Below are 218,621 nucleotides of genomic sequence, written 5' to 3' on the forward strand. Positions count from 1 at the left end.
TCGGCGGCGTGAGGCTGCAGCACGGTAGCACAGTGGCTAGCACAGTTGCTTCATAGCTCCAGGGTCCCAGGTTCGATTCCAGGCTTGGGTCAATGTCTGCGCGGAGTCTGCACGTTCTCCCCGTGTCTGCGTGGGTTTCCTCCGGGTGCTCCGGTTTCCTCCCACAATCCAAAGATGTGTACGTTAGGGTGGATTGGCCATGATAAATTGCTCTTAGGGTCCATAAAGGTGAGGTGGGATTACTGGGTTACGGGGATAGGGTGGAGGCGTAGGCTTGGGTACGGTGCTCTTTACAAGGGCCAGTGCAGACTTGATGGACCGAATGGCCTCCTTCTGCACTGTAAATTCTATGATCTATGATCCAGCCAATGCGCCACCGTGCTGCCCATAATGAAATGCTGTTTTGTTTTTTTTTTAAATAATTTTTATTCAAATGTTTGCATATCAACAACAAAAAGACAGAATTTTTTTTTTTTACAAAGAACAGAAAGAACAGTACCCCCCCCCCCCCCCCCCGCGCATACACAGCGGAAGAGATAAACTAACACCCATCATTCCCCCAAAACATCTGCTCGTCCCTTCAATAGACAGGACAGAAACACCCCCCCGCGTATACACAGAAGAGGAAATGAATTAATGCCCGACATTGGCACAGAACAACTATGCCCATCCCTTTAGTACAAAGCAACAAAACATTCCCCCCCCCCCCCCCCCCCCCCCCGCCCCCCTGGGTTGCTGCTGCTGCTGGCCTGTTTCTATCGTTCTGCCAGGAAGCCCAGAAATGGCTGCCACCTCCTGTAAAACCCCTGCACTGATCCCCTTAGGGCAAATTTCACCTTCTCTAGCTTGAGAAACCCAGCCATATCGTTGACCCAGGCCTCCACGCTTGGGGGCCTCGCGTCCTTCCACTGAAGAAGAATCCTCCGCCGGGCTCCCAGGGACGCAAAGGCCAGAACACCGGCCTCTTTCGCCTCCTGCACTCCTGGCTCCACAGCAACCCCAAATATTGCGAACCCCCAGCCTGGATTGACCCTGGATCCTACCACCCTCGACAACGTCCCTGGTGGGATCCAGGGTCAAGCCAGGCTGGGGACTTGCAATGTTTGGGGTTGCAGTGGAGCCGGGAGTGTAGGAGGCGAAAGAGGCCAGTGTTCTGGCCTTTGCGTCCCTGGGAGCCCGGCGGAGGATCTTGCTCCAATGGAAGGATGCGAGGCTCCCAAGCGTGGAGGCCTGGGTCAATGATATGGCGGGGTTTATCAAATTGGAGAAGGTGAAATTTGCCCTGAGGGGATCAGTACAAGGGTTCTTTAGGCGGTGGCAGCCTTTCCTGGACTTCCTGGCGGAACGGTAGGGAAATAGGCCGGCAGCAGCAGCAACCCGGGGGGGGGGGGGGGTTTGGTTCGGTGGGAGGGAGAATTGTGTACATGGGTTTGTGGGATGTGGCAGGTGTTATCTCTTTCCTTTTTGTTGTTTGGGTGTTTTTTTGTTTTTTTGGGGGTTTTTTTCTTTTGTTTGCAGTTGCTTTTGTAGTTGGGTGGGTGTTATTCTTGGGTTTTTACCACGGTTGTTTTGTTAATATTGTTTTGTTGTTTATATTTTGTGAAATTCTTAATAAAAATTATTTTTAAAAAAATAAAAAATAAAAATATATCAGATATATAAAATAAAATATCAATTTTATTTTTAGTTTATTCAAGCATTAGTTTACTCCAATATTAATATATAATTTTATTTTGTGGGGAATTGAGAGAGTATTTAGCAAAGCATATGGGATCCTGGGATTCATAAATAGAGGCATTGAGTACAAAAGAAGGGAAGTTATAATGAACCTTTGTAAAACTCTAACTCGAGCCCCAACTAGAGTATTACGTCCAGTTCTGGTCACCACACGTTAGAAAGGAGGGTCCTTGAGGGAGTGCAGAGGAGACTTACCCAAATGGTTGTAAGAATGAGGGAAGTTAACGGCAAGGTTAGGTTGGAGAAGCTGTGATGGTTCTTGGGGCAAAGGAGATTGAGGGGAGATTTCACAGAGATGGACAAGATTATTACAGGTTTGGATAAGGGAGGCAAAGAAAAATTGATGGTAAAAGGACCAAGATCGAAGGCTCTAGACAAGGGGGGGATGTGAGGAGGAACTTATTTCCACAGTGAGAGATAATGACCCACAAACGTGTTGCCTACGAGGATGATGGGAACCGAGATGATTCCAATGATTCCAAAAGGGAATTGGATGGGTACCTGAGGGAAATAAACAGGCTACGGTGTACAGCGGGCAAATGAGACTAACTGGATTCCTCTCCAGAGGGCCAGCATGGACTCAATGGGCTGAATGACCTCCTTCTCTGCCATTATGAATATAAATAAGTATTGGACTAGCCCAATATAAATACTGTATATCAATATTATGATTCATATTAATAGCGTATATCGACAGGAGGGTAGAGATGCATTACGGGCAGCACGGTGGCACAGTGGTTAGCACTGCTGCCTCACAGCGCCAGGGATCTGGGTTCAATTCCAATCTTGGGTGACTGTGTGGAGTGTGCACGTTCTCCACGTATCTGCGTGGGTTTAAAATTTTCATTGGTAACAAACACACCATCAAACAGCCCAGAAATCAGCTCTGATGTACTACATTGTCATAATAACAATATATATATTTAAAAAACCCAACAAGAAACTCCAACCGATCTTATAACTCCCACCAGCCCAACAAAAGTGACTTACCCCCAACAATAATATAACCACCCCCACTCCCTCCCCCTCCCCCCACTTCTAACAGCTGATGGTGGCTAATTGTTTAAAGTATGAGATAAAAGGGCAGCACAGTGGTTAGCATTGCTGCCTACGGCGGGTTCGAATCCCGGCCCTGGGTCACTGTCCGTGTGGAGTTTGCACATTCTCCCCGTGTCTGCGTGGGTTTCGCCCCCACAACCCAAAAGATGTGCTGGGTAGGTGGATTGGCCACGCTAAAATTGCAACCTTAATTGGAAAAAATTTATTGGGTACTTTAAATTAAAACAAAATAGGATCAGAGGACTTTGGAGCAGGAGTAGGCCATTCGGCCCTTCGAACCTGTTCTGCCATTCTGTAAGATCATGGTTGATGTGGTTGTGGTTTCAACTCCACTTTCCCCTCTGCGAACACCCCCCCCCCCCCCCCCACCCACCCACCCCCCCCACCCCCCCCAACTCTCCCATAACCCTCGACTTTCTTGTCTATGAAAAATCTGAGTAACTCAGCCTTGGATGGATTCACTGACCCAGGCTCCACTGCTCCCTGGGGTTGATAATTCCACAAACTAATAACCCTCTGGGAGAAAGAAGTTCTCATCACCTCGGCCCTAAAGTGGCAACCACTTATTCATAGAATTTACAGTGCAGAAGGTGGCCATTCAGCCCATTGAGTCTGCACCGGCCCTTGGAAAGAGCACCCAATCTAAGCCCATACCTCCACCCTATCCCCACACCTGTATTTTAATATGCGTTCAAAGGACTAATATATTCTCAGCCAATTAACGCGAGCGATTCGAATAAAATTTGACACCAAAGCATCTGAAGAGATCTTAGATCAAAAGCTTGGTCAAAGAGGTAGGTGTTAAGCAGTGTCTTGACAGAGGATAGCGAGGTATAGGGGCAGAGAGGTTTAGGCAGTTAATTCCAGAGCTGAAGACCAAGGCAACTGAAAACACAGCCGTGGAATGCAGAGATCTCAGGGGGGTTGCAGCACTGGGGGAGATTACGGAGATGGTGAAAGGGTTGGGAGGGAAGGCTCGAGGGATTTGGGCATACGATGAGAATTGAATTAATTTGAGGCATGTGTGGATGTGGAACCAATATATGTCGGCAAGTGTGTGGGTTAATACGACCAAGAAAGAAACTGCATTCGTTTGAAAGTGAATCAGCACAATTGGATGTGGCATGTATCAAATTTCAGGTCTGTCAAAAGGGATTAAGATTGTGTGGTTGCAAAAATAATATTTCACATTAAACCATGGTTGGCAATATCTGATACAACGTCAGTCACAAATAGTCGTTCATCATTTAGAGTGGTTTCAATGACTACCAATTCTGGAAGCGGAATCAACTTTGTTGGTAATTTTGGACAAACTTCAAATAGTGTGCTCTCAAACTGCAGATGATATATGTGGCACGGATGGGTTATTAAAAGCCGTTCTCAGTAGGCTGTGGTAGGCAACTCAAGCCAACATTGCTGGAAATGCACAGTAGGTCTGGTAACATTTTTGGAGAGGGAACCGGGTTAACGTTCCAGGTCTGTGACCTTTCATCAGAACTGAGGAGAGTTAGAAATAACGTAAGATAAGAACTAGGAGCAGGAGTAGGCCATCTGGGCCCTCGAGCCTGCTCTGCCATTCAATGAGATCATGGCCGATCTTTTTGTGGACTCAGCTCCACTTACCCGCCCGCTCACCGTAACCTGTTATTCCTTTGCTGTTGCAGAATCTATCTTTGCCTTATAAACATTTAACGAGGTGGCCTCAACTGCTTCGCTGGGCAAGGAATTCCACAGATTCACGACCCTTTGGGTGAAGAAGTTCCTCCTCAGCTCAGTCCTAAATCTGCTCCCCCTTATTTTGAGGCTATGTCCCTTAGTTCTAGTTTCACCCACCTGTGGAAACAACCTGCCCGCTTCTATCCTATCTATTCTCTTCTTAAATTTACATGTTTCTATAAGATCCCCCATAATTTTTCTCAATTCTGGCAGCACAGTGGCGCAGTGGTTAGCATTGCTGCCTCACAGGTTCGATCCCGGCTCTAGTCACTGTCTATGTGGAGTTTGCACACTCTCCCCGTGTTTGCGTTGATTTTGCCTCACAACCCAAAAATGTGCAGGGTAGGTGGATTGGCGACGCTAAATTGTCCCTTAATTGGAAAAAAGGAATTGGGTACTCGAAATTTATATTTTTTTTAAATTCTCAATTCCAATGAGTATAGTCACAGTCTACTCAGTCTCTCTCATTAGCCAATCCTCTCAACTCAGGAATCAACCTAGTGAATCTCCTCTGCACCCCCTTCAGTGTCATCCTTTCTCAAGTAAGGGGCAGCACGGTAGCATAGTGGTTAGCACAGTTGCTTCGCAGCTCCAGGGTCCCAGGTTCGATTCCTGCCTTGGGTCACTGTCTGTGCGGAGTCTGCACGTTCTCTCCGTGTATGCGTGGGTTTCCTCCGGGTGCTCCGGTTTCCTCCCACAGTTCAAAGATGTGGAGGTTGGATGGATTGGCCATGGTAAATTGCATTTAGTGTCCAAAAAAGGTTAAGTGGGGTTAGTGGGTTACAGGGATGGGGTGGAGGTGTGGGCTTAAGTAGAGTGCTCTTTCCAAGGGCCGGTGCAGACTCGATGGGCCGAATGGCCTCCTTCAGCATTGTAAATAATGAGACCAAAAACTGTACACAGTACTCCAGGTGTGACCTTATACAGCTGCAACATAACCTCCCTGCTTTTAAACTCCAGCCCTCTAGCAATGAAGGACAAAATTCCATTTGTCTTCTTAATTACTTGCTGCCAACTTTTCGCGATTCATGCATAAGGACACCGAGGTCCCTCTGCACAGCAGCATGCTGCAATTTTTTACCATTTAAATAAGTCTATTTTGCTATTATTCCAACCAAAATAGATGACCTCACATTTATCAACATTGCACTCCATCTGCCAGACCCTTGCCCACTTACTTAAACTATCAATAAACTGCACACTTGGCTCTACCACTCATCTCAGTGTCATGTGAACTTTGACACTTGGTCCGCAACTCCAAATCATCTATGTAAATTGTGAACAATTGCAGACCCAACACTGATCCCTGAGGCACACCATTAGCCACTGATCGCCAACTAGAAAAATGCCCATTTATCCCTACTCTTTGCTTTCTGTCAGCTAACCAATCCTCTATCCATGCTAAGACATCACTCGTAAGGCCATGCACCCTTATCTTACGCAACAGCCTTTTGTGTGGCACCTTGTCGAATGCCTTCTGGAAATGTAATGGTTTTGAATAAATTAAAGGAGGCGGGGTGGGGGGGGAGAACAAAAGGGAAGGTGTGTGATAGGCTTGGTGGTGGGGTGGGGGGGTGGCAGGAGAGGTCAAATGACAAAAGATGTCATGGTGCAAAAGTCAAAGGGAGTGGCAAATGGAACAAGTGAAGATCTGTCTAGAGAAGGTGTGAATGGCAGGATGCTGAATAGCTACTGTCCAAAAGCAAAGGAACTAAGAGAGAAACCAGAGAGAATAAATCCAAACAAGTTGTTATGAATCAGGGAATACAATCCCGATGGTAAAGCGCCAGGTGATGTGTGGTGATTTCAGCAGAGTGCTTGTGTGGGCTTTGCAGTTCCCCATGTTAGATTGTGTGAGCGACACCTCTTAATAAACCTCGATATGAGGCCTTCCTATTTATTTGCTTTATTCCCATTTTCTTTTCCCTTATTATCTTTGGTCTTTGGTTCCATATTCGGAATGTGTCTTTAAGCAGAAGACCCAAGCTGAAGCAGTCTGCTTGTCAGGACATTGTGCTCCTAGGCTTTGCATTTTGGAGAGGAGAAAGCAGACTCCTTGGTTCCGAGTGAATCTTCTGAACCAGATTTGGAGGAAGTTGGTTCGATTGGTTGACTGGAAACCTGTGGGTTGGCCAGGGACAGTATTATGCCTGCCTGACAAGTCAGTGATTGATTCCTGCATGTTGCTTTCTGAGAGAACTAGGCAGAAGTGTTCAGACTTTGGAAGTGATAGGGACTGTCTCAAAAGGAAACTTGCGAACACAGTTTGATTTGTCTATTCCACCGGACACTTCAGAGATTGCCAAACGACAACATCGAGCACAGATTGCTAGAAGGCGCAAAGTTCTAAAAGTTGAGTATTCAACCGGGGAGAGCGAGTGCTAGCCAGGAGCTACATCGCCAACAAGAAATGGGGAGCTGCTGTGATCCGAGCAAAGACAGGTCGAGTTTGATACATAGAACATAGAACACTACAGCGCAGTACGGGCCCTTCGGCCCTCGATGTTGCGCCGATCTGTGAAACCATCTGAAGCCTATCTGACCTACACTATTCCATTTTCATCCATATGTCTATCCAGTGACCACTTAAATGCCCTTAGAGTTGGCGAGTCTACTATTGTTGCAGGCAGGGCGTTCCACACCCCTACTACTCTCTGAGTAAAGAAACTGCCTCTGACATCTGTCCTATATCTATCACCCCTCAATTTAAAGCTATGTCCCCTCGTGTTGGTCATCACCATCCGAGGAAAAAGACTCTCACTGTCCACCCTATCTAACCCTCTGACTATCTTATATGTCTCTATTAAGTCACCTCTCAGCCTTCTCCTCTCTAATGAAAACAACCTCAATTCCCTGAGCCTTTCCTCGTAAGACCGTCCCTCCATACCAGGCAACATCCTAGTAAATCTCCTCTGAACCCTTTCCAAAGCTTCCACATCCTTCCTATAATGTGGTGACCAGAACTGCACGCAGTACTCCAGGTGCGGCCGCACCAGAGTTATGTACAGCTGCAGCATGACCTTGTGGTTCCGAAACTCAATCCCCCTGCTTATAAAGGCTAGCACACCATATGCCTTCTTAACAGCCCTATTAACCTGGGTGGCAACTTTCAGGGATTTATGTACCTGGATGCCGAGATCTCTCTGTTCATCTACACTACCAAGAATCTTGCCATTAGCCCAGTACTCTGCATTCCTGTTACTCCTTCCAAAGTGAACCACCTCACACTTTTCCGCATTAAACTCCATCTGCCACCGCTCAGCCCAGCTCTGCAGCTTATCTATGTCCCTCTGTATCCTATAACATCCTTCAGCACTATCCACAACTCCACCGACCTTCGTGTCATCTGCAAATACACCGTATTTGATACACCGTACGGAAGGATGATGAAAGAGTTGGTGCCGTCATGCTGATCAGCTGCTGGCTTCCCAAAGTGAAATTGCCCAGACTTCCCCAGAATTTCTTCCTTTGGGAATTCTAGACAGCGATCCTTTGGAACAGAAACCAAACACCGAGAACAGTTCAGATTCTGAGGACTTTCCATTACGTATAGTGACAGAACTGGAGTAACGTCCCAGGAAGTACCACATACTGAAGGGAATGAGGAAACTTTCACAGTCTTGTGTAGCCAGGTTCCAGAACATCAAATTCACCCCAAACGCAATAGACATCCAACTGAGTGACTGTCGCATTGAATTGCATGTATGTGTATAAAAATAATGCACAAGTGGACTTATTGTATGAATGTTGAACTGTTGTTGTTGCACGAATTAAGTAAAGGAGGAGGTATGTTATGTATCAGGGAATACATCTGGTAAAGCGACACGTGTGGCAACTTAGCAGAGTGTTGGTGTGGGCCTTGCAGTTCTCCATCTTATTTTTTAAAAATAAATTTAGAGTACCCAATCCATTTTTTCCAATCAAGGGGCAATTTAGCGTGGCCAATTCACCTACCCTGCACATCTTTGGGTTGTGGGGGCGAAACCCACGCAGACACGGGGAGAATGTGCAAACTCCACACGGCCAGTGACCCAAAGCTGGGATCAAACCTGGGACCTCGCCGCCGTGAGGCAGCAATGCTAACCACTGTGCTTCCCCCCAGTTCTCCATCTTAGATTGTATCAGCAACTCCCTTAATAAACCTTTCATTGCGTTTGAAATAATCCAGAGTGTGGCACCTCTGTACATTTTTCTCTTTGCGGCTCACAAAGGAGTACAACACAAAGCAAAGAGCAAAGCAAACAAAATGGAGGCAAAGGTTCTGAATGAAAACTGTTGAAGTCAACGTTGAGGCCAGAAGGCTGCAGGGTGCTGAGTTGAAAGATGAGGTGCCGTTCCTCGATCTTCATTGAAACACAAAGCAGACCGTGGACAGCAAGGTCAGAGTGGGAGAAAGGTGGATATGACAAGTGACTAGAAGTTCCGGGTCCTCTTTACGGACTGACTGGAGATTTTCTGCTAGCTGGTTACCCAGTCTGCATTCTATTTCCCCGGTGTAGAGGCGGCGGCATTGTGAACAGTGGATACAGTAGACCAAATTGAAAGAAGCGCAAGAAAATCGCTGCCTCACTTGGAAGGAGCAATTGGATGGTGAGACGGCACTTGGTCGTAGGGAAAATGTTGCATCTTTTGTTCTTACATGGGGAGGTGCCATAAGGAAGGGAGGGGTGACTGAGGAGTAGACCAGGGGGTCACATCAGAACAGTCCCTTCGGAATGCTGAAAGAGGGGGACAGGAATAGCTTTGCTTGGTAGAGGCATTACACTAAGGGTGGCGAAAATATACCAAGGATTTTCAGTGAATATGGAGATCGGTGAGGATCAGGGAAGGCGGCGACAAGTGGGAACCCTATCATGTTTCTGGTCGCCATGATGTGGAGATGTCGGTGTTGGACTGGAGTGGGCACAGTAAGAAGTCTTACAACACCAGGTTAAAGTCCAACAGGTTTGTTTGGAATCACAAGCTTTCGGAGCGCAGCTCCTTCATCAGGTGAGTGACTCACTTGAGGAAGGAGCGACGCTCCGAAAGCTAGTGATTCCAAACAAAAGGGCTTTAACCTGGTGTTGTCAGACTTCTTAATGTTTCTCGTTGGGAGAGGAAGGGGTGAGAGAACTGCTTGAATGAGTGGGGATGGTGAAGGGATAAAAGCATCTGTCTGTCTTGGGAAAAGTTTGTTTTCCTGTTCACGGTGGATTTTCCCAAGGGCAGTACTGACCAATCATTTGAAAGCTGATAAGAGATACCTTCAAAACTGCCACTTGTATTGTGTTCCCTCCCTTCTGTTAATAAGGTGTGCTGTGAATGAGACCTTAAAGAGATGGTTTATGAAAGAGTAGGGTGTGGTGAGGCTAGCAAGACACATAGACCAGGAACACAAACTATCACATGAGACCCTGGCTGGAATCGATACTGGCCGTCTGCAAGAGCACTCAAGTCAACGCTCAAAGTCGTTATCGCTAGATGGACTTTGTGATTACCCACTCACGTTTACACAAAGAACAAGGTTATGCTATGAATATGTAACAAGAAAGAGGCCGGTGTGCTGGCCTTTGCGTCCCTAGTAGCCCGGCGAAGGATCTTGCTACAATGGAAGGATGCGAGGCCCCCAAGCGTGGAGACCTGGATCAATGACATGGCGGGTTTCATTAAGCTAGAGAAGGTCAAATTCGCCCTGAGAGGGTCGGTACAAGGGTTCTTTAGGCGGTGGCAGCCTTTTCTCGACTTTCTGGCTCAACGATAGGGTACGGGGACAGCAGCAGCAGCAACCCGGGGAGGGAAAAGGGGGGGGGCCAACAATGACTATGTTTGTTTATTTAATTTTAATATTTTTAAAGTTCTTTTGTTGTTCATTAGGGTTGGGGGGTGGGGGGATGTGATACATGCGCCGATACGGTCTGGGGGTGTCACAGTTATTATGGGTTATTTTGTTGCATTTCATTGTTTGTTGTTATGTTTTATATTTTCTGTAAAAAATTCCAATAAAAATTATATAAAAAAAAAAAAGAATATGTAACAAAGTTCCAGACACAGGTAATCAATGTTGCAGCAGGGCAAAGGGCAGACAGAAGAAGGCATCAGACTCCATAATGAGTTGATGGCTGGGCAGGCGAGGGTGTTTCAGAGGACAATGGGTCTTGATTGAATCACCATAAAGAGGAGTATTCTGTTCTTTCCATTAATGAGTTGGGGTCTGTATGGGACAAATGGGCAGCTGTGGGCGTATACCTATGACTCAATGCTAGCAGATCAGTATAAAGAACGGAACTTAAGATCAGATCCTCAGCGATAACCTGGGAGTTCCCCCAGGCACAACCATCGCAAGAAGGACCCTGGGTTTCTAAAGCCAGAGAAATGAAATGAAAATCGCTTATTGTCACGAGTAGGCTTCAAATGAAGTTACTGTGAAAAGCCCCTAGTCACCACATTCCGGCGCCTGTTCGGGGAGGCTGTTACGGGAATAGAACCGTGCTGCTGGCCTGCTTGATCTGCTTTCAAAGCCAGCAATTTAGCCCTGAAGGCACCCACATCGAGTGATCATAGCCCAGCCAGCCTCCCCTTCACTAAGTGTGGGTAAAACTTAAAGCTCAGCTGCCAGTCATAACATGTTGAGTGAGAGAATTGTGAATAAAATTGCGTTAAACCGTGAACCTTTTTTGTCCTTTGTTCATCTCGTAAATAAGGGCACCCGAGTAAAACTTTTAATTAATACACTGATCAAAGTATCTGAGGCTTTACAGATAAAACAAGGTGTCTCTAGTCCCCCAGCTGTGCGTTTCTTGGAGGCTGTTCGCCAGCTCTGGGATTCTCCAATGACGCCATCCCACACCACCAGGAAACGGTGGGCAGGGGCGCGCTGCCAGCGGGAAAGGGAATCCCAGTGTTCAGAGAATTCTAACCTTTCAAGCTGTTAAACTGAATATCTGCAAGTAGTTTAATTTAATTAATTAAACTTTTTCTTTAGTTCAGGCTTGTTATATAAACACATTTTACATCTCTATTTGTCAATTAGTATTGCTTTTATGAAATCAGACCCCCACGGGAGACGTGGCCGTTCGTTTGGGATGACGGCCATAAAGCCCTTTTAAAAATTATTGCATGGGATGTAGACTTCGCTGGCTGGACCAGTATCTATTGCCCATTCCTAACTGCCCTTGTGTAGGTGGTGCTGAGCTGCCTTCTTGAACCGTTGCAGTCCATGTGGTGTAGGTACACCCTCAGTGCTGTGAGGGAGGGAGTTCCAGGATTTCCCCCCAGCGACAGTGAAGGAATGGCTGATATATTTCCAAATCAGGGCAGCGTGCGACTTGGAGGGAAACGTGCAGCTCTTGGTGTGCCCATGGTGCCTGCTGCCCTTGTGGGTGGTGGAGCTTGTGGGTTGGAACGTTGGGGAGTTACTGCAGGGCAGATTGTAGATTTTACACATTGCTGCTACTGTGCGGTGAAGGGACTGGATGTTGAAGGCGGTGGATGGCGTGCCAATCAAGCAGGCTGCTTTCTCCGGGATGGTGTTAAGCTCCTTGTGTGTTGTTGGAGCTGCACTCATCCAGGCAACTGTAGAGTGTTCCTGACTCAATACAAGCTCGGCAGAGTTAGAAGATGAGTTACTCTGTGCAAAATTGCCAGCCTCTGCCCTGCTCTTGTAACCACAGTATTTATGTGGCTAGTCCAATTCAACTGTGGTGCCGCTCAAGGCGAATGGCCTACCCAGCCTCATATACAAAGAATGAGCATGTGAGTGAGTTAGCAAAGGACCATCTTTCTGATGAAGCATTAAACCTGCCCTCTCAAGTGGATGGACAATATTCCTTGGCTATTTGGAAGAGAGATGTTCCCCCTGGTTTGCTAACTCGTGGGTGTTCAACCTTTTTGCTTGAGGTCCCTGTCCCATATTGTAGTCGCTGCATGGACTGTCTGTGCATCACACAAGCATTTTTTCTCTTTAAAATTAATAAAATAATTTAAAACGTATATTTATGACTATTTTTTCTTTTATATTACATGAAACCAAGTGCAGTTTTTGAAAATACAGCCCGCCCTCTACAAGCAGCTCAAAGCAAATCTGTTGGATTAGAAGTCTCCTCACGCCTGTTTGTAAATTTTTGGTGGTAGCTTAAATTCTTCATCGGAATTCAGGTGCACAAAATGATGAAGTGACCAGAAAGTGTAGACATTTGATTTATTGTCACATGTACCGAAATATAGTGAAAAGTATCTTTCTGCGGCCGAGGAACGTACACAGTAGACACAAGAATAATCAACAGAGAACATTGACAAATGGTACATCAACAAAACAGTGATTGGGTCAAGGACGGCACAGTGGTTAGTACTGCTGCCTCATAGCTCCAGGGACCCAGGTTCAATTCCAGCCTCCGGTGACTGTGTGGAGTTTTCATTTTTTCCCCTGTGCCTCCGGGTGTTCAGTTTCGTCCCACAGTCCAAAGATGTGCAGGTTAGGTGGGGTTACTGGGTGAGGGTGAAGGTGTGACATAAGCTTAAGTAGGGCACTCTTTCCAAGGGCTGGTGCCGACTTGATGGGCCGAATGGCCTCCTTCTGCACTGCAGGGACTCATGAAGGAAAGTTTCAGCGTTTTCATTCTCCCTGGACCATCGGATATTTACAAGTTGAGTGAACAGGAGCTGACAGAGGCAAAGTATATCTCCAAAACCCGGTATTCCTTAAGATCAACCGCTTTGACTAAGACTTTGATCACTTATCATAATATCTCTTTTATATGGCTGTCTATAAGAGCCTGGGCTGTGTACTACTATAAAGGCGATATAAATACAAGCTGTTGGTGGTTACATTTTTGGAATCATCTTCTATCCCTTTCTCTCTCATGGCTTCCCCATAAATATTCACTTCCATACTCTAATCACAGTGTAAAGGGCTGGGCTAAACAGCTGGCTTGTAATACAGAACAATGCCAGCAGCGCGGATTCAATTCCCGTACCGGCCTCCCAGAACAGGCGCCGGAATGTGGTGACTAGGGGCTTTCCACGGCAACTTAATTGAAGCCTACTTGTGACAATAAGCAATTATTATTACAAGATTTTCCTAAATTCCCCATCCTCTTTCTTCACCACCACCATCCCCCACCCTTTCTTTTACACAGAATGCACATCAAAGGAACAGGTCATTTTGTCAAACTGGTCCAGACCAGTAGTGTTTATGCTTTGCATCAGCCACCTCCCCCCATTTAACTCCTCAAGCCTATCCTATTCTTCGGTCTCTCATGTTTATCCAGTTCCCAACAATATATTCACCATAATTACTCCATGTGGTCGTGACTTTCACATTCCAACCACCCGGAATATCTAGGTCATGGGTTTATTTGTGTTAGAATATCATTTTTAGTAATTAAGCCTCAACTATAGAAAATACAATTTTGCAAGCTTGGAGCCTATTACATTTGCTTAATAATAATATTTTAAAAAAACAATCTTTATTGGTGTCACAAGTAGGCTTACATTAACAATGCAATGAAGTTACTGTGAAAATCCCCTTGTCGCCACACTCCGGCACCTGTTCGGGTACACTGAGGGAGAATTCAGAATGTCCAATTCCCCTAACAGCACGTCTTTCGGTACTTGTGGGAGGAAACCAGAACACCCGGAGGAAACCCACGCAGACACAGGGAGAACGTGCAGACTCCACAGTGACCCAAGCTGGGAATCGAACCTGGGACCCTGGCGCTGTGAAGCAACAATGCTAACCACTGTGCTACCGTGTCATTTGGGGCAGTGTTGGCATCAAGAGGTTAACAGCGAGACGGGTAAGTTAATTAAATGCTGGGTTTTAGAGATAGCCAGAATTGCTCAAGAAAAGGCAGTTCAAAAGATGAACCATGTTTGTTTAAGTCAGAGTAGAGATCGAGAGCGATACAAGAACAGGTGGACTTACTGATTAAAGAGCTGGAGACAGTCCAAGAGATGTTATTTTAGGAAGTAGGAGTTAAATTAGACAAAACGTATTCAGTAAACCGCTGAAATCAGATTAAATTAGAAATTATAAAGGAGGCATAATTAATCTAAAGGTCAATTTGAGGACAGTCCAGAGTAGGTTACGTTGCTATGGAAATGGGTGGAGCTGAAGGAGGCTCTCCGGTTTCAATTTATCAGGATGCTGGCTGAGTTAGTTGCAACTTGGAGCTGGTGTGCAGGTCACTGAGAAAAGATACAAGTTATATAGACCTGCACTGAAAATAACTTCACCGTGTGGGATATGGCGAGGCTTAATTTCAGTCTGAATGTTTGTGAGGAACAGGAGATGGAAGATTTCCCAGTTTGAAACTAGTGGATGAACCTGCAGTGGTTCTCCAGTCTTGTGGCAAAGAAAACAGCTGGTAGCTCAGCTTGGAAGTATTGAAAAGGTAATCAGAGCAAGGGAATAATGCATTCAATCAAGAGATGGTAAATGAATGTTTTACCCGAGAACAGCTAGAGCCGAGGAAAGTTTTCCAGAGGACCATGGGTAGTCCCGACATAAGTGAATAACTTCTGGGCTTCACAGTGCCAGGGTCCCAGGTTTGATTCCCCGCTGGGTCACTGTGCTGAGTCTGCACGTTCGCCGCGTGTGTGAGTGGGTTTCCTCCGGGTGCTCCGGTTTCCTCCCAGTTCAAAGACGTGCAGGTTAGGTGGACTGGCCATGATAAATTGCCCTTAATGACCAAAAACGAGGATAGGGTAGAAGTGAGAGCTTAAGTGGGTCGGTGCAGACCTGATGGGCCGAATGGCCTCCTTCTGCACTGTATGTTCTATGTTCTAAAATTGAGAATGTCGTATGTCATATGAGAATTCTTACAGGAAGTAGCAAACTAAAGTGCATAACATATGTTTGTTAACTTAATCACTGGCTTTGTAGTTTTAACATTTCAAAGTTTGTTTTGTTAATCTTAAGGCACAGTTCCATTGGTTAAAACAAGGTATTTAGATTTATTTTAAAAATGTTAATGGTCCCTAACCAGATCGCATCAATGTCCATATATGGTCCCTGGTCTTGAATTCATAGAATTTAGTGCAGGAGGCGGCCATTCGGCCCATCGAGTCTGCACCGGCTCTTTGAAAGAGCACCCTATCCCCATAACCCAGTAACCCCACCCAACACTAAGGGCAATTTTGGACACTAAGGGCAATTTTAGCATGACCAATCCACCTAACCTGCACATCTTTGGACTGTGGGAGGAAACCGGAGCACCCGGAGGAAACCCACGCACACACGGGGAGAACGTGCAGAATCCACACCGACAGTGAACTAAGCCGGGAATCGAACCTGGGACCCTGGAGCTGTGAAGCTATTGTGCTAACCACCATGCTACCCACATAAATTACACCTGTGGAAATATTTTTTCAATGACATTTTCAACCATGTTTAAGGGTCTCATCCGAACAATAGCGTGCTCAAATGATTATATACAGATGGCATAAAACTGTACACCTATTACTAAGTTGTGGTGAAATTAATTAATGTATAACTTCAAATAATTCATTAACCTTTTGATTTTTCTCGTATTAATATTGCATATTGTTCAAGTATTAGAGGCAATCTTGTATGGGAATCAAGTGCAAAAGAAAATACAGCGTACAGTAAAATAAAAACAGTGTCTTTTGGGTAACATTTTATGGTCATCATTAAGTACAAGTTCTATCTCTTAACTTGACGTGCGTTTGAGCTCTTGTTGGCTTATTTTAGACAAGTTGAAAACGCATTGCTGTCGACTAGTATTTCCAGGTGTGTTTTGAGCAACACCAATCAATACTATTATTCTGTCAGGCATTTGACCAGGGGAGATATCTTGGGATTGTACCACTTCCTAATTGCTGGCAGACTGCAACCCAGACTGAGGCAAGCTATAAAATGTGGGTTCTGTTGCACAATCCCATCCCACCATCCTTCATTGCTCCCTAAATATGAGAATGCAGAAAAGGAAACCAATAGAAAGTAAACCCAGCAACAGTTCGAAGTCAGGATTGTTAGTGACTTGGGAGGGGTACTTCCAGATGGTGATGGTTCCATGTATCTGCTGCTCTTGCCCTTCAAGATGGTAATGGTTATGTGTTAGAACAAAGAAAATTACAGCACAGGAACAGGCACCTTCGGCCCTCCCCCTCCCAGCCTGCGCCGATCCAGATCCTTTTTCTAAACCTGTCACCTATTTTCCAAGTATCTACTTCCCTCTGTTCCCCGCCCGTTCATATATGTCTAGATGCACCTTAAATGATGCTATTGTGCCCGCCTCTACCACCTCCGCTGGCAAAGCGTTCCAGGCTCCCACCACCCTCTGTGTAAAAAAACTTTCCACGCACATCTCCCTTAAACCTTCCCCCTCTCACCTTGAAATCGTGACCCCTTATAATTGACACCCCCACTCTTGGAAAAAGCTTGTTGCTATCCACCCTGTCCATACCTCTCAATTTTGTAGACCTCAATCAGGTCCCCCCATAACCTGTCTTTCCAAAGAAAACAATCTTAAAAACAGTCCAAAGACATGCAGGTTAGGTGGTTTCTTAGTGTCCAACAAAGGTTAGGAGGGGTTATTGGATTATGGGGATAGGGGAAGTGAGGGCTTAAGTGGGTCGGTGCAGACTCGATGGGCCGAGTGGCCTCCTTCTGCACTGTATGTCCTATGTTTCATCTACTCAACCTTTCTTCATAGCTTGCACCCTCCATACCAGGCAACATCCTGGTGAACCTCCTCTGCACCCTCTCTAAAGCATCCACATCCTTCTGGTAATGTGGCGACCAGAACTGCACGCAGTATTCCAAATGTGGCCGGACCAAAGTCCTACACAACTGTAACATGACCTGCCGACTCTTGCATTCAATACCCCGTCCGACGAAGGCAAGCATGCTATATGCCTTCTTAACCATTCTGTCGACCTGCGTTGCCACCTTCAGGGTACAATGAACCTGAACTCCCAGATCTCTCTCTACATCAATTTTCCCCAGGACTCTTCCATTGACCATATAGTCCGCTCTTGAATTAGATCTTCCAAAATGCATCACCTCGCATTTGCCTGGATTGAACTCCATCTGCCATTTCTCTGCCCAACTCTCCAATCTATCTATATTTTGCTGTATTCTCTGACAGTCCTCCTCATTATCTGCAAACTTGCTAATCAGACCACCTATACTTTCGTCCAGATCATTTATGTATATCACAAACAACAGTAGTCCAAGCACGGAAGGTGTTAAGGAGCCTTAGCGAGTTGTAGCTTCCATCCAGTGGTAATCCATTTGTTCTTCAAAGTTATCGCAAGTTGAAGGATCTGTGTTGCTGCCTCTGCAGAAAGAGAAGCCAAAGGTGCAGGCTGGCTTTCTTGTGTGGTGCAGCACGGAAGGTTAATGGGAATGTCAAAGATGAGTATTCTTAATAAGCAGCAATGTCCTGAGTGCGTTCACTCACTCCCTTCACTCCTCAGCAACACACTGGTGTGAACTATAATTAGATGACCTTCAGGTAGTCCAGAGAAACTGTAATGCATGAGAGCCTGTTACCTTTCTCACTTATCGTTACTGAAGGAAAAGGCAGACAGTCAAGTTGCGAGGGAGAGAGAATGAGGGCCATTGCATTAAAAAAAATAATTTAAGAAATAATGTAAAGCAAGTATTAATTGTGTATTCCATTTAGTGATGCTTTGTACTAAATTGTCTAGAGAAATCTTGTCCAAATTGGTCTGGAAGCCACTCAGACTGTCTCATTGTCTGGACCACAATGATTGTGTGGTACTTGTTGAATTGATTTTTCAGTGCTTCAGAATGATGTGCAAGGGCAGTACAGTGGTGGTGGTTAGCACTGCTGCCTCACGGCATGGGAGGTCCCAGGTTCGATCATGGCTCTGGGTCACTGTCCATGTGGAGTTTGTACATTCTCCCTGTGTTTGCGTTTTCCCCCCACAACCCAAAGATGTGCAGGATGGGTGAATTGGCTATGCTAAATGGCCCCCATCGGAAAAAAATTAATTTGGCAATCTAAATTTATTTTTAAAAATGAATGATGGTGCAGCAATTCTTAATGAATAAATGTTGGTGTGTCAAATATTGTTACTGGAAAGCAGTAACATGATTGGAATAACTGGAGCGGTTCTCCTTGGAGAATGTTAGAGAGTGGCGGTCTATTCGAGGTAATCAAAATCATGAGGGCACCTGGACAGGATAGGGAGAAACTGATCCCATTGGTGGAAGGTTCATGCGTCAGAGGACACCGATTGAAGGTAATTGTAAAAAGGAGCAATGGCCTAGAGGAAGAACCATTGTACGCAGGAAATGGGTAGGATCTGGAATGCATTGCCAGAGTGTGACGGAGGTAGCGTCATTTGAGGCTTTCAAAAAGGAACTGGATCATTACACGAGGAAAAACTTGCTGGATGGCTGTGGGGAGGGCACTCACAGTGAATTGCTCCTGCAGGGGGCAGCACAGACACGACAGGAATAGCCCCCTTCTTTGCTATAATCATTCAATGGCCTTTTCAAAAAAATATATATTTTAAAAATAAAATGTTTCCAATTAAGGGGCAATTTAGCATGGCCAATCCACCTAGCCTTCACATCTTTGGGTTGTGGGGACGAAACCTACACAAACATAGGGAGAAAATGCAGACGCTACACAGACAGTGGATCCAAGAGCAACGATCAAACCTGGGACCTCAGCGCCGTGCTATCCACTGTGCCACCATGCTGCCCACAGTGGCCTTCTTTTACACATCATGCTTTCCCCCACTCTTGCGTTCTTGATTTTATGACATGTTGGTTTAGACACATCAAGCACAACGGGAGTCCCCAAAAACAAGCAGATGAACATTAAGTCAGTGGGCTATTCATTGTGATTTTCTAGCAACTAGGTATAAACATGAGCTTATATCTAGGAGCAAGCTTAACCGTTATGGGATAGTCCAGAAAAACTTTAGAATATGGTAACGTTTTCCGTAGAAAGTTTGAATTTGTGCCTTGAAAGTTCTCATTTCATTCTCAGGCTGTGGGGATCATCGGCAGGGCAGGTATTATTGTCCAACCCTAGTTGCCTCGAGGCGGTTGTGGTTTTTGACAACTTCTGATAGCAGTCTGATACAACTGTATGACTTGTTCGGCCACAGGAGGGTAGTTCATAGTGAACCAGGTTGCTGTTAGATTGGAGCAACAAACTGGAGAAAATGTTCTTGCTGAAAAAGGACATTGATGAACCAGTTGGGATTTTTTTTATTTATTTTTTTAAATTGCCAGGATCCCAACAGCTGATGGTCTATTTTACTGGTTCAGCTTTTTATTTAATAAAATAAAATGATCAAACTATCATATTGTTTCTTGGATTCTGTTCAGCCCTCAGGATTAGTAGTTCATGGTACACTGCCCGACAATATGGCAAATTTGCACCCTGTTTCTCCCCAACAATAATGAATTCCTAACCTCACCCATATCCTGTGGGACAGCCAGATGTGTGGGAAATGAGATCTGAAAGATAGTTTTTGCACACATCTATCAGGAGCTTGGAGCAGAATTGACAGCCTCTAGTTAAGGACTTGCTGAACTACTTAAGTTTGACATGTGATGTGGTTAGGTAACCCCTGCGATGAGAATAAAGAATCCTCACTACTTCAGACTTGCGGCAATCTGCAAGTTAACCTTCTTCAGAGCATCAGCCAAGGGACATTATTTAAATGACAGAGTAAGGACTCTGAAATTAAAACAGGATGATAGCAAAGTCTCAAAAATCCTACATAACAAACTATTTATAAACATCTAACAGTTAGCATGTGCACATCCATTTGGTATGTACAGACATACGAAGTGGCCAATCCTCCCAAGGATTGAAAACCTGCTCTGCAAAGTCCTGAGAAGGTGGGCAAGTTAACTTTCTTCAAAGACGGTGCTCGACAGAATGGAGCATCAAACACACAGCACAACTGTAAAGGGCAAAAACAATGGCATACCAGTGCTTTTAATAAAACATTAAAAAATGGTTTTAAGAATGTTATTTCAGCAAGAAAGACTGCAAGTCATGAGGTTTAAAGATTAACAAAAAAAAAGAAACAATAGATCTAGAACAGAGGTTCACAAACTTTTTGCTGCACATTCCTTTCAGAGATTTATGGCCCTTGCAAGCGCAGACCCCTCTAAGAAACCATACTTAGCATATTTTGTTTTCTCCACTAGCATAGTACTTGAGGCAAAGTATAATCGCACAATGTCCACTACTATGCAACTAAATAAACCAAAGTTAAAGAGAACTGGACTCACTTTCATCTCAGCAATTAAGATGTCAGGTTTGTAGAATCAGTTCCAACAAACCACTCTTTATATTGTCACATTTAAAAACCCTCTGGTTGTCTTTCTAGAACTAAATTTGGGACATTCTGAATTATCCGTGTGCCCGAACAGGCGCGGAATGTGGCGACTGGGGGTTTTCACAGTAACTTCATTGCAGTGTTGATGTAAGCCCACTTGTGACAATAAAGATTTTATTATTTTATTCCAAAAAAGTCAGACATACTGACCATTCCATACTTAATAAAATTAAGCTTTTGTATTTCATTGGCCTCAAAATGAAAAGTACGGAAAAGGACTTGCAACTCATTCAATTTTAATATTCATAAAGGAATGAATAGTAAAATATGTCTTGTGCCCATATTGCACAGAATGAATAAAATCTTTGATTTCCCACAAAGACTTTCACCTATGTTACATTTAATTCCTCATTCTAAATTCTCTTGCACTAGCTTTGTGGCAAGTACTAAATTTATATTCTACTCACTGTGGGGAACTGTCTGAGGTGGAGGATCAAGTGGACTTCTGTTTTGCTGTTAAATCAGATAATACAATTATCCAGTAAGAGCAAAAGGGCACTTGCACCTTTCAGAATGTGGTCACACTTGCCCCTCTATTGCTCCAACTGTGGACTGCTCTCGCTCCTGGGGAGCTGCGAAAGGCCCAGTTGCAATCTAAACCAGGAAGAACATGAAAGGGATAAGTCTGCTGCACAGCAAATCCAATTCTGCCAGCAATCTGAGAGCAAGACAGACCAGAGCTAGTGGCTATCCAGATAAATAACGTTCAAATTCCTCACAGCCGCCACAGGCATTCAAACAAAGCGCATATTTATCTCCCATCTGTGTCTACCCCACCCCAACCGGCAGTTTGGAAATCTCTGGTCTAGAATTAAGAAAAAAATAAAGAGCAAGTTAAAAGTGCTAGACAAAGAGGCAGGAAGATCAAGAGGTGTCATGGCATTTATTGAAAGCATGCTACAATTAGAGGAAAGATTATCAAGGCCATACAAGCAAGTACACACATTGAAAGAAATGGAACACTGTATACAGAGACATGCAATAGACAATTAGAAAATATTTTTTTAATATTTCATCATCTCTGCATTAAAAACAAATCATCTTAACAGAAATGGAATCCATTTTGTTTCTTCCACATTGACACAAACTGCTTTACAAATGAAACCTGGTACTGTTGCTTATCAAAATATACAAGACAATCAATGTTTTCATATAAAAACCAGTTTGTACTTCTTCTTGTTCCCAAAAAACCTCAGATTAAAAAAAAGTTGTTACAAATATTTACAGCATTTTCATTTTCAGCTGAACATTCTTAGAAACTCAAAAAGCAGGAATTTTAAGAACAGACCAAGTACATGAATGAACAGGGAGGAAAGCACTACACACCTGCTAACACCTCAATGCTAGAAGGGTAAGATTTAAGAAAAGCAGCTCGAAAGAGAGGTTTAGGGATTCCACGTAAATGTTGCAACCCTTGCCTGAACCACACAGGTCGGAGCATCCCAGCTGCAATGCATGTTCTCAAGCCTAGTTATACTGCATGTCCAATATCACCGGCACTCCACTGACTGAAGGCAAATGTAGTGCCTAACTGGCATCACCTCAAAGTACATCATTTATATACCACTTGGGGTGTTTCTCCATTGTTGGTGCTGTACCAACATCAGTCCAGTTTTTAAATTCAAAAAGCAAATAAATTCAGGTATCCCAGTGTCAATCAATTTAAATCAGCTGACTTTTCCTCTTCGGTCACAAGTGTTAGCAGTTCGAAACCGGTTTGACTATATTTGCCTGCTGTCTTAACCTGGTCAGCAGACAGTATAAACAACTTGCTAGATCCACTGTTGAGAATGCTACACCACAGTGTTTGGTGTTACAAAACAAGAGGTATTACACACTAATGTTTAGGCTTTATACTTGTGAAATGGTGAATGAAAACAAAATTGCAACTTTGGAAGAGTTCTGGCTCAGGGCACCACAAATGGTGAGGAATTACTGTGCGATTCCTAACAACCGTTTTAAGATGCTTCTTTTATGAAGTGAACCTCTGGTTCCATGCTCAGCATGCGGGAGTTGACAGATCCAGTTCAATGTAAATTAGTGACCGTAAGGTATTCTCTCCTTAAGCTAGGTGCAATCAAACAAAGCACCGCGTAACAAAAACAAAAAAATGTTCTTCTATCACTCACAATATCCCTCCTTTTATACTTGAAACTACATTCAGAATAGTTTTCTAGTTTAGGCCTAAATATAGTAAAAGGAAAAGATCAAATTGGAGGGAAGAGAAAAAAATGATTAAGACTATTGAAGGCACATAAACTTTGGTCCTGTTTTGGTTTTTCTCTGAAACCCTGAAATAAAAGCTCATGTTTTCTCTACCTTATCATTCACTAATATTTAATCTTTTTCTTTTCTGTTAAGTGTCTTGGAATTCCACCTGAATGGTATTAAAGAGTCTTGTATTTAATAAATCAGTACAGTTCTAACCATGGTTTAGTTGCAGCTTCGCAAAGTCTGTGCAGCTCTGAAGTATCTTTCAGAATGGATGGAAGAGTTAAGGACATATTTTCTAGACTGGCAGTTAGTCCAGTGAGCACTGAATAAAACAAGAAAAGCAAACACAAAATGCTAGATATTTAGCTAGGGAGTCTAACGAAACAAGAGGAAAATTCCCATCAGGGAGGACTTAAAAAAGAATCTGCACCGAAACATTCAAAAGCCTAAATTCCCCCAAAATAACAGCCAATAATAACAATTAAACATTTGTAAAATTAACAGATAAGTTCACACTACAGATCCAAATAAATGAAATATTTAAGATTACATATAACAAACTCTTAGCACACAGATTGGTTATTTAAATCATTTAAGAACCTTGCAGATATTCAAAGGGAAAACAATTAACCTCGGGCATTTTGCAGTTTTGAATTTATCATATTTAATATTCAATAAAAACTGCAGCACAGGCATTTCTGTACCTCTTGGATGGTAGAGAGCATACAGATTTGCACTTTGCCCGAGGAGAGGAAGGAAGTTTGCACTTTCATTCCCATCTGTGTACTAATTTGTAATATAAATCAAAATCAGTTAGCAACTGTTGCAATGCTGCAAAATACACAAAAGAAAATTTACCTAAATCTAAAAGGAGAAAGACTCCCTTTGAAAGAACCCACAATACATGTACTGATGAAACCTCAGGAAAAGCCTCTAATCTATCGGATTATAAGCACATAATAAGGCACATGATAATTAACAAGTACACAGTAAATACGAAACTGATCATTTATTTCAGATTATATTTTAGTGGTATGAAAACCCATGATGTTTAATTCTTCCTCCCCAAGACTACCAAAATAATTGTTTAAAGTGTGTCAAACTTTTAGATCTAGACCTGATTTTTTTCCCTCTCCCCCAAGATTGTAAACTTCTCTTTAAAAAAGAAATTTTCACTGAACCAGTTGTTAATAGGTGAATGAACATCAATTTATGGCTGCGGACTACTTGCAACAAACCCGCACCTTTCAAAAATTAGACAAAAGAAAATTGGTATCGATTGAAGTTTAAACAGATGGATAAACAAAAAAGAAGGATCCCATCATCACTGCTGTGTTCCACTTAAAACATCATTACTCTAAGCATCTCTTGCAGGCATAGTTGGTCATTGGTATTTCAGTCTCTGTCTGAATGCTAGTTTACCACATTGTGTGGTCCCAGTCTATAGGGAAAACAGGAGAGGAATTAAATTGTAGATTTAGAAAAGGAAACTCTGAGATGGTGGTTTTCTCCAAGGTCATGATTGTGAAGGTCAATGAGAGCCTGGATGGCTTCTTCAAGACTGTCTAACTGGATAAGGGCCATCTTACGGTCCTTCCTGCAATGCAAAGAACAAAATATGTTTTAAAACAGTTTAACTTGTACAGAATTTTTTTTTTTTTAAACTAAGAGAGGACTTACTTGCTAGAATAAAACTAAAAATGGCCAGAATGGACAGGACTCCACATTCTACTGACCAGTCCCTGGTCAGGATTTGCAGACGTATAACTTGTTCCAAACTCTGTTGTTTTGGGCCTAATTGCTCAGAGGTGCCATGCCCAGAACAATTTCCAGCCATGAAAAGATCAAACAATCCTCACAGGGAACTACTGTTGCAAAACATGTAGCATACAAATCTATAAATTGTCAGTCCACTGACAGAATGGATCATAGAACCATTGAATGGTTACAGCGCTGTAGGCTATTCCTCCCATCATGTCTGTACTGGTTCTCAAGGGGCAATTCACCCAGTGGCACCCCTCCTTCTTCCCCAGTCCTGGAATTTTTTCCTCATCAGATAATGTTTCAATTATTTTTTGAAAGCCTCAAATGATCCTGCCTCCACCACACTTAGGCAATGTATTCCAGATCCTACCCACTTGCTGCATGAAACAGTTTTTCCTTCATGTGAACAATTGCACCTTTCTGTCAATTACCTTAAATCGGTGCCCACTGGTTCACAAACCTTCCACCGATCAAAACAGTTTCTCCCAGTCTACTCTGTCCAGACACCCACATGATTTTGAATATCTCTATCAAATCTTCACTCAACAGTCTCTTCTCCAAGAAGAACAGCTCCAACTTCTCCAATCTGGCTACTGCTGTGCAGTAACGTGATATTTTACATGCCAATATTTATTAATAAAGGCTTGCTACACATCATTTTCGGGCACTGAAAAATCAAATCCACAAGCACCACACAAATACTGTGGGTTAGAGAGTGAGACAGTTAGAAAGGGAGTACCAGGCTCATTTTGGACATGATTACCGTACAGACAATTCAATTTAGTACAAAGTATCACACAAATGGAAAGTGTGTTTCAATCCACAATTCCTACTCACTTTGTATTACGGTTCATTTTTTGGAAAGGCAAATTATTTTTAACAAAATGGTCCTCGTTCTCTCCCTTCCATCAAGGCAATAGAGTTTCTACAGACTGCCTGAAGATCATCATCTAATTGTAGCTCACACAATGTTCCTAACGCTCAGGGCATTGCTGCATTAAGAATACATTCCCATTCCCTTCTCCACTATACAAGAGGGCCAGCTGTGGCTGCATTTTGGCTTCTCTTTCTGCAAAGGTAGCATCTAGATCCTTTCAACATGAGATAATGTTGAATATCAAATGGATTACCTCTGGATGGAGGCTGCTGCTGGAGACTAAAACATCTTTTGTTGTTGTGCAAACTCAAGTACTGAACGGACAGTCCCACAGACTTGATGTGCCAAATCATCATGATTTCAGTCAAGTGCAGAGCAGCAAAGTTCGAAGATGCTCATTGTTGCAACAGATGTAAATTATATGCATCAATCCACACCCTCACTGCTCATTTCTGATTTGTCCTTGCTAATTCATTACTATACTAAGAATTGAACAGGCAGTGGGAAGTGATCTCACAATCATGCCCAACTGAACTACCTCAAAATTGGCCCTCACTCTGTCAGAGAAGCATTGGTCATCAAAGTTGTTAAGTGAATTACAATAGGAGATCTGGCTGCACAGTTCAGTGTTGCAATCACTACTCAAGGGGCCTAGTCTATCTAGGGATAATGATCCTGAGACAGTGGGGAATATGTACTGAATTCAGCCAAAATTAGCATCACACTTTCTCTGGTATGGGACACGTGATTTTCTGAAAGATTAAACAGTGGAACTGAAAATATCAAAACACTTCAAATGAAAGGAACAATGTCAGTTTAGTTATCAAGTTCCTTATGGTATAGGGAAACTAGATTGCTTTTCTTTAAAAACCGTGTACTGGCTGTGGAGAACAAAGGATAATAAACTGTTCGTTTTTCTTTACTTATGAGAGCATCCATGGCACATACTAGATAACTGATCTCGCCCCTAATGGGGCTGGTTTAGCACACTGGGCTAAATCGCTGGCTTTTAAAGCAGACCAAGGCAGGCCAGCAGCACGGTTCAAAGGGGCAGCACGGTAGCATGGTGGTTAGCATAAATGCTTCACAGCTCCAGGGTCCCAGGTTCGATTCCCGGCTGGGTCACTGTCTGTGCGGAGTCTGCACGTCCTCCTCGTGTGTGCGTGGGTTTCCTCCGGGTGCTCCGGTTTCCTCCCACAGTCCAAAGATGTGCGGGTTAGGTGGATTGGCCATGCTAAATTGCCCGTAGTGTCCTAAAAAGTAAGGTTAAGGGAGGGGGGGTTGTTGGGTTACGGGTATAGGGTGGATACGTGGGTTTGAGTAGGGTGATCATGGCTCGGCACAACATCGAGGGCCGAAGGGCCTGTTCTGTGCTGTTCTATGTTCTAATTCCCGTGCCAGCCTCCCTGAACAGGTGCCGGAATGTGGCGACTAGGGGCTTTTCACAGTAACTTCATTGAAGCCTACTCATGACAGTAAGCGATTTTCATTTCATAAAAGGGTTAACAAAGAGCAGCATGGCGGCGGAGCGGGTTAGCACTGCTTTTTTTTTTGTCAGAGGGTCGTGAATCTTTGCATTCTCTTTCCCAGGACGTGGTGGAGACAGAGTCAACAAATATATTTAAGCCGGAAGTAGATAGATTCTTGACTAACAAGGCAGTCAGCGGTTATCGAGGGTACACGGAGGGTGGAGTTAAGGCTGCAATCAAATCAGCCACAATCGTATTAAATTCATATGTTTGAAATCCAAGAGTACCCTATAACCATTTTTACAAAGAACATTGACAGAAGGAGAGATAAATGAATATTCAATGGAGCATTTTAAGAGTTGGGCAAAAAGAACAGTCTGCAAGAGGTAATATGTTCCTGCAGCAAGTTAGTGCTTGAAAGTTTGCCACCTATGCACCTTGCTCTTATTTTCAGCAAGTTATAAGATCGGAATTCAACTGTGAACTTAAAATCAATGTTCTATGAAAGTCTTTCCTTCAGAAGTCCATTCAACCCCTTGTGGCTGCTCAATTAAATTGAGGTCAATTTGTATTTCAACTTTCTTTACATATCTTTGCTTCACAATCCTTAAAAAGCTTACCTAACAAAATTCTTGGACTAATTGTCCCTCTGATTTGAGACAGACTTATCTAATTACCCCATGCATTCTTGTCAAATTGTCTTTTTCCTTTATCCTAATGTGTTATATGGTCAGGAGATTTTGCCATTTTGTTTTTTCATTTTTCAATTCAACATTTGGGATATTTGAAATAAAAGTCACAGATGATGCACAGGTAGATAAAGAAAATTCAAGTGCTACATCTAGTGTCCTGACATCACCTTGGATCAGCAACCCCAAAAAAAACGTGACAATCAACCACTCGAGGGCCTCACATTTACAAGCTGATGCACTGCTCCTAGATTTCCATTATTGCTTTATAGTTTGCTACAACGCAAATCATTTTGTCCATTCAGGAGCGTCCTTAAGAGCTCAGTGAAGTTGAACAGCAAACCATACAGCATCAGACTGTTAGTATTGTGCAGTAAATGAAATGGGACTGATATTTGGAGCAGCAAATGACACTCCTCAGTATTAAAAGGCTGATAACAATTACATCTGACTTGATGGGACTTTCTGCAATTATAATAACAACTTGTAACAATAAACATTATTATTAATTAGGTTAACCCAGTATGGTTATGAGACATCAAACAGTAGCTGGAGATATAATCCAAAAAGTTGACTTACAGGAAAAACTTGAAGCCTTTCACAGAGCATCCAGTACTTTCAAACAGATTCCTCAGATCGTCTTCTGTGATCGAAGGTCTAAAAATAGGCCAGAACAGCTCTTTATAAACAGCACAAAGCAGACAATCATGGCCAATTTTAACAAATGTATAAGCAGATCAGACTTCAACTACAAGACTCTTAAGAAATTATGCAAAACGGTTATTAGTGTGAAGAATATAAAACTGTTTTACATGGTCTTTCACTCAATAAGGGAATTACAATCTGAGCTTATGGATACAGCATTTTGGTGTTAGCCACCTAAATTATTCAGATTTTACACACTGACCATAAAACAAAATCATGCTTTATACCTCAACTACCTTGAGACATAATACTACAATTTGCACCAAGAGAAATGCACACAACAGTATTTAATAGAGGTATGGAAGTTATATAGCAGAGCAACACCCACCCACACAAACTATTAAATAAAGTATTGAGTATCGTAGCAATGACTATGCTATTGGACTAGTGGTCTAAATGCCTAGGTTAATAATTCAGTGTTTGAACGTCAGCACAGCCACTGGGAAATTTAATTCAGTTAATAGAGAATGAAAAGCTAGTCAATAAAAGGTGACCAGGAAGCCACCAGTTGCTATGAAAACCCACATGGTACATTCATGTCCTTTAGCGAAAGAAATCGGTCATCCTTACTTGGTCTATGTGATTCCTGATCTGCAACAACCTGGTTGACTCTGGAAAAACTGCTCTCTGAAATGGCCTAGCAAGCTTCTTAGTTCTACAAAACCACTGTGATCAAGTGTAAGAATAAAACCAGATGGACAACCAAGCATTGATCTAGGCACTGAACTCAAACATGAGGGGGCCCGTGTTCGCTTTGTTCACTTCAAGGGACATGTGTGAAAATTGGGAGAGTTGTCTCGCAAAAGAATCAAGCAACAGCCTGATCATCTCACAGCCAGTTAAGCTCTTTCACTTCCTCTCCAGAAAGCACTTAACTGCCTTTTGGTATGGTCCAAGAGCTGTCAATCATAGCTAGATGTTCATAAACATTGCAGTTAGTTTCACAGCAGGCTACGTGAAATGCACTCAAGCGTGATAATAATAGTAGTTATTAGTGTCACAAGTAGACTTACATTAACACTGCAATGAAGTTACTGTGAAAAGCCCCTAGTCAGGGCAGGTCCCAGGTTCGATCCCGGCTCTGGGTCACTGTCCGTGTGGAGTTTGCACATTCTCCCCGTGTTTGCGTGAGTTTCGCCCCCACAACCGAAAAGATGTGCAGGTTAGGTGGACTGGCCACGCTAAATTAACCCTTAATTGGAAAAAATAATTGGGTACTCTAAATTTATTTATTTTTTAAATCCATGAAATGCTATGGGCCACTGACAATAGCAGAACTGCATTTCAAGACCATCTGTAACCTCATGGTCCAGCATATCCCTCACTTGACCATTGCCCATCAGAGCCAGGTGTAGCACGCAACATATTTAAAAGAGTTACCATACAATACAGAATTCCATGTATGCTGAACAGGTCATCACTGCAGGAGTTCCTCAGAACATTGCATTAGCTCCAAACACAATCAGTTGCCTCATCAGCGACCTGCTCCAAAATAAGGTAAGAGTGGGGATGCCCGCAGTGTTCAGTTACACTTACAAATCACCTGTCAATGAAGCAGTCTGTACTGGAATTCATCAGTGAACACCACCATATCCTGGGGATCATCTTTGACCAGGAATTTAACTGGACCCAGTCACATAAATACTGTGGCTACAAGAGCAGGTCAGAGGTTGGAAATTCTGCAGCAACTAATTCAACTAATTGCTCAAAGCTTTTCCACAATCCAAAAGATACAAGTCAGGTGTGTTGGAATATTTCCAACTTGCCCGAGTGAGTGGAGCCCCAACAATATTTAACTCAATGCTAACCAGGGCAAAGCAGCCTCTCTGATGGCATCCCATTCAACACCTTCAATATTAACTCTATCCAACAATGCCAGACGGTGGCTGCAATGCGTATTATCTACAAGATGCATTGGAACAACTCGCCAAGCCACCTTTCACAACACCTTCTAAATCCTTCTTCTCTACATCCTACAAAGGGCAGTCCGTGCTTGGCAACATAACCAGCTCCAAAGTTACCCTGCAAGTCACACAGCATCTTAACTTGGAAATATATTGAAGTTGCTTAATTAATCAAGGTCAAAGTTCTGGAAATTTCTCACTAGTATCACTGTTGGAAGTACTTGACCACATGAACTGTGGCGCTCAACATCACTTTGTCAAGAGTGAATAGGGATGGGGAACAAATCCTGGCTTCGTCAGACATACCCACATCCAATGAATGAAAAACATCCAATGAATGAAAAATAAATCAGAACGGAAGGTAGGGCATGACAAATAAATCGCATAAGAGGGGCGCAGAGGGTTAAATTAGGCAACTTCAATGTAGGTTTAAAATTAGGTATTGTCCGCAAGTATGAAACCAATCAGGTCTACTTTTCAATGGCACCAACTCAGCACATCATTCCTAGTGGGTTATACAGCACCTCGGTCAGGCTGTTGAGACACAACCTGATCACTAGACAACAATAGTAAATATTAATAACTTTTCAAAAGGCAGCATAAATTTCTTAAATTGACAAGCACACAATGTATTGTTATACACAGAATAATTTTCTCATCAGTTTATCCTGCCCCTATGTTCAGTGTGCTTTAATTTAAAAAAAAAAAAAATGATTTTGCTGCCTTCCAGTCCATGATGAAAATGGTTATTTTCCTGAAGTTACTCACGGAATGTTGGAGAGATGCAGGGTGGACGACGGAGGGAAAATATTCTGGAAGTTCTTGGACCCAGGTTTCTTGAAACGATGAAGTGGTGAGCTGCTGTAGTCCTTGGTTAGACCCTGGTCCTCCTGTCCTTCTCGAGGAAGCTGAACCATTTGATGTTTTGACAAAGTCACACGCAGTACGCGGCCATAGACCTTCTGCCCATTAAGATGGCTCATGGCTGAGGATAAAAGAACATTTGCACTTGTAAGTCGGCTTGCAGAAAATTTAAGGATTCTGGAGACTGGACCTTTGCTTCAGTTCTCAAACCACGAGTCTGCAAGTGGTCTGTTTGCATGCATAAAATATTTCAATCAACTTGAAAATTTATTCCCCATTTCACTGCAATGGATTATGAAACACATTTATCAGAAACCTATATAAAAGTGAACTCACTGATCTATTAATCTGCATTTTGATTTTCTAGTTACAACCTAACTTGGAAGGAAAGAATGGAGCTCAAAATCATTTAGTACCTTTTGCCTCAGTTAGTAAAGTCAGTTGCTACGGCCTCAAGTTCAACCCTTTGCCCCTACATTAACGACTGAAAATGCAAGGAATGACTTGCACAGTGTATGACAAGAGTAAAAACAGAGCTAATTTGATCTGATTGCTCTGAGCTAGAGTAGCAATTAAGATACTACAATTACTCCCCTCCAATTAGGAAGGAGGGAAAGAAAATGGACGAGCAACTCAAATTGAGCGCTGCTTGGAAAGGACGTTAATAAATTAGTTCATGAACCTTACCCAATTGAGCTTGGTTCGCATCTGCCATCTGTATTAAGGCATTTTCTTTTTTATTGAACAAGATCTTCACACGATGTACATCACCATAAACTCCTTCAAGGTGGTCAAACAAAAATAAAAAAAAAGTTTCAATTTCACCAGAAGTACGAGACAGAGATTGTGATAATTTAAAACAAAGCAGAGTATAGACGGGACAGAATCAGAGCAGGAAGAAAGGAAATAATTTTCAATCACTTTAAAAAAAAAAGATATGTGCACACATTAACAAATGCTACACTGCAGAAATTAAAAATTCATGCATTTTAACCTTTAACGTAAAATTCTTTGATAACATAGATGAGATCCTGTTGAATGAAGCACAAACTTAAATGCAAACAAAAAAGTTCATTATAAAGTAGCAGTGGAAATGACAACATACCAAAGAGGATGAACAGCCAGTGAGGTGAAACCTTCTGTAGTAGGGGGAAACAAAACAAGTCAGCACAAGATGGACCGGAGACAAACATCATCAAATCGCCCGCATCGAAGAGTGTTTCAGCATTACAGTTGAAGGCCAGTTTGATCCATCGAGTATTCAATTTGATCACATAAAAAAAGTATAGAAGGTTCAAATGCAGATGTGTCGTTTTGGGGACGTTTGTTGATATGGCAAATTTTGGAAAATGATGGAATTAGTGAAGCAGACAGTGAAGAAAAAAGAAGAAATATTATAAAGTCAGTAAAATATGTGCTCAGAACGAGTTTTGCAGCAAACAAAAAGGTATCTTATCCTATCCCTTATTTGTATCCCTTCACAGCCCACTGCCAACTCAATGGGTGCAATCAAAATTTTCCTTAGTCTAATCACTGATGAGGTGCAAAAGTAACTCAACCCCGTGCAGCTGTTTTCACTCACTGAATAAACAAAATTTACCACCGAGCAAAAATCTAAGGGCAGTCATAGGTGAGATTATATCACTTGAATTTAGTGCTTTCATTTTTGCTCAATTCAGAAAAAAGTCTGACAAAAATAGGTGGTAGCAGATTTCTGAATGCTAGAATAATGGCAGTGAGCCGTTATTTGGCAAAAGGATTATACCTGGGTTTAGAGACAAATCTATATAAAATAGAAATGAGAAGTCCACAAAGTATATTTGGCAGAAGTGTTTCATGCCTCAAAAGCCTAATAATGCTATTCTAGCAATGTAGAAAAGACATGTTTTAAAAATAAATTAAGAGTACCCAATTCATTTTTGTCCAATGACGGGACAGTTTAGCATGGCCAATCCACCTACCTTGCACATCTTTGGGTTGTGAAGGTGAAACGCACGCAGACACGGGGAGAATGTGCAAACTCACACGATGTGGAGATGCCGGCGTTGGACTGGGGTGAGCACAGTAAGAAGTCTTACAACACCAGGTTAAAGTCCAACAGGTTTGTTTCAAACACGAGCTTTCGGAGCACGGCTCCTTCACCTGAAGAAGGAGCCGTGCTCCGAAAGCTCGTGTTTGAAACAAACCTGTTGGACTTTAACCTGGTGTTGTAAGACTTCTTACCAAACTCACACGGACAGTGACCCAGAGCGGGATCGAACCTGGGACCTCGGCGCTGTGAGGCAGTAATGCTAACCAGTGCACCATTGTGCTGCCCCACAGAGAAGACATTTTAATTGCAGTTGCTTCCCAAAGTATGAAAAATCATTCTCACTTTTGAGCGCAATGAAAGCACAGTGGCTAGCACTGCTACCTCACAGGGTCAGGGACTCTGGTTCAATTCCGGCCTTGGGAGATGTCTGTGAAGTTTGCATGTTCTCCCAGGGCCTGCGTGGGTTTTCTCTGGATGTTCCGGTTTCCTCCCAGTCAAAAGATGTGGTTAGGTGAGGTTAACTGGATAGGGTGGGGGTCGGCGCAGGCTCAATGGGCTGAATGGCCTCCTTCTGCACACTTTCTATGGAAAACTAGACATTTAAGCAAAAATAGTTGCTGAAATAATAGCTTGACTAGACTATTTGTAGTGTTTGAAACATTAAAACTAATGCGCAGAAAGTGTATATGGACATATTACATCAAATCAATTGTGTTTAGACTGCTCAGTTACATAATATATGCTAATTGCATTCAATTTGAGTTCTGAACAGGATAAAGCAGCCCTCTTGATTGGCACCCCAAACATTCGCATCCTCCACCGCCGACGCACAGTGGCAGCAGTGTGTACCATCTACAAGATGCACTGCAGGAACTCACCAAGGCTCCTTCCAAACCCACGACTGCTACCATCTAGAAGGATAAGGGCAGGAGATGCATGGGAACACCACCATCTGCAGCTTCCCTTCCAAGCCACTCACCATCCTGACTTGGAAACATATCGCTGTTCCTTCACTGTTGCTGGGTCAAAACCCTGGAACTCCCTCCCTAACAGCACTGTGGGTGTTCCTACACCACATAGACTGCAGCGGTTCAAGAAGGCAGCTCACCGCCACCTTCTCAAAGGCAAGGAGGGATGGGCAATGAATGCTAGCCTAGCCAGCAACACCCACATCCCATGAATGAATAAAACAAATCGAGTTCTGTAGAAAAATCTAATGCATGGATTATATCAAATAATTATCGTTACATATACACAATTGTTTCATTGATAGTATGGCTTCACTGAAGTTGAAAGCTAAAAAATATTAACACCATAACATAGCAAATCTTTACTTTTATAAACTCATATGGGCCAGCTAAATAGACTGCTGTTGTTGCATAGAACTTCCTTCATTTATGTTTCAGTTCTGTTCTAAACTACATGCATGTTCTTGTAAGACCAGGGAGATAGCTATGAAAAAAAGTTTCTAATAACAATTCTTCATTACAATCAGACCTGACAGCAATAGATAGCAACACACTCAAGAATGGAAATAAAAAATGTAGCATGATGTAACAACACACATCAGAAAGCCAAAGACAGAATACATCACAGAACATGAAAATACACAAGGATAATGAAAATACACAAAGATAATGACAAGAGGGAGCAATGAAAGGGATGAATTACAACTAGTTATTCCAGGAGAAACCAGAAAATTTCATGGTAATCTATAGTTAGCAGGGCAGGGGGCGTTATTTATTACAGAAACTCAAAGTTTTACTCTTCTAATAAATTCTTCACCCGAGTTTTCTTTTATTTGTTAAAAAAAATCTTCAGATTCAATAAGTGGGTGAAAAAACATGATTTAATTTGCATTAGAGGTCCACTAATGTAAGCATTTTGCTTAGTCTACAATTAATTTGGAAATTTGCCCAACGGCAGCAGGACCCAAGGAGCGAAAACATTTTTAGAAGGCAATAAATACTTCCTTTTCACTAGCTTTCACTGGCATTCAGGCACATTCACATGCTAAAATGTCCATTACAGTTTCCAGCGTCTTGTCAATCTGTGCTGCTTTAAGAACATAGAATTGACAGTGCGGGGGAGGCCATTCGGCCCATCAAGTCTGCACCAGCCCTTGGAAAGAACACATTACTTAAGCTGATGCCTCCATCCTACCCTTTGAACTCCACCTAGCCTTTTGTATCCAATGGGGCAATTTAGCATAGCCAATCCACCTAACCAGCACATCTTTGGCCTGTTGGTCTGGCAGGGGCTGGTTTAGCACAACAGGCTAAACAGTTGGCTGGTAATGCAGAACAAGGCCAGTAGCGCGGGTTCAATTCCCCTACCAGCCTCCTCGAGCAGGCGCTGGAATGTGGCCACTATGGGCTTTTCACAGTAACTTCATTGAAGCCTACTTGTGACAATAAGCAATTATTATTATTATTTAATTTAAATGCTAAGATCTTACGAACAGCAGCAAGAGTGGAATATTCAGCTCCCTAAGCCTGCTCTGCCATGCAATACGATCATGGCAGATCTATAACCTTAACTCCACTTTTCTGCCGATTCCCAAACTTCCCTTGAAGGTCAAAAATTTGTCTAACTTTAGTCTTGAATATATTCAATAACCCAGCCTTCACAGGTTTCTGGGGGAGAGAATTCCAAAGACTAACAATCCTCAGGAGAAATTCCTCATCTTCATCTTAAATGGAAGACCCTTTATTTCTAAACTGTGCGCCTAGTTCTAGATTCCTTCATGGGAAAACATCCTCTGAGCATCTATACTTGTCAAGCTCCCTCAGAATCTTGTATGTTTCAATAGATTACCTCTGTTCTTCTGAACTTCAATGGGCCCAACCTGCTCAATCATTCCTCAAAAGACAATTCCCACATCCCCAGAATAACAGATCCAGGGACCCGGGTTCAATTCCGGCCTCGGGTAACTGCAGCTTGCACTTTCTCCCAGTATCTGCGTAGGCGTTTCCTCCCACATTCCAAAGATGTGCGGGTTAGGTGGAATTGCCGTGCTAAGTTGCCCCTTAGTGTCCAAAAGGTTATGTGGGGCTACTGTGAGTGTGGAGGCGTCGGCTTAAGTAGGGCTCGTTGGGCCAAATGGCCTCCCTCTGCACTGTGAATTCTAAGATAACCTACTGAACTGTCCCCAATGCAAGTACATTTCTCCTGAGGTAAGGAGACTAAAACTGTACAGAGTACCAGAGATGCAGTCTGACTGATGCCTTGTACAGTTGCAGCAAGACTACCCTACTTCGATATTCCATCTGCATTGCAATAAATATGCCAACATTCTATTTCCCTGGCAGCACGGTGGCCCAGTGGTTAGCACTGCAGCCTCATGACACCGAGGTCCCAGGTTCGATCATGGCCCTGGGTCGTCCGTGTGGAGCTTGCACGTTCTCCCTGTGTTTACATTGGTTTCGGCCCCACAACTCAAACAATGTGCAGGTTAGGTGGATTGGCCACGCTAAATTGCCCCTTAATTGGAAAAAATGAATTGGATACTCTTAAATTTATAAAAAAAACATTCCGTTTGCCGTCCTAATTACTTTTAGTATCTGCATGTTAACTTTGTGATTTGCATTATGTGAGCTCCTTTTCGATACAAGCTGCGTGAAGCTTCAAAATTAATTTGAGACACAGACTTGGATCAATGCCACCATTCTACTTGACCACCAGCACAAATCCTTTGGTTGATAGATGTGATGTTAAAGGTATCTGTAACCAGCATGCATTTGGTAATCATACCACATATACAAAACAATCAGAACTGCAATGTGTTACTGGCATACATGTATGCAAATTATTCAAGGCATTAGGACAGCATGCGCAACATGTATTTGCATAGTACTGAGCCAGATTCGAGAGTGGGCACTCAACATGTATAATTTGGTTTTCACAAGAGCCACATTCAGAACATCAACACTTGGCATTGGAGCTTGTAATGGCTAATGGTATAGCATAATAGCTCAAAGCTGAGCCAAAATGAGCAGTCCACAGGGGAACATTACTGTGATGTGTAAGGAATATATGTGCAAGCACAAACTGTCGAGTTTCTCTGGCAGTTCGAGAACCTTTCAAACCTCAGCTTCTTGTAATGGATACTCGTGTTGCCCTGATTTGATTCGGAATTAATCAGAGGCCATGAAAAGATGGTTTTTGCATAGTGGATATTATAAATTATTAGCACAATAATCTAATACTATATCACTATCATGCCAAAAAACATCAATAAGTACTGAAATCCCCAAACAATATATACAGCAATGTATTCTATGAAAAGTCAAAAATAAGCAGGATTGATTAAAATTGTGCTTCTTAATGAAATCACCAACCTCTGGGTTTAGGTTGCTGACTAGCAGGACAGAGTTTGCTGCTTGGCCAATACCGTGCATTGCTAGACGACCACCAACTGCACCATGTGGAAGGCCAAGATGCCCCAGACCTCCTGGAATTCCTTGAACAGACAGACCTGGAGACAGTAAAGACCTGAACATTATATATGGAAGATGTGCACTCTTCATATAATGAACAATAAGAGTTAGGAATTTATCGAAGATGGAGTCTGAGATGGTTAGAAGACATGTGCCCTACTTCTTCAAAAATTATCAATTCGCTAATGTGTCAGGTCCTATCACTTGGTGTTAATGAAATATACATTTAATCTCAGTGTAGTGAACATGTCCACTATATTGAAAACATATGATTCCTCTCCGACACTAATTCTCCCATGCTTTTACCCTTCCTTTCTCCTGATTCATTGAAATGGGCACCCTTCAGCACCATGCACATAGGAATGAACATTGAAGGTCATTTTACTGCAGGGGGAAATGAGGGGTGCAACACAGCTAACACAATCCAACCCAGTGTGCCTTTTCCAGTCAGAGATCAATGGATAATCATCTGATTACAGTGATACACATCTATGTAAGGAGAGGACAAGTCCCATGAGCTACTATCTTTTATCACCACCACCACCACCACCACCAACTGTCCACCAAGATCAGCTAAATCAGATCATTTAGACACATTGAATGTCTATTGGGAATCCTTTGTTTTGCACAATATTTATGTGTTAATGAAATTAGCCATTGGGAGAATGTCTTTATTTAAAAAGGAATTATAAGTTAGTGTTCCTTTGACAATCTGCTATAGTACTCAAACAGAACTAACATTACAAATGACAGAACTGAGCGTGCTAACCTGCAGCTTGTGGAAAGCCAAGAGCAGGGCCAAATCCACCACCCCCATAGGGATTGGAGATGATACCAGGTGCACCTAAAGAAAGAAACACACTAATTTAATTTAACGTAATGTTATAGTTACTTAACCACATTTCTTACTGTTCCAACAAGGTGGCTGTCTTTTGTCAGAATTTATACCTCACCGATGTTCAAAAAATACATGGAGTATAATTTCTCCCGGTGCAATCATTAGTTGTGCTGAGCTATTTTACAACATATACAAACATGTGTTGTAAAAATTTACACTGCATCTGGCCCTTGGCTAAACTGCGTTGCAGTAGTTATTGTAACACCAAAATGCAAACAGAAATACTTTCACTCCCCACATTTACTCCAAAATTGAAATTGTTGTATGCAACATTGGGAAAGCAGCACTGTCAGACCTGTTGGGCAAGTAGTTTTATATTCTAAACTCAGCAAACTGAGTGTGCATGTGGGACCAAGTGTGCGGAGGTTGAGTGCGTGAGAGAGCATTAATTTTTTAAAAAATGAGTGGGTACTACTTCCACTGATTGATATTATGGAACCATGGGAGGGTGGTTTAGCCAAGGCTTAATGGGAGTTGCCATGCAGCTGGTGAATGCATAGATTCAGCATAGATACAGTAAAGACTGGTTTACATTTGATTGCGAATGTTTGGGGTTCCCTGATGTACTTCAGAAATCACTGGGGGTTCTGCTGCTCGAAAAGTTTGGGAAGCCCTGTATTAATCAATTAAATCATGAGCCAACCTCAGACTAATTAAGCACTTTGAACTGATGCTTTGCACACAGGCTGCATGTCATCCATTGACAAGGAAATGGATGATGATGCAATGTTCAGCCACTTAACTAAAAGGAGTGAGATTCTCGAAATCAGATTTCCATCCAGCAGTAAACTACTGACTACATAGGATCAGAGTTTTAAACTAGTCCTGCAAGGTTGTCCTCAGGGTAATCGTCCCTCACCAAAAGGATTCTGCCCAAAGAATCTTGTCAATTTTGAAATGCAACTGCCACCCTACATAAATCTCTTATGGGACACAACTAAATTTTTCAATCGAAAGCAAGTTTCAGACTGTACATATGTAAAAGAAATTTCACAAACTGACTACAATACATCAGAACTAGGTCATTCGGTCAGCAAACACAGCATGATTAAATTAAACAGGAATGATATTATTGCTCAACCTGGTAAGATTAAAAGCAAGGTCAGACAATTATTGGGTGAAAAGTGTAAATAATCGGTAGATCCTGGAATGCATCCAATAGGGCTGATCTGGATTAAAGTAAACATAAATCGACCAATTAATATGCAATTAATCCAAACACTACCTGTTTTACCATTGGAATATTTTTGCTGATTAGACCCACAGTGGCAATAGCAGGAACCAGGTTGTGGTGTGCAAAGCCAACTATTGGGATTGTAAAACCAAACTGGAACAGTACTTCAGAAATATGAGGTCATAGAATCTCTGCAGTGCAGGAGGCCATTCGGCCCATCGACACTAACCCTCTGAAAGGACACCTACTCAGGCTCACTCCCCGCTCTAACTGACCCCACCTAACCTGCACATCCCTGGACACTAAGGGACAATTTAGCGTTGTCAATCCACCTGACCTGCACATCTTTGGATCAAGTCTGATATTTCTTTAGGTAAAAGGGAGTTATTTCCAAACAAATAAATAATGCAGAAAAATCCACCTTCCAGAGCAACATTATTTTTAAAAATGTAGTCCTCATGATCCTCTCTAAGAGTACAAACATTTTTTGAGAAAGAGGTGAATTTTCCTTCCAGTTAGTTTGTTGAAATTCTGCTTTCAAGTCTATTCGGCATCATCTGTGCCAACTCCAAATTAATTTTTCAGTCACTGCTTCTGACTGTACAGCTACATTGTCGCACTTGGAAAATCCTGCAGCTGGGAGGTTCGTGAGTAAGCAGTATTGGTGATTAGGCTGCCACCGGCCTTTCATAACCTATCCAGACAATCTGTATGACATACACGTTTTAAAACAATCTAGTGTGTCTAGAAGTTAGAATCTAGCTGTGCAGATTCACTGAGTCGTACAGCAAAGGCGGCGGCCATTCAATCCATCAAGCCTGTGTCAGTTCTGTTATCCAAGTAGTGTCCCTGCCTGTCCTTTCCCCTTAGCCCTGTAATTTCCCCCCCACTATTCAACTACACCCACTCCCCCTTTGATTCTACAGTCAGAACAGCTGTTCCCTACCGACTCAGTCATTAGTGAAAAGGATGTGGCAGGTTAGTGATTTAATTCACCTAGTTGTTGCAGACACGATAGAAAGAAATTGAAGTACAAAAGGGAATGAAAAGAATCAACAGACGACAAAACATAAAATTTACCTGTCATTATGTATTTACCTAGAAGTGAGGTTTCCTTACCAAAAGCGGCGGCCACAGAAGGGTCAACGGTCGGCTGGCCGTCGCCGGAAGGAAGATCAAGGCGTGTAAAGTCTCTGCTTTTGTCATTGTTGTATTTAACATTAAGGCTAGTCAGCTTTGAGAACTCTATACGTAAAGTACAGCAAGCATTGTAGATATTCTGGCCATCCAAGGTCTGGAGAAAGTCAAGTAGATAAACTGTTATACAGCAATCTATGGATCTTTAAAGCAACAGATAAATGTTACCCAGAATTGATTAAATGCTCACCACAAACTATGTGAACATAAGCACAATTCTACTCTTCATTTTGAACACAAAGTAACAGTGAGGCAAGCATGCTATCTGCCATATTTCCAAGAGATTTGCATTTGTTCATGGCTCTTTTTACAAACAATATATTGTGTTTTACCATTGTGCTATTCAATTAACCAAGTTCATTTTCAAAGTTAAAATCTTATTTTTATTTCACTGTATAAAATTGAATCAACAACTTCATTTAGAGATGGCTCAGGATGGAGAAAAATAAACAGCATTCCTTCTGACTGCCTCCTGGTGATGGGCTTAAGACTACTATTTGACAGGAGAACCAAATCCTTCTGTTCAAAACTGTTTCTGCTTTGGAAGGGCATAAAAAATGGTGCAGAAATACATGGTGGGAAGGAAAACAAAACAGAGGATGCCACAGTTTTACTAAAGGACTCACTGGTGGGAAATGGAACTATAGTATATTTAAAATAAAATGCAAAAAATTAAATTGAAGACAACAGGGTTAATGCTAATAATTTGGTTTTTTTTTTAACATCCCACCCCCCCAAAATGTAAGGGGCAATTTAGCATGGCCAATCCACCTACCCTACACATCTTTGGGTTGTGGGAGTGAGACCCACAGAGACACAGGGAAAATATGCAAACTCCACCAGGACTGAACCTGGGTCCTCAGCACTGTGAGGAGCAGTGCTAACCATTGTGCCACCCGGAGGTGGCTTATGATCAACTAAATAATAAACAATATTTTCAGACAAGCCAACATGGAGATTTACTAAAGTGAAGAGAGCGTAATTTCAGACAAGTCATCATGGAGATGTACTAAACAGAAGAGAGTGGAAGGAATCACTCAAAGGTTGCTCTCAGGCACTTGCTAATAGCTAGTTACAGAGCAATACTGGTGGAACACTTGGGAATCAAGTTGAGAGAACCCTTGGGGATGAGTGAATTCTTTATCAAGATGGATAGTGACGTGGTTGATTCTGAGACAAGGGTCCTGAATCACATTAAAGGTAACTCTGATGAGGGCAGCACGGTGGCGCAGTGGTTAGCGTTGCAGTCTCACGGTGCCAAGGTCCCAGGTTCGATCCCGGCTCTGGGTCACTGTCCGTGCGGAGTTTACACATTCTCCCCGTGTTTGCGTGGTTTCGCCCCCAGAACCCAAAGATGTGCCGGGTAGGTGGATTGAACACGCTAAATTGCCCCTTAATTGGAAGAAATGAATTGGGTACTCTAATTTATTTTTTAAAAAGGTAACTGATGGTATGAGGCATGAGCTGGGTATGACGGACTGGGAAACATTATTGAAAGGAAGTATTGTGGACAGACATTCAAGGAACGAATAGGTGAAGCTGTTTATTCATGTTTGGCCAAGAGTAGAGAAGGGAAATGTGGCCAAACCATAGCATGAAATTGAAAGAAGCGGCATACAAATTAGCAAGAAAAAGCAATAGACCTGAGGATTGGAAACAGTCAACACTCAGCAAAAGCAGATCAATGGATTAAAGGGAAAATACAATAAGAAAGAAAAAGATAGTGGGGAACATAAAAACTAACTGTAAAAGTTTTTATAGGTATGTAAAAGAGGAAAGTATTGACAAAAACTAATGTTAGTCAGAAACAGGGGAATTCATAACATGGAAGAAAAAAATGGCTGAGGAACTAAATTCGTATTTTGCTTGTCTTCACAAAGGAAGACATGAATAATGTACTGGAAGTTCTGAGAAACACGGGTTTTTAGTGAGGAGCTGAAGGAAATCAGTATTAGCAGAGAAATGATTGTGTGGAAATTAAATGGTATTGAAGGCGGATAAATCTCCAGGGCCTGATAATCTTCGGGTATTTAAGGAAGTGTCTGTAGAAATAGTTAATCCATTGATGGTCATGTTCCAAAATTCTTTGGCCTCCGAATGGTTCCTACAGATTGGAGGGTAGGTAACACAAGGCCACTATTCAAAAAGGGAGCTGGAGAGAAAACAGGGAACTATAGACCAGTGAACCTAACATCAGCAGTAGGGAAGTAGCTCGAGTCCATTATCAAGGATTTCATAGCACAGCATTTGGAAAGCAGTGGTATAATCAGATCAGTTAACATGGATTTACGAAAGGGAAATCATGCTTGACAAATCTAGCAGAAAATTCTTTGAAGATGTAACTAGTAGAGTTGACCAGGGAAGAACATGGTGGATGTAGTTTATTAAGACTTTCAGATGGCTTTCAACAAGGTCTCACATAGCAGATTACTACATAAAGTTAAAGCACTTGGGATAGCGGTTAGTGTCCCGAGATGGATAGAAAGCTGGTTAGCAGACAGGAAGCAAAATGTTGGAATAAATGGGTCTTTTTCCGATTGGCAGGCAGTGATTTGTACTGGACACCAATTGTTCACATTATATATTAATGATTGGGACAAAACATCTAAATGTATTATCTCCAAATTTGCAGATAGTACAAAGTTGGGCGAGAGGGTGAGCTGTGAGGGGAGTGCAGAGATGCTTCCTTCAGCGTGATTTGGACAGGCTACGTGAGAGGCCATATGCATGGCAGATGCAATATAATGTGGATAAAAGTTACTCACTTTGATAGCAAAAATAGGAAGCCAGATTATTTGAATTGGTGGAATTTGAGAAGAGGTTGGTACGCAGCGAGGCCTTGGTGTCCTTGTGCATCCGTCACTGAAAGTAACCGCACAGGTACAGCAGGCAGTAAAGAAGGCAAATGGTTAGCAATTGTCATGCTGCCCTTCATCGAGGGAGGATTTGAGTATTGGAATTGTATAGGGCATTGGTGAGGCCGCACATCTTGAGTATTATGTGCTGTTTTGGTGTCCTCATCTGTTCTTGCTATGGAGGGAGTGCAGCAAAGGTTTATCACGCTGATTCCTGGGATGGCAGGACTGTCATATGAGGAGGCAAAGTCGGTTATTAAACTCATTGGAGTTCAGAAGAGTGATCGGGCATCTCATAGGAACTTTGAAAATTCTAACAGGATTAGACAGGTTAGATTCCCGATGGTGACGGAGTCCAAAACTAGGGGTCATAATTTGAGGATAAAGGGTAAACCTTTTAAGATTGAGGTGAGGAGAAATTTCTTGACCCAGAGTGTGATGAATCTGTGGATTTCACTACCACAGTAAGTAATTGAGGCCAAAACTGTGTGTGATTTCAAGAAGGAATTAGATAGGGATATGGGGGACGGCAGGATCAGGTCACTGAATTTGATGATCAGCGATGAATGGCAGAGCAGACTCGAAGGGCCGAATGGCCTACTCTTGCTTCTATTTTCTATGTATGATTCTATATATGAAGTCTATTCTGCATATTCCATTGGAAGCCCAACAAAATGGGGTGGAGATCACACAAGCTAAAAGTTGCCCTTTTAAAAATTAATGATCAGATTAGCAGCTTCTACACTCACATTTTCCTTTGTATTAATGATAAAGTCTTTCATCAATAATTTTCTAAAATTCTATATACCAATTAGAAGTAGAATAACCAACCTACAAGAGGACGTTACTTCGAAAAGAAAGCACAAGTCATTTAAAAACAGTGTTGAGAACTGCTTTAAAAGAGATAAAGCAGCTAACAATTATCAAAGTACTACCTGTTGTACCCAACACTAACCAGTTTAGCATGATGAGCATGCATAGGTTCAGCATATTGTAGCAGTGCCTGGAATTGATTGTTCTTTGTGAAGGTGATGATTTTCAGCACAGTTCCATACTTGTTAAAGATCTGTTTGGAGTAAGATGTGCCATCAGTGTAAAAGGAAACTTTGCCACTACTGGCAAGAAAATATGTCAGCAGCCATTGCACCAGACCTCAATGCAGAAATATCTTAATAAAGAGTACTGCCACCAATGTGTCAGCCAATGAGGTGAAGGCAGGGCAAGATTACATCAGTCTAATTTAAAACAGTCTATTAGTCTATGTACTCAGCAAACAATGGTGATTTAATAAGAGACTGAACTATAGCTAACAAAACTTTTGACAAAAGCTAGTCTTCTAACAAAACCTCATTACCCCAAAACCCCAGCCGCTTTACCATTTGCCCACAGGCTGGAATGGAGACAAAGTAATTATACGTTCAAATACATTGACATGGATGGCACTCACAACTATACCACTAAGGAGTGATATGGAGGCCCAAGAGTAATTTGATTAAATGTGGTAATTGTTGTAAAAGCACATAGCAAAAAGTTATCCAAAACAATAAGATATGATCGTGTGTAGTAAGACTTTTTAAATCCAGCAATTTGAAATATAAATATACAGACTGCTTTACACAGTTAGTACAATGTTTACCTATGCAGAGTGAAATCCAATTCAATTAATACATGAACAACTAATTTGAATATGTGCTGCTCTAAAATGACTATTCTTCATTCCCAAATATATACTGAATCAATACCTGATGCAAGACCTCCAGAGTGACAGGATAAAAGAGATTCTCCACAATGATGCGCAGGACCGAACTTTGACCGGCTAATAATGCGCTCTCGTTAACCGTAGACATGTTGCTAGTGTGCATTGCATTTACTGCCTGCAGCGCAGCCTGGGTTCGCTGTGGAGAGACACAAATAGTTTTTTTTATTTCTGACAGCAATTTGTTGAAACATCTTAACATAAAGGATATGGCTTTAACTTAAGCTCAAAATTTCCCACAGTAGTACAGATGCATCGCTGGACAGAATGTAACAGCAAACCAGATTAAGTGGATATTAGACAAACTGGTCAAAAACTTGTGGAAGAGATAGATTTTACAAGTATCTTAAATGAGCAGAGAGCTTTAGTGCAAGAATTCCAGTACTTGGGGCCTGCACAGCTAAAGTCACTACTGCTAATGGCGGAGCAATATAAATCAGTATTACATTAAAAATAAAGAGGCGAGAAGGAGGGCAGCCTACAGACAAATTAAAGAGATCCTGTTTAAAAGGGTCAAATTCGGGCTACTTTTCCCGGCACGGCTTTGGGTCACATACCGGGAATACAGGTAGCAACATTATTTTGACGACCCGGAGGAAGCGATGGTGCCTGGTGCTGAACTGAGGACCCATGGACTCAAGTTAGAGTGTATTAAGGGATGTTTGCATTTGTTCGCAGATTGCCCTTCGTGTTAGCGATGTCGTTCGGCATGCTCTTTGACTTAAAATTGGGGGTGTTCTTGTGTTTCTGTTTGCCTGTTTGAAAGTTTTAAAGTTAAAGCCAAAGTTATAGTTAAAGTTTAAGTTGTTGGGTGCTGGGGGGCTGTTCGGGTTCTCTTTGCTATTTTTCTGGGAATGTTGGGAGGGGGGTGGGTGGTAGCCCCCACCTCATTACACAGTTTGAATTGCACTATTGTGGGGGCGAGCTTTGTTCTTGGTTTGTTTTCTCTCTGTTTCGGTCCCAGAGCGATTGCGCGAACAGGGCTGTTCTGGGGAGGTGGTGTTGATGGGCCGGGAGGGGGGTGTGGACAATAGGTGGGAGACATGGTGGGGCCGGAGTTGAGAGCCACCAGGCTAGCTGCTTTGAGCTAGTCAAGGGAGCGAGGTGGGGTGTGTGTATACAGCCAGTATATGGCAGGGGTTAGGTTACAAGGGGATGTTGCTTGGGGTAGGGTAGATTTCTCATGGTCCAGGGCAAGCATGAGGGTGGTCCTAGCGAATGTTTACGCTCCAAACTGGGATGATGTAGATTTCATCAAAAGGCTGCTGGGGAAAATCCCCGACTTGGATTCGCACAAGTTGATTATGGGTGGGGACTTTAATACAGTCCTCGATCCGGACCTGGACCGGTCGTGCTCCAGAACAGGCAGGGCCCCAGCAATGGCAAGGGAACTGAGAGGATTCATGGGACAAATGGGGGGGGGGGGGGGGGGGGGGCCTGGAGAATCCGCCGGCCGACGGGGAAGGAGTTCTCGTTCTATTCACATCTTCACAAGGTTTATTCTCGTATTGACTTCTTTATTATGAGTAGGGACTTTTTGGAGGGGGTGGGGGGGGGGATACAGAATACTCAGCGATCACTATTTCGGACCATGCTCCACATTGGGTCGACCTGCAGGTCTGCAAAGAAAGTTACCAGCGCCCACAATGGAGGTGAGACATGGGATTGTTGGCAGATGAGAGGGTGTGAGAGAGAGTGGGGAAATGCATGCAGGACTACCTGCAGGGCAACGATACAGGGGAAGTCTCAGCAGCGGTGCTCTGGGAGGCGCTGAAGGCAGTGGTGAGAGGGGAACTGATCTCAATCCGAGCCCATAGGGACAGAACGGACAGGGTGGAGATGGACAGACTGGTGCAGGAGATGACACGGACGTATAGGGAATATGTGGAGTCCCCGAGGGCAGAGCTACTTAGGGAACGACGGAGACTGCAGGCGGAGCTGGGGGCGCTATCGATTGAGAAGGCCGTAGAGCAGCTCAGAAAGGCCAGGGGCGTGGTGTATGAGTATGGGGAGAAAGCCAGCAGAATGCATGCACAGCAACTTAGGAAGAGGGAGGCTGCCAGGGAAATAGGGACGGTAGTGGGCGGGGCAGAGAACTGGGTGGGAGACCCGGCAGGATTGAACAGGGTATTCAGGGACTTCTACAGCAAGCTGTACACCTCGGAACCCCCCACGGGGCCGGAGGGGATGAGGCGCTTCTTAGATGGGCTGACCTTCCCAAAGGTGGGCAGGGGGATGGTAGAGGGGCAGGGGGATGGTAGAGGGGCTGGGGGCCCCGATTAGAGCTGAAGTAGTAAATGGGGGCCTGAAGGCCATGCAGTCAGGTAAAGCCCCAGGGCCAGACGGGTATCCAGTGGAGTTCTATAAAAAGTTCTCTGGGATAGTGGGGCCGGTGCTGGTTAGGGTATTTAATGAGGCGAGGGACAATGGGGTGCTACCCCCGACGATGTCGCAAGCCACCATCTCGCCGATATTAAAACGGGATAAAGATCCGGAAGTTTGTGGGTCCTATAGGCCAATCTCCCTGATTAATGTGGACGCTAAACTGCTGGCCAAGATCCTGGCGTCCAGAATTGAAGACTGCGTACCGGACGTGATTGTGGAGGACCAAACAGGGTTTGTTAAGGGCAGGCAGCTGGTAGCCAATCGAAGAAGGGTACTCAATGTGATTATGATGCCCCCGGAGGGCAGAGAGGTGGAGGTAGTGGTGGCAATGGATGCCAAAAAAGCTTTTGACCGGGTGGAGTGGGACTATTTATGGGAGGTGCTGGGACGGTTTGGGTTTGGAGAAGGCTTTGTGGACTGGGTTAGACTGCTATATCAGGCCCCAGAGGCTAGTGTAAGAACGAACAGGATGACATCTGAGTATTTTAGACTACACCGCGGGTCAAGACAGGGATGCACCCTCTCTCCACTGCTGTTTGCGTTGGCCATAGAACCGCTGGCAATTGCTCGGAGAGCGACAAGGGGATGGAAGGGAATGGTCAGGGGGGGATAGAACACAAGGTCACGCTCTACGCAGATGACCTGCTTTTGTATGTGTCGGATCCAGTGGCAGGGATGGACGGGATTATGGAAATCCTAGGGGAATTTGGCCGGTTTTTGGGCTACAAGTTGAACATGGCAAAATGCAGGATGTTTATGGTGCAGGCGAGGGGGTCGGGAGAATAGGCTGAGGGAGCTACCATTTAGGCTGGTTGGGGAAAGTTTTAGGTATTTAGGGATACAAGTGGCACGTGACTGGGGCAAGATGCATAAGCTGAACTTGTCTAGGCTGGTGGAGCAAATGAGGAGCGAGTTTCGGAGGTGGGATGCGCTCCCGCTGTCACTAACGGGGAGAGCACAGATGGTGAAGATAACGATCCTCCCGAGATTCCGGTTTATTTTTCAGTGTCTCCCTTTTTTCATTCCGCGGTCCTTCTTTAAAAGAATCAATAAAATCATCCTGGGATTTGTTTGGGCGGGGAAGTCCCCGCGGGTAAAGAGGGGGATGCTGGAACGGAACCGTAGCGAGGGGGGACTGGGTTGCCGAACCTCAGCAACTACCATTGGGCGACTAACATAGCCATGATGAGGAAATGGATGGTGGGTACGGGGTCGGTTTGGGAGCGGGTGGAGGCTGCTTCGTGCATGGGCACCAGTTTGGCAGCCCTGGTCACGGCTCCCCTGCGGCTACCGCCGGCCAGGTACTCCACCAGCCCTATCTGCGAATTTGGGGCCAATGGAGGAAGCATGCGGGGGATAGTGAGAGCGTCGGTCTGGTCCCCAATATGTGACAGCCACCGATTTGTCCCGGGGAAGATGGATGGTGGGTTTAGAGCGTGGCGGAGGTGGGAAGAATGGGTGACTTGTTCCTAGAAGGGAGCTTCGCAAACATGAGGGCGCTGGAGAAGTTCGGGCTGGCGAGGGGGAATGACTTTCGGTACTTGCAGGTGCGGGATTTCGTACGCAGACAGGTCCCGTCCTTTCCACGCCTTCCACCCAGGGCCGGTTTTAAGCCTATTTGACCAATTTCATCAAATTGGGCCCTGCACCTTAAGGGGGCCCCGCGCCAGAGTTACCGTTTGAAGACTTTTCTGTATTCTAAGAGGAACTATAGGGTAGTTTTTACTTTTGGGGAACGCACCGCATTACCGTCGACAAATCCTTCAGCCCTGCACCGCCAAATCCTTCCGCCCGGGTAAGTAAGTTTCAAAATTTTAGTATATCAAGCATTTAATGTTTTTTTTTGTTAAAGACGAGCATACTACACGAAATATAAACATACATAAATTTTTACTTTTGTAGAGTAGGGGCCCCGCCATCACTTTTCTAATTGGGCCCGCAATTCCTAGCACCAGCCCTGCTTCCACCAAGGGGGATCCAGGACAGGATAGTTTCCAGGGGTGAGGTGGTTCCAGGGGTGAGGTGGGAGAGGGGAGAATCTCGGATATTGATAAGGAGCTTATGGGAGCGGAGGACACAGGGACCGAGGAACTGAAACTCAAGTGGGAGGAGGAGCTTGGTGGGGAGTTGGAGGGAGATGTATGGGCAGACGCTCTGATGAAGGTAAATGCAACCGCAACATGTGCCAGGCTCAGCCTGATTCAGTTCAAGGTAGTTCACCGGGCCCACATGACGGACCTGGATAAGCAAATTCTTCGGGCTGGGGGAGGACCAGTGAACCATGTCCACATGTTCTGGGTGTGTCCAAAACTCAGGGGATACTGGCAGGGATTTGCGGACATCATATCCCAGGTACTGAAAACAAGGATGGCGATGAGTCCAGAGGTGGCGTTTTTGGGGTGTCGGAGGACCCGGGAGTACAGGAGGGGCTAGAGGCCGACGTGGCCTTTGCTTCCCTGATAGCCCGGCGACGAATACTGTTGGCCTGGAGAGACTCAAAGCCCCCAAAGACCGAAGTATGGCTGTTGGATATGGCAAGCTTTTTCGGCTTGGAAAAAATCAAGCTGGCCTTACGAGGATCCTATCGGGGTTCGCCCGGAGGTGGCAACCATTCATCGACTTCTTCGCGGGGAACTAATCGTCAGCGGGGGGGGGGGGGGGGGGGGGGGGGGGGGGATTAGGCGGGTCTATTTGCGAGAGGGGAACTGTTATTTGAACTATGTTTTTTGTAATTGGTATCTGCACACTAATTGTTACTGTTTACAATGCCAAAAAATACCTCAATAAAATTGTCTGTTTAAAAAAAGTGAAGCGCACAGTGCAATTGATGTTTAGGGTCCGTGTGAAGTTTGCACATTCTCACAGTAGAGTTTCACCCCCACAACCCAAAGATATGCAGGTTAGGTGCTTTGGCCATGCTAAATTGCCCCTTAATTGGAAAGAAAATTATTGGGCACTCTAAATTTATTTTAAAAAACAATTGATGTTTAGGTGCTTCAAGAGAAGGTAAGTGGTAGGGAGGAGGAAAAGGACGCAAATGAATACATCCATCAGATATACAGAATTGATTTCAATAACATCATGCTTCAGCAAAACAGGCAGAAACCACATTAACTCATCAGCTGAGAAGTTACATTGCTGGCAAATGGAGTTTGCATTGACGTGACAAGAAAAATGGGGACGTGGGGGAGGAGAAAAAGGACAACATTAAAGGAAATACAGTGACACACGCACACCATTTTTTACTGAGTGTTTCTCTGTGCAGTCAGAGGTCAGCAAAACTGAGCAACATGGATACATGCTAACAGAGACCATTACACAAATGATGAGATACTATTTAAATTGAACATTTTCAACTCAGGAGTCCAAGAGCTTCCTTGCATGTCAAACTGAAAAGCACCACCATATGGAAAGAAATTATTCAGCTCATGGAATAGACATTCAATACAGGCAACCCGCATACAAGATTAAGGATTTAACCATTTAGTAAATAATGACATGGAGGGAAATGGATATCCAAGGATGAATTAAAATTGTGCCTTTGAAGGGTTAAATAACATACCAAAATCAAAATTTGTGGCATTTACAACTGCTATCTGAAGTTCACACCTTTGTGTCTATACTCAAGAGCACATAAAATTTTTGTGGTCTCAACTTATTAGAAGTAGGCCGAATTCCGCACCGAGCTTGTATCATCACTTAATTGGATCATGGTAATATGCATCTTAGCTCCATCTACATGCCTTGACTCCATTAACAATTCTGTGCAACTAGACGCCATAGTTTAACCTATTTAGCTCAGTGTTGTTTTGGTGAATCTGTACAGAATCTCCTGCAAGGCCAATATGTCCGAGGTGAAGTGCCACAATAATGTTTTGACTGATTTATCCAGTTTCTGTGGTACATTATCACGTGGTCTGCACACACTGGGCTATTTAACAAGATCAATTTATAAATGGAGAAATGGGCACCAAATTCTAATAGTGAGCATATTTGTTTGTGGACACAACATCTTCTACAATGCCACAGTGCTTCCTTCAATGCTCTACAATTCTGGGCCCAAAGTATTTTTAAATGTAATTCTTTGATTCCACAATACGCTACAGAAAAAGCAGCTGCTTCCTTCTCATCAAAAAGATCAACGGTGTATGAACTAAACATGACTGGATCAGATTTGACGTATGCTGTGGATTGAAATGTCAAATAGCTTTAAATAAAGCTAGTGCAATAGGAGAGGTAATCTTCTATTGACTAATACTCATTGAGATGATGTTACGAGCGGAGGCTTTGTATTTGTACTGCTCTGGGCTTAGGGAGGAGAAAACATTTCAGCCACTTGTTGCTTGCTCTGGCTGCATGTGAAATCTGCAGCCAGGACACGACCATAATCCGGTTTATAACTGTAGTTACAGACTTTGGGGGAAATGCACCCATGTTGGTTAGTAACCTGTATCCCAGCAGAAGATAGGGACATTAATATGAGATTAAAGGCAAGAGCTCTAATCATAAGAAATCAGAAGTTAGTTGATTCAAAGCAGTTAAGACAAGGAGCAGGGACACGAGAACAGAAACATATGCACTTCTTTTATGTTAACATGAAGAATATTTAAGGGCTTGACGAGGTCAAATTGGGTTTCAGTAAAAATGTTGAACGCAGGGTGACTAGAAATGGCAATGTGGAAAGTGAAGATTTGAAGAGATATCATAAATATTGTCAGATTGAAGAAATGGAGTGGATTGGCCATGAATCCTTAAAATTGTATGGTGACATTAGGCAAATTCCAACTATGCAATGGTGAAGCAATGGAAATTTGTCCAATTTACAAAGAGATTTAAATCAATTATGTAAATCACCAACAGTACGCAGGGAAGCTGAATATTATGTAAAAACGGTAGCATTTTAAACAGATTTTAATTTAAATAAGACTATTTGCTAAATCAGCCATATTCTTTTGAGATATTACTGCAAAAAAAAAATAATAAAAAATGGTTTTGCACATATTGGGTGTGGGGGGGGGGGGGCAATTTTCTTTGGGGAAAAACAAGAAACAAAGTACTAAAAGTCTGGAACAAAAACAGAAACACTCACCATGTCAGGCATCTGTGAAAAGAATAGACAAGTTAATTATTCAGGTGTGAATCCTTTACTGGATCCATTACCTATGAAACGTATTTAAAAGGAAGAGAACACACCACAAATGACAAAGAATGTAAGTATCTATGAGGTGCTTCAGGTGACAACAGAAAATGGCGAAATGGTAACTCTGATATTAGCATGAGACAATGAGAGGCACATCAAAATACAAAGTCAAGAAAAGCAGGAGACAAAGAATGCTTGAAGTACTTATTGAGTTTGGCAATAGGCAGGAAGAATAGAGTAAAAAGTTGTCAAGACAGTTTCCAATGTCCAGCAGCCTGGCAGAATAAAATAAATTGGATTGGCACCCAGGAATGCAGATTATTGATGTTCTGGTGCTAGTTTCTTATCCAAGTTCTAATCAATTCCTTTTCTCACCCACTCATGACAGTTGGAAGCCATCTATCTCAATAATACAGAACTCGCAGCACAGAAATAGGTCTTTCACACAAACTGATATATGACTGGTGTTTATGCTTCAAGTTAATCTCCTCCCACACTAAGTTAACTCTAACACAATCTGACATGGTTTTCCCCTTTGTAGCTTTGCTTTTTGTCTGAACTACTCCAGTGGTTCTTTCATACTCTCACCACTCGCTAGATATGTTTTTAAATTCTTAGATGTATTAATGATTCTCATATATACGGTTTATGGTTTAATCTCCCACACAATTGGAAGTATCTTACTTGATCATTTTTTTGTATTGCTCTCCACTCATGTCCTCCTCCAATACCCATATGCAACATTAGATGCGATTCTGAAATTGGACAACACTTGCTAAGCAATTCTGATTGTGCCAAGAACTACACTGATAACCAGCTAAAGATCATCAATCGGGTTTCCAGTGTCGTTTACTTACCAGTGCTATATTCACACTGGGCCCTGTACTTTGCAAACAGAAAGAACACTTCCACGCATTGTGCTTTTTTCAACTAAACAAAACCTTGGGGGGGAACAGCCTGGCTCATTCCCCATATCAATGCCTCGACCAGAGTTGACCTTTTTGATTTGTTGAACAAAAGCTTGGTAATTAACTGCTTACATGCACCACATTCTCCATGGCAACACCTCTAGCAATGAAAGTCAACTTGACAAACAATTGGCACCATCTTCACAATCTGTCCTGGTGAGCGTAAGACAACAACTTCTCTCTTCCTTCAGCAATTAATCAAAACTATCTGGCTTCTGCACTGTAAGGATTTTATTCTATGACTCAGCCTTGAACATATTCAAACACCCAATCTCCTCTGGTGGGAGAAAATCCCAAAAGCTAGCAAACCTCCCATTTAAGATAAGTAGGAATTTATTCAGAGACCCTTCATTTTGAAACTGCAGCCCGTGGTTATAGATTCTCCCATGAGAGGAAAAGCCTTCCTAGCATCTACCCAGTTGAGCCTACTTCGAATCTTTTGTTACAATAAAATTACCTTGTTCTTATAATCTTCAATCAGTACAGCCTCAGCCTGCCCTCAAGATTAATCCCTCATCCCAAGTATCAGCCTAGTAGACTTTCTCTGAATTGCTTCCAATGCACGCATGTCTCAAGTACGAGCAAAACGTTTTATTCGATCAAGGGCATGGGCATTGCTGGCTGGGCCAACGTTTATTGCTAGTCACCAATTGCCCCTTGGCTGGGCAGTAAGAGTCAACCACATTGCTGTGGGTCTGGAGTCGCATGTGGGCCACACCAGGGTATGAACAGGAGATTTTCTTTCCTAAAGGACTTTTTCCCCATGGACCCACTTTTGCCAACCGGCTGCGACACGTCACGTTCGCTTACCTCTAATGTGAAAGGGTAACCTGCTTGGTCCTCACAATCTTACTTGAATCAGGTTCAAAGGAGAAGGTAATGTACCTATCAGATGTAGAGTTCAGCCAGTTCCTTTGTACAGTCTTCACCTTTGCGAAAATGGAAAATCCAACCTTGCACATGTAGGGCATCGTGAAATGCAATAGCAACAAACTGCTCGTTTTACTCAGCACTAGATACTCCACGGATATGCGACTCCAGAATGCTGACATCATCATGGGCTTTTGGTGTGATTTTTAACATGGCATCACAGTACAGCAACATCATCTGGAGTCAGCTGCAAGTTAAAAATTCACTCTGGGGTCTCAACCTCAAAAGCAATTTTTCACCCACCACTTACCTTTCAAAATCGTGAAACTTCTCCCAATTGCCAGTACTTCCTTGCATATAACACACATTGGACTTTGCATCCTTATTTGTACTAGTAGAATTGACCACACTTCAATAATTCTTCTTTATACTGTTTTGTTTCCGAGTTGCGTAGTGTGTAAATCAGAGTCCATGGAGCTCAGTACAGAACTAATGCCACACTGCTCTGTGCTGCCCTGGACTTTCCTGAGCAGCTGTGTCTAGCAGATTCTGTTGCGAGATCCTGTCCAGTAGGTTCACTGCCTGTGCGCGTCTCTGGTCATCTCTTACCTTTAAGGAAATGATTCATCTTCATAGTTCTCTTGCCTTGCTTGCCAGCAGCTAGAAAATGGAAGCAGCTCTCTTCCACGATTTGGTATCAAAAGCAAGTATACATGCAGGCCGTGACCCTCGTGCTGCTGCTGCCTCTAGCCGGAGGCCTCTAACGGGGACGTAGCAGCAGAAGTATGCCATTCGGTCCATCAGGCCTGTTAGACTGGGTGACAGCGGCCCCCATTCTCAAATGAAAAGCCAGTAGCAGCTATTGGGCACTTCTGACGCGATTGGGACCACTGCAGTAACGGCACACCCGATCGCTCCGCCACTCTCCTGACTCCAGTCTGCAACCCACCCATGGTGTCGTGAGCTGCACTTTGAAAACCCCAGCATTAGTGAACCAGCTGGGCTTTCACGTCAACGATAGTTTCATCATTATTAGCTTTTCAATTCAATATTTTTATTGTATTCAAATTTCACCTTCTGCCATGGTGGGATTCGAACCCCAGATGCCAGCAGTACCCAGGGTCTCTGAATCACTAGTCCAGTGACAAAACCACTGGGCCACTGCCTCCCATCATCCCTATACTGGCTCTTTGAAAGAACAGGCAATTAATTTTTCACTCACTGCTCTTGCTCTGAAAATATTTCCCCCTTCAAGCATTTATTCAATTCCTTTTCACAAGTTCCTTCTTCCACCACCGTCTCTGGTTGGGGGTTTCAGAGCACAACTCAACAGTAAAAAAGATATCTCCCAACATTTCGCTGATCATCTTTGATCGGTGTCCCTCTGTTTACTGACCCACCCACCACTGAAAACAGTTCCTCCTGTTCATTGTTTTGAACACCTTCTCTGCTCAGAGGAAAATAATTCCAATTTCTCCAGTCTTGTCCTCATTAAGTGAAGTCCCTCAAGCCCTGGGACCATTCTGTACAATCCCCTCCGCGTCATTCCCCAAGCCTAGAACTGAACATATCACTACAGCCAAACCCAATGGTTCATCGAGGTTTAGCATAACTTCCTTCATTGTCTAACGGGGACGTAGCAGCAGAAATATGCCATTCGGTCCATCAAGCCTGCATCGCCATTCAATCATAGAATCTCGACAGTGCCTTTCGGTCAATCGAGTGCACCGACCCTTGGGAAGAGAACTGTACCTAGGCCACGCCCCTACCCATCTCTGTAACCCAACCTAACTTTTTGGCCACTAAGAGCCAATTCATCGTGGCCAATCCACATAACCCGCACACCTTTGGACTGAGAGGGGAAACCGGAGCACCCGGAGAAAACCCACGCAGACTGGGTGGGGGTGGGGGGGGGGGGGGGGGGGGGGGGTGGAAGGAGGAGGAGGAGGAGAAAGAGTGCAAACTCCATACAAGTCAACCAAGGCTGTAATTAAATCCAGGTCCCTGGTGCTGTGAGGCAGCAGTGCTAACCACTGTGCCACACTAATGAGATGACTGATCTGATGATCCCCAACTCCACTTCTATAACCATATCCTCAACCCCCAATTTCCCTACCAATTAAAAACTATTTCAGCCTCCAAGATACTTAACGAACCAGCCTCCATGCAAATAATTCCACAGATTTCTAGCCCCCCCCCCCCCCCCCTAGTCTGCGTGGGTTTTCTCTGGGTGCTCCGGTTTCCTCCCACAGTCCAAAGGTGTGCGGGTTATGTGGATTGGCCACGATGAATTGGCTCTTAATGGCCAAAAAGTTAGGTGGGGTTACGGAGATGGGTAGGGGCGTGGCCTAGGTTCAGTTCTCTTCCCAAGGGTAAACCCCCCCCCCCCCCCCCCCCCCCCCCCCCCCCCACCACCCAGCCCCATAAGAAGAAATATCCTCAGCATTGTACACAGTACTCTAGGTATGGTTTAATCAATATCCTATACAGTAGTATCAAGACTTCCCTACTTTTATACTCCATTCCCCTTGCAATTAAAGCCAACAGTTTGCTGGCTGATTACCTGCTGCACCTTCATGCTGACTTTTATGACTCATGAACCACAACATTCTACACTCACTCTCCATTTAAACATACTACTGTTCTATACTCCTGTCAAAATGTTCACCCACTCGCTTCACCCATGTAAAACCCTTTGCAGTCGGTGTCTTCCTCACAACTTGCCTGCCTTCCTTCCTCCCTTTTTATCACCAAATTTGGCTATTTTAGTCTCATCCTTTCACCCATCTCATTAATTCAGGCCCAACATTGATCCGAGGCAATCCACCAGTAACAGCTTACCTTCTGAAAAATACCTATTTATCCCAACTCGTTTTCCCCAGTTAGCTAGTCATCTATCCATGCTCTTTGTGTACTAACCTTCTATGTTGCAGCTTATTGAATGCCTTTTGGAAATACAAATGTACTACATCGACTGGTTACCCTTTATGCATCCTGCTTGTTACATCCTCAAAATCATTTACAAATAAGATGTTCCTTTCAAAAAATTGTCAACATCGCTGGATTGTGTTACAATTTTCTACATTTCCTGCTATTTCCTCCTTAATATTGGATTCTTGCACTTTTTTCCAATGACATGTTAGATTAATTGACCTATTTCCTACTTTCTATCTCCCTCAATTTGAACAGAGGTACTACATTTGCTACACTTCCAACCCAATGCACTGCACCATTTCAGAATCTAGGGCATTTTGAAACGGTACAAGCAATGCATCTACTATTTTTCCAGCCATTTCTTTTAAATGCCAGGATGTAGGACATCAGGTCCAGGGGATCATCATTCACATAAATTAATCAGCACCACTCCAGAAAAAGTTACGTTCTTCCTTCCCCTTTGCCTCTTGATTTTTGGGGTGCTTCTTGTCTTAGACTGTTAAGATATATTAAATATTTGTTCAAAACATCAGCCGGTTCCTCATTTCCCATTATTAATTCCTCAGTCGCACCCTCTCAAAGTGGCCATTACTAACGCAGCTACCATCTTATTTTCTATACACTTGCAGAAGTTTTTGTCTGTTTTTATTACTTGCTAATTTTTTTCTCATACTCAATTTCTGCCCCCTTTGTAGTCATCCTTTGCTCATCTCTAACATTTTCCCAATTTTCCGCCCCACCAGTAATCTCTACAACAGCGCACGTCTTTTCTTTCAAGGTGATCGCCCTTAACTTCCTTAGTTCACCACGGATGATGATGCACACTTCTGGTAGACTCCATCTTCCTCAGCGGAATATATCTTTTTGGAGTTCTGAAATAACTCCTTAAATGCCTGGCGCTATTTTTCTACCATCTTCACTTTTAACCTACTTACCCTGTCCATTTTAACCAACTCTTGTCATCCTAAAACTTAAATATCAGCAATTACAAGAGCAAGATATTATTTATGGGCCCATATTTCTTACTCGCAAACTGAACATAAAATTCTATGTCATGAGCATTCTTGCCTCGAAGGTGCTTTACTATGGAGGTGTTCAATTAATCCAATCTTATTTTGCATGACCAGATCCGAAGTAGCCTGTTTCCTGGTAGGATCTAGAAAATGAGAAACATGAACTCATCCTTGAGACCACCATTGCCAATTTGATTTGTTCAGCTGATGTGGAAGATTAAAGTCAGCTGCGATTATCATGGTACCTATTATTTGATATCTTCTGTTTTACTGGGTAGCTACTGTTAAAGAGGGTCTATAAATTACTCTTACTGGTGACTATTTTCCTTTACTACTTAACTCCACCCAAACTGATTCTACAATAAAGAGCTAGCCCACCTCCATATCCTGGAGTTCTCTTTTTGAAAAGTCAAATAACAATGAATAAAGTGGTCCCCGCTTTGGTTACCTCGCAACCAAGTCTCTAATGGTTATCATACTGATTTCTACTAATATTATCAATTCATCCACCCTGTTACAAATGCTGCATGCATTCTGATAAGATAAGGTGCCTTTACTTCTGTTATTTAATGATTTTTGCCTACCTGGACTTTATTTGCTGGTGCACCCTAATGTTTGTACACAGTGTACACTCTGCTACTTCCTGTAGCATTCACCCCACTTATCATTAACCGTACCATTACACTCCACTATCGGCCTTGACCTTGCTCTTTAACTTTCTAAATCGCCCCTCATGAAACCTCACCCCCCACTATTTCATTTAACGCCCCCCATAACTAATGGTTATACCATCAGTCAGGTTCCAGCACAATTCAGATGAAGGTCACCCCAACAGTATATAGGAATTAGGATAAGTAGAAAATTCAGCCCCTCAAGCCTGTTCTGTCATTCAATCAGATCCTGGCTGATCTCTTCCTGGTCTCAAATCCATCTCCTGCCTGTTCCCCATGTCCCTTTAACCCACATTAAAAAAAAAAATCAGAGTAGATAGCACTGTTGCTTCACAGCGCCAGGGACCTGGGTATTATTCCCGGCTTGGGTCACTGTCTGTGCAGAGTCGACACATTCTCCCCCGTGTCTGCATGGGTATCCTCCGGTTTCCTCCCTCAGACCCGAAAGACGTGCTTGTTAGGTGAATTGGACATTCTGAATTCTCCCTCAGTGTACTCGAACAGGCGGAGTGTGGCGACAAGGGGATTTTCACAGTAACTACACTGCAGTGTTAAGGTAAGCCTACTTGTGACACTAAAAATTATATTGTAAACATTTGAGGTCTGGCGACTGACCCCTGCGGCACCCTGCTAGTTACAGTTCGTCAGCCGGAGAAAGACTCATTTATCACATCCTCTGCTTTTTTGTCAGTCAGCCAATCCTCAATCAAATCTAGCATTTTACCCCCAGTCCCCTTCGATCTCACCTTCTGGATCAGTCTTTTATGTGGCACCTGTCAAAAGCCTTCCAGAAGTTTAGGTATACCACATCCACAGGTTCCCCATTATCCACTTTGCTGGTTACTTCCTCAAAGAACTCAAGCAAGTTTTGTCAACTTAGTCTTTCCAAACGTCCAAACGTTCAGTCATCTCCTCCTTAATGATTGATCCCAGTATCTTCCCCACCACATAGGTAAAGCCAAGAGCTCTATAGCTTCCTACTTTTTGCCTCTCTCCCCTTTTGACTCAGGGCATCATATTAGTGCTTTTCCAATCCACCGGGACATTTCCAGAATCCAGGGAATTTTGAAATATCATAACCAATGTACCTGCCATCCCTGCTGACACCTCCTTTAATACACTAGGTTTCAGGCCATCGGGTCCCAGAGACCTATTTGCCTTTAATCCCATGCCATGGGAATGTCACTTTAAGAAATGTTTGTCTGCTCAAGTTACTGCAGTGGTGTCAGAGTGTGGGTGGAGCTAAGCTCTGGCTCTGCTTTTTAGTTTCGCTTTGAGGAAAAGCTTGGGTGTGTCTGTGTTTTTTGGTTTCATTTTAGTGTTGGAGCTGCAGCCAGCCAAAGGTGGTGTACTGTTGTTCTCTCTGCCATGTAAAGACCATCTCTTGATCATTTGGTGAATTCAGAGTGATAACTGCTCTCAGTAGTGAATTTAATCACTGTCTGTGTGGAGTTTGCACATTCTCCCCGTGTCTGCGTGGGTTTCACCCCCACAACCCAAAAGATGTGCAGGATAGGTGGATTGGCCACGCAAAATTGCCCCTTAATTGGAAAAAATAATTGGGTACTCTAAAACTTTTTTTAAAAAGTAGTGAATTTAAACCTGTTACAAGGTTTTTTTTGTCTTATGGCTGTTAAAAGGAAAGTTTAATTAAGGATTAATTAGAGTGTTGTATTCTTTGGGGGGTATATTTGAATTAATGGTTGCCAAGATGTTCATTGTATGTTTTCAAAAGGTTAACAGAGTTCATAAAATAAACATGGTTTTGCTTTAAAAATTACTTGTAAATTTCTGCAGCACCATACCGGTAGAGTGGGCCGTGTGCTCCCCATACCACAATCTATTCAAAGTTGTGGGTCAGGTGAACTCCATGATACACTTTCGAGTTCTCTAAACCCTGGCCCATAAAACCCATTAGTTTATTCAATACCTTCCCTCAAGTAATAGTTATTGCACCAAGTTCCTTCTGTATTAACTGCAGCTTTTGGAAACATTTTATTATCCTCTACAGAAGACAGAGGAAAAAATATTGGTTCAGCACCTCTGCCATCTCAGTGTTTTCCCCATTTTTACCTAGTCAGTATTGTCCGCTAAAGGGCCAACATTTACTTTAACTATTTTCTTCCTCTTTATATATTTATAGAAGCTTTTGGTATCAGTGTTTACATTTTTTCAGTTTCCTTTCATAGTTCATCTTAGCTTTTGATTTTGTTTTTAGTAGCCTTTTGCTGAACCGTATAATTCTCCCAATCCTCCACCTTACCACTAGCTTTTGCAGTATGAGATGCTCTAGTTTTTGCCTTTATGTCTTCCTTGACTTCCTTGTTTAGCTATGGAACCTTTTTCTCCCTTTGACAATTCCTCTTCCTCTCAGGAATATACTTTAATTGAGAGATATTTACATTCTATTTATTTATTTATTTTAAAATTTAGATTACCCAATTATTTTTTCCAATTAAGGGGCAATTTAGCGTGGCCAATCCACCTACTCTGCACATTTTTGGGTTGTGGGGGCGAAACCCACGCAGACACGGGGAGAATATGCAAACTCCACACGGACAGTGACCCAGAGCCGGGATCGAACCTGGGACCTCCGCGCCGTGAGGCGGTTGTGCTAACCACTAGGCTGCCGTGCTGCCCGATATTTACATTCTAAATGATTGACAAGGGTAAACAATTGTTCCTCAAACTTCTTGGCATTTAACACGCAAAACTACACCATTTTCCTTCAACTCCTCCCAATGTCCAACTAGGGGTACTACTCTCACATGGTGCCATTCTCATCTATCCAACTGCAACCCGAGTATCATTTGCCACAGCTTCTCTTCCTGCACCATTACCTCTGGTGTCCATCATGGATCTATCCTTGGCCTCCTATTTTTCCATCTACATACTGCCCCTTAGCAATATCATATGAAAGCACAATATTAGTATTCTTGTCTAACATCAGCCAACAGCACTTCACCTCTTTCCATGTTGCTACATTATCACATTGCTCATCCAACAATCCAGTATTGGATGATCAGATATTTCCTCCAATTAAATATTGAGTGGGTCAAAGTCATTGTTTGCAGTCCACATTTTGTCCCCGAGACACCAACTCCATGTCTCTCCCTGGCAATAGAATGTGACACGTGTCTGTTCACTGGTCTTGACTCCATAAGCTTCTGATGACATATTTGTCCCATCATCAAGAATGCCCATCTTCACCACCATAACATCTCAAGCTTGCTCCAAGTCTCATCTACCCATCACCCCTACTGAGCAACAGCTAATTTCTCCATCCTTGTGTCATGAGAGAGTACCTTTAAGAAATGGGTGTTTAATACTGCAGTGATGTCAGAGTGGGTGGATCTGGGCTGTCAGCTTTTTACTTTTGTTTTAGGCTGTTTGCTGCAGGGCGTGTTTTAGTTTTGTTTTCAGTGTTGGACCTGAAGCCAGACAGAGCAGGTGCACTGTTGATCTCTGCCATGAAAAGACTTTTGATTATTTGGTGAATTCAGAATTATAAATGTTCTCAGTAGTGAATGTAAATCTAAAAAGGTGTTTCTTCTGTCTTCTGGATGTTGTTTGGGAAGTTATTATGGATTACTTTGTGTTCTATTCTTTGGGGGTTATATTTGAATTGATGGTTGCTAAGATGTTCACTATGTTTCAAAAAAGTTAACTTGAATTCATAGAATAAACATGGTTTTACTTTTAAAAAACACTTTTCCATTTCCGCTGTACCACACACGTAGAGTGGGCCGTGTGCTCCCCATACCACAGTCTATTAAAAGTTGCCGGTCAGGTGAACTCCATGATACGCTTTGGGGTTCTCTAAACCCTGGCCCATAACGCTTGTTTTCAAATCTCTCCATGGCCATGCGCCACCTGATCCCCAAGCATTTTGAGTTTCACGACCTTGAGGTCCCTGCACTCATTGGATTTTGGTGTCTTGGTTGGGCATCTCTGGTTTTAATCACTACCAGTGGTGGCAACACTGTCAGCTGCCTCAATCCCAGGCTCTGGAATTCCCTCCTGGACCCTTCTGCCTCTTTGCTTGTTTTCATCCTATAAGACACTCCTTCAAATCTCTTTAACCAAGATCCTGATCATCTGACTTAAATCTCCTTTTGTGGATTGGTGCCATATTCATTTTTTTTTTTTTTTTTTTTTACTGCTTCTGGGAAGCCCGTTGGGACATTGTGACGTTAAGTGCTGTACAAAAACAAGTAGCTCTTGTTCTCTACAGTTGCCCGATCTAATCTTGGAAGACCATTATCATGCCTGCTCTCTTTCTCTTTTCTAGAGCAAAGGTGCCCAGCCTGTTCAATCTTTCTCAATAACCTGCCACTTGCAGGAGCTCCCACTATCTTCCTGCAAGAATTGCTGGCAATATGAAAGGGGGTGGATCAGGATTTCTGAGGATCGTGTTGAATGGAAAGGAGCACTCTCAGCAGTTCACCACCCCGTTCTCCACTTTACAAGTCATTTCCTGCTTCAGTATACATGCATGGCCCCTCCCCTTCACTTGATTCCTTTTTATAGGTTTTACATCCATTTTATTTTGCCATTCTGAAAAAAGATCTATGCCTGAAAAATCACCTCATCTATTCCTGGACCAAAGAACTTAAATGGATTACAAAAATCAACATAAGTTAGCCTTCAGACAACAAGATTCCAATTACAAATTAGTTTTGGATCATTTCAAAATGTTGAAAGCTAACCAATTTCTGAGCAATCATGAGGACTTGGAGACGGTGGTTAAAAATCAGACACCGCAGCAGATACTTGCAAAATAACCCGGATATTGTAACAACTGCTGCCATCTGGTGGTCCAGAAGTGATAAACTCCAGCTTCGCAAGTGTGGAATAAATAAAACTAATTGTATCTTTGCGTCGGTTTAGTCAATCTGAAGTCCTGTACTGGTTTTGAAAACATTGTTCTGGAACCAAATGCAAACAGACTCATTACCCAATTGGACAATGCTTGACGGTCAACCAAAGCCTTTTTTTCCTTCCCATTTTCAATATTTTTTGATCTAGTAAAGAGAAATGTTTGAATAAACTATCTCTTTCAATGTCCCTCTGGTTTTTCTCCTGGCAATTGATCTTCAATTCCTGGAGACTCCAGGCCAATCTCCGTGTAACTAGCTGCACAGCTTCATAACTCGAATCAAGAGGCCCACATTCAAAATGTACGTGTTGCCTGAAATTTGAACAACAGGTTTTTCTGGTTCACACTAGTTTTGCTACCTATATTGGAGGACGGCCCATCCGAGAGGCTGGAATTGCAGAAATATCAAGATGATTTATCCTATCTCATGCACCTGAGGGGATTGCAGACGAACGTTGCATTGTATTTTTTCTCATTAGCTATGGGGTTGTTCCCTGGTTTATCGCTCTCCTAAAATGTAGGGTGTGGGCTGTCCGGATAAAGAGGAAGTGTGTAGTCACTGTGCTCCAGCCAACACGGTGGAGCAATTTAATGAAAAATGTGTGTTTTCCCATCTGGCAATTTTAGTTAATTAGGACAACTTCCATAGCACATTTTACATTTGTACCTCATTACGAATATCGGACACCACTATATTACGAATCTGATTAATGATATAAATTAAGGTGATATGCTAGTGTTTGCACACTGCGTGGGGCCCTGCCATTCAAATCACTCAATGTCTAATGTGGTCATCTTGGGGCAGCATTATAATACATTTGAGCTACATGAATTGGGGTACAACCACAATTTACAAAACGTTTTCCTGAAAACACCCGAGATCATCAATATCTCAATAGCATTGGCACCCTTCAGCTAAATGTTCAGCTGGTTTCAGAATGGGGAAGGAAGGCAGAAAATCTAGCGGGGCCTGTGCTCCTGGATTCACCACAAAATTAAAGGTGAGAAATAAAAGCAAGGTTCTCCTTATATTTAACCCTGACTGGGGAAGTATTTTGAAAAACACAGGCCCGAAGCATGTGACTTTGTTAATTTTACAACTTAAAATATTGGCTGCAAAGCTGACAGAACTAAGACACTGACATTTTTGTTTTTAAAAAACAAGTTCCTTTCAATCTCTTGAGTTTCTTTCAAAGTTTTGACGTCCAGCACAGAAACAACTTTGAGCACAGCTGCACATGAAAACACATTCACAAGATGAAGGTTAAATAAAGATATGTAATGGTTTGAACAATGCCGGCAGTATTGAATTAATCTCATTTAACAGATGTCAGTTCATTCCTGTCATGTGATGAACTTCCTGGTCAAACAGACAAACGATTTCTGCATAACAGTTAGTGCGCACTGTATTAGTTTAAAAGGTACCAAGTAGACTTTCTTAAAACCAGTTCAACTACAACTGGAGTTTTAGTTTGTGATCCAACGTGACTCCATTTTAAAACCAATATATTCTTTGCACATGTCGAGTCTCATTTTCTGTGCTACTCCGAGGACTTGGATGCAAGAATTATCAGTCACATGTCTTTCTAATTGTCTCCAATCCATCAGCTGTTACCAAAGGCAAATTAGATTTGTAAGCATGTTACAAACATACAGATAAGCAAGTTTATAAAATAAAAACCCTACAACTTACAGCAGTCAAATTCTGCCAGGGCCGCTTCGGTGCAGCAAAAGTAGTTTCAGTTTTGTGACAATTTTTTTTCTTCTTTCCTTAGGTTTTCAACTTGGCTCAGTGCCAACTGTTTGTTGTTAATTCAGACGGCAACTTAAAAACTAGTTCTATTGGTTTTAACCCTTTCAGCATTAATATTTAATTTAATTATCTTTATTGTCACAAGTAGGCTTACATTAACACTGCAATAAAGTTACTGTGAAAAGCCCCTAGTCGCCACATTCCGGCGCATGTTCGGGTACACGGAGGGAGAATTCAGAATGTCCAAATTACCTAACAGCACGTCTTTCGGGATTTGTGGGAGGAAACCAGAGCAATAAATCACTATTACATAGAAATTATGTAGATTGTGCAGCACAGAAAAAGGCCATTTGGCTGAACAGATCTTTGGTGATCTTTTCTTGAGCCTCCTGCTATCAATACTCATCTAACCATATCAGCATATCCTCCTATCGTGTGTACTTACCTAGCTTGCCCATGAATGAATTAGTTATTTGTCCCAGCCATTCCTTGGAAGAGAGTTCCAAATTCCCCAGCCCCTCTGGGTAAAACAATTTCTGCCTGGTTCCCTATTTGATTACGGTCCCTTGTTTTGGACACCTCCACAAGCAGAAACATATTCCCTACATTGATCCAATTATGTAATGAGGACCTGGCTGGTCACAAAAAAAAGACAACAATCTGAAGCTCATGAAATTCTAACGGCAGATCTTTGTTTGCATCAATCTGTCTAAGTTCACCTACTCAAAGAAAATGGGAAAAGTACCCAAGGAAAGTAGTTACTAAATTCATTGCTCCAGTCAGAGCAAACTCCAGCAGAATGGGGGGATATATCTGAAGTTTGCCTTCAGTTTGGTTGCAACAGTGCAGGAGGTCAAGTATGGAAATGCCAAAATGGAAATGGGAAGGGAGGAGGAAGAGAGCATGGAGTGGATCTGGGTAGGTGCTGATGTGACCAACCACAGAAGTTAGATGGGAGGTAGTTGACAAAGCAGTTGCAACACCGATGTTTAATCTCTACAATGCAGAGCAGATTCTACCCTGGACAATGAACATGATCAGATTGAAAAAAGGGCAAATTACTATCTCGTATGCAACGCCCATGTACATCAGTTGCAGCTTGTGCTGAATTATTAGACCAATTTTTCTCCTGACGATAAGCTCACAAAAAAGGTATATCAATTAAACAGACATGTTTAGCAGCAGCTTAATATGCTGAACACAAGGTCTTCAGGCAATGCTCTCAATAAGATGCACCCTTCTGTGACCAGGCAGCAACCTGTAAGGTAGTAGCTGCCCACAGGTTGCATATTAGAATGTACAGAGCATAAAAAACAAATATAGAAGAAATTGGTCTTCAGTTAAAAGGTTTTGTTTCCGCCTGCATCCAGCTTCCCTTCAAACAAATGAGAAACATCTTTCCCTTTTTATGAAGGAAACACAATCTTGTTTAGTTTATTTCAAACCATTGTGATGTCTACCGTTATAATTATGGTGAGAAAGTTTAACTGGACAAGTAAAAATTAATTTAGGAAGCATGGCAACATGCCTTTTAAAAATACACACACAGACATACATAATGCCAAGATACTTACGCCTTGGTTAGGCAAGTTGTCGGTCTTCAGTTCCCGGTGGTTGGAATACTGGATGTAGATGGGCTGATTGCGGAGGTGTGGAGTGACTGTGGTGTAATAGTTCACCATAGTAACAGCTGCTTCTTCTGAAGCCATTTCAAGGAAAGCCTGTAAGAGCAGGGGGAGGGAGAAATGCTTGATGACAAAATTAACAACATAACATGTTTTTTTTTCAAAACTCAGACGCAATTCTCCACCGTAGACCATAATACATTAGATAATTCTGATCACTAATGCTGATTATTATTAGATACTGAACCTTAAAATATTTTATGACATTGCATTGGCCCCTCATCTAAAATGAGCTATTCCAGTAGATGCCATAATTCAAGTTCAGCCGATAATGCGAGGGACATGGTTGTGATTCAATTTGAGACATTACAAAATGGTCTGTTTAGAATCAGGAGCTGCAGAAAATTGTAGTCAAAAAAATGCATTGTCTTGTGAAAATTATGCATACAAAAAAAATAACCAGTTGCTCCGATATACATGATGTCCATTATTTGATAAGCCAATGTCCCAAAATGGTCCACTTTCCACCCACAGGGTGGGTGATAAGTAGAGTTTAAAATGCTACTCTCAGTTTTAATGTAGTTACATGACAAAGGGACTTGAAATATCAAATAATTCGACAAAAGGACAGAATATCGATTATCTGCTGTTGACAGATTAGTGATTCCACTAAATTACTAAAACAAAGGAATACGCCTAGGTGCATTTTACAGCTACAGCTTATTTTGACTTTCAGCTTTCCTCCACACGAAATAACATTCGACGTGCCAAAGCCAATAACCCATCTGGTCAATTACTGGGTGAAGAACTTTTGGGCACCACACCTCAGAAAGGTGAAGGATATCAAGGCATATGGCGCAGTAAGATTGTACGCATACATCAGCCTTGAATTGACTGAATGGCTCAATGAGATGAATAGCCTCCTTTTTCTCTTATTTCATAGGTGCAAATTTTACACTGAATCAAAAGCTAGTTTATTAATTCACGGAAATTTGTGACATTTTGAGAACGTTGCATCTTTCAATCAATTACTGACTGTGGACAAGTAGACTGCGAGATCATGTGTATAATTACAAGATGATCAGAACTGAAGGCCTTTGCCCTCAAGAGAGAGGGTTTGAAAAGGTCATTTAAAATTGGTGACAAATTACATTTGTAAACAGGTAAATACTTTGAGAAATGTCAATATTTGTTACAATGTTACAAAACAAATGATTTCTGATGGAGAGCCAAACGGACTCAAATCTTTGACTGTTCTCTCTCCCTACAGATGCTGCCAGACCTGCTGAGCTTTCCCAGCATTCTCAGATTGCTACAAAATGTTGGCTTAATTGTTAAACAATGAGGATAAGAAAGGGATTCGAAAAGAGCTAGTGAAATAACTGTTGACTGGTTCGGAGGCAGATTTCTGTTTCTCTCCAATAAATGTGGCACATCCTTTGTGGATTTAAAATTTACCAGCTGTCCCATGGCACTTTCACTGCAGGAACAGATTAGGCTCATGTACAGCAACAGGTGTTATGCACCAGTTGCAGGTATATATTTTGGGAAAGGGTGGGGTTATGTTGCACTTTATTGGCGTGCACAAGGTTGGGGCTGGATTTTGGCACCATTGAGGCCTTGTAAACTAGAGAATTACATGGTCTGGCCCTGCTGAAGCTTGGCAGAACCTACGAGATTTAAATTCACTGGTGGATTCTCAGACTCCATCTGTCAAAAAGGGAGAATGGGAGGGCACAGGCCTCAGTTTGCCTGTCTAACTTTCACTCTGCATTGCAAACTTACTGGAGATTTATTTCAGCCATCAGGAAAGTCATGAGAAGTGCAGTAACCTGGGTGGGATCCTCCGCCAGTGCCCAGGGGTTTCCGACAGCGTGGGGCTGCCCCACAATAGGAAACCCCATTAACTGGCCGGCGTAACGGAGAATCCCGTCGGCGGGTCGGGGCAGAAATGTGGCACGATGGGGCGCAGAATCCAGCCCCCCATGTGCTTGCAATTACACTGTAGTAGAGAAAATAGAGAATCTGAGATGCACATTCTACCTGTGGGCAGCACGGTAGCATTGTGGATAGCACAATTGCTTCACAGCTCCAGGGTCCCAGGTTTGATTCCGGCTTGGGTCACTGTCTGTGCGGAGTCTGCATATCCTCCCCGTGTGTGCGTGGGTTTCCTCCGGGTGCTCCGGTTTCCTCCGGTGTGCAGGTTTGGTGGATTGGCCATGATAAATTGCCCCTTAGTGTCCAAAAGTGCCCTTAGTGTTGGGTGGGGTTACTGGGTTATGGGGATAGGGTGGAAGTGTTGACCTTGGGTAGGGTGCTCTTTCCAAAAGCCGGTGCAGACGCGATGGGCCGAATGGCCTCCTTCTGCACTGTAAATTCTATGATAAACATGGGACAGCAGGGAAGAGGACGCCTTGAGGGGGTTAACATGACGTCTCTAAAACCCAAAATGTGGACAAACACAAATTCGCATACTACAAGCAGGCACATCTCGGGTAACACATTTCCAAGCCTCAGCAATAGGGACAAATGCAAAACGTTCAGCCAGGCTCTAGAAGGGCCATTGTGCACCCACCCTTATGCAGGTATCAGGGAAATAGGGCACTCACCACCTCATTACTGACTGAAGGACGTTCCTTTGTATTGCCAAGTAGATGGACAAGATGTGCCCACCGAACAATTAGAAGTGAAGCATGTCAGACAATGTATCCACGTCACCAAATCAGGCTGTAACCTAATCAAACTGCCGGTATTGATAATCAGTTGTATTGTGGTACTTTGAACTGCTTTGTATTCCTTTGAATCAGTCTAAAAATATGTAAACCAGAAGAGCAACTTGGACCAAGCTGGAGTTACAGTGGCCGGATTTTCACTCTCCCGCATGCGTGGTACATTAAAAAACGTTTGGTTAAAGTTTCATGCGGTCTGAAGAACTCGACTCATTTAACTCCGCTAAATACAGGGGAATATTTCTAAGGGCTTTTCCATCATAGCATGTTGGTACAGATTGTTCTTTTGTGAATACTCAGATTATATACAATTCACAAATCATGGTACAGAATATAATTACGTTTACAGTAAATGTATGTTGAACTATGAAGTCAGTGGGATCTTGTAAAACAGGGTGAAGGGCAGGAAAATAATGAACAAGAGCACACAGGCATAATTCAGCTATGGTTTTGAAGTGTTGCACTCGGATACAGCAATTTGGGAAGCAAAGTTGATTGGAGCACAGATTTCTCTGCAGAATCATCAGCCGAGAATGTAGGATATGGAAAACTCTGCCGGTACAGCATCACCACGGGTGGGATGGTATAGTTTGACAAGACTACATAAACAATGTTCAGAATTAATCAGGACAATCTGTGCCTAAAAGTCAACAAAATTCACTTCGGCAACGTTTGGAGCACTTTAAATACAGTAATATTTCTGTGATCAGGAATGCAGATTCAAAATGGTTACTGGACAACTACTTGTGCAGGGCTTTGAGGAATGAGGTGGGCAATGGGACAAACTGCTCTTTCAAAGAGCAAGCATATGCATGCTAGGCTGACTGACCCCTGCCCTTCTGTGCTCCATGATTTTCTGATTCTATAACTTGACAAAAGTGTAACATCAAGTTTTGCTGACAGAAAGTACAGCCCTGATTATGTTGCTTACATTAAGTTAGATAACACTATTACTTTAACCTGGTGTTGCAAGACTTCTTACTATTAGTTTAAGCATAAAAGTATTATTCCATGTCCTACATATGCACTATTGGAATCCAAAATTAGAGCTCCATCTTGGAAGCCAAAGAAGTTAATCAGAGGTTAATCGCTCAAGCAGAGTTTGCTTTTGATGAAATTAAATGAAATGGAAATGAAATTCACGTATTCACAAGTAGGCTTCACATGAAGTTACTGTGAAATGCCCCCAGTCGCCACATTCCGGCGCCTGTTCGGGGAGGCTGGTACAGGAATTGAACAGTGTTGCTGGCCTGCCTTGGTCTGGTTTAAAAGCCAGCTCTTTAACCCTGTGCTAAACCAGCCCCGTTATGATGAGAACTTTGCCAAGCATTTTTGGCTCAATTCCAACTTCACACTTTCGCATTTCAGCTGTTTGTAATTGTTCTACACAGGTCATACTATGTTATGGGTATTGCTAAAAGTATGCAGCACAGCAAAATTAACTACCACACATACGGGGATTATATCTCCAGCCTTTCCTGTCCATGTGGAGTTTGCACTTCTCCCTGTGGCTGCGTGGGTTTCACCGCCACAACCAAAAATGTGCAGGTAAGGTTGATTGGCCACACTAAAGTGTCCCTTAATTGGGAAAAAAATAATTGGGTACTCAAAATTTATAAAAAACAAAAAGGGTTGTGATTCAACAGGCATTATCTTGGCTGAATACATTTTTGCATGAATAAGGAAAAAACATCCTCATTTACTGCTCACACCATTCATCAACGGCAACTGTAAATTTCAACACAACGTCCATGTAAGATTTCACACAAGCTTGAAACGAGCAGTATACCAACAATAATAAACATTTTTCTGGGTGTTTTAGAAATCCCTCCCTCCAAAGGAAAGGATTATTTGCATCCACTATTACCAACACCTGTGATGGATTTAACATGTAATTATATAGACAGCCCAAATCTCTAAATTTAAATTACAAAAGCATTGCTGGGAAATCAAGTTTTTTTTTTTGTGCGCCGCATACATTTTGACCAGTATCTCAGTGATCAAATCAGGCTTCCATCTAATGGAAATGTCACCACAGTCCCAGGAGGACTTGAGGCTGCTTCTCACCTTTGAGATGACTCGTGGTGATTTAACCCAAGGGTCGGTCACCACATCTCAGGCCAGGGAAATGGTTGTGAAGGTGGGGCCTCCAGGAATAATCTCAACTGGTGCAGCTATTGAAACCGTGTTGCTGGCATCGCTCTGCATCACGAACCAGCCATCCAGCCAACTGAGCTAATATCCAAAATTCATCTCGAGTGAGAAACATTAGATGTACAGCTGCTGCAGTCTGTAACAGTATCTGCTCAGTCAACAACTTAATTGTAATAAAAGCAAAATACCAGAGATGCTGGAAATCTGAAACCAAAACAGAAAATGTTGGGAAAACTCATCTGGCAGCATCTGTGGAGGGAGAAATCAGCTAACATTCAGCCCACATCACTCTTCTTCTGAAGAAATCATGTCAACTTGAAACGTGAATTCTTATTTTGAACTCCACAGATGCTGTTAGAGGTCAATCACATTGGATCCCGCGAAGCATGGCGAGCTGGGTAGATACCCGGATGAAATATCTCCCGACATTTACCAGCCATGCGGCCTTTTGGGTGCAATGCAGTCGGTAGATTGCTCCCATAACCTAGTTTTCTTCCTACAAGAACAGAAGTTTTAAAAATTAAATAGTTTGTATGTAACTCAAATCTCATTCTTATCCAAATCAAGCAACCTTTCGAGCCTGCACGAAAGTTCCACTGTGAATTAAATGATGTTTAAATTTCTGCTTATTTCTCCAATTTGGAGATAGCAAAAATTGTTTATACACCTGATTAATAATTCATAAAGGAGGCCATTCTGCCTATCAAGTCTGCACCAGCCTTTGGAAAGAGCACCCTACTTACACCCACATTTCAGGAAAGTATAATTTGGGGCCTCACGGTAGCATGGTGGTTAGCATCAATGCTTCACAGCTCCAGGGTCCCAGGTTCGATTCCCGGCTGGGTCACTGTCTGTGCGGAGTCTGCACGTCCTCCCCCTGTGTGCGTGGGTTTCCTCCGGGTGCTCCGGTTTCCTCCCACAGTCCAAAGATGTGCGGGTTAGGTGGATTGGCCATGCTAAATTGCCCGTAGTGTAAGGTTAATGGGGGGATTGTTGGGTTACGGGTATACGGGTTACGTGGGTTTAAGTGGGGTGATCATTGCTCGGCACAACATCGATGGCCGAAGGGCCTGTTCTGTGCTGTACTGTTCTAATAATGCCACAACCCTGCAGTCCATAGGCATGAAAATTGCATTTCACTCGAGGGAAAAAATAATGTACAAATCCACATACCTGATTTTTCCCTTTTAACATCAATAGATTAGTGACTTTGCCGAACGGTAAACCTAGTGAAAGGACCTCAGTTTCTGAAACCTCATTTGGAATCTTACGAATGTGAAGAACACGAGAGGGAGGGTTTGGAGATCCGTCTCCTTTAAATTTTTTGGTGTCGTTTCCATTAGCTTCAAAACAAAAGGGAAAGAACTATTACTCATGTGTCATTTCCTTGTGAGCATTGCACTGAATGCCCCCTTGTGTCGATCATTTGACAGCAAGGTTGCAGCAGGTACAAACAGTTAAGTAATTGTGCAACACACACACCACAATGAAACATGTTATATCTGTGAATGCATTTAACAACCATTAGATTTTTGTTCCACAATATACGACCATTACAGGAAACTAAAATAGGCATTGTCAGAGGTTCAAGTCCGAATCTGAGCAAAATTAGCTGTGCTTGATGACTGGGAATCTCGAATCTTGAACAAAACTAAAGGAACCTGTCAGTTTCTGCATCAGTAATGGGAATTATTTGTTTTTGAGGCTGTTTTAAATCTGTTAAAATTTTCAAAAGGTAGCAGCAATTTCCCCATAATCCTAACCCTAAATTTTCAGGAAGTTTCAACATAATAGTCATTGGAATTATGGACGTTCATATTAGATGATTGTCCATCATTTGTAAGTCAATGTGTCAGGGCGTCTAGAAGGGCAGTTTGCGAATCTGAACTCATCTTTTGATCATGCTGCTTAGCTGTCCATAGTAATCAGTTTCCACTTTTTAAAGCATGCATCTTGTTGTGTCGCTTTGCCAGTTCAGCATCAGTGATTTGTGCATTTGTTCCCTTTGCTCCTCTATTTAGATTTAAATTTAAGCAATGTAACTTAATTTTTCTTCCTAAAATATAATGCCTTACATTTGAAATTTATATGCCAAATATTTGCCTATTTTGTAAATTTATAAATATCTTGCAAATTGTTACAGCTGTCATGGCTTTCAATTTGGTGTGCAATGCTATCAAAAGGACTTTTGGAAATCCAGATAGAATAAATTTACTACATTACCTTTAGTGACTCTTTTGCCTCCAAGAATTCAATGAGGTCAAGGAAGGCTTTCCCTTTTTACTTTCAGGTTATTTTTGTAGGGCTATGGGGGAAGGACAGGGCAAGTGGAAGTAAGCGAGTTGTCCAGACGGTAACGTTTTTTGGGGGAAAATATTTTAAATATTTTTTAATCTAAATTGATATTTTTGAACATGCAACATAATAAAGGAAAACACCATTCTTCAACCCATTTTCCCCCCTGCCCAACAGCCTCACCCAAACACTCCCCGTCCCCTCCGCCACTGCTCCCGACTGCAACAATATGGCCTCCAGGGGACTGTGCTCAAAATGCACATGCAAGACCGCCGACATGGTGCTGAAGAATGGCCTCTAAAATTTATCCAACACTGGTCAGGACCAGAACATATGCTCACAACTATCCTCCACATCTTCAAACAACTGCCTCATCCCTGACTTCGTTAGGTGCACTCCATGTACTACCTTTAGCTGCATCAATCCCAGCCTTGCACACAAGTTGAGGCATTCACCCTCCGCAGCACCTCACACCATAAACCTGCCCCAGCGCCATCCCCAGCTCCTCCTCGCAGTTGGCCTTAACCCCTTCCAGAGACAATATCTCCTCTAAAATCCTCCCACTAATCGCCGAGATGAACACACACAACCTTTTTCAGGCAATCCCACACCTGCATATACCTGAAAAACCTCCCCCTGCTTAATCCCAAACTACTCCCCCAAATTCACAAACCGCCCTTCTAGAAATAGGTCCTTAATTTCCATCACACCCACACTCCTCCCATGCCCAAAATTTAGCATTCATCCTTGCTGGCTCAAACCCATGGTTCTCTCTGATTGCCATCAACGTCGGTCCTAACCCCAAGCTAAGTGCTGTCAAAATGGCCTCCATATTTGCAACGTGGCCACCACCACTAAACTCCCCGAGTATTTCCCTGGGGCAAACAAGAGCAGCGCTATTGCCAGTGCCCACAACCCTGACCCCTCAAAAGAACCTGCCTCCACCCTCACCCACAAAGCCTCCGGCTCCCGACTCCAACCCTGCACCTTCTGTGTTCGTCGCCCAATAAATAGGTTTCCTCCCACAAGTCCCAAAAGACGTGCATGTTAGGTGAATTGGACATTCTGAATTCTCCCTCAGGGTACCAGAGAATGGCGCCTGCGTGTGGTGACTAGGGGCTTTTCACAGTAACTTCACTGCAGTGTTAATGCAAGCCTACTTGTATTAGTAATAATCTTTATTCATGTCACATCAGGTTTGGAAGGGCCAGGCCCCCGACTGTCGCCCTCTCTGAAGCACCGACATCCTAATCCTTGCCACCATACCTGCCCACGCAAATGACAAAAATCAACCGCTCTATGCCCATAAAAAACATTTTTGTCAAAAACGCCTGCAAGCACTGAAATAAACACGAAAACTGTGGCAAAATATTCCAGATGGCAAATATGGCAGTGCTCCTGAACTTTTTGTTTGCATTTCAAAAGGACCAGTCAGAGGGCACTAATAATAATTTGTGTTAGTGTCACAAGTTGGTTTACATCACCATGAGGGGGATGACTATTAGGGGAAATCATGGGTTCGAGACAGGGTGGATGGATGCGAGGATGGGAAGAGGGGGGGATTAAGGAAATTAAGAATCTGTTCCTGGGGGGACGGATTTGCGAGTTTGGAGAAATTGGCAGGAAGTTTGAGCTAACGCGGGTTGAAAGTTTCAGGTATATTCAGGTGCGGGGACTTTGCGAGGAAAGTCTTTCTGACCTTCCCGTTAGCACTTGCCTCCTCGTTGTTGGGAGGCGGTGCCATCAGTGGGGCGGTTGAAGAGCGGGGGTCATGTCGGTGACTTTGCAGGAGGATGTTGGATGGGGCAAGGGTGTCCTTTTGGGGGAATGAGGGGGTGGTAAGGTGAAGAGGGAGGAAGAGTTGGGGTAGTGCTGGAGGAGGGTCATAAGGCGCTGCAACGGGTAAACGCCTCGACTAAGCATGCGAGGCTGGGACTGATGCATACAGGGCGCACCTTACAAAATCAAGGTTGAACCGGCTGTTCGAGGGAGTGGAGGATGTCTGTCAGCGGTGTGGGATGGGTCCTGCGATCCATGTACATATGTTTTGGTCCTGCCCGAAGTGGGAAAGGTTTTGGAGGATGGGGTTCAGCACCATCTCAAAGGTCTTACATAGGGACACGGAGCTTGGTCCCCGACAAGCCATTTTTAGGGTATCCGACTGTCAGGAGCTGCAGGCTGGTCCAGGGGAAGATATTTTAGCCTTTGCCTCGCTGGTTGCTCGCAGGCGGATCTTGTTAGGGTGGAGGTCAGGTTCTCCACACATTGTTTTGGCATGGCGAGAGACCTGGAGAAGGCGAGATTGTGCTGACGGATGCGAGTGATGGGTATTATAATTATTGGGGTTTGTTCATCATGCACTTTTGGGAGTTGCTTACCGTTGGCTGTTTGGGGGGGGGGGGGGGGGGGGGGGGGGGTCTGGAGGATCTTGTATTGTAAATTAGTTGAAAATTTGCAGAATAAAAAAACTCCCATTCCCTTCTACCTACCTCTTCAGTCAATTTCCAGATAGTTGAAATGCGCCATGATTATTCTTAAAATACTTTTTGTTACCCATTTCCCCAATTTGTTCAATGGTTTTCACTGAATGAAAGCAGGTGAAGTGAAAGTTGCTCAAATGCGAAAAATTTTAAACATTTACTTTTTTTGATTTGGCTTCATACGAGGTTTTCTATACAGCTAAACTACATTGTGATCAGCAAAACCACACAGAGCATTTGTGCTTTACTCAACGTCAATTTATGTAGAAGGGTTAGAAGTAAATAAAGCTGCTGATTCAACATCTGGTGATTCTGTGAGCACTAAATACATTTGCTATAAGAAACAGTTCCTTATACTTATTAAATATATAACAGATATTTCAAAATATGTTTCGGTATTCCTCAGTTAAAGGGAAACACTGACGGATTTTCACTGAAAATGAATAGGAGGGCAGCACGGTGGCACAGTGGGTTAGCCCTGCAGCCTCATGGCGCCGAGGTCCCAGGTCCAATCCTGGCTCTGGGTCACTGTCCGTGTGCAGTTTGCACATTCTCCCCGTGTCTGCGTGAGTTTCGCCCCCACAGCCCAAAAAAGATGTGCAGGGTAGGTGGATTGGCCACGCTAAAAACTGCCCCTTAATTGGAAAAAATGAATTGGGTGCGCTAAATTTAAAATAAAAAAAAGAAAATGAATAGGATTGTCTCAGTCAGATAATCAATTGGGTTTTAACTGGACTGAAATTACAATATTTAAATATTGCTGTCCAAATTAGAGGGCTACTTGCTTAGCTCGAATTGTCCTCAAAAATTACTACCAAGTTAAAAATGCCATATTATAAAGAAGATTTTGCATTCAAGATATCCAACTAATGCAAAGAAGCATTCACCATCATTCAAAAACAGGTCAAGGTGGTAAATATTCAGAGGTCATGATCAAACTGTACATTGCTCTGGTTAGAGCACAATGCAGTTCTGAATTCCAAGAATCAGTGGCGACATTCAGACAAGGCGTGGAAAAGAGCCACGAGGCTGACCCTTCATGTGCCAATGTCCTGAGATCTGGAGAAAACTCAGGTTTCTCGGAAATTAATGTTAAAAACAAGTTTCATTAGCTTAAATCAACATTATTTCTTGCAGGTGCACGAGTGAGACAATGATTTTGAATCGGCCTGTTTCATAATTATCTTCCCTTCTGGTTACAAATTCCATTCCCTATCCCTCTCCCTCAACTGTTTGAGGCTAAACCAGACTGCTAAACCCTAGCTGTCAGATAGCAAGTTTTTAATTATTACCATACCATATTGCTTCTCGATGTTAACGGTTATGTGGCCCCAAAAGTGTGCCTTTTAAAAGACAACCAGTGTCTTGTAAGAATGTTTTTAAAAATTGGATAAAATGCATAATTTAAGTCGAAGGTGGCAAGTTAGTGCTCACAGATGCTAGATTAAACCAAAAGAGCTGCTGGAAGGACAGCAAGATCATAATGTAGAGTCTAAAAACAAGTCATAGTTTACCTCATACAAGTCCAATTTTAACTGCTTTAAAGCAACATATTACAGGCATAATAAACCTATTTTGTACCCCAGCACCCTGCTGCACCACACAATGATACAACTTATTAATACTATGCTGTTCTGGTTATTCCACACAAACACAACCATCAAAATCCAGAGACAGGAACTATGCTGTCAGCTCACTCATATCTTGCACTATTATCGAGATGCAGCATAAAGAGAAAAGCGATTCCTGTAAAATGAGTTCCAGTGCTGTTAGCTCTTGTACCTCCCCGTAAGAATTTATCCTCAATCCCGTATTTCTTATCTCCAAACTATGCCTCATCAACCAAAAAGATAGCGACAGTTTCATGTACATAGATGATATTCAGGAACTACTTAAACCATTCTACTGCCTCCAAGTTGTCTGACTACTTGCCCAACATCTAGTACTGGATGAGCAGAAATTTCCCCCAACTAAGTATGAAAGTCTTCTGTCAGGACAGCATGGTGCTTCAGTGGTTAGCACAGCTGCCTCAGAGCACCGCAGACCCGGGTTCGATCCTCGCCCTGGATCATTGTCCAGTATCTGCGTGGACTTCACCCCCACAACCCAAAGGGGATCGGCCACACTAAATTGGCCCTTAATTGGAAAAAAATAAGTAGGTACTCTTTTTTTTTTTTAAATTTAAATGACAATCTTCTGTCCCTGGTACAAACACAGCTCCCTTAACTACTGACTCAGCCTTCCCCATTAACTGTTTTAGACAGAATAAGACAATTTACAAAGTCACATTTGGGCCTGACAGGAGTTTCTCACCACCTATGTGTGCCTTCACTAACCGCTTATTTTCACCTCTTGCTATCACTGAACTCCACTCCTGCTTCAACTCATCTGCTACGGAAATTCTCATACATTCTCTGGATGTGGGTATTCTAACACACACCTGGCTGGCATCCCATAATTCACTTAGACAGAGATCAGCCTAAACCCTCGGTTGCCTGTGCCCCTCACCCCTGTGCTTGTTGACTGACAGTAGCTCTCAATTTTAAATACTTCGATTTTAAAATTCTCGTTTGTTTTCAAATCCTTCCATGGTTTCATCCCTCCTAGTCTCTGTAATCATCTTCAGCTCCACATGCCTGCAAAATCCCTGCACTCTAAATTTTGGCCTCTAGAACTCTTGCGCTTAAATTCTCCACCTCGCTACTTACTTTTCCTCCATTAAGACACTCCTTAATACCCAACTCTGACCAAGCTGTTGGTCATCTGTGGCTCTATGAAATTTCATTACAATAACCCTGTGAAACACCTTTGGGTGCTCAGACAGTCAAGGTAATAAATGAATAACGGTTACTGTGGGAGTGACAATGTATTTGCACTTGAAGATCCATGACAATCTCAAACCATCTTTGTTGGTACACCTAGTCTTCTCCGGCCCAACCTTGCTGGTGCCCACACACCACCTTTCTTGAGTGATCCCTTCATTTTTGTTGTATAAATCCCAGAAGCAGGCAGTCTGTCAAACATTCGGTAATATATCCCGCTGACATCAGTTTCAATTATCTGATCTCAATGCACTTATTATACAGAGCACCTTCAACTTCACAATTAAGCAGTCTGTATGCTTGACCAATACTAATTTCAACTAACCTTTATGGATAATGCCTTTGGTTTTCCCATACCCAGCTAGAGGAAATGTCTGCTGATGCAGTACTAGATGTTGAAAAAGCAGTCTGATAATTTGAGACAGGCTACTGTGACAGAACAGAACCCAAAAAGATATTGAATATCTTTATTCAAATATAACTCCATTGCTATTTAATTTTAAACTGGACCTTGTGTGAACCAGGATCATTAGACGGCTGGCCCCATGACTCAGAGCTATTGTCGATGATGCACCAGAACCAAAGAAGCTGCTTTGCGGCAACAGAAATGTCACATCTTGTTATTTGAGGAACTGCTAACCACTCGGGGACTGCACAGTCCAACTTCAAAGGGGGCTATACGAAGGCCTTTGCGTTTGAGAGACCAGCTTTGTCAGAATTCATTTTCAGAAAATCTACTAAAACAATTGCCTCTTTCAACCCTTAACGGTGGATATTATCATCCTGGAAGATATTGTGGAAGGACATGGTCAAACTACCCAAGACTTCAGCTTGTTGAACAGTTTAATATTGCCTTCCTGGGTTGCAACCCTGGTTGCTTTAACATTCAACCAGCAGGGCACACAGAAGGAGCTGAAGTAGGCTGGACAACTGGCCCGATCCACCTGCCTCTGCTGAAGTTATGTACCATCACCTACAAACCGATTCATCTTTGCTTGCCTATTCCATCCTGTGAAGTCAACACCACTGGAAAAGTAAGTCTTACACCACCTGTTTTCAGCCAGCTGAAGGAAATTTTCATGGGACTTGACTTTGGACACCAGGCCTCATGAGAACCAATATTTATTTTCTCGGTGGTCTCTGTACTACAAAATTCCACTCTCTATCCCTTTTTACTGTATGAGGGGACAGTGCAGACCTTCCTTTCCACAGTAAGTATGTGCAATAGGACTAACCTTTTTGAATGGATCCTACATAGATTTTGCTGTAGGATTATTAATACGAATTGGTTTGTACAAAAACTGAGCAGTTAAAAAAATACTCCACTGCTTATTACACTTATGGACAGATGGCGAGAGAAAACATTAGTGCTGTTTGAATGGGTCCACCTCCTGTCTGCGATGGGTGCTGACAGAAACTGAGCCCTCACTAATTTTACAATGCTGAAAAATTACCGATATGGGGAGCGAGTCCAAAACTGAAATCTCATTTGGGTTCAAATGTTTGCACTTTTTGGGCATTGCTCTCCTGTTTAAAAATGCCTTGTTAAAATGATCCCATCACTCGTGCCAAGTACCTGTACATCATTCTCCACACACCATGTTGTTGGCAGTTTAACTACAATATTAGCATTTTAATTGAACCACAAATTTAAGTAGTTTTGTGTTGTGCACTCAAGATCAGTGGGAAACGTAATAAAGTCACATTCATTTTTTCCTTCCCTCCATTTCTGCTGAAGGTGGTGATTCATGCTGCAGTACAGTTCCACAGGTACTACCAGTCTTTCAGGGCTAATCCCAAGTGGGCAGATTTCATGTACAAACCTGTACAATGAGTTTTATTAACTTACTCGATGGAACAGAATAGTGTAATCCTGACACCCATGTAGGTGGGCTTTAAAATGAGCCACTATACAGTAACTAAATCTTACATTATCCCTTATTCTGTCCCCTAAGTTTTCCAGTGGCAATGGCAGTGACAGCCACTGGACTGGTATTCCAGAGATGCAGTGCAAATTTCTGGCACAGCAGATGGTGAAATTTGAATTCAATAAAATTGATTAATGTCCTTTCAAAGAAGGAAATATGCCATCCGTACCGATGTGTGACCAGATCCAAAGCAATTTGGTTGATTCTTAAAATGGCCGAGCAAGCCACTCCGTTCAAGGGCAATTAGGGATAGGCAATAAATGCTGGTCAAGCCAGAGGTGCCAACATCCCATAAATTAATTAAACAAAATTCCAAGGAACTTCTAAAGCCAGTTTTTAACCCAGTTATCAGATTTCGGTTTATTCTTTCAATTATTTACATTGGAATAAAACATATTTATGTTGTAAAATAAAACACATTTACTGCAATGACAACACTCTGAAAGGGGTTGCAACCAGGTGCAAAGGGGCTCCTCTATTCAACCTCCTTGGTTAATCATCGGCTCGAGTTCCTTTTCATGAGAATAGGTCTTTTCCAAATCAGAATGCATTTAACTATTAAGCTGTCAGCAACAAGGAGCCAATCAAACACACAGTCTTGAGTCAAAGAGGAAGCAACTTCAGCCATTAAAAAAATATAACTTCAAGGATTCAGCCTATGTGCAGTCACTCAGGCCCACAAATATAGCTATCAGAAATAAGGGGAGTTAAGAATACATTGTTTTTTAAAAAGTAAAATAATACATGGTTTGTTTATCTTTCAGGTGTAGATTTTAAACATCATTGTTCATTTAGATTAGCTGATTTCTTGGGTGCAGTTAGATATAGACATTGGATTCTTGACTTCACTCCTCAGCACCATCCTTTCTCCCTTCTCTCTTGTGGGTGCAGTTTTCTATCACTCTCCCACCTTCCATCATTGTCAGTTGGCTGGGGGTGACTAAGGTTTCCTTTGGGATGAGGGTTTGTGGACATGTTCGTAATTAGTCAGGGCCTCTCCCTCTCTGGCCTCTGTACCTCTTTTTTTTTTACATCAGGAATGCTATGGAGCTTTTGTGCATGACCTCAAGCTTAAGCCCCCGTACCACTTGTCAAAAGAGAGCTGCTCAAGCCATTCAAATTCCAAATATGCCTGACAGTACTACCCCGGCACCCAATGATATGCATTTAAAATAGCCCGTTTGCTGTTTCATAGATTGCTGCAAGAGGGCATAAACGTTTTGTATCAGCATACTCTGCGACAGCAGGGATCAGGATTGGGCTGGCCACTTCAACTGCTGTGCTAACCTTTCAAAAGAAATCATAGAATCCCTACAGTGCAGGAGGCCCTTCAGTTCTGCACCAACCCTCCAAAGGAATACTCATGCCACGCCCTATCCCCGTAACTCTACCTCACCTTTTTGGACACTTTGGGGCAATTTAGCATGGCCAATTCATCTAACCAGCACATCTTTGGACATGTGGGAGGAAACCAGAGCACCCGGAGAAAACCCACGCAGTCACGGGGAGAACGTGTAGACTCCGCACAGACAGCAACCCAAGCCGGGAATCGAACCAGAGTCCCTGGCGCTGTCAAGCAACAGTGAGAACCACTGTGCTACCATGCCACCCTTGAATATCTCAACCCTCAAGTCAGAGCTAGGGGTGCTTCGCTCGGCAGGGCCCTATTCAATGGGCACAGTGGGATTCTCCCTTTTCAGCTTGAACTGATTTAATGGAAACTCCTTTTCCTGTCCCTGCCCTCCCCCTCTCCTCTCTTCCACTTCCCTTCCCTGCTCTCCTCCTCCGTCTCTCTCAGCACAAAGTGCAAAATATCCAGTCAGCTGAAAGTTGAAAATCATATTTTCAATGGGGGAGGTGTGCAGCCCCATGGCCTCCTGAATACACAAATTACAGAGGGTGCAAAAGCATCCCAGAGTAGCGTAGGGATGAATCTCATGCCTTGGAAGCTATGTGTCAGAGGATGCCCCAATTACTTTAGAAAAAATAAATTTATAATACCCAATTATTTTCTTTTCAATTGGGGCAATTTAGCGTGGTCAATCCACCTAACCTGCCCATCTTTGGGTTGTGGGGGTGAGACACACGCAGACACGGGGAGACGGTGCAAACTCCACACGGACAGAGACATTGGGCCGGGATTCGAACCAGGTCTCAGCGCTATAGGCAGCAGTGTTAACCACTGTGCCACTCTCGAGGGTGCCTCAATTAATTACCGAGAACTGGTTTGCAAGGTAGGGGGTCAGCATAATGGCGCAGTAGTTAGCACTGCTGCCTCACGGCACCGAGGCCTGGGTTCAATCTTGGCCCCAGGTCACTGTCCGTGTGGAGTTTGCACATTTCCCCTCGTCTGTGTGGGCCTCACCCCCACAACCCAAACATGTGCAGAGAGATGGATTGGCCATGCTAAATTGCCCCTTAATTGGAATTTTCTTTTTTTAAGTTTGCACGGCAGAGAAGTTAAACCCGAGGCCAAATTAGAGTCCCATAGATTTACGACTAGCATTCAACTCACTGCAGCTTTCAATACAACATCTTCCTTATTCATGAATGTAACACCAGTTTATTGATGTTCCCCAAGTTTATAAAGAATGAAATAGTGAAGGATAGATATGGAGAACATGCTTAACATGGCTTTATTCAAGAAAGGAAGCTTCAATGTAAGAAATCATGGCCCATCAGGCCATTATATTTTGTTTCCTGTAAGATAAAAACCACAATGAATTACAGTGCACTTATAAAAACAGTGCAACCATTGTTGAAATTAATTTCCACAACTATACAGTATATCTGCTGTGTCACAATGAAGTCAGGACTTTGTTATCATTTCATACAAACAGGAAAATTGGTTATGTATCCAGTTAAAAGAAAAGCGTTTCAAAGCAGAGTGTTAATTTACGATACTTATTCAGAATGTGATGTACCAAGATTTATAATATTAAATTTTATTGATCATGTTTCATTAAACATTAGTGTTTCACATTAGTCAAACATTAGCTAATAAGGGTATTGAAAAAATTGTCAGTAAACAAAGAACTAAGCAGTTAGTTTCAGGTATTCAAAGTGGTACAACTTAGATTTGATAGAAGATAGTAAATACCTGTAGCTGGAGTAGAATTGCTCATGGTAGTTGGGCCGTTAACAATACCAGCCGAAAGAAGCTCGTCAGATCCCCGCTGAAAAACAAAATATTCATTTACTTCAGTAATTGCCATCATGTAATTCAGATCAGTGCTATAACCATAGCTACTTTAAACAATGTACAATATGGGAACAAGCCTTCTGTAGTAATCAAGGTATTGGGATATTTGCTCATTCAATGCTTGGAATAAATAAAATTTTACAAAAGCAATTGTAGTTTATCAACATATTTCTCTCACTTGAAGAATGGGTGAAGGACCAGGCCGTCCGTCACCTTCAGGATTGGGCGTGTCAGGTGTTCTACTTGGGCTTTGACAGTAGGACGCAGGGTTAGCAATCCTGATTAAGAGAAGAGTCAGGTTTCAGGGGAAGAAGGTGGTGGTTGTTCAAGGGGAATAGATACATATCATGGTCTCAGGGGTGTTGGAAGGAAAGTTGGTGGTTTTGGCAAATATATATGCTCCAAATTAGGATGATGTGGATTTTAAGAGGATGGCAGTGGCGAGAACGGACATGGATACGCACCAGTTGATTTTGGGGGAGCAGGAACAGTCTTGAAGCCGAAAGTGGATTAGTCCATGCCGAAGTCGTTGACCTCTTGAGGTTATTGGGATGGGGGGGGCTCTCTCTCTCTCACGCCAGGGGTGAAGAGAGCAGGATATTCTGCAATTGATCTTGGACCACATTCCGCACCTGGTGGATGTGGTTTTGGGAGGGCTGGCATGGAGTTTTTATGTAGCACTATTAGCAGACAAGCCTGAGGTTGTGTGTTAACTGGGCACAGGTGATTGACAAATACGCAGGCTTTAATAAGAATGGGGAGGTCTCGCCTCTGGTGTGGGAGGCCATGAAGGTGGTGGTGGTGGTGATGAGATGGAGATATATGGTGCAGGTCAATAGGGAGGCAAGGGAGGAACAGCGGCAGTTGGTGGATGAAAGCTTGGAGGTAGACGCAAGTCGTCGGACAATCCCATCCCAGAACTCCTGGCCAGCAGAAAGAAATTGCAGATGCAGTTTAATCTGCTGTCCACAGTCAGCTGTGGTGCGCAATCGGGTGATGTATGAATATGGAGAGAAGGCCAATAGTGGGAGGAGTTGGGACGGAATTGGCAGAGGGGGCGTGGTGTGAAGCACCATGACAGATGAACGCCACTTCGTCATGCACAAGACTTGGGCTTATACAGTTAACCACATTTCCAGAAACAAAATCCTCGCTACTTCCACCCCCTTGTCCTCCCAACCTCTAAACTTGGGAACTAATCTGGCTCAAACACACCGGGCGCATTTAACAAGGTCCAGAATGAGTTGGCTATTTGAGGGAGTGGAGGATAAGCATGAGCACTGTGGGAGGGGCCTGGCAGACCTTGTACATATGTCCTGGTCACATCATGAGCTTTTGAGACTTTGGGTCTCCTTCTTCAGCACCACAGCAGCAATTCTACTATTTGATTTGAGGCCCAGCCCCTCGGGGGCCATATTTGGGGTGTCAGACCTGCCAGAGCTACAGGCGGGAGTGGGAGACGGATGCTTTAGCCTTTGCCTCGCTGATCGCTCGCAGGCAAGTTCTGTTGAGAGTAGAGGTCAGCTTCTCCACCCAATGCCTCAAGTTTGGCTGGGAGATCTTAGAGTTTCTACATCCTGAGAAAACAAAGTACACCATAAAGAGGTGCAATTGGGGGGTTCTACAAAATATGGCAGCCATTATTTTAAACAGTAAGTCACCATTGGCTGTTTTGGGGAAGGGGGGGGGGGGGGTGTTCTGGGAAATCTTTATCAAAAACGTTGTTTATAATGCAGTACTGCCTTCTAAAATACATTTGAAACTGCCCACATTTAGTAAGTTTGCATAGTGAGTATTCTGAAAGGCAAAGTAACAGACAATCAGGGAGTAGGAGGATGCATTTGTTCCTTCAAGCCTGCTCCGCCATTCATTATGATCGTGGCTGATCATCAAACTCAATGAAAATCGCTTATTGTCACGAGTAGGCTTCAAAGAAGTTACTGTAAAAAGCCCCTAGTCGCCACATTCTGGCACTGTCCGGGGAGGCTGGTACGGGAATCGAAACGTGCTGCTGGCCTGCTTTAAAAGCCAGCGATTTAGCTCAGTAATCCTTCCTTCCCCACATATCCTTTGATTCCCCTGTGGCCAAAGTGCTAAGGGGGTTCTTCAATGGCAAACTTGACAACACAGCCTGCTAAACAAGTGCAGGTAACATACATAAAATGCAATTACTCAAATGTATCCAAACGGTTTTAGTTTCCAATTTCTCACACCGAACACAATTCAAAGTGACAGCTGGATAAATAAAGGGGAAGGAAGCTTTGGCACTCAAGAATGTTACTGAGAAAATAATGATCTTCTTTGCAATCCGTGGCCGCATGCATCATTACAACGTGAAAGGGAAAAGTGGTGACCTGTTAATGTTACTTATGCTTCTACTACCCTATAATTGCCCACAACGTGGAACATAAAACGGCCATTAATGCTTCCCCCTCAGAATTATTCCCCTCCACCTGGGAGATGAATCTGGATTATGTTGGTGCGTCTTCACGACAGAAAGGTTAAAATCGGGAACTCCTCGTACCTATGTGTGGAAATTCAAAAGTATGAACGCAGCATACACTCTCATCATTTCAGGAATTGTTCTAAACTCCCGAGAGCCTCATGTCCAAAGAGCACTATTTGTAGATGCAGAAAGGGTTCTGGATTGGATAACACATCAGTGACCTGGTTTTTTTAAAAAAAGTTAAGAGTACCCAATTCTTTTCTCTCCCCCCCCCCCCCCCCCCCCCCCCCCCCCCCCCAATTAAAGGGCAATGTAAGAAACTAGAGTCTTGAACACAACCCAGTCCATCACGCAAACCCACCTCCCGTCCATTGACTCCATCTACATCTCCCGCTGCCGTAGGAAAGTGGGTCGCATAATCAAAGACCCCTCCCATCTGTCTTACTCACTCTTCCAACTTCTTCCATTGGGCAGGGGCTACCAAAAGTCTGAGAACGCGCACTAATACATTTAAAAACAGCTTCTTCCCCGCTGTTACCAGCCTCTTGAATAAACCCCTTATGGACTGATCTGTGCTTCACACATCTTCAGTACTGCACTCACCCGTTGACTTTATCTACGTATTTACCTTGCACTTCTTTGCATGCCCTGTGTTTTTTTTTCTCCCCCATGTATGGAATGATCTGTCTCGACTGTACACAGAATATTACTTTACACTCCATCTTGGTTCACAAGACAATAAACAAATCCAAATTTAGTGTGGCCAATCTACCTATTCTGCAAATCTTTGGGTTTGTGGGGGTGAGACCCACACAGACACGGGGAGAACAAGCAAACTCCACCCGGGGCCGGGATCGAAACTGGGTCCTCGGTGCCATGATGTAGCAGTGCTAACCACTGCGTCACCATGTCACCCCCATCAGCGTCCAGTTAACTGATCCAATTCAAAAAGGAGGACAACACCTGGCTTAAGCTTTGTCGCATTGGGCATAAATGACAACACAACGGTGAACCTGCTCTTTTAATGACCAGTTGTCTTCATTACCACTGTTTTCTCTCCAATTTTACTGTGACTGGCCTACATCCTAGGATCCTAATGGAAGTGACAACAGAGATAGTGGATCCACTGTTATAGTATTCCAAAATTCCCTTGATGCGGGGAAGGTTCCAGTGGATTAAACAAATCCTGAAAGAGATTGGAGGCAGAAAGTAGGAAACTATGGAGCAGTTGCAAAATTGTTGGAATCTACTATTGAGGAAGTAATGACAGGACATTTGGAAAGTCAAATGCAACCATCAGAGTCAGCATGGTTTTATGAAGGGTAAATAATGTTTGACTAATTTGCTGAAGTTCTTTGAAGGTATAACAAGCCAAATGGATATTGGAGCTCATGTAGATATAGTATATCTAGACTTCCAAAAAGCATTTCAAAAAGTTCCACACAAAAGTTTAATATATAAGGTAAGATCACATGCGATTCAGGGTCATTTATTAACATGGATACAAGTCGTGGCACGGTGGTTAGACCTGCAGCCTACGACGCTGAGAACCCAGGTTCTATTAGGTACTCTTAAAAAAAATAAAAATAAAAATTTTAAAGCTTGGATAGAAGACTGGCTTACCGACAGGGCAGCAGAGTTGGGATAAATTGGTTATTTTCGGGTTTGCAAGGCGTAACTTGTGGGATGTCACAGGGTCTGGACCTTGGGCCTTAACTATTTGCAACATATATTAATGACTTGGATGTAGGGATAGGAGGTACTATTGTCAAATCTACAGATGACACTAAAATAGGCGGATAGTAAGTTACAATTAGGGAATAAGAAATTTACAAATGGATTTAGATAGGTTAGGTGAGTGGGCTGAAATCTGGCAGATGGGAGTTTGACGTGGATATGCGATGTTATTAACTGGTTAGAAAAATAAAACGGCAAATGATCTAATGGAGAGAAACTTCAAAATGCTTCAGTGCAGAGGGATCCAGGTGTTCTCTTGCATGAATTGCCGAAAACTAGCATGCAGATATCCAGGCAATAAAGAAAGCAAATGGAATTTTGGCCTTTATTGCAAAACGAATAGAGTATAAAAGTAAGCAAGAGTTGCTGCAACTGTACACGGCATTGATGAGACCACACCTGGAGTATTGTGGGGCAATCTAGAACGAGTGCTCATCGTTTTACAATAATGGGTAACAGATCAAAACAGGAGAAATTTCTTGAGGGTTGTGAATTTGTGGAATTCACTACCCCAGAGAGCGCCAGATGCCGGGTCACTTGAGTAAATTTGAGGAGCTAAGACAGATTTTTCATTAGTCATGGCTTGAAGAATAGGCGGGAAAGTGGACTTGAGGCCAAGGAGATCAGCCAAGATCGTACAATTGGGAAAATAATTATTTCTTGGCCAAGAATCAAGGGACGATTTTTAGACAAGAACATTACAAGTATATACAGCAAGTTATTTAACTTGTACTCCTATACACAATTTGATTTAGAAGATGCCAATTCAAAATTTACAAGTCAAGTTAAATAATAACGATCAACTAAAAATTATATAAAGACCAAGTTTCCATTCCTTACTAAAGTGGGTACATGCCATTTTTGATGTTGTCATTTCTTCTTTAAAAAGGTGTTGTTAAAGTAATCAAATGATGCAACTCCGCATACTTTCCATCACCACCTTTCCTTGCAACTGCTCAATTTATTTGGAGTGCCCCAAGGATGGTTGATCGTGTCTCCATCGCCAGTCAAGAGACTTCCAATTCCGCGTATTTAAATTTCTATTTTTTTTAAATAAATTTATAGAGTACCCAATTTTATTTTTTCAATTAAGGGGCAATTAGTGTGGCCAATCCACCTAACCTGTACGCCTTTGAGTTGTGGGGGTGAAACCCACGCAGACATGGGGAGAATGAGCAAACTCCACACGGACAGTGACCCAGTTATTTAAGTTTCTTGCCACAACATCTTTCCATCTGGTCTTTGGCCTTCCTCTTCTCCCTTCCTGGCAGTCTCATGCTCATCACTCACTCAAACTACCCCACTTTCTCCCAAGCCTTCACCCACACATTTGCACTTTCATTCTTATCCTTCCTCTTCTCTATGCTCAAATTGACTCTCCTTTAACCATCTAATCCACTGATTGTAGAAATATCATATGAAACCCATTTTGGTATTTCCAGCACAGTTGGGAGGGACATCATAGCACAAAACCACTCATATTTCAGCTTTAATTACACCTCTCAAAACATCTCAAGTGCAAGTACTGTGAGACGCAAGGAGAAATTAGTACACATACAGCAGAAGGCTCCTTTCTGAAGGTGAGTTCAGGCAACTTACTGGGCAGCAAAAGGAAATGGTGAAGATGCATTTGACAATGTTACACCCGAGATGAAATGGCAAAACCTAAGCATGTGTCCAAAGCAAACAATGTGATGTTTCCCAGCTTTAGAAAATTGCCACATGGCAGGAAAACAAACAAAATAAACTGAAATACTGCATAAATATTAGAAACAAAATTAAGGGATCAAAGAACTCTTTGTATACTGATTTATGAAATTATATTCAGGACTGTTTAACGGTCTGAAACATGAGAAAGTGAAAACTTTAAACCATTTTTCATACAGCATTTCTTAGAGTTAATGGTATAACTGGACAAGAAGCTCCCAGAATGGAACAGTGGCTCAAAAAAACCAAAAATGTTTTCATATAAAACACGGACGAGGGCGGTATGGTGGCGCAGGGATTAACACGGCCTCACAGCGTCCCAGGTTTGATCCCGGCCCCAGGTCACTGTCCATGTGGAATTTGCACATTCTCTGTGTTCGTGTGGGTCTCACCCCCACAACCAAAAAGATGTACAGTCTAGGTGGATTGGCCATGCTAAACTGCCAAATTGCTCCGTAATTGGAAAAAACATTAAAGTAATAAAACGTAGAGGACCAGAATCACAGGGCCACCAATTAGCTTTAACGAGAAAAAGAACCATTTTTAAATCTTCTCTCAAGTATGCTTTCCCTGAATGGTTTGTATTTCAAAATCCAGACCAGGTTTTACAAATGCCTCTTTTAAACTAAGCTTCTATACTCGTACGAACAATCCTGAAAAAGTAGTTTGTAGTTATACTTCACACAGCAGGAAGGAGCAGAGCTTCTTGAACACTTATGCATCGAGTGATTTAAGAGTGACTAGTGCAGGCACAAAATTTCTATTTCAAATGTGTATGTTAAACATTACAGCACAAGCCTCCAAAAAAACTACCAGAAATGCATAGGAGTAGATTTAGGCCTTCTGGGTACAGACCAACAGGAGTGATATGTTGATCAATTTAGCCGAGTCACTATCCTGTGCTCTATAAATTTTAGAAGAGCCTTGTGTAAGCTGTTGATTGGCACATATTAACCTTGAGCTGCAACAAGAATATTTTAACGAATCAAGTCTTCCACTGAAGGCTCATTTCCTTCATGTAAAGGGAAAAATGCCATTAAAATATTGAAAGATAGCACACGTTTTGCAACTAATATCACCCCTGAATTAACATACCCGAATCATTTTCCAACAAGTATTTTTGTTAGCGAGAGGCATTTATTTTACACCCTTCATCAATGCAGTTTGATGTTAGCTCAACACAAAGAATGAACAGTGACGTCTTGCAGGATCAGAACTTAACTGCCGATGAAATATATAATCTGCTGCAGTTACTAATTTGTTTTAGAGTTGAACTGAAATCCAGTATCAAGTGGAACATGGAGCAAAAATAGCTTGGAAGCACTATTTATAGTTGATAATTGAATATGACAGATCATTGCACTTCATTCAAGTTACTGGGCATTATTTTATTTTTAAGAATATGTTCTCATTCCCATGTAATCGCCAGTTGCGTTTCTTCTGCTATAGTTCTGCTGATAAGAGCTCAGTTCAGTTAGGAACCGGAGTAGGCCCATCAAGCCTGTTCTGCCATTCAATGAGCTTGTGCTGATAGGTGGCCCAACTCCATATGCCTGCCTTTGGTCCATATCCGTTAATACCTTGGCTTATCAAATATTTATCTGTCTCAGATTTAAAATCAACTCATCTAGAATCAATTGCTATTGTGGAAGAGTTCCAAACCTCTACCACCCTTGAGTGCAGAAGTGCTTCCTAGCATCTTTCCTGAATGGCATGGCCCCAATTTTTAGACTGCCCTTTTTCTAGAATCTCCAACCAGTGGAAACAGTTCATCTTTATTGGTTTTGTTATTTACAGCACAGAAGGCCATTTGGCCTATCATGTCCACACCAGCTCCCAAAAGAGCTAACCAGCTAGTCCTAATCTCCAGCTCCATCTCTGTAACACTCTAATTTAATCACTTTCAAATATGTATCTAGCTCCCTTTTGAAAGCTCCCGTTGATTCAGACTCCACCACTCTCCCAGGCAATGCATTCCAAATCCCAACTGAGTAAAGAAGTTTCTCCTCATCGCACACCGAGCTCTCCTGCTGACCATCTTGAAATTGTGGTCCCCCCTATTCACTCGATTTACCAACTAGTGGAAACAGAATATTCATTACCCTATCGAAATATTCATCGTTTGAACACCTCAACAAGGTCAGCTCAATCTTCTCTGCTCCAAAGAGAAGAAGCCCAATTTCTCCAATCTTTCCTTGTATCTAAAATTCCTAATTCCTGGCATCATTCTCGTAAATTTCCTCTGTACTCTCTCTGGGGCTTTAACATCCTTCCTTAAATAAGGTGCCCAGAACTGAAGACAATACTCCAAATGTGGTCTGACCAATGATTTGTAGAGGTGTAGCATCACTATCTTGCTCTTATGCTCTATGCCTCAATTTATAACCCCAAGGATCCTATACGCCTTCTTTTTTTAAATAAATTTAGAGTACCCAATTAATTTTTTTAAATTAAGGGGCAATTTAGCATGGCCAATCTACCCAGCCTGCACATCTTTTGGGTTGTGGGGGCGAAACCCACGCACACAGGGGGAGAATGTACAAACTGCACACAGACAGTGACCCAGAGCCAGGATCGAACCTGGGACCTCGGCGAGAGACAGCAGGGCTAATCCACTGCGCCACTGTGATGCCCCCTAAGCCTTCTTAACGGTTTCAACTTGCCTGACCACCTTCGGAGAATTACGCACTTGAACCCCAGAGGTCCCTCTGCACCTATACTCCCCTCAGTTGTTAACATTGAGCCTATATTGTCTCCTCATGTTTCTATCAAAATGCATCACCTCACATTTCACTGCATTGAACTACATCTCCCTAGCTTAGTATCATCTGCAAATTTAGAGATTTTCCCTCAACACCCCCAATAAATCATTTATATAAATCAGAAAAGGCAAGGGTCCCAGCACTGGGCCCTGGGGAACACCACTTGCAACTTGCCTCCAGTCTGGAGAACTGTCCATCTATAGTTACTCTCTGTTTCCTATCTCTTAGCCAACTGCTAAACCATGCTACCAAAGACCCAGCACACCCAAGCATTTTTAGTTTGCCAAGCAACTTCCATGTGGCACCATATCAAATGCTTCCTGATAAGGCATTATCCTATCCACTGCCTGTGTCGCCTCGTCAAAGAACTCTATTAAAATTGTCAGATAGTACCTGCCCTTAAAGCCATGTTGACCGTCTAGTATTAACTTATTTTTCTCTTAAGTGTATATTTCTCACATTCTGTATTATGGCCTCCATAGGTTTTCCCACTATTGATGTCAAGCAGACATGTCTGTCGTTTCCTGGGTCATCCCAGTCAGCACAGTAGTTAGCACTGCTGCCTCACTGCTCCAGGGACTGAGGTTCAATTCCGGCCTCGTGTGACTGTGTGGAGTTTGCACTCTCCCCATGTTTGCGTGGGTTTCCTCCAGGTGCTCCAGTTTCCTCCCACAGTCTAAAGATGTGCGGATTAGGTGGATTGGTCATGATAAATTGCCCTGTGTCCAAAATCGCCCTTGGTGGGGTTACTGGGATAGGGTGGAGTGTGGGGTTTAAGTAGGGGTCTCTTTCAATGGGTCTGTGCAGACTCTATGGGATGAATGGCCTCCTTATGAACTGTATATTCTATGATTCGATCCTTTGCCCCTTTCTTAAACAACGGTGTCTATCCTTTGCCCCTTTCCTAAACAACGGTATCACATTTACAATCCTCCAGGACTAATCCTGTGTTCAGAGAGGCCTGAAAAATTTCTAGACAACAGCTACGCAATATGCTCCCTTACCTCTCTCCGCAATGTAGGATGCATCCAAGCCGGGCCCAGCGACTTCTCTACCTGGAGTTCTGCCAGCCTTTTTGCACCTCTTCTTTATCTATCACTATACTGCTCAGTTGCTCTACACCCACATTTTCAACTGAGCCATTGTCACTATCTTCTAATTTGGCAAAGACAGTAGCAAAGTATTTATTTAGTACCACTGCCATACCTTCTGCTTTAGTGAGCAGCTTATCCTGTTTGTCCCTTATGGGCTCCTCTCTATCCTTCACTAATCTTTTATCCTCAATATGATAGAAGAACATTTTGCTATTTGGTTCAGCACAGCCTGCCATCATTTCTTCATATTTAGTCTTATCCTTCCATATTCCAGTCTTAGCCTCCCTCCTGCGTTTGAGATACTCTTTCTGATTTCTGATTATTCCGGCATGCACCTCGCACCTCTTTTTTCTCATTTTATTATCAATATCTTCGGTCATCCAGGGTACTCTAGCTTTAGAAACCGTGTATTTATTTCTCATGGGTATGCACCTAGCTTGCACCCCAGTCATCTCTCTGAAAGTCTCCCATTTTTCATCCAGTTTTATCCACCAAAACTTGTTTCCAATCAACCTGCTCCAATTGAACTTTAAGACCCCTAAAATTTGCCCTTTTCCAGTCTGGGATCTTAATCAGTGACTGATTTTTATCCTTTTCCAAGTTAATATTGAATCATACTATATTATGATCACTATTTCCGAACTGTCCCCCATTCTTTTTTTAAATAAATTTAGAGTACCCAATTATTTTTTCCAATTAAGGGGCAGTTTAGTGTGGTCAATCCACCTATCCTGCACATCTTTGGGTTGTGGGGGCGAAACCCCACGCAGACGCGGGGAGAATGTGCAAACTCCTCACGGACAGTGACACAGGGCCGGGATTCGAACCCGGGTCCTCAGCGCCATAGGCAGCAATGCTAACCACTGTGCCACCGTGCTGCCCCGTCCCCCATTCTGACATTCTCCACAAGCCCTGCCTCATTTCCTAGGACCAGATCCAGCACAGCTTGCTCCCTGGCAAGACTGGAAATTTCCTGTTCCACAAAGTTCTCCTGCGCACACTGGAGCAATTTATCCCCTTCAGTGCCCCACACTCTATCCTTGTATCCCAGTCTACCTTGGGGTAATTGAAATCCCCAAATATTAGAACCATACTTGCCCTGCAAGATTCCATAGTCGACCGACAAATGCTCCCTTCCACTTAGTCTCCACTATTTGGAGGTCTATAATAAATACCAAACAAGGTCACCGCTCCCTTCTGTTTCTCATGCCAACCATATAGATTCAAATTCAGGAGCTGCATCTCATTCAAGTGCTATGATATTTTCTTTGACCAAGACCGCTACACTTCCTCCCTTTTTACCCACGCTGTTTCTACTAAAAACCTTAAATCAGGATGTTACATATTCAGTCCTGTCTGGCTTGAATCTCGCTTCTGTCAATGCTACCATGTCATATGCCCCGAAAGTAATTTCCGCTTCCAGTTGCTCAATTTTATTTCACTACACTCCGTGCATTTACGTACACACGTAACCTGTTCTCAACTCTCACTTGCCCTTTGGGAGCTATCTAACCTGCGTTTTAATGCTGAAGACTTCAATCAGACCACCCCCATACCTTCTAAATTCTTGAGAAAACATGCTCTCTCCTCATAATTTAACCCCAAAGTCCAGGAATCATTCTTGTAAACTACGTTGCACTTCCTCCAAGACCAAAATATCCTTCCTGCAGTGTGGTGGCCCCTCCCAAGTCGGGTGTAATCAGGGTTTAGTAAAGCTGCAGCTTAACTTCTGCGTCCTCATATTCCAGGTCTCTAGATATAAAGGCCAGCATTCGATTGGCCTTCTTGATTAATTTCTGCACATTTTCATGGCATTTTAAAAGATCTGTGCACGTGAACACCCAGATCTCTTTTTAAAATTTTTGCAATTAATGGGCAATTTAGCGTGGTCAATCCACCTACCCTGCACACTTTTATGGGCTGTGGGGTGAGATCCACACAGACATACAGAGAACGTGCAAACTCCACACGGATGGTGACCCAGGGCCGGGATCGAACCCAGGTCCTCGGGGCAGTGAGACAGCAGTGCTATCCACTGCACTACTGTAATGCCCGAACCCACAGATTTCTTTGAACATTCACCGAATTTAGCTTTACACCATCTAGAAGGGACCCTGATCTATAGTTTTTTTGGTCTAAAATGGATAACGTCACCCTTGCTTCCATCAAAATCCACCTGCCGCAGTTTTGCCCATTCACCTAGTCAATCAATACCCCTTTGTAATTTTGTTATGTCATCTGCATGGCCTACAATGCCAACCAACAGGTGTAATCAGCAAATTTGGACATACAACTTTCTATGCCATTATTCAAGTAATTAATGAATGTGAACAATTGAAGCCTGTGGGACACCATGAGTCACATCCTGCCAATTTGAGCACCGACGCATTATCCCTACTTTCTGTCGCCTGCCATTCAACCAATTTCCCATCCATGTCAATAATTTGCCCTCTATCCCAAGGGCTTCTACCTTAGGCTCTTATATGGGTCTTTATCAAATGCCTTCTGGAAATCCATATAAGCAACATCCATAGACATTTCCCCTGCCCACTACCATAGTCAACTCTTCAAAAGATTCAATGAGGTTTGTTAGGCATGATCATGAATGCTGGCTACCCTGGTTAACTGTGTTCAGTTACCCCATCCCTGGTTTTCCTCTTTCGGCCTTCTGAAAAAGCCAAGTGACATGAGCAATTTTCCAATCCAGAGGGATGACTCCTGAATCTAGACAGTTTGGGCACCTACATTGTGTTCCCCGAATTCCTTCAGCACCCGCAGATGGAAAGCCAGGTCCTGGGGATTTGTCATTCATTTATTCCATTAATGTCCTCATTATCAATGTTTTGCTTAGGTTAATTTTATTTAGTCCGCGTCCCCAAACACTATTTAAAAAGTTATTGTTTTTTTAAAAAAATTTAGCGTGCCCAATTCATTTTTTCCAATTAAGGGCAATTTAGCATGGCCAATCCATCTACCCTGCACATCCTTTTAGGTTGTGGGGGTGAAACCCAGTCAAACACGGGAGGGTGTGCAAACTCCACACAGACAGTGACCCAGAGTCAGGATCGAATATAGGACCTCAGTGCCATGAGGCGGCAGTGCTAACCACTGCACTACCGTGCTGTCCTTCCCCGAACACTTAATATCCTCGATACTTCCGGTGAGCTATCCTCCTTTGCTGTAAATACTGAGGCAAAGTAATTATTTGACATGTCTGTCACGTCCCCATAGTCACTGACAATATCGCCACTTTCAGTCTTCAGCGGACCAACATTGCTCCTGGCCACCCACTTTCCCTTTATTTAACTAATGATTTTAATGTACCATGCCAGTTTCTTTTCATAATTCCTTTTATTAACTCTTAAGCTGCTTGGTGTCCCTTTGCTGGTCTCTATCTTTCCCAATGAGTAGGGTCTGCGCTGTTTTTTTTTTACATTTTTGTACATCCTTTTCATTTTATGCTGCCACTTATCTCTCATTGCCCATGGAGCTTTTCCCTCTCACGGGAATAAACTGGTTCTGTGTGCCATTAAATGTTTCCTTAAACATCTTTCACTGTTCTTGTTGTTTTACCCATGCGCAGATTTTCCCAGTTTACTGTGGACTGTCTCAGTCTCACCTCATTAAAAGGTCAGTTGCTAGCATTGCTGCCTACGGCGCTGAGGACCCGGGTTCGAATCCCGGCCCTGGGTCACTGTCCGTGTGGAGTTTGCACATTCTCCCAGTGTCTGCGTGGGTTTCGCCCCCACAACCCAAAAGATGTGCAGGGTAGGTGGATTGGACACGCTAAATTACCCCTTAATTGGAAAAAATAATTGGGTACTTTAAATTTTTTTTTTTTAAAAGGTCAGTTGTATCTAAACCTAAAATTCTAAGTGGCTTTTCACTTTCAAACATATGTTATGATCACTCTTTGATAAAATGTTAACCCACAATTAGGTTACTAATAAAATACGTTTCATTATTCATTAATAAATGCAATATTGCTTGTCCCTTTGCTGCATCCAGGACATATTGATGTAGGAAATTATCGCTCACACACTCCAGAAATTCACTACCTTTCTGAGCCAGGTTCTTGATTGCCTCTCCCAATCTGGGTTAGTTAAAACCCCCATTAATACTACTTTGCCTCCGATAAAACACGTTCCTAATTTCTGCAATTATACCATCTAACACTACCAAGCTGCTTCCAGGGGGTTTATGCACAATACCTATTATAGTTTTATATCCTTTACCATTCCTCAGTTCCATCCACAAAGTCTCCACAGGATGCTGTCCCCTTATTATACCCTCTCTCGCTAATTAATTAATTCAGTTTCTAATCAGCATGGTCCCCTCCCCTTTTCCCCATCTGGCCTGTAAACCGTATAACCTGGTATATCAAGTTTCCAGTCCTGACCATCACGCAGTAATGGCTACTATATCAATCTCTAATTTGAATTTGTGCCTGCGTCTCATTTAATTTATTCCGCATACTCTGTGCATTTGTATATAGAACTCTGGGACATACAGTCTAACATGTCCCTCAGCACTGATGCTGTATTTACCCATTTAGTATTTCTCTTCTGGTTTACTCAATATATTTCTAATAGTTTTGCCATTACCTGCTGTACCTGAAGTAGGATTCCGGACTGCTTCTTTACTCTCTGTCCTGTGGCTTGTTTTTTAAACTGTATTGTCCCGTTACTTAGTGTTTCTATTGTCTGGCACTTTTAGGTCAAGTTTTCCTTCTCTCCACCATTTAACATGCATCAAATCTGTTGCCTCCTTAAGCAGCTTCCTTTTGAATTTGATCAAAGTTCATCTATTTGGGTTCAGCCTTGTTAATCCTCTTGGTACCCATTCAAATGCAATCAGCATATTATGCAAAAATAAATTCAATATTGTATGTGCACACTGACTAGATTCTGATAAAGTTGATACAACTGTGAACTTGTGTTGCATTTTGCTGTTATAGCAATACAGCCTAGTACTTGCAGCACCCTCCCCACAAAAAAATTGCATTTATTTGTTGCCTTTCACAACCACTAAGGATGTTCCAAAGTGCTTTACAACCAATAAAATACTTCCTGAAGTGGTCACTATTGAAATGGAGGAACCAATATACACAAAGCAAGTTCCAACAAACAAATGGCAATATGATGACAAGATAGTGTTTTCTGATGCTGGCTGAGGAATAAACATTGGTAAGGACATCAAAGTACTTAACCATGCTATCTGTATATTCAGTCAAATATTTATTACAATTGCCAAATAGTGTTCATTCTGTTCCATTTTCAACCCATGGTGGCACAGGGGTGAACACTGCTGCCTTACATTGAATGAAAAATGAAAATCGCGTATTGTCACGAGTAGGCTTCAAATTAAGTTACTGTGAAAAGCCCCTAGTCGCCACATTCCGGCACCTGTCCGGGGAGGCTGTTATGGGAATCGAACTGTGCTGCTGGCCTGCTTGGTCTGCTTTCAAAGCCAGCAATTTAGCCCCGTGCTAAACAGCCCCAGTATGCCAGGGGCACAGGTTGGATTCCGACCGTTGGTGACTGTGTGGAGTTTTCACATTCTCCCAATGTCTGGGTGGGTTTTCTCCCGAGTGCTCCCGTTTCCTCCCACAGTCAAAGCTGTGCAGGTTAGGTGGATTGGTCATGTTAAAATTGCCCCATATAGTGTCCAAACAGGTGTAGGTAAGGTTCAGGGTTGGGGCGGGAAAGTGGGTCTAGGTGAGAATTTGGCTCAAGTTAGAATCAGAGCTTGATGGTTACAGTTCCACCCAGCCTATAGGATGAAGTACCTACTTATCGCCGTAGTCCTGCTGGGACTCTTGGAGACAAATGGGGAGGCCAAGCAAAGAAGGAGGCAATGGGAAAACGAGTCCATCACCTGTGTCGGGACGACACTTTGCGCTGGAACAACAACGACCCTGAGGAAGGAGGATCCTGGAACGTGACCCCGGTGGACGGATGTTCGGCCTTCGTGCGATGACCGCACCAAACCATGCTCCTTGATGGAAGAACTGAAGGAAGATTGCCATCGGATTGGATGTACAGAACACAGAACAGTACAGCACAGAACAGGCCCTTCGGCCCTCGATGTTGTGCCGAGCAATGATCACCCTACTCAAACCCACGTATCCACCCTATCCCCGTAACCCAACAACCCCCCCCCCCCCCCCCAACCTTACTTTTTAGGACACGACGGGCAATTTAGCATGGCCAATCCACCTAACCCGCACATCTTTGGACTGTGGGAGGAAACCGGAGCACCCGGAGGAAACCCACGCACACACGGGGAGGACGTGCAGACTCTGCAAAGACAGTGACCAGTGTAGTTGGGACTATAGTTGCAAAAACAGGCATAGTACCACCAGGACAAAAAGTATAAGGGGGAGATGTGTTAGTGAAGAACAACCCTTATAGGCAGGAGTGAAAGGGATCAAACATCAACCCTTCAAAGGACAAGGCATAACATTAACGAAAGGCAGAAAAGGGAATTACATATAAACACGTATCTGGGAGGATCATGGGGGTCTGACCTGGTGCATGGATTAATGATCCTGGGAGTGGTAATACTTATAATAATCATGCTTAGCTTCCTAATGAAATGCTTGTGTAAAAGTGTCAGTGAAGCAGTAATTCCCCAACAGTTAATACAGCAACATGAAGTGAGCCTAATGGATGAGAAAGAAGATGCAGAGGAACGGAGGAAAATGGTAGAAGTGCAGATAGAATGGGAAAGACGGAGGCAAGTGGCTATGGATTAGAAGTTAACATGAAATGATAAAAAGGGGGAAAATGAGAGTTTGGCTCAAGTTAGAATCAGAGCTTGATAGGAAATGGAATTGGAATTTGGTCAAGTTAAAATCAGAGCTTGATGGGAAATGGAATGTCAAATTTGTGTAATATGTGTACGTGCCTTGTGAGATGAATTACTTCTGTGTTCGGCTTGGTATGGTCTTGACGCGATCGTAACTGCCTGTGGGAATCTGTGAATTGTCTGTGGGAACCTGTGAACTGTCTGGGAACGAAACGCAACCGTGGGATGGGATACTCCTTCCTTGATAAAGAATTGCTATGCTATGCAACTAGTGAGCTAACTGTGTGATTAATGATAGGAAGAAATAATTATATGAAGGAGGGGTTTGATGAGCTAATTGTATGACTAATGATTGAAAGGTTTGAGGGGTTTTGTAATAATATATAGTGAACTGTAACTAAGAAAAAATTGCTTTTCACTTGCTGTAACTCAGTTACACTTGTGCAGCAGCCCCACGGTAAATAAAAGGTTCTTTGAAGTTATCTGGTGTTCGACTGATATTTACCTCCAGACTGAAAATTTAGAATTATCATAGGTAGCATGTTCTTTTGGAGGTCAGTGCAGACTCAAATGGCCTCCTGCACTGTAGAGATGTGATTCTATGAAATCTGAACTCTTCATATCGATGAGCAAATTATATTTATTTAATTCATCATCTATGCAATTTTTATTTGGGAGATAGCAGGCTATTCCTTTTAGGCAACCTGTTTTGGGCGTGCTTAATACCAGCTGTTTCCACGCTTCAGCCAAGACAGAGCCTCATTAAATGTGAAGACAGCTATCATGTTTTTGCACCAATGTATATTTACCCATTCAAGCCACTATTGCAGCCAGCTTTTAGAAAGATTAAAGTGCTCATCATTCAACAGAAGTATTGCAAGTGCCTTGCAAACTATTTTTAAACGATAACCAGGTGTGATTTTGGTTTTAAAAATCAGGTCGAGCAGCACAGTGGTGCAGTCGATAGATCTGCTGCCTCATGGCAGCCGAGGACCCGGGTTCGATCCAGCCCCGGGTCTCTGTCCGTTTGCAGTTTGCGTATTCTTCCCCCATGTCTGCGTGGGTCTCACTCCCACAACCCAAAGATGTGCAGCGTAGGTGAATTGGCCACGCTAAATTGACTCTTAATTTGGTAAAAAGAAATCATTGGTGGGTACTTCTAAATTTATGAATTTTTTTTTTTTAAAGAAGAGAAATCTGGTTGCAACCCAGAATCATAAAAGATAATCTTACTCTTTGTAATTTACCAGTCAACCCACCATGACCTGGAATCTTTGACATCTTCCCAGGTTCAATTTGCTCTCCTGTGATATCGAAACCCCATATTGCATCCCTATGTTTGCACTGTCCCTGTCAATACTGTGGTGCAAACACAAAGAAATAAATGTACCACAGGAGATCTGTGCAAAGCAGAAAAGGCCCCAAAACTTAAAAAAGTCACTATTGAAGAAAGGATGATGCACATAGCATGGTGCGATACTGGACAACACCAGTTTAAAAAAAAGCCCAGCAGAAGCAGTGGCGATTATCAGAGCAAAGAAGGCAGCAGTGTAAGGGAAAGGAGCAAGTTGCCTCCTTTGGCCTTTCCCATAACCAGCAATTCAACTGATGCATGTAGGTCAGGAAAGAAGGGTGAAGAGCAACAGAGCCAGGGCAGAAACAGAAAAGAGGGCATGGCCAGAAGTTGAAGCGCAATGCTGGGAAAGAGCAATTGCTCAGCTGTCAAGGATAGGGCTTTGGTGGTAAAAATAAAACATAAATTAGAAATAAAACTTAATCTGAAGACAGACTCTCATCACAACGCTTGCTAATATTGGGATAATTAAAACCATGTAATTTAAGCAGGCATTACACAAGCAAGCATACGATATACATCCATACCATATTCTACATCAACAAAACCTTACATTCTATTTTTATTTTTGGCATGATCTGTGGCACAGAGGTTGAATGAGTAGAACAGGGAATCAAGATCAAGTTGAGGAAACTTGGCCATCCTGGCATAAGAAATCAGTTTTTTTAATTAATAAATTAGCCTATATGTGAAAGAGAGCAGTGTGATGTAGTAGAGCAAAACAGAAGATATAGCATTATTATACAAGTTGCTCACAGCAAGTTAACCAAACATGCATTAACTTTTCAACCAAACTAACCAAATGCAGGTTCAATGGCAATTTATCACATTGCTGCTTGAGACACTATGTACAAACTGCCCATCACATCTAACCATTAATTTTAGATGTTACTTATGCAAAATTCAGCTCGCAAAAATCAAAACAGCCGCCGCAGCACAAACTGCTAATGTGATCTGAAGTCATGTACAGTTGCACTTCATGCATACCTCAAACAAAGCTATTCTGAACAAAGACACCAACCTAGGGGGTGGTTTCTTGTCCCCTGGGAGAAAGTTCAGAATGCTTTCAAATTTTACCCATCATTAAAAATAACAGGAAGATTGGGATTTATTTAATTGAATTACTTGAGATACTTTAGCATCATGTCCATTCGTTCATAGCAGAAATCCAGATCCAACATCAATTTATTGACTCAGATACCCACAAGTATGATATGCATACACAAAAGTAAAATTAATGTTTTTAAAACCATTGTACACAGTATCTCAATTTTTGCTACTGATTTTTCTAAAATATCCCACTGTAACAATACCAAGATTCAGCTGACCCATGTTGCAACATACATCAGAAACGGCAAAAATAAACAAAATACCTGTTACAGTTAATAACAGCATTCAGAAGCATATCAGTTTTCAACGAGTGTAGGAAGCCGAAAACAAATCCGAGGCAAATTAGCAAATAGATGAAAACTATTTAACCTGAAGACGAAAGGCTGGGAGGCAGCAATCTACATGTGCTAATGTCGGTGTGCCAACAGGAAGTTATAAAAGCCTGCACTTTGTGAAATAAATAAAGCAACCTTACTAGGTATGTCTGTCACTTGAATAGGCAACCGAATATTCCAGCTGAAAAGACAAGCATCATGGAGAGCTCACCTCAATAGACTGATTGGTCGTCACCCTAGAAACAAAGTCTCTCCAGAAGACTGCAACAGCTGCAGGATAAGCTATACGTGTTGTGCCCAGCATCAAGCTCAGGAGGTTCATTGTCTTGTGCATCAATTATGGAGAGGCACTCGCACACGAGCAGTAAGAGGACACTGCCTGGCCTCCTCGCCCAGAAATACTCAAAGATGAGCTCCACATAGAGGTTTGGCTGTTTTTTCATACACTATTCTGAAAATTGTGTTATCAGAGCTAAAAACTAAAGGTAGAAATGCCTGGTGTGGCTTTTAATTTCTGTTTGATTACCAAATCTCTAATAACTTAAATTGTTTTTTTAAAGTGTGCTGAACTAAACGCAAAAGGAAAGTAAATCTTAATAGACTTTGAAACCTGCTGCTCCCTTTTATCCCTTCCCACGGAAATATTTAAAACCCCGATTGAGATTGCATTTGAACATCAAATATTATAAACTTGCCAAATCAAGTATTACTCATCTAGACCAAATGCACAGAAACCACATTATCCTATCCAAGTTCTGAAAAAAGTTCACACTTTCAGTAATATTACAATTACCTTCTCTTTAGAGTGGACAAAAGGTTTCAGTACTAGTGTGAACGAACAATTTTTTGACATTCGTGCCACCATTGGGAAAGCTGTTGTTTTAAATTCAACTGTCCAACTCTAGCGGAGATCTTTCTGCATTTAGGTAAAGTTGGATACTGGCTACACAGTGGAAGGAAACAAAGGTAATGGTCGCAATCACCACTTGGGTGCATATCATTGCCTCAAGTCTAGATGGAAATTAATATTTCTATTTGTATATATACACAAGTTGCAGATCTTCAACATTTTTGTTTCAATTTAGAATTGTGTTGCCAACGAGGAACAAAACATTTGCCAAACTGAAGGCACATAAAATTCCAACAGGTCAAATCTACAAGTAATTCAAGCACAGATAGAATTGTCAAGATCACAAGAGCCGTAGCTTCAATATCTCCGGATTACAATGGGGGAAATCAAAATATTTCCCCCTGCATTGCGCAATAGTTCTAATAGCCATGAATGCATAGATTAAATTACTGCTCTCCAATATTGTCAGGCTGGGTGGAAACCTCCACGCAGTTTTACTAACCTTCTGAAATGGCTCACAAATCAATCATTGGTAGGAAAGATCAGCCTAAATCGCATCTGCAAAGTCCAGTATAATAAATAAAAGCCATATTTATTGTATAGATGCAAAGCAACATTCAATTTCTGGTTTAAAGTTACGATTGTCATATCCTGTACAAAGTAAATTATATAAACCTTTGCCTCACTCCAGTGTTTATTGTTGCATCTTGAACAGCTTGTGATAACAAAACGTTTTTTCACGTGCCATACGGTTACGTTTATGCAGGCTGCCAAGCTGATTCACCTCAATGCAGAATTAAGAGATTGAGGACTCGAGAGAGAGAGAGAGAGAGAGATAATACATACTGTAACATTTACTTTCTAAAATGAAAAAAGTCTGATATTCCCAGCCACGGATTCCAGTATAATTTGAAGAGTACAGCAGTAATGTAGATACTTAGTTTTGCCTGCCACTTGGGTGCATATCATTGCCTCAAGTCTAGATGGAAATTAATATTTCTATTTGTATATATATACACAAGTTGCAGATCTTCAACATTTTTGTTTCAATTTAGAATTGTGTTGCCAACGAGGAACAAAACATTTGCCAAACTGAAGGCACATAAAATTCAACAGGTCAAATCTACAAGTAATTCAAGCACAGATAGAATTGTCAAGATCACAAGAGCCATAGCTTCAATATCTCCGGATTACAATGGGGGAAAGCAAAATATTTCCCCCTGCATTGCGCAATGGTTCTAATAGCCATGAATGCATAGATTAAATTACTGCTCTCCAATATTTCCACAAGTAGCATCTCACAGGATATCAGGTTACTTTGGATAGGCTATTTAATACATTGCAACAATCCAATTTTGGAGATTTAGTCAAGGCTACAAACAATGTTTGTAGTTTTGTACATACAGCACAATACGACACAATTCAGCTTCCTTGGCAGTCCCGCTTAAGAGGCTACAGCAAACAAAATGCAAGAAGTTTCAGTAGCCAAGCACACAGTTGGGGCAAATAGTGAATATCACTCTTCTTTGGGCTTTACAGAACTTCACTCAACTTGGAAATGCTTCACTCAAGGTCTGAAACTCAAGCCTATTCCCACAATAACATCCTCAACTTAATGAGCAAAAGAAAAAAATTGGTCTGTGATACAAGAGCTGGGAATGTAGTTTTTTTTTTAAAATTTAGAGTACCCAATTCATTTTCCAATTAAGGGGCAATTTAGCGTGGCCAGTCCACCTAACCTGCACATCTTTTGGGTTGTGGGGGCGAACCCCACGCAGACACGGGGAGAATGTGCAAACTCCACACAGACAGTGACCCAGAGCCGGGGTCGAACCTGGGGCCTCGGCGCCGTGAGGCTGCAGGGCTAACCCACTGCGCCACCGTGCTGCCCTGGAATGTAGTTTTTAATACCAGTGACGCGTTGCATTAGGATTTCCAGAAGGAGTTCGACAAGGCATCCCACAAAAGGTTAAGTCATCTGAAGAACCCATGGTGGTGGGCATAGTATGCTGGCATGGATAGAACTGACTAATGGGCAGTAAATAGCAAGTGGGGATAAGGTGATCTGTAACCAGTGGGGCTCCACAGGGATCTGTGCTGGTACGGTTTACAAAATATATCAATGACTTGGAGGAAGGAAGCGAACCTACTGGAGCCAAACTTGCAGATGACACAAAAATGGATAGAAAGGGATACGAACAATTTGCAAAGAGATATTGGTAGGTTAAGTTGGTGGGCAAAAAAGTGGGTAATCAGAGTATGATGTGGGAAATTTTGTATGAAGTTGTTCATTTTGGAAGAAAAGAGGGGAGTATTAATTAAATGGAGAAAAACAGAAGAAAGCTGTACCACAAAGGGGGTTGTTATTTGAAAATGAATGAAATGAAAATCGCTTATTGTCACAAGTAGACTTCAATGAAGTTACTGAGGGGATTGGAGAGTAGAGAAGTCTTTTTTTTTTAAATTTAGATTACCCAATTCTTTTTTCCAATTAAGGGGCAATTTAGCGTGGCCAATCCACCTACTCTGCACATTTTTGGGTTGTGGGGGCGAAACCCACGCAGACACGGGGAGAATGTGCAAACTCCACATGGACAGTGACCCAGAGCCGGGATCGAACCTGGGACCTCAGCGCCGTGAGGCGGTTGTGCTAACCACTAGGCCACCGTGCTGCCCGTGAGAGTAGAGAAGTCTTGCTGCAACTGTACACAGTACTGGTAAGGCCGTATCTGGAGTACAGAGCAGTTTTGGTCCCTTATTTATGGAAAAATGTTATGTAATTGGAGTTAATTCAAGAAGGTCCACAGGTATTGGGGTGGGGGAGTTAAAACAGGTTGGAACTCTACTCATTGGAATTTAGAAGAATAAGAGGTGATCTCATTGAAACATAGAGGATTCTTTAGGGGCTTTAAAGGGTAAATGCTGAGAGGATGTTTCCCCATGGGAGAGTCTAGGACCAGAGGCATAATCTCAGAATACAAGGGCACAAATTTAAGACTAAGATGAGGAGAAATTTTTTTCACTCGAGGGTCAGGTCTTTGGAACTCCTTGCTGCAGTGAACGGTGGGGACAGAGTCCTTACATGTATTTAAGACTGAGATAGATAGATTCTTCATCAGTAAGGCAATCACTGGTTACAGGCAAAGGGCAGGAAAGTGGACTTGAGATGTTGGGTCAGCCATGACCTTACTGAATGGTGGTGCAGGCTCAAGGAGCCAAACGACCTACTGCTTTCCTAATTCTTATGGACTGTATAACTGGTGTTTCATTCTAACACCAGTTGTCAACAGCTTTCAATCACTTGATGTAGACTCCACATGCTGTGTATAAGTTCACTGCAGAGCAATGAGTGATGTTATTACATTATGTTCACACAATAAATAATTTTAACATTGATGACTGGGAAAGTTCTTGTAATTCAGCTGCTCAAAGGAAAACACTGAATCCACAATTTGTGAGAAATGATAGTAATTGTAAGGCATGAAATATGATACCTGGTTGCGTAATGAGGATTTGACCTTTCTTAAATCAATAAAAAGTTCCAGGTGCAATTATTGGCCATTTGTTCATGTCTACCGTTCACCTTCAGGAATTATAAAGAAGGCTAAACATCAATTTGACCCAATAAGGTTTCTTTTCTGTGCAATGCATCACTAAAGTTACATTTGGAGAACTGGAACTTCTACCATATTGAAACACCCGGTGAAAAAGTGCGGACAGGATGAGAGGGGAGGAGGGAAAGAAAAACAAAAGAAGTTATTCAAAGTGACATAATGCATGAGAAAAAGAATAAAGATGTCAGCTTGTTACTTTGGCCTAGAGTGGTTACTATTCATCCCTGCCACGAGACGGCAGATATATGTGAAATAACGCCCTTTCAAAAGAAGCTAATGCCATATTAATTAACTCATTCAAAAATGAGTTGCCCAAGTGTTGCTTAAGAGCATGAATCAAGTTAAGATTAAATTAACAGAACTGAAGGTTCCCAGTGTAGACAATGATAATGAATTATTTTGTGAAATGCACTGATGCAATGAGGATCACAGCATGTCACTGTGGAAGGCTGCCATTTAGGCTGCATGATCAATTGTAACTTGATCATCTCAAATTTTGAGAAACTACAAAAATCTGACTTCCTGTGGTTATTCCATCCTGAATAAATTGAAACCCATGATCGTGCAAAACCACAAATTGTCAGTGAAGGAACAAGCTCTACAGTTTATGTCCATCTATATTTGTAAACTCCACATGCAAATATTAATTTATACCAAAAAAATGCTAGTCTGAGCTGAAATAAATGAGCGTGTTACATAATTCACTGACAAAGACTATTGTTCTTCTTCAAAAATGTAACCAACACCAATGTGTAAATCGATTTCGGTTTGTTTCCTTTACCTCATCTGAATAGATTCAAGAAAGCAGATTGCTGAACATAGCTTTTTTTGAGGGGCAATTTACTGTGGCCAATCCATCTAACCTGAACATCTTTGGGTTGAGGGGGTGAAACCCATGCAGACACAGGGAAAATGTGCAAACTCAACACAGACAGTGGCCCAGGGCCAGGATCAAGGTTGCTGAACATCCGTGTGGAGTTTGCACATTCTCCCCGTGTCTGCGTGCGTTTCACCTCCACAACCCAAAAAAGATGTGCAAAGTGTAGGTGGATTGGCCACGCTAAATTGCCCCTTAATTGGAAAAAAATAATTGGCTCTAAAATAATAAATAATTGACTCTAAATTTGAAAAAAATGTTGGAATAAAGGAATTGCCGGGTATATCGTAAGTGAAAGAAAATCACTAAACTCATTGGAAATGACTAAAACTATTGAAGCAGTGATGGTGTCAAAGCTTGGCAGGCTTGTTACAGCATCCATCTCTCAGTGGTATAGTGTAAACACCAGCTCAATATAATTTAGTTTATATTTTTCCAACCCCAACTAATGTTTTTTTTAAAAAGTATAGTTATGGGGCGCGATTCTCCAAAATGGTGATTCTCCAAAATGGCACAGAGTTGCCACCGGCAGCGACCACGGGTGAACGGCGCCGGCAGGACTCAGCTTTTTCCCGCGTGGCCCATTCGGGCCGGAGAATCGCTAGCGCAAATGGCACAGATTCTCCGCACTCAGAGAATCGTGCGCCGGCGTGCGGTTGCGGCGATTCTCCGGCCCGGCACAGGGCTCGGAGAATAACGTGCCCCAGATTTCACTGTACTTGCGAACAGCTGGGACGTGGTAGTGAAATCTTATGAAGAAGCCTGGCAAAAACATTAACCGACTGATTTAAATCCATTAAAACAGAAATATATTAAAATAAACAGGTTATGGGGCAGCAAGGGACTGGGACTGCGGTGCTGAAGACCCGGGTTTTAAAACAATTTCATTCTGGCTTTTTAATTCATCCATGGCCTCATCCCTCTTTTTTCTATAACAAATCGCTCAGCACTGCAAACCTCGGACAGCAGCACTCCCTCAATTCTGGCCTCTTGCACACCAATTGACCTCTATGCTTCGGTCATGAGTTTAGTTCAAACCCGAACCAACGCCGCCTCACCGCTCCGCCTCAAGACCTGCCTCTTTGATCAAGCTTTTGGTCACTTGTCCTAACAATTTCCATGGTTTGCTGCCCAATTACATCTGGTTACACTTCTGTGAAATACCTTGGCACATTTTACAAAGTTAAAAGGTGCTACATAAATGAAAGTTTTGTTCTTGCGCCTCATGCAGTTCATCAGCTCCATCATTTTCTTAGTTCTTTAGAATAAAACCAAAAATAATCAATTCAACCTCCTTGAAACTGTATCCAAGGTTTGCCAGGCACAAAGCTGACAATTTCCCTCATAATTTAAGCAGTATTTAGCCAACCAAAACTCAGTATTTTCTAGCCCACATAGGTCTCACCTCATTTCCCCTCCCTCAACTTTTCGTCCTTTCCTCAAACAGCACTTGCTGATGTTTGAAATAAAGCCTTTCACCCACTCTTTCAGAGCAGATTTGAGCCAAGTAAAACCAAGGTAGAAAGACATCGGGATAATTATTTTAAAAAGGACAAAGGATGTTTGAATACTCCAGTTACTGCTGTCAAATTCTCATCTGTCATCTCTGTAGCGAAGAGGTCGTCGAATGAATTCCCTCTATTGTCATTGATTCGGAATTAGCCCGTCTGCTTCAGACATCTGTAGCTCTTCTGTGACAATCACTCTTATCACTGTCTATCTAGTGCTTGGATCTCATTTGAGTTCATGTGGCACTGATGCCGACTGTTTTGAGAGATCATTTTACAGTCATGGCACTTCATTAGTTCAGGCTTGGAATTCAAAGTGTTCCATTAATTAGTCCAAAGATCCACTGAAATAATTTGCCATCAAGTGCAGTGGCCATTTGAATGCAGGAAGTGACTGAAATGAAATCACTATTTTATAGATGGTGCTTTAGCACCAATCAGACTCATCCGGTTTGCTGAAACAGCAACAAGTCATCAAGCATTGTGTGTCCAGATTTTATTAGTTGTGCTCTCATGTTGCTTGGATTACGGTAGAATGCTGGGGTGGAGATTGATTTGTTCTTTATCTAGGACAAAAGTTCGGAACAACATCGTGGGCCAAAGGGCCTGTTCTGTATTTTCTATGTTCTATCTTAACACAGAGACAGGGACAGAGACACGCACAGAAACTGCAGTTCTTTTGTTACCCTTATTGTAAGGACATCATACATAGATGTAGGATAAAAGCAGGAGTGGGTTTGTCCAGTATATTATCTTGGTCAACTTGGTGAACAATCATGAAAATGTATGACTATGGAGATTAATAATCCAGCATTCTCTCCTCTGTTACTATTTTCACCAAGTCAGAAATAGGAGGTTACATGATATTCCATACAAGTTGTGTAGGAGTAGTAACTTTGTACCTCAGGATGCAAATTGCATCATTAAATTATGTCTCATGCCAAAGATGTAACATTAAGTACCAATGTTGAAATTGTAGAAGGCCATGCATAGAAATGTGAATCACAAGCTGAATGAAATAGATATTTACATTCAGAGCATTTTTTAAAAAAACGATCTGCAGATCCTCCATCAAATTTACATTGGGAGAACGGAGCGCCTAAACTTTCACCTGACAAGGGCAATAAAAATGAATTGCAATTCTGAATTTTGTACATGTAATCCAACAGAGGTGCTGCTGAGAACAGATCGAGATTGAAATCTCTTAATCAATGTCCAACAAGGCAGAAATGAATAGTTTTTCAATCCAACATTCCATATCTCAGAAAATCTCTTATGCAGGCCCAAGCATGAAATCAGTTTACTTGTGACCTACAACGGTATGAGAAAGTTTGATTCATAGGTCTACAATTTTGCCGCTGGGATAATGAAACCAGTTTTAGCTATGTACATGGTGGCAAACAGAGCACAGATGTTGCACTCTTGTGGTCTATACAAGCACAGTTCAGCTCCAAGCAAACATATATTTTACCATGTCAAATGAGAATCTTTTAAATACATATACCGCTGGAAATGGTGCGCAGTTTTCATTTCATGCCATGCTATGCATTATGCCACATTAAGAATTTCCAGTATATTGTCAGCAAGAGAATTTCTACCACAAGCATACAATGAACAAGCACCCAAAATTTTAATTTAACTGACTTTGAAGTGACCAGTGAACATTGTAAGTTATGTGTAATTGTTACTGACAGTGCTAAATAATTAGGATTTTATGCACATGACTGTGAAATCTAGTATTTCTATTTGTAATGCAAAACAAATTTACCTCGACAGTTCGTGATCATTGAAAATACAAAGTCACTTTTAGTGTTATATATACTGGTCTTTGCCAGTTCCAACAATATTACAGTTGGTTTGCTCTTGTTGCCATGACTTTCAGTTTGTGTCTAGTGCAATGCAAAAGCAACTGGAATAGTTCAGATTCTTGGCGAGTTTTACTCCACTTTGGGGGGGGATGGTGTTCTGCAGTTTTACCAATTTTTCTATGAAAACCACAAAAGTAGTTATAAATTTAAAATTATGATTTTTACACAGTTAGGAACAGTAAGAATTGGTATAATGTTACAAGGATTGCAGTACTTGAATTAATAGTTACTCAAGTGAAAGACTTGCAATCCTCAACACCGGTGCCTCACAAGGCTGTCTCCTCAGCCCGCACTCTACTCCTTGTACACCTATGACTGTGGCCAAATTCCCCTCCAACTTGATTTTCAAATTTGCTGATGACACCATAGTAATGGGTCGGATTTCAAACAATGACGAGACAGAGTACCGGAATGAGATAGAGAATCTGGTGAACTGGTGCGACAGCCATAATCTCTCCCTCAATGTCAACAATACGAAGGATATTGTCATCGATTTCAGGAAGCGTAGTGGAGAACATGCCCCTGTCTACATCAATGGGAACAGTAGAAAGGGTCGAGAGCTTCAGGTTTTAGGTGTCCAGATCACCAACAACCTGTCCTGGTCCCCCCCCATGCCGACACTATAGTTAGGAAAGCCCACCAATGACTCTACTTTCTCAGAAGACTACGGAAATTTGGCATGTCACCTACGACTCTCACCAACTTCTACAGATGCATCATAGAAATCATTCTTTCTGGTTGTATCACAGCTTGGTATGGTTCCTGTCCTGCCCAAGACTGCAGGAAATTGCAAAAGGTTGTGACTGTAGCCCAGTCCACCACACAAACCAGCCTCCCCATCCATTGACTGTCTACAATTCCCACTGCCTCAGAAAGGAAGCCAGCATAATTAAGGACCCCACGCAACCCGGACATACTCTCTTCCGTCAGGAAAAAGATACTAAAGTTTGAGGTCACGTACCAACCAACTCAGGAACAGCTTCTTCCCTCCTGCCATCAGACTTTTGAATGGACCTACCTCGTAGTAAGTTAATCTTGTTCTCTACACCTTGCTATAACTGCAAGATTATATTCTGCAGTCTCTCCTTCCTTCCCTACGTATGGTATGCATTGTTTGTTTAACATGCAAGAAACAATACTTTTCACTGTATACTAATACATGTGACAATAATAAATCAAATCAAAAGAGCAGGGCAAGGGCAGTAATATTGGAAACAAACAAAAGCAGCAAAAGGAAAACTTTCAAAGTTTACATTCACATTAAATTACAATTTGCACCAGATAGTTTGAAGCAAGCTCTCCCCCCCAATATTCAATTACGAATTATGGCCTGAAACCTTCTCTCAAGTAAAGCAAATGTACTGTTATCTCCATTTGATTCAACTTATAGCACTGAGTTTACTTGAGATTTGCAAAGGTTCTCCAGCAAGAGAAAGCAGAATAATGCAAGAGGTGAGGCTATGAAAGAGAACATGGTGAACCCCTGTGCATAGGCTGATAGCAAGTACATTAATTAAGATTTCATGAATGGAAATAAACGCAAAGCTTCCAGTAATCATGCTCTTTGTGGACCGATAGATAATACACATTTCTATTCCTGTAAACAGCACAATCGTAAACAATGAAAACAGCAAAGGATGGCAATGTTTCACATTACAGGTAATGCTCAGTGTCATCCTGGAGTACAAGAGGTTTATTTTGTACTAACATGAGCACAGCAAACCTGTCATACTGGAGTTCTCAATATACACTGTCCTGAATTAACAAAATTGTGTTTCAAAATCTATCCTTCATGAAATATAGAATACAGCAAATTTTTGAAATTATCACCAAGTAAAATATTGCTTACCTCACTGTACTATGTAATAGTTCATTGTTAATATTTTATTCATACGGGCTGTTGAACTCCAGAATAAATTGCATATTGTGCATACTATCCAGATAGTTGCAATGTAAAATATTTTACTTTCAAGGAGGCAAGTCAGGCAGAACCAGTATTGCACATCATTATATTCACACTGAAGAACCGACAGGGGGATAGGACTATCAAATTAATTTTTCAGATAGGAAACAAGCATTTAGAACAAACCAACACTGGGGAAAAGACTACCAAGGTACAATTCATCAAAAAAACAATCCACCCAATAGTTAAACTTTATGGCTGAATGCATGACGAGCTGGTAAATGAGAATCTCAATTCTTTGCACAGAAAATATTTTCCTTTACACGATGAGCACGAAATGGTTTGTCTGGACCATGGAAATAATTGTTTACAAGAATGACAACAAATACATAAATAGATGATGTGTTCATGATATTACTGAATTTGCATTGTCACCATATCAGTCACCATCTGTGTTTCCCCGAGAAAAGTACAATTTCTTAAACCTTTCAATGTCATGTTATCGGCAATTGTCTGCTGTGGTACAACAGACTCAGTTCTGTCGGTGGCTTGGATACTGAAGTCGACCCATTTCCCAGGCACATCATGAAATTGATTTCAAGCTAAATTTAAATCAGTTGCCATCCACCGAAGGGGAGGCGGTGGTGTTGTAGTATAGTCTTTGGACTAGTAATCCAGAGTCCCGGAGTAATGTCCTGGGGTCCCAGGTTCAAATCCCGCCACCAAATTGTGAAATTTGAATTCAATGGGAAAATCATCTGGAATTAAACTGGATTTTCATTGTAACTTAATTGCAGCGCTAACGTAAGCCTACTTGTGACAATAATATTTATTATTGAAGGTTATTATTAAACTTCTAGTGATGACCATGAAACCATTGTCGCTTGTCGTAAAAACCCATCTGGTTCGCTAATGTCCTTTAGGGAAGGAAATCTGCCATTCTTACCTGGTCTGGCCAAGATGTGACTCCAGATCCACAGTAATGTGATTGACTCTTAAATGCCCCTAGAGGGCAATAAATGTTGGCAAAGTCTGCGACACCCATGTCCCATGAACGAATTAAAAACAATTGACATGTCCCAGAAGATGCAGGATTCCAAGGAAGCAGTCTGAAGTTCCAGCAGTTAGCTGGCAGTCAACTGCACAAGATTAATGGTCCTAGGGCAGCACGGTAGCGCAATGGTTAGCACTGTTGTATCATGGTACCGAGGACTTGGGTTTGATCCCGGCCCCTGTCCATGTGGAACTTTCACATTCTCCCCATGTCTGTGTGGATCTCACCCACACAACCCAAACCCAAAGAGCCATGCTAAATTGCTCCTCAGTTAGAAGAAAAAAAAATTTGGTACTTCGAATTTAGAGAGGGGCAGCCGGAGAGCACGAGGCACCCAGAGAGCGCAAGCAAACGAGAGAACCCGCTTGCTTCCCTAAGCACTTGAAAAAATACAGAACAGACTGGAATCATTTCCTTCCATTACTCTTGCCCCGGTAAATCATCTTCCTTTCATTCACTGTCCACTTGCAACAGCATGGCTAAGACCCAAAGAGATAACAAGAGTCAGTCAATTAGTGTATATCCAATATTTTCATATTGGCAGCAGAAGCAAGAGGAGACTGTGAACAGAATGTCTTCCGAAGTAAAATAAGTAGTCTGTTGACCATCCCACTTTGGGTTTTAATTGTAACTTTTAATCTAAATTTCTACGCAGCAATTGCAAAATAGCACATTGCATTTGTACCTCAGGATATCGTCCAGATGAGGGGTGTACAAACTATAGTACTCCAGTCATGCCTGGCCCAAGGCTTAATTCTATATTTTCACATTTCTTATTCACATGTTTGCGGGATTGTGTGTAGTGTCTTGACACTACGGCCTCACGGTAGCATGGTGGTTAGCATCAATGCTTCACAGCTCCAGGGTCCCAGGTTCGATTCCCGGCTGGGTCACTGTCTGTGTGGAGTCTGCACGTCCTCCCCGTGTGTGCGTGGGTTTCCTCCGGGTGCTCCGGTTTCCTCCCACAGTCCAAAGATGTGCGGGTTAGGTGGATTGGCCATGCTAAATTGCCCGTAGTGTAATGTTAATGGGGGGATTGTCGGGTTACGGGTATGTGGGTTTAAGTAGGGTGATCATTGCTCGGCACAACATCGAGGGCCGAAGGGCCTGTTCTGTGCTGTACTGTTCTATGTTCTATGAAATGGATAGAAAGCTGGTTAACAGGCAGGAAGCAAAATGTTCAAATAAATGGGCCTTTTTCTGTTTGACAGGCAGTGACTAGTGGGATACCACAGAGATCTGTGCTGGGACCCCAATTGTTCACATTATGATTTGGACGAGGGAATTAAATGTATTATTGCCAAATTTACAGATGACACAAATTTGGGTGGGAGGGTGAGCTGTGAGGAGGATACAGATGCTTCAGCATGATCTGGGTGAGTGAGCAGGCAAATGCATGGCAGATGCAGCATGTGGATAAATGTGAGGTTATCCGCTTTGGTAGCAAAAATAGGAAGGCAGATAATTATTTGAACGGGTGTAAATTGGGAGAGGTAGATACTCAGCGAGATCGTAGTGTCCTTGTGCATCAGTTGCTGAAAGTAAGCGCGCAGGTACAACAGGCAGTAAAAGCAAATGGTATGTTGGGTCTTTATAACAAGAGGATTTGACTATAGAAAAAAGGGATGTTTTGACTTCTGTTGGCGGACAGGAACCTTTTGGTGGATCTTTTGAACCTGTTGAAGAGGCACCAAAACACATGAGTGAACCAACTGAACCTCAGACCTGAACAAGGCCGACCAACAGGATTGCCAATGCCAACCCAGCCGTCGACGGAGACGACACAGTGTATCTCCACAAAGCTCCAACGGCACAGAGACGCGGCAAAAGATGATCGATCTCATGGCAGCAATGAAGTAGACTATAGAGGCCGCACTGGCCAACATAAAGGGGGGCCCATGGTCAGGGGAACCACCGTGGGCAATAATTGCAAAATGTCAAAGTGGAAGTGAAAAGTGCGGAGGTGGAACTCTCGCACGCTTTCCCTGGCAGGAAGAGTGCGTATGATAAAAATGAATTTGCTGCCAAGGATCATCCTCATGCTCAGATCGCTCCGATATCCCCCAAATCTTTCTTCACCAAGATGGACAAGCTAATTATGGCTTTCGTTGGGGTTGGAAAGAAGCCCAGGATCAACAAAACAGAGACCTCCTATTCTATCACTGGGCACCAGCTGTAGAAAAAGTGCAGCGGTGGTCAGGAGAGCAGGAGGCGGAATGGGTATGGATGGAAGAGACCTCCGGCACTGGAACATCCCCGCAGGCACTGGTCACCATTCCACTCCAATTGCCCCAGCAAGTATTCAGTGAGCCCTTTAGTGATGACTACACTAAGAATATGGAACCAGCTCAGACACCACTTCAAACTCATATGTCTGTTGCAGCCGCCACCTGCGGAAATCATAGGTTCATTCGGGCAAAAGTAGACACCGCTTACAAAACCTGGAGAAAGGAGGGAGTGGGCGGGGACGCATCTGTCACAACGATGAAAACTGAGCACACTGTTGACGCAGTATATTGAATTAAGGACGTGCTTTATCTATGCCTGTTATTTTTGTAGCTATTTAACATACTCGGATTAGGTGTTTGATAGGTTTGTCACAAATGAAATGTTCAACTAAAATATTTTTGATGAAAAAAGGAATAGGGATGTTTTACTGCAATTGTATAGGGCATTGGTGAGGCCACACCTGGAGTAGTGTGCGCAGATTTGGTGTCCTTATCTGAGGAAGGATGTTCTTGCTGTGGAGGGAGTGCAAAGATTTACCAGGCTGATTCCTGAAGTGGCAGGACTTTTTCTAAAAATTCATTTACGGGATCTGGGCGTCACAGTTTAGACCAGCATTAATTGCCCATCCCTAGTTGCCCTTCAGAAGGTGGTGGTGAGTTGCCTTCTTGAAAGCACTAGTCACGGAGGTGCAGGTACAACCACTGTGCTGTTAGGGAGGGAGTTCCAGGATTTTGCCCCAGCAACAGCAAAGGAACGCCAATATATTTCCAAGTCAGGGTGGCGAGTGACTTGAAGAGGAACCTCCAGGTGGGGTTCCTAGCTATCTGATGCTTGTTCTTCTAGATGGTAGCGGCTGTGGGTTTGGAAGTTGCTGTCTAACGAACCGTGGTGAGTTACTGCAGTGCATCTTGTAGATGGTACACACGGCTGCCACTGTTCAGTGGTGACGGGTTAGAATATTTATGGAAGGAGGCGTAATCAAGGCAGCTGCTTTGCCCTGGATGGTGTCAAGCTTCTGGAGTGTTGTTGGAGCTGCACTCATACAGGCAAATGGAGAGTATTCCATTACACTCCTGACGTGTGCCTTGTAGATGGTGCACAAGCTTTTATGGTGGGCGTGTAGGCAAGTTACTTGCCCTGGATTCCTAACCTTTGACCTGTCCCACTATTTAATATGGCTAGTCCAGTTCAATTTCTGATCAATTGTAACCCCCAGGGGATGATGGTGGGGGATTCAGAGATGATAATGCCACTGAATGTCATGGGGTGATGGTCAGATCCTCTCTTGTAGCAGGCGGCCATTGCCTGCCACTTGCGTGGTGTGAATGTAACTTGCCACTTGTCAGCACAAGCCTGGATATTGTCCAGGTCTTGCTGCGTTTGGTCACATACTGCTTTATTATCTGAGGAGTCACGAATGGTGAGCATTATCCACAAAATTCCCCACTTCTGACCCCATGATGGCAGGGAGATCATTGATGAAGCAGCTGAAAATGGTTGGGCCTAGGGCACTACACGTAGAGTACCAAATTCATTTTTTCCAATTAAGGGGCAATTTACCTTGGCCAATCCACCTACCCAGCACATCTTTTGGGTTGTGGGGGAAAAACCCACGCAAACAGGGGGAGAATGTGCAACACGGACAGTAACCCAGAACTGGTATTGAACCTTTTAACCACTGCACCACCGTGCTGCCCTGACTTGATAGCAGTGTTGATGATTCCTTCCATCACTTTGCTGATGATGGAGAGTAGACTGATCAGGCAGTAATTGGCTGGGTTGGAGTGGTCCCGTTTCTTGTGTACAGGACACATCTGGGCAATTTTCCACATTGTGGGTAGATGCCAATATTGTAGCTATACTGGAACAGCTTGGCTAGGGGTGCGGCAAGCTCTGGAGCACAAGTTTCTTGATTTCACGTGGAGTGAATCGTATTGGCTGGAGACGGACATCTGTGATACGGAGGACCTCCAGAGGAGGCAGAGATGGATCATCCACTCGGCACTTCTGGCTGAAGATTATTGCTAATGTCTCAGCCTCGTCTCGTGCTGGGCTCTTCCATCATCAAGGATGGGGATATTTGCGAAACCACCTCCTCCAGTGAGTTGATTAATTGTTCACCAACATTCAGACTGGAAGTGGCAGGACTGCAGAGCTTAGATCTGATGTGTTCATTGTGGAATAGCTTAAATCTGTTCATGGGCAGCACAGTGGCATAGTGGGTTAGCCCTGGTGCCTCATGATGCTGAGGTCCCAGGTTCGATCCCGGGTCTGGGTAACTATCCGTGTGGAGTTTGCACATTCTCCCCATGTTTGCGTCGGTTTCGCCCCCACAACCCAAAGATGTGACGGCTAGGTGGATTGGCCACGCTAAATTGCCCCTTAATTGGAAAAAAATAATTGGGTCAAAAAACTCTGTTTATTACTTGCTGCTTATGCTGTTTGGCACACACATAGCCCTGTATTGTAGCTTCATAGGAGGAGAGTAAGTCGCTTAAGAATATATTCACTGGATTTTGGAGGTGAGAGGGAATCTTATTCAGGAAGAATATTTCTGATGGTGGGGAAGTCCAGAACTACTAGGGGTCAGAGTTTGAGGATAAGGGGTGAGCCATTTAGGTCTGAGGGAGGGAGGGACGCACGCACCTCTCGGTCTCTCTCTCTATGTAAATCAAAGTGCTTCTGCGTGTGTCTCACCCCCAGAACCTGAAAAGATGTGCAGGGTAGGTGAATTGGCCGTGCTAAACTGCTCCTTAATTAGAAAAAAAGAACTGGGTACCACAAATTTATTGTGGGGAAAAATCAAAGTGGTCTCAGCACAGTTGAAACACCATTGAAATCTTTTTAATTTATATAAATTTAGAGTGCCCAATTCATTTTTTCCAATTACAGGGCAATTTGGCGTGGCTAATCCACCTACCCTGCACATCTTTGGGTTGTGGGGGCGAAACCCACGCAGACACGGGGAAAATATGCAAACTCCACACGGACAGTGACCCAGAGCCGGGATCGAACCTGGGACCTCGGTGCCCTGAGACAGCAGGGCTAACCACTGTGCCACTGTGCTGCCCTACCATTGAAACCTAAATCAGACTACCCCGATCTGGATTGACAACTTAAGATATGTAAATTAATGGTGATAATTTCCCAAGCTTTATGTATGACCTACTAGACCCAAGGTATAAACACAAACAAAGTTTGAACATTCCTCCTCACCTTGGTAATATATGGAATCCCAGTTGTAACCACTGTAAAAGATTTCAAAACCAACCACGGGGAATTGATCCGAATTCCATTTTCATATCAGATTCCCTTGATGGATATCCCTCAAGCTTAGAACAGTACAGCACAGAACAGGCCCTTCGGCCCTCAATGTTGTGCCGAGCCATGATCACCCTACTCAAACCCACGTATCCACCCTATACCCGTAACCCAACAACCCCCCTCCCTTAACCTTACTTTAATTAGGACACTACGGGCAATTTAGCATGGCCAATCCACCTAACCCGCACATCTTTGGACTGTGGGAGGAAACCGGAGTACCCGGAGGAAACCCACGCACACAGGGGGAGGACGCGCAGACTCCACACAGACAGTGACCCAGCCGGGAATCGAACCTGGGACCCTGGAGCTGTGAAGCATTTATGCTAACCACCATGCTACCCTGCTGCCCCCGAAACAAAGCTATTTGTTAAGTAAACACGCCCATCTTTCAAGGATTGAATGGAGCTTCACGAAAAAGTTAAATAAATTGCAAATAAAGTATTGTTTGCCAACTTCAAAAACATTTTGTTCCACTTAAGAAAAGTGCTCATAGAATTTACCACTTGGCTGGGTATTACCATGCAAGGTAGCAGTTTAAACAACTGTTTCAAGTACATTTTGGAAGTTACAGTTCAATTTTATGGGGCACAGCAGCGGGTAGAGAAAAACTTTACTTTCTATAAGAAAACTGCCTGGGGCATCATGAATATGTCAATTTAACAGGTATTAACATATTAAATTCATGTGAGCAAAGAGCAGATTAACAATCTTTATCGTTGTCTTACATCAAGACTGCAAGTTTGTGTGAAAAGCCTGTACATGTTTCAATACAGTACTCGAGTGGGAAGCTTTCTCAGAATCTGAAAGAGATTACAGTAACCAAATAACTCTGAATCCATATTCTCCCTATTCCCCTCTCCCTCAATGTAAAGTTGTGCACTTGAATGACCTTTTCATCCTCTATTCCAGGCATTTTCAAAGTCGGGGGCGCGACCCGGCGGGTGGGTCATTAAAAGCCGGCTGCAAAAAGTTTGGGGAGAACAATGTGATTGATGCTGATGAAGTGGAAGTCTCTCACTCCAAGAATGGCCAGGATCTGGGTGTCGCATTTAAGATTGGGAAAGACGGTCTCGCTGACAGAGCCTGTTCTGTGCCACAACTTTGGACAGATGGAGACTTCATACTTTCCAACAGCGGATGGCTTCACCTTCATCCAACAGGTTGCATTGGAGGAGCATGTACGAGGGCCAAAGGGACCCCAAACCATTTCCTCTATTCAGGACTTTGTGAGGAAGGTAGAAATTTCAGCTATATTGTGTTATATGTATTTGGTGCAGTAATGGTTAAAAGCCTGGGTTAGTATGTCTGACTGCTGCAGTGAGGTACAAATCCTGGTTTCCAAGACAAGCAGACAGTTGGCTACAAGATGCAATTAAAGCATTGTAAAAATGTTATCATTCATTCCTACAAAATATATGTTATTTACCTGAAGTGGGCTCATGGGATTTTGTTTATATGAAGATGGCTCCCTGGGGAGTAGATAATTAGAGACATTGTGTTTAGCTTTACTAAGATGATGTAGTTAACAGGAGGAGCCAGAGGCTGAAGCAGTCAGGTGTTAAGTTTCAGAGTTCCATTTAGATGACTGTTAAAAGTACCTGTGAACAGAACAGCAGTTCCTGAAAAGGATGGCAGTTTTAACACATGCAAGCTGGTTCTTTGTCCAAAGTGGTTTATCCAAGACATCTCTTTATAACAAGTATCCAGAGTCTGCTAACTGTATTTAAGAGTTGATTTTGACTGGTGATGGGTTTTGCTTTAGTAGAAAATAGCCATTAGGAATTGGTGTTTGGGGCGGCATGGTAGCATAGTGGTTAGCACTGTTGCCTCACAGCTCCAGAGTCCCAGGTTCGATTCCCAGCTTTGTTCACTCTCTGTTTGGATTCTCTCTCCTTGTCTCTTGTGGGTTTCCTCCGGGTGCTCTGGTTTCCTCCCACAGTCCAAAGATGTGCAGGTTAGGTGGATTGGCCATGCTAAATTGCCGTCAAGTGTCCAAAAGGGCTGGGTGGTGTTGCCAAGCTGGGGTGGAGGTGTGGGCTTAAGTGGGGTGCTCTTTCCAAGGGCCGGTGAAGACTCGATGGGCCGAATGGCGTGCACACACACACCGGTTTTATCTTTCCAAGCAGAAACATTACATTGAATACTTAAAACTATACCATATTTCTAATGTTTACCAATATAAATTCCGTAGAACTTTGCTTTCCTAAGTTAGTTAAAAAAGGAAAAGATGGAGGATCAAAGCAGAACTGCTTATTTAGTGATAGGCTCCCCATTCCTCCTCCAGGCAATTATCTAACAACTCATCAATTTAGAAATCTTGGGAGGAACAGGCTCAGTTTCCATCCTAACTGCCCCACCCATTAATTGAATAGCCTGTCAACATGCAACACTCTTGAGTCAATGTGAAAGAGGAGTACTTTAAATAATGGAAGACAACCACCCATTAAATCCAAGAACAGAAATGTTTTTGCCTACACTGTTACTCCACCAAATGGAAATTTAACATTTTAAACAAATTCAAAATATGGCATATCTGTCAATTAATGTAAAAAGAGGCAAAAAGATTAGTGTCGCAATATTTGGAAAGAAGCAGTTTTCCAGGCACTAATTACTTCAGGGTGGGCAACTATTTACAACACAGTTAGTAGAACATGATAGTGTGAGAGATTTGTAGTTGTTTCATTACTGGAAAGTCTTTCCAGATTTACTGCACAACATTTCTACACTAATTACATTCAGTAAAGTTAGCTTCCGGCACGAGGGAGAGCCAGGCTTCTGACTGATTAAAGACAAAAGAAAACAATATTTAAAAACAAACTTCAGCAAAAATGTTTACAAAGTTCAGGACATAATTTAAAGGATGACCTACAACGATCATGTCAGAAAATTAACTTTTGGTCCTCTCCACCACCCTACCTACCTTATATAATCAATCAACCTTAATGAATAGCAAATGCAGTAAAAGGAACCAGATGCAGCTTCATGTTTTCCTATGCCCACTGTCAGGCAGCAATTTGCATAGTCAGGCGTCAATACATGTCAAACAACAGAAAGCTTGCTCACGAACGGAGATTTAAAAACAGGAAAAACTGCAACTTGCTGAAATTTCTGAAATCAAATAACAGGAAATGTGATAAGCACTCAGCAGGTCAGAAAGCATCTGTGGAACACAAGGAAAATGATTTTGACCTACAACCTTTGTCAGAGGCATGACTGATACTTTGGTTGGACATTAATGGCACCAATGGCAAAACCTCCACAGCCAACCTTCATTTAGTCCCATTAAATTTCAATAGTCCTCGCTCCAATTCCATGTCTATATCTATTGATATACCAAGTGAGAGCACCACTGAGTGTATCTTTCAAGTATAAGAAATATTTTCAGCCCCGTAATTTACTTTCTGCACTCCAAGCCCTTCCCCTCTTAATACAACGTGCCATTATCTTGCCACAAGTCTGCTACATGGTAACTTAGCAAATGCATTCTGAAAATCCATTTACATCACACCAATTATTTCCTTTGTCTATTGTCTCATTTCTCTTAAAGAATTCTACAAGATTTCTCAAGCAAAATCTGTCTGTTAAAAATCAATACTGACCAACTCTTACTAACCCGTTTTCCAACCGCTCAGCATCGTCATCCCAAAAAAGTTCCAGTAGTTTACCAATACGGGATTAACATATCCATAATTTCCTGGTTTATATGCCTTAAGTGACAATTTCCACCTGCCAGTCTTCTGCCTTCAAGTCTCTTTCCAGGGGAGAATGAAAATTATACAGACAGAGCTTAGTCTAGATTCTCTCTAGCTTCCTCCTCAGCCAATTAAGTTCTGCTTGTGCCATCTATGCAACTAACTTGCACTCAAAACCTCTACAATCTCAGTATTTACATCCTCTATATATTGTAATATTCACTGACATGGAAGAGAGCAGGAGTGGCATGGTGGCGCATTGTTTGCACTGCTGCCTCTCGGTGCTGAGGACCCAGGTTCGATCTTGGTCCCGGGTCACTAGCCGTGTGGAGCTTGCACATTTTCCCTATATCTGCGTGGGTCTCACCCGCACAACCCAAAGACGTGCAGGGTAGGTGAATTGGCCACACTATATTGCTCCTTAAATTGGAAAAATGTCATTGCATACTCTAAAAAAAAATTAAAAATATGTTAGTGTAAGAACCATGGATCCAGAAGAACCAAACTCTGAAAATGACAGAACTGGAGTTAGATTTTTCTTATAATGAATGAGAAACTGAATTCAAATCACCAGATCACCTATGGTTGCCACTATAGACAAAGTAGAATATTTCAGCTTCATTGCATAGTTGTAATAGAATGGCTCAGGTTGGATAAAATGCGTTGCATCCCAATTCTAAAGATACATAACGACAAAAGATTACTGTCATTTCTGTAGTTAATTGAGATTTTCTTGTACATCAGAATAATGTTGGAACAGTACTTCAGAAGCCACTACAGTGCAAAGGAGGCCATTCACCCATCCAGTCCACACTGGCCCTCAAAGAGCACCGCATCTTTGGTCAAACTCCCCACCCTATAACCGTAACCCCATCTAACCTTTTGGACACAAGGGGGCATGATAAACCACCTAACTGGCCCATCTTTGGATGGTGGGAGGAAACTCTGAGCACCTGGAGGAAACCCACTCATATATGGGAGAATGTGCTAACTCCACAGTCACCCAAAATCAAACCCAGGTCCCTGGCGCTGTGAGGCAGCAGTGCTAACCATTGTGCCACCCTGCAGCTTTAATGGAATTTAAATAATTACATTTTAATCATTCAAACTGTGCCTCAAAAACTCAATGCTAAATTGCGACCCTGTCTGCCTCCTCGGGGTGTGGAATCAATAAAAAGCAAGGGAGTTCTGCTCTGATCCAACATTTATCCCATAAACAACATCACCAATCAAATTAATGTAGTTATTTATCTCATTGTTCGAGGGGCTTTGCTGTACACAAATTTCCAACCATGTTTCCTAAATTCCAACAGGTTTGTTTTGAATCACTAGCTTTCGGAGCACAACTCCTTCCTCAGTTGAAGCACAGTTCCTTCACCCAAGGAAGGAGCTGTACTCCGAAGGCTAGCGATTCAAAACAAACCTGCTGGACTTTAACCTGGTTTTGTATGACTTCTTACTGTGCTCACCCCAGTCCAATGCCGGCATCTCCACATCAACCCTAAATTTCAGCAGTGAACTTCAAGTGCACTTAAGTAACTGTGAAGTGATTCCAGGATGAGAGTGCCATTATTAGAACAAAAATAATCTGTTCCAAGCTCCACTGCAGTTTGTTGAAACACACAATACATCATGGAACAAGAATTTTGGCAATTAATAAAGCAACACACCTGACAAAGAAATGGGCACTTCAAGTTTTAAACCATTCCAACTGTTATATTTTGATTCAAATGCAAGAAATTAGCCCACTTTTAAAAAATCTTTAAAATTATTTTGAAATTAAATAAAAATTATTTTTTATCCCATTACAATGTTCAAGCCTAGCAAGAAAAGTAAACCGTTGGCAATATCATAGAATTTACAGTGTAGAAGGAGGCCATTCGGACCATCGAGTCCACACTGGCCCTTGGAAAGAGCACCCCACTTAAGCCCACACCTCCACCCTACCCCCGTAACCCAGTAACCCCACCTAACCTTTTTGGACACTAAGGGCAATTTAGCATGGCCAATCCACCTAACCTGCACATCTTTGGATGTGGGAGGAAACCCACGCACACATGGGGAGAACGTGCAGACGTTGCACAGACAGTGACCCAGGCCGGGAATCGAACCTGCAACCCTGGAGCGGTGAAGCAACTCTGTTAACCATTGTGCTAGCGTGCTGCCCTCAAGTCTAAGCTACATGTTAATTTTTCTTCCCTCCCTCTTAAACACCTTGCCCCAACAAAACTTTCGAGACAGGTGAAGAAAAGAGGCACAACACGCATGGGGAAAGAAGTAATATTAACAGAGAAGTTAGATCTGTAAGAAACGAGTAGTCAGTCTTGGGAAAACATTGATACCTTCTCAGAAGAAAACAAACCATACTTGTCACAATGCCAGAATGAACAAAATAATGAAACAAAGTTTAACAGAGAACATACCATATGCACAATCCTAATGATTTATTCAATGCAGACTTTAGAATTGGTAATACGTAATATAACTGACATGAATAATGCATTACAGAATACTGTATTCACTTCCAGAGTGTGCTTCAAAATGCTGAAATTTTTTGATCCTCAATGTTCTTTTTAATCTCATTCCATGTTGGATCCTTTTCTACTCCATCATCTCTGTTATAAGCTCATCTGTATGTTGAAGCTGCCATTTTATTCTAAGTGTCATTATTTTTAAAATCTTTAGCCTTCCAGTCAGGTGCTCTGAGGGGGGAGAATGAGAAAGGAACTGGGCTGGGAGTGAATAGGTACTGTTTCTCCTTTTACTGGGCAATTAATTTGATGAACAGACAACATAATGTGAACTGCTTCAGTCAGATCACCTGTCAAAAATGTTATTTCATCAACTGAATGAGTTTCCTCCTTCTCTTTTCCAGAGACTGAATAACAATCGCTGTAAATAAGTGACACTTAAATAATTCTCCAAGCTTCAATTTGACAAAGCCAGAAAAAGGTATTGTAAACAGAAACTACACACTGGAAACTGCAAAATAAAATTCCAAAACTACCACAGGTTAGTCAGTAGAATATTCAATAAGCCAATTAGAGGTGTACAGTGTTCTAAGTCCTGTTAAAAAGGAAGCAAAGGAAGTTAAATGTAGTTACATTGATGTGATGAGTCCAGTATTAATTTCACAGACACTTGGAGTAGCAGAATGTCACAATCCCCAAGGAAAGTGATTGATGCATGTAATTGTTCAATTTGTCCTTTCGGACAGATTTCCTTTTCGGAGCCATTTCTTATGCAAAGTGGGGTATTGCAGTAAACAGAACAGGACAATTGCTTCTCCTTTGCTAGTTGCTCCCTCCCAGAATATATATGTCTCTTGCTAAAGCTATGTTTTACAGGTCAGTATCCAGTAATTTGCCCACATAGCATTCCATTTGGATGGGAATCTTTCAGTAGGTGTCACCAAGTCTGACTGCACAAAGCTGCAGTGTACATGCTGATGCCATCGATAATGGAGGAGCACTTCCATTGGTGATTGCAACATAAAAATCAGAAACTTGGTAAATCTTATTTTCCTTAACACAAAGCTAAGGAAACCAATTTTGAGCCGTTGGCATCCGCTGGTCCTAGGGATTCAAACTAAAGTCCTTCTGAGCCTACATGCCCACTGGATAAAGCTGAAGAGTTGCAGAAATAGGTATATCAGTACAGGAATGCAAGCAAACCACTTGGCATAGGGATAACTTTATGACTCCTGTTATTAGCTGTTGGTGTACACTAAAAATGCATCTCAAGAATATCAAGCACTCAACATCTAAATATATACAGTGGGGATATGTCCTCATTTTTTAAAGTTGTAGGTGCGTTCCTGAAGCATGCAACTTTAAGTGAAACAACTTTCAGAGATCGGATTTTCCCATTAAAACTAATGTAAAAGCTGCCGTTCGGTTCTGTCGGGACATTCCATCTGGAAAAACATATGTCAAGTTGAAAGACATCAGTGCTAAATTCCTAGATCAGTAAATTAAATAATAAATTAAAACAAATACGTTGACCTTCTACTCAGCTCTTGCTTGTTGAACCTTTCACTCACCAAGACCCACCTCCTTAACCCTCCTGCTACACATTTATCCCACTCACCGCTTCCCTCTCCCAAACGCTCACTGAGTGAGGGCTATGCTATGGAGATGCATGACGAGAGGCCGGAAAAGAAGTTTGGACTTCGAGAGGAGTGAGAGGATGGGTCGGCAGCAAACGAGGGGGTCAGGGAGCAGAACCAGAAGTTCAGCAGCATCCAGGCGAGTCAGAGAGCAGGTGAGGCTCTGAGCTGACAGGGTCAGGAACAGCGACACCAAAATGGGGCTGACCAGGTCACGCAATTCGATGCCAGATGGTGCGAAACGACTTTAAAGCAAACCCTGCAATGCTAAAATCAAACCCTGACCTAGTAAGTGATTGACATTAGAGTGGAATGGCTTAAAAACGGAGCAACTTAGGCAGCACGGCAGTGCAGTGGTTAGCACTGCTGCCTCACAGCTCTGGGTCACTGTCCATGTGGAGTTTGTGTGGGTTTCGCCCCCACAACCCAAAGATGTGCAGGGTAGGTGGATTGGTCGCGCTAAATTGCTGCTTAATTGGGGAAAAAATGAATTGGGCACTCTAGACATATATTTTAAAAAGTAAATTTTTTTAATTTAAAAATTGGAGCAACTTTATAGGGACTTACAGTAGCGGAACTGGAAAATGAAGGTGAATCCAGCCTTTAAAATTCAAATGTATGAAAAACATATGCCAATGAGCGGACCAGGAATTGCCATAGGTTTTACACTTTTGGCAATAAAACATACCAGAGTCCAGTCTAATTTCCAGCTGTATACTTTTTGACTGGGATTAGGGTCACAATGGTGGTGGTGGTGAATTGAACAATAGTTTTTAAACAGTGGTCGTGCTGCAACCCAACCCACCCAAGGGTGAGAACTTGTTCATTCCTACAAATCCCCAACCCTAAGGCCTCATCAATGTGACAAGAGGATCCATCATCATTAGGTTATGTGAGGATCTTTTCCCATAAGGAGAGTGAGAAATTGAAAGATTCAGTTCTTAAAAAAATATTTGATTCCACTCACATTTTCAAATGAATCTCATCCGTTGTTATGATTGAGTATGGAGGGGTTGAACAGCTCCTCTCTTTTCCCACACTATTTGTCTATGACAGGGTTTTCTTATGAAGTAGTACTTGCCAATTCGGAGTGCTTAACGGATCACATGCTGGGGTGATACAAGAATCAATCGGATAGTTTTTCTGAGTTTAACAAAGGTTTTTATTTAGTTTTCCAATTAAGGGGCAATTTAGAGTGGCCAATCCACCTAACCAGCACACCTCTGGGTTTGTGGGGGTGAAACCCATGCAGGCATGGGAAGAATGTGCAAACTCCACACGGACAGTGACCCAGGGCCGGGATTCGAACACTGGTCCTCAGCGCTGCAGTCCCAGTGCTTCTTTATTTATTTAATTTAAATTTAGAATACCCAATTCATTTTTTACAATTAAGGGGCAATTTAGCGTGGCCAATCCACCTAGCATACACATTTTTGGCTTGTGGGGATGAAACCAACGCAAACACAGGGAGAATGTGCACACGCTACATGGACAGTGACCCAGAGCTGGGATCGAACCTCGGTGCCATGAGGCCGCAGTGCTAACCCACTGCGCCACCGTGCTGCCCGCAGTCCCAGTGTTAGCCACTGCGCCACATGCCACCCTCAGCTTTATTATATTTAGAACATAGAACATAGAACAGTACAGCACAGAACAGGCCCTTCGGCCCTCAATGTTGTGCCGAGCCATGATCACCCTACTCAAACCCACGTATCCACCCTATACCCCTAACCCAACAACCCCCCTTAACCTTACTTTTTTTAGGACACTACGGGCAATTTAGCATGGCCAATCCACCTAACCCACACATCTTTGGACTGTGGGAGGAAACCGGAGCACCCGGAGGAAACCCACGCACACAGGGGGAGGACGTGCAGACTCCACACAGACAGTGACCCAGCCGGGAAACGAACCTGGGACCCTGGAGCTGTGAAGCATTTATGCTAACCACCATGCTACCCTGCTGCCCGATTTAACCCAATCCAAGTAAAATAAAATACACTCTCCAACTTTCGTACTCACAGAAGTTCACACACTAGAGTCCACTTTACTGGCTTCAGGAGGAATTTGGTAATCATATTCTTCCCTCAGGGCTGCCATTTAATGATGTAGCCAACCAATTTGGCAGTCCTTATGGAAATGGTGCAAGATTTATTTCCTTCAAGGTGCAGAATGGCACAGTGGTTAGCATGGCTGCCTCACAGCACCAGGGACCGTGGTTTGATTACAATCTTGGACGACTGTGCAGAGTTTGCTGATTTTCCCAGTGTCGACATGGGTTTCCTTCGGTGCTCCCACAGTCCAAATATACAGGTTAAGTGGATTAGCCATCCTAAATTGCCCCTTGGTGTCCAAGAGGATAGGTGGGGCTACTGGGATAGGTTGGGGGTGTGGACCTAGGTAGGGTGCTCTTTTGCAGGACTAGTGCAGTTGCAATGGGCCGAATAGTCTCCTTCTGCACTGCAGTGATTCTATGATTCCAAGTCTGTCTGCAGCGGGTATGTTCCTGAGCGGCATGATAGCACAGTGGTTAGCACTGCTGCCGAACAAAACACCAGGGACCCGTGGTCAATTCCAATCCTGGGTGACTGTGTGGAGTTGTATGTTGTCCCCGTGTCTGCATAGGTTTGCTCTGGTCTCCTCCCATAGTTTAAATATGTACAGGTTAGATGAATTGGTCATGATAAATTGCCCCTTAGCATCCAACGGTTAGATGGGGTTACGGGTTTGTGGGCCTAGCAGGGTGCTGTTTAAGAGTCGGTGCAAACTCGATAGGTTGAAGCGTGTCATAAGACCATTACCTAGTGATTTTTAACACTGTCATTACTGGTGTATTTGTAAATTTTATTTTTACAATTTTTTTCCAATTGAGGGGCAATTTAGCATGGTCAATCCACCTATCCTGCACATTTTTGGATTGTGGGGGTGCGACCCATGCAGACACGGGAAGAATTTGCAAACTCCGAACAGAGAGTGACCCGGGGCCAGTATCGAACCGGGGTCCTCCGAGCTTCATGGCAGCAGTGTTAACCACTGCGCCACTGTGTCACCCCAATGTATTTGCAACTTAATCATGTCATCTAGGAATCAGCTAGGATCCACTGTCCACCAAAGTTGAGTTTTATTGGTCACTGCGAGCTGAAGTCACCTTTAGTCAGTTTTCTAAAGGTTCAATTTGGGTTTCCACCCAGTGGATTACAATTCATTATTTGACATCAAGCATGTTTTGGTAACTCCATACAGTCTTAAGACTTGCACACTCCTTCAGGTAGTTAGCTTTCTTCAAGTACCTATACTCAAAATGCCCCATCATGTAATCTTCCCAACAACATAGAACATACAATGCAGAAGGAGGCCATTCGGCCCATCGAGTCTGCACCAACCCACTTAAGCCCTCACATCCACCCTAACCCCGTAACCCAATAACCCCTCCTAACCTTTTTTGGTCACTACGGGCAATTTATCTTGGCCAATCCACCTAACCTGCACGTCTTTGGACTGTGGGAGGAAATCGGAGCAACTGGGAGGAAACCCAAGCATACACTCAGAGAACGTGCAGATTCCGCAGACAGTGACCCAGCGGGGAATCGAACCTGGGACCCTGGCGCTGTGAAGCCACTTGTGCTACCCAATAAATATTATTGTCACAAGTTGGTTTACATTAATGCTGCAAATAAGTACTTTTTTTTATAAATTTAGAGTACCCAATTCATTTTTTCTAATTTTAAGGGCCAATTTAGTGCGGCCAATCCACCTAGCCTGCATATCTTTGGGTCGCGGGGGTGAAACACACGCAAACACGGGGAGAATGTGCAAACTCCACACGGACAGTGACCCAGAGCCGGGATCAAACCTGGGGCCTCAGTGCCATGAGGCTGCAGGGCTAACCCACTGTGCCACCGTGCTGCCCTACGCTGCAATTAAGTCACAGTGAAAATCCAGTTTAATTCCAGATGATTTTCCCATTGAATTCAAATTTCACAATCTGTGGTGGCGGGATTTGAACCTGGGACCCCAGGACATTACTCTGGGTCTCTGGATTACTAGTCCAAAGACAATGCTACTACGCCACCGCCTCCCCAGTTTAAACAGACAGATCAGGATCGAACCTGGGACCTTGGCACCGTGAGGAAGCAGTGCTATCCACTGCACCACCGTGCTGTACATGATTTGGCACTAAAAATTACAACTCAAGACGTGTCTCAGTAAAGATTCAATGCCCTGTTAACATTGCCCCAATTCTCTTTAGAGGGCCACGCATTGTCTGAATTTCTAATTATCACATGTGCCAGTGCAAAAACGCATATAAAATCTGTGGCCAGGTTTCAGTTTAATAAATGTCTCGCATCAATCATTTGCCACTGACTGCAAAATTCCAGTCATTATTTCAAACTGTCTTATTGGAACAGTGAAACACTTTGACATGAACATTATCAGCAAGTTGTATTCAATCTGCATGTTTTTTTTTTTTAAAAACAGTCCAGCCTGCAATTCATGTGAACAGTCTTCCCAACATACACTGCACAACCCTAAACTCCTAGCACTGTATAAAACCTTTAAGTTTTACTCTTCACATCATTCTGGACAAATTAATATTTAAAAGCTTCCCATAAGAAACAGGAGGTATAAAAGAATATTGAAACCTTTCAAATCATTTTTATCAAAATGTCACAAAGCATTAATTCAATTCTTCATCTATGCTGATTTAGCTGGGCAAATGGCAAGTCAGTCCTGATCACTGTCCAACAACTGTGCTGGAAATGTCGCAGTACGTGCCACCAGGAAGGAACTCTCAACAATTGCGAAACACAGGATTACATTGGACTGCTATCTAGCACTGTCTGCTGAAACTACAGCCACATCAACATTAGGATCATAACTGATTAAAAACAGAAAATGCTGCAAATACTCAGCAGCTAAGCCAGCACTTGTTCAACCTTTCTGATTGAAGATGTCCAGGCTTACTGTTGCAACCTCACTACCTCTGCTTACTATAATGGCTACTTGAGCAGGATCAGAGTATGCCATACAGTCACAGAACTGTATTCCAACATGACACCTTCAAGCAGAGGGAAGGAAATTGCTGAAGAAGTTCTTAGATGCCTAGATTGCATTTACTTATAGGTAGAATACAGCTGGTTTCCAATGTAGTGCAGTATCCAGCCATCCATCATTTAGCTGAGTGTGTTACAAATGCTGTAAACTGGGAGTGTGGTTGGAAAACTGATCATTTTGGCTAATATTGCTTCAGTTACATCTTCCAAGAGGTCAGAATGGCCCAGGTAAAGAGAAAATGCTGCCCAGACTGTTCAAATGAAGATAATATTGTGGTGGCAAACAGTCTAAAGGTCAACTTGGGTAGTATAGGGCAGCACGGTGGCCTAGTGGTTAGCACAACCGCCTCGCGGCGCTGAGGTCCCAGGTTCGATCCCGGCTCTGGGTCACTGTCTGTGTGGAGTTTGCACATTCTCCCCGTGTCTGCGTGGGTTTCGCCCCACAACCCAAAAAAAATGTGCAGAGTAGGTGGATTGGCCACGCTAAATTGCCCCTTAATAGAAAAAATAATTGGGTAATCTAAATTTTAAATAAACTTGGGTAGTACGATCTTCCCTGAGAAAGCAACAATCTAGTCACAAGACTAAACAGTTATGTGACACATGCCTGCTCTGAACTGAATAAAGCGATGATTTCAACAATTCATTTGGGTGTTTGTAAACATCACAGCTAATTCAAAGCACAACGAAATGTCTTATATTCTACATATAAACAGTTAATGGCCCGAAGCCATAACATCTAGGTTTAAGTGAATCTTTTAAAATGTTAAAGCACTTTAGTTGGAAAAGATTGAAGCACGAACAGTCAAATATTAGGTTAAAACAGTGGATCAAATGATCATTTGCCGGCCATCAGGTTATTCGCAGTATTCATGTTAGTGGTAACACCCACCACGATAATCTGTTTATGCTATTGTTCTTTGTGGTTACTCTGCTGAAAGGGAAAACAGCAATTAAATCAATTCTCCGAACACTGGGTATATATAGTTAGCATGGTCATTAGACGGTGAAAGAGGCATGTTTGTGCAGTGTTGACTACTGGGTAATTACCAAGTAACCGCGTAACAGCCGTTTTTCAGCTGTGTTCCCCCATGGCCCTAATATTTACAATATACCAATCAATCTTCGAGACCTATACTCTAACTGGTCTGATTCTTTTCAAAATTTACTTCCAATTATAGAATCGAATTTCTGGGTATCAACAGAAAGAATAGGTGGAGCAACAGTTTACAAACACAGGAATTCACCCAAGGATTGCTGTAGAGTATTTAAATGTCACTTCTAACTCTACCTGTTGACATTTGAATGCCAAATGGCACTCTGTGTGGTTGATCCACAAGACAAAACTGTGGTTGACTTAGCAAGATTGCAAACTAATACAGTTTCATTGTACTTTAAGTCTTTTAAGATAAGTATCTTCCCAAAATAAAGCCATTGAAGAAAATTATACTTGGATTATGGATTCTCAATGGATAGAGTAACTAAGTAGCTGACTTACAGGGCAGTACAATTACGCATATTAGAATTCCCAAGTGCAGGAGGCTATTCGTCCCATCGAGTCTGCACCAACCCTCTGAAAGAGCCCACTCCTCTATCCCTATCAATCTAAACTTCACAGCTTTAGACTATTGTTTATGAAATTAAACGTAGCAATTTGGCTAAAAAGAGTAATTTTACTGAGCATTAAACTATTTTTTTTTAAAAAGTAAACATTCTAAAGACAGGCATCAAGATGATGATCCACGTCTTCAATTTCAGAATATATTTGTTCTTAATCTAGGACAGAAGTTCAGCACAACATCGTGGGCCGAAGGGCCTGTTTTGTGCTGAATTTTTCTATGTTCTATTTGAAAGAAACTGGTGTAACGTTTTTGCTGTGACTAACTTCATATTGTTTGGGGTGTGTGTAGATCAGGCTTCAAGAGGCAAAAAATAAACTATAGCGCCTGAAAGCTTGTAACATTTAAATTAGATTAAAAGCATCCCATGCTTAAAGAAATCCCATTTCTCACCTCCCCACCCCCAACCAGAGTCCATAGTTCCAGACTGGACTCTAGTTGATGGTGGGGAGGTGGGAAATGGGATTTCTTCAAGCAGGAGTGCAGATCAGTCATGATTTAGTTGAATGGCAGAAAAAAAGGGCTACTTCCCTTCCTGTTCAGGAGTACAACAAACCGGTCATCTTTAATAATGAGCAACATATCTTTAATTTCAGAATATTTTTGAGACGGTACCTCAAAACATGGATGGGCTACAAATATCAGAAATAGATTGAATACAATCGTAGAATCACAGTGCAGGAGGCCATTCGGCCCATTGAGTCTGCACCAACCCTCTGAAAGAGTATTCCACTCTATCCCAATAACCGGCTTAACCTAACCTCCACATAGTTTTTAACACTAAGGGACAATTTAGCATGGTCAATCCATCCGACCTACACCTTTGGACCGTGGGAGGAAATCGGAGCACCCAGAGGAGACCCATGAAGACAAGGGTAGGATGTGCAAACTCCAAAGTCACCTGATGTCAGAATTGAACCAAGGTCCCTAGAGCAGTGCTAACCACTCTGCAGTCCAAATAGGAATGAAAGTTTGGTAACTTTTAACACTGCAACTTCAGACAACTGGGATCAGTGGGCAGCACTGTTGCTTCACAGCTCCAGGGTCCCAGGTTCAATTCCGGCTCGAGTCACTGTGTGGAGTCGGCATGTTCTCCCCGTGTCTGTGTGGGTTTCCTCCCACAGTCCAAAGATGTGCGGGTTAGGCGAATAAGCCATGATAAATTGCCCTTAGTGTCTAAAAAGGTTAGGTGGGGTTACGGGGATAGGGTGGAGGTGTGGGCTTAAGTGGGGTGCTCTTTCCATGGGCCAGTGGAGACTCGATGGGCCCTTTTCTGCACTAAATTCTATGACACCTTAAGATTGCTTAATCCTATTACCAATATTTAAAGACGTCACCAACAAAATCTTGATAAATGCACCAACATTGCATAAGGACCGTCACTTTGAAAAATGTAAACCAATATAACTTAATCAAAATAGAGCAGCACGGTGGCACAGTGGTTAGCACTGCTGCCTCACGGTGCTGAGGTCCCAGGTTCGATCCCGGCGCTAGGTCACAGTCCGTGTGGAATTTGCACATTCTCCCCATGTTTGCGTGGGTTTCGCCCCACAACCCAAAAAAGATGTGCAGGATAGGTGGATTGGCCACACTAAATTCCCCCCGAGTTGGAAAAATGAATTGGGTACTCTAAATTTATAAATATATGTTAAATAAGCTTAGTGAGGTTGAAGACCCAAATATAGCAATTAAACAATCATTGGATAACTGCCACTGAAAATACATCAGCATCGCAAAACAGATGCACATCAGGATTGCACTCTCAAAAACCAGTCAGAACAAGACAGTTCTATGCTTCACCTCTGCTATATACAATTATAGTGCAACGTTCAACTAATTAATCGGAGCCAGCTCATCTCCCACAAAAACAGCCAAAGAAAGCCTCTCAACCTGCTGCCTACAGTCCCAAATTTCAAATCCTGTCGCTAGGTTTTACCACCATCTCTTAATAAACTTATAACTTTACTCCACTCTTCGGCTGCTGAAACATTCCAATTTGAATACAGAACCAGATGTGAAAGGATTTGTCCCCATATAGGTTAAAAGACAAGAGTCATGATTTTTGAAATCACAGGAATTTTCAGGTGAAAAATAACGTGCTAATGTCATCCAAACCAGTGAGACCACAATGCTGTCGTGGATCACGTATTCGTGAACGAAGTTGAAACGGTTCACAAAAGGGTAAGAATTAAACCATGGAACGACAAAAAAAAAAACTGCTATTGTACTCTCCAGGGTAGATAGACGGTGTAAACAGAAGCACCATGACTCAAATTTCAATAAACAATTTTACAAAAGAGATGTTAAGATATATTTCATAGAAAAATTGGATCAGGTAACTGGAGCGCAGAGTCAGTTTAAAAAAAACAGTTACAGAAATAATTTCAACACAACTTTCAATGCAAGCACTGGACTGCCAACAAAATAGAAGGATATGATTACGATTAAGGAAAAGTTTCACAATTGTCATTGTATTATGAAACAGCATCGAAACGACAGAACAGATTGAATGGCTGTTTCTCATTTCAACATTATTTTGAATACATAAAATATTGAAGAATCTAATTTCAGTTGTGACAAAGACTCCATAGTTTAGTTGCATTATATTTCAAAATTGCAACTTCAAAGTGCTCAATTTTTTCCTGACCAAAATATAATCCACTGAGGCAAACTGCTGGACAAGGGACACTATGACAGTAAATCTATCATTTTCTATTATAAATGGGCACACCCGGTACCCATGTCTCTTTCAAGGTTCATTCACGGTGAGACATTTGTCCATAGAGAAGTAAGATCCTCGGCCCAAACCTGCCCTTTCCCAATCAAATATACTTAAAACAAACTTCAGTTATATAGCAAACCCCTTCCACCATGGGCAACAATGAACTCGACTGCAGCATCCTTTTCCAACAAGATATCTCAAAAAGCACTGAAAACAATGTAATTTGTTTTCATCTCGATTTCAAAGAGAAAAGTTAAATTAATACTTAACTGCAGTCACCTTTGCCTAAAATTTCAAAGATTTCCCAATTAGAGGTTAGTTACGATCAGGGCACACGGTTAGGTCTGCTCAGATTGAAGTTGAATAGCAAAACTGCATCAACTTGCATTTATGTAGCAGCTTTTAACATAGCAAAAACACCCCCAGTTGCCTCACAGGAACATTAACAAAAATCTGACACTAAGCCACTTAAATAACATTAAAATATTTAATCTCAACATAAATATAAACAACAGTTTTAATTAATCTGTGGAAATCTCAAATTTAGCTCTAGCACCTGCAGAGAAGAATCTAGTAATTTGACTCAAAAAGGCCGTCTTTACAATGTTAAACTGGTCACGTAGCACTTAATGGCAGTGTTGTTTACCAAACTGAAAGCAATTCCATTCCCAGATAGTCTCATAAATTCAACGAGCATTAAAGGTCACTTCACCAAAACTTTGGTTGCTAAAATTACCTAACAGATGATGGTTCCGAAAATAAATCAATTAATTCGATGCAAGAGTCACCAAGCATTAAATCCATTGAGCAAAATGGCCAAATAATCTGTCATGAAACTGGTTGCTGGAAAACAAAATATCTTAAAACATATTCAAAGGGCCCAGGATGATTTTAAAAAAACATGTGGTGTCAGGACAGTGGAGGAATGAGTTAAACTTTAACCTTTTACCACCACCCTCGTTCCTAGGCCCAAAACTTTTGTTGGATTCATGCATACCCTCTCGTGGCTGCCTAAAATGTGACACCGGTAAAAGTCCGTCTCCTTAGCTACAATATAGTGTGCACCTCAACGTAAAAATTATGTGCTTCACGTTTACGTCAATAGATACGAGTAGCTGAGCAGCTTGGGGGGGGGGGGGGGGGGGGAGAAGAGAGAAAGAGTTGAGTTTAAGATGAGAGAGGGGAAGTAATTAAGGCTGTGTCACTTATGACAGAGCAAAGTAGACAGAAAGGCAGAGGGCAGTCAGCAGAATGGAAAGTCCATGGAATATACAGCTTAGTGAGACTACATCAGTGGATATAGATGGATTTCATGTTTAGAAACAAAACAAGTGGGGATGATGTTATTAGAATCATTGTAGAATTCAGAAAACAAAGCTTTATTTGTGTGGTTTAGGAATACTCAAACCTTGTGATACAATTGCAACAGTACACTGTCTCCCATATTATGCTACAGTACACTGTCTCCCATATTAAGCCATGAAACAAAACTTAATGCTGTGCAATTTGGATTACAGTCAAAACACTTCGGTGCAAATCCTGATTAAAATCTACGGCTAGCTTACTGGCTGTAGTCTTGCTGTTAGCAAAAACAAAATCACAGCTCTAATTATATTTCACGGAACATCACAAGCAAGAATTTAATTCTTCATAAATTACTAAATATTCACTTTTATGGTTTGTCATTTGAACTTCTGAATGTTAATTTATAAACACTAACATACATGTTCTCGTACACCGTTTCTCCAGGGAACCCGTTAACTTACCAAGCAGAGAATGGTGCAGACCAGTGGCTATGGCGAGCAAAAGGGCACAATCAAAGACTTCAAAAGATTCCTGGCTATGCAAAACCCCGAGAGATCTCTACAACAACCCCCAGAGATCTCTACCTCAATCTGAATCACACTCTTGAATAAAACACACCCCTGATTTGCACAAACACCTCATGCAAGACTAGTGTGTTGAACATGACTAATAATTCTGCTTCACAAAACTCAAACTGCAGCAGCACCTTACAAATAAAAAAAAGAGTTAAAAAATCCATCACGCCGTTGTACTAAAGCACCACACGAAACAGATCAACAAACCCACCAAAGTATCGACCCAACAGGATATATATTTTAAAAAAGAGAACGTCCTCAAACCAGATCCACATACTTCCTGTTGTTGTGCTCTTTTTTAATAATTCTGTTGCTTTGAGCTAACTGAGCAGCTTCGGCGAAAAAAAAAGGGATCGAGTCATCTGTAATTGTTTCAACAACAAAAAAATAAAAAAAATCGTTGGGACTCTCGCAGTTGGTGAATATATATATATGAAGTACTCCATTTCTGCCAACCCCTATGACTAATTGTATGAGAGTCAGCCCTGCCAGAAAATGGTGCCGATGAACTAGAAAGGGAGATGTGGGGTGGGGGAAGGGAGGAGGAGGAGGAAATCCACTCAACGACACAAATGAAACACAAAAGTCAGGAAGGCTCAAGATTGAAAACTTTTTTCTCTCTCCAAGCTTACACACAAGAAGTGGGGTGCGTGAAATTATATATATATACTAAAAAAAATAGGGGAAAAAAAGTAAAGTTAGAAAAGAGAGAAAAGACTCCTACCTTTAAACCGACTGCTATAAGATCTGTGACAATGCTGTAGGGAAGGAAAAGGGGAAAAAAGAGAACGTGAGAAATAAAAAAAGGCAAAGCTCCAGTCACTTAATACACAGGCGATACAACGAAACTTAAAAGTTGAGAGACAGCGGAGGGAATGGAGGGGGGGGGGGAAGAATGATTGGTAAAATAAAATCGGAAATGGTTCTTTTAAACACAGTTTTCAGAAAGATCTGCTGGCAAGCGTTTCAAAAAACAAAAATAGGCAAAAGGAGAGTACAGGTGAAGCCATGGGAGTTGAGAAGAGCAGCAAAAGTCTCTTGATTTTTTTTGTGTGTGTGTGGGGTGGTGTGATGGTGGGGGGGGAGAAAAGGGATGGCTTCTCCATGCCAACTCGGCAGCGCAGCACACCCGAAACGCCCTTTTCTGCCACAAAGGGAGGAAAATAAAATATAATACATATATATTTTTGCCTTTTTAAAACCTTCAAGACGAGAAGGGGGGGGGGGACGGGACATACCCGAGCAGACCGCGGAAAAACAAGACCACGGCCCAGCCGTCCACACCACCCCCCTCCTGCCCTACAAGTTGCCTTTCCATCTGGGTTTTGCGAGAGAGAAAACAAAAAAAAAACCTTTCTGGAATGTAGACTTTTTTTTAAAGAGAGAAAAAGTTTCGTTCGTTCCCCCCCCCCCATTTTCTTTTTGTCCAACAAATTGAGAAACAAAATGGGTCGCAAACGCACCCAACGAGGAGAATAAAAAAAACAGATAAATCCTTCGACGGTTCTCCACCAACTAGAGAGAGAGAGGGAGGAAAAATAGATGTTATATATAAACACACACAACTACTGCGGGATTGAGTGCAACAACAACCACCTAAAACGATTATTAATAACACTGAAAGAGGGGGGGGGGTGGCGTCGAGCCCGGGGGAAAAAAGAGGAATTAGGGGGGGGGGGGGGGGAGGCCACCGTCCACTTACCCGTCCATCGCACACACCACCCCCTTGGAAGAGACTCGAACGGGCACACAGGGAGTGAGAGAGAGGGGAGGGTGGAAAGGATTGCTGCTGCTGCTGCTGCTGCTGATGGCGGTGGTAACCAGGTGGCGGTTGGAGCCGCCGCGAGCTTCGTATTTTCAAAAGTGGAGGGGGGGGGCAGAAAAACCGTTGAGGGTCCCGGCTGGCTGCTCGGCAACTTCCCGCCCGTGAGTAAACACCGAGAGGGAAATGGGGAGGGGGGGAGGGAAAGGGGGAAAGAAGAGGATAGGCTTCGGCAACAAGCTGGCGGAAATTGAGGAGGAGGAGGGGGGAAAGAGAAAAACGTTTGAAGGGAGTGGGAGGAAGGAGCTCCTCCTTCTCTGCCTGTCTCCTCCTCCGCCCGCTTTCACCTCGGCCGCGCTCACAAAATGGCGGGCCACCAGAATCCACCCTCATTAAAAAAAAACACACACACACAACCCCAAATCTTTCCCACCCGACCACGACCAAACAAAAACACCTGATTTATTCATATTTTTTAAATCCTCGTTTTATTTTTCAACCACCCCACACGCTTTACCTCCATTTCCTTTTTTCTGAAATCCAGCAACACGAAGAACAATTTTTCGCCCCCCCCCCCCCCCAAATAAAAACAGCGCCGATATTCTCCACCAAGCACACACACACACACAAATAATCACCCCGTTTTTAATATAGATTTTTAATTCCCCCACCACCATGATTTCTTCAAGTGTTTGCTTTTTCAGCCCCCGCCATGAGCGTCCGCCCTTTTTTTTTTCTATATCAACATTTCCCCTGGCCGGATGGATGGGACATTTCGACAAAACAAAACCATGTGAATGTTTTAAGACGTGTGTTTGCATCTTTAAACGGTGGACTGCGGCCCCTTTTTCTCCCCTCTTGTGTTTCATAACCGACCTCTGGTTGCATCATGATCTCTTGCGGAGGAAATGATTTCTCCACAAGATTTTATTTTCTGAATTTTCACAACTTTTATTTTGCTTAACTTTTCCTTCGACGGGGTTTTAAATCTTGCCCAGACATGTCACCATTTTCATGCTCTACGTGCCGATGATTTTAACGGTTTCTTACAGTTCTAAGAGTGCATTGTAAAAAGGTGGAGACTTTAACAAATATTCCCCATGTATCAGCACAACGTACCCATTTTATTAAATGTGTGCTTGCCGATGAAGTTACAGGTTTCTCACACTGACAACATCTCCCAATGTTAAGAACTTACTGTAAAAAGTGAATACTCAAAAAAAGTCGTCATTAAATCTGTGAAAAACTAAATTAAGTTTCCTGTGCCTCAGCAAAAAGAACCCCACACTTTCCACATGATCCACAAAACAATTTGGGTGGAGTGATTTACAAAGTTTTTAAACTGCAGATTACTCCTTTTAAATTCCACGCATGCTGATGTTGTGGTATGCAATTGAATTAAATCTAAAGTGAGACTGCATTTTGCCTCAGTAACCCAAGTGGCAGATTTGCAATTGTTTAGCAAAACATTAGGAGGTACTTTAACATGGGTGTCGACTGCGAATAGGGAGAAATTCACCGAAAATTCAGGTTTAATCCTTGTATTAGTATGCATTGCACAGAGCTGAAAATTGTCTGAATAGAATAGAAGCAACAGGTTTTTTTCTGATGTCTTGGTCATCCTTTGGCCCACAATCAAGGTTACAGATTAACTGGTCATCCATTTCATTGTTATTCTGGTACTTTTCTCTGTGCCTGCAAAAGTGACAAGAGCTGGAAGATTACTTGAAATGCGATAGTCATATCTATTTTATGTCCCAGTCTCGGCGCCAAGGACCCTGGTTCCAATCCGGCCCCGGGTCACTATCCGTGTGGAGTTTGCACATTCTCCCCATGTCTGCATGGGTCTAACCCCCGCAACCCAAAATGATGTGCAGCATAGGTGATTTAGCGATGCTACATTGCCCCTTAATTGGGGAAAAAATAATTAGGTACCCTACATTTAAAAAATATATATATATTTTATGTACCAGTATGCCATTAACATATTGATTGTTTTTTTCTCTACCCACAGATGACGTGTGTCTGAGGTATTTCTTGCACTTTTCTTTTTATGTAAGATTTCAAGCATCTACAGTGTTTGATTTTTGGTTTACCTGTTGCTTTGTGACCTGTGTTATCTACCTGCATTCTTGGGATACCAAGATTCACTCTTATGATAATTGCTGTACAGATGAAGGAAACTTTGTCTTTTTTATCCGGAGGGAGACTGGGAGAATTTTGATGCTGAGATTATTGAGTGTGAGGAGAGGATTTTAATCCAGTTGAGTTAGAGCCATTGTTCAGGCGGTCGTACTCTTGCCTCTGAGTCACAAGATTCTGAGTCCAAATGCCACTACAGGACTTGAGAACAAAAATCATTGCTGGCATTCCGGTGCAGTAATGAAATGAAAATGAAAATCGCTTATTGTCACGAGTAGGCTTCAATGACGTTACTGTGAAAAGCCCCTAATGAGGGAATGGTGCATTGTCAGAGGTGTTGTCTTTCAGATGATGTGGAGATGCCGTCATTGGACTGGGGTGAGCACAGTAAGAAATCTTACAACCCAGGTTAAAGCCGAACAGGTTTGTTTCAAATCACTAGCTTTCGGAGCACTGCTTCACCTGAGGAAGGAGCAGTGCTCCGAAAGCTAGTGATTTGAAACAAACCTGTTTGACTTTAACCTGGTGTTGTGAGACTTCTTACTGTCTTTCAGATGAGATGATCTGCTCCTCGGGTCGATGTAAAAGATCCCATTACACCAATTTGAAGAAGAGCTGGGGAATTATCCTTGTTATCCTGGCCAGCATTTATCCCTCAATCAACTTCACAATAAACAGATTATCTGGTCATTATCATATTGCTGTTTGTGAGAGTTTGCTATGCACTAATTTGGCTGCTGTACTTCGTATTTACAGCAGTGAGAATTAAAAATACTTAATTGCAGGGGCAGCACAGTGGCGCAATTGTTAGCACTGCTGCCTCACAGCGCCAAGGCCCCAGGTTCGATCCTGGCCCTGGGTCACTGAACGTGTGGAGTTTGCACATTCTCCCCCTGTCTGTGTGGGTCTCACTCCCACAACCCAAAGATGTGAAGGGTAGGTGGATTGGCCACGCTAAATTGCCCCTTATTTGGAAAAAATTAATTGGGTACTCTAAATTAATTTTTTTTAAATACTTAATTGCTGTAAAGTGCTTTGAAACATCCAGTGGTCGTGAAAGCAGTTTATAAATTCAAGTCTTTTTTTTATTCCTCAATATGTTTCTGAAAGCTAATTTTGCAGAAATAATGGGTTTAGAGTTTGCGCAACTGCCAGAACAATTTACTTTAATATAATGTCTTTCATGTGGTAAAATATCCCAAATTTAACGGTCCTTTTAAAATTCTGAACTGTTGTTATATGGGCACTGCCAGAGGGAGAATTTTGAACATTTTGTGTTCACCTCTGGGACCTGAGTTTGACTGTTTCCCAACATGGTAGGTAAAATTGAATTTAAGGGAATTTAGGTGTACACATGGGAGCAAAAGAAATATAAGGTTTTGGGGTGAGAGGAGACTTGGGCCGAATGTCTTTATTCTGTGCTGTACTCTATGTCTTATAAATAAGGTACTTCACAGGAGCATTATCAAACAAAATTTGATATTGAGCCATTGAGATATCAGGACAAATGTCTAAAAGCTTAGTCAAAGAGATAGGGTTTAAGGAGCACTTTAAAGGAGGAGAGAAATGAAAAAATGAAATGAAATGAAAATCGCTTATTGTCACGAGTAGGCTTCAATGAAGTTACTGTGAAAAGCCCCTAGTCGCCACATTCCGGCGCCTGTTTGGGGAGGCTGGTACTGGAATCGAACCGTGCTGCTGGCCTGCTTGGTCTGCTTTAAAAGCCAGCGATTTAGCCCAGTGAGCTAAACCAGCCCCTAAACCAGAGAGAGAGGCATGGGGATTTATGGAGGGGATTCCAGTGTTTAGGGCTTAGCGAGATGAAGGAATAATTGTTAGAATTTGCTTTCTATCTCATCAAAGTAAATCACATCTTGATGAATGTTGCCAGGGCTTGAAAATTACCACTATGAGAGATTGGATAGGCTAGGGTTGCTTTTCTTAGAGCAGAGGAGGCTAAGGGCTAAAACATTCAAAATAGGTGCAGGAGTAGGCCTTTCGAGCCTGCACCACCATTCAATATGATCACGATTGATCTTGCAAATTCAGTATCCCACTCCTGCTTTCTCTCCATTCCCCTTGATCCCTTTAGCCGCATTGTCCACGTCCCGCTCCCTCTTGCATATATCCAACAAGCTGGCCACAACAACCTTCTGTGATAAAGAATTCCATAAGTTCACAACTCTCTGAGAGAAGACGTTCTTCCTCAACTCAGTCCCGAATGGCTTACCCCTTATTCTTAGGATATGACCCCTAGTTCTGGACGTCCCGAACATCGGGAACATTTCCGCATCAAGCCTGTCCAATCCCATCAGGATTTTTATATGTTTCTATGAGAACCTCTCTCATTCTTTTAAACTCCAGTGAGTACAAGCCCAGTTGATCCAGTCTTTCTTCGTATGTCAGTCCATCCCAGGAATTAGTCTGGTGAACCTTTGTTGACACCCTCAATAGCAAAAATGTCCTTCCTCAAACTAGGAGACCATAACTGCACACAAACTAGGAGACCATAACTGGCCTCACCAAGGCCTTACATAACTGCAGCAAGACATTCTTACTCTTGTACTCAAATCCTCTCGCATGCCATTAGCTTTCCTTGCCTCCTGCTGTACCTGCATGCCAACCTTCAGCGACTGTTCCACCATGACACCAGCTCTCGTTGTACTTCTCCTTTTCCTAAACTACCATTATTCAGATAATAATCTGCTTTCCTGTTTTGGCCTCCAAAGTGGATAACCTCACATTTATCCACATTATATTGCATTTGCAAAGTATTTGTCCACTCAGCCAGCCTGTCCAAGTCACCCTGCAGCCTCTTTGCATCCTCCTCACAGCACACACTGCCACCCAGCTGAGTGCCGTCTGCAAATTTGGAGATATGCATGCATGCAATTCCTTTGTCCAAATCATTAATGTATATTTTGAACAGCTGGGGTCCCAGCACTGAACCCTGCGGTACCGCACTAGTCACTGCCTGCCACTCTGAAATAATTGAGGTGCACAAAATTATGGTGGGGTGGGGTGGGGTGGAGAGCGTAAACAGGAAAGACTTGTTTCCCTTAGTTAAGGGATCAATTACCGGGGGCATAGATTTAAAGTGATTGGTAGAAAATTTAGAGGGTACGTGAGGTAAAGTTTTTTTCACCCAGCGGGTGGTGGGCATCTGGAATTCACTGCCTAAATTGGTGGTTGAGGCTGAAATACTCAATTTGTTTAAAAGGTACCTGGATCTACATCTGAAATTCTGAAACCTGCAAGGCTGCGGATCAGGTACTGGAAAGTGGGATAAAAATGAGCGACTGTGTTTTTTGGGCCATTGCAGACACAATGGGCTAAATGGCCTCTTTCTGCTCCGTAATATTTCTATGGTTTAATGAAATTATCAGATGAAGATTTGTGTTAACATCAGAGGTTAGCTGAAAGAATGGTGTTTTCTTAAAACTAGAGAGTCATCACACTATCTATCTGGTGTGCCCAAGGCACCTCCTGTCCTTTTGTATTACCAGACAAGAGACATTGGGTTAAATTGATAAACAATCAAACTATCAAGATGGTCATTATGTCGATGCCTGGAGGTTTGTTGAGAAGTTCCGTCACTTCAATATACATTCTGGGCATCATGTGAGATTACGAACATTCAGGGCAATACACAAGAACAAATAACAGGCATTTTGGGTTAAACTGCCAGGACATTTTTAAATCCAGCCTACAGATACCAAACCTGATCACCTCAAGTCTGCAGCAAATCAGGTTATATGAGTTTTAAAAAGTATATATTTTTATTCAGAAAAAACTTCCAGTATAACATCTTAAAAACCATGTTACACAACAAGTACAACAATAATACTACACTCATCCACCTGCCCCCCCACTTATTCCCACAAAGAAAAACAACCAAGACAAAAAAACAAAACAAATCCTGACCGCCTCCCCCACCCCAACATCTGACTGTAACCAGCTCCCTGAAATAGGAAATGAACTGCTGCCACCTCGAATCTTGAGCCCCTTCTGCCAAATCTCTCATGATTGCATGGCACAGTGGTTAGCACTGCTGCCTCAGAGCACCAGGTTCAATTCCAACCTCGGGTGACTGGCTGTGTGGAGTTTGCACATTCTTCCCGTGTCTGCATAGGTTTCCTCCAGGTGCTCCGGTTTCCTCCCACAGTTCAAAGGTGTACAGGATAGGTGGATTGGCCATGCTAAATTTCCCCTTAATTGGAAAAAAATAATTGTGTACTCTAAATTTATAACCCAAAAAAATGACCTCTGGCTCAGGGGCTGAAGAGGGGGACAGAACAACATTTTTTATTCTTTTTCTTTTTTGTTTGGAAATTTAGACCACATAATTATTTTTTTTCCAATGAAGGGGCAGTTTAACGCGGCTAATCCATCTACCCTGCACATCTTTGGGTTGTGGGGGTGAGACCCTGCAACAGTAACAGACTCGTCAACATTAAGGGCATTTAAATGGTCATTGGATAAACATATGGATGATAATGGAATAGTGTAGATGGGTTTCACAGGTCGGCGCAACATCGAGGGCCGGAGGGCCTGTACTGCGCTGTAATGTTCTATGTTCTATAACAGCGGAGGAAACCTTCTCACAGAATCCCTTCTCCGCCAACAACATTGTTTTCAGCCTCCAAGGGGCATGGTGAGCGAGGCCCAACCATACCATCAAATCCACAAAATGCGGAGGATGATCCAAAATAACTACCCACCTCCACCACCCCTGGAAGCAGAGACCTACCCACCACAAAGAAGCCGATCCAAGAGTGGACCTGATGTAACTGAGAGAAAAAAGAAAAAACATTCTCATTTGGATGTAAATATTCCCACAGGTCTGCCCCCCATCCACCTGCTCCATCGTGCCATTGCCACCCCAGAAGGACTCAAAGACTTAGGCCTTGATCTATCCAGCTGAGGGTCCAGTACACAGTTAAAATCCCCTCCTAAGATTAGCTAGTGCGAGCCCAGATCAATAACAGAAGCCAGCAATTTGTTGAGAAAAAATTTATCATCCCAGTTTGGTGCATATACATTGACTAAGACCACTGGGATACGCGCCAACGACCTACTGACCGTTACATACCTCCCTTTCGGATCACCCAAGTAACCCAGCAAAGAACAACAAGGCAAACAAAGATTCCCAACCTCTCCCTCCCAGATCTCAACCAAAACAAAACCGTTAAGCTCGTGCTCATGCCCAGGCAGAAGTGAAGAAGATGCTTGATGAATTGTACACTGCTATAAACAATCGTGAAACAGAATACCCAGAGGTCTTGTTCATCATGGCCAGGGACATCAACCAGGCCAACCTCAAGATTGAACTGCCAAAATTCTACCAACACATCTCCTGCTCTGATCCCGGCTCGGGGTCACTGTCTGTGTGGAGTTTGCACATTCTCCCAGTGTTTGCGTGGGTTTCGACCCCACAACCGAAGGATGTGCAGGGTAGGTGGATTGGCCACACTAAATTGTTCCTTAATTGGAAATTAATTGGGTACTCTAAATTTATATTTAAAAAACAGAACTCGGTGGCAAACCTAGACGAGTATGCCCCTACTGTCACAGATTCATCACTAAGTGTGTCGAAGACTGCATGCCAAAGAAGGTAGTGCGTGCGTTCACCAACCGGAAACCATGGTTTAAAAAAATATATTTTTATTCTCCTTTTTCACATTTTCTCCCGAATTTACACCCACCAACAATAAACAATAATCAGCAACAGATATGTCAATCCCCATAACAATAACAACAATCCCATCCTCCCTCCAACCCCCAAACATCAGCCCGCATGTTTACATAAACAAATTACACCCTTAATATACACAGCCCCCCCTGTCCCGTCCCCCCCCCCAACTAATGTTCAATGTTATCCAGTTCTTGAAAGTGCATAATGAATAATGCCCATGACTTGTCGAACCCCTCCGTCCTTCCCCTCAGTTCAAACTTAACCTTCTCAAGGGTCAAGTATTCCAACGGGTCCCCCCGCCACGCCAGGGCACAGGGTGGAGAGGCCGCTCTCCATCCCAACAGGATCCGCCTTTGGGCGATCAACGAGGTGAAGGCTATTATATCTGCCTCCGCACCCGTTTCCAACTCTGGCTGGTCCGACACCCCGAATATGGCCTCCCGGGGACCCGGGTCCAGTTTCACGTGCACCACCTTGGAAATTACCCTAAAAACCTCCTTCCAGTAATCCTCTAGCTTTGGACAGGACCAAACATATGAACATGATTAGCGGGGTCCCCCTCCGCAACGCTCACACACATCTTCTACTCCTTCAAAGAATCGGTTCATCCTCGCCCTCGTGAGGCGTGCTCTGTATACCACCTTCAGCTGTATCAGCCCGAACCTCGCACATGAGGTGCAGGCATTTACTCTCACCTCACACCAGACCCCCTCCTCTATAACTCTCCCAACTCTTCCTCCCACTTTGCTTTGATCCCTTCCAGTGGTGCCTTATCCTCTTCCAAAATAGCTCTGTCCACCGCTGACACTACCCCCTTCTCCAGTCCCCTTGTCGTCTGCACCTCCTCCAGCAATGAGGAGGCCGGTTCCTCCGGGAAGCTCTGGATCTCCTTCCTGGCAAAATCTCGAACCTGCATGTATCTAAACAATTTTCCCATCCAGCCCATACTTCGCTTCCAGCTCCCTCAATCCTGCAAACCGACCCCTAAGAAACAAATCTTTTAGCGTCTTAATCCCCTTCTCTTCCCATTTCCGAAAACTTCCATTCCACCTCCCTGGCTCAAATCTGTGGTTCCCCCGAATCGGCATTTCCCTTGACCCTGCCCCCAACCCGAAGTGTTGGCGAAACTGCCTCCAGATTTTCAATTAAGCTATTATTACCGGACTCCCTGAGTATTTCCCCGAAGCTATCGGGAGCGGCGCTGTTGCTAGTGCTTTCAGTCCCGGCCCCCTGCACAAACTCTCCTCCATTCTGACCCACTGGGAATCAACCCCTCTGACCCAGCACCACACCTTCTCCACATTCGCCCGCCCAGTAGTAGGACATCAGGTTCGGGAGACCGAAACCCCCTGCCTGCCTTCCCTTCTGTAGCAGCACCTTTCTCACTCTGGCCACCTTCCCTCCCCATATGAATCCTTCCCTCAATCTCCCTGAAAAAAGCCTTTGGCAGGAAAATCGGTAGGCATTGAAAAATAAACAGAAATCGCAGCAACACATTCATTTTAACCCCCTGCACCTGACCCGCCAGTGACAGAGGGAGACCATCCCACTTTGCCAAATCGGCTTTCACTCTCCCCACCAAACTAGTGATATTGTACCTGCGAAGCCTCCCCCACTCCTGTGCAACCTGCACCCCCAGATACCTAAAGTGAGTCCCTGCCCTACGGAATGGCAGCCCCCCCCCGGCCAAGACACCACAAAATACTCACTCTTGTCCAGGTTCAGCTTGTACCCCAAGAAAGACCCAAATACTCGCAGTAGCTCCAATACTCCCCCTGTCGACACATTCGGTTCCGACACGTACAGCAGCAAGTCGTCGGCATATAAGGACACCCTATGCTCTACCCCCCCCCCCCCCCCCCCCCCACTCCCCCGCACTATTCCTTTCCATGCTCCCGAACTTCTTAATGCGATGGCCAACGGCTCAATCGCAAGTGCAAACAGCAGGGGGGACATAGGACATCCCTGCCTTGACCCACGGTGGAGAGAAAAGTATCTCGAGCTGATGTTGTTTGTGCGGACACTCGCCTTCGGCTCCTTATATAATACCTTTACCCAGTTCACAAATCTTGGTCCAATCCTAAACTGCTCCAGAACTGCCATCAAGTACCCCCATTCTAACCGGTCAAATGCCTTCTCGGCATCCAATGCCCCAACCAGCTCTGTTTCCTTCCCTTCTGCCGGTGCCATAACAACGTTCAATACCCTCCTAATGTTCGAAAAAAGCTGCCTTTCTCTCACGAACCCCGTCTGATTCTCACCTATCATCTCCGGGAGGCACTCCTCCAGCCTACCCGCCAGTACCTTTGCCAATACTTTTGCGTCCACATTCAGAAGTGATATGGGCCTCTCCGACCCACACTCAGTCGGATCCTTATCTTTTTGTAGAAACAGTGAAATCGATGCCTACCCCAAGGTTTGTGGCAACACCCCCTTCTCTATCGCCTCTTCAAACATCCCCACCATCAGGGGGGCCAGCTTATCCTTGAATTTTTTATAATATTCCACCGGAAACCCATCCGGCCCTGCCACCTTCCCCGACTGCATCCTCCGAATCGCATCTCCTGCTCCACTATTGCTTCTTCTAATGTAGCCCTGTCCCCCTACCCTAGCCTCGGGTACTCTAACCCATCTAGAAATTCCTCCATCTCATGGTCTCCCCCAGGTGGCTCTGGCCTGTACAACCTCTCATAAAACTCCTCAAAAACCTTGTTAATCAGCTCCGGGGCCACCACCAACTTCCCTGCCCTATCCCTCACCTGAAGAATTTCCCTTGCCACTGCTTCCCTCCGGAGCTGACCTGCTAACATACCTTATCTCCATGTTCATAAACTGCACCCCTTGCTCCTCTCATTTGGCGCACCGCCTTCCTGGTGGACAGTCGGTCGAAGCTCGCCTTTAGTTCCTTCCTCTTTTCTAGCTTCGCTGGGTCCCCATCTACTGCATAACTCCTATCTACCTCCAACATCTCATCTATTACCCACTGCTGCTCTAACCTCTCCTCTTTGTCCACACTGGTCTTAAACAAAATTACCTCACCCCTCACCACCGCCTTTAGAGCCTCCCAGACAACTGCCTTCAACACCTCACCCGTACAGTTGAAACCTACATATTCCTTAATTATCTTTTCAATTTTCTCACAGAACACTTGGTTCCCCAAAAGCCCCACATCCAGTTTCCACCCCGGCCTCTGCGCTACCCCCTTCTCCAGTACCATATCCACCCAATGCGGAACATGATCTGACACTGCAATTGCCGAGTATTCCGACCCCTTAACCCCAGGCAACAAAGCCTTCCCCACCACGAAAAAGTAGATCCGCGAGTATACCTTATGGACTGCTGAGAAAAACGAGTACTCCCGTTCCCTCGGGTGCAGAAATCTCCAAGGCTCCACCCCTCCCATTTCCACCATTAGCCCCTGTCACAATCACATATCTACCCCCCTGATCTGCCACCACCGTCTCCATCTAGAAGCGTACCCTTTTGCCGACCATTGCCGCTATCCCTCGAGCCCTTCCGTCAAATCCAGAGTGAAACACCTGACTAACCCAGCCCTTTTTAAGTCTCACCTGGTCCTTCATCTTCAAGTGAGTCTCCTGCAGCATTGCCACATCGGCTTTCAAACTTTTAAGATGCGCAAGCACCCTTGACCTCTTGACCGGTCCTCCTAACCCTCTCACATTCCACGTGACTATCCTAACTGGGGGTCTCTCTTCCCCCCCCCCCCCCCCCCCCCCCCCCCCCTAAACACCCTTCTTATCACCATCATCATACCACCGGGCCCTGTCCCATAAGCCTGACCCGCCCCTATCCATTATTAACATCGACCCCCCCCCCCTCCCAAGAACCCTCCCTACATTTCCTCTTGAAAAAACATCTCCCAGCATCAATCCCTTCTCCTCCCCTCGCTCACCGGAAACCATGGTTTAATCGGGAGATCCACTCCCAACTGATGTCCAGGTATGAGGCGTTCAAGACAGGTGACCCTGACCTATACAAGAAATCTAGGTACTACCGCAGCAAAATCATGAGGGACGCCAAGAGAATACCCGGCTAAGCTAGAGTCCCAGACCAACAACACGGACTCTCATCGGTTGTGGCAGGGCTTAAACAACATAATGGGCTGCAAAGTAAAGCCAAGTAGAATCTCTGGCAACACAGCACATCTCCCTAATGAACTCCATGCATTCTGTTTTCATTTTTGAGCAGGAAGCCAACAAATCATTGTCAACTGCTCCAACAGCCTCAGACACACCCATACCTACCATTACAGCCTGAGAAATGAGATCAGCCTTCTTGAAAGTGAACCCATGGAAAGCAACGGGCCTTGATGGAGTCCCTGGTCGTGCACTCAAAGCCTGCACGGACCAACTGGCAGGTGTGTTCGCAGACATCTTCAACCTCTCCCTACTCCGTTCCGAGATTCCCACCTGCTTCAAGAAGACCACTATCATACCGGTGCTGAAGAAGAACCAGGCAAAATGCCTCAAGGACTACTAACCGGTGGCCCTGACATCTATCATTATGAAGTACTTTGAGAGGTTAGTCATGAGACACAGCTCCAAACTTCCAGATTGCCTTGATCCACTGCAATTCACCTACTGCCACAACGGTCCACAGCAGACGCTCTCTCCCTAGCCCAACACTCGTCCCTGGAGCATTACGACAACAAGGACTCCTATGTTAGGCTTCTATTTATTGACTACAGCTCTGCCTTCAACACCATAAGGTTACGGGTCACCATGGATTCAAAAGATCAGTTTTTCAATATGCCGGAGCAGGGAGAAGAAGTTGGGGCCGCTGTGAGGAGGACTGATGGGGACTCTGTGTGTGAATAGGGTATGTTTGTGTACTGCACTTATGCCTTTGTGTGTTGGGGATTTTTGGCCTTGTTTGAATGGGGGTGTTTTAATAAAAACAAAGGGATCTGTGTGCACGGCACTGAGGCGATAGAGGCTTGATAATGATAGTGGGAGGCGGGCATGTTGGTCGGGAGTATGGAACAGAAAGGGTGGGTGGATGTTGATTTTGAGGGGATATTGGAAGTGGGTCCTGGCTGAGAGCCACTTTGCTAGTGATAGGGAGAGGGGTGTCCAGCGAACGGGAGTGGAATGGAGGGGTGCGGGGGTATCTGTTGGGCCTGATGGCATGAGTTACAATGGGCCTAGCTGTTTGTTTGTTTTTTTAATTTAGTGTACTCAATTCATTTTTTCCAATTAAGGGGCAATTTAGAGTGGCCAATTCACCTACCCTGCACATCTTTGGGTTGTGGGGGCGAAACCCACGCAAACACGGGGAGAATGTGCAAACTCCACACTGACAGTGACCCAGAGCCGGGATCGAACCTGGGACCTCAGCGCCGTGAGGCAAGCCTAGCTGTTTCTTTTCGTGACGAAGGAATGGGGGGGGGGGGGGGCGCGCGCGCGGGGGGATGTGGTGCCAGGTAGTCTGCGGGCCTGGGGAGGGGGGATTATTGGGAGGGGGGTGGGTGGGGAGTGCTATCAGTGTCCAAGGTTTTTTCTTTGTCCAACCTTGGGGATCGGGCTGGGGTCCATCTTAGGTGGATCTGGGATCCAGGAATTTGGGTACGCACATTAAATCACGGCGATGGTGGCTGACTTTGATTTTTAGATTTAGAGTTACCCAATTCATTTTTTCCAATTGAGGGGCAATTTAGCGTGACCAATCCACCTACCCTGTACATCTTTGGGTTGTGGGGGCGAAACCGACGCAAACACGGGGAGAATATGCAAACCCCACACAGACAGTGACCAAGAATGGAAATCGAACCTGGGACCTCGGCGCCGTGAGGCCGCAGTGCTAACCACTGCGCCACCATGCTGCCCATCTGATGGCTGACTTGAGGGGCGGTGAGAGACCCCCAACAAGGTTGATCACCTAGAACATGTAGGGCTTGGAGGTGCCGGTGAAGAGGGCAAGGTTTTTTTTTCCAATTTGAAAGGTTTGGGGACCAATGTGGAGTACCTGCAGGAGACTCACCTTCAGGTGCGAGACAAGTTTAGGTTGCGGAAGGCTTGGACGAGCCAGGTTTTTCATAGGTATTAGTAGCAGAAGTAGACAATTCAGCCCTTCGAGCCTGTTACACCATTCAATCAGATTATGGCTGATCTCTTCCTGGTCTCAAAACCCACTCCCTGCCTGTTGCCCATATCCTTTTAACCCGTTTTTAATTTAAAATATATCTACTTTCATTCCGGGTTCAATAGTAGGTCAATAGGAGTGACGATTGTCGTTTGTAAGAAGGTTCATTTTCATGCGGGAACATTAGTGGCCCATCAGCGTCGTCACTATGTGATGGTGACAGGTACACTGGAGGGGAAAGCAGTGGTGTTAGTGAACGTGCATGCCCCGAACTGGGATGATGTTAGGTTCAAAGAATGGTGGGGGCGGCACTATAGGGCTGTGGTTAGCACTGCTACCTCATGGTGCTGAGGACCCGTGTTCGATCCCGGTCCCGGGCCACTGTCCGTGTGAAGTTTGCATATTCTCCCTGTGGTTCTCACCCCCTCAACCCAAAGATGTGTAGGCTAGGTGAATTGGCCACGCTAAAAATTGCCCCTTAATAGGAAAAAAAAGAATTGGGTACTCTTTTTTTTAAAAATTTTAACGTTCAGAAAGAGGCTGTCAGGTGTCATTCCAGAGTTGGATATGCACCAGCTGATTTTAGCGAGGCGTGTTTTGGGTCCACGATTCAATCGCTCCAGGTCGCTGTCTCTTTTGGGGATGGCAAAGGTGTTGGCTGCATTTATGGAGGTGATGGGAGGGGTGGATCCGTGGCTGTTTGTGAATCCGGGGGGTAAGGAGTTTCCTTTTTTGTGCATGAGGTATACTCAAGGATTGACTTCTTTGTTATGGGTAAGACTTTGCTTCCTGGGGTAAAGAAATGCGGTGTATTCTTTGGTGATCATTTCGGACTGTGCAGTACAAGAGGTGGATTTGGAGCTGGAGACGGGTAGGGTGGAAATTGGATGTAGGTTTGCTTAAGATTTCTTGGGCCATAAGGGACTATGTGGCATGAAATGAGAATGGGTCAGTGTCGTCCTCCATGTTGTGTGAGGCGTTAAAGGCAGTGATCTGGCGGGGGGGGGGGGGGGGGGGGTGCTGGTCATCTCCTACGAAGGCTCATATGGATAGGGAGGTACGCTAGGAGTCAGAGGAGGGCAGTATCCCCTGGATATATGGTTGGATCACGGGGAAGAGCAGGTGTCGGTGGAGGGTTGAAGGCTAGCTGCAACACTGGGGTGTTAGTCTTGAAGCTGGAATAGTGGATTCACTCAGATGAGTTGTACGATGACTAGGCTGGACCATGGGGAAGAGCAGGTGTCGGTGGAAGGTTGAAGGCGAGCTGCAACACTGGGTCTTGGTCTTGAAGCTGGAATAGTGGATTAATTCAGATGAGTTGTACGATGACTAGGATACAGTCAATGATTGTACATGGGATCTACCCGGCTCATGAGATTCAACGTAATCTTGCGAGACATTGTAATATGAATTCCGCCCACAGTGGTCGGGATCACCTTTTGGCAAATCTGCATATTAGAGCGAGGTAGTCAGCCTCACTCTAATGTGCAGATTCCCGAGGTACCTGAGGCTTTGGTATTCAACCCCTTCGTCTCACAGACCTCGGGTGAGCGCTGTTTGGTACTGGTCCATACAAACGGGGACCAGACTGCATGCCCTTTGGGCAGGTGGTGCCCTGGCACTGCTGATGCTACCTTTGCACCCTGGCAGTGCACTGCCAGCTGGCATGGGCAAAGCCAAGGTGCCAGGTTGGTACTACCAAGGTGCTAAGCTAGCATTTGTTTCCATGCGTGATCGGGCCGGGTTGCCAGGCATGGGTGTTTGGGGGAGAGGTGCGGGGTGGGTCGGGGGAATCTTCCCATAGTGCATTCAGGCTGGGGAGGAGGTCAGGGATCATTTTGCGGGTTGCGTTGAATAGCCATGTGTTTTTCGGTACTGCGAATGCCTGGAAACATGCGGCCAATTGCGCGCGCTAGGGGACTTTGAGCGTGGGACCATTGTGTGGATTCAGGCAGAAACCTAGTGAATTCTTTGTGAGATCTGGGGTGGGATTCTCTGTTCTGCCAGCCCCGTTTTCCAGCTCAGCGTGACCCCGCCTGCAGCGGGATTCTCCATTCCCGCAGCCTGCCAATGGGGTTTCCCATTTTGGGCCACCCCACACCGTCGGGAAATGTGTGGGTGTGCTGCCAGTGGGGCAGAGGATCCTGCCCACGGAAAATCCCACCGCTGTCATATGTTGCATTGCTCATAGAGCATTAAGACAACATTTCTGAGATATGTGTGTGGCTCACCTTTTGCAGTGAGAGGACAACAACAAATTATATATATTTTTTTATAAATTTAGATTACCCAATTATTTTTTCCAATTAAGGGTCAATTTAGCGTGGCCAATCCACCTACTCTGCACAGTTATGGGTTGTGGGGGCGAAACCCACACAGACACGGGGAGAATGTGCAAACTCCACACGGACAGTGACCCAGAGCCGGGATCGAACCTGGGACCTCAGCGCAGTGAGGCAGCTGTGCTAACCACTAAGCCACCGTGCTGCCCTACAAATTATATATATATATTATTTTTTATATAAATTAAGAGTACCCAATTCATTTTTTTCAATTAAGGGGCAATTTAGCGTGTTCAATCCACCTATCCTGCACATTTTGGGTTGTGGGGGCGAAACCCACGCAAGCACGGGGAGAATGTGCAAACTCCACACGGACACTGACCCAGAGCCGGGATCGAACCTGGCACCTCGGCGCTGTGAGGCTGCAGTGCTACCACTGCGCCATCGTGCTGTCCACAAATTATATTTATAAGGACACTGAAGAGTTTCCTTCCCGGTATTATTACACTGATTCTTCTTCGCCAGGTAGCATCCTTGATTATTCAAGAATGGTCGAACCTTCGGGCGGCATGGTGGTGCAGTGGTTAGCACTGCTGCTTACGGGAAATTGGGAAAAAAACAATTGGGTGCTTTAATTTAGAAGAAAAAAAAGAATGGTCAAACCACAGTCCTCTTAACCGATCTAGACCTAGAAGGTCCAGTGCTGGGTGCAGGACCGTGTTAAAGTTTCCCCCCCATCAACAGACTGCATGACTCCAGGTCCGGGATTTTACTCAACATTCGCTTCATAAAATCCGCATCGCTCCGATTCGGGGCATACACGTTCACTAGCACCACCCGGGCCCCCTGCAGCCTACCACTCACCGCAATATATCTACCCCCTTTATCTGCCACAATAACCCCCGCCTCAAATGCTACCCGTTTGCTCACCAAGATTGTGACCCCCCTTTGTCTTCACATCCAGCCCCGAGTGAAAGACCTGCCCCACCCATCCTTTCCTCAGCCTAGTTTGATCAGCGAGCTTCAGATGCGTTTCTTGTAGCATGGCTACGTCTGCCTTTAGCCCCTTTAAGTGCGAGAACACATAGGCCCTCTTGACCGTCCCATTCAGGCCCCTCACGTTCCCGTGAGCAACCTGGTCGGAGGGTTGATTACACCCCCCCCCACACTGACTAACCATCCCCTTTTTTAGGCCAGCCACGTGTCCGCACCTCCCGTACACTCCAGCCCCCCAGCCGGAGGCTCCCTGTCCCGACTCCCCCTTTAACTCCGAAAGTTGCTTCCCCTACAGCCAGCAAAGCAGCATCCCAGCCCTCCCCCCACCCCCTCGATCCCCCTCTCCCAAGTCAAGCATCCGCTTAACCCCAATTCCCCCCCTCCCCCATTGGTCTCCCGTAAGTCAGCTGACTCATGCTGACCCCGGCCACTCCCGCCTCTACCTCCAATCCCACTGTTGACTCCCTCTACGGGCCTCCAACCTCCCACCCCCCCAACCACATGAGGGAGAGAGAGCCCCCCCTTATTCCCATGTGTCAAGAAAGAAAAGCTCAAACAAACTTCGGGTGCTATCCCCAACGATGAGCAACTCCTGCCCCCCCATCCCGTGAACTGCTCTCGCTGTCCGGTCTGTCCACACTGCCTGTGACGCGGCTCTATACTGTACAAACAGCAAACAGACCCAGAACCTCGAGGGCCCAAAACAAAGGGGCAAAAAAATGAAAACAAGGGAGAAAACCAACATAACACCGCCCCCTCCAGCCCCCACCGCCCCACTGGAGTGCCCCAACAACATACAGCTGTCCATTAATTCAAGTCCAGCTTCTCGTTCTTAATAAAAGTCCACGCCTCACCCGGCGTATTGAAATAATGGTGCTGGTCTTGGTACGTGACCCACAGCTTCGCCGGTTGTAGCAGCCCGAACTTCACCCCTTAGCTGTGGAGGACCGCCTTGGCCCGGTTGAATCCCGCCCGCCTCTTAGCCAGCTCTGCACCCCAGTCCTGGTAGATACGGATCTCACAGTTCTCCCACTTACTGTTTCGCTCCTTCTTTGCCCATCGCAGGACACACTTCTTGTCGGTGAAGCGGTGGAACCTTGCACCATAGCTCTCGGCAGCTCATTCGCTTTAGGCTTCCTTGCCAGGACTCTGTGCGCCCCATCCAGCTCCAGGGGCCCATCAGCGTCCCCAGCAACGTGGTCACAAATGCACTCGCTTCCAACCCCTCCGCGCCTTCAGGGAGACCCAGAATTTGCAGATTCTGCCTCCTCGACCTGTTTTCAAGGTCTTCCAGCATCACCTGCCATCTTTTGTGCAGGGCCTCGTGCGCCTCCACGAGGCCCAATCTCGTCCTCATTGTCAGAGGCCTTTTTCTGCACCTCCTTAATCGCCGTCCCCTGCATCCTCTGGGTCTCCACCAACCTTTCAATAGAAGCTTTCATAGGGGCCAGCATCTCCGCATTTAACTCAGTGAAGCAACTTCTAAGAAAGTCCTGCTGCTCCCCTGACCACTGGGCCCACGCTGCCTGATCCGCGCCGGCCGCCGTCTTGCCTTTTCGCGCCCGATCTCCTCTCTTCTCCAAAGCAGCTTTTTTGATCGTCCCGCTCCTAGTCCACTCCATACAGCGCTGGGGGATCTTCACTGTTTCCTGCCCACACCGGGAATAGTCGTTCAAGTGCCGCTGGAGTTCCGTACAAGGGCCCAAAAGTCCATTGTCGGCGGGAGCTGCCGACCGTGCAACCTACCCAGGCATAGCCGCAACCACGGAGGGACTTTTGTTGAGGGACAGTGAGGAGGTCGGGGGCGGAGGCTGTCTGGGGGAGGGCCGGTGGAGGCACGGGTCGCGGGCTGGTGACTTGCCCAAGAGAGGGGATGGCTGATCGGCGAAGGGGGCGATGAGCCCCCCCAACTAGACTGATCGCCTGGAATGTAAGGGGGCTCTGGGCCGGTCAAGAGGGCACGCGTGTTCGCGCATTTAAGAGGACTGAAGGCGGACATGGTAATGCTGCAGGAGATGCACCTGAGAGTAGCTGACCAGATTAGGTTAAATAAAGGTTGGGTCGGACAGGTTTTTCACTTGGGACTGGACTCGAAGACCAGAGGGGTCACGATCCTGATCAACAAGCGAGTGGTGTTTGAGGCGGGAAGAATAGTTTTGGATGGGGGACGCCGGTAAATTATGGTCAGTGGGAAATTGGAGGGGGTGCAGTGGTACTAGTATATGTATATGCGCCAAACGGGGACGATGTGGAGTTTATAAAGAGGATGTTGGGGAAGATACCGGACCTGGATTTGCATAAACTGGTCATGGGAGGGGACTCTAACAATACAGTTATTGACCCTAGTTTAGACCAGTCAAGCTCAAAAACGGGTTCATGGAGCAGATGGGGGGGGAGTGGACCCATGGAGATTTGGGCAGCCACGAGTAAAGGAGTTTTCCTTCTACTCACACGTGCATAAAGTGTACTCTCGGATCGATTTCTTTATTCTGAGCAGGGCTCTACTGACGGGGATGGTGGACACGGGGTACTCGGCGATCACAATCTCAGACCTTGCCCCGCATTGGGTTGACCTACAGGTTAGTAAAGGCAGTAATCAGCGCCCTCACTGGAGGTTAGACGTGGGGCTTTTAGCGGACGAAGAGGTGTGCGGGCGGTTGAGGAAGTGTATTCAGAATTACCTGGAGGTCAATGACACGGGGGAAATTTTGGCAGCTGTGGTCTGGGAGGCATTGAAGGCAGTGGTTAGAGGGGAGCTGATCTCGATACGGGCCCATAGGGAGAACGTAGACAGGACAGAGATGGACCGACTGGTTAAGGGAAATGCTACAGGTCGACAGGAGGTATGTGGAGACCCCAGAGGAGGGGCTTTTAAAAAAAAATTTAGTGTACCCAATTATTTTTTTCCCCCCAATTAAGGGGCAATTTAGCGTCGCCAATCCACCTAACCAGCACATCTTTGGGTTGTGGGGGTGAAACCCACGCAAACAATGTGCAAACTCCACACGGACAGTAACCCAGGGCTGGGATTCGAACCCGGGTCCTCAGCACTGCGGTCCCAGTGTCAGCGCTGCAGTCCCAATGAAGAGGCAGGGCTTTTAAGGGAACAGTGGAGGCTATAGGCGGAGTTCGGCTTGTTAACCACAGGGAGGGCGGTGGAGCAGCTGAGAAAGGCGAGGGGGGCGATGAGCATGGAGAGAAGGCCAGCAGAATGCTTGCACAGCAGCTTAGAAAGAGGGAGGCAGCCAGGGAGAGAGGGAAAGTAAAGGATGGAAATGGGAACCTGGTTGGAGACCCAGCAGGGGGTAATTAAGGCGTTTAAGGAGTTTTATAGTCGGCTGTACGGGTCGGAACCCCTACCGGGGCCAGAGGGGATGAGGCACTTCCTAGGGGGGCTGAATTTCCCGAAGGTAGACGGGGAGCTGTTAGAAGGGCTGGGGGCCCCGATCCGGATCGAAGAGGTAGCAGAGGGGCTGAAAGCCATGCAGTCGGGTAAAGCCCCGGGGCCGGATGGGTACGCAGTGGAGTTCTATAAAAAGTTTGCTGAGATATTGGGGCCGCTGTTGATAAGGACTTTCAATGAGACGAGGGAGAGAGGGGTGCTTCCCCCGACGATGTCACAGGCCACGATCTTGCTGATCCTGAAGTGGGATAAAGATTCAGAGCTTTGTGGGTCCTACAGGCCGATATCAATATTGAATGTTGACCCCAAACTGCTGACCAAAATTTTGTTCTCTCGGATTGAAGACTGTGTTCCGGACGTGATTGGGGAGCACCAGGTGGGGTTCGTTAAGGGAAGGCAGTTGGTGGCCAATGTAAGAAGGTTGCTAAATGCAATCATGATGCCCCCAAAAGGTAGGGAGGTGGAGGTAGTGGTCGCAATGGATGCAGAAAAGGCTTTTGATCGGGTAGAATGGGAATATCTGTGGGATGTACTGGGACAGTTCGTATTTGGGTGGGGCTTTATTGACTGGGTCAGATTGCTGTATCAGGCTCCTGTGAAGAGCATACGGACGAAAAGGATGACATCAGACTATTTGAGGCTACATCGGGGGCACGAGACAGGGGTGCCCCCTCTCCCCACTGTTGTTTGCGCTAGCCATAGAGCCGCTGGCAATTGCGCTGAGAGCCTCAAGGGGCTGGAAGGGGTTGGTCTGGTGGAGTGGAACACAGAGTCTCACTTTACGCAGACGACCTGCTCCTGTATGTATCCAGTAGAGGGGATGGAAGAAATCATGAGGATTCTGGGGGAATTTGGCCGGTTTTTGGGGTACAAACTAAATATGGGGAAAAGTGAGATGTTTGCGATCCAGGCAAGGGGACAGGAGAGACGACTGGGGGAACTCCCGTTTTAGAGTGGTGGGGGAAATTTTAGGTATCTAGGCATCCAAGTGGCGTGGGAATGGAAACGGTTGCACAAACTTAATCTGGCCCATCTGGTGGATCAAATGAAGGATGACTTTCGGAGGTGGGACGTACTAGCTGGGAGGGTACAGTAGTCCCCCGTTATACCGCGCTCCGCAATACCGCGGTTCGCGATATACCGCGGGGGGGCTTATGGACCCCAACTGTAAGTTGTGTCAATTTCAGCGGCTGGCTGATTATTTCAGTGAGAGCAGCTTCCCTCTCTGGATCAAAGTGAGCCGGCCGCTGAAATTGACACTGCCGGCTGCTCTCTCCCTCCAATCAGAAACATTAAAACTTAAAAGTTGGATTGGAGGGAGAGAGCAGTGGGCAGTGTCAATTTCAGCGGCCGGCTGATTTCAGTGAGAGCAGCTTCCTTCTCCGGATCAAAGTGAGCCGGCCGCTGAAATTTTAATTGGATCCACGATGGGGGTTTTAAATTTATTTAAAAATCTATGCTAGCGCTTCCCATTGTGAGTCTACGGGGGTCTGACCTCTCCCCCCGCCCCCCCGTAGACTCACAATGGGAAGCGCATGCATAGATTTTTAAATAAATTTAAAACCCCCATCATGGATATCCGCGGCTCGGTTGCAACACGGGTGGCTGTCTTGGACCCCAACACCCGCGTTATAAAGGGGGACTACTGTACTAGACGGTGAAGATGACGGTCCTTCCGAGATTCCTGTTTGTGTTCCAGTGTCTCCCCATCTTTATTCCGCGGACCTTTTTAAAACGGATTAACAAAGTTTTCACGGGCTTTATATGGGTGGGCAAGACTTCACGAGTGAAAAAGGTGTTGATTGAGCGGAGCCGGGGAGAGGGCGGGCTGGCGTTGCCAAACTTCAGTAACTATTATTGGGCGGTGAATATAGCCATGATCAGGAAGTGGGTGGTGGGGGAGGGTCGGCATGGGAGCGTATGGAGGCGGCCTCATGTAAGGGCACCAGTTTGGGGGCATTGATTTTTTTAAAAAAGATTTCTTTAATTTAAAAAAAAACTTTTTTTTTTCTTAATTTTTAAAAAAAAAGAAAAGAACTCTTTTTTTTCTTTCTTTTTTATAAATTTAGAGTACCCAATTTTTTTTCCAATTAAGGGGCAATTTAACGTGGCCAATCCACCTACCCAGCACATCTTTGGGTTGTGGGGGTGAAACCCACACAGACACGGGGAGAATGTGCAAACTCCACACAGACAGTGACCCAGGACCGGGATTCGAACTCAGGTCCTCAGCGCCGTAGGCAGCAATGCTAACCACTGTGCCACCGTGCTGCCCCTTTGGGGGCATTGATAATGACGCCTCTGCCGTTCCCGCCGGCACTGTACTCCACCAGCCCCATGATGGTGGCAGACCTGAAAGTCTGGGGGCAATGGAGGAAGCATGTGGGAGCGGAGGGCGTATCGGTCTGGTCTCCATTTTGTAATAATCACCGGTTTGCCTGGGAAGGATGGAGGGGGGGGGTTTTGGAGATGGCAGAAGGCAGAAATTGAGAGGTTGGGGGATATGTTTACAGAGGGAAGCTTTCCTAGCTTGAGGGAGCTGGAGGAAAAATTTGGATTAGCGAGGGGAAACAAATTTAGGCACCTGCAGGTGCAGGACGTCCTACGTAGACAGGTCTCAATCTTCCCGCTCCTACCACCAAGGGAGATTCAGGATAGGGTAGTTTCCAGAGTGTGGGTGGGAGAAGGGAACATCTTCGATACCTAGAAGGAACTCATGGGGTCAGAGAACACGCAGACTGAGCTGAAGCGTAAGTGGGAGGAGGAGTTAGGAGGAGAGATAGAGGATGGTCTCTGGGCGGAGGCGCTGAGTAGAGTCAACGCGTCCAAAACATGCACCAGGCTCAGCCTGATACAATTCAAGGTCGTTCACCGGGCTCACATGACAGTGGCCCGCATGAGCAGGTTCTTTGGTGTAGAAGATAGGTGTGCCGGGGGGGGGGGGGGGGGGGGGGGGGGGGGGGGGGCGCAGCGAACCATGTCCACATGTTTTGGACATGCCCAAAGTTCAGGGCATTCTGTCAGCGGTTTGCAGATGTCATGTCCATGGTGTTAAAAACAATGGTGGCACCGAGTCCGGAGGTGGCGATTTTCGGGGTGTCAGAAGATCTGGGAATCCAGGAGAAGAAAGAGACAGACGTTCTGGCCTTTGCTTCCTTGGTAGCCCGGAGACAGATATTATTAGCTTGGAGAGACTCAAAGCCCCCAGAGTCGGAGACCTGGCTATCTGACATGGCTAGCTTTCTCTGTTTGGAGAAAATCAAGTTCGCCTTGAGAGGGTCACTGTTAGGGTTCGCCCGGAGCTGGCAACAGTCCGTCGACTTCTTCGCGGAAAATTAAACATCAGCAGAAGAGTGGGGGAGTTAGTTTAGAGTCAGGGGTTAATAAAGGTGGGACCTGTGAGGGAGGGAGCAGATTTTTTGCACTATGTTTATAGACTTATGTATATTATTTATTTTGTTGTTGTTGTAAAACCAAAAATACCTCAATAAAATGTTTATTAAAAAAAAAAGAAATGCATGGAATAAGAAAAGTCGAGGGAAATGGGAGAAGAAAGAGGTGTGAGGGTATTGCAGCAGGCATTAGCAATCAACACAGGAGTTGTTAGCTTTTGTTTTCTCTTTCTTGCCAAAACACTTTTGAGAGTAATCCTCATCCCTCAATGTTCTAGTTCAGAGCAGCTAACTCAGCACAAACCATGTAATAAATTCAGCGTATCATAATTGGAACTTGGCAGGGACTGTTTTAATAAAAAGATGTGTCCTAATGACAATGAAACTACACAGCAGTGAACCGTAGCTGGCTTGTATACTCTGCTAGGATTTCTTGTTTGTTGTCAATTGAGTATACGTGTATTAAATTTGCTTTCACTTTGAGGCTATTAGATGTCTGGAAAACCCCTTCAATTTTGATCATTCATTAAAGGTAGAAGTAGTTTCAAAGAAAAATATGGCTTTTTTTTTGCCTTTCTCAAGCAATGTTCTCTCTTTCCGTCCTTGACCACTTGCTGCAATATGGTTTAAGACAGGGGTGGGCAAACTTTTCCGTGCAAGGGCCACATTCAGAAATTCACAATTCACAAAGGGCCGCATAGTATATTAAGTAAAATAATTACTTCACCCGGTTATGATTCTGGGCGCCTCATATAGAACATAGAACAGTACAGCACAGAACAGGCCCTTCGGCCCTCGACGTTGTGCCGAGCAATGATCACCCTACTCAAGTCAACGTAGCCACCCTATACCAGTAAGTAACCCAACAGCCCCCCCCCCCATTAACCTTAAAAAAAAATTTTAAAAAAAAAATTAAAAAAAATTTTTTAAATTTTTTTTTTTAATGACTTGGTGGGCCGCAGAAATACCTTTGGCGGGCCGCATGCGGCCCGCGGGCCGTAGTTTGCCCACCCCTGGTTTAAGAGATCCACCACACAGTCCGTGTGGAGTTTGCACATTCTCCCCGTGTCTGCGTGGGTTTCGCCCCCACAACTCAAAAAATGTGCAGAGTAGGTGGATTGGCCACGCTAAATTGCCCCTTAATTGGAAAAAATAATTGGGTAATCTAAATTTTTTTTTTTTTAAAGAAAAAAAAAGAAGAAAAAAAGAGATCCACCAATTTCCCTGACCACTGCAGAAATCACCAGACTGTATAAATTTAGGCTCAATGAGGAAAGGCCAAAGTCTAAGCTATCATACACTGATGCACTGGAACGCATACAATCTCTTGGGGTTTGACATGTAATGTAATATATATTGTAAATCTAACTTGTGATTGCAAGTGGAGGGAGGCACTCCATGTACTGTATTTTTAAAAAACTGACCTGTAATAATAATAATAATCTTTATTAACACTGTAATGTAATTGCTGTGAAAATCCCCTAGTCACACTCCGGTGCCGGTTCGTGTACACTGAGGAAGAATTCAGAATGTCCAATTCACCGAACCAGCACGTCGTTCGGGACTTGTAGGAGGAAACCGGAAGCCCCGGAGGATGCCCACGCAGACATGGGGAGAACGTCCAGACTCTGCATAGACAGTGACCCAAGTGGGAATTGAACCCGGGACCGTGCCGCTTTGAAGCCATAATGCTAACCACTGTGCTCCCTTTGCGAAATTTAAATTGTTATGTAATTTCTTTTGCAAATGTTATGAATAAAGTATATTTTTTGAAAGAATATCTTAGGGCCAGGCTGAAGAAAACTACAGTGCCTTTGGGGAAATTTATGTATATTTTGATATAGATGTAAAATAACTATTTGTGGCAAAAACGTTCTTCTATTGAAGCAGAGGGTTTATTTTTGAGGGGAGGACGGCATGCTGGGATGGATTTATTAAAGTGGAAAATGATACTGTGTTTTTTAAAAATAAATTAAGAGTACCCAATTCATTTTTCCAATTAAGGGGCAATTTAGCATTGCCAATTCACCTACCCTGCACATCTTTTGGGTTGTGGGGGTGAAACCCACACAAACACGGGGAGAATGTGCAAACTCCACACGGACAGTGACCCAGAGCCGGGATCGAACCTGGGACCTCGGAGCCGTGAGGCAACAAGGCTAACCCACTGCGCCACCGTGCTGCCCAATGATACTGTGTTGACACTAATAGCTGACACACATACCTGTTATGACACAGGCTCGTTGACATATCTGGACCTCATCATTTTGGGTGCTTGCTCATGTGAAGAAAGGTGTGCACCAAAGACACATTACTGAACCTGTCATAGGCACTGGAATGGCTCGTAATTAAGCATACTTTCAACGTGAGAAGATGGTTACAGCTGATCAGAAATGTCCATTTGAACAGGATCATTGGAAATTTCTCAATAAAATTAATGAAACTATTAATGATTTAAAAGATTAGTTAAATTTAGAAGTGACAAACCTTTGTAGCCAAATTGTCCTGTTTTTATAACCTCCTACATTGGCAGTTATGTGTAAAAGTTACACATTAAACATTTATCAGCTATGTAGTTTAAAAGTGTTTTAACATTAGCCACAATATGTACAATTTATTTATTTATTTATAAAATAAATTTAGAGTACCCAATTCATTTTTTTCCAAATAAGGGGCAATTTAGCGTGGCCAATCCACCTACCCTGCACATCCTTGGGTTGTGGGGGTGAAACCGACGCTGACATGGGGAGAATGTGCAAACTCTACACGGACAGTGACCCAGAGCCGGGATCGAACCTGGGACCTCGGCGCAGTGAGGCAGCTGTGCTAACCACTGTGCCACCGTGCTGCCCATACAATTTTTAACGTGAAATTCAAATAATTTCCAGAGAAGTGTGCTCCATGACCCTACCACACCAACACCCCGAATTCCTCATTCCTCCATCAACTCCTCAAAAACATATGCTGGCATGTGTTTGTGTATAATTATAATGTTGCTGGCAACATCCCCGATTAAGCTTCAGTTTGCATCTTGGAAACTATGGTTTCTGGCACTAAATACTCTCACTTTTGCCAAGCAGAATTTAGAATCATTGAATCATAGAATTCCTACAGTGCAGAAGGAGGCCATTCAGTCCATCGAGTCTGCACCGATCCATGTCCCACCCTAACCCTGTAACCCCATAACCTAACCTTCACATCCCTAGACACTAAGGTACAATTTAGCATAGCCAATTGACCTACTCCGTATGTCTTTGGACTGGGGGAGAAAACCAGGGCACCCGGAGGAAACCCTTTTTAAAAAATCCATCAAGCAATTGAAGCATGGAAATTGTTGACGACAGGATGGCATGGTCACACAGTGGTTAGCACTGCTGCTTCACAGCGCCAGGGACAATTCCAGCCTCGAATGACTGTGTGGAGCTTGCACTTCCCGTATCTGCGTGGACTTCCTTGGGTGCTCTGGATTCCTCCCACAGTCCAAAGATGTGCAGGTTAGGTGGATTGGCTGTGCTAAATTGCCTTAGTGTTAAAAGATGTGCTGGTTAGGTGAGGTTATGGAGTTACAGGGATGGAGGGAGGGTGCCCAGGTAGGGTTGGTGCAGACTCAATAGGCTGAATGGCCTCCTTATGCACTGCTGGGATTGTATGGTTCTATGATTTTGATAGCCTCTTCCCACCTTTGGAGAAAGAGAACAATTCCTCCTTTCTTCCATATAAGAAGTTACAATAAAGATTAAACAAATCCATCAGAATAAACAGTTGACACACCTTGAGAGCCAGGTACTTAAACTGGATAAATGAACCAATAATTCCTTATTTGGTAGTGAAGTGTTTGTATGTATAAAAAATTACTCTCCAGACCCCAAATATACAATGGGGCTGGGTCAGCTGGAAGTTCAAGTAGATAAAGCAAATGTGGATGCATACACAGTGTCCCTGCACAAAAAAGTAATTTTACTCTGGGATCATACATGCTACAATGCTACTAGAACACTTTTTTCTGTGCTAATATATCCCAATAAAATTATATGACTCTGACGAAATGAGTTACTAAGCAAGTGTTGAAAGCTAGCAAAGCATGTCTCGCTTTCATCACTTTTTAGCTTCACGTCATTTTTGATTGGCCCAATATTCAAGGGTAGCTTAATTGTGTGCATGATGTTGTGGGGCACACACACACACCTTGATGTACTTGATTTAAAGAATGGCATCCTTTTATTATTTAGGCTTTGAGTTCAAAGATGCCCAACTGTCCCAACTTGGAAGGTTAACATACCTATTTTGTTTGGGGAGTTGGGAGATATTCTTTTTAGTCCATGGGGTTGTTCCAATACTTAACCTGATTCAAGGTGGCACAGTGATTAGCACTGTTGCCTCAGGGTGGCGAGGATCCGGGTTCGCTCACGGCCCCGGGTCACTGACTCTGTGGAGTTCGCTCATTCTCCCCATGCTTGTGTGGACCTCACTCGCACAACCCAAAGATGTGCAGGATAGGTGGATTGGCCATGCTAAATTACACCTTAATTGGATATTTTTTTTAAAAGCCTGATCCAAACTTACCTCCTAAATGAGTGGAATTCTGATGGCCATTGACCTGTGATGTTATTCCAGTTCCTCCCACTACAGAAGCCAGACCTGCTAAGTGTTTTCAGTGGTTTCTGTTTTATTTCAAATTTCTAGCATGTACGGAATTTTATTCTTGTATTCTAGTAATGTTATTTTAGTATTCTTGCTTAATGTTATCTTTAGCATCTACTGTGGGTGCAGGTAAATTCAGATTTTCTTTTGCAAAACACTGATTTTTTTAGACCATCTAATTATTGAGGTTCTACAGACTGTTTCCAAGATCTTCACCTACACGTTCTGTTTCATTACCCAGAATTAGGTAAAAAGTGAATATATGTTGTAAGAAGACTTACAACACCAGGTTAAAGTCCAACATGGTCATTTCAAAGACTAGCTTTCGGAGCAATGCTCCTTCCTCAGGTGAATGAAGAGGTATGTTCCAGAAACATATATATAGACAAATTCAAAGATGCAAGACACTGCTTAGAATGCGAGCATTTTCAGGTAATTAAGTCTTCACAGATCCAGAGATAGGGGTAACCCCAGGTTAAAGAAGTGTGAATTGTCTCAAGCCCAGAGATTCCTTTTCTTTCTATCTTGTTCAACTTGACATTTTGAAATTTTTTTTTAAGAGTACCCAATTCTTTTTTTTCCCAATTAAGGGGCAATTTAGCGTGGCCAATTCACCTACCCCGCATATCTTTTTAGGGTTATGGGGGTGAGACGCATGAAACATGGAGAGAATATGCAAACTCCACACGGATAGTGACCCGGGGCCAGGATCGAACCTGGGTCCTTGGCGCTGTGAAGGAGCAGTGCTAATCACCCTGCTGCCCCAACTGTTCCCATTTTTCAAGGAATCCTTGCATCCTGTGCAATACCATCAGCTATATATTTATCTTCCAAACCTGGATATTTGCATTCTGTTATATTTTACTTTTCTGATTGCAATATTGAAGTCCAGTTTATCATCAGCATTATTTGTTTAAAACCATCTGCCATTTATTTCCAGGACTTTGAAACACACAAAATTAATGTATTGTTAGGAATTATCTTCTAATTTCACTCTGTATCCTTTGCATCTATATGAGTAAAGTATTTAGCTCTGTGTTTATTGGCAGCGCCTCAGGAATGTGGACTATTTGCATCACTGTTGTTCCAAGGGCTACTTTATTATTAAAGGAACTCAGTTGCACTTCCAGATTTGAATTGTGTTTTCCTGTATCCACTATATCTTTCAATATTTCCTTGATTTTCTAAATCCTGTCTAAATGAGCGAAATGATGGACATCCCCATCAGAGGAAATGCTTTGTTCATTTTAGACACTTCAATTGGGTCACGTGTAATAACAATAATCTTTATTGTCACATGTAGGCTTACATTAACATTGTAATGCAGTTACTGTGAAAAGCCTTTAGTCGCCTAATTCCGGCGTCTGTTCAGGTACACAGAGGGAGAATTCAGAATGTCCAAATTACTTAACAAGCACGTCTTTCGGGACTTGGGGGAAGAAACCGGAGGAAACCCATACAAACACAGGGAGAACGAGCAGACTCCACAGTGACCCAAGCTAGGAATCTAACCTGGGACCCTGATGCGGTGAAGCAACAGTGCTAACCACTGTGCTAGTATTTGAAAACTCAAACTAGAATCCTAAATTTCCAAATGCCTTCAAAAATACAAGATTAAGCATAAATTAGATGTGAGCAAGTTACTACATTCCACCTATTTAATGACACCTCAGTTTGGTCCAAGCACGATGCTGACCTTCTGGTTGGCCATCATTTTAATTCTCCACCTTACTCTTGTGCTATAACCTCTCTGTCCTTGGTTTACTGTAGTGTGGCAGTGAAGCTGAATGCAATTTTGAAGAACAAAACCTCATCTTTCAATTGAGCACATAACAGCCTTCTGGATTCATTCAGTTCAAAACTTTCAACCGTAAACTCTCTTCCCATTTTTGTTTCATTTTTCTTTGTTAGCTTCGATCTTGCTCTCATTTTCCTCTTATTTTTGCTTTCAAGGCAGCACGGTGGCACAAATTTCCCCTTAATTCGAAAAAGTGAATTGGGTACTCTAATTTTTTTTTAAATTTGCTTTCAAAGGGGAGTCATTCATTCTGCATTACCTCCTCTAGATAAATCTATTGTTTCTTGTTTCATTACCACTCCAAACTCTTTTTCATATAATCCTCTGTTTTCCACCCTCTCAGAGACCTGCCCCTTTGTTCTTATTCCACTCTTCCCCTGTCACTTGCTTCGAACTGATTACATTTCTAACTTTTCCCAGTTCTGATGAAGTCATCAACTGAAACGTTGGACGCGATCTAACCAGGTTCGCTGTAAGTGTAGTAGGGAGTGCAAATCACCGGGTGTTTCCCGACTGCCTACCAAGCAAGGCCGTCCCCGGTATTTAATGTTAATTAGGGCAGTTAATGATGTAAAAAATAAAAGCAAATTACTGCGGATGCTGGAATCTGAAACGAAAGGGACAATGCTGGAAAATCTCAGCAAGTCTGGCAGCATCTGTAGGGAGAGAAAAGAGCTAACGTTTCGAGTCCAATGACTCTTTGTCAAAGGTAACAGACAAGAGAGAGTGGGAAATATTTATACTGTGGAGTGAGAATGAAAGAAGAGTCATAGCCACAGAAACCCAGGGAAACCGGGTGCTAATGGCCACAGAAACCAAGGGGAAAGAGTGCTAATGGCAGTCCCCAGAGAGGACAAAAGATGTGAAAGGTCAAACAGCAGGGAAACTAACATCAGAGGATGAACTGTAGGTGTGGGGGGTGGGGAAGGGGGAAGCAAAGAGGAGAAAGGTGCAGGAAAGAAAGAAATGGTAAAAGACAGTTAAAATGAAATGAAAACAAATGGGGCGAGGTGGGGCTGATCATCTGAAGTTGTTGAATTCGATGTTCAGGCCGGAAGGCTGTAGTGTGCCTAACCGGAAGATGAGATGTTGTTCCTCCAGTTTGCGTTGCGCTTCACTGGAACATTGCAGCAGGCCAAGAACAGACATGTGGGCATGGGAGCAGGGTCTTTTGTTAAAATGGCAAGCAACAGGAAGGTCAGGATCCTGAATGCACACAGACCGAAGATGCTCAGCAAAGCGATCACCCAGTCTGCGTTTGGTCTCTCCGATATAGAGGAGACCACATTGGGAGCAGCGAATGCAATAGACCAGATTGAAAGAGGTGCAAGTGAAACGCTGCTTAACTTGGAATGAGTGTTTTGGGCCTGGAATGTTAAGCATAGAAGAGGTAAAGGGGCAGGTGTTACACCTTCTGCTATTGCATGGGAAGGTGACATGGGTGATGGGAGAGGTACTGGGTATGGTGGATGAGTGAACTAGATTGTCTCGGAGGGAACGGTCTCTGCGGAATGCTGACAGAGGGAGTGAAGGGAAGATGTGTTTGGTGGTGGCATCACGCTGGAGTTGGCAAAAATGGCGGAGGATTATGCTTTGCATATGGAGGCTGGTGGGATGAAATGTGAGAACGAGGGGGACTCTGTCCTTGTTCTGGGAGGGAGTGGAGGGGGCGAGGGTAGTGGCACAGGAGATAGACTGCACGCTGTTGAGGGCCCTGTCCACAACTGTAGGTGGGAAATCACGGTCGAGGAAGAAGGAACACATTTTCGAAGCACCATTTTGGAAAGTGGCATCGTCGGAACAAATGCGACGGAGGCAAAGGAGTTGAGAGAAAGGGATGGAGTCCTTACAGGGTGTAGGGTGTGAAGAGCTGTAGTCCAGATATGATATCCCATTGGCTTCACACTGCAAATGACTGTCTCGGCTGTGATTCGCCGGGACCAGGCAGCACAACAGCGCCTATACTTCCTCAGGAAACTAAGGAAATTCGGCATGTCCACTCTGACTAACCATCTAAGGCATCTGAGCATCTAATTAAAGGCCTTTTGAAAATGCAGATAAATTACATCTACTGTATTATCATTGCTCTCTGTTACCTCCTCAAAAAATTCAATAAAGTTGGTGAAGCAAGGTTTGCCCTTTTGAAATCCATGCCGACTAGTCATATAAGACCATAAGACATAGGAGCAGAATTAGGCCACTCGGCCCACCGGGTCTGCTCCGCCATTCAATCATGGCTGATAGTTTTCTCATCCCCCATTCTCCTACCTTCTCCCCATAACCCATGATCCCTTGGGGGCAGCACAGTGGCACAGTGGGTTAGCACTGTGACCTCACGGCACCGAGGTCCCAGGTTCGATCCCGGCTCTGGGTCACTATCCGTGTGGAGTTTGCACATTCTCCCCGTGTTTGCGTGGGTTTCACCCCCACAACCCAAAAATGTGCAAGCTAGGTGGATTGGCCATGCTAAATTGCCCCTGAATTGGAAAAAATGAATTGGGTACTCTAAATTTAAAAAAAAATAACCCATGATCCCCTTATGAGTCAAGAACCTATCTATCTGTCTTAAAGACACTCAGCGATTTGACTTCCACAGCATTCATATAGATCCTTTAGCTAACCCTTTCTTAGTTTCCACTTTTACTCTTCCTATCTTTATCTTTTTCTTGTTCCTTCTCCATTTTCCAACTGTCCCTTCTGTGTTGTTAGTTCTTGTTTTAGAATTGACAGGTCGAATTTGCAGCTGTGAAGAAGAGTCATACGGATTCCAAATGTTAACTCTGTTTCTCTGCCGGGCAGCACGGTGGCACAGTTGCTAGCACTGCTGCCTACAACATTGAGGGCGTGGGATCTATCCCGGCCCTGGGTTACTGCCCATGTGGAGATTGCACATTCTCCCAGTGTCTGTGTGGGTTTCACCCCTGTAATAATCCACAGGAGACAGGAGTCCCATCACCACACCAATATTTATTGCCAATAACTATATACAAGAGCAGCTCCAACAGTGCTGCTAGCAGTCCAGTCAACTTAAAACTGGATCACAAAGCCTACACAGGTGCTTATATGGGCCCCCTCAATGAGCTATCATTGAGGGAGCTCATACTCCAATTGGCCAATCAATAATGCTAATTGGAGGTCATTACAACCCCCATAACTCAAAGATGTGCAGGGTAGGTGGATTGGCCACACTAAATTGCCTCTTAATTGGGAAAAAATAATAATTGGGTACTCTAAATTTATTTTTAAAAAGATGTGCCTGTTGAGTGGATTGGCCATTTAAATTGCCCCTTAATTGAAAAAAATAAATGGATACTCATATTAAAAAAAGACTGTTTCTCTTTCCATGGCTGCTGCCAGACCTGCTGAATTTTTTTGGCATTAACTGTTTTTATTTCAGAATTTGCAGTGAATGAACTGAATAGCTTCTGTGTTTTCTTTCCAGTAAGACAAAATAAACCATCAACATGGAGATAGCAGTATCTGAACATCCACATAGAGGTTCCCAATTGGCGTGCAGTGGCCACAAGTGTGCTGCAAAAAAGTGGTCACAATGAATACACATTCACCTGATTGAAATAAATCTAATCTTCGTTTTCAGTTCCGAGGACAGTATCTCCAAGTCCCGATTAACCCGGGCCTCTCATGTGCGCCGGCTGGGAATGGACTGCGTTGGTGATCCGAATTGTGCACGTGCCGGCTGGGAATTGGCCACACATGCGGAATTTTAAACATTGGTCAAGCGCATGGGCCAACCTATCAGACTGCCCTTTCCGGCCAGAGCATACACGGTTCAGGTGACCAACATAAAACATTCCGAAACGCGCATGTGCAGCTCTTTCCTGGCTGACTCATGTACAGGAGATCCCAGATTCTTTGGGAACTGGAGATGCCGACCACGGAGTTGAAGACAAAGGCCCAGGGCGCCTGTGCAAAAAGCAAAATACAAAAAGGGTGCAAACCCAGGAGAAGCGAGGGAGACGGGGAGAGGTTGAAAAAAGAAACAGGTTTGAAGAGGGGGGGGGGGGGGGTGTCTTTAAAAAAAAACTTTTTTTGACAAAGAGTCATCCAGACTCGAAACATTAGCTCCCCCTTCTCTCTCCACAGATGCTGTCAGACCTGCTGAGATTGTCCAGCATTTTCTATTTTTGTTTGTGAAAGCAAACAGTGATCCCAGTAAGGGAGGAAGACAGAGGTAAGAAACAGGAACCAATAAAGTTAAGAAAAGGAGAAACAGGCTCCAATATTGTATTTGACATACAAGTTTGTCATAATATCCACTCATGGACATAATGAGGTGCAGACAGGCAGTGATTGACACACAGGATGACCAGTAAGCACTCAACACAGTGCAGCCAATCACCAGACAGGACACTACCACTATGAAGCCGGCGAGCACTAGGTTTCCCGCTCTCTCTGGACCCAGCCACTGAGACAGTCAGAGTCCACGAGCTAGAAAGTGCAAACACCATGCGGTAGCTAGTAAGTCTGGTCAGGCTACTACTAGGTCTCCAGTCAGTTCAGTATAGTGTTGACCCACAGTTGAATATGTTTATCAGTTCTATCGTTGAATAAAACAGTGTTGGAACTTCTCCAGTATTAGACGTCTGTTTCTAGCTTCCCTGCATCGAGTGCAGTCCACATCGAACAAACCTGCCTAACACATCATGGTACCAGAGTGATACTAATCTTGACGGACCTACCTCGAGTGAATCAGCATTGACCAGCAAGTGGCCATCCGGTGAAATGGAACACATCCAGCCTCCACCGCAGCTCAGCATCTCCGGCAATCGAGTGCAGTCCACATCGAACCAACCTGCCTAACACATCAAATTTCAGAAAGCTCAGGCTTTCATTGTAACCTTCTTAAACTAATGAAAATAAGGGCAGCACGGTGGCGCAGTGGATAGCACTGCTGCCTCATGGCACCGAGGTCCCAGGTTCGATCCCGGCTCTGGGTCACTGTCCGTGTGGAGTTTGCACATTCCCCCCCGTGATTGCGTGGGTTTCGCCCCCACAACCCAAAGATGTGCAAGGTAGGTGGATTGGCCACGCTAAATTGCCCCTTAATTGGAAAAAATGAATTGGGTACTCTAAATTTAAACAAAAAAAAATAAAGGCAAGAAGAATTGTTGGTTTTGTATCTAGAGGAATAGAATATGAAGGCAAGGGGGAAATATATGCAACAAAAACTTCACTGAATAAAACACAATTATACTTCATTTGTATTTCACAAACATTTCTCAAAGAAAGTTAGCAGTGGGCTTAGGTGGTATACCCAACCCCACCCAATTAGATAACACTCTGCTATAAACAATCAAAACCCTATTTTCTCAGGGTTATCTGTATGTTGACATTATAGAATTATATTGAAACAAAACTATCTAAATTATGCATCATCCTCAGCATGACATATGTTACTACATTTTAAAGCTATCTTTAAAGGCTCTGATGCCACAGTTGAAAGATTGGCCTATTTCTGGTTGCTCCATTATAGAAAGGATGTCAACGGTATGAAAAGGTGACATAGACTGTGATGATATGATGGATGAGTTGTTGCTGTCATGATGAGTGACTTGAGAGGTTTTTTTTACATTAGAGTTGAAAGGTGATGATATGCCAGAGGTTTGCCAGATTAAGATAAACTAAATAACCATTTTCCAATTCTCTTTTTATAAATTTAGAGTACCCAATTATTTTTTTCCAAATTAAGGGGCAATTTAGTGTAGCCAATCCACCTAGCCTGCACATCTTTGGGTCGTGGGGGTGAAACCCACAGAAACACAGGGAGAATGTGCAAACTCCACACAGACAGTGACCCAGAGCCGGGATTCGAACCAGGGTCCTCAGTGCCATAGGCAGCAGTGCTAACCACTATACCGCCGTGCCGCCTTGTTTTCCATTTCTAATTAAGGAGTAGAAACTTCACAACCAAGATTTTCTTTCAATTAAAGAAGCCAAAGGGAGAATTCCGGTGGTGGCGATGCAATAGACGGTTGCATGGCTCCCATGCGGGGAAGTTCTTTTCAGCACGAAGATTGGGGCAGCACGGTAGCATGGTGGTTAGCATAAATGCTTCACAGCTCCAGGGTCCCAGGTTCGATTCCCGGCTGGGTCACTGTCTGTGCGGAGTCTGCACGTCCTCCCCGTGTGTGCGTGGGTTTCCTCCGGGTGCTCCGGTTTCCTCCCACAGTCCAAAGATGTGCAGGTTAGGTGGATTGGCCATGATAAATTGCCCTTAGTGTCCTAAAAATAAGGTTAATGGGGGTTGTTGGGTTACTGGTATAGGGTGGATACGTGGGCTTGAGTAGGGTGATCATTGCTCGGCACAACATCGAGGGCCGAAGGGCCTGTTCTGTGCTGTACTGTTCTATGTTCTATCCCGATTGGATGATCGAACATGATCTAAATGTTTCTTTTCAAACATCCGACTGTGTAAACGGCACTTACTTGAGCTATCCCCGGCACTCACGCCCAGAAACAATGGCAAAAAGAAGCAGCTGTAGGCAGACCGTGGTGTCGGTGCCGGTGGACATTTGACCACCTGAGGTAATTGGCTTAATCAAAAATATGACTGATTCAAGAGGGGGAGGGAATAGGTGCCCCCTTACTCGATTGGTGACTTGGAAAGTTTGGGGATTAAATGGACCTGTTAAGAGGTTGCGCATATTTGCGCATTTGAAGGATCTGAGGGCGGACTTGATGTTTCTCCAGGAAACCCACTTAGAGGTGGTGGATCAGACAAGACGAAGAAGGGGGTGGGTCGATCAGTTCCACCACTCAGGACTTGACATGAAGACAAGACGGGTAGCTGTGTTCATAAGCAAGAAGGTGGATTTTAAAGTGAGAAAGATCATTGCTGATTCGAGTGGAACATTTGTGTGGTTGGAGGGCTCCCCGGTAGTGCTGTGCAACATTTACGCCCCAAACTGGGGTGACGTGGATTTTATGAGGCGGGTTCATTCGTGGATCCCAGATTTGGATGCATACAGATTGATCCTCTGAAGCGTGCGGGGGGCACTTCAACACAGCCCTAAACCTAGAGCTGGACCACTTGTGCTCTAGATCTGGGAAGATATTGGCGATCGCCGGGCAGTTGTCGAGGTTCATGCAATTTATGGATCTGTGGCGCTTTGAGAGACCTAGGAGAAGGGAGTTTTACTTCTATTCACATGTTCAGAAATGTTATTCCCAGGGTGGCACGCGGCGCAGTGGTTAGAACTGGGTCTGCGGCGCTGAGGACCCAGGTTCGAATCCCAGGCCTGGGTCACTGTCCGTGTGGAGTTTGCACATTCTTCCCATGTCTGCGTGGGTTTCACCTCCACAACCCAAAGATGCGCAGGTTCAGTGGTTTGGCCACGCTAAATTGCCCCTTAATTGGGGAAAAAAATGAACTGGGCACTTTAAATTTATTTTTTAAAAAAGAAAAAGCTGGCGGCAAAGGAGATAGAGATAGGCAAGCTGAGGGACGAGAGGGGTAGGACGAGTTGAGATGGTGTTTTTTGGATGATTTAGAGTTTCCGAGGGTGGATCAGGAGAGGATGCAGAGGTTGGGGGCTCCAATAGGTGTACGGCGGATGGTGGGTTGTCTGAGGTCAATGCAGTTCGGGAAAGCTCTCGGTCCAGACGGATTCACAGCTGAATTCTACAAGCGTTTTGGCACGCTGCTGGTGCGGATGTACAATGTAGCACCGGAGAAAGGTGTGCTCTCCCCCCCCCCCCCCCCCCCGCCACCGCCGCAACCCCCCCCCCCCCGTTGTCGCAGGCCTCCATCACACTTATCCAAAAAAAAGGACAAGTATCTGGAACAATGTGGATCCCATCACCTGATCTCACTCCTGGATGTGGATGCAAAATTCCTGGCAAAGATCTTGGCCAAACGTCTTGAGGGGTATGTGCCACGTGTGGTTGGAGAGGACCAAACTGGGTTCGCAAAAGGTAGACTATCAGCGACTAATATACGGAGGCTATAAAGATTTAATCACAGAGCGTATATGATGACGGTATAGGGGCTGGTTTAGCACAGTGGGTTAAATAGCTGGCTTGTAAAGCAGCCCATGATAGGCCAGCAGCACGGGTTCAATTCCCGTACCAGCCTCCCCGAACAGGCACTGGAATGTGGTGACTAGGGGCTTTTCACAGTAACTTCATTTAAAGCCTACTTGTGACAATAAGCGATTTTCATTTTCATTAAGGTTGAGCTGATTCTTCCCGGGAGTAGTCAATCATTGCGTAGGGTGTGCTGGGTCCCCTGTGAACCATACCCACATGTTCTGGACCTGCCCCAATGTTGGTGGGGTTCTGGTGGAGAGTCACTGATGTATTATCAAAGGTTTTGGGAACGGTAATCATGCCTTCCCTATGGGTAGTTATTTTCGGAATGTCTGGAGATGCGGGTGCTCTGGTGGAGAAAGAAGCTGATGCAGTGGCTTTCCCCTCCCTTCTAGCCTGGAGGAGAATTTTGCTCCACTGGCTAAACCGGATCCGCCAAGTATAGGGTCTTAGGAGCAGGATCTTGCTGAGTTTCTTTATTTAGAGAAAATTAAATTTGCCAAGAGAGGAATGGATGAAGGGTTCTCCATGAGGCGGAAGCTGTCTGTGGACTTTTTCAACAAGTACTAGAACGTCAAGGGGTGGGGGGGGGGGGGGGGGGGGGGGGGGGGGGGTAGGATAGAGGGGGGAGGTTGCAGGGGACTGTAGTTATTCTTTATTAAGGGGTAGGAGTGAGTTATGTTGGTTAAAAACCTTTTGGGGGTAGGGCTGATATGATTGTATATCTGGGAGGGGTGTTGGTTTGTGCTGTGTTATATTGCTTTGGGGTTAAATGTATGGTTACCGTATTATGGCATCGCCATTATTGCTCTTTGATTGTTTCTGTTTTTGTACTTTCTTGATATACCTTCAATAAATTATCGTTTAAAAAAAAAGCTAAAGCCTTTGACGTACATAGTCTAAATGAAATACAATTCTGAGGAAGTTATGACCAAATTGTACAGTGCTTGGCAGACCACACAGCAATTAGCATACTGTAGCCACCGAAGTTGGCCATTCCCTCAATACAAAATGGAGGAACGCAAAGCTTGCAGGGTAAAATGGACAAAGTTTGCAGCACAAGCAGGCTGCACCAAGCCAATGTGTATTCTGTCTGCTAAGAGAGCAGACAGCACCAAAACGAACATTCCGCATACTAATGAGGCAATCTCCGGGACAGTTAGCATAGTAATGGAACGATCCCAGGGACAAAGGACACAAATAGGGAAGTGATTGCAACATTGTATAGGATACCAGACACCCCGGGACCAGCGGGGTGCGAAGACAAAGCACCTGAAGGCCCGCCCAGTAGCCGAGGGACAGCCTCAGTATTGGGGGGATTCAAACAAATCGATTGGGAAGAGACCCAATCGATTCCCAGCAGATAGAGGGTCCGCCCAAAAGGGCGCAAAGCCCTGGGACCTATAAAAGACAGGTCCCAAACTCAGTTTGTTCTTCTTGACCAGCCCTCCTCTCTTGACCAGCCCTCTCGACCAGCCTTTACCGAAGAAGACCTTGACCAAGAGAGAGGAGAGGTTCAGACAGCAGCCGCCAGCAAGTAAGTGTCTCACAACGATCGCTACCAGAGATAGACACTCCTGACCCCTTTTAACCTGTACCAACCTGAAGTCTGCGGACCCAGTGCAGAGCAAGAGGCCTTGTCCCCTGATCCAGCAGTTCCTTATTCAGATAAGTATTGGTCTATTTAGTGGTAGGAATAGTTTAGTCATCTTAGCGTGTACATGAGTAGTTTATAATTGTATTATAATAAACTCATTTGTTTGAACTTACTAATTGGTGTATGGTTTTATTGCTTTGAACTTGACCTTGAAACTTGTGGCGGTACCTTAACGATACCTGGCGACTCCAAAGCTAAGTAACGAAACAGAGCCAAATCGAGTGTTAAGCACACTCACCCAGAACGAGCAACAATACCCAGTTCTGGTTGCTGAAACCTGAGGGAGACATTGAAGTGATGAATAGAATCACTACAGTGCAGAAGGAGGCCATTCAGCCCATCGAGTCTAAACCGTCACGTCTTACCTAAGCCCACAACCCACCTTATCCCCAGGAACCAATAACCCAACCTAACCTTTTGAACACTAAGGGGTTATTTTTTAAAAAATGACGCCGAATCCACCCAACCTGCACATCTTTGGACTGTGGGAGGAAACCGGAGCACCCGGAAGAAACCCACCCAGACATGGGGAGAACGTGCAAACTCCACACAGGCACTGACCCAAGGCCGGAATTGAACCCGGGTCCCTGGCACTGTGAGGCAGCAGTGCTAACCACTGTGCCACTCTATAAGAGCCACTCAGCTGATCCTTAGTGTTAAATATCAGAAACGTTAAGACAAACACAGGTTTTCCATCCTGGGATGGTGTTTGAGAGATTTAAACATTTTTTTTAGGGTACCCAATTATTCTTTTCTAATTAAGGGGCAATTTAGCATTGCCAATCCAACTAACCTACACATATTTTTGTTGTGGGGGTGAGACCCACACAGACATGGAGAGAATGTGCAAACTCCACACGGACGTGACCCAGGGCTGGGATCAAACTTGGGTCCTTGGTGCCGTGAGACAGCAGGAGTAACCACTGCCCCACCCTATTTGAGAGGTGATTTTAAACGTACACATTGAATCACAGAATTGTTACAGCGTAGAATGAGGCTATTCAGCCAATCATGTCTGTACTAGTTTCCTGCGTGAGTAACTCACCGAGTACCATTCCCTCACCTTCTCCCTGTAACTGCTTCACAGTAATTGTAACTGTAACTGCTTCACAGTTCCAGGGTCCCAGGTTCGATTCCGGCTTGGGTCACTGTCTGTGCGGAGTCTGCGCGTCCTCCCCGTGTGTGCGTGGGTTTCCTCCGGGTGCTCCGGTTTCCTCCCACAGTCCAAAGATGTGCAGATTAGGTGGATTGGCCATGTTAAATTGCCCTTAGTGTCCAAAATTGCCCTTAGTGTTGGGTGGGGTTACTGGGTTATAGGGATAGGGAGGAGGTGTTGACCTTTGGTAGGGTGCTCTTTCCAAGAGCCGGTGCAGACTCGATGGGGCGAATGGCCTCCTTCTGCACTGTAAATTCTATTGTATTCTATGAGTAACCCTGCACATTCTTCTTTTTCAGGTATAATTCCTTTTGAATATCATGGTTTGTGCTCGCTTCGGCAGCATACATACTAAAATTGAATATCATGGTTAAGGAATGTAAAAAAATTAATCCAGAATATTTTGCTAAATGAATACTAATTGTTCAAGAGAGTGTAGATTCAAACTCGTAAATTATGAGTGATATCAGGAAGTTCTTCGCACACAGTGATCAGGTGAACAGATGATCAAACTGGGCTCAGCAGTAGAACAATGACCTCCAAGTTAGAAGGGTATTTGTTTGTTCAAGCCCCACCCACGGCCTCAGAAATAAATCAAGGCTGACAATTTGGTGCAGTATTGCTGCTGCCTTTTGAACGAGATGTAAAACCAGCCTGTCCCCTTCGAGAGGTATAAAAGAACAAAGAAAAGAACAGCACAGGAACAGGCCCTTCAAGCCTGTGCCAACCATGCTGCCCGTCTAAACTAAAACCTTCTACACTTCCACACCATTGCACCTTTTGAAGAGTATGGCAGTTCTCCTGGACAGCATTTATCCCTCAACTACTAGCATGGCACCCCTCCTCCCAAGATTTTACCTAGTCACTCAAGGGGCAGCACAGTAGCACAGTGGTTAGCACTGTTGCTCCCAGCTCCAGGGTCCCAGGTTCAATACCCGGCTTGGGTCACTGTCTGTGCGGAGTCTACACGTTCTCCCTGTGTCTATGTGGGTTTCCTCCGGGTGCTCCAGTTTCCTCCCACAAGTCCTGAAAGACGTGCTGTTAGGTGAATTGGACTTTTGGAATTCTCCCTCTGTGTACCCAATCAGTGTACCCGCCGGAATGTGGCGACTAGGGGCTTTTCACAGTCACTTCCATGCCGTGTTAATGTAAGCCCACTTGTGGGCTGGTTTAGCTCACAAGGCTAAATCGCTGTCTTATAAAGCAGACCAAGCAGGCCAGCAGCAAGGTTCGATTCCCGTACCAGCCTCCCCGGACAGGTGCCGGAATGTGGCGACTAGGGGCTTTTCACAGTAACTTCATTGAAGCCTACTCGTGACAATAAGCGATTTTCATTTCATAAAGATTATCTCACTGTTGTTTCCAGTTTGTTGTGTTCAAATTGACGATTGCATTCCCCAAGATTACCAGATTGACTACTTCAAGGGTGGCACGGTGGTGCAGTGGTTAGCACTACTACCTCAGCACCAAGGGCACGGGTCATCGTCCGTGTGGAGTTTGCACATTCTCTCCGTGTCTGTGTGGGTTTCACCCTCACTAACCCATACAGTTGTGCAGGGTAGGTGGTTTGCCCACGCTAAAATTGCCCCTTCATTTGGCGGGGGGGGGCGGGCGGGGGAAGAAAGAATTGGCTACTTTAAATTTATTATGAAAAGGAAGTGACTACTTCAAAATGTAGCTTAATTTGCTGTGGAATGATTTGGAATGCCCTGAAAGGCACATAGTTGAAACTAGAGTGTGGAAGAATTTAAAACAGATTGCAATTGCCATCCATAACTCCCAGTATTCTCGCCTGGGAACCTCCCCAAACGGAAATGTAGCAAAGCCTGTGTGATTGACGTCCCAGCTACCCAATCAGATCGCCCCGAGATGTAGCAACATTCGAAATGGAACGTTAGCCTGGAATTCCCACTGATGTGCCAACGGAAGTTTAAAAAAAAGCCCTGATTTAATGCAATAAATTATTTTATTTATCATGCACTAGTTACACTTATAACGCTATTCACATTGCCGTTACAGAACAATCTCCAGCAATATCACCTTTGGGTGGAGTTGCGTTGTGCTCAGCGATATTTTATTGCGGAGAGAAGTGGAGCAAAGGGCACAACCGAAGGGGGGGGGATTTCACTGAGTTTCATTGATTTGTCCTCATGACTCCTTCCCCCCTCCCACAGCTCAAACCGCCAACCACCCAACTGGTCACCAGGCCGTTTTCTGCACCTTGTCACTTACGGTCCTGAAGATGTTGCAAAACACGGGGTAAGCTGAATCTTAAGCAAACGTGTGGGCACTTTATATATTTTAGCCAAAAGAAAGAGGGAAAGGGAGAGAGGGGGAGAGGGGGTAAACCAGGCAGGATAACTGCACCAAAGTTTGCTGATTTTTTTGTCTGATGAATATTTAATGTTTCTGCACGCTGTTCTTTTGGAAGTTGACAATCTTTCCCCTCCCTTCAAGTTACAAGTAATCTTTTTTAACGAAAGGCAGTGATGTCAATGCAACATTCATAGTTCCAAGTTTCAGTATAAGGTTGTAAAATCAATATGTGGAAAGCCCTTAAAATAATGAGGCCTGATAGTTTATCATCTGGAATTGTTATCTGATTAGGTGGGGTTGGTACAACAGCTATTAACTTCCTTATAGGAATGCAAGGAAAGTAACAAAAGGATTTGGAATGATTGCTGTACACAAGGCATTAGGAAGACAAATAATGGGAATGTGAGCAAGGAGAGCTGATGTAGGCCTTTATTTATACTGCATTCCAAAACATTTTAACAGTTACCAATTGGACCTTCGTGTTGGTCATGCAAGCAAGATATTTAACTTGATCAAAACAGTCAGAAGTGCAGAACGCAAAAGCAAAATACAACATGAAAAAGAAACTTTTAAATGCAAGATTAAAAAATAACATTGTTTCATCCAGTGGTAGGGCAACGGGCAAATGGCTCAGGCTTGTATCAAAAGTAGCCAATTCTGTTCTGATCAGCTTTGAAGGGGGAAAATTCCCTGTATTTTTAAAAATTCATTTACGGGATGTGGGCACATAGACACATAGAAGAGGAGACCTTTTGGCCCTTCGAGCCTGCTCCACCATTTATCACGATCATGGCTGATCATCCAACTCAATAGCCTAATCCTGAATTCTCCCCATAGCCTTTGATCCATTCTCCCCAAGGGAGTCGCTGGTTAGGCCAACATTTATTGCCCATCCCTAGTTGCCCTTCAGAAGGTGGTGGTGAGTTGAATTCTTGACCTGCTGCAGTCTTGAGGAGTGGGTACACCCACTGTGCTGTTAGGGAGGGAGTTCCAGGATTTTCTCCCAGTGACAGCGAAGGAACGGTGATATATTTCCAAGTCAGGATGGTGTGACTTGGAGGGGAATATCCAGGTGGTGGGCTTCCCAGGTATCTGCTGCACTTGTCCTTCTGGATGATAGTGGTTGTGGGTTTGAAAGGTGCTTGTTGAGTTACTGCAGTGCATCTTGTACATAGTACACACAGCTGCCACTCTTTGTCGGTGGTGGAGGGTTTGAATGTTTGTGGAAGGATCAAGTGGGCTGCTTTGTCCTGGATGGTGTCAAGCTTCTTGAGAGTTGTTGGAGCTGCACTCAGCCAGGCAAATGGAGAGTATTCCATTACACTCCTGACTTGGGCCTTGTAGATGGTGGACAGGCTTTGGGGGTCAGGAGGTGAGTTACTCACCATAGGATTCCTAGTCTTTGAACTGCAGTGGTAGCCAAAGTATTAATGTGGCTAGTCTAGTTCAGTTTCTGATCAATGTTAACCCCCCAGGATGTTGACTGTGGGGGATTTAGCGATGGTAATGCCATTGAATGTCAAGGGGTGATGGTTGCATCCTCTCTTGTAGGATGTGGTCATTGCCTGGCATGTGGGTGGTGTGAGTGTAACTTGCCACTTGTCAGCCCACGCCTGGATATTGTCCAGGCCTTGCTGCATTTGGGCATGGACCCCTTCAGTATCTGAGGAGTTGCGAATCATGCAGTCATCCGCAAACACTTTTAACCTTATGATGGAAGGCAGGTTTCTGATGAAGCAGCTGAAGATGGTTGGGCTGAGGACACTACCCTGAGGAACTCCTGCAGTGATATCCCGGAGCTGAGATGATTGACCTCCAACCACCACAACCATTTTCTTTTGTGCCTGGTATGACTCCAACTAGCGGCGGGTTTTCCCCTGATTCTCATTGACCCCAGTTTAGCTAGGGCTCCTTGATGCCATACTCAGTCAAATGCTTAGCTGGTTACGGCATTGAGTAACTGAGTCATACAAACTGTGCAAACCCCAAGCAGGATGATTTTTGAGTTAACTGATCTCAGGCAGGTTTGGTGGTGAGGTGGGACTGGACTCCATGTGCCTCTTATGGGGGCAAATGCATGACAGATGCAGTATAATGTAGATAAATGTGATAACAAAAACAGGATGACTAAGTTGAGAGAAGGGAGACCTGGGTGTCCTTGTACACCAGTCGCTGAAGGTAAGCATGCAGGTGCAGCAGGCGGTAAAGACGGCAAATGGTAAGTTGACCTTTTATAGCAGGAGGTTTTGAGTACAGAAGGAGGGGTGTCTTGTTGAGACCCACATCTGGAATATTGTGTGCAGTTTTGGCCTTATCTGAGGAAGGATGTTATTGCTACAGAGGGAGTGCAGAGAATGGTTTACCAGACTTGATTCCTGGGATGGCAGGCCTGACAAACAAGCAGAGATCGAGTCGGTTAGGAAAGGATTATATTGGGCAACACGGTGGCACAGTGGGTTAGCCCCGCTGACTCACGGCGCCGAGGTCCCAGGTTCGATCCTGGCTCTGGGTCACTGTCCGTGTGGAGTTTGCACATTTTCCCCGTGTTTGCGTGGGTTTCGCCCCCACAACCCAAAGATGTGCCGGGTAGGTGGATTGAACATGCTAAATTGCCCCTTAATTGGAAAAATGAATTGGGTACTCTAAATTTAAAAAAAAAGGAAAGGGATTATATTCGCTGAAGTTCAGAAGAATAGGGGGGGGGTGGCAGATTTCATAGAAACCTGTAAAATTATTTTTTTATATAAACTCAAGAGTACCCAATTCATTTTTTCCAATTAAGGGGCAATTTAGCATGGCCAATCCACCTAGCCTGCACATCTTTGGGATGTGGGGGTGAAACCCACACTGTGCAAACTCCACACGGACAGTGATCCAGAGCCGGGATCGAACCTGGGACCTCGGCGCCGTGAGGCAACAGGGCTAGCCCACTGCACCACCGTGCTGTCCTAGAAACCTATAAAATTCTAACAGGACTGGACTATAAAAAAAAACAGGCATCCTTGCTGGAAGTGGCTGCACCACTGGGCTTGGCTGTGATTTCCTGTCCTCCAATTATGCATCGACCCTCACAGGGGAACATTTCAGAAATGTTTTTCAAGGTAATCCAGTGGATACGAAACAGGAAAAAAAGGTAATCTGATGCTAAAGGGAAAGGCATTACTTCTGAAGACAGTAAGAGAGATAGGTGTGGACTTGAAAAGCAGGAAAGAAACAATCATCTTGAAAATAATGTCATAAGGGGCAGCACAGTGGTTAGCACTGCTGCCTCAGGGCGCCGAGGCCCCAGGTTCGATCCCGGCCCCGGGTCACTGTCCGTGTGGAGTTTGCGCATTCTCCCCGTGTCTGCATGGGTCTCACCTCCACAACCCAAAGATGTGCAGGGTAGGTGGATTGGCCACGCTAAATTGCCCCTTAATTATAAGTTTTTTAAAATTTGTTTTAATCGTTAATTGCACCACAACATAGATGGTTCAGAGCAACCGAACAGTACTGCAGTCCTTCAAAGTACATTAATTTAGAAATGATGGATGTGTTAACTTTCCAGTGTAGCATGTGTGCTTGATTTACTTTGCATGAATTATATGTGTTATGCATGGATATGGGCAATCACCAAGTGTTAGGTATAATTACCGCATGTCACTTAGTGGTCATCAGTGACATAGTTTAATCAGGCTAGCTTTAACAGTGAGCATTGATAACACAGTTGACCATCTATTTTCCATTCGGAAGCTGTTGGATGGTTCGGTAGCTGGGGGTGCAAGAGGTAGTGGGAAGAGACTTTAAAAAAAAAAAAATCTTTCATGGGGTGAGAGTGTCGCTGGCAAGGCCAGCATTAAAGACCGACAAGAAGTTGGTGGTGGAGAGCTGCCTTCTTGAGCAATTGCAGACGATACGATGTAGGTACACCCACAGTGCTGCTTGGAAGGACGTTGGCAGATTTTCGATCCAGCCACTGTGAAGGATCAGCGATAAAGTATAATGTCAGGATGGTTTGTGACTTGGGATCGGGGGTGATAGGGGAACAGTAGGTGGTGGTGTTCCCATGCATCTGCTGCCCTTGACCTGTAGGCAATTGAGGCCGTGGGTTTGGAAGGTGCTGTCTAAGGAGCCTTGGGGAGTTGCTACAGTACATCTTATAGATGGTACACACTGCTGCCACTGTGCACTTGTGTTGGAAGGAGTGAGCATAAACAGCAGCAAAGGCCGGTTGTGCGAAATGGCCTATTTTTGTGCTCTGAGGTCTGTGTTTCACAATGGTTTGATTCAGTTTTGAATTTGATTTAAAGTTATTGATTAACAAGTGCCCTGATTGCATCATAGTCATGGGGACTGTTGAGAAACATTTTTTTGATCCCATCCTTAAGTTACAAAGCCACTGCACAGAGTGGACAGGACAAACCCATAATCCATCTCACTGCTTGCTCCAAAAACTAATTCAAATTCAAATTGGAGCCAATTCATGGTCTCAGAGATGTACAAGATCCAAGCTGACAAGAAAAGGCATTGCATCTCAACTTGGGCTTCATCTGACTTCCGGTGACCAGGATGTGGTGAAAGGTCGCATAAAAGGTGGCTCTCCCCCTAGAAACTCGAATTTCAGCCCAGAATAACTCACTGATTCCGGGAGAAAATCCCCTCTCCCTCCTTCAACACCACCAAGACATGCCAGGCAGCAGCAACCTGAGCGGCCAAAAAGACAGCAAAGGCAGTAAGAGCATTGAGAGGAAGACAGAGGCAATGGCAAACAAGCGGGGCGATGATATCCTGGCCACACCTGAGTGGGAAGGACCGCGGATCATACACAACGATAAACGACTGGAGGAAATTCCTAATGCAGGAGCTCCAAGAGCTCAAGGATGCCATCAAAATGGAAATGACGGTGGAAGTGGGGGTAGCGGAGGCACTAGTCACCCTGCAGGCTGTGTTGGAAAATACTTTTTTTTTTAATAAATAATTTTTATTGAAATTTTTTACAGAAAATATAACAACAAACAATGAAAAGCAACAATAAAACATCATAGTAACTGTAACACCCCCGAGACCGGATCAACACATGTATCTCACCCCCCCCCCCCCCCCCCCCCCCCCCACCCCTCCAAACCCAGTAAACAACAAGAGAACTTAAAAATAAATTAAAATTAAATAACCATAGTCAACGCCCACTCCCCCCCCCCCCCCTCCCCCCGGGTTGCTGCTGCTACTGTCCCAGTACCCTATCGCTGAGCCAGAAAGTCGAGGAAAGGTTGCCACCGCCTAAAGAACCCTTGTACCGATCCTCTCAGGGCAAATTTGACCTTCTCCAACTTTTTTTTTTTTTTAAATTTTAGAGTACCCAATTAATTTTTTCCAATTAAGGGGCAATTTAGCGTGTTCAATCCACCTACCTTGCACATCTTTGGGTTGTGGGGGCGAAACCCACGCAAACACGGGGAGAATGTGCAAACTCCACACGGACAGTGACCCAGAGCCGGGATCGAACCTGGGACCTCAGCGCCGTGAGACTGCAGTGCTAACCTACTGAGCCACCGTGCTGCCCTGACCTTCTCCAACTTGATAAAACCCGCCATGTCATTGATCCAGGTCTCCACGTTTGGGGGTCTCGCATCCTTCCACTGTAGCAAGATCCTCCGCCGGGCTACTAGGGACGCAAAGGCCAGCACACCGGCCTCTTTCGCCTCCTGCACTCCCGGCTCTACCCCAACCCCAAAAATCGCGAGTCCCCAGCCTGGCTTGACCCTGGATCCAACCACCCTCGACACCGTCCTCGCCACCCCCTTCCAGAACTCCTCCAGTGCCGGGCATGCCCAGAACATATGGGCATGGTTCGCTGGACTCCCCGAACACCTGACACACCTGTCTTTGCCCCCAAAGAACCTTCTCATCCTAGACCCGGACATGTGGGCCCGGTGCCGCACCATGAATTGGATGAGGCTAAGCCGCGCACATGAGGAGGAAGAGTTAACCCTCTCCAGGGCATCAGCCCATGTCCCGTCTTCGATCTGTTCCCCCAGTTCCCCCTCCCACTTAGCCTTTAGCTCCTCTACTGATGCCTCCTCCACCTCCTGCATTACCTTGTAGATATTAGATATCTTCCCATCCCTGACCCAGACCCCCGAAAGCACCCTGTCACTCACCCCCCTCGCGGGAAGCAAAGGGAATCCCTCCACCTGCCGCCTAGCAAATGCCTTTACCTGCAGATACCTGAACATGTTCCCCGGGGGGAGCCCAAATTTCTCCTCCAACTCCCCAGGCTCGCAAACCTCCCATCAATGAACAGGTCCCTCAGCTGTCTGATGCCCGTTCTGTGCCAACCCTGGAACCCCCCATCAATGTTCCCCAGGACGAACCCTTAATGGAGCCTCCATCGAGCCCCCCCACTTCCCCCATGTCGCATCCACTGCCCCCAAATCTTGAGGGTAGCCGCCACCACCGGACTCGTGGTATACTTCGTAGGAGGGAGCGGCCACGACACCGTTACCCGGGCCCCCAGGCTTGTGCCTCCACAGGACGCCATCTCCAACCGTTTCCATGCTGCCCCTCCCCCTCCATCACCCACTTGCGCACCATCGACACATTGGCCGCCCAATAATACCCCGAGAGATTGTGTAACGCCAGCCCCCCACCATCTCTACCCCGCTCCAAGAAGACCCTCTTCACCCTCGGGGTCCCATGCGCCCAAACAAAGCTCATGATGCTGCTAGTCACCCTCCTAAAAAAGGCCCTAGGGATAAAGATGGGCAAACACTGAAAAAGGAACAAGAACCTCGGGAGAACCATCATTTTGACGGACTGCACTCTACCCGCCAACGATAGCGGCACCATGTCCCACCTTTTGAATTCCTCCTCCATCTGCTCCACAAGCCTGGTAAAATTAAGCTTATGGAGAGTCCCCCAACTCCTGGCCACCTGCACCCCCAGGTATCTGAAACTCTTCACTGCCCTCTTAAACGGGAGCTTCCCAATACCCTCCTCCTGATTACCCGGGTGCACTACAAATACCTCACTCTTGCCCAGATTCAACTTATAGCCCGAGAAGCTCCCAAACTCAGCCAACAGCTCCATCACCCCTGGCATTCTGGGTCCGCCACATACAACAGCAGGTCGTCCGCATACAGCGATACCCTATGTTCCTCCCCACCCCGTACCAGGCCCCTCCACCTCCCCGACTCCCTCAGCGCCAAAGCCAGAGGTTCTATCGCCAGTGCAAAAAGCAAGGGGGACAGGGGGCACCCCTGCCTGGTCCCACGGTAGAGCCTGAAGTACTCTGATCTCCTTCCATTGGTAACTACACTCGCCATCGGGGCCTCATAGAGCAACCTCACCCATTTGATGAACCCCTCCCCGAATCCGAACCGCTCCAGCACCTCCCACAGGTACCCCCACTCAACTCTATCAAATGCCTTCTCTGCATCCAGTGCCACCACTATCTCCGCCTCCCCCTCCACCGCCGGCATGATAATAACATTTTTTTTTTCTTTTTTTAATAAATTTAGATTACCCAATTATTTTTTCCAATTAAGGGGCAATTTAGCATGGCCAATCCACCTACTCTGCACATCTTTGGGTTGTGGGGGCGAAACCCACGCAGACACAGGGAGAATGTGCAAACTCCACACGGACAGTGACCCAGAGCCGGGATCGAACCTGGGACCTCAGCGCCGTGAGATGGTTGTGCTAACCACTAGGCCACCGTGCTGCCCGATCATAATAACATTTAACAATCTCCGCACATTCGTGTTAAGCTGTCTTCCCTTGACAAATCCTGATCCTCGTGTATCACCCCTGGCACACAGTCCTCTATCCTGGTGGCCAGGACCTTCGCCAGCAACTTAGCATCCACATTGAGGAGCGAGATTGGCCTGTATGATCCACACTGCAAGGGGTCCTTATCCCGCTTCAGGATCAGAGAGATCAGTGCCCGTGACATCGTCGGAGGCAAACCCCCCCCCCCCCCCAATGCCTCATTGAAGGCTCGCACCAACGGGGGGCCCACCAGATCCGCATACTTTTTATAAAATTACACCGGGAACCCATCCGGCCCCGGCGCCTTACCTGACTGCATTTGACCAATTCCCCTAATTAGCTCCTCCAACTCTATCGGCGCCCCCAGCCCCTCCACCAGCTCCTCCTGCACCACAGTTCCTCGTAAAAGTCCCTAAAGACCCCGTTCACCTCTGCCCCCTTCTGCACCACATTCCCACCCTTATCCGTCACTCCACCAATTTCCCTAGCCGCATCTCGCCAACATCCTGCTCGCCTTCTCCCCATACTCGTGTACTGTGCCTTGCGCCCTCCTCCACTGTGTCTCCGCCTTTCTGGTGGTCAGCAAGTCGAACTTGGCCTGCAAACTACGCCGTTCCCCCAGCAACCCCTCCTCCGGGGCCTCCGCGTACTTCCTATCCACATCCAGGAGCTCCCCCACCAGTCTCTCCCTCTCCCTCCTCTCCCTCCTTTCTCTATGGGCCCGGATGGAAATCAGCTCCCCCCGGATCACTGCTTTCAGAGCCTCCCAGACCATCCCCACCCGGACCTCCCCCGTGTCGTTGGTATCAATATACCCCTCAATACTTCCCCGGACCCTCCTACACACCTCCTCATCAGCCAGCATCCCTACATCCAGACGCCACAGCGGGCGCTGGTCCCGCGCCTCCCCCATCTCCAGATCGACCCAGTGCGGAGCATGGTCTGAAATTGCTATGGCCGAGTACTCGGCATCCTGCACCTTCGGGATCAATCCCCTGCTCAGGACGAAAAAATCTATTCGGGAGTAAACCCTATGGACATGGGAGAAAAAGGAATACTCCCGCGCCCTCGGCCTCCCAAACCTCCAGGGATCCACCCCTCCCATCTGGTCCATAAACCCCTTCAGCACTCTGGCCGCCGCCGGCCTCCAACCCGTCCTTGAACTGGACCGGTCCAGTGGGGGATCTAGCACTGTGTTAAAGTCTCCCCCCATGATCAGGCCCCCTGCCTCTAGGTCCGGAATGCGGCCCAACAAGCGCCTCATGAAGCCGGCATCATCCCAATTCGGGGCATACACATTTACCAGCACCACCTTCTCTCCCTGCAGCCTACCCTTCACCATAACAAACCTGCCCTCCTTGTCCACCACCACCTCAGACGCCTCGAACGCCACCCTCTTCCCCACCAGAATCGCCACCTCCCGGTTCTTCGCATCTAATCCTGAGTGGAAAACCTGCCCCACCCACCCCTTCCTCAGATGAACCTGGTCCGCCACCTTCAAGTGGGTCTCCTGGAGCATAGCCACGTCCGCCTTCAGCCCCTTCAAATGATAAAATACTCGAGCCCGCTTAACCGGCCCATTCAGCCCCCTCACGTTCCAGGTGATCAGCCGGATCAGAGGGCACGCCGCCCCCCTCCCCCGCCGACTAGCCATAGCTCATCGACAACTCGCCCCAGGCCAGCACACCCCGCCCGACCCGTTCCTGGTAGTCCTGGTAGATTCGCACTACCGAATTCTCCCACTTGCTGCTCCTCTCTTTCTTGCACTTTCAGCGCAGCACACACTCCCGGTCACTACATCGATGGAACCGCACCAGCACCGCCTGCGGGGGTTCATTCGTCTTGGGCCTCCTGGCCAGCACTCTGTGGGCTCCCTCAAGCTCCAGGGGCAAATGGAAGGACCCCGCTCCCATCAATGAGTTCAGCATCGTGGCCACATAGGACGGAAGATCCGACCCCTCCAGCCCCTCCGCCAGGCCCAGGATCCTCAAATTCTTTCGCCTCGTGCGCAAGTCCAGCTCCTCCAAGCGGTCTTGCCACTTTTTGTGAAGTGCCTCGTGCAACTCCACCTTCCCCACGAGGACCACGGCCTCCTCCTCCCGCTCAGCGGCCTGCCGCTGCAACTCCTGAATGGCCGCACCCTGGGCCGTCTGGGTCTCAAGCAGCTTGTTGGTAGTCGCATTCAGGGAGTCCAGCAACTCCGGCTTCAGCTCCGCAAAACAGCGCAGAAGAGCAGCTTGCTGCTCCTGCGCCCACTTCCACCAGTCCTCGGGTGCTCCGCCGGCCGCCATTTTGTCCTCCTTCCCCCGCTTTTTCTGGGGAGCTGCTGCAGCCTTTTCCTTTGCCCCACTCCGGGTACGCACCATAAATTTCGGGGAATGTTCCTCCAAACACCTTCCCCCACCGGGAATCGTCGAAACAGCGCCGTTTGGGGCCCTAAAATAGGCCCGAAAGTCCTTTAGTAGCGGGAGCTGCCGAACGTGCGGCTTAGCTCCGCATCACCGCAACTGGAAGTCTGGAAAATACTTTTTAAGGCGGCTGGAGACACAGGAAGTGACGATCAGGGTGCTGGAGAAGGTCGCAGCCAACCAGAGCGATTGGATCGCTTCACTGGAGACGGAAATGGCAAGTTTGGTGGCGACGCAATGGACACTAAGGAGGAGGAAGGTCGAGGACCAAGAAAATTTGTCGCACTGCCAGAACCTCCGCAGGGAACCGAGGGTAGGAACCCTATGGAGTATCTGGCTCAGATGCTCGGCAAACTGGTTGGAAGTGAAAGCTTCTCCAAAACCTCCAGAAGTAGTCAGAGCCCACAGGTCACTGCAGCCAAAGCCCAAGACCGGGGAACACCCGCGGGCCATCATCGCGAAGCTGCACCTGTTCCAAGACCAGGAAAGGATCTTACTTCTGCCTGACTCGCTTTATTGACGGCATGCTAGCACAGTGGGTAGCACTATTCCTTTGCAGCACCAGGAATCAGGGTTCGGTTCCCAACTTGGGTCACTGTCTGTGCGGAATCTGCACGTTCTCCCCGTGTCTGCGTGGGTTTCCTCCGGGTGCTTCGGTTTCTTCCCACAAGTCCCGAAATATGTGCTGTTGGGTGAATTAGACATTCTGAATTCTCCCTTTGTGTACCCGAACAGGCGCCGGAATATGGCGACGAGGGACTTTTCACAGTAACTTCATCAGTGTTAATGTACACCTACTTTTGCCACTAACAAAGATTATTATTACTTGTGCTTTGTCGCTGTTTTGTTGTTGATCTCTTATTGGCTGCAAAAGGAATATTACTTTATTTTTACTTCAACAATTGTGTGAGGATTGATTACAATCGTATAGTACGGCACAGAGCTACGAATCTTAGGCTGCAACCATTTACGATGCTTGGCATCCCAGATTTGAACAGTACTGGAGATTATTTGAGGAAGAGACTGTGGGGCGATGGTATTATCAGTAAACTAGCAATCCAGAGACCTCTGCTCATGTTCTCAGGACATGGGTTCAAATCCCACCATGGCAGCTGGTGGAAATTAAATTCAATTAATATAAACCTGGAGTTGAATGAAAGCCAATCTTCACCATGGTGCCCATGAAACTATCATCAATTGCTGTAAAAAAAACCACATGGTTCACTGATGTCCTTTCGGGAATGGAATCTGCCATCTTTAGCCGGTCTGGCCTACATGTGTCTCCAGACCCATAGTAATGGGATTGACGCTTAACTGCCCCTCTGTAAGTGGCCGAGCAGGCCACTCTGCTCAAGGGTACTTGGGGACGGGCAACAAATGTTGGCCTTGCCAGTGACGCCTACATCCCGTGAAAAAATATATCGCTGTTCCTGCACTGTCGCTGGCTCAAAATCCTGGAATTCCCTAACAGCACAGTGGGTATACCTACACCACATGGACTGCAGCGTTTCAAGAAAGCAGCTCACCGCCACCTCTTTTTAAAAAAAAAAATATTATTAAGGCATTTATATAATCATTAAAAACGAGCCATCACAAGACTAAGAACAAACAGAAATCTCATACAAAATGAAATCCTACCCGAACACCCTAACCTCTCCACTGTCCCCCCCCACCCCCTTCCTCCCGACCTACCTTCCCCATTTTAACCCAATATTCCCCCCGCGCTCCAGCAAATCCGTCTCCGGGCTAGCAGGGAGGCAAAGGTCAAAACGTCAGCCACTCTGGACCTCTGGACTCCTGGGTCTTCCAGCACTCCGAATATCGCCACTTCTGGGCTCGGGGTCACCTTCAGCACCTCAGACATAACATCCACGAACTCCTGTTAGAACCCCTTCAGCTTTAGGCATGCCCAAAATGTGTAAACATGGTTTACGGGCCACCCTGTGCACGGCCCATACATGCCCTCCACCCCCTCAGAGAACCTACTCATCCTGGCTAACATCATATGTGCCATGTGAACTTCCTTAAATTGGATAAGGCTAAGCCTCGTGCATGACCAAGATGCATTCACCCTCCTCAGAGCCTCCTCCCACAACCCTGCCTCCATTTCCCCGCCCAGCTCCTCCTCGCATTTCCTCTTGACTTCTACCGGGGCTCCCTCCCAGTCCGTTAACTCGGACACCAACTTGTCCTGTAGTCCTGGGGGCGGCAGATCGGGAAAAGACGGCACCTGTTTCTTCTCATGGTCCCTGACCTGCAAATAGCATAATCCATTCCCAATGGGCAGACATATTCCTCCTCCAATTCCTCTAAACTCAAAAGCTGCTGCCCACAAACATCTCCAAACCGCTTGATCCCTGCCCGTCGCCACCCACGAAACTCCACATCCAACCCCCTCGGTGCAAACCTTGAGCGCCTCCCATAGCGGCCGACAACCACTACCTTCTCAAGGGCAACTAGGGATGGATAATAAATCCTGGCCCAGCCAGCGAGGACCGCATCTGCAATAAATAAATGAATCAAATTGGAATTGGAGGAAGCACGTAGTACATACTGCAAGTACCAATTCCATAAATAAATCTGCACTTGTCATTGCATGAATAGACAATCCCTTGAATGTTGCTGGGAGGTCAAATTTAGCTTGAGTTCACTCTGCCTTGTTTTGCTTTTCCACAAATTTACAGTCACTTCAATCATGCCTCCCTGGTTCTTGGTGCTGTCATCCCTCAGGTATTTTCCATCCCTCGAGACAAATGAAATGCACGGAGCTTTCACATGACCTGGCATGCTCTGTGAAAGCCTATGATTGGCATTGGCGATGCTCATTAGACGCCACAGGAGGTGTGAACGGCAGTGCTCCAGTTGCTAGCACTGTCTGTCTGTCTGGATTATTCCGGAGCTGCAACTTGCTATCTGGTTACGGCTTTGAACGATTGTGCAGTTTTAGAATATGACATTTCACGATTAACGGTATGTCATTCTGCTTCATTGAAGGCCTCAAAAGTCTGATCACTTATCATGGACCACTGGATGGACTCATTCAGATTGAATTGAAACATAAAATGCTGTATAAACTCAGCCGGCCTGGCAGTACCGGTGGAGAGAGAAACGTTTTCAGTCCGTGTGTCTCTTCTTCAGAACTGAAGAGGGATAGAAATGGATTAAGTAGTGGGAAAAGGGGGTAGAGCAGAATGGAAGGTCCGGGATGGGTCGGAGCTAAGGAGAGATGGAAAAAGATATCAATGACACAAGATAAAGGCAGTGTTAATGGTAGAATTAAAAAAAAAATTTCCAATTAAGGGGCAATTTAGCATGGCCAATCCACCTACCCTGCACATCTTTGGGTTGTGGGGGTGAGACCCACGCAGACACGGGAAGAATGTGCAAACTCCACACAGACAGTGACCCGGAGCCGGTTGTGTTAATGGTAGAATTAAGGACTAAAGCAGGTGCTGATAGTGGCAGTATTTTCTTTTATTTCAGAGTTGAATTATTTTTGGCCGTTGGTGGGGTGGGGCGAATACGCAGCACCCATTGCAGAAAAACATGTTTCCATTATGCAGATGATATTTGACTTAAAAGATAATTTATAAATTGACAAAAATACTTTTTCAACATAATAATCTTTATTATTGTCACAAGTAGGCTTACATCAACACTGCAATGAATGGGCAGCACAGTGGCGCAGTGGGTTAGCACTGCTGCCTCACGGCGCCGAGGTCCCAGGTTCGATCCCGACCCCGAGTCACTGTCCGTGTGGAGTTTGCACATTCTCCCCGTGTCTGCATGGGTTTCACCCCCACAACCCAAAGAGGTGCAGGTTAGGTGGATTGGTCACGCTATATTGCCCCTTAATTGGAAAAACAATTATTGGGTACTCTTAAATTTAAAAAAAGAATTGCAATGAAGTTACTGTGAAAATGCCCGAGTTTGAATGGCACATTTTCCATGGTGGTAATAGCAAGGTGTAGATGACACGAAGGTTACTGGGGATCTGACAATGTGCATAGGCACCGAAGGAGGTCATTTAGACCATCGTCCAAATTGGCTTAGCTGGTGTCAGTCTATAGCCCTGTAGAGCAACCCAATCAGTCCCACTCCCCTGCTCTCTGCCCTGCAAGTTTATTTCCCTCAACTGCCCATTCAATTTCCTTTAGAAATCATCGATCATCTCCGCTTCCACCACTGCCCTGGGCAGCGAGTTCCAGGTCATTACCACTCGCTGTGTTTTTTAAAAAAAACCTGCTTCTCCTCCTGTATCCCTTGTCCAAAATCTTAAATGTGTGTCCTCTCGTCCTTGTACCGCAACCTTTGTCTGCATGCCCTGGTACCTGCAATATTTAGTGAATAAATCACAGGAGTTTATTTAAAAACAATTAAGATTGCATTTGAGCTAGAGCCAGGTTATTTATGGGAAAACAGACTGGAGTAAGTTTGTAGTTTAGCAGATAAGGAAACTTGTTAAAAAAAAAAACATTTAGCCTCAGGCAGCATGGTGGCGCAGTGGTTAGCACTGCTGCCTCAGGGGTTCAATCCCCGCCCTGGGTCACTGTCCATGTGGAGTTTGCAAATTCTCCCCGTGTCTGTGTGGGTTTCACCCCCACAACCCAAAGACGTGCAGGGTAGGTGGATTGGCCACGCTAAATTGGCCCTTAATATAATTGGGTAGTCTGAATTATAAAAAAAACTTCAGCATAGAATTTACACTGCAGACGGAGTCCATTCGGCCCATCGAGTCTACACCGGCCCTTAAATTTAAAAAAAATGACCCGCCTGCTTCTTCCAATTATTGAAACGTTCTCTTTTTCTTTTACATCCCTGCTTCCTGAGAGAGTAAGGTGGCAACCTGCCCCCAGGACTTTGCTGGTGCCAGTCTGTAGTCTGGTCATCAGGAGATTCATGAGACTTGCCTGGGGTTTCTGTGTCCCTGGATCATCTGAAGAATTAAAGTTTATATGTTGGAACTTGAGGTTTGCCAGTTTGCTGTCTAGTGTACTCTACTGTATTGTAATTTCAAGTTGAGGGCCCTGAGTAATGACACTGACGTTTTCCTGCCAATGTACTCCAAGGTCATGGTTCTATCATTGTTCATGATGCTCAGAAGTTCTCCAGAGTTTGCCTTTAAGGCTGTGAAAGTGGTGGATATAAATTTTACTTGTGAAGTGCCAGTGAAAGTAATATAAAACGTTTCAGTCACACACGAGGGAATTTCTGTAGTTATTGGTGCTGATGAAAGTACAGTCTGACCCTTCAGCCCTGCTGTGAAATCAGGGTGGGGGGAGTGTTAAACAAAAATATATAATTTTTTGTCCTGTCTTTCCCCCCCCCCCCCCCCCTGTCCTGCAGGGAAACCCACACAGACACAGGAGAACGTGCAAACTCCACACAGTCACCCAAGGGCGGAAGTGAACCCACTTCCCTGACGCTGTGAGGCAGCAGTGCTAACCAATGTGCCACCGTGCGGCCTATTTTTCTTCTTTTTTTAAAAAAAAAGACATTTTATTTGGTAAAAATACAAGGTTCTGCCTAATGATGGTTAATAATGGCGAGATGCCCCCCCCCCCCCCCCCCCCCCCCCCCGGTCCCCACTCTTGTTCCCGCTAGCGATCGAATGCTTGGCGATTGCCCTGCGGGACGTGAAAACCTGGAAGGGAATCCGGAGAGGAGACAGAGAGCACAGAATCTCACTCTATGCAGATGACCTGCTCCTCTATGTCTCGAAGCCACAGGAGGGACTGAAGGCAATACTGCGAATGCTGAAAGAGTTTGGAACCTCCTCGGACTACAAACTTAACCTGGGCAAAAGCGAGGCATTCCCAGTGAACCTAAAAGGGGGAGGGAGAGGACTGGAGGGGCTCCTGTTTAAAACGGCCCAGAACAGATTCTGTTACCTGGGGATCCAGATAGCCAGAGACTGGACACAGATTCACAAGTGGAACCTGACCAGCCTGGTGGAGGAAGTAAGAAAAGACCTTCAACGGTGGGGCTCACTCCCACTCTCCCTGGCGGGAAGAGTGCAGACGATCAAGATGAACGTACTGCCAAGGTTCCTCTTCCTGTTTGGATCCATCCCGATCTTCATCCCCAAGGCCTTTTTCCAAAACATAGACAGGCTAATCATGGCGTTTGTGTGGGGGGAAGAATCCGAGAATTCCCAAACCGACACTGCAAAGAGGGAAAGTCAGAGGGGGCTTGGCCTTATCAAATCTACAATACTACCACTGGGCAACAATGGCAGAGAGAGTGAGAGGATGGGCATAAGAACCCAACACAGATTGGGTACAAATGGAGGAGGTATCCTGTAAAGGAACAACCCTCTGGGCCCTGGCCACAGCAGCACTCCCATCCCCCTCAACAAGGTACATAACAAGCCCAGTGGTAGCGGCCACCCTGAGAACGTGGACCCAGTTGAGACAACACTTCGGTATAACCAAAATGTCCCCCATTTGCGGCAATCACAGATTCCCCCCAGCCATGCTAGATACCACCTTCAAAAGATGGAGGCGGGACGGGGGCACGCTGACGGTCGGGGACTTCTACGTAGGGCGCAGACTGGCGACACTGGACGAATTGACGAGGAAGTGGAAACTAGCAAAAGGATAGGAAATGAGACACCTCCAAATAAAACACTTCCTTCGCAAAGAGACAGTAGGGTGCCCCAGAAAATACACTACGAGAGGACCTGATAGGCACAAGCAGTGAGAAGGGGGGGCTATGTGGGAAAATATACGGACAGCTACTGGGCAGAGCCCGAACACCACTGGACGAGACCAGACAAAAATGGGAGGACAAACTGGGGACAGAGGTAGGGTGGGGACTCTGGAGCGAAGCACTGAGCAGGATGAGCTCCACCTCCTCCTGTGCAAGGCTAAGCCTAATGCAGCTCAAAGTGGTGCACAGAGCGCACCCGACCAGAACCCGAATGAGCAGGTTCTTCCCGGAGGTGGAGGACAAATGTGAGCGGTGCCAGAGGGGCCCGGCCAACCACACCCACATGTTTTGGGCTTGTCCCAAGCTGGCTGGGTTCTGGACAGCCTTCTCCGAGGCAATGTCCAAGGCTGTGGGGGTGAGGGTGAAGCCATGCCCAATAGTGGCAATCTTCGGGGTATCGGAGCAGCCAGAGTTACACCTGGGGAAGGGAGAAAACGCCCTCGCTTTCGCTTCCCTAATCACAGGCCGGAGAATCCTGCTCGGCTGGCGATTGGCAGCACCACCCAAAGCTGCAGACTGGCTCGCTGACCTCTCGGAATGTCTCCACCTGGGGAAGATGAAGTACCCCACCCGAGGGTCAGAGGAAGGCTTCCTGGATACTTGGGGGCAGGTCGTCGGCCTGTTCCAAACCCTGTTTGAGGCAGCAACGAGGAGTAAGCTAAGATTTAAAAAACCAAGACAGATGAGGTATCAAAGGACTGTGCAACCCGGGATGACGGGGCTGGGCGGGTGACAGGGACAGAAGGAAGGTGGGGAAACCACGAGAGAAGAGGGAGGGGAGAGAAACTATAGACCGATCCAGAGGGCAGTGAATGTACATAGGGTCAGTCAAATGAAGGACTAAATAAACCTCTTTTTTTTTAACAGACAATTTTATTGAGGTATTTTTGGCATTGTAAACAGTAACAATATACATTAGTGTGCAGATACCAATTACAAAAAACAAATAATTGTACTATCTTTTTAAAAAAAAAAAAATTTTATTCAAATTTTCACATTTTCACAAAAAAGAAAACGGTAACAGAAAATTCCAAGAACAAAAGGAACAAACCCCCCCCCCCCCCATATATACAAAAGAGAAACAATAAATACATGCCCGTCGTTAGCGAAGATTCAACCCAAAACAAAACCAAAGAGACCCTCCAGGTTGCTGCTGCTGACCTTTTGATTTTACCGATCTGCCAGGAGATCTAGGAATGGCTGCCACCTCCTGAAAAACCCCTGCACTGACCCCCCTTAGGGCAAATTTCACCTTCTCCAATTTAATAAGCCCCGCCATATCGTTGACCCATATCGTTGATCCACGCTTGGGGGCCTCGCATCCTTCCACTGAAGAAGAATCCTCCGGCGGGCTACTAGGGTCGCAAAGGCCAGGACCCCGGCCTCTTTCGCCTCCTGCACTCCCGGCTCCATTGCAACCCCAAATATTGCGAGTCCCCAGCCTGGATTGACCCTGGATCCTACCACCCTCGATACCGTCCTTGCTACACCCTTCCAAAACTCCCCCAGCGCTGGGCATGCCCAGAACATGTGGACATGGTTTGCTGGGCTCCCTGAGCACCTAATACACCTGTCCTCGGTCCCAAAAAACCGGCTCATCCTTGTCCCGGTCATATGAGCCCTATGCAGCACCTTAAACTGTATGAGGCTTCGCCTCGCACATGAAGAGGAGGAGTTCACACTTTCCAGGGCATCCGCCCACGTCCCCTCCTCAATCTCCTCACCCAGCTCCTCCCATTTACCTTTCAGCTCCTCCACTGAGGCCTCGTCTACCTCCTGCATCACCTGGTACACTTCCGAGATCCTCCCCTCTCCAACCCACACCCCCGAGAGCACCCTGTCCTGAACCCCACGCGGCGGCAGCAGAGGGAACCCCGCCACCTGCCGCCTGACAAACGCCCTTACATGCCTAAAGGTGTTCCCCAGGGGGAGCCCAAACTTCCCTTCCAGCTCACCCAGGCTCGCGAACTTCCCATCTATGAACAGGTCACCCAGCCTCCTGACACCTGCCCTGTGCCAACTCAGGAACCCGCCATCAATTCTCCCCGGAACAAACCGGTGGTTCCCCCGTATTGGGTACCCCATCGAGGCCCCCACCTCCCCCCTGTGCCGCCTCCATTGCCCCCAAATCTTGAGGGTAGCTGCCACCACCGGGCTCGTGGTATACCTCGTTGGAGGGAGCGGCAGCGGCGCCGTTACCAGCGCTCCCAGGCTCGTGCCCACACAGGATGCCATCTCCATCCTCTTCCATGCTGCCCCCTCCCCGTCCATCACCCACTTGCGCACTATCGCTGCGTTGGCAGCCCAATAATACCCACAGAGGTTGGGCAGCGCCAGCCCCCCCCTATCACTGCCCTGCTCCAGAAACACCCTTCTCACCCTCGGGGTCCCGTGCGCCCACACAAATCCCGTAATGCTCCTGTTAACCCGCCTGAAAAAGGCCTTCGGGATAAGGATGGGGAGGCACTGGAAGAGGAACAGAAACCTCGAGAGCACCGTCATCTTGACTGACTGCATCCTACCCGCCAGAGGCAGCGGCAGCATGTCCCACCTCTTAAACTCCTCCTCCATTTGCTCCACCAGCCTTGTGAGGTTTAGCTTATGCAAGGCCCCCCCAGCTCCTGGCCACCTGAACCCCCAAGTACCTGAAGCTCCTCTCCGCCCTTTTCAGTGGGAGCCTCCCAATCCCCCCCTACTGGTCCCCCGAGTGTATCGCAAACAGCTCGCTTTTCCCAAAGTTAAGCTTATACACTTGAGAAATCCCAAAATTCCCGGAGAATCCCCATCACCACCGGCATTCCCCCCACCGGGTCCCCCACATACAACAAGAGGTCGTCTGCGTAGAGCGACACTCGGTGCTCCTCCCCACCCCGCACCAGCCCCCTCCAATCCCCCGACTCCCTCAGCGCCATAGCCAGGGGTTCAATTGCCAGCGCACAAAGTAGGGGGGACAGGGGACACCCCTGCCTCGTCCTTTGATATAATCGAAAATACTCCGACCTCCTCTTATTCGTGGCCACACGCCATCGGGGCCTCATACAACAGCCTCACCCAACTGACAAACCCCTCCCCAAACCCGAATCTTTCCAGCACCTCCCACAAGTACCCCCACTCGACCCTATCAAAGGCCTTCTCCGCATCTAGCGCCACCACTATCTCCGCCTCCCCTTCCACCGCCAGCATCATAATAACGTTCAAGAGCCTCCGTATGTTAGTGTTCAGCTGCCTCCCCTTCACAAACCCCGTTTGATCCTCGTGTATAACCTGCGGCACACAGTCCTCAATCCTCGTGGCTAAGATCATTGCCAACAACTTGGCGTCCACATTCAAGAGTGAAATCGGCCTGTATGACCCACACTGCAGGGGATCCCTGTCTCGCTTAAGAATCAAGGAGATCAGCGCCCGAGACATCGTCGGGGGCAAAGCCCCCCCCCCCCCATCCCTTGCCTCGTTAAAGGTCCTAACCAACAGGGGGCCCAGCAGGTCTGCATACGTCTTGTAAAATTCAACCGGGAACCCATCCGGCCCCGGCGCCTTCCCCGACTGCATGCTCCCTATCCCTTTGACCAGCTCCTCAAGCTCAACTGGCGCCCCCAGACCCTCCACCCGTCCCTCCTCTACCCTCGGAAATCTCAGCCGGTCTAAAAAGCGCCCCATTCCCCCCCTCCTCCGCCGAAGGTTTGGACCGATATAGTCTCTCATAAAAGTTCCTGAAGATCCCATTAATGTCTACCCCCCTCCGCACCACATTTCCTCCCTGATCCTTAACACCACCAATCTCCCTGGCCGCATCCCGCTTACGGAGCTGGTGTGCCTGCATCCTGCTCGCCTTCTCCACATATTCATACACCGCACCCTGTGCCTTCCTCCACTGAGCTTCCGCCTTTCTGGTGGTCAACAAGTCAAACTCAGCCTGAAGGCTGCGCTGCTCCCTCAGCAATCCCTCCTCTGGGGCCTCCGCGTACCTCCTGTCCACCCTCACCATCTCCCCCACCAATCTCTCCCTGTCTCTCTGCTCCCCTCTCTCCCTGTAGGCCCGAATGGAGATCAACTCTCCCTGAACCACCGCCTTCAGCGCCTCCCAGACCGTCCCCACTCGGACCTCCCTATTATCGTTGGCCTCTAGATACCTCTCAATACATTCTCGAACCCGCCCCCTCACATCCTCGTCCGCCAGCAGCCCCACCTCCAAGCGCCACAACGGGCACTGGTCCCTCTCCTCCCCCAGCTCGAGGTCCACCCAATGCGGGGCATGGTCCAAAATGGCTATCGCCGAGTACTCAGCGTCTACTACCCCCGCAATCAGCGCCCTACTCAAAACGAAAAAATCGATCCGGGAGTAGGCCTTATGCACATGGGAGAAGTATGAAAATTCCCTGGCCCTCGACCTCGCGAACCTCCAAGGATCCACCCCTCCCATCTGGTCCATAAACCCCCTCAGCACCTTAGCCGCCGCAGGCCTCCTACCCGTCCTGGAACTGGATCGATCCAGTAGCGGATCCAGCACCGTTTGAAATCCCCCCCCCCCATTACCAGGCCCCCCGCATCCAAATCTGGAATCCGGCCCAACATGCGCCGCATGAAACCCGCATCATCCCAATTCGGGACGTATACATTGACCAGCACCACCCGCTCCCCTTGCAGCTTGCCGCTCACCATCACACACCTCAGGTGCGCGAACACGCGGGACCGTTTGACCGGCCCATTCAGTCCCCTCACATTCCAGGTGATCAGCCGGATCGGAGGGCCACCTACCCCCCTCCCCCGTCGACTAGCCATCACCCTTCCGTAATCTGCCACGTGCCCGCGCCCCCCGCTCAGCCCGTTCCCCACAACGACAGACCCCCATCCCGACCCCCTCTACACGCTCCAGCTGCTTCTTGGCCATTCCAGCAGCAACCCGGTATCCCCCCTCCCCACCCCCCCCCCCCCCCACCCCCCCACCTAGGGGCCCTCCCTAGCTGCGTAACTCCAGTCATTGTACTTCCGTAAGTCAGCCGACTCCTGCTGGCCCCCGCCCCCTGCGTCTCCAGCGCGGGAGAAAAGCCCGCGCCCCCATCCCAAGCCCCCCTGACCCAAAACGCGGGAAGACAGGTACATGACCCAACAGGGCCGCGAACCCCACCCAAACGCGCAATCAGTGAAATAATAAAAGTCCCAACATGATATGAGATAACACCCAAGTAAACGGATAACAGTCCCGAAAAGCAGGCAAGAGAAAACAGAACAGCAAAAAAAACATCGTCCAATAGAACCAAAAAGAGCGAAAGGATATCAAGGAGGACAAAGCCTCCGGGCTGTGTACAATGTTCCCCAGCCCCAGTCTTCAGTTCAAGTCCAGCTTCTCTGCCTGGACAAAAGTCCAGGCCTCGTCCGGGGAGTCAAAGTAAAGTTGGCGGTCTTTATAGGTGACCCACAGGCGTGCCGGCTGCAACAGGCCAAACTTTACCCCCTTCTTGTGGAGCACTGCCTTCGCCCGGTTAAACCCAGCCCTTCTCTTCGCCACCTCCGCACTCCAGTCCTGGTAGATCCTGATCTCCGTATTCTCCCACTTGCTACTCCTCTCCCTCTTCGCCCAACGAAGCACACACTCACGGTCGACCAAGCGTTGAAAACGGACCAGCACCGCCCTGGGCGGCTCGTTCGACCTGGGCTTCTGCAGCAGCACCCGATGGGCACCCTCCAGCTCCAGGGGTCCCCGGAACGACCCCGCGCCCATCAGCGAGTTCAGCATCAGGACCACTTAGGCCCCCAAATCCGAACTTCCAGCCCCTCCGGGAGGCCTAAAATCCACAGATTCTTCCAGCGGGAGCGGTTCTCCATCTCCTCCATCCTTGCCAACCATTTCTTGTGAAGCGCCTCGTGCGACTCCACCTTCACCGCCAGGCCCAGGAGTTCGTCCTCGTTCTCCAAAGCCTTCTGCTGCAGCTCCCTAATCTCCGCAGCCTGAGCCGTCTGAGTCGCCCCGAGCCTGTCCAGCGATGCCCTCAACGGCTCCAGGATCTCAGCCTTTAGTTCTTGGAAGGAGCGCAGCAGCAGCTCCTGCTGCTCCCTCGCCCACTGCTGCCACGCTGCCGGTTCCCCGCCCGCCGCCATCTTGTCCTTTCTGCCTCGCACCTTCTTCTGCTGCAAAGTTGATTTTCTGGTCACTCCACTTCTAGTCCAGCCCATCCACCGGCCGCCAAGCACAGAGGCTGCGTTCCCACCCGGGGAAAAGCCGAATCAGCGCCGTTGCGAGCCTTTAAAAGAGCCCGAAAGTCCAAAAATAGCGGGAGCTACCGAACGTGCGGCTTAGCTCCGCATCCCCGCAACCGGAAGCCCCGTCCCCGCTTCTTCAATGGCCTTGGTGAGATATTTTCACAGTTGTTCCCTCTGCTGCTAGAATTCAGCTTTCATGAAGGCCCTCAGGTCAGCTTGAGGCCTCTAAACTGGCCCTTCCCCCGCCTGCATGCTGGAAGAGGCTTTTATCTTTGCTGTAGCTTCAGCCAAATCTTTCACTGTTTCTGCGGGTCTGGTAACTAAGAAACATACCATTCCTGGGGGAAAGTACTCCTCCAACATTCACCTACGCCTTTCCATCAAAATTCCATCCCGTATTGATTAAAAAAGAGCTCTTTTCTGTAACCTTAGGCAGGAGCTACCTTGTGTGTGACCACTCACTCCATGGTGCACACCGGAAGCCTAACAGTACCACTCTCGCAGATAGACCCGCCTATTCTTCCCCCCGTACTCTACACTATTCTACCCCAACCCCCCGCTGACGATTAGTTTCCTGCGAAGAAGTCGATGAATGGTTGCCACCTCCGGGCGAACCCCGATAGTGATCCTCGTAAGGCGAAGAAAGCTTCCCATGTCCGACAGCCATACTTCGGTCTTTGGGGGCTTTGAGTCTCTCCAGGCCAACAGTATTCGTCGCCGGGCTATCAGGGAAGCAAAGGCCACGTCGGCCTCTAGCCCCTCCTGTACTCCCGGGTCTTCCGACACCCCAAAAACGCCACCTCTGGACTCATCGCCATCCTTGTTTTCAGTACCTGGGATATGATGTCCGCAAATCCCTGCCAGTATCCCCTGAGTTTTGGACACGCCCAGAACATGTGGACATGGTTCGCTGGTCCTCCCACACATCAAGCACACTTGTCCTCCAGCCCAAAGAATTTGCTCATCCGGGCCACTGTCATGTGGGCCCGGTGAACCACCTTGAACTGAATCAGGCTGAGCCTGGCACATGTTGCGGTTACATTTACCCTCCTCAGAGCGTCTGCCCATACGCCTCCCTCCAACTCTCCACCAAGCTCCTCCTCCCTCTTGAGTTTCAGTTCCTCGGTCCCTGTGTCCTCCGCTCCCATAAGCTCCTTATCAATATCCGAGACTCTCCCTTCTCCTACCTCACCCCTGGAAACTACCCTGTCCTGATCCCCCTTGGTGGAAGGCGTGGAAAGGACGGGACCTGTCTACGTACGGAATCCCGCACCTGCAAGTACCGAAAGTCATTCCCCCTCGCCAGCCCGAACTTCTCCTCCAGCGCCCTCATGTTCGCGAAGCTCCCTTCCAGGAACAAGTCGCCCATCCTTCCCACCCCCGCCCTCGCCACGCTCTAAACCCACCATCCATCTTCCCCGGGACAAATCGGTGGCTGTCACATATTGGGGACCAGACCGACGCTCTCACTATCCCCCGCATGCTTCCTCCATTGGCCCCAAATTCGCAGATAGGGCTGGTGGAGTACCTGGCCGGCGGTAGCCGCAGGGGAGCCGTGACCAGGGCTGCCAAACTGGTGCCCATGCACGAAGCAGCCTCCACCCGCTCCCAAACCGACCCCGTACCCACCATCCATTTCCTCATCATGGCTATGTTAGTCGCCCAATGGTAGTTGCTGAGGTTCGGCAACCCAGTCCCCCCTCGCTACGGTTCCGTTCCAGCATCCCCCTCTTTACCCGCGGGGACTTCCCCGCCCAAACAAATCCCAGGATGATTTTATTGATTCTTTTAAAGAAGGACCGCGGAATGAAAATAGGGAGACACTGAAAAATAAACAGGAATCTCGGGAGGATCGTCATCTTCACCGTCTGTACCCTCCCCGCTAGTGACAGCGGGAGCGCATCCCACCTCCGAAACTCGCTCATTTGCTCCATCAGCCTAGACAAGTTCAACTTGTGCATCTTGCCCCAGTCACGTGCCACTTGTATCCCTAAATACCTAAAACTTTCCCCAACCAGCCTAAATGGTAGCTCCCTCAGCCTATTCTCCCGACCCCCTCGCCTGCACCATAAACATCCTGCATTTTGCCATGTTCAACTTGTAGCCCAAAAACCGGCCAAACTCCCCTAGGATTTCCATAATCCCGTCCATCCCTGCCGCTGGATCCGACACATACAAAAGCAGGTCATCCGCGTAGAGCGCGACCTTGTGTTCTATCCCCCCCTGACCATTCCCTTCCATCCCCTTGCCGCTCTCCGAGCAATTGCCAGCGGTTCTATGGCCAACGCAAACAGCAGTGGAGAGAGGGGGCATCCCTGTCTTGACCCACGGTGTAGTCTAAAATACTCAGATGTTGTCCTGTTCGTCCTTACACTAGCCTCCGGGGCCTGATATAGCAGTCTAACCCAGTCCACAAAGCCTTCTCCAAACCCAAACCGTCCCAGCACCTCCCATAAATAGTCCCACTCCACCTGGTCAAAAGCTTTTTTGGCATCCATTGCCACCACTACCTCCACCTCTCTGCCCTCCGGGGGCATCATAATCACATTGAGTAGCCTTCTTAGATTGGCTACCAGTTGCCTGCCTCAAAATAAACCTCTTTGTACAATAAAGTAAATTAGCGCAGGCACGAAAAATGTAACGCAGGGGTGGGCAAACTACGGCCCATAAGGTTTTTATGCGGCCCACCAAGATCAAGTCATAAAAAAAAAAGAAATTAAAAAAATTTTTTTTTTTTTTTTAATAAGGTTAATTGGGGGGGGGGGGGGGGGGAACTGTTGGGTTACTGGTATAGGGTGGATACATTGACTTGAGTAGGGTGATCATTGCTCGGCACAACATCGAGGGCCGAAGGGCCTGTTCTGTGCTGTACTGTTCTATGTTCTATATGAGGCGCCCAGAATCATAACCGGGTGAAGCTCCATTTTTGAAAAGTAGAGAAAAAGAGGGCTAAAGGCAGGATGCCGCCGGGGGAAGCGCTGAGGTACATGCCGCACGCTAATTGGTTACAACCGGGACTATTAATTAATATACTATGCGGCCCTTTAAAATTGTGAATTTCTGAATGTGGCCCTTGCACGGAAAAGTTTGCCCACCCCTGATGTAACGTATTTTTACAACTGTTTATAAATATGAGAAATTTTGAAAAATAATGTCGAGAAGCCTTCGCATGAGATGATGTAGAACTTCGGACGTCAAGCCTCCAGTCTAATGAGAAATATCACTGTATTGCAACAACAACAACTTTCATTTATATAGCACCGTTGACTGCAGGAAAATGTTCAAAGGCTTTCCACTGGAGCCTAACCGAGCAAATTTTGATACTGAGTCACAAAAAGAGATACCGGGGCAGATGACGAAAAGCTTTGGTCAAAGAGATAAGTTATTAAGGGACGTCTTAAAGGAGGAGCGAGGGAGATAGAGAGGCGGAAGGGTTTAGAAAAGGGGATACCAGAACTTGCCGTTTTGGTAGCTGAAGGCACGGCTGCCACTATTGGAGCGATTGAAGTTGAGGATCTGCAGGAGGAATGTAGAGAATCAGACGATTGCAGGGCTGGTGGAGGTTAGAGAGGCTACGTGCATGCAAAGTGCTGCACTGGCAAGACATGAATGGTAGCAATTAACTAGCAGCGACTATGAGCTCTTTCCTGTTGGAGCAGTTCTATTTATGGCATTACTTACAGATAAAGCAACACTGATTCTGGACATCAACATGTTGGACCATTCAACCTAAATTATTTAGAAATATATTTATTTTTAACCAAGAGATTTCTGGGTATGACTACAGAGTTGCGCATGTGCCGTACGATACCAGTTCTAATTGTCACATGTTGGAGTTCTTTGAGGAAGTAACAAGGAAGTTAGACAAAGGAGAACCAGTGGACGTGATTTATTTAGTTTTCCAGAAGGTGTTTGACAAGATGCCGCATAGGAGACTATTAAGTAAGTTAAAAGCCCATGGTGTTCAGGGTAAGATCCTGGCATGGATCCAGTATTGGCCGACTGGCAGAAGGCAGAGTGGGGGGGGATAAAGGTGTCTTTTTCAGGATGGCAGCCGGTGACTGGTGGTGTACCTCGGATGTCGGTGCTGGGACCACAACTTTTCACAATATACATTAATGATCTGGAGGAAGGAACTGAAGGCACGTTTGCTAGGTTTGCAGATGATACAAAGATCTGTAGAGGGGCAGGTAGTATTGAGGAAGCAGGCGGGCTTCAGAAGGACTGGGACAGGCTAGGAGAGCGGGCAAAGAAGTGGCAGATGGAATACAATGTGGAAAAGTGTCAGGTTATGCACTTGGGAAGGAGAAATGGAGGCATAGACTATTTTCTAAATGGGAAGATGCTTAGGAAATCAGAAGCACAAAGGGACTTGGGAGTTCTTGTTCATGATTCTCTTAAGGTTAACGTGCAGGTTCAGTTGGCAGTTAGGAAGGCAAATGCAATGTTAGCATTCATGTCAAGCGGGCTAGAATACAAGACCAGGGAGGTACTTCTGAGGCTATGTAAGGCTCTGGTCAGACCCCATTTGGAGTATTGTGAGCAGTTTTGGGCCCTGTATCTAAGGAAGGATGTGCTGGTCTTGGAAAGGGTCCAGAGGAGGTTCACAAGAATGATCCCTTGAATGAAGAGCTTGTCGTATGAGGAACGGTTGAGGACTGTGGTTGTGTACTCGTTGGAGTTTGGAAGGATGAGGGGGGATCTTATTGAAACTTAAAGGATACTGCGAAGCCTGGATAGAGTGGACGTGGACAGGACGTTTCCACTTGCAGTAGATCATAGATCATAGAATTTACAGTGCAGAAGGAGGCCATTCGGCCCATCGAGTCTGCACCGGCTCCTGGAAAGAGCACCCTATCCAAGGTCAACACCTCCACCCAACACTAAGGGCAATTTTGGACACTAAGGGCAATTTATCATGACCAATCCACCGAACCTGCACATCTTTGGACTGTGGGAGGAAACCGGAGCACCCGGAGGAAACCCACGCTCACACGGGGAGGATGTGCAGACTCCGCACAGACAGTGACCCAAGCCGGAATCGAACCTGGGACCCTGGAGCTGTGAAGCAATTGTGCTATCCACAATGCTACCGTGCTGCCCTTCTAGTAAAAATTAGAACCAGAGGACAGCATCTCAGACTGAAGGGACAATCCTTTAAACAGATTTTTTTTTAAAATTTAGAGTACCCAATTATTTTTTTTCCAATTGAGGGGCAATTTAGCGTGGCCAATCCACCTAACCTGCACATCTTTGGGTTGTGGGGTGAGACCCACGCAAACACAGGGAGAATGTGCAAACTCCACACGGACAGTGACTCGGAGCCGGGATCGAACCTGGGGCCTCGGTGCCGTGAGGCAGCAGTGCTAACCCGCTGCGCCACCTTGCTGTCCTCCTTTAAAACAGAGATGAGGAGGAATTTCCTCAGCCAGAGGGTGGTAAATCTGTGGAACTCTTTGCTGCAGGAGGCTGTGGAGGCCAAATCCGTGAGTGTCTTTAAGACAGAGATAGACAGGTTCTTGATTAATAAGGGGATCAGAGGGTTATGGGGTGAAGGCAGGAGAATGCGGAGCAGACCCGATGTGCCGAGTGGCCTAATTCTGCTCCTATGTCGTATGGTTTTATGTGAGGTTATGGCTACCAGATTCAAATTTGAAGCTGTCAAGATAATATGGAGGTCTTGTGGCATGCTGGGTAACGTCCCTACCTCTGGGCCAGAGCCTCCAGGTTCAAGTCCCACTTCAGGACCTAATGGCCATGGAAGGTGCGTCACAACAAGGCCAAATTCTCAAACTGTAAATCCTTTTGATATACCTGATGACCGGGGGTAAGAGCAGGAGTGTTTCCTGGGCAGCCGTACTGCAGAAGGCAGCAACAAGCTAATGCAGTACCTTGCCAAGCTTAACCATGGTTCAATCACAAAGGTCCATGGTTACGAAGGGCCTTTCAGGGCCCTGGAGAGAGAGGAAGACAGTGAATGCTCCCAGTTACTGTTGGATCGCTATCCTGTAAGTGTAAATGTAAAATGATATGGAGATGCCGGCATTGGACCTGGTGTAACACTTCGTAAATGTAAAATGACACCACAGTCCCGATGACCATAGGCTCACTCCTTTGAGAGCTGACTGGTGGTGATTTAACCTGAGGCTCAGCAGACTTCAGACGAGGGTGGAGAAGCCGGGGCATTCATGAATAGCCTCAGCCGGTACGGGAATTGAACCTACGCTGTTGGCATCGCTGTGCATCACAAACCAGCTGTCCAGCCAACTGAGCTGCCCGACGCCCAAATGTGTACATAGCATAGAACCATCAAGCTCCTATAGTTCAGAAAGAGGCCATTGAGTTTGCACCGATCCCTCTGAAAGAACACCTTACTTAGGCCCACTCCCCCACCCTATCCCCTAATTTACACATCTTTGGACACTAAGGGGCAATTTAGCATGGCCAATCCACCTAACCACATCTTTGGACTGTGGGAGGAAACCGGAGCACCCAGAGGAAAACCACGCAGACCCGGGAAGAAAATACAAACTCCACACAGTCGCACCAGGCCAGAATTGAACCCGGGCCCCTAACGCTGTGTGATGAACGGTATTTACCTTTAATACCTTGCCCCTTTAAGAGGCTTGGCTTGGAACCCTGGGGGACTCCGCCTCTGGCTATGCCCCCAGAGAACAGTATATAGGATAAGGCTCCATGTGGCGAGCACACTTCTCTCGAATGCTGTCCTGTTCTCTGTATATTAAATTGAGGCACTCTCAATTACGGCGCAAGAGTGAGGTCGGTAATCAAAGGCTTTAATATACAGAGAACAGGACAGCATTTGAGAGAAGTGTGCCCGCCCCAATTATTTTTTTACCCCAATTAAGGGGCAATTTAGCATGGCCAATCCACCTAGCCTGCACATCTTTGGGTTGTGGGGGCGAAACCCATGTAAACACGGGGAGAATGTGCAAACTCCACACGGACATCTGCCACGTTTCCTGGCCATAAATTAATTGTGCATCAGAAGTGTTACAAGTGGCTGTGACGCACTCTGGGATGTCCTGAGGCTGTGAAAGGTGCTATGTAAATGTAGCTTCTGTTTTTAGCCCTTCAGATCAGCCACGTACCTGTCGGCCAATCGCCAGTGCAAACAGTCTTGATCTGGACTAGAGTAAAGGATCAGTGTGTCTTTGAACTCTGCATTTTGCCATAATCCATTGTAGCGAGTTTAAAAAAATGGCGCAGATTTTATCCTCGCGGATTTTATTATTTCAATGTCCCTCATGTCATTCCCTCATCCAGCATTTGCGCTGACAGGTTCCCAGGCAGTAGTGATGTTGGATCCCAAACTTTGGTGGCAGATACAGTTCTGGTGTATAACGAGCCAAACTCGCAGACACATTAAGTCATAAACCTATAATCAGTTTGCTTTGCAGTTTGTAACGTGAGCAGAGTTTTAATTTGCAGTTACATCCTGCTGTAATGTTGGGCCAGATAGAACAGCTGCCAAAAGAGGTTGAGTTGTGAAGTTTCTGTGGCAGAGTTTGTGACGCCTTAATTTTGGGCTGGTTGTGGATCTGTAGTGGATCGGAGCTGTGTAAAAAAAAAAAAGCTTGACCTTCGACTGCCTAGAGCTAGAGAAGCTGACGTCATTGCTGCTTACGTTTACATTGCCCGACCTGGCCAGCCGGTTTACTAACTAATCCCAAACCAGTGGAGCAAAAACTTCAGACATCATTAGCTTGTTACACATAATAACTCTTCCCCAGGACAGTACATCAGTTCTAACTCTTTCCTTACTGTGGGTTACAACCTTCACAGAGAAGTGCAGAGAGGGCAGTCTGGTGGGCTAATGTTTAACCCATTTCTTTACTACACACGAACGATTTAAAACGCGAAGCTGACCTCCGACTGATTTTTAAAAGCTCCCCTCCTGCGTTGATGAGGATTTCATCTTGGACGCTGTCTTGGGCTCCTGCACAGCATGAGCACTATATCGACACTCTTCACTGGTATTTGTGGCGTCGTATTTAAGATTGCCCTCTTTCTATTTGAAGTGTATTTCTTTCTCTCGATTTCAATCTAATTTGCTATTTCTGATTCTTGTTCATGGTTTGGGTCCTAATCTGTCCGCAGAGTTTTTTAAACAATCCCTTGTCATGTATTCATAGAACATAGAACAGTACAGCACAGAACAGGCCCTTCGGCCCTCGATGTTGTGCCGAGCCATGATCACCCTACTCAAACCCATGTATCCACCCTATACCCGTAACCCACAACCCCCCCCCCAACCTCTTAACCTTACTTTTTAAGGACACTACGGGCAATTTAGCACGGCCAATCCACCTAACCCGCACATCTTTGGACTGTGGAAGGAAACCGGAGCACCCGGAGGAAACCCACGCACACACTATTCGATACACTTTTTTACCCATTGGTTTTAACCCTTTGACTGATCAATCCTTTCTCTTGGATTGGAGATGAAAATGTCTGTGTTATCAAACTGCTGGAGTTTGGCTCTCAAACTTTTCAAGATGCTCTACATCTACAATATGTGGAGATAGGTAGACATGTATTCAGTGAGCATGTCCGTTACGTGCATAGCAAGCTGCCACGAACAGCAGTCAGATAACGGACCAGATAGTGGTGTTCGTGGAAGATATGTACTGACCAAGACACCAGGACGAATTCTTCTTGCACTTCCTCAAGTCGTGCCACCGGTTCGAACGCCTCATCTGAGGGCGACACCTCTGACAGTGCAGCACTCCCTCAGGTCTTCATTAGGAATGCACGCCTCTGCTTTCTAAAGAACTGGAGTAGAACCTCACAAAATTTGGACTCCGAGACAATGCTACAATGAGCCAGCATAGACAGCCACGTTGGCCCACCTGATTCTAATGTCATACTTATCCCTTGGCTGATATGAAAGCAAAACTTTTTTTTTAACATGATCTGGCGACCATTCCTATATTTAGTTTTGACATTATTGT

General features: G+C 44.8%; 1 protein-coding gene across 5 annotated transcripts; it reads right to left on the reverse strand.

Moving 5' to 3' along the window:
• Positions 1-21,719: 21,719 nt before the first annotated feature.
• Positions 21,720-143,242, reverse strand: ptbp3 (polypyrimidine tract binding protein 3). Of its 5 annotated transcripts, XM_038804181.1 has the most exons (16): positions 142,895-143,069; positions 141,917-141,950; positions 85,434-85,509; positions 73,982-74,151; positions 67,875-68,021; positions 53,162-53,173; positions 45,674-45,826; positions 44,887-44,997; positions 40,978-41,173; positions 38,577-38,651; positions 37,709-37,845; positions 32,442-32,475; positions 32,024-32,116; positions 31,241-31,457; positions 28,443-28,520; positions 21,720-24,661 (listed from the first exon to the last, which is right to left on the reverse strand). In XM_038804181.1, exons 1-16 carry the CDS (start codon positions 142,900-142,902, stop codon positions 24,529-24,531), a joined length of 1,674 nt encoding a protein of 557 aa, XP_038660109.1. In that variant the 5' UTR covers positions 142,903-143,069; the 3' UTR covers positions 21,720-24,528. The 5 variants fall into 5 exon arrangements, with proteins under 5 accessions (XP_038660109.1, XP_038660105.1, XP_038660107.1 ...); XM_038804177.1 differs by lacking the exon at positions 141,917-141,950 and having other exon boundaries at positions 142,895-143,242; XM_038804179.1 differs by lacking the exon at positions 141,917-141,950 and having other exon boundaries at positions 40,999-41,173; positions 142,895-143,239.
• Positions 143,243-218,621: the final 75,379 nt, after the last annotated feature.

The sequence above is a fragment of the Scyliorhinus canicula genome, chromosome 8, assembly GCF_902713615.1.
Source record: "Scyliorhinus canicula chromosome 8, sScyCan1.1, whole genome shotgun sequence".
In the NCBI taxonomy this organism is placed as follows: domain Eukaryota; kingdom Metazoa; phylum Chordata; class Chondrichthyes; order Carcharhiniformes; family Scyliorhinidae; genus Scyliorhinus; species Scyliorhinus canicula.

Excerpts from the sequence above, each read along its gene's own strand:
- ptbp3 (XM_038804181.1), bottom strand. Across the intron at positions 32,117-32,441 it reads CTGGCTGTTCATCCTCTTTG|GAGTTTATGGTGATGTACAT; the intron begins GTATGTTGTCAT and ends ACCACCTTGAAG. Across the intron at positions 28,521-31,240 it reads CTGCATCTCTCCAACATTCC|ACCTTCGATCACAGAAGACG; the intron begins GTGAGTAACTTC and ends GCCTATTTTTAG.